The 288,358-nt window shown below is 42.7% G+C and overlaps 1 protein-coding gene across 1 annotated transcript; it reads right to left on the bottom strand.

The window, feature by feature from the left end:
* Positions 1–83,958: 83,958 nt before the first annotated feature.
* HCN1 (hyperpolarization activated cyclic nucleotide gated potassium channel 1) lies at positions 83,959–262,211 on the bottom strand. Its single transcript, XM_081929652.1, has 8 exons — positions 261,707–262,211; positions 234,893–235,316; positions 159,025–159,186; positions 139,771–139,989; positions 122,676–122,822; positions 111,904–112,144; positions 93,853–94,017; positions 83,959–88,382 (listed from the first exon to the last, which is right to left on the bottom strand). Exons 1-8 carry the CDS (start codon positions 262,102–262,104, stop codon positions 87,544–87,546), a joined length of 2,595 nt encoding a protein of 864 aa, XP_081785778.1. The 5' UTR covers positions 262,105–262,211; the 3' UTR covers positions 83,959–87,543.
* Positions 262,212–288,358: the final 26,147 nt, after the last annotated feature.

Raw genomic sequence — 288,358 nt, 5'->3', positions numbered from 1 at the left:
TCCTCCGCCAGGGCTGCTGTTTCTGTCTTCGCCGGCCAGCACCTGGCTGACTGGAGAAGCCCAACTGCGGCTAGTGGGATGACAACTGGGACAGGTACAGCAAAAGCATCTTCAGGCCTCTTTGAGGGCAGGCGAAAATCATTCATTCCCCCCGCAAAAAAATAGTCCAGCCCCTCTCAAGGTCTGGGGGACAGTGGACTGGCCCCCTACTGAAAAAGTTTGCTGACCTCTGATCTAAACTCTGGCCATTTGCCATCTCAAACAGAGTTCCCTTTTCCTTTGTGCGTAATGGCCCGCCCTTAGGTTATCACCTAAACACAGGAAGCTTGGCCTAGCTTAATTAGCTTTTAACACTTGGCTTAATTAAAGGATTAGAAGTGTCTAGCACACAGCCTAATACACATGGCTTAATAGACACAGGTCTGGCACCCAGAGTTTTAACACCCAGAGCTTTGGTTAAATACTAACACTTACTAGTTCCAGGAACTTATAAGTGTCCGGCATCCACAAACTCATAACCAGATAGACTGAAGGGCAGCCTTCCAGAGAAGTGAGTTATGTGTGCAGAAGTGATGTTTTCACATATTTTTCACCTCGCTTTGAAAAAGCACCATTCATTTTGGGTGACGGATGGCAGTATCTTTCAGAGGGCAGGGAGGTTCTGCAGGGAGAAAGCTTCCTTTGGAGCTGCTCATGCAACTGATGTTCAGGCACCCCATGCCCCTCTCTATGCCGAGCACTCAGGCTGCAGCATCTCCCTCACTCTGAACTAGCTTTGCTTGTCCCCAGTGACATTATCAAATGTGAATGGCTGTGTGTTGACATTCCTTTTAATAGGAAGAAGGGCGATTTTAAAGCAAAGGAGAAGCATCTAGTTGAGGTTGCAACCACTAAGCAGGAACAGGGCGGGGGTGGGAGGAAGCTTTGTAATGTCTTTCAGAAATATTTCAGCCCTCCCTGAAGGCTTCTCTTTGCCAAGAAAATGCTCAATGGAGAACAATTGGCTCAGAATAATCTTTCTAATTATAATAACACTCATCGTTTATATAGTGCTTGGGTGTTTTAATACATATACATTAGCATTCACCACCACATCAGCTGCCATGACACAGAAAGCAAGGTTTGTTGTTGTTTAGTCGTGTCCGACTCTTTGTGACCCCATGGACCAGAGCACACCAGGCACTCCAGTCTTCCACTGCCTCCCGCAGTTTGGTCAGACTCATGTTTGTAGCTTCAAGAACACTGTCCAACCTTCTCGTCCTATATCGCCCCCTTCTCCTTGTGCCCTCAATCTTTCCCAACATCAGGGTCTTTCCCAGGGAGTCTTCTCTTCTCACGAGGTGGCCAAAGTATTGGAGCCTCAGCTTCAGGATCTGTCCTTCCAGTGAGCACTCAAGGCTGATTTCCTTAAGAATGGATGCGTTTTATCTTCTTGCAGTCCATGGGACTCTCAAGAGTCTCCTCCAGCACCATAATTCAAAAGCATCAATTCTTCGGCGATCAGCCTTCTTTATGGTAAGCAAGGTTAGGAAAGAGTTACTGCCACTCAGAGAAAGCAGCAGTGAACCAAATGGGCTGTGGGCTCATTCAGAATGATTATGATGATGATAATTATTATTCTTTATTTGTACCCCGCCTGTCTGGGTGGCTTCCAACAAAGATTTAAAATACATTAAAATGTCACATATTAAAAACTTCCCTGAACAGGGCTGCCTCAGAAGTCTTCTATAAGTCTGGTAGTTGGTCTTCTTTTTGACATCTGATGGGAGGGCGTTCCACAGGGCGTGTGCCACTACCGAGAAGGCCCTCTGCCTGGTTCCCTGTAGCTTTGCTTATCACAGTGAGGGAACCATCAGAAGGCTCTCGGAGCTGGACCTCAGCATCCGGGGAAAATGATGGGGGTGTGGTTGCTACTGGGCCAAGGCCATTTAGGACTTTAGAGGTCAACACCAACACGTTGAATTGTGCTTGGAAACATACTGGAAGCCAATGTAGCTTCATAATGATTTAATATTTGGATTACAAATAAGGGAATTGCTGAAATTATTCAAGCATCGACTGTGAAAACGGCTTGACAAGAGGATGTGGTCCATGAATCATATTGTTAGGTCAGGTTTCAATGACAGAGGAACAAAATCACTAAGGTCCTCATTTGGAACATTTCCTGCCTCGTTCCCTTATATAACTAATAAGAGGATTATATACTTCAAAGCTGGATTTTATCATCTCACCACACTGACCAGGGCCCATCAGATCGTTGCTAGAATTGATAAACAGGATTTGGATGTCAGAAACTAACCCCCCCCCCATAATATAACTTAATTCAGAAGGAAGGAAATGTATCATTTAGGAATGAAAGCCTCTGAGTGTCATTGACCTTCAGATTCCAAGAAAGGACAGGGAGAATAGGGGACAGGGAAAAGGATAGGGAGATATTTGGGCATCTATATGGTTACCAGTTTTTTTTCAATGAATCCAGGGACACTTTTTTTTTTTTTGAAGCTGAGTAGCAACAGGGAGTCAGTAGTGGGGATGGTGAGGCAAAAGCTTACATGCATATTGTATAAAGGTGCAAAGCCCTTCTTTTGCACCCTGTGAAACATAAATGCAGAGTTTTAAAAAAACTGGGCAACAGCCGCCCACCCGTGACTCCCAAGCCTCCCCCGATCAGTCAAAACAAAGGGGGAAGGGGGCAGGAGATTGCACAAAACACATCATATGCGCACAAGACACATCATATGGAAAAATGGCAGGTGCCACGGCAGTGAGCAGCTCCTGAAGCCAGCCAGAGCCAACTGTGCTACCAGGCTGCCTCCGGGCTGCTGAGGCTGCTGCAGCCTTGTTTCCTGGGGACAGATTTGCAAATCTGGGGACATTCCAGGGATGGAATTTGTCCGGGGACATATCTGCAAATCCGGGGACTGTCCCCAAGAACTGGGGACATCTGGTAACCCTATCATAATAAGCAACCCAAAAGTCAAACTTAAGTATTATAACTGATAATGCTCCTTTTCACACAGTAAGAGGAAACTTTAAGATAATTATTTGTGCCTGTTACACCACAGATTTGCCAGCTATTTTGTTAAGATGAAAAGGGATGGCTCTGGATAACATGAATGTGCATGGGCACCAAAATTCATCTTGTATTTGTACATTAAAAAATAATAATCTGGTGTTTTCCTGACTTGCTCTGTGATCTCTCAGCTTCAGAATGTGTTTTATGTTTCAAGCCATTCTGTATATATAAAAAACATCTGCAATCCCCATTCACTACAATGGCCTTTTTAATATATAGTTAAACAACTTTACCTTCCCCCCCTTTTGGCCAAACTGGATAAAATTTACAGGCACAGGAGTCCCTCCAGAGTGAACATAGCCTGCCAAATTGCAGACGGGGTGGTCAAGGAGATGTCAGAAAGGTCATTCATGTCTCTAGCAAGTCCTCACCCCCTTCCTCCTTTCCAGTTTCTCCTTAGCAGTGGTATTTTGGCTTGGGAAGAGGGTACTGTATGTGTGTGGAAGGAACTGGCAGGGGACGAAGACATGCTTCAACCATTTGGGGTTTTCAAGCTTTCATTAAGAATACTATTGGGAAAGGAGGAACCATTTGTCCCCCATACTCCCAATGACAGCTTGGGCAAAAGCACTAAAAGAAAAAAAGAAAAAAGACAAGCTGAGACTGCTCACCACTAATTGAAACTCTTTTGTTATCCCTTGAAATTCCTACTCTCAGCATTATATGTTTATTCATGTCAAACTAGATGTGGGAAATGCTTTCTCTGATCCTCCCTTTCTTCTTCCTTGGAGTCTTCAGTGTCCAATGAGGATTTCAGTCAGCATACACAGATGTTCCTCGGAATCTGTAACATTTAGCCTTTTCCTCCCACTGGCACACACAGATGACAAAATGCTTGATAAGCAAGCCGTAATGCAAGCTGGCATTGTGATGGCCCAAAGCCATTAAGGTTGCTCTTCACTTCTAGCTGTGTCCTCCTCTCTCTGCCCATTTTCATGCGGTGAATAGTTCTGGTCTAATGATGCCACCTGCTTTGACACTGCTCTGCTCCAGCAGTCTTCAGACATAACCTTCTGCATTCTCATTTACTTGCCCAGCGATCCAAAAGATTAGCCTACATTATTGTGCATCTGTGCAACTTACTTCTAGTTACATGACGACTGAACTCGTGTGGCCTGTAGGAGGGAATAAATATATCTACAATTAACAGTAATTAATTTTAAGTAAAATAAAATAATTATAGACTACCCCTCATATAAAATAGCAGGGCAGTATCCAACAGAAATATAAAATCAATGCAATAAGATCATAAAAATGACAGGCTTGTTCTTAAAAGGTTTAAACAATGGAATAGACCTGCCAAAATTAAAAAGTATTCAAGAGACACCTGAAGGTTGGCAGTGCGGATGCCAGATGAATTTCTGTTGGAAGAGTATTCCACAGCACGTGTTCCATAGCATGGGACCACTAAAACTAAATGCCCAACCTAACTGAAGCTACTTGGGCTTCTGAAATGCAAGAGACAACTAGCAGTGCTGCTCTGGATGATCTCAGCAATTGGTCCAGGATACAAGGGCTTTATCGGGCTATCCTTAAGTTCTGGTTCCAAGTTATCCAGGACTTTGTATATTAATACAAGAACCTTGAAGCCGACACTGTATCATATAGACATCCAGTGCAAAGATATCACATGCTGTTAGTCCCATTGGTCGTCTAGCTGCTGCATTATGTTCTATCTGAAGCTTCTGGATCAGGTCCAAGGGTGGCTCCACATACAGCACATTGCAGTAGCCCAGTCTCGAAGTCACCAATGCATGGATTATTGTGACTTGGTCAACATACCAGATGAAGCTGGTAAAAGGGACTCCTATCCACAAAGGTGCATCCATCCCCAAGCAACATACCTGCTCCTTCAGGGGGAGTGCAACCCCACCCAGAACAGGCAACTGGCAATTAGACAATGAAGAAATGCTTTCCAATTTGCCTTGATACTTGCACCATTCATCATCCTCACATACATCTCATATCAAGTCATTTATTTCATGCTGAACATGGGTGGTGACAAACGCCTTGCGTGAGATCTTTTAATTAATGAAAAGGATGAGGTACCAAAAAATAAATAAATCCTAAATTCCTTTAAGCCACATCCGCTTCCAAGTTCCCCCTGTTTAATTACATGAATTAATCTTGAGTCTTGGCCTTTCAGCTCTTGGGTATGTGTGTGCGTGTGTTGCAATTCTCTTTTGGCAAACAAAAATGCATATATGTTGCAATGTTAACCACACCTGTAACCTGAAGTCTTTCAATTGGGCAAGAACGTACGGTAGTTTTCAATGACATCAGATTATCAAAATGCAAAGCATTACAATGCCCTACCCTGCAAAGCTCTGAGAGTCATTTGGTTGATTTCAGGGCCGATCCACCTATGAGGCAAGGTGAGGCAACTGCCTTGGGCAGCAGGATCCACATGGGCAGCAGATCTGGCCTCCAAGGAATGCATCACATCTGTGGGACACTCCTTGAATGCTGGATCTGCCTCCTCCTTGGCAGCTCCTTGTCGGGTTTGGGGTTCACCTCAGGTGCCAAAAGGTCTTGGGCCTGCTTCCCCAGCCCTTTATAGCAGTGTCGGATCCACATTTGATGCCCACCTCTGAGTATCTCCGTTCTTGTCACTATCACAGCTCTCTGTTGACTTGCTTCCTCCCACTGGGCTAGATCTTTGCTGCTATCTAGATGAAGACAAGGCAAGTGGAGCCTGCTGTGCTCTCTCTTATCATTGCTTGCTTGAAGAGAGGAGCAATAGTGTGTGGGGGGGGGTCAGGGGCCTCCTGTTGGGGTGTGGACCCTGGCAGGTGTCCAGTGATGTACACCAGTAAGATGGAATATTGGCTAAAATAGGAAAAGTGGCATATTTTATGGGTAGACTTCTGATACTGGAACTTATATCTCATAAGGAGAAAGGTTTCAGACAGGATATTCTTAAGTTGCCACACCCTGGCATTGAAAATGTGTTCCTTGCGTGGTTGGGTTTTCCTCCACTTGGATAGACTTCTGTCAGTACATGAAAACTTTTATCTTTCAACAGCCATTGGCTCTTGGCAATTTTTAAAAATTCTCCCTGGTTTATTCATTTCCAAAAACATAACCAGCTCTCTTTTCTGTATTATCTTTGTATTGTTACATTAAAAAGGGATTTGTCTTAAAGTTTTAATGTCACTCATTGAAACACTGCCATCTTTGGTGTTTCTTTTTAACAGAAAAACAGGATACAAACAAATTAATAATGAAAAAGCATTTCTCTTTCTTTCCCCCATCTCCATTTTCAAGCACATGCTGTTTATCATATGGAAGAGACATTTATCTCCCTAAACTTTTCATTGCCATTTCCTAACACTGCCAGGTCATTTAGTGGGTACAGAGGACTCTCTTTCCACTGCTAACAAACTCCACCACACAAACGTAAAGATTTGGAAAGCTTTGCATTTCATAACATATGTATATCATGATAAGGCAGGGTAAAAGCAGCATTTATTTATTTGGATTTTGTTCAGACTGCACAGAGAAACCATCTGCATTTTAAAAAAACCAGACCCAGTAATTAAAACATGACTTTGTTTAAAATAGTGAGCAGAGATCTTGATTTGCTACTACCATCATCATCTGTGTATAGCAAAAGTGTGGGGAATATGTGCCCTTCCAGATGTTTATGGACTCCAGCTACCATCAGTCCACAGCAGCATGGCCAATGGCAAGGGATCAGGAGAGTTTTAGTTCAGAAACATCTGGAGGACCACAGGTTCCCCAACAGATAGTATACACTAGCTGTGTAATTGGTACTTTGCAAAGGAGAGGTTCAACAGGTTCCTACCTCAAGGGGTTTGCAATCTGAAAATAGATGCTAGGAAAACAACAGAAGAGGCGGAAGGACATCTTCAGATTGTAATCTTCCACCGGCCAATATTGTATGTCTAAACTAAAAATAATAATAATTATGTTAGACAATAAGGTCAACCAAGGTTAAGCTAAGATTATTTTTCAACCTTATTTGAGATTTTTAACTTCCTATTAGTTTCCAATTGTGCCCTTTCATTGTGTTTATTCTCCCTATTGAATTCGGTCCTGACTGAATCAGAAAATCTAGTCAACCCTTTTGTTTTTTAACAATGTTCAGCAACAGGGATCCTTTGGGGAACGCAAAAGCAGAGCAAGAAAGCAACAAATGGTCCTTGTTTCTTGTCCCCGGAATCTGATCATCAGAGGTACTGTGTGCTGTCATTTTAGTCAGATGGTTTGGTCACTACATTTACAGTACAGCAGTCAGTAAGACTTCCTTTAAGGGTAAGGGACTACCATTGAATAACTTGCTTAGCACACATGCTACAAAACACCTTGGTCGGCCTGAGTGCTGACACATGTGAATAATCTCATTTTACATTCTTGGCCACAGAGGAATCTCTTGGAGAAATGTCATTGCATTCACAATGCATTTGAACAATGTGGGCTGAATTTGCATTTCAAACCAAGCATTGGCAAACTTTGGTGATAACCAGCGGCATTTCTGAATATATATAATTTTAAAGCAGGGCACACAGGTCCATTGCCTAAATCGACACATGTGTAATCTCACTGTATACAAATTGTACAAGTGACAATAAGGTATTTCAATTATTTCAATTCAATTATGCTAATTTATATGTGCAGGTGTGAATTTAGGCTGACTTCCAGAGGGGAAACACTGTCTTCCATTCCTACTCTGAGCTTTGGGGTGCCAACAGAGTTTTCTGTGCCTAATACACTATATGTAGGTGAATAGGGGCCTCTACAATCCCATCTAAAATCACTTGACAAGGGCTGCTGCTTATGTGCATATTAATTCTGCAATGAGTGCCTCTGTGTTGTGTTCCAGGGGTTGCCCTAAGGAAAAAGACTCTCCAAGAAGACAAAAGCTGTTAACTAAAACACTTAACCCAAGAGAGTGGGGTTCAAAGTGTAGCATGGTCTCAACAAGCCAGGGTCAAGCACAGCTAATCATTCTAGGTCCAAAGTGTGACTCAGAAGCAAGGTCGGGTCCCAGGTCACTATCATTGGGAGTTCAGCATGTAGTGGAAACCAGAACAAAGAGCCAGAGACCTGTGATGTTTCCAGAAACTGGAAGGCTCAAGATGAAGACCTCATAGAACCCTCAAGCCTGGAATTAGCCCTGCATGCAGCCCCGGTGGCTGAATTGAACTAGAAAAAAAACGCATATGCAATCGCCCAGACAGCTGCAGATATAGATGAGGGTGTCTTCTTCAAGTACAGTGGTACCTCAGGTTACATACGCTTCAGGTTACATATGCTTCAAGTTACAGACTCCGCTAACCCAGAAATAGTGCTTCAGGTTAAGAACTTTGCTTCAGGATGAGAACAGAAATCGTGCTCCTGCGGTGCGGCAGCAGCAGGAGGCCCCATTAGCTAAATTGCTGCTTCAGGTTAAGAACAGTTTCAGGTTAAGTACGGACTTCTGGAACGAATTAAGTACTTAACCCGAGGTACCACTGTATATGAATATGAGTTCTTGGAACAACATTCCAAAATGCTTCCCATTTCCCCCTGATTCAAAACACGGATAGGCTACCTTCAGATAAAAGTATTACTGAAATCCTCAAACTATGCTCCCAGTTATGTGATTTCTGGCATAAAACATTCCCCTCCCTCTTCTCCTTTTGAAATGAATGAAAACCTTCCCTAACATGATTATATTTGCAGGGACATTTGTCAGACAGAAGGCAAACAAGTTATGGATTTATTTATTATGATTTGTTGCAGTTCAATTTAAACCATCTATAAATATTACTGAACTGTTTTGTTTCATTTTTTGTAATGCTAGTCTTATTTCCAGCATTCCATTGATTGTTTTCTGTATACCAGAACCGTTTCCAAGTATCTAGCCTGTAATTCTAAGTGTCCTCTTATAACCTTAGCCTTCACTGGATAAAAGACTGTTGCCTAATTCATTTGTCACTAAAATCCACTTTGCACATCTGAAGGTCACAAATGGGAGGTGATATCCTTCTAAACAAAACAAACCCAAACTGACAAGCCAGCTTTGCAAAATTTGGCAAGAGCAATCTTCTGTTTTTGGCGCTGTAGTCTGATTGTTAAAACAGAGGTGCTCATAGCACCTGTGCATCATTTGGCTTAGCACGATGCCCCAAGTTTTTACTATTAAACAAGGGAACGGTTTAGAGTTATATAACCTGTAGAATACAAATGCAAACACTGCTCCTGAATTCCTGCTTTCCATCTCCTGTGTTTTTTTAAGCTGCTAATTTGTTATGGGCCTGGATCCAGAATTGCCATGAGCAGAACTCTGTGCATGAAACATTCCAGCTGGGTTGGGGAAGGCATTTTTCACTGATGCTTCTCCTACCCTGAAGCCCCCAGTGTCCCTTGAAAACCTGCTCTGAAGGCTTCATGGGACCTCTGGAGCAGTGCAGAGCAGGAGCAGACAGCCTGTACCAGCCCAAGGGTTACATTACCTTTGTGGGGGCACATCCCAGTTGTGGGTGGGGGCCAGAGGCAAAGGTAAAAGTAGCAAGAAATGTAAAATTTTACCTTTCCACATCAGGCTTGTTTCCACAATGTCAGGCTTCAAGGAATCGGCTCCCCCCACCCCGCCGGCAGTAAATAAGCAGAATATAGGGGAAGGAGTCTTCTTACCAGTTAGAACTTCAATGATCATGGTGAGAGAATAAAGAATCCATTTCCTAGGAATGGCGGTGCTCCCAATTAAGGGCTGCACCCACTTCCTTCCTAGTCGCCCATGTCACTAACGCGTCTTGTAACCTGATCTCGTAACCACTGTGCTTTCTGTGCTGCAACCTTATCTGCTCTTCTTGACCTTGGGCTGAGTGGATGAATGCTTTCCAGAGAAAGTGAGTCTGTTAACTCTCTCTCTTCCAGTTCTTCTCCTCCTAGCTGTTCCCCATCCAGTTCTTCCCAGCTTCTGCCTTCTGAACTATGTCCCTCTGCAAACCACTGTTCCAAATCTATACTGTCCTCCTGCTGCTGGGACCCTGATTCAGGATCCTGGTCAGGAGCAGGGAGAGGGGGAGGCTCCCTCCATTCCTCCTCAGTGCAGCCCTCCTCAGCACGGTCCCTGACACAGAAACACTTGTATACCCCTTTTTATCCTTCACTCAGGGAAGCAAGGGACACGATCAGGGTTCAAGGACACTTTCCAGCTAGGCAAAAAAACTGGAGGAGGATGTGAAACAGGGGCAGTAAGGGCCATGGCTGGGGAAAGTCCCAGAAAGGTTTGGAGGGACAGTTTGTTAAAATGGAAAGGTGGGACAATTTTATTTCTACAAACAAAGATGTATAGCAGTATTTTGCTACACTGTGAGATTTTTGCCTCATGCAGCCAGAAAAACAGCATTTCAGCAAAGCCATTGGGCTAGATTTATTATGCCCAAGGGATTTTATTTTGGGCTGCTGTGGCTGTTTTCATTTGTTTGTTTAAATCTTAGCACCCCCCTCCTTCCTCTTCTCTGTGACTGGTCCCAATTTATCCTTAGAGGGAAGCAAGCAAGAAAGCTACAAAGTAAGAGAGAAATAGATTCTCAAAGGTACCCGTTAGAAACAAATGAGGTTTAGAAATACAACTTTCATTCCACAGGGGCAATCCAGATCAGGAAACTTCATAGCTATAGGACATTCCTTAATTAAACCTAGATTGCCCCAGAGGAAAATTGTATTTCCAAAATTGTGTTGGGCTCTAATAAACCCGTCTTGTCCAAGTCTTGTCCTTGCCTTTAATAACTCTTTTTTGTGAGCTTGGAGTTTTTGGGTAAAACTCCTCGCAACACACAAATGCATGTAATGGTAGCCAGATAGCAAGGAAAACTACTTGGGGAGGTAAGTGAGGAGATAGAATAAGTTTCTTAATCTTTTCACTGCCTGCTCTTATTCCCCTTCAAAAGCATTCCTTAAGGAGCATCCCCCCGTTCTGCCCCAAAAAGGTGTTCAAATGCATTTACAAGGACCATTTGGAGGAGGAAACATTGAGGGGAGAAGTTCAGCAACTTCTCCCATCCAAATTTTTCAGATCCCAGTAATTTGGGGGGGGGGGAAGGGTCATAGATCAAAGGGAGAGCATCTGCTTTGCATGCAGAAAGTCCATGCCTTAACCCTGGAGGCCACTGTCAGACCACATCTGCACCATGCATTTAAAGCAGTTTCATACCACTTTAAGGTAGAAGAAGTTGACATACTTGGTAATGGGAAGGGTGGGGCAGTTGGATCTATTTATTGGGGATGTGCATGGGTTAAGGACCAGCTAGTGGAAAGAAAATAAGAGCAAAGAAGGTCTTTATCTCTTTGGGATAGCTTCCAGTGTGCATCACTGTTCAGAAAGCTGGATCACATGCATGGTTCATATCTCATTCTAGCTGATGGAGCAGGTGGGATTTGATGACCACTGAGGTCTTCTAAAACCCTTTGATTTTTGATCATGGTGTTTTGCCCATTGTGCAATGCAGCAAGGTCTCCTTAGTAACTGTTAATTAGTCACATCATTAAAAGTTTATGCTATACTCTACCTAAAGAGTAATAGCACATCCTTTCTGTCTGACTTGTAGTGCTATAAACAAAGTGAAAGAAAAGGCTGTCATTCGACAGGAGGAATAGTTCTGAAGCCTGATATAATTAGGTTCTTCCTCTTAGCTTTCATTGAAAAAATATGTAAACGAAATGCGCAGTAGTCAGTAGAAATAGCACAAAAGTGTAAATTTCCATATCAAAGCTCTACCAGTTGCAGTGTTTTTCTCCTCCCATTTATTCTAACTGGCATCTAGCATAGGATGAATGGCAGGTTCCAAAACAGAATGTGCTAGATTTTTGTAGCCTTCATTTGTGCCCCGAGGCCCCCAAGCCCTTCCCCAGTAAATAAATTCAAACGGACACATAATTTTAGTTTAAGCTTTTGGGCAAAATTTTGGCCACAACTTTATTGATTACAAAACATTTAGAATGGTATTGGCCTAGGCATTGGTCAGAGACTATAACTGACTCCTGCCTCTGACTGGTAGTCTGAAAGAGTAAACACCAAACGAGGGAGCAGCATGGGTGAAGATCGATTGAAGCTCACCCTGGGTTCCTGTGGTCCTGGCATGGCCCTAGCTCCTCAAGCGGACTCTGGATGAGATCCAGGACCCCCAGATTCCTTTACTGGAATACCCTATTTCTGGAGGGGCAGGTGATGACCACACCTCCCCTCCCACACATTTCTATAAACCAATGCCTAACCGCCAAACCTTACAAAGTTGTGACGATTGCTAAGGAGGTAGGCGAAAACCAAGTGGCCAAAGCCAATCTGCCAAATGGAAAAATTCCTACCCGGCCCCTGCTCTAAAGCAGGTGACCCAATCCAAAGCAAGGCCAAAGCAGCAGCACCAAATGGGGAGGGGGGTTCGGCAGCGTGAAGCGAGTGCCCCACCCACATTGTGCTGCCGCATTTATAGGACCCTGGGATCAGGCCACCTGTCCCAATTGGCCCAAACAACCAAGCACGATCCCAGGGCCCAACTGACAAGGCTTGGGCCACACCTAGTAACAACCCACCCCATGGGGGTGGCTTAAGGGGCCCGAGCAAAACCAGGACCCTCAATTTAGGAGGGTCCCATTTACACCATACATCTTACAGAGCTCAAGGGAGCCCAAGTGCAGAACCATCTTCTTACCACACTCCACAAGTTCTTGGAAATATTAGGTATGATGATGCATTGATCATTGGCTAGACTGCCGAGTGGTCCAACATGTGGCCTCAGCAACATTTGATGCCCCATACCCACCCTTTGTGCTGCCTTTCCAAAGCCAAGTAAACTCAAATCCCTGCTGCAAAAGTTAACCCTGACCAATGGTCATTCATCTACAAGGACTAAAATAAATGATGATAAATTCTACTTGCATATGGCAGGGATGGGGAACCTGTGGCTCTCTATTGTTGTTGTACTCCAACTCTCTCTTGCTGGTGTGCAACAACTTCTGGAGGGCCACAGAGCCAAAAATGAGTGTACACAATATGCCTTGAAAGCACATTTGGAGAGCATTCATTCCATCAAAGAATTCTGGGCACTGTAGTTTACCCCTCATAGAGTTAGAATGCCCAGCCACCCTTAATGAACTACAGTGCCCATAATTCTTTTTTTTGGGGGGGGGGATGAATGAATGTGTTCTAAATGTGCTTTAAAGGCATAATGTTTTCACAGCCCAAGACCCAAACTAGACACGACAACGTAGCTGCTCTTGAGCTTCCATCGCTCATGATGAAAAAAAATGCTGGTGGAGTCTATCCTTCACCGTACTTCAGGTCTGGAACTTTCACTGGAAATAAGCCAGGGCTAGCTAAAAAATTTTTTAGGGCGATGGCACTAAAGGAAAACCAGGATTCAGTGTGGTGTCAGGGGGTGGGTTAGGAATGAATGCATAGCATACCTCATGTCCATCTTGTTTGGGCCTTGATCTAATTAAAAGACACATCCTCTTTTCAGGGAAGCCTAGGAGCTGTAGTTCTGTTTCAGTGGCTTGGGACCTCTAGCAGAAAATTCTCCGTGCACTTATCTGTCAGCCAGCAGTGGATCTAACCCCCATGGCAGGTCTCCAGGAATGGATAAGACAAGGAAAAGTCCTTACCAATTGCTTTTTATTCAATATTCACAGAGAGAGGCTTGGAAATGCCACCTCTTGGAATAATGGCGTTGCCTCGAGTGAGACTCCATCCCCCCCCCCCTTCATGCGTCATCACTATGGGTGCTGAGATGTGCCCTCTGCCTCTGAGCTCTCTGTTCTCCTACTTTCATTGCTTGCCAGGTTCTGGGAGATGGGGGTCTGGAATGCTTTCTAAAGACACTGTGTCTGTCAGCTGTCCCCCCCCCCGGTGTTTCTTCTTCCTCCTCTCCCATTATTTCCCAGCTTTTCCCCTCATCTGCCTCTGAGCTTTGATCTCCCTCAAACCCCTGTTGTGACTCTGAACTGTTTTCTTCTTCTCTGGAAGGGTCAGGCTGTGGAGGCAGTCTTCACCATTCCTCCTCTGCCCAGTCCCTGACATCATTCTACCTTTTCCAGGTTTCTTTACGGGAAGCCACAGCAATTCAAGTGGCCTAAAACTTAACCATCTTTATAGTTGTGATGGCCTGGGATTCGGACTCGGATGCTGAACCTGAGGGATCCCAGCCTGCACAGGATTCCCCACCTCCAGAACCGGCTGAGCTGGGCTGCAGCATGAGCCCGAAGGGTCCTCACCTGTACTGGATCCTCAGGTGCAGACACCAGCTGAGTCTGCTCTGGCTCCTGAGGTGATGGAGGACCCATTGCCTGCAGGTGTTCCACTCTCAGCCCCGACAGAGGAAGCTGAGGTTGCCTCTGGGTCCGGTAACCCTCCAGCCTTTCCTGAGCTGCAGAAGCTCAGGGCAGAGAGGCGGAGGGAATTATGTTCCCGCAGGAGGAGTGCTTGCCTCCAGGCCAGAAGAGGCGAGTCACCAGAGGATCAGGGCCACCCTATGCCTCAGGGCAGATAAAAGCCCGCCAGCCCCCAGTCCCAAGTTGTGGGAGCAACATTGTTGGTTGCTAGTTCCTGCCTGAACCCTGTCCTGTTTTTCTGCCAGAGCTCCTGACCCGCCTTGGCTCCCTGCTTACATGCCTGTTCCTGACTACGCCCAACTCCCTGCCCTGCACCCAGCTTCAGCTACTACGGACTGCCTCCATGTTGCCTCTTGACCACGGACCAGACTTGGACCTTTCCTCTCGGGTAACCTATGGGACCGGCACAATAGTGAAGAGAGATACCCTAGATCAAGGATAGTTCCCTACTGACATTTTGGACTACAGCACTCATCAGCCCCAGGCAGCATGACTAATACCCGGGGATGAGAGGGGTTTGCAATCCCAAAAATATCTGGAGGACCCCAGGTTGGCTACCCTTGCCATAGATGAAAAGAGATTGGCATTTCATTCTTCAAGTGTTTACTCCCAGGGGCTAAATAACAATATTCAACATTGACATAGCACACAAAGAAATACAATAGGAGGGAAAATGTTTTTTTTTTTTTTAAAAAAAAATCTCCATAAGATTCTATTTAAAGAACCAAAAGGAAGATTTATTACTGCAAAGCCATTTTGCGCCAATGAAATTATATGCAGTGACCATGCTGTTTATCTCAGTTAATGAAATAAAGTTCCATTAGTACTGATTAAGCTGACATTATTGACAAGCATCATTGTGATTGCAGCACATTTTTCATTTTTCATTTGTGAGCTATTAGAGTCGCAAGGTGGAGGGTAGCCTGGGGTTAAGCAGAAGATGGGAACCGTTCCTGGACATCTCTACTGAAAGAAGCAAGTGAGCTATAGATGGCTGGATAGAAGCCAAATGGTTTCCCTCAGCTAAGCATCTGTCTTCATTACCGGCTACTGCTCTCTCTCCCTCTAAAGTTTTACTGGAGTTGCTTAAGTATATTAACTTGAAACACTCCAGTAAAACCAAAGAGACACTCGGCATGAGATCATGAACTTCTTAATCATTCAAAAGCCTGGAAGATGCCAATGAGGGAAAAGGAGGTCAAGGACAGGCTTCTAAAACTCTTACTATGTCTTCTGGCTTGTTCCCCCCACTTTACAAATACTGCTCATCTTCCCTTAGCACTGAGCTTAAACTGGAGACAAGTTTCGGACACATTTTTGAACCCCCCAGAAATGTGCTACTAAGGGGTGGACAGCAGATAGCAGTCTAAGATTCAGGACTGCATTACCTCAAGGACCACCTCTTTCCATATGAACCTAACTGGACCCTGAGATCATCTTCTGAGGCCCTCCTTCGTGTGCCTCCTCTTCGAGAGGTTCAGAGGGTGGCAACACGAGGACAGGCCTTTTCTGCAGTGCATCCCCGTCTGTGGAATGCTCTCCCCAGGGAAGTTTGCCTGTCGCCTTCCTTAAACACCTTTAGGCGCCAGGCAAAAATGCTCCTTTTTAACCAAGCCTTTGGTTGATCTGTTTGACATCCTGTATCCTAATGTGGCTCTTTTTTGGGGGGGGAGGGGGTGTTAGTGGGTTGTTGTTTTTATTCTGATTATATAAGTTGTGATCTTTTCTGTTAACCACCCTGAGACCTCTGGGTATAGGGCAGAGAAAGAAAGAAAGAAAGAAAGAAAGAAAGAAAGAAAGAAAGAAAGAAAGAAAGAAAGAAAGAAAGAAAGAAAGAAAGAAAGAAAGAAAGAAAGAAAGAAAGAGAGAGTTTCAGGAGCCATGGGACCAGCCACAAGTCAGGACCAAAGTAATGTAGGACTTGATGACCAAGCAAGTGTGGGGGTTAGGGAGCAAGATAACCGAGTCTATGGGAATACAGCATAGCTCAGGAAAACCAAGTTGCTTAAGGGTGTCTCAACTGGAACCCTTTGAGACCATTTGCTTTTATGCCATTTCCTGTCCAGAAGGACCCAATGGCCAGTTTGGGTGGGTGGAGACAGTCCCTCCCTACAATGAGAAGTTCAAAGTTTCACCACATGCAGTTTCACCACAGTTTCTGATGTACACCTCTTTCCCCAGCGATCTTTCCAGCTCCCCTGTAAGAAAGGGTGCAAAATTATTGCCAAAAGGGTGGGTACTGGGCCAATGCTGAGGCTATGGGGGTCCTTTGTCTGCTCCAGTCTTATGGCTCTGAGTGTGCTGGGCCTGGGGGTAACCTGTGAAACACGGTCCAGGACCGGCCCAGAATCCAAAGGTTCCGCTAGGAGTCAGTCCAACAAGGCCAAGGCAGGACACGAGGCAGGAGACCAGGCAAGGACAGGTACAGGATCTCAGGTAGGTTCTAGCATACAGCGACGTTGCTCCCGCAACCTGGGGCGGGGCCTGACAGCCTTTTATCTCTGTCAGGGTAGCGGCTGGCCCTGATCCCCCGGCCACTCACCTCCCTGTTTCGCCTGAAGGCAAGCACTCCTCCTGCGAGTACTCAGGTCTCTCCTTCTCCCAGACCTTATTCTCTGCAGCTCGGGAGATGGTGGGTTACCAGACCCAGGGGCCGCCTCAGCCTCCCCTGACCAAACTGGTAGGGGAGTAGCTGTAAGTGATGGCCCAGCTGGAGGCAACGAGGTAATCCCCGCATCTGAAGCCAGGGCAGGCCCCAGCCCCTGACTCGGCCCAGCAGGTGTTTGTTGAGGGGAACCTGTGCAGACTGGGACTCTTCAGGATCAGGCCCCAGACTTGGTTCAGATAATGCCTGAGGCAAAGGTTCCAGTGCAGACTGAGTCCCCTCTGGTTCCAAGTCCAAGCCCGAGTCCCAGGCCATCACACTGAGTACCTGGGACAGAATGGAAGGGGGAGTGCTGCGTTCTAAAGCTCATCCGACCACAAGTTGTTGTTGTTTAGTCGTTTAGTCGTGTCCGACTCTTCGTGACCCCATGGACCAGAGCACGCAAGGCACTTCTGTCTTCCACTGCCTCCCACAGTTTGGTCAGACTCATGTTTGTAGCTTCGAAGACACTATCCAACCATCTCATCCTCTGCCGTCCCCTTCTCCTTGTGCCCTCCATCTTTCCCAACATCAGGGTCTTTTCCAGGGAGTCTTCTCTTCTCATGAGGTGGCCAAAGTATTGGAGCCTCAGCTTCACGATCTGTCCTTCCAGTGAGCACTCAGGGTTCACCACAAGTATCATAGCACATAAATAGAGATGCCATTTTGTTTGTTTGTTTTTAAAATCTAAACCCTAATCCCCCTCACAGAGCTACAGTTCCCAGAGTTCCCTGGCAAAGGGGATTGATTATTAAAGCAATCTGGAAATTGTAGGTCTGTGAGGGGAATGGGGGTTTCTAAACAAGCCTCTTTAACAAACCCTGATTTCCAGTTCCCAGGATTCTTTGGGGAATGGCTGTTCAAAATGGTATGATACTGCTTTAAATGTGTAGCGTAGGTGGGGCAGTTGGGGCATACAAAAAGCACAAATACCTTTGCTGCCTTGCATTGATAACATTGCATACTCTCCAACATTCCAACATGATTAAAATAGGGACGTTCCATCCCATAATGATCATTTTACTATTTATACCCCACACATCTTATTGGGTTGCCCCAGCCACTCTGGGCAGCTTCCAACATATAGTAAAGCATAATAAAACATTAAACATTTTAAAAAAACACCTTCCCTATAAAGGATTGCCTTCAGACGGCTCAGGGGTTGGATAACTCTATACCCTCTAACATTTCTCCAATGAAAATAGGGACATCCTAAGGAAAAATGGGGCATTCCAGGATCAAATCAGAAACTGGGATAGCTTCTCTAAATCAGGGACGTCCCTGGAAAATAAGGACATTTGGAGGGTCTGACATTGCTCTATGAGGAATGAATGGGAAAATAATCACAAGAAATGTTCTTACCACACACACACACATACACACACACACACACACACACACCCTTTGAATGAGTCAAAGAGTGGACTGCTGGACCTTGTTTAATGATCTTAAGATGTGTTTTAGTCCTCAGAAAATAGCTCATCAGAAACCCTCAGCAGGGATGTAGCTGTGAAGAAATGGGTTGGAGGTTTACATAGCCCCCAATCCCCTAGACGCCCCTGTCTTTCTTCCCAGAAACTTTTTTCCTATCCAGGTTTTCTTGATACTGTAGAGGTGACTGTCACCAGCAGGATTCTGAACCTTAACTGGGTTTGTTCATGACAGGATTGATAACTGGTTTGATTGAATACTTGTGAATTGTTGTTACCTGGCCTTGCATTGTCTCCTCAGAACATTATTAATCTTGATCCTGACCAGAACTACAGGTGCACATATACCATAGAATTCATTGCTTGTCACTTTGTGCTGAGGAGAATCAACGTGGGAGACATTTCGCCCCCTCTGGAATCACGGTCATGCTGACAAGAACTATTAGAAGTATTGATTTATCCCCTCAGCTATCGCTCCAGTGCAGCATAGCACAGTTACTGTGGACTGTATTCAATCTGAAGTTGTTTGCTTCACTCAGAGATGCCCCCTCACCAAGTGCTTAGCTGAGCTAAATGTGTCATAAAATCAACACCACTGTTCTGTCCTAGGTAGTAGTCTCAGACAGCTGAGGTTCTAGCCAAAGCTTAAAGGTGAGAGAACTACAACTCCCAGAGTGCACTGGAAGAGGGATTGATTGTTAAACTTCCCTGGAAATTGTTACTTTCTGAGGGGAAGAGGGATCGAGCCAATGGTCCTTCTAGTCCAGATGCCTGTGGGATGCTCCAACCAGGACCCAAGCACAAAGTACCATTCTCTCCAGCAACTAGTGACATAATAATACCCTCCCTAGATAATCATAATATCTGCATTCACATGGATTTATTCCCCTAACTGTTAGGTTCTGCATTGTATTTGAGCTTTCACACAACATAAAAGCCACTTCTGCAACTATAGTTTAGTTTAGTGCTAATTTCTGTGTTACTTGCTTCCAGGAAAAAAGAAAAAAAAATCACAAATAATATGGAAATGAGTGCTATATTCCATGACAGTTCCACTATATTCTGCTAGTTTTGGAAGTGGCTTCTACATTTTGTGAAACCTCATGTGGAAGCATCAAGAAAATGGAATTAACTGCCATATGAATGCAGCCCTTGAAAGACTCCCTCAGAATCATCCTAATAATCACTTTTGCTTACTCCTACTGTTGCATCATTAATATTTTTTTTAGCTTTGTTATCGTAGATTCTCTTGTGTCAAACAGGGACACATGTATGAATTGCCTCTCCCTACTATGCCCTAAACTCCTCTTGTCAGCAGAAGTTCAGACATATGGAAGTGGAAACGAACCAAATGGTCATATCTTCAGGCCAGATGAGCATGTCACCCATGGGATGGATCTTCAGCCTGTGTAAGCTGTAGAAGGCGGGTGTACTTTGAAGATTTTTCAATAACAAAAGAGCAATGCATTTAATCACTTAAATGTCGCTGATCTTTGTTTTTACGAAGCAAAGCAGTTGGCATAGTGAAAGATGCACATGGAGAAATTCAGAAGGATGGGTCATTCATCTTTTGATAATTCATACGTTTGTGATCACCAACCCAAAGTGTTTTGAAATAACGCTCACAACACTGGGCGTTTATTATTTGGATCACATACTATAAGAACACAAGCCTGGGGTAATGGGCCATTAGGACAACAGAGAATCAAAGGAACTCAGGGTGAGATGGCAAATGGGTGGGGTCTCTTCCTACAGATAAAGCCAAGAACTCAGAGCCAAAATCTAAAGCAAAGCTACAGACAGACAGAGAGCCATGGCTAATGTCTGTTTGAATCCAGGGCTGTGCATATGGGAGAAGCAAGAACCTCTTGGTGTGCTGATGCTCTGAACCTCTTTTCAGGTTGTATATATGGATAAATAAACCAGATACCATAAATACCCCCACGGTCTCCACTGTGCCTCATTTCCAAAAGGAAACATGAACTCTGGGTAAGCACCTAGAACCCCTGGACTCTTGCATCGCTCAGAGATTGGGAGTGGCGTGCAACAATATATAATTCAGCAAAATTAATCATAATTCTGTCTTAAAATGCATTTGTCCCACTGTTCACTTTCTATTTTGTCATCCTCACAGTGATATTCTAGACGCAAAAAAGAAACTCAGAAAAGTATTAACTTAATGCCATTTCAGTGGCAAAGCACACAATCTCAATCAACATCTGTTTTCCAATTTCCTGTTCCTGGCAGACCAGAGTGACCTCAATAGAAATCTCACTGTGGGGCGGTAAACAAGCAGGAGATCAAGCAATCACGCAAGCAAAAAGGAAAGAACGAAAATCACCACTGCTTCTGTGTGTGATTGTATTCCGGCTGCTGATATTAGCGGGTTGGTTTGCATGTTAAAAAAATCACGCCCATGTTGTGTGTTCTCTCGCTATGATTCATATGAATGGCATTTTGATTTATTTTTATTTGCATGTAAATGTGTGACTTCACTTATCAACAGATACAGCCACAGATGTTTAAGGATAGGGTGAAAAGTTGCTGTCATGGAAGGCTTAGAGGACACACCCATCAGGAACCAAGACAAGAACCAGGATAGAACACAGAAAACACTCCACCCGAATTCAACTAAGTCCACTGCCACTTAGTGATGAAAGTATATAATGACACTATCCACACAGTCACCACAGCTGTGGAAACTGCTGCTTGATCACTGCTACACTAGCCACGGGTGTGTTGCAATTGGTATATGACTTCCACATCAACCTTCCAGCGTTCCACCAAGTTGGGGCCAGTACTGAAAAGGCCCTGTCCCTAGTTGACCAATCTAACCACCTTGCGACTTGGGACCTCCAAAATGTTGTCATTTGTGGACCTTAAGGTCCTTTGTGGGGCATACCAGGAGAGGCAGTCCCGTAGGTACGTGGGTCCTCGTATAAGGCAGGTTCCCTCCAGTTTTAGCCTATTAATATCTCATTCCTAGTTCAAATCTCCTGGTCTTTGTAACCTTTTAAAAGGAGTATCGAAGAGGGCTACAAAAGAAAGGATGAAAGGCAAGCGGGACATATTAAGGTTTGTGTGTGGGGGGTGTCATTTAAGACAAATGCTATTCACATCACCAATGGGGTGCTTCCAGTCTGCACACTGGTATTTAATTTTATCACATATGGTAGTAAAACTCTGGTATTCCCCCATGATTCCAATGTAGGTATTTTGGTGAAGTGGGATGCTAATCCACAAAACTAATTGCCAGTAATATGTCTAGGGGTTTGATACACTGATGATGATGATTGCAGATCATTAAGTTTTCAAGGTAGATTTCAAATGTGAAAATAAGAAGAAAATATTACATACACAAAGGCTCTCTCACCAGGACAAACGGATCTTTATCGCAAGTAGCTACTTGTTAGGGTTTTAGTCTTGTTTCAAATATATTTGCTGCTTTTGCTTTTTAATTGTTTGTAATCATCTTACATGTTAACTACCTTGAGACAGTTGTTTAGAATGTGATTGATAAATCAGTCAGGAGGACGACGACAATAATACAAGAATAACACTTATTTCCAAGTAGAATAATAGAATCGTAGAGTTGGAAGGGAGCTCAAGAGTCATCTAGTCTGACCCCTGGCAGAGCAGGAATCACAACTAAATTACGGACAGATGACCATCCAACTTCTGTTTATAAACCTCCAATGAAGGAGAGTCCACTATCTCTGGAGGTAATCCGTTCCAGATTAATTAGTGAAATAGGTAGATAAATGTTGATTGAAGTAGTGTAATGTATATGAATACAAGAACACAAAGCATATTCCTCTATTATTTATATCACCACAATAAAGTACTTAATCTGCAATAAAAGGTAATGTTTTCTATAATTTATTTATGTCTTCAAATAAGGAGTACAGAGTTGTTTGTTCTTGCACCTGTTGTTCCAAACAATGCTTTCTTGGGAAGTCCCTTCTTATGTTTGATATTCACAGGTACTGAATGGCTGAATAGGTTTTAATGCTCCCTTTGATGGCAACTGGTGTGTTTTAGCAAGAAAAGCCTTATATTGTGCATTACAGAGGCTTTGGAGCTGAGAAGCACTCTCTGACTTTCCCAGTTTTGAGCTGTTCTGCCTATCTCTGTAAAGGAAAGGCTTAATGAAATTGAAGCTCAGAATATTATGAGATACTACGGGAAGGGCACTGGTATCTTAAAGATCAAAATGTAATAACTTTTGGAATTGGTTTTTAATCGGTAAATTGCCACACTTGCCTAGCCTTGAAAGCAGAGCAAGTTACAATATAAGTCTATCTGTGCTCTTATTGGCATTGTCACCTAACAAATTCACAGGAGAAATAAAAGCAGGATTATTATTATTATTACCATCATCCTAGCTGAATGCCAGGCTCTCCACTCGGACGGGAATAATAATAATTCTGCTTTTATTTCTCCTGTGAGTTAGTTGGGCGAAAATACTAATAAAAACACAGCTAGAGACAAGGCACTTCCGACCTGATTATAAAGGCAAAATGATCCAATAGGTGTGTCCAATCTTGTTACAAGGCCAGCCAACCGGCTTGCTGCAACAGTATAGAGGTGAGAAGCATCTCATCAACATTTGTCACTAAAAACGTGTGGCATGGAGACACTCATCTAGGCTGAGATGGGATTCGTTGACATCACACCAAACATTATGATGTTTGGCTGTTTTCAGTTCATTTCTGGTTGATAATTCACTGTTTGTCCCTTGAACTTTCTTTGTTTCCTCTCTCCCAGGTTTTAAATGTATGGAGGCATGAGTTTAGGAATGTTCATATGTAACATGGAAAACAGGAACCGTATCTCTTTCTCTCTGTACACACACACGTTAGTGTTCAAACGTGTCCACTTGTTGAATTGGGTAGCTCAGCTACTGTGTACACAGTTGCACAGACTCTAGACTCGCTGAATATTAAACAACATTGCATTTGACAAGTGTACAATCTGTGCACCTGTGTACACATATTTGACCAGTACATTTGTATGTTTGTTCACATGTAACATTCAACAAGTGTACAGATGGTGTACCTGTATACACAATAGTTAAGCTGCACAAAGAAACAAGTGCACGCTTTTCCATACAAACACTTATTCCTATGTGGAGTGTCATGTGCGAACAGATGTACAAGTGTGCAGCTCAACTATTTGTGTATATTACTGCACACAAACCCTGTTAAGAGCATGCTCATTCAGTGTATGAGCTAAATACCTTCACTTGAAAATCAAATAACGGGACCCTGTTTCAGATGGGCCACTACAGTAACTTTGTAATCCTATGTATGTTAATTCAGATGCAAGTCTGAGTTCATGTTAGAGGATTACAACCTTTTATGTGCAGTACACCCATCACTATTTCTAGTGAGGGTGGGTCACTTACACATTGCCAAAACAGAGAAAATACATCAGACGTGTATGCGTGCTTGCATAAAATTAGCACCTGCTAATTAAAATCTATAGACCTGCTGGCCTGTGCTCAGCCTGCAGTCTGGGTACCAATGGTTGATGGCAACTTCAAGTCTGGGTCTGCTGCTCTCCCCTCTTGCGATGCTTTAGGTTTGAACTGGACTTGGACTGGACAGCCCTTCAAACAAACAACTTCTTCACCATCCTAGTTTCTGAAGCTGAATTCTGAGGAGAATTTCTACTCCTAAGGGGTTCTGCTTTTAAATAAACCCTACTTTCTGCCAGGATTGCCACACAACTCTGCTCAGTTTCTTTAGAGATTATTTGTTAATCTGGGCAAAGTCACGTAAGAGCATTACCGAAGTGCCAGAAGTCTTGACCAGGACAATAAGTAGGGCTAAGTTTTACAAGATTACAAACGCAAGGGCATTCTAGTAGGTATCACAGAGCTAACAGTGAAAGTAGGAACATATTATTTCAAATTAAATGGCAAGGAGCCCCCATGAACATTCGCAGCACTTGGTTATCAATGAACAGATAACAGATAATGGGTCACTGGCCCATTTGATTATTCCAAGACCACCTAACAGAGCACTTTAGGACAAAATCATTTAGTTGTAGCTTTTGTAGCCCAGCTGGCGAAGGTGCTTAAGTGACAAGCTAAAGCCTTTATCTTACACTTGTCCAGTTAGCAATGATCACTCCCCACATTAAATGGGGGCACCCTTTGCATGGTCGTGCACAGCCCCCTGGACCCTATGTGGCACCTTTAGCACAGGCTTGACTTTGCCTTCCCCAGGTCTCCACCTACCTCAGCCAGTTGCCCAATCCCGCCTGGGGAGGTGTTGCCAAGGTGATCAGGCCAGGTAGGGGGAGGGAACACCTGCTCACACAATAGGGGGAGGATCTTACCTGGGAATCCTCAGTTGGCTCCAGAGCTTCTCCCACCCTACCCACCCTCAGTTAAAACTTCTTTTGCAGGTTAACCTTTTCTCCACAGGTATGTGGGCGCTGTTGAAGGGCCAGAAAGGAATTCTCCTGCGTTGGCAGGTTTGCCTTTCCTGTAGCAAAACATCACAAGTTTGGCGATATCAGGCCTTGGGCGGAATCCTTTAGTCTATCTTTGTGGCGGCGATACCAGGGTTCCCCGTTTAACAGGTTGTTTTGAAGGGAGGCTTTGGCCATATGCTTAGAGGTTGTCATTGCTCTCCCCTGCGACGGCGGCGTAACATATGTTCTCCAGATCCAGCCCATTCCCGCCCCCACTGGATAACCCTGATGTTACCCAGATCCCCGGTGGGGGACTGGGAGGGATAAACGCCCAATGCCTGAGCCAAGGTCTACCCACATCTGAAATATAATAAAGTTGTGGCCAATTTTAATCCCATAGCACGTTTTCTTGAGTTGTTATTCCACACGGGGGCCACCCAGGGTTTGGGGGACTCCGCCTGTCCAAGCAATGGAATCTTCCATCAGTTTTTAACCCTTGCTGAGTACAAGACCCCAAGAATGGGAAAGGGACTCATGGGAAAGGGACTCGGGCATGAATCAGATGGGCCCTCCAAACCTGCAACAATATTGTTTCCTTTCAAATGATTTGTTTTTAAATTGGAAACCCTACTCAACAAACATCTCAGTTTGTGCTTTTGAGAGGGGGGGAGGAAGCGAGGAGAGGGAGAACAAGGCATACTGCCTTTGCTTCTGAATTAATGCAAAGGGTTTTTTTCCTGTCACTTGCCAAAAATGACAGGAAGGAAGGAGAGAAAAACGCATCAAAGGACCCCAACATGCCAAAAAGAGAGAGGAAAAACTGTGATCCTTTAGCAGGCGCTGTTTTAACTCTGTTTGTGGTAAAAAGCTTTCTGACTCAATCTGCTAGGTCGATGCTTGGTGCCTGAAAGTAGAAGAGAAGCAGAACAAAGAAGAGAATAGTTTTTAGATGGGGCTGCCTTTGCAGCCTTTTCCAGCTTTGTGGGGGGAAACGTGGCAGATTGCATCCAGGCTGTGCATATGTGTGCATACGCTTCAGACACTACGTTCTGCTTAGAATCATAGTATTCCACAGATGGAAGGGCCTGGAAAGATCATCCAAGCCAATGACCCCAACTAATGCAAATATCCTCTACTACTGCATCTCTGATAGACTGCTATAGTGTCTTCCAAAGCAGACTGTTTCACCATCAAACAGTTTGTGTCATCAATGTTGCTGTTGTTTAGTCATTTAGTCGTGTCCGACTCTTCGTGACCCCATGGACTAGAGCACGCCAGGCACTCCTGTCTTCCACTGCCTCCCGCAGCTTGGTCAAACTCATGCTGGTAGCTTCGAGAACACTGTCCAACCATCTCGTCCTTTGTCGTCCCCTTCTCCTTGTGCCCTCCATCTTTCCCAACATCAGGGTCTCTTCCAGGGAGTCTTCTCTTCTCATGAGGTGGCCAAAGTATTAGAGCCTCAGCTTCACGATCTGTCCTTCCAGTGAGCACTCAGGGCTGATTTCCTTAAGAATGGATAGGTTTGATCTTCTTGCAGTCCATGGGACTCTCAAGAGTCTCCTCCAGCACCATAATTCAAAAGCATCAATTCTTTGGCGATCAGCTTTCTTTATGGTCCAGCTCTCACTTCCATACATCACTACTGGGAAAACCATAGCTTTACTATATGGACCTTTGTTGGCAAGATGATGTCTCTGCTTTTTGAGATGCTGTCTAGGTTTGTTATCGCTTTTCTCCCAAGAAGCAGGCGTCTTTTAATTTCGTGGCTGCTGTCACCATCTGCAGTGATCAAGGAGCCCAAGAAAGTAAAATCTCTCACTGCTCCCATTTCTTCCCCTTCTATTTGCCAGGAGATGATGGGCCCAGTGGCCATGATCTTGGTTTTTTTGATGTTGAGCTTCAGACCATATTTTGCACTCTTCTCTTTCACCCTCATTAAAAGGTTCTTCATTAAATGACACCTCATTAAAAGGTGTCATCAATAGGCCCATTCAAAATCCATTTTCTTGAAATTTGAACCTAGTAGTTCTGGGCCTACACAACGGAGCAGCCTTCCCCAACCTGGTGCCCTCTGGATGTTTCGGAGAACAACTCTATAGTAATTGGGAATAGTAGTTAAATGTTGTCTCCGACTATGGGTTGGAGCTAAGACTGCAAAATCTTCCCTAGAGTCAATCGTAGAGAGGGACACGTGGGCAGTGATTTTTACCAGACAACAGTGGAAAGCCAAGATGGCTGTGGTAGACAGAGACTACCGGAGAGAGTGAAAAGTTTTGTGGAACTTGAAGTTACTTGCAAACAGTGTTCATGGCCTACATTCTGCGAAAATGAAGGCTACCATCGGGACGTTCTACTTGTGCTGGTGCTTATGAAGAGCATCAGTGGCGATGCTGTTCCACTTAGAACCTTGAACTGGTTTCCCACCTGTGACTCGCTTAATGCACCAGCTCATTTTTCATTCTCCAGAGGTGAAGGGCCAGAGGCAGGGCTCCACTTCACATAATTGGGAGGCCTTGTCGAAGGAGCACGAGGCACCACAAGAGTCGGTTTTCCAAGTGAGACTTATATTGCCAGTATAAAACTTCGAGCTTATTTGGGCAAAAATATCTCAGCAGTACTGACAGTGGTGGCTTTTGCTTCACTCTTTTCCAAGAAGATGGAGAGAGAGAGAAAGAAATAGAAAGAAGGAGAGAGAGAGAGGTGACTATCATTAAATGTCCTGCAATACAAAGAAACCCTGGCTGGTTGGGGTGTAACTTAAAAGTGAGGTACTGAAAAATACCCACTTTGCAAAAATGGTAAACACCCTACATGCTAGGGATTCAAGGCCTGAGGTGAGGGAGATATTTACGGCCTTCCATGAAAAGAATATAAAAGATGTGTCATTAAGGGAATTTATCCCACCTCTGTTCCCAGTCTGAGGGCCCCCCCAGCTTCCTGCTATTGAATGCATATTTATCTGCTTCTTAAAGTTTCTCTCTTGCAAGGTGCAGTCATTTTTACTTATAGAGATTTCCATTCCCTGAATGCTGACCCTTATGCAAGCCAAAAGAGAACCACATGGAGAGAGAAGAGGGTGGCCTTTGAGGCTCAGGGGTTCTTTGCAGTTTGCAGAAGTAGAAAAGAACTCTGGTCTCCCACTGTTTTCTAACACCTGCTCCTTGAGCATGCAAAGAGGGAGGTCTGTGGTGGTAGAGTATTTGTCTTACTTGCATATATTTCCCAGGTTCAATCCCCAGCATCTCCAGACAGGGCTGGAAGAGAACCCTCTTTGAAACCATGAAGAGCTGCTGCCAGTCAATGCAGGCAGCACTGATGGTCTGACATGGTAAACTTCCTATGTTCCAAAGCAGCTTCCCTATCACTTCCCTTTAAGCAGACAGAGCAGGCACACAAATCACCTGGTCTCTTCCCATACCCTCCAACATTTCTCCAATGAAAATAGGGGTGCCCTATTGCATCATCATCATCATCATCATCACCCCCACCCATATGACTAGGTTGCTCCAGCCACTCTGGGCAGCTTCCAACACATATAAAACCATAACAAAACATTAAAAAAACCTAAAAACCTTCCCTATACAGTGGTACCTCAGGTTAAGTACTTAATTCGTTCCGGAGGTCCGTTCTTAACCTGAAACTGTTCTTAACCTGAAGCACCACTTTAGCTAATGGGGCCTACCGCCACCACCGCACGATTTCTGTTCTCATCCTGAAGCAAAGTTCTTAAGCCGAGGTACTATTCATGGGTTAGTGGAGTCTGTAACCTGAAGTGTATGTAACCTGAAGTGTATGTAACCCGAGGTACCATTGTACAGGGCTGCCTTCAGGTGTCTTCTAAAGGTTGTATAGTTACTTATCTGCTTGGCTTGGGGGTTGCATGACTCCATACCCTCCAAGATTTCTCCAATGAAAACCGGGACATCCTAAGGAAAAGCTTCTGTGAATCTGGGATTGTCCCTAGAAAATAGGGATAATAAGGAGGTCTGTCTTCCTCACTACGGTGAGATGTAGAATTAAATTTCTATTTAAATTATAGTCATTATTTCCAGATTGGTGTCTGTAGATTTACATCGCCATATGCACATTTTATGCAAATGTTGTGTGTGTATACAATGCAAATCTTCTCTTGGCAATACATAAATAGCCATCCGAGTTGCTTTGAGGACAGAACAGGAGGACTCCCTTCACACAGCCGCAAGCTCCTTGGAAAAATACAAATGTCAAATCCAATAAATAGATTTGTGTAAAGGGCATACCTCTCATAGGTGGAACTGAAAGTACATTTCAGTCTAATAATTCTGAAAAGCAGCCTACAACATTACTACATTTGAGCCCAAAGGGAATTTTTGTAGTTCAAGTGTAATCTTCTGAAAAATAGGATGGATAATGAAACTGCATAGTATTGCAAATGACACTGCTTCCTATGTTTGTTATGTTCCCCCAAGGCTGCCTCTGTTTGAACAAATGGGATCTTAGGAGTTTATATGGGGATGGGGAGAGTTTGTATTGAGAAGCAAAAAAAGTTCAGATAATAGACCTTCAAATCTCAATTGAGCTTGTTCTAGGTATTTTTTTTTTAAACAATAGAATTATAAAATGTTGAGGGGGGGGTTCTGTAGGAGAAAGGGCAGTTCATTAAAACATTCTCATTCACCTGAAGAAGCTTTTTCACCCATCCCAAAACTAAAATGGAATATCCCACTCCAGGAATGATTTAATCAAGTGAGGTTCATTTCACGCAAACCTATTAAGTTAGAAAAGTTTCTTGCATGTGAAGCAATGGGGTGGAATTACAGTTGCTAATTCTCACTGACAGGCTCATTCAGCAATGGGAAAAGGCAAGCTACAATAGAGCAATGATGAGTGTGAAAGAGAAATATGTGGCAACTAATTACTTTTAAAACCGTGGTGAGTTGATAGGACTACTTCAGAGAGAGGTCTCTTTTGTTCCTTTTGTTTCAATAGCAGTGGAATGCAAAATCACAACTGGAGGTATCTGTGAGTAGACTTTTTGAATGAAATATTATTCAGATATCCACCTAGTCATCTTCATGTCCTTTGTAGAGAAATGTATATTTAAAGTTACGCAGCAAGATGAATCAAGGGGCTTAGTTTTCATCCTCCAAACAGTTTAGCCAAATAACCACATGGCGGCCACAGCAACAACAATCATTTTTCATTGCAGAAGAAATAAATCCCATTGACACCAATGGGGCTCAGTTCTGAGATGCAACATCCATCTGATAGGAAAGTGTGACAGCCCTGCCCAGTTGTCTTAGCAAGGATGTTCCCTTCGCTTGACATGCTAATTTAGGCTGACAAAGCTTGCCAATTTGTTCATTGCCCATCAGAGTTTGCCAGCAAGATCATTTCCATTATTCAAGTGGCAAGGCATTATAAAGGCTGGCTTTCACCCAAGCCTAAACCATCAGTTACAACGAAGTATTGGAAACATGAGCTTGCATATATATATATATATATATATATATATATATATATATATATATATGCAGGTTTTGGTGTCCTCGGGTGTCTTCCCGTGTAAAAGTTGGGGTGTCTAGGCGACGTTTCGACGAGGTCTCACTCGTCATCTTCAGGCTGGTGCTTTCGGCTTCTTGTTACTGGAACAGAGCAGGATCTCAGTGTTTGAGTTCCTATAAATACTGTTGAGGGGGTGTGGTGTATAGCCTCCAATGTTCTGGGCAGAGAGGAAGTTCCCAGGCTAGTGTGCCTTTTCTTCTTTTGTTCCTTAATTACTTGAGGGATATCTTGAGTGATTTCTTGAGTGATATCCTGAGTACCACTTAGGTGGGTCATTAGGTGTGGATTAGTTGCTAAAGTCTTTGTGTCTTGACCTCTTGAACTTTGTGAAGAGTTTTTCTGAGAAGATGGCTGTACTGCACTTAGTTGTGCTCTGGCTTGGCTTCGTGTATAGGGGCGAGCTGTGGTTTTGTGGCCTGTGTCAGCCAGATCTGTGTAGGAATTGCAGGGGGGTGCAGCATCCGGAGGTGCCACCATGGTTTGGCTACTGGATGGTGTCTGTAATTTATCTGTGGAGAGGGTCTGGGTTTGGGTCTGGTGTGGTTGATTGGTGATGGCGTTCTGTGTGCCTCTGGATCTGGTGTCAGTTTTTGTGGGGAGGGCTAATTTCCAGATGTCTGGCAAGCGGGATGTGTCGTCACGCTTGTTCATGTTGTGAGGGTGTTTCTCTATCTCGATGGCTTCCATGATTATTCTCTTGTGGTGATGTTCCATGTTAAAGAGCAATTTGGAATCTGCAAAATTAATTTCGTGTCCTGTTTCTTTCATGTGTTGGAAAAGAGAGGAAGTTTTTTCTTCTTTTTTGACGGCATTCTTGTGTTCTGCGATACGTGCATTTATTCGTCTGTTTGTTTGTCCAATGTACGTGGCTGGGCAGACTTTGCAGGGTATTTCATAGACCCCTTGGTTTTCCAACTGGATTTTATCCTTGGGGTTTCTGAGGATATTGGCTATTTTTTGGTTGGTGCAAAAGGCTGTTTTGATATTGTGTTTATGGAGGATTTTGCTAATTTTATCTGTAGTGCCCTTGATATAAGGAAGGAGGGCCATGCCATTGTTTTCTTCTGTGTCTTGGTTTTTGGGGGGTGTTTCTTTTTGGATTAGCTTCGTAACCCTGTTTTGCTGGTATCCATTGGCAATTAACACATTTGAGAGATTCTGTAACTCAGTTGTCAAGTTGTCTTTGTCAGCCAGGCGTTTGGTTCTGGAGATGAGAGTCTTGGCTACGGAGTTTATTTGTGCAGGGTGGTGGTGTGATTGTGCATGTAAGTAGCGGTTGGTGTGTGTTTTTTTCCGGTAGATAGTGTGTCCTAGGGAGCAGTACAGCCATCTTCTCAGAAAAACTCTTCACAAAGTTCAAGAGGTCAAGATACAAAGACTTTAGCAACTAATCCACACCTAATGACCCACCTAAGTGGTACTCAGGATATCACTCAAGAAATCACTCAAGATATCCCTCAAGTAATTAAGGAACAAAAGAAGAAAAGGCACACTAGCCTGGGAACTTCCTCTCTGCCCAGAACATTGGAGGCTATACACCACACCCCCTCAACAGTATTTATAGGAACTCAAACACTGAGATCCTGCTCTGTTCCAGTAACAAGAAGCCGAAAGCACCAGCCTGAAGATGACGAGTGAGACCTCGTCGAAACGTCGCCTAGACACCCCAACTTTTACACGGGAAGACACCCGAGGACACCAAAACCTGCATTCCTGTACCCGTGAAAATCTACGAAAGCAAATATATATATATATATATATATATGCAGGTTTTGGTGTCCTCGGGTGTCTTCCCGTGTAAAAGTTGGGGTGTCTAGGCGACGTTTCGACGAGGTCTCACTCGTCATCTTCAGGCTGGTGCTTTCGGCTTCTTGTTACTGGAACAGAGCAGGATCTCAGTGTTTGAGTTCCTATAAATACTGTTGAGGGGGTGTGGTGTATAGCCTCCAATGTTCTGGGCAGAGAGGAAGTTCCCAGGCTAGTGTGCCTTTTCTTCTTTTGTTCCTTCCCTCAAGTAATTAAGGAACAAAAGAAGAAAAGGCACACTAGCCTGGGAACTTCCTCTCTGCCCAGAACATTGGAGGCTATACACCACACCCCCTCAACAGTATTTATAGGAACTCAAACACTGAGATCCTGCTCTGTTCCAGTAACAAGAAGCCGAAAGCACCAGCCTGAAGATGACGAGTGAGACCTCGTCGAAACGTCGCCTAGACACCCCAACTTTTACACGGGAAGACACCCGAGGACACCAAAACCTGCATTCCTGTACCCGTGAAAATCTACGAAAGCATATATATATATATATATATATATATATATATATATATATATATAGTTGTGTGTGTGTGTGTGTATTTAAGACACATTATATGATTTGTTTGCAAATGAGGTGGTGTAATTAACAAAGAAAAAGCCTTTGGTAATGTTGCCCATTATCTGTGATTCAATCTTAAATCATACAAATTCTAGAATTTTCATTGTAATCTATAAGAGCCCATTGATTTTTTTGTTATATTATATTGTTACTGTGATTTATTTTGTGAGTGCATGTGTATTGCAGCAAAAGCCAGGGGACATGAAGTGGGTGGGGCTGAACTGGTCCAGGATCCATTGGATCCCAACCCAGTCTCATTGCAGTTGAATGACAACATTGGTTCCAATTCAGGGCCTATTACTGTGCCAACTATTAGACGGAGCGGGGGGGGCTGATATGGCGTGGGGATGACCTAGGCTCACCCATTGAGCCTCATGGCTAAGCAGACCATCAGATTTGTCTGCTCCTTTTCTAAGTCCAACACACCACGTAGCAGCATGACTATGTAACTTGCACATCTTTATTGTGCTACAGCATTATGCCTGCCATCCTTTCTTCTTTCTTCGGTTGTTGCATTACAATTAAACTGAGGAAAAGTATATTCCAGGCCTAGCGCCAGCTGCACAACATCCTGCCGGGTCCTAACAGGGCCCATCCTGCCTCGGGTCTCACTAAACAATTCTTCCTCCCAGATTTCTTTCATATGTTCTGGACATCTGGGTCTGAACGCTACCATTTTAATTTCTGGAAAATGCATTGAAGATAGTTAGGTGCATGGTGAGAAATGTAAATGACAAGGTCCCCTGGAGGGTACCATTTTAGTTCCCCACAATGCCCACGGCACAAAATTGCTCCAGTGCATTGTGGGAAAGTTAAATAACGGCTCCCAGGCATCCTAGTACCAATTGGAACATAACTTCTCACTGGCATTGCATTGCCAGTTAAGCTGGCCATGGGTTCTCTGAAATCTGAAGACTCTCTTCTGATTGGTTATGTTCTAGTCTTTAAAAAAGGTAAATGTAAAGGGACCCCTGACCATTAGGTCCAGTAGTGACTGACTCTGGGGTTGCGGCGCTCATCTCGCTTTATTGGCCGAGGGAGCCTGCATACAGCTTCCAGGTCATGTGGCCAGCATGACTAAGCCACTTCTGGCGAACCAGAGCAGCGCACAGAAACACCGTTTACCTTCCTGCCGGAGTGGTATCTATTTATCTACTGGCACTTTGATGTGCTTTCAAACTGCTAGGTTGGCAGGAGCAGGGTCCGAGCAACGGGAGCTCACCCCGCCACGGGGATTCGAACCGCCAACCTTATGATCAGCAAGTCCTAGGCTCTGTGGTTTAACCCACAGCGCCACCCGCGTCCCATTCTAGTCTTTACTAAGTACTTAATTCAGCCATCATATCCTCTCTCATACAAAAATATGGGGAAGTTAGGAAAGAGAATCTCCCATTTGAAGAAAGGCATAATTGCAAGATTCTATGACCTTTGGCTAAACTTGGATTGGAACCAGGATACATATATGAGAAAATGAGTGTGAGATTTGGATCATATAATAACCAGGAAACAATGGCACTAGATTTGGGACTACTTCCATTCCAATATAATTTCAACAGACCTAAATGAGCACTATGTTAAAATCCTCTATCAATGGCATTTAACTCCTTATAAATTGAATTTAATATATAAATCAGGATTGGATAAATGTTGGAGATGGGGATTAAATAAAGCAGATTATATACATATCTTTTGGAGTTGTTTTCAAATAGAAATATTCAGGAAATCCATTCAGACTCATATCTCCGATATCTTAGGGTATCATATGTGCTTGGAACCTAAAATATTTCTGCTTGGTTATCTAAAAGATGTTATTCTGGAACATGAGCAATAAATAGTGTTCAACTTTATAACTGCTGCAAAGATTATAACAGCTAAAAATTAGGGTGGGTGGAGCATATCTCCTATTATATCTGAATGGATTGAGAAAATTTGCTTCACAAAAAATGACTAACCTATTATAAAAGAATACATATAAACCGGCCTAACAGGTTTATGGAAAAATTGACATTTTTGTAATCTTTTGGAACAAAGAGTTCAGGGAGGCTCCCCAACCTTATGCTGCTTTCAGCCTGCTGTAACAGTATTTCTTTATGCTCTTTATCTTTAGTAACAAAAATTTCTTTAAAAAAACAAAACAAAGTAATTCCACCTAAGTGAGCTAGACTTCAGATCACACAATGAGCAATATTAGATAGGTTACTGTGGGGGAAAAAATGTACTAATTTTTTTATTATAGTGAAATGCACCGCAGATTCTTTTGCTCAAGGAATGTTTTGAAGTGGGTGGAAAGGCATAATTACTGAAAGGAAAACTAAATAACAAGCCATGGATTAAATGATGACCAACTTCTAGATGCAATATGAAGGCATACAATTAAAATGCTATTTATGGTAGCATTTGAACAATGACTAGACAAGCCAGGCATCAGGGAGGGCTAATCCTATTAACTCTAATCACCACTGTTTTCTTGTATACAATGTGTTGGCAGAGCAATATGATTCAAATAACATTATATCATTACATGTGTATCCTGGTACAATATGCAAGGGTCAAAAATTACGCCTTAAGAAATGCATTCGTAAGCAAATCCTTTGTCCTGGGAATGATGCCCTTGTAGAATGGGAGGATGAAATAGGGCAATAGCTCAGTGGTAGAGATCCTATGTGGTGTCCAAAAAGGTCCCAGGTTCAATCCATGGCATCTTCAGGTAGGGGTAGAAGAGACCCCCGTTTGAAACCCTGGAGAGCCTCAGCCAATCATAGTAGACAATAACTGTGCTAGATGGCCCAATGGACTGACTCAAGGCAGCTGTTTCGGTTCCTAGATATTGCCAAACCCGTGATCAATTGCTGCAAAAATGGATTCATAAATTCACTGACATTTCTGTTTATTGCACATAAGGGATTAATGGTACCACTGTGGTCTAAACCACTGAGCCAAGGGTTTGCTGATCGGAAGGTTGGCGGTTTGAATCCCCACAATGGGGTGAGCTCCTGTTGTTCAGTCCCTACTCCTGCCAACCTAGCAATTCGAAAGCACATCAAAGTGATAGTAGATAAATAAGTACCACTCCGGCGGGAAGGTAAACACCGTTTCCATGCGCTGCTCTGGTTCACCAGAAGTGGCTTAGTCATGCTGGCCACATGACCCGGAAGCTGCCTGCGGACAAACGCCAGCTCCCTCAGCCTATAGAGCAAGATGAGCACACAACCCCAGAGTCGTCCACGACTGGACCTAATGGTCAGGGGTACCTTTACCTTTACAACAACAACAACTTATTTATACCCCACTCATCTGGCTGGGTTTCCCCAGCCACTCTGGGCGGTTTCCTACAAAAGATTAAAAATACATTAAAACATCAGTTGTTAAAAACTTCCCTAAACAGGGCTGCCTTCAGATGTCTTCTAAACGTCAGATCGTTGTTGATTTCTTTGACATCTGATTGAAGGGCGTTCCACAGGTCGGGTGCCACCACCAAGAAGGCCCTCTGCCTGGTTCCCTGTAACTTCACTTCTTGCAGTGAGGGAAAGGCAGTAGCTGATCTCTCTCCTTTCTCGCCTGATAGAGCCAGACAAGAACCTGGATCTCCTGAAGTTTCTCACCCTTTTTGAAACCTGGAAAAAATGTGGTACACATGGTACATTTCCCTCTGAAAGTTGGCCTAAATTGGCATATATAAACATGTAGAATTTATGCAAATCTGAGTCTTTCAAGGACCTCACAGTACCATCTACCACCTACCAGATCCTTTTAACTGAACTTGCCATTGGACCTGGGACCTTCTGCATATAAAAGCATGTGCTCTACCACTATGCAATGGTTTTCTTTCTTGTGGAGCTGTGAAAACCTAGTAGTGCAAGTCAGCTGATGTTCAGATGTTGAGAGTGCACCTGTTCCTAAGGTGAGATTTCATTTGGCGAGGTCTGCCTTTCCCTCCTCCCTCCCCCCTCCCTTATAAGGGCAGCGTCGATCATAAGCTCTCTTCACTTGTTACTCCCATGAAGAATGTAAGCATTGTGACAGATGCTGTGGGGCCATGTGTTTAGCCCCACCCCAAAGTTCCTCAGCTCCTCCCTTTCCTACTGCAACTGGGAGGAGCTTCACAGCTTTATGGCAGACCAAAGTGAGCAACATCTTGAGAGGGCCTTAAGCAGTTAGGCAGAAGCAGCTCACCAGCTTCTGGTTTCCATCCCGGGAAGCAACTGTGACCCACCAGCTGGGAAATAAACCTCGCAGATCCACCTCACCAGCAACTGACTCCTGTGATTAGGATTAAAGAAAGAGGCATTGCTGGAGTTGTACCAAATGTTCGTCATGCTCAAAGTAGACCCATTGATATTGATAGGGCATGCCGCATGACCAAGCTAGGCCCATTAATTTTGGTGGATCTTATCTGAGTAAAAAGCTTCAATGGATCTCTGTTCTCACTTCAAGAGATGGCGGATGTTGCAAAACAGAGGTGGAGAAGGCGTGTATTTCACAGAATGAATATTTTATCGAGAGATCTATTTTGAACAAAATTTGCCTAGACAGCTGAATCATACACATCATTTCCCCGCTTCCTTACTGCTGACATTCTCGCAGCATCCACAGTTTAGATGAGCTTCTTTTAGGAGGGCGGGTGATTAAAAACAGCTATGCATTTCTGTAAAGAAATACTAAAAAAAAAAAAGCATTTAAACAAACAACGGGAACATAGGAAGCCGCCTTACACTGAGTCAGGCGATTCATCCATCTAGCTCAGTGCTGTATCATTTATACCGACTGACATTGTCTCCCTGCATATGAGGCAGGAATCTTTCACTTCCCTACCTGAAGATGCTGGGGCTTGCACAGGGAACCTTTTCCATGCAAAGCAGATGCTCTCTGTTAAAAGTAGAGACATCACCTTGCCAACAAAGGTCCGTATAGTAAAAGCTATGGTTTTCCCAGTAGTGATGTATGGAAGTGAGAGCTGGACCATAAAGAAGGCTGATCGCCGAAGAATTGATGCTTTTGAATTATGGTGCTGGAGGAGACTCTTGAGAGTCCCATGGACTGCAAGAAGATCCATTCTTAAGGAAATCAGCCCTGAGTGCTCACTGGAAGGACAGATCCTGAAGCTGAGGCTCCAATACTTTGGCCACCTCATGAGAAGAGAAGACTCCCTGGAAAAGACCCTGATGTTGGGAAAGATGGAGGACACACAAGGAGAAGGGGACGACAGAGGACGAGATGGTTGGATAGTGTCTTTGAAGCTACAAACATGAGTCTGACCAAACTGCGGGAGGCAGTGGAAGACAGAAGTGCCTGGCATGCTCTGGTCCATGGAGTCACGAAGAGTCAGACACGACTAAACGACTAAACAACAAAAATTCTAAGGAGTGGGATCTCCTTTTTTGTGCAGGACTGAAGCTGTTCCCAGGGTCCTGCATACTGTTGACCTCCCTGTGGGGGCACTTCAGAAATTCACACAGTATGAAACTCTACCTCTTTTGTGTCTGGTAGTAACTATTTGCAGCCATTGTTCCTCACTGATGCTGCAGCAGTAAGTCTCTCTTCCCCTCTGTTTCTATATTCCAAATGATCCCAGCCAATCAGACATCACATACTGGATGTGATGCTGTGACATAGCTGTACAGCCCCTAGCCAACTAAGATCACCCAGGTCAAATTAACCTAGTGTTAGAGAGAGACCTGTGCTGATTACTTCAGTGATCTTAGGAGAGGGGCGGTGGGACAAAGCCTCTAAGAATCAAATCCCCTTCACAACAACCCTCTGATTTTATCAGCCTTTTCGCAATGATGCCTGGAAAATTGGCGAAAGTGTGGCTGTATTTCAGTTCTGGAAAATACTTCCATGGATCACCACTCCTTCCCCACCATCACTTAAAAGAAAATCAGCACAGGGCTGCTTTTGACCCAAATATGAGTCTCATTCTGGACTAGAGATTCAGAAAGCATGAGGATGCTACTTTCTCTTCCCAACAGAAGGCTGAGCCAATATGATCGATCAGTGCGCACTCAAGTGATCTCACCACAGTGAGTCATCCGTTAGACCGATTGATTTCTAATGATATAAAAGCTGAAGAAGCTAAGAGGGCAAAGGTCAGGGATAGTTATTCGGCAAAGCTGCTGCCCACGAGACACTGCAAGGCAAAGCAATGTCAGTGCCCTCAGCTACAACGGCAGTAACTAATAAGGGTCAGTGGAGATCAGAGCTTAAGATCAGAATGTTCCCATCCCAGATGGTATAGGAAGGCAGATCCAAAAATAAGCATTAAAGGCATGATTCAGTTCGGCTTTCCTGTTAAATGACACAAATCCAAGAGAGACTTCCTAACTTGTATGTGTAAGTCTGATTATATATTCAACTTTCCCAGCAGCACGACTGATCATTTTCATAACAACTACAGTGGTACCTCAGGTTAAGTACTTAATTCGTTCCGGAGGTCCGTTCTTAACCTGAAACTGTTCTTAACCTGAAGCACCACTTTAACTAATGGGGCCTCCTGCTGCCGCCGCACCGCCAAAGCACAATTTCTGTTCTCATCCTGAAGCAAAGTTCTTACCCCGAGGTACTATTTCTGGATTAGCGGAGTGTGTAACCTGAAGCGTATGTAACCCGAGGTACCACAGTAATTGTAATTTACAATGAAGATGCAAAGGGCTGTGCTGTACTATGGTGATTTCATTTTTTGGTTTCTATTTTAAAAAATACAATGTTTGTATGAATCCACTACAGTCTCATCGTATGCATGTTTAATTAGAAGCAAGTTGCATTGACTCCAGGGAACATGAGATTGTAGACATATTTGCAGAATCATAAAGAAACCTTGACTGAAATTTAGCTAACCTGGGCTCTGTTCCATAGGACAGAGTTGGTTTGTACTGCTTGGTTTGCATACAGAGAGAAACGAAAGCCTCAAACAGCATCAAAGTGTGTTTGACTACAGCTCCCATAATCTCTGACAGTTTGTCTCTGAATAACAGCTACTGGAAATTTCAAGTGGAGATCCTCATGTCCTCCTTGCAGGCTTCCCATTTGCCACTGAGAGAACAGGATGCTGGATGAGACAGGCCACTGGCTTGATCCAGCAGGCTCTTCTTATGTTCTGCCAGGGACTGGCTGGATGATGAGGAGTGATGGGAGGCACCAGCTTGGGAACCCCAAGGGACACCTCAGAGGTGGAAAGCCAGGAGCCAGGAGACTGGTGGTGGGACACTGAGGAGAGATCAGAGGGAGTTGCTGGATGCTAAAGAGGCAACGGGCTTTAGTGAGCAAGGAGAGCCTGTAACAGAGAATAGTTCAGACTCAGAGGCTGAAGCAGAGTAGGAGGAGGGGGCAAGAGGCTGCAGAAGAATCCCAGGAGTCTGTTTCTCCTGCTGCAACATGCTCCCCTCCCCCATTGTCTCCAAGGGCATGCAGGATGATGCATAGATTGGAACAGAGATTACAGGTGCCCAGATGCAGTTTGAAACTGTTTGGGAAACATTCATCAGAGGAGGAGACTTAGAGGGGATTGAAGGCGGGGACAGTAAGTCCTGGCAACTGCTCTGTAGGGGCAAGACTTGCTGGGTGTTTCTGAGATGTATGCAGATTTTTTGAATAAAGAGTTAGCTTCTCTGACAAACTCTGCTTCTTGCTTGCTAACCTGCATCTGACTGCAGCCCCGACACGTTCTTACAACATTAGCAACATAGGAAACTGCCTTGTAATGAGTTGGAATATTGGTCCATCTCGTTCAGTATTGTTTGCATTGACCAGCAATGGTTCTTCAGGGTTTCAGACAGAGGTTCTTCCCAGGTCTACCTGCTGAGGCCAGGGATTAAACCTGAGAGCTGCTGGATGCAATGCAGATGCGCTGCCACCAAGCCATAGGCTTTTTCATGACACTTGCCATGCTGGCTGGACTTGAAAGCTGTTGAAGCCTCAAAATATCAGAAGGGCCTCCCTGCCACAAGAGAATTATATCAAAGCTCCATCACAACCATGTTGGGGATAAGCAGTGTCCAGTGCACAGCGGAATGATGAGAAGTATATGCTAACATGCTCTATACTACTTTATTTACACTTCAAAGCTGGTAAGTTACAGAAAAACATCTTCCCTCTGCCGGAGCAGAGAAAGCGTCATTTCTCCTCTAAAGCACGGAGAGAATCACAAACTGAAACTGCAAAGAACAGTGATAAACAGGAAACCAGTGTACGTCATATCCAGTCTCCCGTTCCCGTGAGAAAACCTCCAACAGTACAGACTCTGTGGAATGTAAACACCTGTCTCGTGACAAGCACTTCGCTGCACAGAGAAGAAAGCAGAAACCAACATCCTCCCCCTTTCTGTGAACATCTCTGGGCAGCGTGTTCATACAATATCAGTACAAACCCAACTTCTGCACATAGGTACAGTGTTGATCCCTTGATACAATCTTGGACAATACATCAGCAGGAATTTCATTACCTGGCATATAGGACACAGTCCCTTCTGAATACGTTCCCTAGCATGTTGCAACTTCAATTGCAAGTGCTTCGTGCTTTGCTTACAACCTTCAGAATTCAGCAAAGCCAAACATGCTTTGTTGTCCTGGTAAACCTGGATTGGACATTTGACAGGAATTTTCATGTCTTTGCACAATTGTAACAACCATTCACAATCTTTAAGTGAATAAGACAGTGCTTTCAGTTCAGCTTCACAAGTACTTAAGCTAACTGTTGTTTGCTTCTTGCAAGACCAATCAAATAGACCCTGATTGTACTTATAGCAAACTCCAGACGTACTTTTCCTGTCTGTAGTGTCACTTCCAAAACTTGCATCTGCAAATATCTCAAGACCACCAGACTTCTGATTGTTAAATCTCAGTCTGTAATGCATAGTGCCTTTCAAATACCGCGCTATGCGTTTCAGAGCTTTCCAATCCTTAACAGTAGGATTGTTGACTTGTCTGCTTAGCAAATTACAGCTAACAGCAATGTCTGGTCTTGAACATCTGGCAATGAAGTTTAGCTTGCCTAGCACACTTCTGTACAGTGTAGTGTCAGAAAATGCTTCTTCAGTGTCATCTACCTGATAACCTGTTACCATCGGTGTGTCCACAGGGTTAGCATCCATCAGGTTTAGTTTGTTTAACACATCAGCAATTTTCCGTGACTGGTGTACTAGAATGTTACCATCTTGATCTCTCTCTATTTCCAGAGATAGGTAGTTGTTTACCTCACCAAGATCTTTCATGTCAAAGTGCTCTTTGAGTTGAGCTAGGGCGTTATTGTACATTGTGACATCTTTCCAAAAGAATAAAAGATCACCAACATAAAACAAACAATACAGTTTCTTTTGCCCCTCCTCTTTGACAAACACACATGGATCAGATTTTCCTTGCTGAAAACCTAGAGAAAACAATACTTCAGTGAGTTTTGTGTGCCAACACCGTGCACTTTGTTTGAGACCATAAATTGACTTTTTCAGAGCACAAACAAATCCCTGTTTTACCTGTACGCCATCAGGTGGAAGCATATAAAGTGATTCACCTAGAGATCCGTACAGAAAAGCTGTATTCACATCATGGTGACTAATGTGTAGATTTTCCTCTGCAGCTAGCTTGAGCATAAGCCTAATGCTCTCATACCTCACTGTAGGTGAGTAGGTCTCATGATAGTCTTCACCTGGTACCTGAGCAAAACCTCTGGCTACCAACCTGGCTTTGTGTCTGACTATCTTGCCATTTTGATCAGTCTTCGCTTTGAAGACCCATTTGCTTCCAAGCAGTTTCATTCCTGGAACTACTGGAACTAGGTCCCATGTTTTGTTCCTTTCCAAGGAATCAAGCTCAGCCTTCATGGCATTTAACCATGGCTCAGCTTCCTTTGAATCCAAATCCTGGATTTCTTGGAAACTTGAAGGTTCAAAAACCTTCTTGGAGCTTTTAACAGCTGTTACTGCAATCTTAGCAAACTCATCAGCAAATCTCTTTGGAGGTCTGCCTTTTGTGGCTCTCTGTGACCTGCGAATTAGCCTTAAGACTTCAACACTCTCCTCTTCCTTCTTAGGAGAAAAGTGACCTATTGTGAACAATGGTTCCTCCAATTCTTGATCAGAGCTTTCAGAGGGTCGCATAGAGGCTTTCGCACTCTTGAAATCCTCTGAATCACCTGATTCAGTGTCAGACTCAGAATCAGAACCTTCATCAGTGGGTGTGGGCTGTTGCGGTTGCTTTTGACTATCCTCAGTCTCATCACTGTCATCAGGATAACATTGGAAAATTCCCACATTCTCCCCCCACTTGGCATTGTACTCAACACTTCTTGTGAGCTTAATTTCCTTAGACTCAGTCATCATTATTCTGTAAGACCCTTTCTGATAACCTAGAAAGATACCATGCAAACCACGCTTGTCTAACTTGGAGTGTTGTGGTGAGTGAACCCACATGTCAGAACCAAAAATTTTCATGTGTTTGATGTATGGCTTCTTGCCAAACATCTTCTCATAGGGGGTACAACCAATCGCTGAAGATAACCTGCGATTATAACTGTAAGTGAAACATGAGAGAGCTTCGGCCCAATAACTCTCTGGAAGATTTGCATCATGCAGCAAGGTTTTTAACCCTTGAAGCAATGTCTGATTTGCTCGTTCCGCAAGTCCATTCTGCCATGGCGAGCGAGGACTAGACAAATCGTGTTGAATTCCTTTCTCAGCCAGAAAAGCTTCAAACTGCTGAGAAGTGAATTCTCCCCCCCGGTCAGTGAAAAGAATCTTTATCTTCTTACCATGCACATTTCCCAACCAAGCACAGAATTCCTTGAACCTAGGAAAAGCCTCTGATTTCTGCTTGAGATTGTACACAAAAATATACCTGGAAAATGCATCAAGGAGAACCATGAAGTACCTATTCCCACCCAAAGAGGGCGCTAGTGGTCCAACCAAATCAGCATGAATAATTTGGTATGGTTCTGTAGCTTGCCTACTAGACACCTTACCTTTCGCAGCCATTTTCACTTTGTTTGCTGCGCATGCCTTGCACTTCATGTGGTACCTGCAGGGTTTAATAGTCATACCTTCAACCAAGGCAGGCATTTTAGATATTGCCTCAAAATGCAAATGACCATATCTCCTGTGAAAATCATGAATACATTCTGCATGCAAACTTTTGTTAGAACCTGCAATGCAACAAGTGTCATCCTGCACAACATCATCATAATACAAAAGAAACAAACAATCAACAAATTCAGCATACAATTGATAATCATTTTTCTTGGTGATGATGCATCTATTGTTTTTAAAGGAAACGTCAATTTTCTTCTCAATCAGCTGTCCAACGCTGAGCAGATTATGTTTCGCATCCGGCACATAAAGAACATCCTGTATCGATAAGTCCAAACTGTGAAGAACAACAGTTCCGTAGCCTTTACTGGGAATGGTGTGGTCATCCGCCTGGTGAATCGCACCTTCCTGCGGTGTAAAAGACACGAACAGTCGCTTATCGTTGCACATGTGATGCGTTGCAGCTGAATCAACAACGAAGAAAGATCTAGACGTCTTCTGGACCTCTGCAACCTCTGCAACCTTTGTAACCTTTGGAGCGTAGCGTGAGACCATTGCCTTGTGCTGCGTTGTCCTGGACACCGGACCTTTGCCTTTGCCTCGGCCTTTTCCACGCGATGAGCTTTCGCTGTGCTGCTCTGTCTTGGCCCTGGGATATTTGAATTCCCTCTGCATATGGCCTAGACGTCCACACGAGTAGCATTTCACTGCCTTCAAAGCTTTGGCGCCATCTGGTGGTTCCACTGCACTATGGGATGACGTCTGTGAAGTCTCCCCCTTGTTGATGCAGCTAGCACCCCGCCGATCTGCTTCATTCTGAATCATGGCAGTATCACAAGCTACTGTGAGTTGAGCATTTGGCTGATCAGTGGTATCAAATTCCCCACTTGCCTCATCCAGCCTTCTGCAGCTAGCCATCATGACTCTGGCATCTCTGTTGCTTTAAATCAGACTGCTTTATACATGCTCCGTTTGTGTACAGCTGCTTCAATCCAAAAGCAAAATCAAAACAGCCTCTGCCTAGTGAGCCTGTGCCGCTCTTCTGTTTATTTGCTTTGCTTATCTGCAGCTGCTTCAAACTGCATTCCAAAGGCAAGTTCTAAAGCGAAAGTCCCCAGGTGCTTTCTCAATGTTGCCCTTTAATTCTTGCTGCGTCACATCTGCAGCTGCTTTGAAACAACAGCATTTGTAAAAGTTACTTTCGATTTCCCCCAGCATAGGAAATCCTTTTCTTTTAGCCTTTTGCCTGTGCCACGGCAAAAACCGGCTATTAAAAGTTCAAAGTCCAGCCATAAAGCCATTAATTAGAAGCTGGCAGGCTGCCCGGAGCAGTAGCACATACCTTCATCAATCATTTTGACGCGCAGAGCAGATACCTTGCGTTCCGTCTCTCTGCCGCTGTTCCGATGCTTTGCCGGCACTTCGTTTCTTGCTCCTTTGTTCCTTTGCCAGGAGCCCGACTTCTGGAGTCCATTCTCAAAACACTGCGTTTTTCTGGGCCCGGAACCAAATGTTGGGGATAAGCAGTGTCCAGTGCACAGCGGAATGATGAGAAGTATATGCCAACATGCTCTATACTACTTTATTTACACTTCAAAGCTGGTAAGTTACAGAAAAACATCTTCCCTCTGCCGGAGCAGAGAAAGCGTCATTTCTCCTCTAAAGCACGGAGAGAATCACAAACTGAAACTGCAAAGAACAGTGATAAACAGGAAACCAGTGTACGTCATATCCAGTCTCCCGTTCCCGTGAGAAAACCTCCAACAGTACAGACTCTGTGGAATGTAAACACCTGTCTCGTGACAAGCACTTCGCTGCACAGAGAAGAAAGCAGAAACCAACAGGTTGTGAAGATTTCCCTGCAAATGTATCCACCGATAGGGGGAGCCCTATGATATACATCAATTAAGAGCACCCCCAGGGTCATCAATGGGGTTGTGGCGTGGCCCTAGCCCACACCCAGGCTTCGGACAGGAACCACACCCCAGATCCCATATATATATATGTATGTATATATATATATGTGTGTGTGTGTGTGTGTGTGTGTGTGTGTGTGTGTATATATATATATGCATGCCTGTGTCTTTGCATTACATGCAAAATCCCACTTCTCTCTTCTCTGATTGCATGACATGACATGGATGAATAAAGGTCTTGGAAGACAATTCTGTTGCGTCTATCCCAGCAAGCAAACATGGTAACACTTCTGGGAATTAAATCAATGCATTTCACAAATGTTTTATTCATCAGCCCTACCATGATAAGGAAATGTGACACTGTGTCATATTCTGATCTGAAAGGCCAGAAACCAAAACTGAAATGCAAAACTTATACAGAAATAAACCAAATGGATCCCCACCCCCACCCCAAGCTCCGTATTAGGATGCAGAAATGCCTCATTTGCCTGTGCTAGACCAGAAACAAAACTGAGGTTAAATTCCAAACAAACAAACAAGCAAATATGATCACAGAGCAGATCCCAACCAATTACCGTAGTCTATGGTCCAGCCCTCTGCGACTTAGAGAGATCCTCCTATTCATTTCAGAGCTGCAGAGCACTTATCATACAAACTGGCTCATTGCTTCCTATAACCCCCAGATATGCTTTCCCTGGGTGGATTGCCTAAGCTATCATATCAGAAAAATCTTTCTTTTGCTGCTGCTGCTGCTGCTGCTTCAGCCCATGTGCAATATTCATAACGTGCATCCTCTTATCATGAGAGGGTATGTCAGGCTATCAGGGAAACTGACTGTTTACAAAAAGTGGGGGCGGGGAGCCCAAGCCACAAAAATGAATGGAAAGAAAGAAAACCCAATTTAAGTTTTACTGGAGATACTTGAAAATTGGTCATCTTCCTCAGGGCAGATCCAGACGTTCAGTGGAGCACATGGCAAGGATGTTGCAGAATTGTTCCCACATTTAACCGGAATGGAGATATATTAATTATCACCATGTTTTATTTCCACCATGCACAATTGTTCTCTTTTCAGCCATGGATTCTGTGAGCTGTGGATGGGGAGCTGGTGGCCTTCCAAACATTGCTGGGCTCTTAACTCCCATCAGCACCAGCCAGCATAGCCATTGGTCAGGGGTGATGGGAGTTGTAGTTCAGCAATCCTTGTGTGATTTGGTACATATATGCAATGGAATGATGCTGTGTGGCATCAGATGGCAATTATGGACTTAGCTTTAAGTAAGAGGTGTGCTGAGAGGCTGCATGCTTATACGCACTGTTAGGAGCCAGGCAGCCATGAATCACACAGAGTGAGTGAAGTTAACTCTGTATTAGAAGAAACAGGATCTGCTCAGGAGTCCTGGGCCTATTGAGCACAGCAGCTCTTCTTCGATAGTCTCTGCGACTGCCTGATAGGGGCAAGACCGAAGGGCCCCTGCTTTCTCACAGCTGCATAAGTCTCCAGGGTTTTCCCCAAGCAATCTGAGACTGCACTGGCATGCCTGCCTTTGTTCCTCCCACTTCATGCCTCTTCTGGTCCTGGGAGATTCAGGAGCATGGGAACTTGTCACAGCAGGAGGGGGAGACCCCATGCTTCTTCACCAGCCTGATTCATCTCTGCCCATTGGCAGCTTCAGCTTCAGCTTCTTATTCTGATACTAGATTCCCTTCTGACGAAACCCTGCTACCTCTTCAGCTTCCAACACATCTTCCTCCCAGTCTGCTCCCTCTTCTCTCTTTGACCACTCCTTGTCATCCCACTACCAATCCCTAGCCTTCTTCCCATGGTGGTTTTCCAGCTGGTGCCTCCCATAATTCCTCTACGTCCAACCAGACCTTGACACACACTTACCTGCAAGTCCCGTTGTATTGCTGTATATGGTAAGTATTGCTGTATAAAGACAACACATAAGATGGTGACTCCAAGACTCATCAGATCCACCTTCACCAGTGTAAAATGTCTATAAATCACTTAGACATCTCTGTTGGCATACTAATTAATTCATTAACACCTCTTGCATTGAAAACAGGGGTCATTAAAATCTGACCATATTTTTGGTGTTAAAACTTTACCAATCATGACTATCCTTTTTTTAAATAATGCACTATACCAGTTTTAGATAGTTTCCGTCAAATAGCTACAAAAACATGTTGGTAGCACATGTTGCCTCAAAAATATTTTGTTTTGCTGTGTAATGGGCTATGGTTTTGGTTTTCCACTGAAACAGAGCCTACAGCTGTTGTGTGGGATGTGATTAACTGATGACTGAATACACAGGCGTCTAGAGGAACATGCTTCGGTGTGTATCAGAACTTCCTTGCAAGGGTGTATGAATGCACAAACATTAGAGGCAACAGGGAACAACCTACCAATCTGCTGCTGGTGAACCTTGCCTTGCAAAAATGTGCTTGGCAAAAATATGACCCTTTGTTTACAAAGATTAGGAAAAACCCACACTAAACTACTGATTAATTTTAATGAGAACTTTAAAAATAAGTTGCAAATTGATATGGAAACACAGAGAACTAAAAATGGAAAAATTAGCAACAGAGAGAAGCCAAAACTGGCAGATTTGCCTATTCCTGTTCTGTGGCCAGTGGAAGTCTAGCTAGGATCAAGCTAATTTTAAATTTAAAATATTTCTCTTTTTTCTGCCCTTCCCCCTACTCTTTTGGGGGGAAATGTATTAAAGAGCTGAAGTACCAATTATTCTACAACCAACCTTTCTTGATACAAGCAGAAGAGTTAAGTAATCCAGGAATGGAATATACATTTATTTGTCTATTTTTAAGCAAGCAGTTTCTTCACTGACTACATATATCACATCCAGATACCCTGAAATGTCACAAAGTGTTAGGCGGGCAAACCAGGAAAGGGTCTTGATAGGAATTCACTCAGCTAGTGAAGTGACACAAAACTATATTTAAGGGGGGGAATTTAACCATGTCCCACATTAAAGAGACACAGCATCATTTTAAACAATGCCAACCATCTACGCAAGTTAATGAAGAAAGCATCATCCAACTAAAAATAGCCTACTGTAGTTTATACAATACCAGGAGGTTGCCTGGCAGCTATATCTAGGCTTATGGGAGACAGATGATACAACTCAAGAGTAGATGGGTATGACACTAAAAGCAGCTGAATGGAAGTTTCTGTTTTGAGCACAGACAAAGAAACCAACATGGTAAGAACATCTAATGTGTCCATCCAGTTCTTCATCACTCATCATCATAAAGGCGTAAGTAATACTTGGAACTGAGAAGGTTTGCTTTTTAATTTATTTTATTAAAAAAAATAAATCTCAACATTATTCCAAATGGAACATATGGCAGGTATTTTGCGATCCTTAAAAAACATTTTTTGAATGTAAGAGAAAGTGGAATAAAAATGTAGCAGGTGTTCCATGTTTCACAAGAGTTTCCCTCTATGGTTAAGGCAGTGCTATGTTAGAAACAGGGACGCGGGTGGCGCTGTGGTTTAAACCACTGAGCCTCTTGGGCTCGCTAAGGTCGGCAGTTCAAATCCCCGCAATAGGGTGAGCTCCCATTGCTCTGTCCCAACTTCTGCCAACCTAGCAGTTCGAAAGCATGCCAGTGCAAGTAGATAAATAGGTACTGCAGCAGTGGGAAGGTAAATGGCGTTTCCATGCACTCTGGTTTCCATCACAGTGTCCTGTTGCTTCAGAAGTGGTTTAGTTATGCTGGCCACATAACCTGGAAAGCTGTCTGTGGACAAACGCCGGCTCCCTTGGCTGAAAACGAGATGAGCGCCACAACCCCATAGTTGTTTTTGACTGGACTTAACCGTCCAGGGGTCCTTTACCTTTATATTAGAAACAACAACATTTCTGTAATGTCTAAGTGAACAAAATAGTTCCCACTGCTTTCAGGAACATAGAAAGGTGCCTTATACTGCGTCAGGCCATTGTTACATCTAGCTCAGTATTGTCTCTACTGATTGACACTAGCTCTCCTGGGTTTCAAGCAAGATATGTTGACATCTCTCTCCCATCCTGGGACCCAGTTGGCTGAGCTGGTGTAAGTTCTGAAAAGGGGACATTCTAGGGGCATAGGGGGTGGGCAGACATGGCATAAGGTAAGCCAGGAAAAAGGGTGATGTAACTCAACACCATCTTAAAGGTGTGTTTTCCCTCTGACAGTTCAGCCAGGTGCAGATCCACTGCTGAGCAGAGTTTGAATCTGGTGTAACTTTACACAGGCTGAGCTCACACTGGCTTCCTTTAAGACAGCTTCCTGTGTAAAGGATTACTCCCGAAGAATATCTGAAAGAAATTTTAAGCAGCCAGATCCCCACACAGCAGAGAATGTGAAGGTTGCGAGGAGCAGTATCATTCAGCTATCAAAAGCCTGGGTGTACAAAGATGTTTTCAAATTCCTCACAATGTCAGTAATGATGGGAAGGGACACACCTCACCAGGGAGGGTGTTCTATGAATGGGAAGCCACCACCAAGAAGGCCCTTTCATGGGTTAGTGTCAACCAGGCAACACCCAGTAGCGGCATTACCAACAACTGTAGGTCTTCAGGTGGTTGATACTTTATTTTTACTCAAAGTATACATTGGTAGATGTGTTTTGCCTCAAAATATGCATTTTAAGACACTTTCTGATATTTTTTCAGCCAAGAGCTGCATCTCAAAATTCAGAACAGTGCAAAAGTCAAATGATAACTATGTTCTGTCCACCCATTATTCTGAGAAGCACAACTCTGTTTGGTTCAAAAAGATCCAATTCCTCAGTCATCCCAGATGCTTGGAGCGCAGACAAAACAAATTGTATTTTCTCAGAAAACTGCATCCACTGGCAAGTCATTTCTGAGCTACTTGAAATGTGCATTATACATGAATGTAAATTATATATAAGTGTTTCCTTCAAGACGTCCTGAATTTGCATGAGTAATTGCCTCTTTACTGTTGTCCCTGGGCATGTGCCACTGGGGGGAAAGGTTCTCGTGATCATTTAAAGTCACAGGGAAATAGAATTGCTGTTGGGATAGCATTTATTTGTACCTCTGAGTGATCTAAATGGTCATCGGAAGGAATGGGGGGAAGTTGCATGAATATTTTCACATTAGATGTTGGCCATGCCTTAAGATACTACAGAGAGGAAGAATATTCACTCTTCAGGTTCCAAAGATGGCAGATTTTATTATCCCAAAGAACTTGTGGATAAGACAATATCCCACCCCACCCTCCGCAATTCTTAACTGCTTTACATATCAGAAACCAAGAGCATAAATAAAATGGTGGCACCCTTACACCATGTTGATTTCCATTTAAACATGTATTTTAATCTCTCCCATTGAAATTAATGAAACTTTCCAGTGTTTAATTTTGGCTGAATTGTGTCTAACAACCACAACAGTCAGGCTCTAGAGATAACTCAAATTGCTAGGACTGTATTAACTGCCCAAGCACCAAGAAACTGTTTTACATCCTGATTCCTGGATGTATTTACATTTATTTCAATGTGAATTGTTTTAAAGTCTCAGGTGCACAGACTTAGGCTGCAATCCTAAACACACTTAGTAGTTAATAAGTCCCACTGAGCACACTTACATAGTAAGAATGTTTATTATTTCAACACTCAGTATTCAATACTCGGTACTGCCAATACACATCAGTTGAATGTTGTACTAATCAATGGTTGGGTTCTGCCAAGGGTTTGTTATTGACATAGCTGTACATTCAAAATGTTTGTTGTCATGTTCCAGATGGACAGCTGATCAGCAGAAAAACACAGCCTATAGCTATGTAACAGAACATCCAATTAAAGAGAAGTTAGATAAGAAGGTTGGCTGTTTCCTGATCTTGTAGCTTAATTACTGTATTTAGAAATAGGTCAGGTCACATAGTTTCTTTTGGCACACCCCAAGCTTGCAAAACTTGGTAAGAAGATTAGAGAAAGATTTGGTCTCTTAAATTTGACTTTATGTCCCACAATGAGGATGCTTCACAGTGCTGGTGTTACTTCATTACAACCCACATTTCAAGGTTCCTGCATCATTTCCAATGCCTGTATCACTACCTAAATAAAGACTGCTTCTCTTTTTCCATCTTGTTCCATCTTGTTCTAGAAAAACACTGCTGTCAAAATGTTGAAAAACCCTTCAATCAATTATGATGGGGCTTTCTAGAGCATGTTAGGTGCCATTACCAGGAGGGAGGTGCTACAAGATTCTTTTACTGTACAACATGTCTGAACATAGACTCATGATCTGCTGATGGTCCATTCGGCAGTTTCTGATGGTTCAATCTCTGCCTGTTGATTCCTGGGCATCTTGCAAAGACTTCTGGCATAGGTAGACCTTGATCTGACCAAGAAAAGAACTTGTGTTCTTTAAACAAGTGGGCATAGCCTAAATCACTTATTAGCTATATCTTAACCTTTAAGTGATTCTGACTATGAAAAACTGCTTTGTAAATGTAAAACACATTGATGGACATTGACGGTTCTGCTAACAGGGGTGAGAGTCAACTAACTGGTCCCACTGGTGAAAGCCTGTGGAAGGACATTTCCTAGCACAATAGGGTCACCCCTCTATTCCCCACAACCTTGGGGATTCAGTCAGGGAGTTGGTAGAACCACCAAAACAGCACACAGGGCAAGGGTGTTTCAAATGACCTAAGACCACACATGTTTATAAAGAGTTAAGATGGAATAAACATAGATTTTTAAAGAAAAAGATATGCATCTATTTTGGCTCCCAAATACCGCAAGTGAGTGTTCCGGTTTGTGAATGTTTTTTGGAAGCCAAACGTCTGACGTGGCTACTGCAGCTTCCGACTAAGTCAATCAGAAGCCGTGCCTTGGTTATCAAATGTTTTCGGAAGTTGAACAGACTTCTTGAACAGATTTTGTTTGACAACCAAGGTACCACTGTAGGTTCATATGCCATCCATTTAAGCAGTCCCTCATTTCACCAAACTCTCAAAAGAATCTTACTCTTGAGTAGTAACCCCTTGCTCTTTGTTTTTCTCTCCCAGGTTTTCAAAGCTTTTTCTTTATCACCTTGATCTAAAAGACCTCCAAGCTGGCGAAATACAGATATAAGCTACCTTTGTCAATTATGGGCTCTGCCCAATAGGCTAGAGGAAGTCATGGAGTCCTTCAGAAACTTCTCATCTGCAATGAAATTCCCTCTTCCCAAATGAGCTTTTGGGGTAATGCCAGGCTTCACAAGTTAGCCCTATAATCCCAAAACAGACAAGACAGATATGCATTCTCAAATAACATGCAATAGTCCCTACAGGAAAAGTCCATGCAAACAGTCCAGGTCAGCAAATTCCAGGTCCTTCACACATACAAAGATTGGCATGATCTAACAGCAACAAGGATGTAGACTAATACAGAGAGGAGGAGTTCTTTAGGGATGCATGTCCCATGTTGTCAAGATCAAACAAATATGCACTGAGATAACATGAAAAGTTTTACATAGATATAGATGGTTTTCTTTTTTTAAAAAATGTAGTGGGTAAATACCAAATTAAATGAAGGAATAAATATGATGATCAAAAAAATATTGTCAATGAATGTAATCATAGTTCCTGTGGCCCACTGAGATCCTTGCTATTCCTTTTCAACTTATGTAAAAGAAAATGAGACAGGAATTTGGCCCACGTGGAGACAGTGAGTGTCAGTCAATGGAGAGGTAATGTATTATCTTGCTCCATTATTTCCTGAGTATGAAAGCGAAAGTGATTAGTATGCTGACTGGGTAGATGGCCAGGTTGCTAAGGGCACTTTGTGGGTCAGAATATGGGTTGGCCTTCCTTATTCTCTGGGCTCTGTGGCAAAAAGGTTCATCTTGTAGTAGGAAAGTAAGGCCAGGGGGCTGCACAGCTCTTGATAAATGTTCCCTGGTCATTTATAGTCCCACGGGATCCTTTGGCTTAGATCTTCTTAACAATGTGAAGACGAGCCATTTGTTCTCCTAAGTGATAACAGTTATTTCCAGCCTGAAAGTGGACTTTATAAGGTTAACTAAATGTTGGCACTGGGCAGGAAGGTGCCGCCAACCTTTGAAGTACACCCAGAGCACTCTGGAAATTATATTTGTGCAGTTGGCCTAGAAATGGTTTCAAAAATAAATGGAGTGCGCCCCCCTCCCCACAGATGAAAGATAAGTGAACAAAATTTCTGCTTTTGCAGTCCTTATTTGAAGCATTTATGTTTCTGCCCTTATTTGGGGGCATGCTGTAATCACCTGGAATCCCCACCTGAAATCATGATGCTCGTAGCTCCAGATGGAAAAGGCACTCAGGCTGTCATTTACTACCTGGGAAATGGCCCATCCTGCTTCCCTTGAGTTTTGATGGAACCCACAGCTATCTGCTATTCCCTTCCGCAAGGTGAGACACCCCCCCCCTGTTTGTTTCTTTTACTTAGGCTGCGGAAAGGGTTAACATACAGTGTACGACAGGGTTGGTTGTAAGCAAAATGGCGGCCAATTTTAAGTTGGACTCCCAGGGTTACCTGGTTGACTGTTGTGGGAAACGTGATGCTGGGCTAGTGTCACAGCTTCCGGGAATTGAGTCCCTCCCATGGTGGCAGCCAAGAAGTAGAAAAACAAGAAGAGTTCTTACCAGTCTTTCATTCAATATTCACAGAGAGAAAGAGAGAGAGGGAGAGAGAGAGAGAAATACTGTCTCTCTTGGATAATGGCGTTGCTCCAAGTAAAGTCCCACCCCCTTTGTCTCTTCTATTCTTTGTCATCCCTGTGCCGGCTAATCTGTGCTTTCTGCCTCTGAGCTTTCTGTTCTACTATTCTTAATGCACGCCGTGTCCTGGGAGAGGGGGGCTCGTGAATGCTGTCTAAAGACACTGAGTCTGTTAGCTGTCTCTTCCCTGGTGCTTCTTCTTCATGCTGCTCTTCCAATATTTCCCAGCTTCTCCCCTCTGCAGCCTCTGAACTATGACCTTCTGCAAACCACTGTTCTAAATCTATACTGTCTCCCTCTCCTCTGGGAAGTGCAGGAGGGGAACCAGTCCCTAACAGCTAGGTAGGACTTTGGTCTGCTTCAGTACAACTCTTCATATGCTCTTACAATTCCTGATTTAAAAGTATTAATCACAGTATTTCTTACACTGTCTGTCTACAATGTGGCCATCTCCTCACCCTAAAGGAGAACCAATGTCTTATTCAGCAGCAAGTCATTCTGGATCTGACTGTGCTTCACTATTTGCTACTAAATTCTGACCTAGGCTATTGTCTAGTGAACACATCTGAGGCATAAATTAAGAATTCATATTTCAGACTTCCGGAGGCGGCGCAAAACGGCAATGGCGGTCCTCTTTACTCAGTGAAGAGGGGCTCCGCGAAAAAGGGTCGTCCGCTACGGCGAAGCGGAGACCCATTCAGATAAACCGCAGGCAGAGCGAGCCTGTGGCCGTGGGACTCGGCGGGTGCCAGAAGCCCCCCCAGAAGCGAGGAAGGGACCTCGTAAGAGGCGCCGGATCGTGAACGGGGGAGCGGCGCTGTGAGTTCATCGCTCTTTTCGCGGAAGTGAAGCCGCGCTGCTGTTGCTGATGAGCGCCGACCTTTCTTCTTGAAAAACATCGAAATTGGCTGCAATCTACCCGTGAGTAAGGGGTACCAAAGAACTGATTAAGGATTAATTTAAATTTGTCTATTTCGGCTGAAAACGGGAGGCGAGTAACAGGAAGTCCGCCTTCCGGTCCTGCTAATCAGAGCAAAGCAAAAGAACCCGATGCGGGCTGAAGCGCTAAAAAGAGACTTTGAAAGAAGTAAGAAGGGGCATTAATAGACTGTGTGTTTCTAGAAATTGAAAAGAGTGAAGAAGTAAATTTTTTGGTTCATTGTGTTAGAGAATCCTCCTCCTACTGTGAAGAGATGTGGAATTGAAGGGGATAACCGAGTTATTGGACTGCCAGTGTTGTAAAGGAGTACTGTCAGGCTGCTGAAACTTTTTTCTTAACATAAACTGTTGCATTGATGGATACACTATCGCTTTAATACTGTCATTGAAACCTCTCCGTTACCTTGTGGCACTAATTTGAAACAGAACTTTCTGAAAGCCTCCTTTTTGAACTTGGGGACTTCAGTTGAAATAGGAGCTTTGATGGTGGAAAAGAAACTTTCTTTCCTATGAAAACCCCCCCTAGTGGATTTGCGGAGGCATTGAGGTCTGGGAACTGTATCCTATTGGGATTTTTTGTGGTTTAATTGTTTATACTCTGGGCTTGCCTTTCTCATGGATTGAAAGACTATTCGACCTTGAACAGCAGCTGGGGAATGAGTGGCCCAGCGAAAACAAGAGCAGCTAAAGCTAAGGAAGCTTTAGCTGAGGAAGCTAAAGAAAAGAAAAAAGATAAGAGAGCTGGGCAGCTTGTCCAAACAACCTTGATTCATCATCGTAGATCCTCGGTGCCAACTGTGCTGACGGCGCAGGAGGAAGAAGTTGAAACGCCTGCTACAGAAGAAATGGCAGCTGGAGGAACTGATCCAGTCTTGAAACAAATTTTGGAACAACTGGCACTTCTGAATAAGAAGGTGGACGATCAGTCATCTAAAATTGATAGAGCTACATCTACTATCAGCAAGTTAACAGATCAGGTTTCGCAGCACACTCAGGCTATTGAGAAACTGCAAGGAGCTACGGCGGAGAACTACAAACTAGCTGCGGAAGCCAATCAAAAAGCTGAGCAAGCGTGCAAGAAGGTGGAAGAGATCAAAGGGGAAGTAAGACCTTTGAAAAGACAGGTAGGAGAACAGCAAGCCTACCTGTCAATGGTGGAACTGAAAAGTAAGGAATGTAATCTTAGGCTGAGGGCTGTCCCAGAGTTGGAACAGGGCAACCTAGAGAAATTCTTGACGGAGTTGTTTTCTAAATTTTGGGGGGTTGAAGAAGATAAAGATTTCAGGATTGTGACGGCCTTCAGACTGGGAAGATCGGTTAAGAAAGATAAGTCCAGAGACTGTTTGGTTTGTTTGAGAACAAGAGAGGAAAGAGACAAGATATTAGGCCAACATTTTAAAAAATCCCTGGAAGTTGAAGGTAAAAGGGCAGAAATTTATAGAGACATTCCTAAATATTTGTTGGACCTTAGAGCCACATACACAGACTTGGCCAAATTGTTAAGATACAACGCAATCCCTTATAGGTGGGAATTTCCTCAAGGTCTGTCATTCACCTATAGAGGAAAGAAGGTAAGAATTAAAACACCAGAAGACCACCAGAAGTTCCTACACGACAACGAGGAGGACCTCCAAAAGAGAGCTGCAGATTCCTGGCCTCCACCACCGGGATTACCACCAGGATCCATACCATCTGGAGGCGGCCCGGCACCACAGCTTCCGGAAAAGGACGATAAATTAGATACCCAACTGTGATACCCAAGAAGTAGGCCGGGATGTCTCTACAGCTTCTTAGTTGGAATATAAATGGCGGGAATTCTCCAGAAAAACGCAGAAAAGTATTTCATATTTTGAAAAAAGAACAATTGGACATTATTTGCCTGCAAGAAACGCACGTGACAAGACTCCACAGAAAAGTGTTAATCAATAAAAGGTTAGGCCAAGAATTTATTTCATCGGATAAAGTTAAGAAAAGAGGAGTGGTGATTTATGCAAAGGAGAACTTGTCCCCAAAATTTGTATTTAAAGATGAACAGGGCAGAATTTTGGCAATTGAAATCCAGACACAAGGAGAAAAGTTTTTAATTCTAGGAATCTACGCCCCAAATGATGGAAAATCGGAATTTTTTAAGAAGCTGCACGAGATTATGCTGGACTATTTGGACTATAACAACATTATCATGTTGGGAGATATGAACGGTGTCGCCTCAGTGAATATGGATAAGTCACAAAGTGCTAATATAACGAAAGATGGCAGACTACCAAAAACCTTTTTTGAAATGACTGACAATTTGGATTTGATTGACATATGGAGGATCAAGAACCCTCTAGGGAAAGAAGGAACTTTTTTTTCTGAGGCCCATATGACATGGACGCGAATCGACCAAATATGGATAACTAGAGGGCTGGCACCTAAGACCAGAAAAGTGGAAATCTGCCCAAAAACCTGCTCCGACCATAACGCCTTGAGAATGGAATTGAGACTAAATACAACCGGATCGTTCAGATGGAGAATGAATGACGCTTTGTTAAGAGATCAGGAGATTGTTAAGAAGGCCCAAAAAGTTTTAAAGGACTATTTTGAAATAAACTTAAAGACAAATGTGGAAAAAAGAATAATCTGGGACGCAAGCAAAGCAGTTATAAGAGGGTTTCTAATACAACAGAACACGATTAAAAAAAGACTCTGGAATGAAAAGAAGGAGAAGATCTTGGAGAAAATAAGAGAAGGAGAGAGAAAACTGAGATCCAGGCCTAAATCAAAGGAAGTATTGAGAGAAGTGAAGTTTTTCCAGGCACAATATTCGAAACTGATAAATCAAGAGGTGGAATGGAAAATTAAACAAATGAAACAAAGATCCTTTGAATCTGCTAACAAATGTGGAAAATTGTTGGCTTGGCAGTTGAAAAAGAGACAAAAACTTAACACAGTTACAAATCTAGAGATTGAAGGGAGAATGGTTCAGAAACCCGACGAAATTAGAAAGTCCTTCCAGAGATATTTCAAAGAACTTTATTCTCAAAGGCCACAAAAAAGCTCAGAGGTGGACCAATTTGTTATAACTAATGGATTACAAAAAATACCCCAGGAAATGAGAGCAATCCTGAACTGTAATATTACAACTCAAGAAATTGAATGCGCCATTCAGAACCTTCAACTGGGCAAATCTCCGGGACCTGATGGGCTTACTTCCAAATATTATAAGGTACTGAAGGATTCATTGATACAACCATTGTTGGAAGTTTGCAACCAGATTATGGAGGGGAGGAAGGCACCGGAAACGTGGAAAGAAGCTTTCATCACGTTGATCCCAAAACTAGAATCTGAAAAAACTCAACTTAAAAACTACCGTCCTATCTCACTCCTAAATGTGGATTACAAAATTTTTGCAGACATTTTGGCAAGTAGGTTTAAGAAAGTCTTAAATGAAGTGATTCATAAGGACCAAGCAGGCTTTCTCCCTGGTAGGCATTTATTTGACAACACAAGAAACATCATTGACATTTTGGAGTTTTTACAGATTAATTCAAACACAAGAGCGGTGTTGATTTTTATTGATGCGGAGAAGGCCTTTGACAACATTTCTTGGCTGTTTATGAAGAAAAATTTGGAAAGGATGGGAGTAGGGCGGGGGTTTGAAAATGGAATAGAAGCAATTTATTCAGAACAAAAAGCTAAATTGATAGTAAACAACGTGGTGACAGAGGAGTTCAAAATTGAAAAAGGGACACGACAGGGGTGCCCTCTATCTCCTCTGTTGTTTATTTCAGTCCTGGAGGTGCTATTGAACATGATTAGATATGACCGGTTGACACAGGGAATTGTGGTCGGAGAGAAACAATATAAACTGAAAGCTTTTGCAGATGACTTGGTATTAACATTACAGGAGCCAGCCTCTAGTACTAAAAGAGCGTTAGAATTAATTTCTGACTTTGGTCGGGTGGCGGGATTCAAGCTGAATAAACAAAAAACTAAAGTTTTAGCAAAAAACTTGACAACTACTGAAATAGAGGAGTTCAGAAAAGAAACAGAACTAAATGTGGTCAAAAAAGTAAAGTACCTAGGGGTCCATTTGACCTCCAAAAATTTGAATTTATTTAAGGACAACTATGAGAAATGTTGGTCAGAGATCAAAAGAGATCTGGAAATATGGTCAAGATTAAAACTTTCCTTGCTGGGCAGAATAGCTGCTATAAAGATGAATGTATTGCCGAAAATGCTATTTTTGTTTCAGGCCCTCCAGATCGTGGATAAGGTGGAATGTTTTGGAAAATGGCAGAGGGATTTATCTAAATTTGTCTGGCAGGGCAAAAAGCCCCGAATAAAGTTTAAAATACTAACAGATGCGAAAGAAAGAGGGGGGTTTGCCCTGCCGGACTTGAGGTTATATTATGAAGCTGCAGCCCTCTGCTGGTTGAAGGATTGGATTTTATTGGAGAACACCGATGTCCTTGACCTGGAGGGATTTGATAATGCTTTTGGGTGGCATGCATATTTGTGGTATGACAAGGTTAAAGTTCATAAATTGTTCAAAAACCATATTGTCAGAAGGGCAATTTTCATGGTCTGGTCAAAATATAAAGACTTATTGGAGAGTAAAACTCCGAGGTGGCTCTCACCGATGGAGGCCAAAGCACGTAAAAGACTCAATATGGAGGCCCACTGGCCTAAATATTGGGAAATAATTGAAAAAATTGGAGATAAATGGAGGTTACAGAGTATGGAAAAGTTAAAAAACAAGGTGCGAGATTGGTTGCATTATGCTCAAATCCAGGAAGTTTTTAAAGCAGACAAAAAAGTGGGTTTTCAGGAGGAAAAATCGAAACTAGAAACAGAGTTGCTTGAGCCAAAATCTAAGCCAATTTCGAGAATGTATAACTTGCTGCTTAAATGGAACACACAGGATGAGATTGTCAAATCCTCTATGATAAAGTGGGCACAGGACTTGGGGCATAACATTATGTTTGAAGACTGGGAAAGGTTATGGAACACCGGAATGAAATTCACGGCATGTACTGCCTTGAAGGAAAACATTATGAAAATGATATACCGGTGGTACATGACCCCAGTCAAGCTTGCAAAGATATATCACCTGTCCGATAATAAATGTTGGAAATGTAAGGAAGAGGAAGGGACATTTTTACACCTCTGGTGGACCTGCCCGAAAGTGAAGGCCTTCTGGGAAATGATACATAATGAACTAAAAAAGGTGCTGAGATTCACCTTACCTAAGAAACCGGAGGCCTTCCTTCTGGGCATGGTAGACCAGAGGATGGTCAAGAAAGATAGAACTTTCTTTATGTACGCTACTACAGCAGCGAGGATTTTGTTGGCAAAGCACTGGAAGACACAAAATCTACCCACATTGGAAGAATGGCAGACGCAGCTGATGGACTATATGGAGTTGGCTGAAATGACTGGCAGAATTCGAGACTCGGGAGAAGAAGAAACGGAGGAAGTTTGGGAAAATTTTAAGGACTATTTGAAAAAGCATTATAAGTTGTATGAATGTTAAAAAATGCTCCTTTCTAGGAAGGTATAGCTTCAGTATCGGCAAATTTCTGAATTGATAAATAAGACACTATAAGACAGAAGTGAGATAATGAAATATTTTTATTGTGTGGAAATTAAAAATTAATGCAATTGTACTGAAATGTTTACATCAGATAACACGATAAAATGGAAGATATATTGTTATGTATAAAATAAGTTAACAAATTGCTGAGCTTTTGGTTACACAGGGAATGCAGTGCTCGGGAGATGGGGGGAGTCCATTGGATCTATGGAAGTATGTATTTGAAAGTGGAAATTTGTTTATTAAAAACCTAATAAAATATTTATTAAAAAAAATAATAATTAAGAATTCATATTTCAAAAACCTGTTCAATGCATTTGTCTTTAGTACATTCATATCTCCTTGAGGGAGCACAACTAGGAGTCAACACAGACCAGTTATCTAGTATGCTGGACACATTAGCGCTCGGTTTTGTCATACATTTAAAACTTTTATAACAAGAAGACAGAAATGTCCTGCTACTTTCAATTTCATCACTCTGTTCCTCCAATGTCTTTGTTTAGAATAATGATGGCCCTAAAGGCATCCATATAATTAATTCTCATACATGAAATTTCCCTAATGTGATTATCTCTTCCTGCAGTAATGAGGTTTCTACTCTGGCAGATTTGCATGTCGTCCTGCTCTCCTTCTTGCTTTTGCTGTGCTTCAAAGCGAAGAAGAACACCGATTTAGTCAGAAGGACCAAATGCTCCTTTGCCCCTACACCATTCTGGGTTAAAAGCTATCGCTCAAATAGATAATTTACCTTAAATGCTGAGGAGGGGAGGGAAATCACATCTGAGGCAAATTGAGTAACAGAGCTCTTGATGCAGAGCTAAAATACTTTTTCAGTGCTAATTGCTGGACAGAGGAGGAGAGTGAAACTCTGAATGTGTGTGTGCTGCATGTGTGTTTATACATGTGTGTATGCACACATGTGTGCACGCGCATGTGTGTATTTGTGTGGCATGTACATGTATGTATGCATGGGTATCAGTATTTGTGGTGGGTGGGTGTTATATGTGAGTAGCATTCAGACAAAAAAAGGTCCCCCAATCTGTGCAGCATTAATATTTTTGCCTGGTTTTTAGAGCACCCCTTGTTGAATGAAAATGTGCAGGATGTAGTTTCCAGAAATACGTAAATAAAGATTTAAAAGGAATAATCGTCTGGTTCAGTGCCTGCTGTTTTTTGTTGGCATCGGTCTCCTAGTTTAATTAAACCATAAAACCTAGAGATACAGTGAATTCACAGATGTGCACTCATCACTTGAGGGCTGAACTGGTACCTGCATTTCAGTTCTCTTCTTCAGATAGTTTGAAGAGCAGCATTTAATATTCTTCCCACAAGAATCTTGAGAGGCATGTAACACTCACCTTGCCCTTCGCAACTCTACATCTTGCCTGCCATATTAAAGACTTAATATTTATTTTAAAAATTGATTGGGATTGTAAGCAACTAAGTCCTGCTCAGAGTCTATCCGATGAAATGAATGAACCTACATTAGCCATGTCTATTCATTTCAATGGGTTTACTCTGAGTAAGAATAACATCGGCCACAACCCTTGGCATGTCTATATAAAGGCACAATCTTAACTCTTCCTGAAAATGTCTTTAAAGATAAAGGATATTTTTCCAGGTTTGCATCCAGACAAAAGGCCTCCTATGGCCTTTTTACCTCTGTTGGTCATAATGAGGAGAAAATATGGGTTGTTAATGCAATGGTGTTAAGTGGCTCAGGGGATTTTGGGGTCTTTGAGGGGCTAGCTGGTTTTGATGGGCAAGTTCTCTTTGCTTCATCACCTACCTGGTGCCCACTAAACACCAATTTCTTCCCTATGCCAAGCCCCCTCCCCCTCTACCACTGTTCTCTCCCCCCCAATTTTCTTAGTATAAGATGGGGGGACCTGGCCCTTGGGGCCCCATCCTCCCATCCCCAGCAAAGGGGAAAATATATTGAATGGCAGTAGCTATTTTGATGGTGGTGGGGATGGATGTGGGAAAAACAGGAAAAGTGAGAATGCTGAAAGGAACAATTGATGGTATATATTGCACAGAGGCAGGTACCTTGGGAATCACTGCTGTCAATCATCAGTGCTGATTAAACCACTGATGAGACATCAAGGGTGAATCAGTTCTAAGTACCATTCAAAACAAAGCTGGCTGCTTTTTCTCAACCCCATTTTCTTTACATTCACAGCCATATTATATGGTGTTCAGTGAAACCAGGCCAACAAAGTGAGCGTGATCCCAGTAGCATCTTGAAACATTTTGGTTAATTAACATGATTCCAAAGTAGCAACTGGAATAATAAATGTCAGTTTTCAGACCATTATCATAATTAAAATCAGCTTGGTATTATGATGTCCTCACTAACAATAACAGTTTTTTTAAAAAACATTACACTGGTTGATTCTCATTAGCATCTTTATTAGAAGCACTCTGTTTAGAATTAGTGAAATAATTGATTCCAACTAACAATAAGAATGTGTAATATATACATTAGCACCATGCCGAAAATTTCTACTGCATTTTCCTGTCCGACTGCTTCCCACCAATTAATGAGAAAAGACATTGCATTTTCAGCAATTATCAGTGGGGATGGAGCATTACAGTGATATTGTCATGGGTGGAAGGCGGGAGTTCTGCTAAGTTTACCTTACTTTTGTGTCGGCCGATGTATCGGAACATAGGGAGTTGCTTTAGACCAAGTCAGACCACAGGTACACAGTATTGTCTACACTGACGGTCAGCAGCTGTCTGGGGTTTCAAGCAGGAGTCTCTCCTGACGCACAACATAAATTTATAATGCAGAGTCTTCTTCAGGAAAAGAATAAAAGCTTTGCTGTTGTTGCCCATACTTCAAAGCTTCCGGGTTCTTCTGCAGTGGAATCCTTTGAGTCAGAGCGACATCAACAGGCCACAGGGTCGGGGAACTGACTCCATAGGTTCACCTGAGAACACTTCTGGGGCTGACCCGCCATGCTCTTCAGAGCCCCACATCCCCTGCCGATGAAGAGTCCAACTCCAGGGTCATGACACCAGCTCACTTTTGCCCCATGAACAGTAGCTTTTTCTGGTGGTGGTAATCTGGCCCTAATCCAGTTGCATGGGTGCACTGTAGATGATGGTCTTCCTTTTTAACCCCATGGAAAGCAATCCCTAGTAATTGCACTCACTATATCAAACCAGCTCTCTAGCACATAGGAAACCTAAAAGGTGGAGAATGGGGCTGGGGAATCTTTGCCCTCCAGAAGCTGCTGAACTACAACTCCCATCGGGTCTAGCCAGCATGGTCAGTGGGCAGGGGTGATAGAGCTGCATTTCAGTAACATCTGAAGGGCCACAGGTTCCCCACCCCTACTGAAGATAATACAGGCTGTTATCCCTCCCCCATTTAATGGTACCAGCCTGATGGAACTCCTTAACAATATGATCTCTGTTTAAGAAAAGTCTCCTGCTCCCAATTAATTGATTATGGCTTCTTGCCAACATTTTAATGTGTAAATTCATCTTTATCTTCCCGCTCTTGAGACCTGGCTAGGTAACTGTGGAACAATAATTATAATAAATGTGTTGAACAAAAGTAGGTGATGATCTCTTAAAATTGCCTCTTAAATGTTTTATTGCCGTTGTGCGGTAAGATAGTTCCATAGAGAATGTTAGCCCCCCCCCCAAAAAGTGCTGTTTTTTAAATACTTGTCAAAGAGAAAGAAAATAAGTCAAAATGTGCATTTAATGCTATAAACTTAACAGGAGTGATTATTGAGTCATTATATCTATTAACACAGTAGCATATACATCTGGACTTTTATGGATTATAAGTGTGAAGCTGGTGGATGAAGAATGAATTTAATTTTGTAAGGCATTTGGGGACATTTAAGAGAAAGGACATCTTAGAGATGGAGAGATCGATAACTAAGAGGGAACCAGACCAAAGTGTGGTGGTGGTGAGTTTTGATGTGTCAATGACATCATACCTTTCTGCTAAGGGTGGCAGGAGCATGAAATGAGACAAAATGGAATGACAATAATAAAGCTACGAGAATGGCTAGTAGCAGGCAGCTCCCCAAAACAGAGGATTCAGATAAAGCTCATCTGCAACCATGGCTGTTATGGAGAATGAGAGTCTTGGGAAGGGAGATCATCACTCTGAGGAAGAAATAACCCATTCCTTGAGGGACAAGCAGTTATTCTCCAAGCTGAGGTCTGGGGGTTGGGGAGATCTTAGTAGTTGGTGATTCAATTATTAGCTGGGTGTGGGGCAGCTGTGCCAACCATTTGGTATGAGGTTAGTAGATGCCACCTACTGTCTAGATAGCATGGAGGCAGTGGCGTGGCTAGCCGCTCAGGTGCCCAGTGTGGCACGCACATCCTGCAGCTGGAGGTGGGGTGAGCTGCCCATGGGGGCAGGGCAAGCTGTGTGGAGCCTCTCCGCCACCTCCCCCTCAGCTGTAGGGTGGCTGAGGGAGAGGCAGTAGACAGGCACAAGCCCCACGCTGCCGTTTCAGGCAGCACGGAGCCTGCACATCACTCCCAGGAGAGATGCATGGCTTGGGCATGTTGCAGGCCCCTGCTTTGGGTAAGTGCTGGTCCCTGCAGTGTGGTGCCCAGTGCCAGCCGCATTTTGTTACATTTCTTGATGGAGCTAAAACCTTTCGTGAGCCCCCCCTTTTTTTAAAATACACCTCATATTTTTGTCACCCCCTCAGTAATGACATCATCATGTTTCTCAGATACAAGTTCATGAATGCATTGAAAGAGTTGTACACATTGTCCTTTATCTGTCCTTGATATAAGCAGATCTTAAATCTGCCTTTTTCCCTGTGGGCATAAATGCTAATGTTAACAGTGTATTAAATTTTCCTTCATAATGATTCTAGCTAATTGCAAGAGTTTTCTAAGATCAATAAGAAGAACGCTGAGCTCAATGCTCAGCCGTTGACCCATGAATAAGAAAAACGATTGCAGCAATCCAAACGGGCAAGATATGTCATCTTGGCTATGGCCCAGAATCCAAGACTATTTCCAGTCATTATACTAGTCCAGTCCATCCTTCTCCAACCTGGGGCCCTCCTGATGTTTCAGACTATAATTCTCATCAACCCCAGCCAGGTCCAGCTGGAGTTGTAGTCCAAAACATCTGTTGTTGTTTAGTCATTTAGTCATGTCTGACTCTTCGTGACCCCATGGACAAGAGCATGCCAGGCACTCCTGTCTTCCACTGCCTCCCGGAGTTTGGTCAAACTCATGCTGTTAGCTTCGAGAACACTGTCCAACCATCTCGTCCTCTGTCGTCCCCTTCTCCTTGTGCCCTCCATCTTTCCCAACATCAGGGTCTTTTCCAGGGAGTCTTCTCTTCTCATGAGGTGGCCAAAGTATTGGAGTCTCAGCTCCAGGATCTGTCCTTCCGGTGAGCACTCAGGGCTGGAAACATCTAGAGTGCACCATAGAAATTATTGGGTAAATACAGGCAAACAGTCTAAGCATTATGGAAGTGGTTTGAATAAATGGCATCTGTCCTGGGGAAAATGCACTGGAATAAGTGAAACTGAGTTGATTCAGGTAGGTAGCTGTGTTGGTCTGATGCAGAGGAAATTAATAAATAAAAATCAAAAAATTGTCCTGTAGCACCTTGGAGACCAACTAGGTTTGTTCTGGGCATAAGCTTTTGTGTGCATGCACACTTCTTCAGATGGGTGGAATTTTTAAAAATCACTTTCTTCTGACAACAGTTCCCATAATTCTTTGGGGAAAACAATGTGGTTTAAATCTATGGTGTGTGTGGAGTCTTAATATGTGAGGTGGACAACTGATGGGACTTTTTATTGAGAAGCCTTTTTTATTCTAATCCCTCCATATATCTCCATTTTTTATTAATCTGTGAATGAATCTTATTTTTAAAATAGTATTCAGTGGTAGAACACTAGCTAGATTGAGCAACATTTATCCAACAGTCAGTGATCAATGGTGGACCTGTAAATAATCTAATTTGTGTTTTGTGGGAATGCCCTGTAATAAACACTGCTAAGGAATCTGTTCTGGCAGAAATAAGGAACAACCCAGGCTGTGAAGTTGCAAGGGAGCCAGTTGTGATTTTATACGTGTCTCTTGGGAATATCACACCTCAGCATGTTTGAAAAGGCAGCTTCCCTTTTAGCAGCAACTAAAAGGATGATTTGTCAAGTCTGGAAAAATCCTATAGCATGTTCTACTAATTCTTGGTAATGTAAAGTTTAGGAAATAGCTAATCTGGTCAAAGTTTGATTAGACAATGGGAAAGCAGACAAAAATATAATACATTTCTAGAAAAATGGAGCATGCTCTATTGGAATGAATAGAGCAAAATATGACGGGGATTATTGAAAAAATCAACTTATCATGACTGCAATTTTCCTAACCTTTCTTTATGATTTTGCTTGTTTAGAAAAAGAGAGAGAGAAATAGGTGTATATGATGGACACATATTTATATATGTTTTGATAACGTAGTTGACTAGATTTGTATATTTATATGCTTGTGTGTGGGATGGCAAGCTTACCAGCATTATCCAGCAAGAAACACTCCATTCACAGTTAGGAAAGAGGGACAATTGCAATTCATTTTGCAAACTTACCTCATTTATATTTTCCAAAACAATCTGTGAGCTGAAACGCAGCCATCCTTTGAAATTCACACTTTTTCCAAATTGTGCACTGCCCAATTTTCCATCTAAGTGATATATACAAAGAGGCAAAGACTAGGGTAAAGTTTGCACAAAAATGTGAATATTAGTGAAAAGAATGTACAAAACTGATTGAATTAGGGGAGATTTCTTTGCAGAATGTGTATTAGGTGAAATGGCATACAAAAATTTGTATATTGGAAGAAATTCACTGATAAATTTACAGAAAGGTTTTTTTTAATTGTGTGTTTTTAAGAAAAAAACAAACTGATGCAGAAATGAGAAGTGAATTTATGACTGGAAAAATGAGAAACTGAAACAGACAGATCTGCCCATTCCTATTCACATCCTTGGTTGCTGGCCTTGAGTAGGATTCAGGGTGCAAGTAGTATTTTTTGGGCAGGGGGTGCTGTATTCCAAGGATGATTCCAGTGAGGAAACCAGTTTCTGTACATGGAATGGATTGAGGCAACTGAGTTCACATCTATTTCAAATTACAACATCTCATAAAACATCAATGAGCTCCCAAAAAGAAAACATAGCAGGAGCATAATCTCTGTGATCCAGCAGGCATGATTCACATCTGAAGTCAGCTTTTGATAAATGGATTGCCTTGCTTCATGCCCTCCATATCCACAACAGTGTGCTGTGTCAGGGAAACCGCCCATCCAGCCCCTCCATTACACATTCATCTATAGAGTTCCTTGTTGGATCAAGGTTGAGGAGGACCTGGCATATAAATGTTGCCAGGGCTGTCTTAAGCATATGCGGTGCCAGGGTGCAAAGATTCGCCCGGCACGCCCCCACCCCCCGATTGCCCAGTCCTAGGTGTGCAGGAGGGTGGAGCTAGCTGGCCGCCTCAGCGTCTCGCTGGCTTGTTCGCCCCCGAGCTTGTTCGCCCCCGAACTTGCAGTGCAGAGCCGCCCGCAGCAGAAAAGCCCGTTGTGGTGCTCCAACTGACAGGCAAGCTCTTCCTTCAACTCTCGGGCCCCAGACTCTCAGCCTGGCACTCCTGAGAGTCCGGCGCCCGGGTGCCCGCACCCCTAGCGCTTGGATGTTGCAAATAAATTGTTAAAATAAATAATCTATTTGAGGTGGAGGAAAAATGAATTTTTAAAAGCCATATTACACCAACACTGAATGACTTGTTATATTCTCCTATTCTATATTGTGGGTGTGCATGTTATAATTTCAGTTTTCATTTTCCCCATTTAAAAAATAATAATATTTCCAACAGCGAGAAATTAAAGACATTTCCATAAAATTTAGCCACAGTGGGGCCAGTTAAGTGCACTTAGAGCTGCCCAAGTCCCATGCTTACCTGTTTGCGAAAGAACGGTGCTTTTCTTTATGAAAAGATATAATCTCTTAATGCCATAATGTATTATTCAAAACTTATTAACCCTATTAACCTTGTAAGCAAATATTAGCCAATATAGGCAACGATTGATTTACGTACGTCCAATTGACGGGTGATCATGCAGGTGCACACAGCGCCGAACCTGGAAGTGACCCCAAAACATCACTAAAACATCACTAAAAGCAAGGAATGATGGCAGGGTGGGGTGGAGTGCTTTATGCAGGCCCCACTGATGTTCACGAGGGTCTGAAATGTAACCCCTGCACAAAACAAAGATTGTAGCTTCATTTTATCTTTAATATTATATCAGCTGCCTTGCCACAGAAAAAAAAATCAGTGTCTTATGCTTACCTAGGATATCCTGTATGCTGTTTCTTTTCTTCTAATTATTGCTTTAAAATATTTAAAGTAAAGGTAAAGGGACCCCTGACCATTAGGTCCAGTCATGGCCAACTCTGGGGTTGCGGCGCTCATCTTGCTTTATTGGCCAAGGGAGCTGGCATACAGCTTCTGGATCATGTGGCCAGCATGACTAAGCCGCTTCTGGAGAACCAGAGCAGTGCACGGAAACACCATTTACCTTCCCGCCGGAGCAGTACCTATTTATCTACTTGCACTTTGATGTGCTTTCGAACTGCTAGGTTGGCAGGAGTTGGGACCAAACAATGGGAGCTCACCCTGTTGCAGGGATTCGAACCGCCGACCTTCTCATTGGCAAGTCCTAGGCTCTGTGGTTTAACCCAGAGTGCCACCCACATCCCTTAAATATTTAGGTGCTGCCTATCATTGAAAGCCCTCCGCTTTAGGATGTGAGTGTACAAAATTGTGTATAATATTCCACTATTTCAACATGTTCTACTCCTAGATAAAATGTGTGCCCCCCCAATTGATTTAGACATCTATTGACTGCCAATTTCTAATATTGGAATGTTTTAAGCGTTTGCCAAACAGCAGGAAGTTTAGAAATCAATTTAAGTCAACAAAAGGCAGTTAGTAATGGGATGGAGGAAACAGGAAATTAGATGAATTAGTCAGGGCAGGGAAACATCTTCCCCTTGTGACTAGACTCTTGGAAGATGAAAAGGTGGGTCAGTATTAGATACGTCTCCGTTTTCAACTTTCCTTTCCACATTTCCAAAAGTGTTAAAACTGAACAGGTACGGCTGATGAGAAATCTCAGTAGCACATGTTCCAGGAGATTGAAAATGATCAGGAGATGGGAAATGCAATGTTAAAGTTTGCAATTTCATTTTAATGGATCTATAGCCTTGCATTACAACAACCTGGTATTGAGCAATCAGAAGAGGAAACTTTCCAAAACCACTGTGAAAGTAAAACTATATAGCCATGCCATTATCAAACTGGGTTTTGCCCAAAAGCCTTTCTTTCAAGAATTGGGGGTTTGCGTGTGAAACCACCTACATCCAGAAGGACTAGGCTCTCAAACACATGGTAGAATGAAGTTCCCTAGTTTTGCAAGGTGATGCACCTGTTCCTGTTGCGGGATAGCATAGAGTCTCAGGGGTCAGCAAACTTTTTCAGCAGGGGGCCGGTCCACTGTCCCTCAAACCTTGTGGGGGTCCAGACTATATTTTGAAAGAAAAAAAATGAACGAATTCCTATGCCCCACAAACAACCCAGAGACGCATTTTAAATAAAAGCACACATTCTACTCATGTAAACACATGCTGATTCCTGGATCATCTGCGGGCCAGATTTAGAAGGCGATTGGGCCAGATCCGGCCCCCTTAGTTTGCCTTCCCATGGCATAGACAGAAGAGGAATAGGTCATCGTTGCAGGAAAGGCTACAGTGATACATGCTTTGGTTACATCCCATTTGGATTACTGTAACACATTCTGCATGGGGCTGCCTTTGCAAAGTCTTCAGAAACGTAAGCTGGTCCAAGATTCTGTGGCTGGATTGCTGACCAGAGCCAGTCACAGGAATATCAGAATCTCCTTGTTCCTAAAACTCCACTGGCTACCAGACTATTTCCATGTACAGTTTAAGTTGCTGCTTATTGCATACAAAGCCTCATAAGTCTTGGGCTCAGGCCAACAAAATTATTGTAACTCCCTTTAGCAGCCTGCTTAGGCTTTGAGATCTTCAGGGAAGGGTCTGCCTTGGTTCCAGAAACTTCACATTTGGTGAGGGCACAAGAGAAGGCCTTCTTCATAGCTGCTCCCAGAATGGCCCCATCTCTGCTTCCCTTTTTCTGGTGGGCAGAAATTTTGTTCTGACAAGTCTTTCTCCATTAGCCAGCAGTTGTGGCAGATTCTACTGAGGTGGGGAGGGAGGTTTGTGCATATGCTTTTAAATGGGTTTAAGTGTTTTCCCATTGGTTTTTAAAATAGTGTTACTTATTGAATTGGTTTTTAAAATATTTAGATTTATCCCACCTTTTAGTTTTATCTGTTCTAATTTATGCTATGAGCCACCTTGAGTCCTGTGGAGGTAGAAATGCCAGATATAAAATAAAGCAATTGCAAGACAGATCTTCCTCAGCATCAGCTGAGGAAGTACATAAATATCCCAGAAAGACGTGGGTTGTTTTTTGTTTTATTTTTTGGAAACTGTTATTATTTAATCCATTTGTTTATTGGTTCCTATGAAGCATTTCAAAGCAACTTCACACTGCAATAATGACATATACAGTGGTACCTTTTGGAGGTCCATTCTTAACCTGAAACTGTTCTTAACCTGAAGCACCACTTTAGCTAATGGGGCCTCTCGCTGCTGCTGCACCTCTGGAGCACGATTTCTGTTCTCATCCTGAAGCAAAGTTCTTAACCTGAGGTAATATTTCTGGGTTAGCAGAGTCTGTAACCTGAAGTGTATGTAACCTGAAGTGTATGTAACCCGAGGTACCACTGTATAAACAATTGCATATTAAAAAAACAGTTAAACAATTACACACACACACACACAATATAAAAGCCATCTGGGATAAAAAAAATAAAATCTCCCAGCTCTTTCATTTGTGGTCTTTGTATTGAATATTCATTTATGCTTTGTCTTTGTCTAGAAATGTTGGCATCCGTGGACGGCAGCTCCAGGTGGTGAACTGTTGAATTGCAGGTGGCAGTTTCTCAGTGAAGTACCTTCAGGCCCTGGGCTGCCTCCACCCATCCAAACTGGTCACTATATTTCTGGATGGGAAGGGGTATAAGAGGGCTTCCTTTTCTAGTTGAGCTACGAAGCCCTCCTGAACTCTGGTGTGTTCTTGTGTCCTTTGATCCTACTTTATGGCTTACTTCTCCATCCTGCTTCCTTGTTTGACCTGAGTCAAACAAGGAAGCGGCCCTGGCCATTGGCTGGCTTCTTCACATTGTCTCCTGGCATTGGTCATGACTTGCCCTTTAGTCTTAATGACTGGCTTGTCCCAGAACCCCAGACTCATTCTCTTGACTCTGCTCAGACTACTGCCCACAGGCCAAGCTTTTCTCTGTGTCTTTTCTCTATGTAGCAAACTTGCCCCTTTCTCTCTCAGTGCCTGAAAAAGCATATCAGAGTCAAAAGATGCCCTCCCCAGGTGGGGACTTATTTCATCCCAACACTTCTCATAATTATACCTGCTTATTGGTCTGTGTCCTTTCCCAGTGTACTACTTTTTAAACCAATGTGAGTTTTAGCTTACATTTGTCCATTTGATTTAGATTAATTAGACATGGTGCTAATCCCTTCCAGATTATGAACTGAAAAAAGTGCATGGGGGGGGGGGATCAGGTTGCCTAACAGCTGCATTTTGTAGGTCCCTGACACATCACATCTGAGTGCTGTCAGGTCATTCCATACCCACCCACATCCTGAACAAAACCCTCAGTTGGACTTGAATAGAATGGACTAATTTTCTGAATTGCAAAAGGAAGTACATTTTTAAAATAAATGGCAGTCTGCTGTGTTACGCCCCCGGTTTAGGGACAAAAGACCAATTGATTTTCAGGCAACAGCTTAATGAGTTCACCTAACTAGCATGATAAGCTCATGAATAAGTGCCCAGTGAGATAGATATTATATATGTAATATAATAAAATCAATAAAACATTTCCATACTTACCTGACTATTTTGGGAGTATTTTGATCCCCAGAGATCACGGGCTATTTCTGTTTCTAGCTTTGCAAGTGTGGCTGTTTGAGAGGCTCACAGCATGTACAATACATAGATCATCCAGGTTGTAGAGTCCCAAATGTGTCTTATTTTATGTACTAAAATATATTTGCAGGCTTGCAGTTTATACTGCTGAGTGGCTTTATAATATCAAAGACATGTACATGCAAAAGTTCGATGGGAGTTAATAACTATTGTACAATACACTTTGGGCATTAAGAGATTATATCTTTTCATAAAGAAAAGCACCGTTCTTTCACAGACAGGTAAGCATGGGACATGGGCAGCTCTAAGAGCATTTAACTGGCCCCACTGTGGCTCAGTGTATGGAAATGCCTTTCATTTCTCACTGTTGGAAACATAAAAAAATATTGGTGTAGCTTCACTAGAAAAATAGAAATAGCAGAGAAGTTCAGTGCTGTATTATTATTATTTTTGCTTTATAAGCAATTATAATCAAACGCTTCTGCTCCCGAAGAAGATCACAGTATAACCAGTATATAACACTCCAGCCAATAAGATCTAACAAATAATATATAAAAAGCTGGTGACATATCCAAGAATCCTAACCCACCTCTCACCTGGTGTCAAATCAAGTGCTTGGTTGCATTTGGAAACCTGTGATGACTTTCACACAGGTGAGTTCCACTCTTAAGTTTCCAGAAATTTAAAATCTAAATAGGAAATAATACGCAAGTCACAGAACAGCCTCCATCCATGCCTCCAAAATCAGCCACCCTTTCCTCCGGTCCATTGTTTTGTTTACAATCTAGTTTGATGAAGAGTTGAACACTACTTTGTAATATTTAGATTTTCCTGAGGAAGGTAGATAGATCCCTAATGTGGGTTCAAGATTTTCTCATAAAGTTTAACATGATTGTTAATGGAGCAGGGGAGAATGTGTCTCAGCTTTTGAAGTTTTCGGAACCACTGCCACAGACAATTAAAATGACTATGGGTTATAATTATTCTTTTAATCAGTGAGGCTGCATCATTGCATCAACAGCTTCTTCTTTGGATTTATTACTGAAACAACATGTGGTCCTTCTTTCTGTTCTTGCCAAGTAATGAGTTCATTGGCAACTTTAGTACATTAGGGTATTCATGAGCTTTGACTGAGCCAAGTTAGATAATTCACTGAGTTCTGCCTCTTGAAATTCTGTGTGTACATTTGGTTGTTAGTTAGCATATAGGAAGGGGTGGCTTTCCCCATTTCATAGCCCTATTGAAGCATTCTACATGTGCAGTGTAGGCTGTTCCATTAGGGCAGGTGAGGCACTGCCCCACCAACCTCATTCTGCCCTCAGCCAGCCTGCTATCTTACAACCAGTCCCAGGAGTGGCATTGCAGGCCAAAAACACAGGAAGCTACTTCATAGCATTGGCTCCATCAAGTTCAGTGCCATCTACATTGACTGGCAGTGGCTCTCTAGGATTCCAGATGGAGGGCATCCCTAGTGCTACCTACAGATGCTGGGAACTGAATCTGGGACGATCTTCATGCAAAGCAGAGGCTCTACCACTGAGTTATGCCTCTTCAGTCTCAGCTTTGTCACTTGCAGAACTCAGTAGGGAAGAGCACTTCCTGTCATTGGTTCTAGCGCCACCTACTGTCAGCCTCCCTGCCTTCCACCCTATTAGACCCAATTAGCATCAGCCACCACGGCCCATATGTAAGGCCTATGCATGGAAAGGGGGACAGGGAGACTATGCTGCTGCCACTGCACGATGCCCCTGGCCCCACCCCAGTGGTGTAGCATGGGTTGTCAGCACCCGGGGCACGGCAAGTAATTTGCGCCCCCTAACCAGTGGATTTGCACCCCCTAACCCGTGGATTTGCGTCCTCTAACCCTAACCCCCAGATGTTGTGCCCGGTGCGGGCGGCCCCCCCTGCACCCCCCACGCTACGCCACTGCCCCACCCTCTGGAATTTTGATAAGGAAAGATCTATGCTTGAGCATTTCTGGGCAACTAGAGCCCCAGGACACATGGAAGCTTATGCATGGTCAACGTTCCCTTTGCACTTACCCACATAGCACCTAGTAAGCAGCTGAGCAATATAGAACTGCTACTAAGGATTAATAATGGAAAAAGGTATAGGAACCTAGGAATTCACCTGTTAAGTTTAACTTTATTACTCATTATAGAAATAGGCGACAGTTTAAAAGATTGACTATTATCTAGATTTTTATATATATTTTACAAGAAATCACATTTCTGCTCAAGGCTTTTAGCGTACTTAATGATCCTTCCATTTCTTACCAAGTTAAGTGTGATCTCAGGACGTCCACTTCCCATGAACTATGCAGTAGCACCAAATTTATTTTTTTAAAGTCTGTACTTACTACTTGATTAAAATAAATAAATCCCCATGGCTATAAATTCCTAGTCAATCACTATGGTACTCTATATTTTCTGTGTCTTAAAGATTGCCTGCATGAACTTGAATTTCTCTATTGGAGTATATACTACCACAGAGTGGCAACAATAAAGGCCTGTTTGCCTGGAAATCAGTTGATCATGGAATCAGGGGATCCTATCAATGATCATGGGAAAATATGAAGCTGCATTCTGTTGGGTCAAAGGGTTGGTCCTTCTAGTTCAGTATTGTTTACACTGACTGACTGACAGCAACTTCTCCAGAGGTTCACATAGGAGTCTTTCCTAGAACTGAACCTGGGACCTTCTGCATGCAAGACGGAGACTCTACCACTGGACATTAGCCCTTCATTGGGATGAAATGAATATTAGGAAAATACTGTCTTACAAAACAAATGCACCTTTTCTCCAATATGGTAGCAATCGATAGCTCTTATCCTATTTCCACCGAAAACTCCCAAGCGTTCCATATTACTGTGCTCACAATTTTAAAGGAGAATGGTGAAATTAAACATTATGCAGCATTTTACTGCTTGAGGCAAAGCAGCAAGTACCACCTTGCTGCTTAATAATAATAATAATAATAATAATAATAATAATAATAATAATTTATTTATACCCCGCTCATCTGGCTGGGTTTCCCCAGCCACTCTGGGTGGCTTCCAACAGAACACTAAAATACAATAACCTATTAAACATTAAAAGCTTCCCTAAACAGGGCTGCCTTCATATGTCTTCTAAATAATACTTGCTTGCCCCACCCGCCCCACTGCCTCTGCCACTGGAAAAGTGGCACCAGCTTTGGCGGCAATTTTGGGCAAGGTCTTGCCCCAAATCAGCAATGATGCCAGCGCCACTTCTCCGTAAGTGGTGGAGGCAGTAGAGCAGGCAGGGCACCCATGGGGGCGGCATCTTCAGGGCTTCCGCCACCTGAGGTGATGGCCTCACCCCATCTAATGGCTGCACCGACCCTGCTGTACAGAAAGTGTTAATAGATTAGCGATGGAGTGATTGGAGAGGGCTTTTTTAATAGGCAAGGTTAAAATGGTTCAGTTTTTCAGTAACTGAACCCACTATTTGCCATGAGGCAGACAAGACAAGATGCAATACTGTCCAGATTAGCACCACATTGACAATTTCTGATGTTTCTTTCCCTACCATTCTTCATCAATTAATGAGAAAATGAATTTCATTCAAACATTATGAAAAGGGAAGGTGAAAGTCCAATGGGTAGGATGCAGGGCTTCTACTGTACTTATCTTACTTTTGAGGTGGCTGAAGGATGCTTCTGAGCATCCTTTTTTCATTCTACAAATCATCTCTCTAGTGGTCTGCACTCTGCAGCCTCCCCAGGTGCCTGTGCTTCAGTGAAAGCCCAAGGGAAGATACCATGAGGTATCATGTATGACTGCATCATTCACACAGGCAGATAGCAGCAATAGGACTAACGCTGGATGGGAGGTGGATACCAACTTTAGCCTCCCAAACCTCCTATTTACTGCACCTGCATATGGAGAACAGGAGCTTGTTGAGGAGCTCCACCTGTGGAGACCATGATAACATTGGGCAGCATTCAATTAAGTTTTAATCAGAGCAGATCTGGTCCTAGTTAGGCCCCATCTGCACAGAACATTCAGGGCTGCATCATACCACTTTAAACAGTTTAATTTCCCCCAAAGAATCATGGGAACTGTAGTTTGTTAAGCTCTTGAGAGTTCTTCGGAGATCCCTATTCCCTTCAGGGTTCTCAGAGATGTTCCTATGGAAGTCTGGGAACTGTACTTTTAACTAATGTGTTTTCATGTTCATGCTGCTGTTTTATTAAAATTTTATTCCTGTCATTCTGGAAAGACATTTTATACTGGCTAAATTTTATTTTAACACGTTGTTGGGGTTGTTTGTTTTACATTTTAACGTTTTATCCCAATACTTCATGATTACTATTGTTTTCTGTTTATATTGTCTACCACCATGGAAAATGGACTGGGTACACACTGCAACTTTACTATACATTCTTCCCCTCAAAGAGTTAGTTAATGCTTTTTGGGAATTGTAACTCTGTGAGGGCGAAACTACCGTCTCCAGAATTCTTTAAGGTTTAGTATGTCCACAGCCAAAGTCTTACCACACCAACATGTACCTGTACCAACATTCTCCCAGTCTTCCAGCTGCCTAAAAAGCCATTGAAATGGCAGAAATTACAGCAATCCTTTTCCTCCATATATGCATGTACTTTCAGTTTTACATGGGGCACATGTGTAAGTCTGCAGATAAGGGAATGTGGCATTGCTGCATGTTTTAGTCATTCCAGAATACATGGATATTATGAGAACTTGCCCCACCTCTGCTGGGCAGTTGCAGTCCAGTTTAATGGGACATGCCCAATTGGAACTCAAGAAAACACTATCGAAGGAGGCTATGCTAGAAGAGTGATTGGCAGTCAAGAGCCTGAGGGTGTAGGAGGCTAACTGTGACGTCAAATTCTTGTGCCTGGCTGGAATTCACAATTTATTCTGCCCTTGAAAGTCAAATTAGATGGTCCATTAAATATGCGATCGTATGTGAATATAGAATTGTTTGAATAGAAAATATGGATTCAACACCTGCAGCCCTCTCTTCCTTGGAAATCACAGGAGGATGGACGGAGTAGTTAAACCTTTCATCGACCTCATTTTCTTGTAGTTTGCCACAGAAGGCAAACCTCAGAAAATTAAAAATATGCAAATGCAATCAGGTATTTTAACATAGCACCTGAGCATGCAGGAGCTCCATTTGTGCATCAGTGAAAAGAAGAGAGAGCTAAAATCTTGCATTGTCATAGCTTTGGTTCATTTGTTTTTAATGATGGTGTAGTAGATTTACTAATCTAGATGTACTTTCAGGAGTAGATCTTCAAAAAAGAAGCAGGAATCCACTCTCTCTCTCACACACAGCCTTTTGGGGGGTATACACAGACATTAACCTATTCTTTTGTGGTAGTTACTCCCACTGCTTTAGCTTCAGAGAAATAACCCCCATGTAACAATATATTGCCTTAAAATGTTTTTTTTTTAAATTAAAAAAGGGGAGTGGTGCATGAAATAACTATTCCAGCTGCAGAAAATTCTCTATTCCTTTGCATTTCAACTGCCAATCACTGAATCATTCACCAGAAAAGTCTTCCTAAATATGGTTCCTTGGCATTTGCAGGAGTTTTGTTTTCATTTTTTTTGTATTTTAAGGTATAAATTAAGTTATGGAAATACATTAATAAATGATATGGGCAACCCATAAAAATTATAACATTTCATTTCCATTAACTCTCAAGTATACACACATTCCATTGATGCTACAGGCTGATCATTTTAATGAAATATTGAAGGCCATTTGCCTCAGGTCAGTATGGGAATCTCACCAATGCATCTTTTGAATGGACAACAAAAAGGCTGCATATCCTTTAAACAACTTTTCAGATATTTGGATATAATATAACTGGTGTATTGAAAAATGACAGTGTGAGCTATTCATATCAAGAAAGGGCGGAAACATTCAGGGCTTAATAAGATGTGAAACACAAAGCGTGGGCAAAAGACTTAAAACATACAAAGCCATGAGCAGGTTGAAGAAAGCGATTAAGAATAAATGGTTCATTATTATTTTTTTGGAACACATTAATACAAACAGAAGAATAATAAATTGGAAGTCGACTGCTTAAAATTAATGAACCTAATTTTCCCAGTCACAATGGTGTGACACTGTAATGGATTTTTGAAATAGGTTTGAGCCAACATGTCCTGTCCCCAGTTTTGGCACCTGATTTCATGAGCCCTGCAGTGCTGTTGTGATCAAGCTTGAGTTGGCAGGAAGAAATGGTGTATGTGAATTGTGGGGACCTGGGTTGAAGGAGGGTGGGCCTCCCCTTTTCACCCAGACTGAGGCCTTTAATGAGCTCAGGGTCAGCGGGGCGGGGGGAGAGACTTAGCAGGAAGTGGTGATGACTGAACCAGAGGCAGAACAGGAAGGAGCAGTTATAGAATCATAGAGCTGGACGGTATCCTGAGGATCCCCTAGTCCAACCCCTTGCAATGCAGAATATGCAGCTGTCCCATATGGGGGTCGAACCTGCAACCATGGCGTTATCAGCACCACACTCTAACCAACTGAGCTAACCATGCTGTCACCTAGAACCAGGCACCACCTTCACAGATGGGAGCAGATTTGCCCCCTACCTGATGTCTTGGCTTTCCCACAAGGCAAGAGTCTTACAAGTGACTGTGCCATGCCTCATCATTTAATAATAATAACAATAACAATAATAATAATAATAATAATAATAATAATAATAATAATAATAATAATAATTTATACCCCGCTCATCTGGCTGGGTTTCCCCAGCCACTCTGGGCAGCTTCCAACAGAATATTAAAATACAATAACCTATTCAACAATAAACATTAAACCTTCCCTAAACAGGGCTGCCTTCAGATGTCTTCTAAAAGTCTGGTAGTTGTTCTTCCCTTCAACATCTGGTGGGAGGGCATCCCACAGGGTGAGTGCCACTACCGAGACGGCCCTCTGCCTGGTTCCCTTCTCGCAGTGAGGGAACCTCCAGAAGGCCCTCGGAGCTGGACCTCAGTGTCCGGGCAGAACGATGGAGTGGAGACGCTCCTTCAGGTATGCCTCAGGTATATAAAAGCTTGGTGGGAGGCATGAGGAAACTTGTTGGGACATTGTTGGTGATTTCATCCAGTTCTGAAATCCTTACGCTGCTCCTGAACTCCTGAATTGTCACTCCTCAACACTGTGCCTGCTGCAAGAGCTGTGGGAGGCGATATTCACACTGGATCACTAATCTCCACATGGATCTGTCATGGATGCTTTAGCTGAGATTCCTGCATTGAAAGGGCTTGGGTCCCTTCCAACTCTACAATTCTATGACTGTACAGTAGTCCAAGGAGCTTGGACATAATGTACCACATCGCCTGCTACTGATCACAGTTGCTTTAGACACCGTTGGTTGGATCCAAAGGCTGCATGGGACGTGAATTTCCCCTTCCCCCCACTTCCTCAGAGCAGCATACCCCAAAGTTCAGAGTACTGTTCTAAACTGCATGGATTGTATCAGAGGTAGAGATGGAGAGGTTTGGTTCAGTTCACACTGAATGGAGAATCTACATAATTCACACTTTGTGAAACAATATGTGAACCAGAACACAGTCATCCTTTCAAATTTTCACTTCTCTGAATTTTGCAATGCAGTTCTCCAGCCAACTGATGTTTTACAAGAATGCATATACTAGGGTAATCTGTGCATTGAAATGCACATTAGTAAAATGATATCAAAATGCATTATTGCATTTGGTGTGTAAAATCGCTTTGCAGAAATGCGTATATTGCATAGAAACACATGTCTATCAGGACAAATTCACTGATGAATCTTCATGAGGTCTTTTAAAAAATCACAGTCTGCTATGGAGTTGTGAAGAACTGATGTCTGGGGAAATGAAAATTGAAACTGACAGATTCCCCCCAACCTTAGTCACAGGAGTTGTAATAGTGGGAGATGAAAATGGCCTCAAATAGAGCAGAAGCTCCCAGTTCCCCTCTCACACTGCAGTCCTCGTGTGCTCCATCCCAGGCTATTCAGGGGTGCACTGATCATCCAGCTAGGCTTTTCCGGGGAGATAAGGGACTGCAGGAGAGAAGATATGGGAAGGCTGTTTGCACTTCTACTGAATCCATTGGCTCAACACACATTCCACACACAGATACCCTGCATCAGAAAACAGGGAAAATCAAGCTCCTAGAATGCAGTGGTACTTGGGGGTTGGGGTGGGCAGAAGCCACTTTGCATGATGACAGCAAAACAATCCAGTATTATGGGAAATGGCTATTAGAAAAGACAAATGCTTCCATTTACAACATGCATCACGGTAATGGACTTTATGAATCATTATGTCTCAATGAGCTAGCTTGGTTCTCAACCTTTCTACCATCCTTCATATTGAAACATCAGGTTTTCCCAAAGATCCCCCAAAACCAAACCTATGGGTTGTTGTTGTTGTTGTTTTTACTTTGGTAGGCTGGGTGCACCACAAAAATACATGAAAATGGCCTATCTAAATAACCTATCTCAAATTCCAGATATGCTATGCTAAGTTATTATTTTTCTCTCCCATTTTCTATTACAGTGTTGGGGAAATTGTAGCCTTCTGATTGTTGTTGAATTTTAACTCCCATAAGCTCTAGCCAGTGTACAAATGGTCAGGGTGATGGGTGTTGGAAGTCAACAGTTTTCCCACCACGGTTATGTGAAATATTGGTTACAATGAGATGTAAGCAGTGAAATTGTACACAAAGTTACATCCAAACGCTTGAATTCAGGAAGTATGAGCTAGAGGTAAGCAACAGAGAATGCTTAGATGGGTCTACTAAACTGGCTGTTGGCATCTTTTGCTGTGGAGGAGGACACATCTTCTTGTTCATGACCTACTTGTACCTGAGCCCTAGGTCAGTAGAGAACATGGTTTGTAATCAGATGGTCTCAGATCCCAGGCAATTATAGATCAACGATCTCAGCTTGTGTCAGGGACTGTGCTGAGGAGGGCTGCACTGAGGAAGAATGGTGGGAGCCACCCCCTCCCCCTGATCCTGAATCTTCCCAGGAGCAGGAGGACAGTATAGATTTGGAACAGTGGTTTGCAGAGGGACATAGTTCAGAAGGCAGAAGCTGGGAAATACTGGATGGGGAACAGCTAGGAGAAGAAACACTGGAAGAGAGAGAGTTAACAGATTCACAGTCTCTGGACAACATTCACCCCCTGTCTCCAAAGTCATGGAGAGCTCAGAAAGTGTCAGAACAGAAAGCGGAGAGGCTACAAACTCAGATTACAAGACATAGGAGTGACCCTTAATTAGGAGTATTGCCATTTCTAGGAGATGTGTTCTTTGTTCTCTTGCTGTGATTATTAAAGATTCTAACCGGTAAGACATTCCTTTCATTTGCTCTTCTTATCTACTGCCACGGGGGGGAGGGGGGAGGAAGCAAATTCCCCGAAGCCTGACAGGTAGCAAGACTGGGGGTGATCTATGCCTCAGAGATTGGAGAGCTGCTTCCAGTCTGAGTACACAGAGCTGATCTAGAGGGACCCATGCTCTGACTCAGTATATGGAAGTTTCACATGTATAGGTAGGTTGGGCTCAAAGTCTCCAGATATGTGAGAATGGCATTTGTTTCCAACTAAGGTCTACAGAGTCCAACTAAGGTCTATTGATACTACTATTTAGTCATGCCCATTAATTCCAGTGGGTCTCCTCAGAGCTCTTTGGAGTCTTCTCAGACGGTTAGCCCATCATTTGACAAATACATGAGTGAGTCTCATCAGGGAGCCAGAACGTAGAGCTTCTGCCAGAGCTTCATTTCCCTGGAGCTCAAACTGCAGTATTTTGTTAATGGGAAATAGTAGTTACCCTGTCAGCTACTACCTAGCCAAGTTTTAGCTTGGTAGACCTGCAGGTCCGATTCTCATATGTGAAACATATTAGGGGACATCTGGCAAGTAACTCAGCCTAATTCACGTTTTAGCACAAAATGTTTCACTAGGAGTTCTTTGAAAGCAAGGTTGTGTGCACTCTGAAAAATATATAGGATATGTGAAAGATAGGAACATGTAAGGTTACCTACTTGTTTCAATGAAATTATACCCATGTGTTCAAAAGGATTTGTGTGCAGACCAGTCCCATCCATTGAAGTGAATGGATATTTTCATTGGTGTGATTTTCAAAGCACCTGCTGCAAGTCAGTAAACTGGGTAATTACTTTTCTGATTCTGGAAGTGTTTGTAGGCAGATTTAGATGAGCCAAGTGATGCTTTCTTAATTCACAATCAGATGTAACTGTTTTAGAACAGGAAGTATTTAACTCAGCTTTAAGAGTAAAAGCCATATTAGTCTGTTGCAGCAACGGTAATCTACACAGGCTTATGCTGTAATATATTTCCTTGACTTCCCATGCTACAAGACTCTTGGTTGTTTTAGCTTTCTAAGTTTATGATTCGTAACCAATATAGTGGTGCATTGGGTTACAAACGCTTTGGGTTACAAATGCTTCAGGTTACAAACTCCACGAACCCAGAAGTAGTGAAAGGGCGCCTCAGGTGAAGAACAGTTTCAGGTTAAGAACGGACCTCCAGAACGAATTAAATTCGTAACCCAAGGTACCACTGTACATATCTTGTTAAGTATGCAGACAACTAGAGTATACAAATTATCCAGGTCTTTATCATTGTAACATGACTCTCCATAATTGAACCAGTTATATTTCCCCACCTTAGGCCACCAAATAACATGTTTTTCCAGGGATGGGGAAAATCAATCTCAGGAATTCTATAATACATAATGTGTTTTACAAAATTTGCCACACATTCATTTGACAAACATTTAGGAACACATCGAAATAACATGACAGACCTTCGTGGAAACACCACAGATCAAATAAAATATTCATGTTTTTTATTGTTTTATATTTTTGTTCAATTTATTAATAATCTTTATATTTATATATATATTTATGGCTTTGAGCAAAGACAAAAGAAAAAAGTCTAACTCATCCCTGATCACACAGTCATTGTAAGAATCAGTTTGATGTATATTGTCTTTTCAGCAGCAACATGATCCAACCTCATCATAAATACATTTCATCCTATACAGATGCAAGGTTCCATATTTAAGGGCTTAGTTATATACAGAGAAAAATAGGTTGATTCTCAAAATAGCAATGGATATTCTTTATACAGTATTACAGAAATGAGAGTCATTTGATTCGTAACCTAAATATATATATATACACATTCATACATACATATATGTATATCATTTTATACCCTGTACCATTTTTAGTTAACTTACAAATCTTAGATTTTGCCCACTCTATTACAAAGTCATTAAAAAGGTTTTTTTAATGGTTTCACTGAAAGACCATGTATGTTAATGTTTCTTTATAGTACTTAAAATAAAATAAACATATGTATAAAAATAGTTCACTACCAACTCCATTATACTCCTATCAAATGTAAACCTTGAATAGTTTTAAGGACCAGAATATGATCGTCTTAAATTGGATAAAATTTATTATCAGTATTAAAATAAAGTCAGGGTTCTATTGTACCAAAAAATAAATGGTCTTGCAGTTTACCCATAGCGTTACATTCCTTGTATGCGATTCATGACCACTCCCATTCAACCACCATCATCATATTCACGGAATAAATTACGTCAATAACTTTATTTCAGTTGGGAACGGGGATTCGCTAAAAACTTTAAGTGTGGTTTATCCATGTAGGCATTTGAAATAGCATCAGAGAAAAGGCATAACAGGCAGAATGACTTTGGGTGGCACTCTCGAAGCTACCCTTCCTTCTACAGTGGCCTTATTGGGGACAAAGAGGCTCCTGTAGAGAAAAGACTCTGTACACTTCAAAGACCACCAACTTTGAAACCATCCGTTGTGGTGTCTTCAGAATAAATCCCATTGGAATGGATGCATCTTGCACAGGGAAAACATTCCTGGTGGGTTGTGTTTTTCACTGGAATTAGGACACGCTTAACCTTCAAGTGTATACGAAAGCACCACAACATACACAGATGCGAGGTGCCATTTTGTTCTTCCACTGCTCAGTGATGTCAGTACTTATGGGCATGTTCTCTTACCAGGCATTACCCATTTTGGGCTGAAGGGATGGGCAGTGTTGTTTGCACCGCCGTTCAGTTACGGCATGGTCAGCTTAACTGTGGCCCTCCCCAGGCACTATCAATTTGCTAAGGGGCTTCCTTTGTGAGGAGGGTGACACAGGTCTTGTACAATTTCCTCCATGTCTGCTTCTGAGATGGAGGATCACATCAGAAGGAAAGAATGTCCCGGGGAAAAGGAACAAGGGATTTGCTTGCAACAGGTGCTCTATCAGATTCTTATATACGCTGAACTTTGTAGCTCCCAGTCTACTACCTGGATCAGAAAGGATCGACAGAGTTTTCTAGCATAGCTTATATGAGGATGCAGCAACACATCAAGCCCTGGTTTACATATTACTTACAGCAACATGATGTTCACCATGCTGGGACAGCTGCTCCCAGCAGGAACATAGGTTCTGTCTTATTGCGAATCAGACTTTTGGTCTATTTAGCTGAGTATGGCTGGCAGCAGCTCTCTAAATCTTCATTTCAGATGTGGGACAATCCCACTCCTGTCTGGAGATGCCAGGAATCGAGAACTTTCTGCTTAGACAGAAGATGCTGAACCACTGAGCTACAGTTGCAGGAATGTCTGCAGCTTCTTTTCCACACAATAAGAGAAAAGTGTACTGTTATGTTTCATGCTAGCAAACCCATCTCCAATGCGACAACCACTAGGAGCACGGTAGGCAACATTTGACCGGGGCCTGAATCAGTTGGAAAATCCTCCCTCTGGAAGCACTTGTAAGTCGTATGTTAACTTGAGAACGGAAGCAAAGGAAAGAAAAGGTTTACAAAACCGTATGCTTTAACCCTGCCTTCTGTTAATGACTCCCTCCCTTTTGTGCAGACATTAGAAGAAGAAAAAAATTAACCTCATTTCTACGGTTGACAATACATGCCATAGTAGAATATGATGTCCAAATTATTATAGTACACACTGAGCAAGTCGTGCATTCCCAAACAAACAGGATGCTATAGTATACTTATTTCTTGTTTGTAAAATATCGTCACAGTCAACTACAGAACTACAGTGAGGACAGAGAACACACCTGAAAGCCTAACCGAAGCAGTGATTGACAAAATAATTCATTCAAAAAATCAAAACAAATTCACTTTTAGTTATTAACTACAGATTTGAAGTCAGCATTATAGGAAATGAAATGCAGAAACCATCCATTCACATTGATCATTTTCCAAGTTTTAAAAAGACACATTTGGGCTTTTCCCTAAAATGGCTGACTGAAGCGATGAGTTGTACCGGGGTGCAAGGTACTTTTGTTGTTCTTTTTTTTTGTTTTCTGCTAAAAAAAAAATAAGAATCCAAGCATGCATGGAATATTTTCAGACACCACCTAGGGCAATGAAGAAATAGGTGATGGTATTGGTGAAATACACAGAGCAGGATCAAGCATATAATTTTGCATAAAAACACTGCATGTAAAAGGAGCATTGTAGGTCTCAAGCCTTTGCATTACAGTTGTGTTGCATTTTATATTTCGTAAAATTTAATTTTTTTTATATTTTGGCGTGAAGAGTTGCAAACTAAATTTCTAAACAAATACTTTGCAATGGTACACCACACAGGAGCTATTTTTGTTGTTGTTGTTGTTATTTGGGTCTAAAAAGTTATTTACAGTAAGATTAATGAGTCTCCACTAATTTTACCCCCCAATATGAAGATAGAAGTCCACCCAGCTTTCAGAAAGAGGAGAATGATTCTGAGGTTAGATTTCATCCAAAACAAGCAGTACTGCTAGACCTTTTTCTGTAGACAGGAAGAATTTCATTGATCCTTCAATCGAAAACCTGAATGTAAAAGCACCAAAAAGTAATCTGGACCTCTAAAATGGGAAATGTGTCTCAATTATTTTTGTTTAAGAAAAGTTAAAAACTACTGTTTGCGAATTCCAAGCTAATGGGTGCATTATGTATGGATTTTTATTAGTATTATTGTTATTATTATTTCTGTGTGGCTTAGTTCCTGGAATTATTAATACTGCCTTTTAATGTAGAATAAAAACAGGAAATCTCTTCATATTTCTAACCAGGTTAAAAATAAATAACATTACAACCACTGTTTTAGACTCATTTTAACAATTTCTAAGAAAGGAAGACATGAGAGGCCATTTTGGATTTCTCTTCTCTCTCTCTCTCTCTCTCTCTCTCTCTCTCTCTCTCTCTCTCTCTCTGATGTCCATCTGTCTCTCTGTCTCTCTCCATACATTCAAGGGTTCAGTTTGTCCAAAGTGCTCCTTTTCATTGTAGACAGCTGGGATCTATTGGAAATCCTGGGAGTGATCTCAGTTTTATGTCAGTCTCCGCTTATTCGAAGTCTGCATGAATCATAAGTTTGAAGCAAACCGCGGTTTATCGCCCTCTAGTTCCGTGCTTAAGACTGCGGAAGAATCCCTTTGCAGCGTGGCAGCTGGTGGCGTGGGCCCTCGTGTAGGTGGAATTGCTCCTGAAGACATCTGGCGGAAGAGGGCCACTCTTTGGGGGACAGTGCCTTTGCTCCCAGCCTGGATGCCTGTGCTTTGGAAACCGGAGACGGGCTGTGGAATGGAGGCTAAAGATTCTCCCACTGTCGGGTGAGGTCTAGAAATCATAGTGGAAACCTCGTGGGGTAATGAAGGCTGTGAGGCAGAGAGGGGTCTCACCTCTCTTGTCAGACTAGCATTGTGAAGAGCTTGCGTACTCTTGTGGACTTCACTCTTCTGCGACCCACTAGGCATTTGCTGCTGCTGTTGCTGTTGCTGCTGCAGTTGCTGCTGTTGCTGCTGTTGCTGCTGCAGCAGCGACAACTGTGAAGCTGTGGGCGTTGCATACTGAAAAGTTCGGCCGGCTAGAGGGCTTTGTACCGGTGGGCTGCAGACTGCGGAAGGGTAGGAGCAGGGGGAGAAAACGGCAGCTTGCTGAGGCGTCTGTGTGCTCGGCGTCGGAGAATTCAGGCTCATCACAGAATACACAGGCGGGGATTGAGTCCTCATCTGCATTGAGGGGGCAGTGGTCAAAGGACTCGAATTCAGTGCTGGCATTTGCTGCAGATTTGCCGGCCCGACTGCCTGCACCATCTCCCGGTCGTGTTTCACTATCTGTTTCAAAATTTCGCTCTCCTGGTTGTTGAAGACACCAGTATTGAGATCTTTTTGGAATTTTTGCAGCAGAAGCGAATTCTTCTTTCCTTTGTGGGCGAAACGGACACAACATAGCATGCAAGTTAGCATCTCTCTGGGGACCTGTCAGATCATACCATATCTATCTAGCTGTCTGTCTCTTGCATCAAGGCAATAAGGGAAATGGTTAAAATAGCCAAAAGACTTAAAATCAGTCACATTCTTTTTTTATATTCCTCAGATTACTTCACACTATAAGAAAAATAACATAGGGGATGATCAGGCAGATTGATGAGGCTATCCAAAATGGGAATAAACACAATTCTCAGATGCTAGAGTAACTGGGATCATCACTACAGGGCAGGTTAGGCCCCTTCCCACTCGTCTCTTCCATTACATCCTTTCACTTTCCCCCATAGGAAATTGCAACTGTTCACTTCTATAGTTTAGGTTCCTGGGAAACCCACAAACACAGCAGGAAGGCAATAGACTCCTCTTGCCTTTCCTTCCCAGAAACTATGATTCAGTGGCGTGCTGCCTCCTAACACAGATGTTCATGTCCAATAGTCATTAATCCCCACTTTTAAGGAACATGGGTCACTGCTGTGATGACAGTGCCGTGCCCCATAGTGCCCCATAGTGCCCCATAGTGCATATAAAGACACTATGTTAACTGCTTTTAATTATCTTATGTGTCAATTTCCTTAAGATGGCTGTTTACAAGGAAATTAATAAGTCGATGATGCTGTTCATAATACTACTAATCACAGGCATGATGCACATGAAATGAAAGCAAAAACCTGTCTTGCCCTCGCTGACAAGGGTTTGTGTTTGTGTGTGCACAGGTGAGCATGAACGCACAGCCAATTTTGCACATGGCGAGCAGACACTTACTTATAGATCACCTATAACCATAAATCTCTAAGAAACTTACAACAAAATAAAATACAAAACAACATACGTCATAAAATAAAGCAGAGTATTAAAAGTGGCCAGATAAAAAAGAATGTTCCGGAAATGCTTGCTGAAATAAAAATGGTGCACCAGAATCCAAACGATGCCAGCGTCTGATTTGCTCTGCATCCTATGAAATGTTTGCATGAATATTTACATGGATTTGAAGCATCCTATGAGCCGTGGTTAGCAATCCCTTCCCCCAAAAAACACTTAACACACTGACCACCATCGTGATGAGCATTTTACTATTTGTTAACGATAAAGGCTAATGCCTGCTAATACTTCTGCATTTTACTCCTATTATTGTGGGGACCGGTTTGACTCTTAACGTGCAAATATACTTTGCAATCCAATCATGACAGGTTGCCAGCAGTGGAAAGGAAAGGAATTGAAGTAACTAGGTTGCGTTAAAAGAGTCTCTCTCTCATTCTCTCCCTCTCCTTGTTGAGCTGCCCTAATTTTTGAATTGCCCAATGTGTTATGTAAGTTATAAATACATGTGTCCATTTAACACATTTCCTGGAACTAATTATTAAACATTGCTTAAGTAGTGACCACCAGATTGAGAGTAGTAATCTTTCCAAATAGCTGTGAACTAATATGAACTCGGGGGATATTATGTAGTACCTGGTTGTGTAACACAAGTCACTGCATGCAAGCTGACTATACTTGGTTTGGGTGCTGCGGAACGTGAGATCTATATCATCCACTGCCCCCAAAGTAAGTCTACAGGCCTCAAAAAACAACTTGCATGACCCTTGAAACAACGGCCTACAGCTTCAGTCTAAGCAGCAGAGCAAAATCTCATACATTTGAATGCATTTGCAGCAATCGCCTGAATTAATCTGCAGTTTGAATAAACAGCACTGCTTTGGAAACTGAAGATACATTCAGCACCTGAGGGCCTTTTCTCCATGCCCCCTCCAAGGGTGGTTCAGAGGCCGGCAACATGAGAATGAGCCCTTCTTATGAAATGCTCTCCCCAGGGAGGCATTCCTGGCGCCACCACTATCAGCTGGAAAAAAATCTTTCTTTTTACCTAGGCTTCTATCCCTTAAACTGGATGGTTTTAGATTTTTGTGGCCTCCTTTCAGCGGCTGGGATGCATTTGACCTGCTTTTTTAGTAATAACAATTAATAATAATTTTATTAATTGTACCCTGCCCATCTGGCTGGGTTGCCCCAGCCACTCTGGGCGGCTTCCAGCACATATAAAACATCAAACATTAAAAACTTCCCTATACAGGGATGCCTTCAGATGTCTTCTAAAAGTTGTGTAGTTCTTTATCTCCTTAACATCTGAAGGGAGGGCATTCCACAGGGAGAGCACCACTGCCAAGAATGCCGTGTTTTGGGGTTTTCAGTTTGTTTTGGTTTTTATATGCATTTCAACCTTTGTGCTATTTTTGTGAGTTGTTTTGGGTTACTTTTTGTTATATAAAAAATAAGTAACCCACCAATTGCAATGAATGATAATACTAATAAAAATTCCTACAGGTGTGGTGGGGTGGGGATTGGTACATGTCTACGAACCTTGGTGATCATCTGGGTAATTTGAGGATAGCGAAATGGTGAATTTCCAGCTCAAAATTTGGCCTCGCTGATTGTCTCCATGCTGCTGGTCTGTGACAAATCTCTGTAGGTGACGTACTGCACAGGTCTGCCACGTTTGCCAACTTAAAAACAGCCTTGATATTCACTAGGCTCAGCGATAATTCACTAAATCCAAGCCATACACAAATATGGTCCTATCATTTTGGCTCACAGACTCAGAGACCCTCCCCCCCTCTTTCACTATCTGTGCAATAATGACCTTTCCTAAGAATGCTGCTGACAGCCTCTATACATGATTAATAAACAATAATAAGCATGACTTCCAAACTTAGATTCTCTGGGGATATGTGAGAGCCTCGGATTACTTAAATTTCACTTACACTTTCTCTTTTATAGCAACACATCTCTTATTCATAAATCAACATGGCCATTTAATGGAATGGAATGGGATAGTGGGCTGCATTTATTTTTTTTAGGTTTTAAAAGTATTAATATTTGATTTTGGCCACTTCTCTGCAGTATCCGTGGCTCTTTATTTAAAACATTTATAAGCCACCTTACTATTAAAAGGAATCAAAGAGGTGTATAAAAGGAACGGAAAAACAATAAGAATGGCAAAAGACAGCAGAATAATCATGACACTCTCATAAAACTTAGCATGCGCTGCACTGCATTGCAGTGATTCTGCTCCTACCTATGGGGCTGTGTCCAGCGGTGACAATTGGGAGCCACTGTTCGGCGCCATGGGAATTGACCTGTGGTGTCCTACAGGGCTCCATCTTGTCACCCATGTTGTCTGACATCTATATGAAGCTCCTGGGAGATTTCATCAGGGGATTTGAAGTGAGATGTCATCAGTATGCTGATGGCACCCAGCTCTATCTCTCTGTTCCATCTGAATCAGAAGCTGTTGAGTTCTGGACCAGAGCCTAGAGGTGGTTATGGTGTGGATGGGCGCCAATAAATGGAAATTGAATCCAGCCAAGATGGAGGCATTGTGTGTCGAGTTCTTGAGTCCGGGAAGTGGAGAGGTGTCCTGTCCTAGGGTTGCTCTCCCCTGGGAAAGGGCAGGTTCATAGTTTGGGGGTGCTCCTGGATCCAGCATTGTCATTCGAGGTGGCCTCGGAGCACCAACTTCCAGCTACAGCTAGTTCGCCAGCTACGACCTTTCCTGGAGAGAAATGACTCGGCAACAGTGACCCAAGCTCTGGTAACCTCCAGACTGGACTATTGCAATGCACGGGGGTGGGGAGGAGAGAGACTCGGAAACTGCAGCTTGTACAGAATGCAGCAACCAGACTGGAATGGCCAACAGAACTCGTATTGAGAGAACGTCGCTAGGTAGCTATTTGCTTCTGGGCCCAATTCAAGGTCTTAATTTTGACATATAAAGCCTTAAATTAATTGGGTCTAAAAATACCTGAAAGGCTGCTCTCAGAGCTCTGTGGGACAGTGGTGTGGCCCCCAGACTTCGGTACTTGCTACATTTTGCTGTGGGCCTGGCACCAACTCTGCATATATCTGGAGTCATGCAAAAGATTGTACCTTCCTTATTCTCACCCTTACCTCTCCTAGTGTCTCCAATGCTTCTTGCATGCTACTCTTGCCCTTGCAAAATGTTTTAGAGACTCTGCAAAAACTCAAATGGTTAAGATTCAGCAAGACTCTTTTATACGTCACAAGAAGATCTGAAAGCAAGTGAGCTGTACTTCCTTGTTTTCATCTTTCCACTGCAACATGCAAACATGTGGGGAGAGTCATGTACCAAAGGACTAGGGGGTGCAGGTGCTTCAGACGCAGAGAGCTGCAGGGTTCTCCTATTTCACCCATTACCACGGATGATTCATTTGTGCAAACTGTAGTATGCAAACTAAGCAATGTTGAACAAAGTAGTAATTCATGTCGCCCTGGAGTAGGGATGATGGACCCATTAAAGTCTGGTCCACATCAGTTCTCCATGGGGACAGAACTAAGTCCATCCCATTTCCATGTGGATTTTTAAAGGGAAAATTATTAAAAATCCACAAGGAAACACAAAGGTATTTTTTTAAAAAAGTACATCCAAGGGTGCTCCATTGATCTAAAATATATTTCTTTCTTTTAAACTTTAAAAACAGGTAATCCACCACCTTTCGTGTTTACATGGTGGCAGCCATGAAAACTTCCTTATAATTCCTTCTGAAAGCAACAGAATGTCATTAGGTCCCATTGCTCCCTAGGGGACTTGCTGTATTGTATTCACGGTATACAGCAACAAGCAGCAGCAAATGCTAGCCACTCCAGACTGTGTGGAAAGAAATAAATTTTGGAGGAATGGAGACCACACTGCAACCTCTAGGACTGCTCCATAGAGGGGCCCTCAGGACTGTGGATTCTGAAGTGAACCCATGATCTGATTTGAGTCATGATCTGCCCAGCTTGAATCAGTTGTGCCTGCTTGGAAATCTGAGTTTGGTGGATTCCTCTTCTGACACTACCTTGGAGCTTCAGAGGCTCTGTTCCAGGGTAGGGCAGCCAAAATAGTCCTGGGGAAGGGGAGCTTTTAACATGCAGAAAAGTGTGGCTTTGCCTCCTTCCCTCCTCCTCACACATATATACACATGCTATCATGCCCAGTCTTCTTCAAAGGGTTATCATTATTGGGCTGGCCCTATTATTTGGCAGAGAGAGACATCTGCCTCAGAAGGCACAGGCTGGGAAGTTGGGGAGCGGTAACAAAGTGCGAAGAGGACAGAGGTGTGTTTGTGCATGTGCCACACAGTCTGCCTTTACCCCACTAAGCAAACTAACTTCTGCTCCCCTCAGGTGCAGTGTATGGGGAAGCCATCTTGTCCTCAGGCAGCAAAATATCTTGGGTTGGCCCTTATTTTTGCATTTATTTACTGTAGTTATTTATCCCTCCATACCTTGAAAGATACCACTATGTTAGTAGAGCACAATGTTTTAGTTTTCTTGACCTAAAAGACAAATACTTCTGTGGCTGGTGCTATATGAACAGAAAAGGGGGGGAAAACACCAAAAACATACCTATCCTATCCAGCCTGTCAATGGCTACTGTTTCAAAGGCTCTTCTCATCATGGGGTATTCCTCCAGAACCTCGTTGAAGTTGTCCACAGAGAGAGAATACAGGCGGCAGTATGTGTCGGCTCTCACACTCGCGGTGCGGCGGCCCTTGGTCAAAAGGCAGATTTCTGGGATAAAGGAAAGAACAAAACACAGGAAGGAAAAGAGATGAAATGGTTTCAAAAGGTAACTGATGAGTGAGCGGCAAAGGTAGGGAGGACAGCAGCAATTCAAACCCAGCTCCAATATTTCCTGCAGTTTTGTAAGCACCTCGTGCCTCTTCACTCTGGCTCATTTCGTTAGGTTTATTTCCTGCCATTTCAATCTAGGCAACGACCAATTTACACATGTCCAGTTGATGCACAACCACACACACATGCATTGTGACTACCCAGAAGTGGCTGGAAAAGCAGGTGGAATGGGCCATCATGCATGATGACCCAGAAAGCAACCGGGTTGCCTGTATAAAGACATTATATATTTTTACCCCAGAACAGGCCTAGGAATGTGTGGCCCTTCAGACGTTGTTGGACTCCAGTTCCCACCAGCCCCAACCAGCCAGGCCCAATGCTCAGGGATGATGGGAGTTAAAGTCGAGCAACATCTTCCCCATCCATACCCTTGTATAGAAACAGCAAAGTGCAACATTTTGATAAAATAAAATGCCTGCATGGAAATCAAGATATTTAGTACCTGCACTAAATCAGAAGGCTCCAAGCTTTTTTACCAACCTCTCTCAGTAGATGCAGATCCCATACTGCGCTCAGCCTATTTTGCTGCTCTAGGTGGATGTTCCTCTTCTCACTGCCCTCCTTGCGTTGTCATAAAGGAAGCTAACATGCTCCCTCCCTCAAGGGTCTGCCCCACCAATCAAACACCTCTTCATGTGCTCCATACACATGAACAACACGTTGGGAGATGGGACACAGGTGCTTTTTGCCCCAGGCTTCATTGCTCTGGGGTGGGGGAAATGGAGAAATGTGCCTCTCCCTCATGTGTTGCCCTTGTGATTCTATTGTCTTGGGACTTAACTCACTGAAGGGAGGCTTAGTTCCTCGAACTCCCTCTTCCTGCTGCAGTCCTAGCACCATATCCCACACTATTCTCAAGGTTTCCCCCACCCTTAGCAGCAGATTTCAAGGTTGCAGCACGACTGCAAGGCAGGAGGGGAAGCCCTCTTCCATGAACTTGAACTCCATTCCATTTGTAGGAGGGAAATTAGGAGTCACTGTGTTCCAAAGATGGACACCCACCACATCTCCCTCCAAAGGACACACATTTCCAGTATTTGCAAAGCTGGACCCAGTTGTGATTAGCATACTTGCTGTATATTAAAAATAAGGATTCAGTTAGCAATACAGAGACATTCCCAAATGCTAGCAATCGCATTATTAGCTAGAGATGGCATCCAAATGAATTTTTCAAAATTGGAACCGCGCTGCCACATTGGTAGAGGCTCTGGTAGAGGCAAACCCTGCTTAGAACAGTTTATTAACATGTCCCTGTGCATGCAGCTTCATCAACAGAGTGAAAGAGGATATATATAGCATTTTGTGAATCGTTAATATGAGGATCACACTAAATTAACTTGAGGTTATCATTTACTATCACTTTGGGAATCCCTGCAACTGAAACAGTGCTGTGAAGAACCATTGGCTCATGAGCCCTGTGCCATTTCTTGCAGGAAACTTGATCCCACGGGACCAATATAATTCTGTGTGATATTAATGGCCACCCTCTAGTTCTGGAGGGGGGGGGGAAACATTGCAAGAGAGGAAGGGAACTTCTGGAATTCATATAGAAATCTTTCCACTTTCCTATGAAACCTCTTAAAAGTTTGATCCCCCAAAAAAGTTAAATCGCAAGCAATTGATATCCTGGAAGTGGTTAACTAAAATAGTTACTGTATATGGCTAACAGAGCAATCCTATATCCTTGAGCTGTGTTCCTGATAGGGGGATACAATTGCTTCTAAACCCCTTTGTCCAGGTGGAACACACAATGCTTGAAAACACACACACACACAAGCTCAGTTGAAATAATATTGGAGGGACTCTTGTCAAGCAAGATGATAAACTGGCCAAAATTCTGCGATCGCTCAGGAGTTCATCTTGCCCCTGACAACAGAGTCACGTTATACCTGCAAAATAGATGGTGTTATAATACTAAGTCAATAGAGTCATCAGAGAACACTGGACATCTGCCCTCATGGAATTTTCAGAGCTGTAACATTGTAACGTACATTCGTTCTTAGTCACACCACTTTCCTCTGCAAAAATTCTGGCTCCCTTCACAGAGATATCAATACAAGAGTCCATGGTTTATTTTATTTTATCCCCCCCCCCCCGAGTGGACGTGTTGTTCCTAAGTGGATTCAAATTCAGAATCCTCAGAGTTCTCTTTGTAGACTTCCTACCCATAGTTCCATGAAGGCACCTGGTCGTGTGTTCTGTGTGTTTGTGGGAGACATTTGCACAGGGTTGCATGGAGTCCATTTCACTATCTACACTTGCTGGTTGTTATCTTCTGGGACTGGCACAATATGTGGCTGGAATTGTGATTAGTGGGTGGTTGAAAAAAATCCAGAGATTCCTTGGGTGTGTCTGTTGGCATCAGCGCCAGCTCCAGGTTTATGTGGGACCTTGGTGGCTTTCAGAGGCCTCACCAATTTGCTTGCCCTCTTCCTATGGGCCCAATCCATATAACCACAATCGACCTTTAAACCACCCAGAGACAGAATCTGATTGGCTTCATTTATAAATCCTAGCGGAAAATTCAGGCGTATCGTAGGAGAAATTTAAATGAGGAGGAACTCTCATCAATCTTATCTGACAGCTTAGTAAAACGCATTGCATGGTTCTTTAAAAAACCAAAAACCAATTGGGGTGATTCTCTCTCTCTCTCTCTCTCTCTCTCACGCACACGCACACGCACAAGAATTTGTGGATAACAAGCATTCTGAAAGCAGGACATCTGTGTGTATTTTTGATTAGCCAATCACCTTAATGATTGTCCATATCGTTTTCAACGGTGTTTAATGTTTAAATGTTGTACACCAACTAGATATTTTATGATTTTGTTGTATATTAATACTTAGAAATAAATAAAAATAAGCAATGAGTGTGAATGCTAGACAAGACAGAAGATTCAAATGAGAAATATAAAATTATCTTAAATATTTAGATGATCCATTATGTTACATTTTAGGTCCAATGAAAGTATGGGGAGCCGATGGTCCTCTAGATATTCTTCCAGCATTCCTGACCAATGGCTGTGCTGGCAGGGGCTGATGGAGGTCCAATAACATCTGGTGAGTCAAAGGTGCTTTTGGGGTGGAGTGTAGGGTTCCCTTCAGCAGAATGAGCAGGAGGGCCCACAGATGTAGCAGGATCGGCTCACAACATGGTGAAGGGTGCAAAGCATTTCACATTGCGTGCTGATGTCCCCCAAAACACTCCTACCCCAATAACTCACACATCACTCATAAATTTTGTTTAAGGTTTTTGGCATAATTTTGGCCACAACTTTATTAAACATACAAATTGTGAGTGGTTGCTTAGGCATTGGTTATGACTATCTGCACCCCCCCGCCTTGGGGGACAGCACTGACTCCTGGATTCCAGTGAAAGCCAGTGTGGAGGAACAAGATCAGGGATAACTGGGACTGCGGCACAGACCCTCAGCTTCTCCCCGCATGCTCCCAGGGGATTATGCGGCCCAAACCCGATTCCAGGGGTCTGGACAAAAGGATGGTAAGCCCCTGAATTCCTTTAACGGAATTCCCGTGCAGCAGCAGCATTGGAGGGGCCGGCACAGCCAATCCATACCCCTCCACCAACCAATTTAAACCAATGCCTAACCGCCAACCTTACAAGTTGTGATGATTTGCTACACTGTAGGAAAAAACCAAATGGCACACACTAATCAGCGAAATGGAAAAATTCCTACCAGGCCCCCGCACCAAGGCGGACGACCCCATGACAGGTCAAAGCACAAGCCCAAAAGGGAGGGAGGGCGGGTGATCCAGTGCCCACAGCGAAAGAGAAAGCAGCTTGCTGTGAACCTTGTTTAAATAACAACTGTTCCCACCCCCAAATTGGCAACATCAAATTTACCCCAGCAACACCAACCACCAATCCAAGCCAGGCCCCTTCAATCTATCCTGCCTGGCAACTACGGGGTGCTTTGCCTGGCCCCATCCGCAACACATGCTCTCCTTTAGTGAGACACGCTTTATCATTTAAAGAGGCCATTCTTTCAATTTCGTTGCACCACTTTTTAAATGTCTTTTTTCCCCCTTACAAGACTGGAGAGCAGAGTCTTTTGTTTAAAATTTAGTTAGAACACCTGATTTTTAAAATATGCTGTGTAACTAATAAATATTGTCGCTATTTAATCACACACCTTCTCTGAGCTGCCTTCATTTCATTTCAGTTTTGCCTACTAATCATAATCCCAGTTAGGACAATTTTACAGTGCTATTTTAGCATGCTAGCAGAAAGTTCTCAGAAGGTATGTAAAATATTTTCCCCTCAGTCTCTTATTTTGCCCTTATCTCTGCATTCTGAGTTCATTCTTTCGTTTGGAAGGGGGAATCTTTTAAAGAAAGATGTATTGGAATTCCCCGTGTTAAACTGAAGCATATCTGACTTTTATCCAACTGGTGCTTATTGTGCTGCACAGAGAACTGTAATTTACTACAGTGATTCATGCCTGACGGATTGGTTTTTGAGTCTTGTGTTGCATTCCATGCCTCACCTGCTCTTTTATAGCTACTTCAGAATTAAAGGTCTTCAGATCACAGCTCACTAGTAGAGCATCTGCTTGCATGTAGAAGCTTCCAGGTTCAATCACCGGGAATCTCCAGGCAGGACAGAAAGAATCCTGCCACTGCCAGTCCGTGCAGACCATACTAAGCTACATAGACTTAGTATAAGGCAGATTCCTGTGTTTACACAAGGTTTGGGACATCCTGAGTGAAGAGGACTAGCCAGGAAAATGACTAGATTACCTAGACCTCTAGGTCTGTATTATTTGATTATACAGTGGATGCTCGGATTGCGAACGTGATCTGTGCGGGATGCACATTCGCAACCTGCAGCGTTCACAACCTGCATCTGCGCACGTGCGACATAGCTGTCAAGCGTCCCTTATTTGGCGGGACAGTCCCTTATCCCAGTGCCATGTCCCGCTGCTGTCCCTTATTGATGAGGCTTCGTTGGGCTGCTGGCTGGGCTTTCTGCCTTTGGCTCAGAGGGGCTCAGAAGTTGAACATACCTGTGCCCGGAAAATCCCTTATTTTGGAGGCTGCTGGTCCCTTATTTTCAAATCTGTAAGTTGACAGCTATGACATGCGGGTTGCAATTTTGCGCTTCTGCGCATGTGCGACCGCTGAAACCCGGAAGTAACCTGTTCCTGTACTTTCAGGTTTTGGCAGTCCGCAACCCGAAAAGTCGCAACCTGAAGCGGCTGTAACCCAAGGTATGACTGTATTTCCAGCTTTCTTTTTTTATCCTGGCCCAATTAAAAGATCAACTATGCAACTCTCATTAAAATTTGAGCCGTGCTTTTGCTTTTTGTGTGATTGTGGGAACACACTTCTGTTTGTGTGTGCATTTGTGCTCTCAGTTGACCACCTGGCATTATGTCTATTTCTCATCCAAGTCCTGTACGCCAGAAGGAAGCAGGAGGAAAGAACCAAGGGTAGTTTCTTTTTTAAAAGGTTCCAGAAAACTGTGTGGTTGTGAGCCAGCCCAGAAGGTGCAGCTCAGGGAAGCTCTTGAGGCCTGGAAAGGAGGGTGTCACACAGTATTTAACAGAGCTTCCCAACTGAGCTAGAACTGAGACACAGCCCTGTGAGACACTCTATGAACGCCAGCTCAGTCCATGCAAATGGCAAATAGGATGGACACTGATAACATCACCAAAAGAGAGGACAAATGAGGACAGAGATTTTTTTTAAAAAAAACCCCAACATGTACGTATGCTGGATTACATGTATAAATGCAAATTTAGAAATGATGGTTGTAAGTTACATAGAAATATATCTCACTGCAGCGGGGAAGGCTGTGATCTGGTGATACTTGTGGCTGCTCAGCCTGCTAGTTGTTGATAGGCAACTTCAAGGGCCCAGGTAGCTCAGCTGGTGGAGCATGAGGCTCTTAATCACAGGGTCGTGGGTTTGAGCCCCACGGTGGGCAAAAGATTCCTGCATTGCAGGAGGCTGGACTAGATGACCCTTGTGGTCCCTTCCAACTCTACAATTCTATGATTCTATATTTACCCTTCTTATGAGTCTTTATCGAGAAGATTCCTTCAAACAGAGCTCTCCAAGCAGAGGGCTGTAAAGTAGGGCACATGACTATCTGACTGGTACACCACCTACCTGGCTTATAGATAACATGGACTAGGATGGGGGAAGAAAGATTCAGAGTATAGGGATGGAATACATTTTGGCTTGCATTTCATCTCAGTTGGGTGGGATAGAACTTGATGACATTGGTCTTACAAATTGCAGGGACTGCACAGTGGCCGGCCTCAAAAGGTTCAGTGGCTCCTGTTAGATGTTCTGTGAACTATCTTAGGAATGCAGTCTCTTGATGCCCTTTCTCTCTCTCCCTCTCTGCATTTTCACCGCTCTGTTTTTTGTGTTCACATGATTTACTTAGCTGTTTCATACAAGATTCTCCTTTGCTGAACACCTGACACTAAAAGCAACACCTGACATTAAAACTGAAAGACACAAAAATTTAGCTAAGCCCCAATTAAAAATTATGCACTAGCTTCATTCAATGGCAGATTTATTTATTTTTTAAGTTACTTGGTCTTTATGAACAACTCCTCCCATGAAAACTGCTTTTAAAAACCAAGAAGGTTGATCACTTTCCTAATGGGAAGAGAACCATCTGAAGGCAGCAAGGCAATGCTAAAAAGCATCAGTTTATTTCCTCAGGCCAAACTGCATAATGACAATTAGAGGTTTAATTAAAAGGGGGGGAGTCATGATTCGTGCTGCCCCTAAAACAGATGGCGTCACATATCTCCAAAGCAAATTGAGTCGTAATGCCTTTGGAATGTAGAATTAGTGTTCAGCTAAGCTTGTCTCAAGGCTTTCAGTAAGAGGGTAGGACTTCTAGAGAGGCATCTACAAATCATGAAGAGAAATCTGAGGTGCAGAAACTAATTCAAGTTATCTCCCCATCTTCCTCTATATTGAGTATGGCAAGGGCAATACTGAAACTTCCAAGTAAGAAGGCAGGCCAATGGGGGCTAGCAGAGAACCGACTGGGGTTGGTAGGGCCTTTATGGACCAGCCTCCACTGCTAAGCCAACAGACATCACCCTTACAAAACCTGTAATTCCATTTATTTCTTTATTATAACATTTATATGCTGCCCTTTGTTAAAAGACCACAGCTATGGCACAAGCACAAATGAAGAACGAAAAGGGTGCATGGAGCTATTAATTTTAAAGCTTTGTATAAGGAGAAACATTGATTGTCCATCAGCCCTGGTCCTAGTGGTCATATCAGCCAAAGACACTCTATGAACGCCAGCTCAGTCCATGCAACTGGCAATTACTCCATAATGATATTTAAGGAACACCTGAGCTCTCAAATCTGTTTGTCACAGATCATTGCAAAGCTTACCAATAAATAATGGCACAGACAATTCTTTTTTGTTTTCCCCTCCTTCTTGGGTGTTACAGAGCTGCTGTGGTGTGGTGGCTGGCCTAGGACTGGAAAGATCCAGGTTCCAATCCCCCTCAGATATTAAACCTATCTAACAGGGTTGCTGTAAGATCAAAGTAGGGTAAAGACTACGTAGACTGCTCTGATCTCATTAGAATAAAGGCAGGATATAAATGAAACATAGGGTGCAGTTGTATTTTATTCCATATTCCTGCATTGCAGGGGGTTGAATTAGATGACCCTTGGGTTCCCTTCCAACTCTATGCTCCTATATGGATTGGCCAGACTGCTATACATTTTTCTGCGGGAAGGTATGTATTTATTGTCCTGCCTCCTCCAAGTGAACCCAGGCCTTTTCTGTCATCTGGTGCAGAATTCAAATTATAGGCTGTAATGAATTATATCCTTCCAGCTGAGGAAAGCTGACTTCAGCTTTAATTTCTCAGCAGGGAGTGGGTGTTTCATCATGTACCAGGCATATTATGTTGCTGTCTAAACGGGCAAGCTGTTTATCTAGGCCATATGGTAGTTTTCAGCAGGCAAAGGAAGAATAGGACTCAGCCAGGTCTATCTATCAAACACTCTTGCATCCCATTGGCTGTGGGGTTCATTGGTCAAGCTATAAGTTCTTTGTGGTTGGAGGAGGGAATCTAAGAAATTATTAAATTCTACTGATGTTGAAATCATTTATTGATAATTCTTACGACCCTCCATTTCATTATGGATTAAAGACTCCTCAAGAACTCCAAGCAAACGGATTTCCGCTCACACTAAGTAAATGGCTGGAGGATTCAGTCAATCACTTTTCTAATATGCACATCCTTCTCCCTTACAGAGAAATGCAGCTTCGGACTCCAGCATCTGTCACCAGTTCTCAGCTCTGTTTGCTCATAAATCTTAAGATTTGTACCCATCAACGTTAGAAAGGGAGAGCAAGAGCCCATATGGAGCAGACCAGTGCTCCATCTAGTCCAGAATTCTGTTTCCCACAATAATATACCATATTTTCTGGCGTATAAGACAACTGGGCGTATAGGAAAACCCCCAACTTTTCCAGTTAAAATACAGAGTTTGGGGTATACTCGCCGTATAAGACTACCCCTCTTCCAACGCACGCACACACACACACAAAAAAAACCAGTCTCCAGTTCGGCTTGGAAAACTGCTCCACTTCCCAGTGGCTGGGGGTGCGCTTAATGCTGTTGTTGGTTCCCTGCCATTGGTGTGAGCCTTTCCTTTTCTTTTACTGCGGGGGCTGCTTGGGCTGAGGCAGCGGCCACGTGTCTAGTTGCTGGGGCAACACGAGGCTGCCATTTTGGACCACATGGTCTACTACCGGGAGCAGTTAGGGTCATTCTGTTGCTGGTGATTGGGGGGGGGGCTTCTGGGGCCAATTTTCAAGCGTATTTCTGCTTCATCTAGAGAGCTTGGTGCCTTCTGATTTAATTTGCTGTTGTTTTGTCCTTTGGTGGGGAGTTGCTGCAGGAGCTGCTGCTGTAGCTGGCGTATAAGACAACCCCCGACTTTTGAGAAGATTTTCCTGGGTTAAAAAGTAGTCTTATATGCCAGAAAATACAGTATATATATAAAAAGAACAGTCCTGCTGAATCAGGCCAAAAGCCCATCTAGCCCAGCTTCCTGTTCTCACAGTAGCCAAGCAGATGCCCATGAGAACCCAGCAAGCAGGACTTAAGCGCAACAGCTTTATATTGTTTGTATTGCCCATGGTAGCACATAAGGTGTCCTTGTTTTATCCTCATGGAGGTGAGCCACCAGGGCCAACCCTACCATTAGGCAGAGTGAGCTGGCCACCTCAGGCAGCAGATTTGTGGAGTCATGAAAGGGCAGCAAAGACATCCAATGTGTTTCATATGACCGAGCAGTGGTTTAAAATGACCAACATTTCAAACAAAATGAAACACACAGCCAAAATATAATGTGCTTAAAGTTAACATGGTGGGTCACAGCTTTCGTCATATCCATTTTTGCAGTATGGCAAAGTGTAAAAATACATAACTGTGCAAAGGAAGCACAGAATGGCAGATTGCATTACAAAGAACAAGGCAATGCTGAATTTGTTTTCACTAATCTTATGCGTTATGATGTGGTGACATCAGAGTACACAGAGCCTAATTAAAAGGGATTTTCTCGTACATAATGCAATGTAACACTGCTTCCCAGTTCATAATTGTACAGTACTGATCTAGAAAACACAGATAGCTGCTCCTCTAAACCAGGGAAGAACTCCATAAGCAGATAGGTCAAAGTCTTCAGCAACCTAAACAGACTGAAAGGCAATATCCTGTTCTGATATGGCTACATTACTGTCAGAAATCATGCATACACAATAAAAACATTAAAGATAATACAAAAAGAGGAGTGCTGGTGCCCTGATATACTGCAAGCAACAGCAAAATGCTTAAACTTGGCTCTTTTGCCTAGTCAGCAACCCACACCCAGGCAATACAGTTATGGAAGCAAAACTGTAATAATTCACAAACCCTTCCTTTGAAGGGAGAGGGAATTATTTTGCCTGTAGGTTGGCTTAAACAGTTTGGAGCTTGCAGTGTCCAGTCTTATTTTAGAAATACATTAAAAATCCAAAATTCAACTATTATCCATTTGCTATTCAAGTTTTGTCCCCGTCCTCCTCCCTGCTGAATCCCACAAGGGCACTGAATCCCACTGAGATGGAGGAGAAGGAGAAGCAAGAAGATGGCAGTCAGTGCCATCCCATTGACTGGTTTTAAGGAGGAAGGTAGACAGGTGGTGGCAGGTTGAGGCTGGTGGGACAGTGTCCATTCATGCAGATGCACCAACTTCCATTGCCTTTATGTATGGAAAATGTTCCAAAATTACAGTATACAATTCCAGCAATCTACACAATAGTTGGATTTTACACTAGTTTAGCTTTGTCAATGTCAATTCATCCCCTCTTCTCCCCAAATCCCTAAATCTTGCAAAATAGGCTTGCTACTTTTCCCCCCCAGACCTGCATAGGACTGATCACTGCTTGTATAGGATTGCACTGTTGGTAAAGCTGAAATCTGATGTGATGGGTGCACACAGCTTGTGTGAGCATTCTTGCCCCAATGTGCATGTACAAAAATGTACTTGAAACTACAGCATTTTGGCTCTTTTTTAAAACACCACCACCACCAAACCAACTCACTGCTCTGGTGTTAATTTAAGTACACCCCCTCAGATGTAACTGTCATTAGAAATTGAACAAGCAGCAGGAGCTAAACTTTATTAAGTACAGATGTAGGTTCAATGACCCAAAGTATCCATTTGCCCACCCATAGGAAGTAGAAGGTTAGGAAGTGACCAGGAACAGGTTCTTCTTGCGTTATCCAGAGCAGTGTGTGTGCACTGGGGTGAGGGGATGCAGCAGAAACTGAAAGCTCATACTGAATGAACTCTAAAACAGCACACCATTTAAATTAGCTGGAAAGAAAGGGAAGCAATTTACATGCATCGTTGTTTAAAATTAATCACAAAGCCTTCTCAGTGAGCCATCCATGCATCAAGATGGGAAATATTTAATGGAAAGTCATTATGATGTCTATTAAGATGGAAGGTATCACTGGTGCAAAGGATCCTTCAAACGTTGCGTTTCTGATCTTTTACTTCTTAACTCCATTGTTTATCCAAACGTAATTCTTATCTACTTAATGTGTCTACCTCAACTGCACTGTAAAAACAAAACAAACAAAACAAAACAAAAACAAAAACAAAACGTTCCTCAAACTTTTGTGTAAGGATCCTTTAAAATATCACAGAGGATAAAATCCTAAAGACAATTAACAATAGTTGGGTCACAAATCAGGTAATCACATAATGAATAGTGGTCTGTGTTCAGGGAGACTTCTGAGATTACAGGTGTTGCACAGTTTCGTTTTTCTTGTTGTGTAAATAAGAATGTTTTTGGCTTGGAATACTTGGCTTAAATATGAGGTGAGAATTGAGGCTCTAAAAGATCTGCTCTGGCTCAGATTTTAATAGAAATTGAGAACTCCTGCTCCTCTGCTATCAGAGATGGATTTAGGGGAGGGTGCAGAGCGTGGGAGATGCTGCGAGTGTTATTTAGAATGGAGTACAAGAGGTGAGGGCACACTGAATTTTGGCATTGCACAGGGCACTGATGAAATTTTAGACCCCAAAGTCAGCCACCGCTGCTATCAACACACACACCTCCAAACTCCATCTCCCACCCATCTGTCTTTCTTCCTACTTAGATGGTGATTCTGTCTCCTACTCTCTGCCTCTAACACTGGGACGGGGAACTTTTTCAGCCTGAGATGGTTGCATTTCTTCGCAGGCAACTTTCTGGGGGCTGCATGCAAGTGGAAAGTGAGGCCAGAGGCCAAGGAAGGCAGAGCAATGAGTATGACTCTTAGCTTTGTATAGCAGGCTGCATTCCAGCCATGCAAAGGCCAGAGGTTTCTACATACCTTCATCTCTCAAACCAAGAAAGGTATTATCACAGTTCATGGGGGAGGGGGATCCTTGAAGGTACAGGTCAGGCCTGGAGTGCCATGTGGGAATGTACCAAGGGCTGGTGAGAGGAATGGAAGACCACATTCGACCTCTGAGCAGAGGTTAGACACCCCTGCTCTAGTGTACTGCATGCAGTGAAGACTGTGAGAAGTTCCAGGTACAATGGAAAATATCATTTTGACAGCACTGTTCACATCTGTTTGGAGAGAGGAAGGCATTTTACAGGGGAAGAAAGATTCCCAGTGACCTCAATGGCATCAAGGGCTTAATGTGTTATGATTCGGTTTTCTATTTTCCTGCACCCACCAGGCTTGTTTCTTAAAAAAATAATAATTAAAAATTAAAAATCCAAAGTGAAGGATTTGACGCAGTTCTGAATCATGGGATTCAAGAAAGACATTAATGCCATGCCTAACTGCCAGCCAAGTCTGAAATTTCACCCAGTAGTTTTGCCAACAGATTGCTTCCTGCAACAGGATGTAACTTAGTAAACATTGTGATAGATTAGCACCCATTTTAAGCTAACCAGAAATTAGCTGTTGTTGTCGGGAAACTCAATACATACCACCCTGTCTAGTGTAACCAGCTGCAATTAGGTAGTCTTTGTACAGACATACATTGAACTTTGAAAAGATTGGATGATCATCAATTAGCAAGTCTGGATAGGAGAAGGGTTACCGTCAACTAGCAAGTCACATATAGGAAAGGCTTAACCAACTGCATGATCCCTTAAGAATAATGATGAAAGTGTGCAGCACAAGAGGTTTGTTCCTTTTATAGCATGGTCCAAGATTAGAGAAGAGGAGATGTCTATTGGGACTTGAGTCATTGTGGCTGGGGGCAGGCTACATTCATGGATTAAAAGACATAGCTCACTCTTCCTTTATCATTTAGCTATGTATTTCTGTATGGATAAGCAAACACTGTGGACTTTTACAATACACTGGGCCTTGATCCTGCAATGGAATCTTGTACACAGAAACCAGACAACTTAGCTAAATTGGAAAGGTGCATGCAGATAGCATGCAGATGTATTCAGATTAAAAAACCTGCAATCCTAAACATCCAACAAGTGTTTTATGTAAGATGGAAATACTGGTGGTAAAAAGGAAGGCCCAACTCGGTGGGGATGCTCAAAATATTGTACTTCTCCTGAAGGAACAGGTGTGTTCTCTGGTAAGGCTCTTTGGCCCAGTTTTGCCCTCAAGTAGATAAGGATGATCTTGTCATTTTGAGATTAGTTTATCCAACACACATTACATGGTGCTGCTCTTGAACGTGCCTAGAGGTTTTACTTGGTACTGAATGCAACAGCCCCATATTCTGACTTCATGGCACCAGTACTTTAACAATTGCACTGGCTTTCCACCTGCTTACAAGCCCAGTCCCAGGTGCTAGTTATCATGCCGATAATGGAGAAGGGCTGTAGCGCAGTGGCAGAAAACCTGCTCTGTATGTGGAAGCTCCCTGGTGCAATCCCCAGCATCTCCAACTACAACTGGAAATGTCCTCTGCCAGAAACTCTGGAGAGCTGCTGCCAGTCCGTGTGGGCAATATTAAGCTAGATCAAAAAATGACCCTTTTGCTCATTTTGGTTTTTTTTTTTTTTTTAGTTTTCCCACCCTTTCTTTCCCTTTTCTCTCCCCTTCTCTCTTTCTTTCTTTTTTTGGTGTGTGTGTATGAGAGAGAATGGGTTTCTCTTTTTCTTGCCTTTTCCTCTTTCTGACTTTGTTCTTTTTCCAAATAAGTATCTGGTTATCTTAGTCTATTATATTAAAAAAAAGATATTTTGTAATGGGTTTGTATTTTTGTATAGCTACAAATAAGTATCAATGAAGAAGTTATAAAACAAAAACAAAAACAAACAAGCCTGCTCCTTGGGAGAAAGGCGATGGCAAACCTAGACAGCATCTTAAAAAGCAGAGACATCACCTTGCCAACAAAGGTCCGTATAGTAAAAGCTATGGTTTTCCCAGTAGTGATGTATGGAAGTGAGAGCTGGACCATAAAGAAGGCTGATGGCCAAAGAATTGATGCTTTTGAATTATGGTGCTGGAGGAGACTCTTGAGAGTCAATCCCATGGACTGCAAGGAGAAGGGGACAACAGAGGACGAGATGGTTGGACAGTGTTCTTGAAGCTACAAACACGAGTCTGACCAAACTGCAGGAGGCAGTGGAAGACAGGAGTGCCTGGCGTGCTCTGGTCCATGGGGTCACGAAGAGTCGGACACGACTAAACGACTAAACAACAACAACAACAAGCAAATAATCTGGCTTGGAATGAGGAAGTTTCCTATGTCCCTTCCTATGTTCAAAGCCCCAAACAGTTTGGGTCCAGGATATGGGAAAGACTGACCTACACTGCATGCAGACTGTAGTCACATATGCAGACTATATAACATATAAAACCTGCTTTCTTGGGTTTTCTGTTAGATGCATCTTTCTTCATCTGCTTCCCCCTATATGGGGAGAAGCTAGAGAGGGAGGGAGGAAGTGGGGTGACTTTTAACAGAAAAATAGATATGGGGAAAGGATTAGCAACAACCCTCCCCAAGGCTGCTTTGGGTTTTTTTTTAAATAAAAAAATAGTCAGGTGAAGGAAAAACGAGACTGCATGTCACATCTAGTGTGGGCTGAAGAAGCAGTGAGGGGATTCAGCAGCAAATGACACACAGCGGGGAACAAAATGAAACAATTGCAGTATTTATCCGAAAGCACTCTATACTTGTGGGTGGGGGGAAAACCAGGGCCTACTGCTGACCTGCTGGCAAGATTGCTGTTCTGCTGAATTCCAAATCAACATTGCTATAGTTACGTGTCTTTCAGTTATTAAATGCAGAGGGATAGGCTCGTATTCATGTGTTGGGCATTTCAACTAGCAGGAAGTAAATGGAAAATGGCTCTTTATCGCAAAAACAAAACACAACCCATTAAAAAAAGACAAAGCAAACAAATATATTGCAGTCCATGCACTAGAATGTACTTCCATCAGATACAAAGCTGTCAAAGGAAGACACACACACCCCGCCTGCCCCCCTGGCCCAAATATACATATATATTTCACTACTTTAGGTATAACTAACTGAAGTATATGTAACTGAAATAATGACATATCCTCCCTTTGTTTATTCCGGCCTCTATGGCCCTCTCCTTTCCCTCAGGTTTCCTTTGTGTCTATTTTTAGATTGTAATCCCCTCAGGGTAGCGACCTGTCAAAGCTATTCTTTGCAAAGTGCCATCTTCATAGATGGCGCTGTACGAATAAACACATACACAAATTGAGAGAGAGAGAGAGAAGGAGGCACAGTGAAATTTGTAAATGGGCTAAAAAAACAAGGCAGAGTCCAAATGCATACAAGGTAACAACAGACTGATCCATTCCTAAACAGTCACTATGGTGACTAAGATAAGCTGGGCTTATTGTACTATCTGCAACTATGCTAATTTGACATCTCTAGTGGTGAAGACACTCAGAATCCCAAGCGGGAGAAGCTGGTCTATTAGAGCAAATGGGGCGCTGTCCCACTAAACTCAGCTGGCCTCACCTATCTGCGTTCTTCCTTACAACCAGCTCAGAGGGTGGCTGTCAGGGACTGGCTGCATGAGGAATGGTAGTGGGCATTGCCAGCCCAAGAGCCCCCCAGGGATGACACAGAAGAAGACAACCTAGACCCAGGACAGTGATGGTAGGACACAGGGGACCAGTTCACAGAAGGGACAAGCTGGGAGATGCTAGATGCAGGAGGGCTAAGTGATTAGGGAGGGAGGGGGCGTCAGAAGAAGGAGGCCCTTTCAGGGCAGGGTTCGAGGCAGAGAGTCTCAGTGTGAGTGCCGACTCAGACAGGGAGGGGTCAGAGGTTGCCCCTGCTGCTCAGGAGCTGGACAGTCCCAGTCCTGCTGGCTCTCCTCCGCCTCTGACACCCTCCGCTCAAGGAGAGTCCAGGACATTGCTGAGCAACGGGCCAAGCAGGACAGGCACAGAGAAGAACTCCACCCCCTCGCCGCAGTCTACGGCTGCTTGGGAGGGATCAGGAGTGAGAGGCTAGAGGGGGAAGGCAGAGTCAGTGGTCAGTTCCAGCAACGTCTTCAAGCTAGGTGAGATGAGCCGCAGGGACTCTGCTGTGTTGTTTACTTTCTGTGAATAAAAGCTAATTGCATTCCATGTCTCAAGTTCTTTCCTGCTCTATGAATGATTTGTATTCGCCTGACAGCTCCTTGACTGCCTATCAGTTTCTTCCTCCCACAGCCTCAGTGTTGCACTTGTAGAATTCAGCAGGGAAGACGAAGGGGTCAAAACTAGAATGGGCACCATGTAGGAGATTATGCTCTAAGGAAGGCTAATATTGTGTGAGTTAAAAATGAAAAATACAGTGGTACCTCTAGTTATGAACTTAATTTGTTCTGTTCTTAACTAGAGGCGTGCTTTTGCTAATGGGGCCTCTTGCTGCTGCTGCGTCGCCGGCACACGATTTCCGTTCTCATCCTGGGGCAAAGTTCTCAACCAGAGGTACTACTTCGGATTAGCGGAGTTTGTAACCTCAAGAATCTGTAACCTGAGGCATTTGTAACTCGAGGTATCACTGTACACTTATCAGATTCATTATCAAAATTGGGCGGTTTGGTGCATGCGTGAGCTAGATAAGTTATATTGCTCCATTCTCTTAGTTAGAAGCTATTGAAACTCATAAACACAAATGGATAGGAGACTTGACAGGAAATGGCAAGCCTATCTCTGAGGTTTAATAAAAATGAAAGCATTCAAAGATTAAAGCTATTTCCATGCAAAATAATATTATGCTAATTGAATCTTTGCACACCTAGTCTCTCATAAGGCACGGAAAACATTTATTTGCCATTAATCCTAAGTATAATCAAACTGAAAGAGAAGTTGCTGCAAGATTGCTCTCTCTCCCCGCCTCAAGAAGTTATTACCATGTTGACGTAGGAGACCGCCAAAAGTACTATCTAAAGAACAGCAATACCTGTAAGACATCTTTCCCTACTGCTCTGGGGAGTACTGCTTCCAGATCCACTGTCCTTGCTGCCACGCACCAGCATATGCAACATTAAGTATGGTCACTGCATACAAACAATCATGAAGAAGCCAATTGGTTGTACTGAACATCACATGGGCAGTATTATACTTGTGGAATGGAGCTTCCCTTTCTTCTCTTCCCTCTTAAGCCCCTTCAGCTCCCAAATCTGCTCCAGAGAGTCCCCCCAACATTATAGAGCAGATCAGAGGACATGGAGAGCTTCCTGGGGAATGAGAAGAAGTGCCATTGTGCATGTTCCAGTGGTACATAAAATACAGTTGGAAATAACCCAATGCAGGTCCTGCCATGTTTCTTTTTGTGCCAAATAGACATCCATGTGCTGGGCGACTGCATATAAACAGCATCATAGTGAGTTCACGCATGCATTTGTCAATGATGGCAGCATCAAGCAATGACTTTTGAAGACCATAACCAGTCATTTCGTATCAACCACTGTCCCCCCAAAACACAATGTTTTTATACAGCATTAACTTAAACATTTTTCTGTGAACCATTAACCAATGAGCAATCAAAATGCTGTGGAAGTGTGAGTGAACTAGCAAATCAGGACACAGGCCATCCTTCTTGGCAATTTAGCAATGAGTGCAGTAGAAAGCTTTCAGATGAGTTACTGTATCCTGTTGCCACAATCTTCAAGGAAGGAAGAGAAAATATACCCAACAGATGTGCTATGTTGTCTTCATAACCTTCCTGAATCCAAAGGGTTTAATCTGCATTCACTCCCTCTATATATAAACCTCAAGGCATACATTTCCTTTGTACTCACCTCCAAAGTAAGAGCCATCTGTCAACTTCATCTCTTTACTGGATTTAGTGATAACACCGGCAACCCCATGTTGAATGAAATACATCTTTTTCCCCACAGCCCCTTCTCGGATAATGTAATCTCCAGGCTGGAACACCTCAAACCGCAGCTTGCTCAGCATAGCCGTCACAAAATTTGGGTCAGCATTTGCAAAGAGAGGCATTGTGGCGACAAGCTTCCGGCAGTTAAAGTTGACAATCTCCTAAAAATGGGAGGAAAAATAATTGGGGTCATCACAAAGGCATGTTCAGATGGAAGGAAATTAAATGGAAAAGTGAGAAAGACACAGAATAATGTGGCAAGATCAAGAGGCAATCTAGTTCAGACATCTAGCACCACAAAACTATATACACACAGCTACTTGACTGGCAAGGAAGAAGTTGAAGTTAAAAACACAATGATTCATTAGGAGTGTCTTCTGTGTACACCCAACAGAAACGAGTGGCAGCTGTGTTAGGAACAAATATGTGCTTTTGTGCATGCTTTGTTGATTCAGATTTGCCCAGAAGTACTTCCTGGACTGTGTATGTGCAGGAGCACTTATTTCAATGCAGCAACTTTACCAATGAAAATCTTTTCAAAAAAATAATTGCCGATCCAAACAAGCAAGTTGTCCAGAAAAAAGGCAGGGGGACCAACAGGATTTTGTCACCTCTGCAAACTCTCTCTCTCTTTTAAAAAACTGCATCAAACAAGCAGCAAATATTACCTTAGCAATTACCACTGTGTGGATAGAAGATAGAAGTAGTCTGGGGAGTGATTAAATTATGATGATGGCTGCATCCCACAAGCTGGTTAAGTGGGAGCAGTGGGACTTCAGTCAATTTAGTCCTTTTGCCTACAGAACAGAGCTAAAAAGGCATAGTGGTATGAAAGGGAAAAGCAGAACAGGAATCAAGTCATTCTAAGCCCAAAATGCATGGAGTTGAGGACATGGAGTTGCCAACACGGGACGAGGCACGCCACTCATCCTGAGGACATCTAATATGGAAAATGAAGACAAAACAAATTGTTCCAAATAATGCTTCTTTCACAACCCTGCCGCTTGGATAAGGAAGGTCAAGGATAATGTGTTCGTCATGATTCTGCAAACCACAGGATGTGGCACTGGATGCCAGTCTCCCGAGACTCCCAGATTTCATTTTTAAAATAAAAGGACATGCTATAAAGGGTACACAGAATTTCTGGTGACAGCACAGAAACCAGAGGAACTGCTGAATGTGTGGATTTCTAATAGTTTCAGGTTGGGAATCTTCATTCCTTCATTCCATTTTGGGGCACTTCCAGACTGCCAGTTTTTTTGTGGGAGTGATTCAAGCACATACCCAGAAATCAAAGTTTGGGGAATTGAAGTGGATTAATGCAGTCTGCTGCTCCAGGACAACAAATCCACATTAAAATAAAAAAGGAAAAAGGAAACAGACTTTTTTTTGCAGGTAGGAAAGTGATAGAGAAATACACCCAAAAATATGGAGTCCATGAATTATTAAAAATCCCCATGCAAACTATTGCATACTGCTAACAAAACAGATTGAATTGATGGCTACTAGCCACGATGACTATGTCCTGCCTCCACAGTGAGAGGCAACAATGCTACTGAATGCCATTTGCTGGAAACCACAGGAGGGGAGAGTGTTCTTGTGCTCAAATCCTACTTGCAGGTTTCCCATAGCATCTAGCTGGCCACTGTGAGAACAGAACGCTGGGCTAGAGGGGCCTTTGACCTGATCCAACAGTTTCTTATGTTCTTCTGTCCTCAGAACTCTCCCAAGACCACGGCCCTCACCAGCCCTGCTCCTGTACTTCAGGAGATTTTGCCTGTGTCCTTCAGCCTTATGAATGTCTCTTGTTTGCTTTGGTGGTGGGTGGAGAGGTGTGTATATGTGGATGGTAGAAGCCTCTGCCTTCTGTATGAATGGAATGTAGCCTACCGTGCAAAGGTAAGAGTCATAGAATCATAGAATTGTAGAGTTGGAAGGGACCCTGGCGAGCATCTAATCCAAGCCCCTGCAATGCGGGACTATGCAACTGTCCCATAGAGAGGTCAAACCTGCAACATTGGCATTTTCAGCACCACACTCTAACCCAGGTTCTCTCAAACTCGGCCCTCCAGATGTTTTGAGACTACAATTCCCATCATCCCTGACCACTGGTCTTGCTAGCTAGGGATCATGGGAGTTGTAGGCCAAAAACATCTGGAGGGCTGAGTTTGAGGAAGCCTGCAGTCTAACCAATTCAGATCCATGGATCTGCCCACGTTGGCCTTTGTTTCCCCACCACCACCACTGGTGTGTGGCCCTGGAAGTTTGCCTAAAAGGCAATGTGGCCTGGCTCCATCTCCTTAAGTAACTCATGTGGCCAGGGAATCTTAAAAAGAACATTCAAATGACTCAAAGCCAAGGCTGGCTAATTTACGGGCCTATTACAGCCTGACATGTCTTTTGCGGTGAAGAGCATTTCAATTACGTTTATCTCACCTAACTTATAAATTAATTATGAACCAAAGATCATTTCTGTAAGAAATAAGACTCCTCTGCCTTCGCCAAGAAGTGGTTTGAATTATTCTGAAACACGCCTGCATGTTAATCACCACTTCTGCGATTCCACCAAAGTTGATTTTTATAGTGCCTGAGCAGTCTTCGAGAGCTGGACATGAGGTCTAATCTTTTCAAGCCAGTGACTCAGATGCTGCATATTGGCCAGAATGACAAAGTGCCACCACCTGGCTGTGGAAGGGGGACATCAGGTCTCCTGGTGTCAGCCAAGGTGGAATGATGGCAAACCTTGCGAACTTACTGCTCAAGGGGGCAATGCAAAAAATGTTGTAAGTGTCAAGGCACAGTGCACTTAACACTTTGGAGCTAGACAGATAAACACTGCATTCGAATAGAGTTTAACAAAATGATCGAAGCTGCCACCCTGAGCTCTTCTGTACACAGTGGAAGTCCATTCTGGTATTATCTCCTCCACTAATCAAATTGTTAAAATGTGTGCACTAGAGCAATATCAACACACAGGGGGTCTTGACCCGGAAATCTGGAAATTCTGAAAATCTCGCAGGACTGTCCAGTTCTGGCCAAAGGAAGGAATGGGAAGGAGGCCAGCAAGAAAGCAGGCCAGAATATGTCAGGTGACACACTCTGACTCCTCTAAAAGCTTTTGGGTGAGCCTTCCTCATGTGCATAGTATCACCCTGACTTTGGAAACCCTTCCCTTACAGTAGATGTGGGGAACATCAGGCCCACGTGGCAAAGGTGGCCCTCCAAGCTTCTCTCTCTGGTCCTCAGTGTTCTCCTGATGCCCCACTTTCTCTCTAGCCTCTCCCTTCTCCCTAGACACATCTGTCACTAGCCCTGATTCACACCCCCTCTTTTTATCTGGCTGGGATGTGTCTGTGAACACTTCCAACTCTGTGATGCTGATAGTGCCTCTTTCTTGCCTTGAAGGAGGATGGGGGGGGGGAGAGTCCAGGTAGAAACTAACCAGCTGTGTAAAGTTGAACTGTGTAAAGCCCTCCTTCGTGGGCCTCGTCCTCAAGAGGTCCGTAGGGTGGCAACACGAGAACAGGCCTTCTCTGCAGTGGCTCCCCGTCTGTGCAATGCTCTCCCCAGGGAAGTTCACCTGGCGCCTTCATTATACACCTTTTGGCACCAGGCAAAAAACGTTCCTTTTTAACCAAGCCTCTGGTTGATTTGATTTACATCCTGTGCCCTTTAAAAATGTGGGGTTTGGGGGGGGAGGGGGGGTCATTGAGTTGTTTTTATTATGTATTTAGCGGTTTTATGTTTTGATTTTGTTCTGTGAAGTTATAGGGCGGTATATAAATTCAATCAAACAATTTCACATTCACTGCTCCACCCACTTTTACTTTTGGCCTTGCCTGCTACTGGGATGCAGCCCTGGAACATTGTCAAGAAAAAAGTTCAGGCCTTGATCTGAGAAAGGTGGGGTAGCCCTGCCCTTGAGGCACAGCTAGTGCCAATACTTTGGTCATTTCAACACTAGGTGACAAATCCCTCATTTGCCCAGGCGTTTCTCTTTTTTTTTTTTTTTTAAAAAAAAAGTTATTAGGAATTATGTTGCTGCCGCAGATGTGAAGCCCAGGTTGTGCTTCCTGGGTATTTTTAATGATGCTGCTTGTTTGTTTGTATAAAGCTGTGCTGAATCTGGTTTCATAGTGTTCTCTTTGTTTGTTGCTATTGCTCTTTTATTGCCGCACAGTCTACCCTGGGATCGTGTAATGAAGGCCAACCTAGAAATCCTCTTGTCCATCAATGAATAAAATATTTTCATGGGAGAGTTGCTCTTGCTGGGTACAGCTGGCATCCCATATATAAATAAATGAAATCACTATTAAGAAAGAACTTCTGAGCATAATGGGAGTACCACAGGGCACTGGAGAAGACAATGGTGGGGGCTTGTGCATTTTTCATTTGTCTGCTTTTGAAATGGATAATATATTCTGCTGCTACAGAGTATACTGCTTGAGAGCTAAACGTACACCCTGCCAAAACAGTACCAAGACAATGGAAACTTGGGGACAGCTTGACCTTAGCCACACCCAAAATGGGCTAGCAAAACCGAATCTTAACTAAATCCACCCCTGCCCCACCTTTTGCTGTGCTCTGTGTTCTTAGGAATACTCACATAAGATGAGAGGTTTTTATAACAAATCTCTTTTTACAGTCCACGAAAGGTTGAAAGCAGGGAGGTTATATCCCAAATACCAATTATGTTCTCTGAAAATGAAGTGTCCCAATGTTCTATATTCTACAAGGAGACGTGATCTGTATCTATTTTCAGCCAACGTCTTCTCACACTACGATCTAAAAATAGGCTGGCTCTGAACTTTAAATAATGGCTCAGAAAGGGTATTAACCTCTTTCTCACAAGTTGGGTTTGCTGTGCTGTTATAGCTCTGTCACAACTTGCATTGTAGAACTGTAGCTGTCTCCTACCTTGGAGAAGCAACCGGGCTATAATTTTCTGGGGCTGATCTGATCTGATCTGCAGAGCTACAATGGAGCATGCAATGGCATGCAATGGGAGATGCTGAAGTACGGTATCCAGTGTAAGGTGTTCAGAATAGGTCTGCCCTACAATGCTATGTATTAAGGCTTTGTCATGGTGATGCAGAAATAATACCATCCAACTTCTAGTGTGTCACTTCTTAAGGATGGGGAGAAATTTGATTCAGTTCACATTTGATTTGCACTTTCCAAAACAAAGCGGGAATGAAATACAGCCATCTTTTGAAATCCATTCTTATCTGAATTCTGCAGTGTAATTCTCCAGCCAAGTAATTACATAAATGCGTACATTGGGGTAAAGCGTTCATAAACACGCATATACTATTGAAAATTAAATACATAAATGCATTATTTTGGGGGGAACTGCTCTGCAAAAAAAAAGTGCAGTTTTGGCAAAATGGCATGCATACATTTACAAGATAAAGCTACACTACACTAAAATTCTGATGACTTCTCATGAGGACTTTAAAAAAAATCACAGCTAACTTGGAAATGTGGAGAACTGAAGGTTAGAAAATTGACCAATTTAAACTTCCGTAGCATAGCTGTCAAGTGTCCCTTATTTGAAGGGACAGTCCCTTATTCCAGTGCCATGTCCTGCTGCTGTCCCTGATTGATGGATGTCCCTTAAATGTCCCTTAAATGATGTGCCTTAAATTTCAAAGGAAGCAGCTCCTCTCCCTCCCTCCCTGCCGGCCAGGGAGGAGGGAGGCTTCAACTGTGTTGCTTGGCTGTGTTGCTCACCCAATAAGAAGTCTAAGAACGACTGGGGGGTGGAGCTTGCATGCCTTGTGTGTGGCTAGTTAATGCAAGCTGAGGGGTTTTTGAATGCTGGACACCATTTTGTTGCATGTGCTGCTGCAAACTTTGCAGTGCAAAGCCAGGCCAGGGAGCCATCTTAAGTTGAGGCTGCATAGGCCTTGTGGTGCATGTGATTCAGATTCTATTCAGTTGAACCTCTGGTTACAAAGTTGGTTGGATAGTGTTCTCAAAGCTACCAGCATGAGTTTGACCAGACTGCAGGAGGACAGGAAGACTGGAGTGCCTGGAACAGGTGAGGCTGCAGGTCACTTATTTTGGCTGCTGGTCCCTTATTTTCAAGGCTGCTGGTCCCTTATTTTCAAATCGGTAAGTTGACAGCTATGTTCCGTAGTCACATCTAACTGTTGATAAGGCAGACTGGATTTTGATCAAAGTGTTGCTTTCTTTTACTTGAACATGCAGAGAACTCAAGTACTGCTTAGAAAACAAAACTCTGCTGGATCTCAGACATAAGGTGCATCCAGCCCTCAACCCATTTCCCTTGAAGATGCTTTGGAGGCTGCAGCTGGTGCAGAATGACTCTACTCAGTTATTGAGTGAGTTATTTCCCATGATCTGGGTGCCTATTTGCTATGGAGTCTACTTTAAGATACTTATTTTGTCTTTGTTGTTGTTGTTTAGTCGTTTAGTCATGTCCGACTCTTCGTGACCCCATGGACCAGAGCATGCCAGGCACTCCTGTCTTCCACTGCCTCCCGCAGTTTGGTCAAACTCATGTTAGTAGCTTCAAGAACACTGTCCAACTATCTTGTCCTCTGTCGTCCCCTTCTCCTTGTGCCCTCCATCTTTCCCAACATCAGGGTCTTTTCCAGGGAGTCTTCTCTTCTCATGAGGTGGCCAAAGTACTGGAGCCTCAGCTTCAGGATCTGTCCTTCCAGTGAGCACTCAGGGCTGATTTTCTTAAGAATGGATAGGTTTGATCTTCTTGTGGTCCATGGGACTCTCATGGGTCTGCATGTTTTATACAGCCCTAAATGGTTTGGGATCCAAGGACCCAACTGAGTGCCTCTCCTAATATGTGTCAGCCTGGCAGAAAGGATCTGTGGAGGAGGCCCTCCTTATAATTGCACACCTGAGAAGTGTTCAGGGGGTGGGGACCCATTGTAGCACCTTCTCAGATGTAGTGGAACTCCCTGATTCTGAAGGTCCATTAGGCTTCTTCCTGATGTCGGGTCTATAGGCTGCTTAAGATACACCTTTTCACTCAAGCCTTTGAGTGCTCATGGGAACAGCTTGATTTGGTCAACAGTCTGTAAGGAGTATTTTCTTCCTGCTGTTGGTTTCCGTTTTCTGTATTTCAAATATTATTTTATATATTTTTGTAAGCCACTCTGAGATTTTGTGATGGAGAGCCATATAGAAATGAGGAAATAAATAATTTTTCCGTTGCTATAAATTGGCTTAAATTCTCTTACTTATGATGATGATTTATTAAATTTCTATATTGCCCTTCATCTGAGGATCACAGGGCAGTTTACAATATAAGAACACAAAAATACACAACATTTTAACATACTAAAACAATATCCACCCCAATTTAAAAGGCCATAGATTGTTTGATAAGCCTAGGAGAAGAGGAATGTTTGTGCCTGGCAATGTGTTATGGACCAGGTTAAGTTTCATTTGGAAAGGTAGATTCAGGATCTGAAGAGCTTTTGTAAGCAATCTGTGTAGCTGAAATGGTTTGGTGCTATTCAATGGCCAGATGTGACGGGGGGGATGGGGATGAGGAAGAGATTTGTTGCCTTCAAGACGGTTGAAGTCTCACTCAGAGAGACCTTTATATTTACTTTAAATTTGTAAAATAGTTACAAGGAAGACTCAAACAATTTGGGCAAACAATTATTCAAAACCCCCCAAACAGATTACATCTTTCCCCACGTTTCTGATTAGAGGGACAATTCCACCAACAACTTAATGGATTATACTGTAGCGTTGTGTACTATGCAATAACTATCTTATTATTCGTAGAAACAGTGGCACACACAGTTCCCTGCACAGCTTTGAAGTTTCTTCTTCATCCCCATGAAACAAACTAATGGAACCAATTATAGCCTGGGTAATAGTCAGGCACAAAAATCTTTCATCATATTCAAAGTGTCAAGACTTTCTTTTCATTTTTATTTTTTTTACAGGAACTCAGAGCTGCTTTAAGGAACTGCAAAGAACACTTCTCCGACCGATGCCATCCCACTGCATTACTTGTTATTATCTGCAAGAAGCAAGTAATGATGCCCACAAAACCCCTGTGAGCAAGGTCAGCTAGTGGAATGCTACTCTCCAGACAGTTGAACAATAAGGCACATCGCCGGAGAGAGTTCCTGGCATTTTTTATCCTAGCATTCATGAGTCTGGAAATCTTATCACTCGGCAATGGGGCACTAGTCTCTTATTGTCCCAGTGTTATTTTTTCATGTCCCTCAAAACACAGTTGCTTGCTGCTCTTCAGCTTTCCCCCTTAATTAAAAACAACAACACACTCAAACCTATGGGATTAGCTGTGCATGATGCTAAATGTGCCACTGCTAATCACATCTGGGTTTGGGTTTCTTTTTTGGAAGGGAGTGCTGAATCTCAGGACCAGCCATGGCCCTCAAGTAATCTCCCAAGACTTCACATCCTGCCTGGACTTAACTTCGCACCCATCTTGAATGTTTTTGCCTAGCTGGAATGAATCCTTTGAATGTCTCTTGGTGGCACAAAAGATGGAGATTGGTCTCTCTGTGTGTGTCACCTAATGTACAAAGGGAACATTCACATCTGCTCCCAACATCGCCAGCCCAGAAGGGAATGTATGAAATAAAAATCTGCTCTTGCAGATTCATGCCTAGATTTTATTTTATTTATTTTTGTCCACCAATCCTTTCATTAGCATTAGCATTTATTTAGCCGCAATTCTTGGTATGGCATTTTCAGTCAATGCTTGGCTCCGCACATCTGCTGGTACTGAGCCACCCGCAGTTCATTCAACTGCTTCCAACTTGTCAGCATGACCAAGCCAGTTGCTTCTGGGCTCAAATAATAACCTGGGTGTCTCAAACATCCTTTTTTTTTTTCTTCCTCCAACATATTGTGCAGGTTTCCTCATTTTGGGATAGAAAACAGATTGTTTTTCATCCCCATCCTGTTAAACATCATTGATGGCACATGGAAATTTTAAATTTAGGGAGACATTTGTGCCAGCATTTGTAGGTTGAATTGTTGTTCTTCTTGTTGTTATTGTTACCCCACCCACCATCCTGTTCTTAAGTAACTTGATCGATGTCATGCCTGTTCATAACATGCTCCTACAGTCAGCTTTGTCAAGTTTCCACAAACATAATTAAAATCTCCCATCAGTGAAAATTATGCACTGTCATCAAATGACTGCTGAGCACAGTCCTGTATTTTAAAGTTTTTATGCAGTTTAATTTTTTAGAACAACTGAAATCACAATGCAATTACAACAGGAACAGCAATGACCTTCTGTAGTTAATGCTACATAAGCATTTCAGTTCTCTTGCTCATATTTCCAGAAGCTCACCTCTTGAGTAAAGCATTTGCATGTGTTTTTGTTAGCTCACTCATATATTTTTTCCTAGGGTCAACTTGAGGGGAAAAATATGAATTGTTGCTCCTTGTGTGCAAGAGAAATACAATTTGTTATCCAGTACATGGAAAGTGTAGTTTGGAAAGGTTAAAAAATGTTGGCATTAAGCACTATCAGGCATGGAAATTTTAGCATTTGTCATTCCATATCAGAGCTTAACAATTAATGAGCATGACATTTTGATAATGCTAATAGCAAATTCATGCTTATAAACAAAGAAGGAATTTATGCTGCAGTCACCATTAGTTGGATAAAATGCAAAAATATTGAGCTTGTCGAAGCTGCAAAGTGCATTATTTTCTGGGTAAGTTGAGATGACCCAGTTCCACTTGGTTCTCAGTACTTTGTGACTTCAGAGTCTATTGACCAACCCTGCTAGTAAGGTGAGACTTTCTTTTAGAGAAGCTATGCTGATTCTTCTTCAACAAGGGCTGAGATTCTCCAACCTCTTTCATACATCACTTTTAACCACCACAGCTGTGCTTAACTGTAGCTTAAAGGCAAATGTACAGGGAGGAAAGAATGGCCCATTTTACTTTTCTCCAGCTCCTGTTGCTGCGTCACTACTGGGAGCTAAGCCATGATTTGGCTTAACATTCTGTCCAAACTCAGGTTCATGGTTTGTCTCCACCAAACAAACCACAAGTAGCAGGCCAAGGAAAAACAGCTTGTGGTTTGTTTGCAGAGAGATAAACCATAATGTGGATGTAATGCTGAGCCAAACCATGGCTTAGTTCCCAGTAGCGCAGTACAGAGGAAAAAGCAAAGAGCAAAGCAGCGAATATATATTTTTTCTCCCTCTGAACTAGCACACTGTATGCTCACTTTTAAACCACTGTTAAGCTTGTAAAGTGATATGTGAACCTGGCCTATTTTTTAAAAAGAAATCTGGTCTTAATATTGTTTTCCTGGGTACTAGGGCAGAGTGGAGGAACTGGGTTGATGTTTGCTGAATTTTCCCAGGTTGGTGGTTTTTCAATCCTCTTCTTAAGAAGGGTGGTTTTAGCAATACATTACATAATAACTGAAATGCCATAACTGAGTTGCTGAGAAGCAAAACAGAACAGTAAACCATATTTTAAATAAACATATCATCGCAATAACTTTTTAGTTTGCCTGTTGTGTCTAATTGGAGACAAACTAGCAAAGTTCTCCCGACCCAAGCCAAATTCAGAAAAACTTCAGGGGCTCTTTAAAGCCCACCTCAAATGGAGGGTGTACTTTTCATGCACCTGAATTGTTCTCAAGCTCAGAATGAGGGAGAAACCCTCTCGCAATGTTGACATCCTTACCTCCCTAAGTGGGTCGTTGAGTTCGTTGAGAATGCTATCTTCATCGAAGATCTTTCCCTGGTAACGGTGTTCATAATAATCATGGATCTTCTGGCGCATATCGGCAGGTAGTTTATGAAACGACATGTACTGTTCCACTTGCTTGTACTAGAAAAAGAGGAAATGTAAAAAAAAAAGTATATTAATGCAATAGGCTTTTAAAATATAATGGGGGAAATCCATAATGAGTGAATTACTAACATCATAAAAGAAAAAGGCAAATGTGTGGCTATTAGCAGAGGGAGTGAAAGGATAATAATAAGTGGTTTCTCCCTTGCTTTGACATTGCACAAAGTTTTGAGGTGATAATTCAGAAAAGACTTTTTGTTAGCGCACTGTGTGGTCAAAAACTTCTTTCTATATAGCTTGGCTTTTGAACTTTTCCCCATGTGGGGAACAATGGCCTCTTGCATTGGACCCATGGCCATTTGAATATTTGCCATTGAATGCCAGAACTCTTCACATGAGTCATGTTCATGTTTTAGAGCAGCCACACAGTTCACATGGGATCCCAGTCACGACTGCCGGGCCTCACTAGAAGTCTAGAAATGACCTGGAGAACATGTTGTCTTTTCCACCAGCTGAAACCACTACAGGAGAACATTGGCAGTGATGGCTAATGTCTTCTTCAAGCAAACGTATCGTCTGTGAGACCTGTGACCCAATGGGTCCATGTGCCTGGCTGTTAACCAGAAGGCTGGTGGTTCAAGGCCACCCGGGGACAGCTGCAGGCACGATTCCTGCACTGAACAGGGTTGTGTTGGATGTGCCTTGGGTTCCTTCCAACTCTGCAGCTCTATGTCAGTGATCATGGCTGAAGTGATACTTGAATTTGGGGTGCCCTGACTCATAAGAATATAGGAAGGAAGTCAGATCAAGCACAGTATTGTCTCCATTGGCTGACAGCACTTTTTCTAGGATTTCAGATAGGGATCTTTCCCAACTGCAGATTGAATTTGGGACTCTTCCATGCCACATATCGACTCTACTACTGAGCTGTGCCTTTCAGCACATACCACATTAGCCACTAAGCTATACCGGATCTGTATAAAAAGGATAATTGCATTCTCATAAATGCATCAATTATAATAATGTATCATAATTATGTAATATAAAAGTATATATCTGGGATAAAATATGTTTAGAAATGTGTATATTGAGACAAAAAATGTTGAAAATACATATTTAATCCTTTAAAAATACATATTTAAATTTAATGTAGAAATAGGATTACATGGATTTGTGAATGAATTTATTTCTATGGAATGGAAAGAGACTGATCCATCCATTTTTACTTTCGCCCAGCGGTAGCTGGAATTAAATGCTGGTTGCAGGTGTAATTTTCGCCATTAAGTCTGTGGGGACTGAGGAGGATTATCTGGCTGTTGCATTCAGTTCCCAACCCCTGGCCTAACCGTCCCCCAACATCTGAGATTCCTAATGCCAATGCTGAAAACAACCATAGGAGGGATGGCATTTCAAGGAGCAACCTGCTTTAGTCGAAACATTATAGATTTTAGAGAATCAGGGGGAGATCACAAGCAAATCATGTACAGTACTCACTAAAATGATTGCTAAAAAATTACTAACCTCACAGAGGGATGCTGTAGAAATGAAAAGGCTAAAACATATACCGGTATATTAAAATCTACATTTTCTGCTGCCTGAAAAATGCAAGCTGTAAACAGCAAACACAGTAGAGCTGTTTGCTGACTCATCCATAATAAGATTTATTTTCAAAAGGGATTAAACCGAAAGGTCATTATGAGGAAGGTCACTGTTTAGTCCTCAGCACCAGATGTTATAAAATCAGTATATTTGCTGTCAGGACATTGTGGCTGATATTGCACTAATTACTGGGGATGGATAGGCTGGCTGCTTTTGATTTGTACATATGAGCCATGTTTTGTGGTAAAGGGTTTTTTTGGGTGTATGCAGCTGATTCAGGAAGATGAACCTGGTCCTTTTGCAAAACACATGAGACCTACTACCAAGGTTATATGAGAGAAGGTGAAATAACCAATGGTGTAAGATTTTCATCTACGAGCCCTTCTGTCAAATACCTTTAACTGAATGCTTTTACACTAAAGAAGTACAAACATTTCCTGTATGAATCAGTGGAGTATGTCCATATGAAAAGCTCTTCATCTATGCAAACAGAGAATGTCTGGAAATATTCTCCTTGAAAAGTTCCCAGCAGTGGCAGGTAGGGAAGGAATGGGTCCTACAACAGCCTAACCCCTAGATCTTTCTGAGATGATCTTCAGCTGGAAATACCTGCCCCAGAGACTTCTCTTTTTATAAACTGCTTTGAGGTTTTTGGGTTTTTGTTTGTTTTTTTACACTCCAAGCATTGTACAGTGGTACCTCAGGTTACATACGCTTCAGGTTACAGACTCCACTAACCCAGAAATAGTACCTTGGGTTAAGAACTTTGCTTCAGGATGAGAACAGGAATCATGTTCTGGCGGCGCAGCAGCAGCAGGAGGCCCCATTAGCTAAAGTGGTGCTTCAGGTTAAGAACAGTTTCAGGTTAAGAATGGACCTCTGGAATGAATTAAGTACTTAACCCGATGTACCACTGTATATTTTTTCATGAAATAAATAAAATAAATTCTGAAATCCACCCAAAACTGAGTCCAAGGCAGAGAACTTGGTGCAATCTGTCAGAGTAAGAATGGATTGTCAGTAGTGAACACCAGACTGATTTAATATCCCTGATACATCAGCTCACCTCACTCCTATGTTTCCAACTGAGGAGTCAGAATCAGACCCCAGAACAGGAGGGGCACAAGTTTCCCCAATCCCTGCCTTATAATCTTAGGGAGTTGGGGCTCCAGGTTTAAAGGCTCCTTTGGACACTGCAAGAGCAATGCTGGATCAGACCAAAGGCTGAACCTGTTCCCACAGTGTCCAACTAGATTCCTATGGGAAGCTCACAATTGCCATTCAGAGGCATGCCACCTCTGATGCTGGAGCTAGTACGTTGGCATCATAACTAGTAGCTGTCAATAGTCTTGTCCTTTATGAACAGGCCTAAAATACTTTTGAAGCTACCCAAGTTGGTGGCCATCACTATAACCTCTGACAACAAATTCCAGCTTAACTGTGCAGAGTTTAATGCTGGCCTTCACACCAAGAATGCCACTCTTATTCACAGAGCCCCTGCAAGGAGCTATCCCAGGTACTTCAGACCTTGTCACTGGTTGTTGCACACATTACCCTATCCATTTAACAACCCAGCTAATTTTAGTCAAAATCGTCTTGCTGCTGTAACCCAGCTACTCATGTCCGGCTCCTTCTAGCTATTCCTTCTTGCTTCTGTTTAAGTGTCCATATTGGCGTGCACGTGTCTTTTATATCTCAGTATCAATACCCAGGTAGAAAAGGTCGAGCAAAATGCCACCCCAAAGTTTATAGTTCGGTTATACCTGCTTAAAGTAACAATTAATTGATAATTCAACCCACACGAACACTTCAAACACATGGTATGCTGAAGAAAATTATTCAATTAGTCTACTGAGCAAGTGAACCACAGCATGAGAACATATAGGACAGGACCAGGAAAAGCCTGTATCTGTTGGTGGAGGTAATGTCTGATCTAATCACCATGACATTCAAGCTTTGACCACAGAATTAGTGTTTATAACTTTTCTTTTCCTGCTTGGTTCCCCAGAATTTGACCTTTACAAGGCAATGTACGCCTTTTTCAGCTGCACTGGTAGCATTCTAGTACATGACAGTCCAATTAATTGCTTCTGCTTAAGCCATGCCTTTTGTACTCTTATCCACATTTCTGCCTCTTGGCAGATTACTGACCTAAGAGATTTGAATTAATACACTTTAACAAGTTCCAATCCTAGCTTTGACCCATTTCCTTTCCTTATCCTTTGCATGAGTCGGATAGCCAGTCCCCTGTGCATTGATCTGTGATCTTCTGTCACCTGTTCAAATCCTCCTCTGTTGCTTGTTTCTTTGACTGCGCTCTGCTTTGCAACTGAATAGCCTCCGACCCACATTCTTAGGTGAAAGATAAATAATAAAGGGAACAAAGCTTGGAACTAAGCGATTCGACTTGCTGGAGCCAGGTCTCAAAAGACATTTGTGGGTATTATACCTCATTTACTATTTTGTTGGCCAACCTAAAAATCTTTTGATCAGCCTCAGACACTAAGAGTGATTAACCTGAGATTTAATGACACCAGTTTCAGCTATCTGTTCAAAGTCTTTTGGGTAAATTGCTAGGAAAACTAAGGACACTATCTAGCTAACTTGTTCCATCAGTGCAACAATTTCCACTTGATCAATGGAACCCCCCCCCCCTACCTTGCAGTCCTCCCTAAATCTGTTCTGGGGGGAGAGGAGGGGGGTGGAAGTTCCATTGTGAGTGCGTACACACACACACACACTTTTTACCATTCTCTTAACCAAACTATGTTGTTGAGAAGTGCTACATATGACCGTAATCTCCCAATAAGCTTCTATTGTTTTTGATGATTTAAAAAAAAATTGGTTATGCCCCCTCCCCAATCTGCTGAAGGCTAGGCATGAAGGGAATTGGACTCCAACAACATATGGAAAGCCACAGGTTTGCCACTTCTACTTTAAATGGATCACTATGTTCACAAAGACAAATCAACAACAGAGAGGCTGCACAATCACATCAATAAGTCCAGGTCACATCCTGCCAATATGACCAGAATGTATTGATGGCTAATGACTGTAGTTGCTTCCCTGGTTCATGATGATGGTGCTTTCATTACTTAATACCAAGGTATGTTAACAGCAGGATTTAGGAGGAGTTTTCCAGCCTTCAGTCAATGAGTTTTTGCAGAACACTTTTTAAAGATCAGAACTCTACTTTTTTCCTGCTCTTGGAAGATACAGGATAAAAATGTGAATGCATTCTTGGGTGTATATGCCCTTCATATGCAGCTGTATCTCACTGGATAATTTGTGCTTTAACAAGTCTAGTGTTCACAGAATTTACAACCCATATTCTGTTCACTGGGGAGAGTACTTAGGACTTTAACCAGCTCCCAGTGAGAGCTCAGTATATAGCCTTCAATTGGCTAACAAGTCAGATATTTTAATGCCCAATTAATATCCCTATTGTTCTGTTTAAGAGGTGAACACTGACCACAGGTATCAGTTAGGTGGGGAATGAAAATAATATCCTGCACTGAAAGTAGGACATGTCACACAGGATTAGCATCAGATGTGAGGCCAGGTGCTGCTGTTGCTGAGCATATGCCCTAGTATATGTCTCACAAAGTCAGATTATAGGGGATACTAGGCTGTCTCAGGAGATAAGGTGCCCAGGTGGCAATGGGTTCGGCCCTAACATTAGGGAAGTAGCCTCTCTTGTTTTCCTTTTGTGGGAGTTGCCTATTTGGGAGAAATGGACACAAATAGGCAATTTAATCCACATTAGACCCCGGTGAAGAGGAAATTGGGAAAGTAGCGAGTTGTGAGAAAAAGAGAGAAAGAGACTTTGAGTAAGTCCCCTACCAAGCTAAGTCTCTTTTTCTCTTTTTCTCACAACTCACTTCTTTCCCAATTTCCTCTTCTTCACCAGGCTGCTTAAGCTATCACCAGCCTTGTTGTGGCCAGAAGCTAGCCAGCAATGCAATGTAATGTTCACTGCTAATGTAATGAACAGCATTTGAAACCCAGTATGTTGACTCTGATTACTGAATGACACAAACCCTCATTTGCTTACCTGGTAAGGATCAAATTCATATGCTGTTTGGTAAAACAACAACAACAACCCCAAAAGCCTTAATTGCTAGGTTTATTTGATGTTACATATGTTCAGTTTTTCTCCCAATTCAGGAATAAGGAGATCTGTACAGAGCTGGGCCTAAGTGGGATGCTTTGATTTTATGTGTTGGCTACACGTGCTGTGGGTTAAACCACAGAGCCTAGGACTTGCCGATCAGAAGGTTGGCGGTTCAAATCCCTGTGACGGTGTGAGCTCCCCCTGCTCGGTCCCTGCTCCTGCCAACCTAGCAGTTCGAAAGCACATCAAAGTGCAAGTAGATAAATAGGTACCGCTGCGGTGGGAATGTAAACGGCATTTCCGTGTGCTGCTCTGGTTCGCCAGAAGCGACTTAGTCATGCTGGCCACATGACCCGGAAGCTGTATGCTGGCTCCCTCAGCCAATAAAGTGAGATGAGCACCGCAACCCCAGAGTCGGTCACGACTGGACCTAATGGTCGGGGTCCCTTTACCTTACACATAATTTGCAGGTGTTCCTTCTTGAAGAGAATTGAATGTTCAACTGTGGCTCCAAAGTTGTTTCATGGCGGGTGTATCGGAATAGAACCTACAACACCTATTTGCCTGGTTATGGGTTAGAAGACTGTACGGGATCCTGTTGGGTCTGTCTAGTCCAAAATCCTGTTCCCACAGTGGTCCACCAGATACCTATAAAATCCTGCAAGCAAGACATGAGCACAACGGCACTCTTCCATTTGTGATTCCCAGCAACTGGTGCTCAAAGGCCTATACCTAGCTATAATGAATAACAGCAATTGATAGTCTTATTTTTCAAAAAATTGCCCGATCCTCTTTCAAGGCTATCCAAAAAGAGGCCAAACCCTGAATTTCAGCTTTGTTGACTGGCCCCAGGAAGGCCATTATGGAAGGTGGGAAAGCTGATAAGGATGAAATCTGAAGACACTGCCCCGCTTCCATGGAATTTCAGCATGAGGTGGGGTTTTTTTTATTACTTCAAAGTAAATTAAGTTATGAGCATTGTGTTCTATATTAAAAAATAAATAAATAAAGCAAACCACTGACTCCACGGGAACAGACCGAGAACATGAATCTTCTTCAAAAAATTCACTCAAACTTAATTAATTTCTCAATCATTGTAACTGAAATGAACAATAGTAAGACATTGTATAAACTGGTTATTGAGATGAAATGTTTAATTACTGAGCAGAAGTTAAATGGTATTATAAAAATTCTTGGAAGGTAATTAGTAAGGGGTCCTGGATGAGGGAATGAGCAGACAGACATGGCAAGCAGAAGACTGCTCACAGTGCTAAAAATAACAACTGCATTTCTCTGTTGAGAAAAAAATGGCATTGAGGCCATCAAACCACCTTTGACAAACAGTTACAATTATTATTAGCTTGGTAGCTCTAAGTATGTGCATAGCCTTCCTGGCAGAAAATAAACCAAGTAAGATGAACCCTTTTGCTGAGGGAAGGGATGGGAAGTGAAGGTTATTTTTTTTGGGGGGGGGTACATGGAGCGCATGGTAAAGGTTCACATATAATGCTAAACCATGCCTAACTATAATGTCGACCATAGTTAATAAACCACAGCTAAAACAGAGACACTTGGCAGACAGTCACTTAAACCTTAGCTTTCATCACAGAATAATTAATAGTACCAATGAGAGCAGCCAAGCCCTGAAAGCAGTTTAATTCTTTTGCCACTCTTAACTCGCAGCTCTGTAGCTTTTGGGCAGTGACAGTCCTTCACCATGGTTAAGGAGTAGGTCAGGATTTGCACATAATGCTAAACTATAGTTCACATTAACTAAGCTTTATAAACCTTGGTCGACAAGTGGTTTTTGGCCATAGTTATTATATAAGCCATAGTAAACTGCTGTGATGGGTTCGCGCATACTGCTAAGCCATAGTTTAGTGTTATGTGAGAACCATGCCTTTCTGTGATAGCCTAACTGTTAGCCTGATATGTCAGTGCATCAGATGACATGAAGTCATCTAGTGGGGTGGGGAAAAACATACCTCATTTCACATTCAGTCAGTCATGAACAAGCTCTTAATCAAACCAAGTAGAAGGTATTTTGGCTATACTTGACAAATATCCCACAATTTAAAGAAAATGACCCCTCCTGTGCTAAACATAGGGCCGGCATATGTCCAGAATTTCCTGGACATATCTGTGATTCATCCGCTGAAAATACTGCCCAGGTGGAATTTTCAGAAATTGGTTAAAATGAACAGGAAAATCTAGGTGTATGGTAGCTCTTATTGGAAGTTTTGATTTTTTTGTGAAATTTCTAAAAACATTCTTTTAAAATAGCTCAAAAACTAATTTTTTTGGGGGGGAGGAGCTTTTGCTATTATTACTACTAATAAACACCAAGGTAAATAAATATAAGCAACCTTCTTATTTTCCTTTACTGTTCAACAGATGGTACAATTAAGAATCCCAAGGCACAAGCTAAATAACTGTATCTAAATAGCACTGAAAGAGAACACCCATTAAACCCAGATGACTAAAAAAAACTTTTAAAATCATACTGAGGTTTTTTGACATTGATCATGCATCAGCCACACCATGAAATGGTTTTGATTACTCACATTATTTCACCCAGAGTGACATGTACTATAATTTCAGCTATTTCTTAGGCTGAATCAGTAAAATCGTTTTATATGAAGAACTGATTGGAGGACTGTTATCGGCCAAATGGTATAGTTATGCCATTTAACTGTGACTCTCTATGTTCTTTAAATACGGAGTTATACAAAGCAATGGCCTGGGATCTAAACCCACTAACTGTACAATCCTAACAATGTTTGAGGTCCAGTACCCAAAATCTCCAGGTAGGGCTGGGAATTTTTCCTGTCTGAAAACCAGAAGACCACTGCCGTTTTGTGTAGAGAACACTGGGCTACATGGACCACTGGAAAGATTCAGTATGAAGTAGCTTCCTGTGTTTCTAAGCTTTGTCCTCTAGCATTGCTGGGTGATGTATCAATACAACATCTAAATTGGTTTGAAGTCCACATCGTGGTAATGGTTTCACAATATCCAACATGATAATATATCATGAATCATGATGTGTGTGTGTGCAGGGCTGGATTTAGGTTTGATGAGGCCCTAAGCTACTACAGGTAATGGGGCCCTTTATATGTCCAGCTGTCCTTTGTCAACAACAAATTGTCGCTGTTTTTTGCATTGAATATATGCTATATGGTAATTTATGGATCTAATAGGTATCTAAAGCCATTTGCACATGTTGCCATGCAGAATGTAGGAAGAAGAAGAAGAGTTTGGATTTGATATCCTGCTTTATCACTACCCAAAGGAGTCTCAAAGTGGCTCACATTCTGCTTTCCCTTCCTCCCCCACAACAAACACTCTGTGAGGTGAGTGGGGCTGAGAGACTTCAGAGAAGTATGACTGGCCCAAGGTCACCCAGCAGCTGCATGTGGAGGAGCGGAGATGCGAACCCGGTTCCCCAGATTACGAATCTACCGCTCTTAACCACTACATAACACTGGCACCCTATATATAGAAATGAGCAAACCAGTGGTATTTTAGGGAGCAGGCTAGCAGGCGGGGCCCATTACTTACATCATAGGAGCCTACACAAAACAAAACACTGTTGCTGTATGTACGTTTTATTTTATTTGTTTTTTATCTTATATTTTGGAAATGTACATCTAGTTTTTTTCCCTTTAATTTTTTTGGGGGGCCCCAAGAGAGTGGGGTCCTAAGCTATAGCTTGTTTAGCTTATACGTAAATCCAGCACTGTGTGTGTGTGCCAAGTAAAAATGGGGGGGGGATGTGAAGCGGGTCATAGTGATTCCTGCAGCCCTTGTAGCTTTGTACTATAAAATAACAGTTGTAACGATGAGTTAAAAGTAACTAAAAATGTGTCAGTTTTAGACTGCTAAGTAGTAGCTGTTGCCCAGGACATTTAGCTGGTTTATCATGATGTTGAAAACCAGACATCTCTCAGCCCAGACCAACATAGGGAATGGCAGACTCGTAAAGTGAGTGACTTCAGATATTCTGCTTCAAGCTTACTCTTACAAATGATTGTCTTCTTGCGGGAATACTGTAAACACTACGGTGACTAACTCACAATAGATCTCAGCTCTTCTCCTGTGAACTGGAAAATTGAGACTTGTGATTTTCTGGTTCATGGAAAAGAAAGGGCAATCTAGTGTGAATTAAGTTGCTCCAACATCACACTGCTAATGGAAACAGACCACTAGCATGAGAAGGCATTTTGTGTGATTGGTGCTAGCTAGATTATTGCAACTGATTTGTTGACAGCACATTCTTGCTGCAGCCTTCGCCCATTTTACCTGTTTTTCTTTCTGTACAACTATAACTCACTCCAATCACCTCCTATATGGATCCTGCTATGTTAGAAGAAATTAGTCACTGTGATTTGATTCTAAGCCTATCTAAGGCTCCTGCTTTAATGGAAGATACTACTGGCAATGAGTGAGTCTTTGTATACACAGATGTATTTTCAGTTATGAATATTCTTCCTACATACTTTAAAGAGTTGGTTTAAGATAGTATATGTCTTTAAAGAAACATTTTCTCTTCCAGGGATACTTGGTAGCATTCTTTATAATCACACGTGTGTACCATATTAAGTGTGGATTGCTCCACTATAACTCATCTTGTCACTTTCTCCTACTTATTAATGAGACACTCTCCTTACAGTAGGGCTTTTACATAAGGGAAACTGCCTGAGGTAATTTATCATAACTAAGCTGACACAACAAACTCATTTGCCTTTCACTTTCTCACCTTCCTTGTATTCTCTCCTTGCATTTCATGTTAATTATAAAGTATTATGCAGCAGTACTTAAGTAAGAGATTGCTTCCCACTGACATTGTCATGTGGCTCAATGGTCCTGGGACCAAACTTCCCACTGCTGGAAAGATTTCAGGGCTACCTTTGTTTCTGGGTGTTTTACGGTCACCCAGATTTTGTCCACTACACATCAAAGGGCAAATCCCACCAATAACTGTCATTATTTTACAATCTTCCATGCAAGTGTCTCAGAATTTGCATAAGGTTTGGTCCAGACAATATCTAGCATCTGATTCACTCTTCCTAATGACGTCAATGGGACATGACCTCCAGAAATTGGTCATGTTACTTTGCTCACTGTGTTACACACACATACACTGCACAAAATAAAAATAGATGCATCAAAACACTCCCCTGGTAAAAATCTTTAGACTATCATAGAGATATTTTTTTTACACGCTGTACTTTTTCAACAAACCTTTCAGCAGATTTCTTTTGCTGTGTTTCCCCCCGCTAAAGTGCCACAAATATCGATCATGCAATATTATATTTTGTTTCATCTTGCATCTTCAATAGCATCAGAAAGCTTCGATTCCGCTTTGTAGGAGATAAGGCACAGACTAAAGGTGTCATCCACAGAACACTTCTACCGGAAATATTAACTACATGCTTTCAGCTGTCAACAAGAGCCAGCAAAGCACACCAAGGATCAAACTAATGCTTTGAAATACAGAAGTGAAAAGCAAAAACAAATCAACACTTCAGTGAACCCAGCGATATGGATCACAGTATTGCTTTACACGTGCATGCGCACTGAGCGGAAAGGGGTAGAGGAAACACAAGATTTTCCACCAATCTCTCAGCCTGTCAGATGAGAGCAGGGAACCCACAGAGGGCTGGTTAACACACATGTTTCTCGCTTGATGATTGCAAGGTGATGACCTGCATATATGGATCAAGCCTTCATCAATGTTATCACAAATGTTTTTCTTTCCAGTAACTTGACTCTCATTGTTCGAACATATGCAGTTATGAATCATGAAGTATACAGTTCTCTAGCATGGAGCAATGAAACGATAGGCATGCCATGTATGGGGTAGAGCTGAAGGCCTCTAAGTGCTCCTTTATTTCTCGTTATTGTACTATCAATGTTCAGGTTGCCTCAGATACCAGTTAATTCCAGACTTTTTCGACCTGGGATCCTCCAGAGGTATAGGACTACAACTCCCATCACCCCTGATCATTGGGAAGAATAGGGTTTATAGTGCAGCAAAATCTGAAGGGCACCATAGTAGCTACTCTTGGTCTCTAAACCCCTGGTTCCAGTCTTAGCAAATGTTTGATATCTGAGCACTCAATTTCTGGCTGGAGAGTTTCAGGATGGACTTTGCTAAAGCATGGCGATTAGTATGTAAATATTCAGCAGTACATCAGAGAATTATGTATAGAGTTGTTCACACACTGGGCTACCGAGTTTTCAGCATGTAGTCTCACTGATTTAGGGGGAACTTTGAGACAACATTGTGTAGTGGTTAGAGGACTGGACCAAGACCTGAGAGACCATGGTTCAAATCCACACTCAACCATGTAGCTAACTTGGTGACCTTGGGCTTGTCACTGCCTCTCAGTGTAACCTACCTTACAGGATTGTTGTGAGAATAAATTTGGGAACAGGGAGAATCATGTATGCCACCTTGAGCTCCTTGGAGGAAAGGTGGAATATAAGAAGAATAAGAAGAATAAACTTTCCATTAAAGATAAATGACCAAAGATATGCCCCCAATTGCTTTGTTTCCCTCTACAAGAGCTGGAAATTGGTTCTAAACTCTTAATCACTTTGTATTGCTCTCCCCTGAATTCTTTTGGGACCAACATCATAGAATCATAGAGTTGAAGGTACCAGAAGGGTCATCTAGTCCAACGCCTTGCAATGCAGGAATCTTTTTTTCCCAATGTGGGGCTCAAACCCACGACCGTAAGATTACAAGTCTCATGCTATACCAACTGAGCTATCAGGTGGACATGATAGGCCATCCTTGTCACAAACACCTCCAATCTCAGCAGCCAGAAACATGGTTTTTTAAAAGCTTGTAATGTGTACTAGAGCAGGCTGTGCACACGTAGATCTGCAGGATTGCAACCTTGGGCTTCTTTCATGAGGAATCTCTCAGTAAAAGGCAGCAGGTTCAAGCACAGACACAGAAAGATGCCTGCAAAGTTAGATTCCCCGTCTAACTTCTTTCCCACAGAACTGATTTAATTTTGCTATGAAAAAGCTGGTGTCTTCGCAATGAGCTTACTGTGCATTTTCCTGTGGAATACTGTGAGAAAACAACTGCATAACTCAAGCTGAAAGGACATTTTACAGGTAAATTCCCATGGCAAAGAACAGGTATTCCCATCTCTAGAACAGGTAGAATCCAGGAGAAAAACAACTATATTTATACATGCCACGTGTATTTTATTTGTATCAAATGTCTATACCATATTTTGGAAGTGTTATTTGGAGAATTGCAACAAATATACAGAGAATACTGGGGATGAAAAAAGAACCAGTGATCTTCTACAAGAATACCACAAGAATAGCAGAAGTCACTTGCTCACTCCAACGAACTAAGGCTATCATGAGTCTGCCAAGAATTCTGGCTGTTTGGAGCTGTCTATGAAAAGAATCTGAAAAACCAGGGGGAGGGAGATGGTATGGAGGAATGTTGGTGGAAAAGGGGTGAGCACTCTGCATGGTGGGTGGGTGTGTCTGCTCGCGCGCGCAGGCATGTTTCTGTGGCCTACTGCTCCTTTGTTCAGCATGCTCTAGTCCAGTGGCCATTTGAGTTGTCAGCCATTGTCCTTTAATCTGCTTTTATCTCCTGCAAATTCTGAACAGATTCCAGCCTTTTGTCCATTCTGCAAACTATTTGAAACCATCTAATTTCGAAAAGTTCAAGCGGACTGTTCAATGGTTTCAAATTACTGAAATATCAGAGGTTGGGAACAGAAGACCTCTGATACCCAAGGGTCCTGAAAACAGCCATCAAAATCTCGGGCAGGTGGATTTTGTTGGTTTAAGCCGTTCAGCAATTCTAACATTTGCATCATGCAAGCTAGCCTACATAAATTGAATACTAAATGCAGCTGATGGATTATTTCCCTAAAGCAGGTGGCACCAAAGTGATTATTACTATCAGTTTGCTCAAGTATCTGTCAAAGTCGAAATCTATTATGTGGCATGAAATGCAAACGCTAAAATATAATGACAGAAATAAGACCAGAAAAACAACAGCGGCACTGTTCCTTAGTACATTTTGAAATTATCTGGATTTCAAGACAAGAAAAATGCATCCAGATATAAAAGAATCCCAGCACCCTTTTATCATAGAAATACTGATAATTCTCCTGATGGATTTTATATCCTCCTTTAGTCAAATAAATGTTTACAGGAAAATAAGCCTATTTTTAACACGCAGAAATGTGGTGGCAGAACAGGCAGCAAAGAAACCTAGTCTTTGAAACAGCCATTTATCCTCTTTGCAAGCGAAAGAGAATAATCCTTATCAGAGGCTTGCATGATACTCACTCAGTATCATTCAATGCATTCAGTTTTCAGGCCCGCAAGGGACACAGGGTGAAACAAAAAGAGCAGTACTAGAGCCAAAAAAACAGGTGATGGCTTCTGTCTATCATTTCAACTTTAATATTTAGTTTTTCTATCTGAACGGTAGATCCCAAGAGACTCAAAATAGATAACGTCTTAAGATAACCCAGCCAAAATATGCACAAATAAAAGGGCATCCTCTGCAGACAGACTATGCATTTTGTAATTCTGGATTTGCAATCAATGGACATGGTAGAGGTAGTCTGCCCTATCAGATCTTAATAGCAAGAGTCTTCCATTTCTCAGTGCCAGATATCACAGAGGGAATGTATGGAGAAACCTAATACGAACTCCTGGCTCTCAAAGACCTTCAAAAAGCATAAGGGTGATTTCAAACATAAATCTTAATTGCCTAATGATTTACATTTATTTTAATTTATATATAATTACTTTCCACCAACAAGTGGCCACCAAGGGTTGACTTGTGGAAATCAAAATATTACAGGATTTTCAAAATTCTGGGGTGGGGGGAATACTTATTCACGACAAAGAAAAATAAATAACCATTTAATTCAGTGTTTCCTTTGTTTATGTGAGTGAAACGGGTAAATGAAAATCTAATTTAATGGTTTATTTGCTCTTGTACAAAAACTGCAATTGTTAAATGCTACCTGAGTTTGAACATAAGGGTATTAATTCAGCTTCCATACAAAGTCGGGAAAGCCAGTATTTAGTACCGTTTACTCTAAATAAATATTTCTACAAATTTACATTTTCTCTTGCACTACACTATGAACTCACATATATATTGTCAAGTCGTAATCTTTTAAGTAACAGCTGATGAGTATTAAAATTTAAAGAATCACCCAATACTAGCATTCTAAAATCCATGATTTTCTCAAGCCAAAAATCATTTGTACTATAGTATTTATAGAAACATCACATTTCTGAAAACTATCAAATCAAAAACAAAAAAATAATATAAACATTACAAGCAACAGAAAACGTTTCAAACAGCAACACTGTTAAAACGTTTAAAAGGCCACATAAAAATGTGTCTTGTTAACTTTTCTAAAACAGAGAGGGCAGGGACCAAAGGTAGCTCTGAAAGGAGAATTTTCCACAATCTGGGAGGCACACAGGAGAAAGTCCTTTCATGTACACCATAAAGAGGATGTCTTACAGGTAGCAGTATCCTAAACTAACATCTCAAACCGAGTCTGGGAAACACTGGCAACTAGCACAGATCTTTCAATATTGGAGTAATATAATCCTGATGCTGCCTAACAGTCTGGCAACTGCATTTTGTACCAAATGAAGCATCTAAACCAGTGGTTCCCAACCTTTTTTTGGCCATGCCCCACCTAAGCATCGCTAAAGTCCTGATGCCCCCCCATGATATATGATTCTTATTATTCAAAAAGTGAACTCCTGTTCACTTGGAGGAAGCCTAACAGGTCATTAACTTGGTCTAACTCATTATCAAATTGCCCCTCTTAAAAATGAAATTGACCCCCTGTGGGGTGTGTGCCCCACATTGGGAACCATGGAACTAAACACTCTTCATGGGGCTGGCAGGCTCTGTGGAGAACAATGCAGCAGTCTAAATGTGATATAACAAAGCATGAATCTGGTCTCCAAACTTGATTCAGCTCTAGCATCTTCTCCTTTGTTCAGATATTTACTTTGAATGCCAACATCCAACTCAACCACCTGCCATTGACAATTCTACATCACAACCCTCTGTCTTCACAAACCTTCATTACTGCATCCCTCTCCCGATGAAGATACTATGATCAGGTTTCATCTACTGCTGATCAAAATGCCTACTGCTTTAGGTTCTTCTGTTCCCTCCCCATTTAGATCAACTGAGCCTTTTGTTAACAGAAAGTTTTATATTACCTTCCTATTTTCAGTTCATTCCCTCATTGAATTTCCTGCAGCCTTGTTGATCGAACAGTATCTGTTGCCTCAATCCCCACCCCGCAGAATCTCCTTGCAATGTATTATAAACACTTTATTCTTTAAAGCTGGTCTTTTGCCCACATTTATTCCCTCTGTTTATAAGTATTTTCTACTGTATAACTGACACTAAAGCAAAATAAATTGCAGGTATAATCATTGGTGGCTGTTTTGCTACTTCTAATCTACAGAGGGTGACATTCTTAAGGAAGGAAATTACATTTTCCTGATACTTATACACATATACACTGTTATTCACACAGTAGTATATGACAGGACAACAGGATCAAATCACACAGATCATTTCAGTAGGAAGCTGCACATGAATTTCAAGAACAACTTCTTATGTGTCACAGGATGGGTTTAATGAGCATTTGGAATGTACAATACTTGATTATGAATACTAAGAAATTCTCACAGATGGTATTATCCTCCCTGCCCCAGCATATTCTCTGTGGTTTTATCCTCTTGGTTTGCACATAACTTTTAGCCATAGTTTATTCAGCTACAGCTGTTTGATCATCCAAACCCTACCTGCTGGTTTAACTATATTTTGTTTCCTGTCAACAAGCCACGATCTGAAGCCATGATTTGTCATTGGCTTATGAACCTTAGTTTGTTTTAACTATGGCTTGGTGCAAATTTCCTTAACCATAGTTTGTTTGGCCATTTTACCTCAGCAGTTCCTTAAGCTACAAACATGGGAGGTGACAGCAGCTATAAAATAAGGCAAGCTTTGGAGAAATAAACTAGGGTCTACTTGTGGTTAGCTCATGGTTTGGTCAACAAACCATGGATTAGTGTTACATGTGAACCAGGCAAATATCTATCATTTCTTTCTCTTTTTCTTATCTGAACAGATTCTGTGAAAACTCCACCCCCCCCCCCCAAGATTTAACACAACTTGATAACTAGAGGCTTTGAAAACAAAAGTCGTATTTCAGAGCAAATTACCTTCTCTTGGTATTGACGCCGTGATGAATCCAAAGACTGAATCAGGGCTGTTGCATGACCCACAAACATGGCGTAGCAGGTGGCCCCCACAATCATACTCAGCATAGTTATCCAGAGATCCGACATACTGACAGGGGCTCTGGCTCCATAACCAATGCAAAGCATGTGGCTCATGGCTTTGAAGAGAGCATATGAGTATTGTTTCCCCCACGAATCATTCTGCAACAGAGAAAGGTAACAGAGAAAGGGCTTGAGTCAGCTAGGGCAACAAAGGAATCTGAGCCTACGTCAGAAGAAGATAACTTATCTTGAAGGAGCGTCCTTGTAATACATAACTCAAAAATGTTAAAAGGGATATTTATTATCACTACATCGTCACAATAAAGCCTTCGAGGATGTCAGATATCGATACAATCGCACAGAAAACTGTTTCACACATTGGATTTCCTTACCAATATTGTATTCTTAAGCTCACTGGTTGAAAGGGAAAGAAAAGAAGACATTCAAGGCCTTGGGATCATTGTATTTAAAAATAAATAAATAAATAAAAATATACTATTTTGATAACTAGTAATATAGCTTTAAGGGACGCGGGTGGGGCTGTGGGTTAAACCATAGAGCCTAGGACTTGCCAATCAGAAGGTCGGCGGTTCAAATCCCTGTGATGGGGTGAGCTCCCGTTGCTCGGTCCCTGCTCCTGCCAACCTAGCAGTTCGAAAGCACGTCAAACTGCAAGTAGATAAATAGGTACCACTCCGGCGGGAAGGTAAACGGCATTTCCGTGCGCTGCTCTGGTTTGCCAGAAGCGGCTTAGTCATGCTGGCCACATGACCTGGAAGCTGTCTGCGGACAAATGCCGGCTCCCTCGGCCAATAAAGCGAGATGAGTGCAGCAACCCCAGAGTCGGTCACGACTGGACCTAATGGTCAGGGGTCCCTTTACCTTTACCTTTAATATAGCTTTACCCTTCGTAGAATGATAGAACTGTAGAGCTGGAAGGGAACACAAGAGTCATGAATCTGCAATGCATGAATCTTTTTCCCAACGTGAGGCTTGAACCCACAACCTCCGGAGCTCTACCAACTGAGCTCCCCATTAGCCAGCCTTCCCAAACCTGATGCTCTTTGGATGTTGACAGCTACAATTTCCATCTGCCCTCACCATTGCCCATGCCGGCTGGGGATGATGGAAGCTGTGCTCAAAAACATCTGGAGGGCACCAGGATGGGGAAGGCTGGCAATAAGTAATATGTTGCAAACCTCTGGCTGTGCTGATTACATGGCAAAAGAGGGAGGGGTGAATTGACTCCCCAGCCCTTCCTTCTTCACCTCTGAACAGGGAATTGGCTGCAAGAGCAGATAGCAGAGAATATCTGTTTAGCGCTGTGTGCAGAGTCTAAATGCAGCAACCCAGAGTCACCCATGCCTCAGACTGCTGAAGGACAGGATAGGAGATGACCTTCTTGTAATTTACTCGGTCAGAGATCATGCATGGATTTCCACCACGGTGTGCAAAGGATGTATGGACTGAGGTTTAGGTAAGTGTGGGTTCTCTATGATTCAGGTGAATACACACACACACACACACACACACACACACACACACAGCCCCCGTACACTTTGGTCCAAAGCAGATGGTTTTTAGAAACACGTAACCCAAACTGTAAATCTTTTATTTCCACATCGACTTTTAAAACAGGGCTATTCTGTTATTTTGTTAGCCCCCTTCCTGCCAAAAGCTGCTACAAAAATGCAGCTTTGTTTCGTTTTTGTTTTAAATCTTTTCTGCTCCTCAGAGGAGCTGGAGGAAGCATGCCATCTACCTTGGAAAGGGGGCATTCAATTTCTTATTTGACATCGAGTTTATCGCTGGTTTCAGCTTAGTAGTAATCCATTTTAACTGATATAAATAGAATAACATTAATTTGAGGGGGGAAATAACCTATTAAAGACAGTAATTGTGGCAAATACGAAAGCTGTTTATCCAAGGATTGATTATGTAATAGAGCTTGAGGATGTCAGGAAATCTTCACGTTTGTAAAAAGCACTGGTCGCTGATTATTTGCAATTAGTCTACCAAGTCTAAGCCTTAATTTATAGGTCTTCCTTAGTAATCAGTGTTTAAATACAGTGCATCTTCTGTGTTTAAGGGTCTTTTCTATGCTGCTTAGTCAAGGAATACTGCCTCCCACACAGAGGTCCCACACAGCAAAAGATAACCAGGATGAAGCTAAGCTGCAATCCAATATCCACTAACTCAGTGGAGCTTACTTCTGAAAAGGCATGCAGAAGATTTCAATGACTAACACAGCAAGCCGTGCGACTCAATTAGTTGTAACTGACTTGTTCTGTTGAAAATACGTTCTTTTTACAATAAGCAGTATATTATCAGCTAAAGCGACACTGTCATTTTCCTATACTGTGCCACTTTAAGGCTGCAGGCAGGCGATTGCATGTGTGAACACTTTCCTGGAACAAAATAATCCTGTTTGAAAAAAGTCACTGGGTATGTCACTGAGAAGAATAAACTGAATGTTTCTTCCTGGCAAGCTAGGTTTCTAAGTTCAGGGAAGTGGGCTTCCTCCAACCCTCCTTGCATGGAAACAAGGCAGCTCAGTGGCATACTACTACTACTACTAATAATAATAATAATAGTGGTGTTGGTGCTGACCTTTAAAGCCCTAAACAGCCTCGGTCCTGTATACCTGAAGGAGCGTCTCCACCCCCATCGTTCAGCCCGGACACTGAGGTCCAGCTCTGAGGGCCTTCTGGCGGTTCCCTCCCTGCAAGAAGTGAGGTTACAGGGAACCAGACAGAGGGCCTTCTCGGTAGTGGCACCCGCCCTGTGGAACACCCTCCCTTCAGATGTGAAGGAAAGAAGCAGCGATCCTATCTTTAAAAGACATCTGAAGGCAGCCCTGTTCAGGGAAGTTTTTAATATTTAATGCTGTACTGTTTTTAACACTTGATTGGAAGCCGCCCAAAGTGGCTGGGGAAACTCAGCCAGATGGGTGGGGTATAAATAAATAAATAAATAAATAAATAAATAAATAAATAAATAAATAATAAATAAATAAATAAATAAATAAATAAATAAATAAATTATTATTATTATTATTATTATTATTATTATTATTATTATTATTATACAGGTGCAAACTCAACACTGAGGGAGACCTACATTTCTGAACAAAAGACTCTCTAGGTTGCTGACCACAGCCTGAGAGAAAGTAGAATTCATCTCTCCTCCTTCAGTATTCATCATAAACATTGGTGTATGATATGTATGGCACCTAAGTGCCCTTTCCCATCCCACCATGCAAAGGGACATGGTTAAACTGGGGAGACAGAAGAGGAAGTGGTGGCCAGGAGGACCGGAATGGCTGAAAAGTACCTCTTTGGCCATGTCTTTCATCTCCAAAGGCAATGCACATCTTTCACATGGATTAAGGGTCACTAATGTGGTGCCTGCAGATGCCAATGTGACCACCACTACCTCATATGCTGCCCGTGAAAGATCTGTGTAAATGCTCCCTCCTTAAAAATCCACAATACAGAAGAGACGGTTTGCTCTTCCTGCTCAGTTCCTGTTTCCAGTGGCTTCACCTTTTCGGCATTCCCTGAACATGCTCTTATTTCATTGGACACCAGGCTTGGCCACTCAGCTGTTCTGAACAGATGGGCGAACACAGCAGCGGCTGACATAGGGGCCTCTTCCCTCATTGATGGGATGGCTGACTGGGGAGTGGATAGGATATTCCTGTATCATAAGTCCTATTTCATGTGGCAACCATTGTGACATCCCCACAGCAACCATTTTCTGATATTACAGAGAGAGAGCCAGGCAGGCAGACATTTGGGACTGGTGCCCACAACACCTTCTTAAAATTCCAGTTGTTGTTGTTGTTTAGTCGTTTAGTTGTGTCCGACTCTTCGTGACCCCATGGACCAGAGCACGCCAGTCTTCCACTGCCTCCCACAGTTTGGTCAGACTCATGTTTGTAGCTTCAAGAACACTGTCCAACCATCTCGTCCTCTGTCGTCACCTTCTTCTTGTGCCCTCCATCTTTCCCAACATCAGGGTCTTTTCCAGGGAGTCTTCTCTTCTCATGAGGTGGCCAAAGTATTGGAGCCTCAGCTTCAGGATCTGTCCTTCCAGTGAGCACTCAGGGCTGATTTCCTTAAGAATGGATAGGTTTGATCTTATTGCAGTCCATGGGGCTCTCAAAAGTCTCCTCCAGCACCATAATTCAAAAGCATCAATTCTTCAGCGATCAGCCTTCTTTATAAAATTCCAGATGTGTCCACAAATGCCGGCTCCCTCAGCCAATAAAGCGAGATGAGCGCCGCAACCCCAGAGTCAGCCACGACTGGACCTAACGGTCAGGGGTCCCTTTACCTTTACCTTTAATATAACTTTACCCTTCACAGAATGATAGAACTGTAGAGCTGGAAGGGACGAGAGTCATTTAATCCAACCCCCTGCAATGCAGGAATCTTTTGCCCAACGTGGGGTTTGAACCCACAACCCGGAGCTCCACCAGCTGAGCTCCACATTAGCCAGCCTTCCCAAACCTGAGGCTGTTTGGATGTTGACAACTACAATTTCCATCTGTCTTCACCATTGCCCATGCCATCTGGGGATTCCAAATGTGTCCACTGGCCTAAAATGTTTGGGGACCTCTGATGTTGTTCTTAAATTGTTCTTTAATCTACAGCCTCACCCTCTGATACCTTTTATTTTTTACCAGGACAGATGGCAAGGCACGAGCTCTTTCTAGTTTGAGGATGGATGATTGATTCATCATCACAGGTAGAAATGTGCCTTCGCCATCCTCAAAACTACAAGGCAGCCACCATCTCAGGTAACCATCTGTTGTTTAATGGTGTTTTCAAGTTTTGATGAAGTTATTCCTGGGAGATTCTCTCGTCAAGCAAATCAGCTCTGTTGCCACACAGCAGCTTCGTCCCTTAGGCAAGGCTTATCATCACTCATCCATACACCCACATTCGGATATAAATTGATTCAGAAATTTTGAAGCTTGAAGGTTATTGCCTAAATGGGGCTTTCCTTCTCTTGTTACGGCAGGCTAGTTCCAGCTGTCACAGCCTGGTGGTGCGGGTTTGCAGAATTATTGCCCCAAAGCAGATGCTTCTGCTTTGCAGCAAAAGGGAAAATAAATTATTGGCTGTTTCCAGTGATATTTTGAGCACAAATGCTTTGAATTTTGTTTTTGCTCTGAACGGAGCAGCCTCATTCTTTTCTCACAGAAGGATTTGCAATATTCATCAGCAAAGCAACATTTAAAGGAATACTGAGTTTTCCTTTGAACTGAAGCTGGTTCGGCAGTAGTATTTCTCAAGAAAGTACAGAATAGATATAGATGGTGGCTAACATGTGTTCACAGCTTTAAAAGAAACAGTAGTGGGAGTGCTCTGGATATAGCGCAAATGGTAGCATGCACAGCCTCAGTCTAGAATTCTTCTCTTTAGTAAATTAAGAAAATGAAGTCCTTTATATATGCAGAATTTTTTCTCCTCTTGGAATTAAAATCCTTCTCTCGAAATGTCTCTGTGACTTGTTAGAAAGTTAGCTTGCTTCTCCTTCCTTGTCCTCTTTTGTTAATTAAAATATTGAAAATAGGGCGTCGTTAGTAACCGAGACATTATACAACAGACTACTGCTGAAAGATTATGGCCAAGCCAAGTTTTGACTTGGTAACAGTGGTGATCTGATAAGAAAATGAAAACAGATGATTCCTAAGTTTTATATAGTAACAAGTCTTGGAGACAGACAGTTGAAGGAGTGAAGTGATATAAACCTGACTAGCTATTCCACAGCATGTTCTCTCTCTAAGAAGTGCAAATGGACCCTCCAAGGCAATGGAAGCTGTTTACAAAAAAACTGTGGGGGTGGGGGACATCCCTCAGCTGATGCATACTTTCCACAGCAAACAATACGTTTTGCAGAAATACCCGGTATACAATGTGGAAACCACCCAGTTTAAAGTACCTCCTGTGCAGAAACAGTCTTTATGGAAATTTACATTTCCATGCCCCAGGAATTCACAGCAGTAAGATGCTGAATGTAAACATCTATGCTCAAGCCAGTGGCTCAGAGGAACACAGGGGCAATCTTATATTCCCAAATTGTTTTTTGTGAAATTAGCCAAGATGGAAGCATGTTAAACACGAGCCTTGATGTTTTTATGCATGCTGTGATCCTATCTGCTTTACGTTTTAAATGTAGCCATTCACCTTGTTGTATGTGCTGACTGTTAGCATTGGCTGATGGGCAAAAAGAGTTGTTCCCTGCCTTAGTGGGTCCTGAACCACTTTCTCAGGGAGGTCTGTGTACCTGTCCTCTATCTGGTCCTGCTTGGGTGCTGTGCAGTGGGTACTCCCTTCCCTTTCCTTAGTATGTTTTACTCTAGTTATAAGCAGCTCAAGAGGAGATGGACCCTTGGGACAAAGGAACTTGCCTTACACCAAGTCAGACTCTTTGTCCGTCAAAGGTAAAGGGACCCCTGACCATTAGGTCCAGTCATGGCTGACTCTGGGGTTGCAGCGCTCATCTCGCTTTATTGGCCGAGGGAGCCGGCGTACATCTTCCAGGTCATGTAGCCAGCATGACTAAGCTGCTTCTGGCGAATCAGAGCAGTGCATGGAAACACCGTTTAGTGTCCGTCTAGTTCAGTATTAACTACTCTGGCTGGCAGCAGCTCACCACGGTTTCAGGCAGGTGCAGTGGTGTAGCGTGGGGGTGCAGGGGGGGCCGGCCGCACCGGGTGCAACATATGGGGGTTAGGGGGCGCAAATTCATGGGTTAGGGGGCACAAATTACTTGCCTTGCCCTGGGTGCTGACAACCCACGCTACGCCACTGGGCAGGGGACATTCCCAGCCATACTTGTGAGATGCTAGGAATTGAAATTAAGACCTGCATGCAATGCAGGTGCTCTATCACTGAACAATGGCCCTCTCCTCCCTGCAGAGATGCCTGGAGATTAACAGAAGTGGGTTCATGGCTGCCTGTGCTACTGGGACTCATGGAAAGGCTATTTGCTGAAATAATTGTGTGCCCTGTGTGCGCATGTTGATTCAGTTGTTTGTCTCCTTGTTGACCTGAGTTCATTGGTTACTGCTGTCTGTGGGCCGCATGGTGGACTTTGCTGGTGTTTCTGTGGATGTGGGTCCAGAATTGGCCTCCACAGTCACTTACGGACTCATTGTTAAAACCGTGTTTATGGAAGACAATCTTACTTGGATACGAGTGATCGCCAAAGAAGAAGAATACATCTCCTCCCCACTTCAAATTATAGGCTACAGGATTGCTTGGCCCAATATCCACTTTGCATCATTAATATATCTCAGAGCTAGTCCTTAAGAAATTCTACAGTAATTACACATAGCACACATGCTCTTTAGAGAACCTCAGGTCTGGTGGCCAAATGCAGCCCTCTAGTCCCCTCTTGAAAGTCTCTCCAGGCTACACCCTTCACTGCTTTACACCCTGAATGTTTTTCACCTGCTTGGATTGTGTCCTTGAATTCTGATAATGCCTCTTTCTTGCCCAGTTGGAGGACAGAGGGATGCATAGAAACTAGTGTATTATACACAGGCAAATTTACATTTGTTGCTCCACTCATATTTGACTCTGGCCCTGCTCACTACTAACATGTGGCCCTTACAAGGTTGCCTGGAAAGGAATGTTCCCCCTTGGTAGAAAAAGGGTCCCCTGTCACAGTGTAAAAATAGCATAATGGTAATGCCACTAGAAAGTGCAGAAATGCTTAGCAATCATTTCAAACACCTTTCTGAACGGAAACATATCTATTCACATCTGAGCACCAAGCCATGGTGTTCTGATTACAGGATGATCTACAAAATTACTCTGCAGCGCAAATATAGAATCCACCTGCTAGTCTTCTTTAAAGGAAAACTACATCGGGAGTTCTAAAAATGTAAAGATGTAAATGTTGTTGCTTAATTCTGCCATTTCACAGGAAGCAAAAATTGGGGGCAAGAAAACAAGGTAGGGAATGTTTATTCTAAGTATTTAATACCGCTCTTCAAGCATATTCCTATGGCAGTTTTTTTTTTTAAAAAAGAATAAAACAGATAGCATGTACACAAATAAGTAAAACAAAAAATGTAAAAGCCACAAAAACTATACAGGCAGTGATAAATAAACAAATAAAAATCAGCATGGTTAAAATTGCCCCTCAAAATTTCAGGGAAATAAAAAAGGACAATAAAATGGATTCCAGGCAATGATCTCTAGGGACTAAAAATGGAATGCCCTATCATAGGTTGGAAAATCTCCAGGAAAAATTCACACAGCCTGGATAGCTCAGCTGGTTAGAGAATGGGGCTGATAACACCAAGGTTGCAGGTTTGATCCCCATAATGGACAGCTGCTTATTCCTGCATTGCAGGGGGCTGGACTAGATTATCCTCAGGGTGCCTTCCAATTCTACAATTCTATGACTCAATCTCATTCCTAAAGCAAGCACCCGTTGTACCTATGCTTCTGTGTTCATGTGTCATTTCAGTTGCAGTTAGTGGCCTGGTTCACACGCTATGCTAAGCCAAACTATGGTTTAGTAAGATTAAGCAAGCATGTGGGTACCAACAAGGAAAATCACAGCTCGTTTTCCTCCTCCAGTATTGCTGTCATCACTCTACCAAAAACTAAGCCACGGTTTGGCTTAGTGTCATGGGTGAACCTGGACTTGTGGTTTGTATCACTCCCAACAAGCCAGATTTGTTCCAGTTTTACTGCTCATGGTTTGTCTGGGGGAAAACAAACCACAAGTTTAGGTTTGCATGGAATACTAAGTCAAACCATGGCTTAGCTCCAGATAGTGGCAACAGGAAGACTGGAGGAGGAGTAAAGCAGCTGTAAATTTCTTTTTGAGTACCGAAATACGTGCTTGCTCTTGCTAAGCCACTGTATTTGGCTTAGTGCTACGTGCAAACAAGACCAGTAAGTTACTCTCTTTGGTTTCAGGAACTGTGTGTTCTTTGTATTTAAAATGGCATTCTGCTGTTGCAAGGCCTTGGGAGAATTGCTAAACCTGCATTCTGCCTACAACTCCCGGGCCTACAATCTAAGGAACAATTCATCATGATGTTGTTTCTGCAAAGCCTCCATTCATTTCAAGGAGACTTGCACAGCAACAGAGTTTTGCAAAAAAAGTCCTTACATCCCAGTCCCATGTATTAGATAACTAGCAAAGCTGTTGCAAAAGTAGGATCCTGAGATACATATGTTGATGCATTTCTCCACAGGGAGCTATTTAGCCATCACTAAAGAAAGAAGAAAAACAGAGCATATATGGAAACTAAGAAGGTACATAAAATGCCAGTTTATTCTCTTTATAGCCATCATTCTGCCTCTTTTACCCAGAGAAAGAGAAAAATGCATTCGAGGGACTCGACTTCCTCTCATTGACAGCAGTGCTATAGCCATTACCTGGGAGTAAGCCCATTAAATTCAATGGCCCTCATGTTTGTGGGGCCAGGCTGCCAACAGCAACAGAAAAAGAGATTGTGTGTGGTGAAGCTAAGCTACTGCGAGCGAGTGCCCCAACCCTGAGAAACTGTTGGACAGTATCTGCTCTCTCTGGGGAATTTCAGCAAAGTTGTGCCAGTTTCTCTGCCATTTGCACACAACTCTATTTCACAAAGCAAAACAATCTTGCTAACATTCACTCCGGTGCAAGAATCACTGGGATAAGCATGGTCTCCAAAACCACCTACAGTACTTCCATATAAAAAGGTTCTGGTGATGGAAGCCTTGTCCTCTGAACTGATTGGTGCTATTCCCATTACATACACTTCAAATTCATAGCTGACCTCCAGAATCACAGGTACGTGATCTGGAACCAGGTATACTTCAAAAAGATTAGATATTTCTTTAACATAAATTTCTAAAATGTGCGAGATAAATAGGGCTGCTTCTAAAATTCTCCTGCTTCAAATCTCCACCTGCATTTTGTAGAGCCACATTAGCTGTTTTTGTTTTTGAAATGAAATCTCCATGGTATTCAGCGGTATTCACTGAATGTTCACAGAGTATTGGGCATGCTGAGTTTGCCACACATTTTTGTTCTCACAGTTCTCTGATAATTGATAATTTGCATGCGTGTGTTAATAAAATACGGCAAACATCAATTGTGATGTGGTTGGCATCCGTCTGTCTCTAAAGTGAAGTCAAACTGTTGGAGAGTTACAGCGCCTGCTGTGGCTGTAGAAACTGATATGACAGAGACATGTTTCATTGCAGCTGGAGCAGAAGAAGTTGTCTGGTTCTGCTGCTGCAGGGGTACCATGGCACCCTCCCCATCATTCTCACACAGCAAGCAAAAAGATAGTCTCCTTTAAATAATAAAAAACCCTTCCTTTTCCATATGGAGGAAAGCTATTTAAGGGGAACCAACAACATAAACACCACCAGAAAATGAAAATGGAAACTCTTCCCCACACTTTTTTTTCACTGGTGGGGGTGAGGAAGGAAAGAGAGAAGAGCTTTCCAGTTCATTGTTATGCTCTTTGTTTACTTTGCAGCTGGATCTATGGTTGTCCAGCCAGCCATTGGTGGGGGGGGTCCCTCCTGGATTGTTAGTGGGCTCTGCACAATTAGCTGAGCTCTAAGTGGAAATATACCAGTGAAGCTGAAAAAGTTTGCTGGTTTGTGCAAGGGCTTATCTTCATTTCTTATCAGTTAGGAGGGAGAAAGGAGACAGCAAACAAAGCTGGAGACACCAGTGCCTGCAAATTATCTGCAAAGTATCTGTAAAGTATTGGTTCAGCTGAGATACCCCCTGGGAAGCTGTTAAGTCCCCACCTTTTGTTCACCAGTATAATGCCTTGTTGAAGCACATATCACAATGTTATTTCAATACAATTCAACGATATGGCATTTATTGCACAGCCTTAATATATAGTTGTAAAGTACAATGTTTTTCCAAGTATAACACCCCCCCCCCATGTATAAGACGACCCCTATTTTGAGGGACACCAAATTAAGGAAATGGGGGGATTGCCCAGAGTTGTTGAACTTTTTTTGGGGGGGGGAATTGCCCAGGGTTGTTGAGCTTTTTTGTGGGGGGGGGGGGAATCACCTGCCTGACCCACAATGCCAACTGCATGCTTCACCGAAGCCACCTATCATCTGCCTGCTTGCCGCCAGCTGCCACCAATGGCCCTCCCAATTGTCGCGCCAGCAGCCAATCGTCAGCAGACCTTGCCCCAGCCACCAATCACCTGCCCAATTGCAGCTGACAATCTCCTGCTTGCGGCTGTCACCAATCACCCGTCCCCTCTCTGCATTACTCGTGTATAAGATGACCACATTAAAAAATAGTCTTATACACAGAAAAATACAGTATTCTGTTTTTAGTGTTCTGTTGGAAGCCACCCAGAGTGGCTGGGGAAACCCAGCCAGATGGGCGGGGTACAAATAATAATAATAATGTTGTTGCTGTTGTTGTTGTTGTTGTTGTTGTTGTATCAAGATACCGTTTGCATGTTGTTTTACCAATGTGCAGGATTAATGATGATTGTGTAGGGCATGGAGAACATTTGAAATAACTGCCCTCACATTTTGTAGATATGCAGCCAATTGTTCTGTATCAGGTGTGCGGAAGCTGCGGCTCTCCAGTTGTTGCTGAACGCCCAGCAGCTCTGGCCATTGGAGCAGGAGAACTGAAGATTGGAGTCAAAGTCACAAGTGCAGAGATTTGCTTGAATGCTGGAGATTTTTCTGCCTTGTAGACATTGCCGGCATCTGCATGTAGCATGAAGTCAAACCGTGGTTGCAGCTCCTAGTTTATCTGGGGAGAGCTAAATCACAAGCCTGGGTTCAGATGACATGCTAAGCCAAACCATGGTTTAGCTAAGTGTAACACAGCACCAGAGTGATCAGAAAAGTAGCAGCACTCTCCCTTCCAGGAATCCACATGCTTTCTGACTTGTGCTAGTCCATGGTTTGGTTTGGCTTAGCATTACATGCAAACAGGGCCATTCAATGGAAATAAGTCCCAGTTGTTTCCTTGGCCTTCCACACAAGTCTGCCTGGAGTTGCAAACTGAAGGTTAGACTCCTAGTTCTTACGCAGTTTCAAAGGCTGTGCCTACTTCTGCTGTCTTTTCTGTGGCTCTTTATTGAACACAATACAAAATCTGCTCCTTTCATTCAGACTAGCTGGTTTGGCAGTGCTTTTGTTCCTTTGGTTCAGGCACTTGGTTTCTTCAGCAGTTCAGCAGGAAATATGCACTTTTTAGTTTCCAATCTGTGCGGAGCGGAAGCCACAAAAGCAGCTGCACAAAGATTGCCAAGACGTGCCAGTCAGCAACTCGGTGACCTACTTTTTATTAGAGTAATTACATTTTTGAAGATATGTCACTATTTTGTCAGGAAAGCTGCACTTGTGAAGCGTCAGCAAACATGCCATTTATCATTAAAGATGTTTCTGGATGTCTACAGTCACTTGGCTGTTGTGAGACTGGCATTGTCACAGTGAGACATCAGGAACAATATTCCAAAAGAGGAAAAAAAAAACCCAACAACTAGCAGATGAAAACATGCAGGTGCACAAATCTATCTATTTTCACTCATAACACTTCTTCTTTTTTTTAATAATAATGGATGGGAAGAGTTGGCTTGGGGCAATTTGGATAGACTTAATAATATAACTAGTTTTTAGCTGTTATTGATTGATTTCTAGACATTTATGGCCGGCCCTTCACCCTGAGGGTTACATGCAGGTCAATACAATTTAACAATGTAATGTATTCCACTCACAAAGGTCTGTGAACAAAGGTGCCTTATATGTTGTTGTTGTAGTAGTTGTTGTTGCTATAATGATCACCATCATCAGGAGGGCTGATTATGCAATTAAATATCCAATCTATAATTTAGTTGGGCTCAGCTCTAGAGTCTCTTGGAAATGTAATGCGAAGAAAAAAAGTCTCATGAGACATTTTCCCAGAGTAAACATCTGAAGGTTTTGTTTATTTCACACACACACACACAAAAAACACACACACTGCCACAAAAAGTAGCTCCCCTTACGGAATTTTATCCACATATTCAGCATCATTTTTGTGCATGGTAACAACAATTCTGCTGCTGACACATAATGCCCTGGAACTAGGCTAGGTCCTGGGCATTGTGGAGGACACAAAATGGTGGTTAGGCTGCCACATGTACTTACAACTTTGAAACAAATAAAGAAGCTATGTTACTACCACTGCTAACGATGAGCTCCTCCCTCCAGAAACTTTAAGATAATCTCTTCTCCTCCTTGGCAAATAAAGGTAAAATGGTCCTGTCTTTCCCCCCACAAATAGGATAAAGAATTTCAAGCAGACATTTTTGCACAGCTCTGTTTTCAAATGTTATGATATACCAACGGAACTGATCAACAAGTGTGCATGCCTCTTGGTAACCTCAAGGCTGTATGGAGGATGTAGCTAGCGTCAAAAGTGGCAACTAAGCTAAGCTGGTGGGGGCAATCTGCCAGCATGTAACATCTTGTCAATGGTACCTGCCAATCTGCTACTGGGCCAAGTTCAAGGTTTTAGCACTAATATCCAAGGCTATTCACAGCTTGGGATCAAGTTACTTGAGAGACTACCTTACTCTTTACATGACCGGTTGGCCACTATGTTCTGCAGGATAGTTGCTTCATTTATTTATTTATTTATTCCTCCCTCACCCATCTGGCTGGGTTTCTCCAGCCACTGTGGGCAACTTACAACATATCTATTCAGGTATCTTCTAAAAGTTGTGTAGTTCTTTATCTCCTTGACATCTGAAGGGAGGGTGTTCCACGGGGTGGGTGCCACTACCGAAAAGGCCTTCTGCCTGGTTCCATGTAAATTTGCTTCTCACGGTGAGGGAACCACCAGAAGGAGGAGGAGGACCTCAGTGTATGGGGGTGGAGATGCTCATTCAGGTATACTGGGCCGAAGCCATTCTCTAAAATGTCAGAAGTCCACTCCTTAGTAGCTCACAGCAGGACTTCCAGTGTGACTGCCTCTGTTCTGTGGAACAGCATCTCTGCTGAGATACTATAAAGACCCAGTGTTTGTGATTTGCGTGTTGAGTTCCACAGTGCCACCCCCCCCAAATAATTCACACTTCACACTTCAATTTTTGTTTAGGTTTTTGGCATAATTTTGGCCACAACTTTATTCAAATACAAAATATGTGAGTGGTTGCTTAGGCATTGGTTATGACTATCTGTCCATGCCCTCAGGGACAGAGCTGGCAATCCGTACGCCAACGGAATCCAGTGTGGGAAACAAGTATTGGGTGAGAAAGTGGAGCTGGGCACCAGTCCCGCACTTCTCACCCTCATGTTCCTGCGGGGCTTGCACGGCCCAGGTCCAACGCCATGGACAAGGACGAAAAGAATGGCAAGCCCCTGGATTCCTTTAACGGAATTCCCTTCGCATCATTTGGAGGGGTAGGCACTTACCCCTCCAAGCACCATTTAACCAATGCCTAACCGCCAACCTTACAAGTTGTGACGATTTGCTACGCAGTAGGCAAAAACCAAATGGCACAAGCCAATCAGCCAAATGGCAAAATTCCTACCAGGCCCCCGCACCAAGGCGAACGACCCCATGACAGGCATAGCAAGGTCAACTGAGGAAACCACCCTAATTAAAGGGAGGGAGGGCGGGTGATCCGATCCCAAACGGCCAAGAGGACGTCCCATCGTCTGGCCCCTGTATTTAAAGCCTCTGACCCCTCCTCCAAATTAGCAACATCAAAATTTCCCCAGTAACCCACTTAACCCTTTAAGGCTGGGTTCCACCAAATTTGCCTAATCATGCCAGGGTGGCCTGCTCCCCAACCGCAACACGTGCTCTCTGTTAGGGAGAACACGCTTTCTGGAAACAATTGAATGCCTTTTTGTTTTCAAAAGCTTTTCTAGATGAGGGGGAAAGTCTGTTATTTTAAAAAACAATATAGCATAAACACCTCTCTTCAGTTGTCATTTTTGTGCTGCTTGCTTATAAAGCAGCTTTTACTTGTTTTTATGTAAAACACCTTGATACTCATGTGGAAGGAGAGTCATAAATTAATATATTTTTTAAAAAAAACATGCTGAAATGGTTTCTGCCTTAGGTGTTTACTCTGTATTGTTTTGAGACTTAGCTTTCATTTTCTGATCTTAAAAGCTATTTTTATCTGTTTTTATGTACATCACCTTAAGACTCACATGGAAGGTGATTCATAAAATAAAATGAGCCAACAACAAGTGCTGTCACATGGAAGAGGGACCCAGATTGTTTCCCCCCGCTCTGGGGGGTAGGACTTGAACTGATGGCTTCAAGTTACAAGAAAGGAGATTCTGACTAAACATCAGGAAAAACTTTCTGAAAGTGAGAGCTGTTGGGACAGTGGAACGGTCTGCTTTGGGAGGTTGTGGACTCTCCTTCCTTGGAGGTTTTTAAGCAGAGGTTGGATGGCCATCTGTCATGGATGCTTTAGCTGTTTGTGATGGCCTGGGATTCAGACTCAGAGGCTGAACCTGAGGAATCCCAGCCTGCACAGGAGTCCCCGCCTCCAGAACCAGCTGAGCCGGGGTTGGGGCATGAGCTTGAAGGGTCCTCACCTGTGCTGGATCCTCAGGTGCAGGTACCAGCTGAGTCTGCTCTGGCCCCTGAAGGGATGGAGGACCCATTGCCTGCAGATGCTCCACTCTCAGCCCCGTCAGGGGAAGAGGAGGTTGCCTCTGGGTCTGGTAATCCTCCAGCCTCTCTTGAGCTGCAGAGGCTCAGGGCAGAGAGGCGGAGGGAACTAAGTTCCTGCAGGAGGAGTGCTTGCCTCCAGGCCAGGAGAGGCACCTGTGGACCGGTGCCGCCCTATGCCTCAGAGGAGATAAAAGCCAGTGAGCCCCAGTCCCAGGTTGTTGCTAGCCTGTTCCTGCCTGCACCCTGTCCTGCTCTTCTGCCAGAGTTCCTGACCCCACCCAACTCCCTGCCTTGGACTCAGCTACAGCTTTGACGGACAGCCTCCATACCGGACCATTGACCTCGGACTGGACTCGGACCTCACCTCTCGGACCAGCACACTGAGATTCCTGCATTGCAGGGGGTTGAAAGAAGATTCCACCTAAACATTAGGAAGAACTTCCTGACAGTAAGAGCTGTTCGACAGTGGTATTTGCTGCCAAGGAGTGTGGTGGAGTCTCCTTCTTTGGAGGTCTTTAAGCAGAGGCTTGACAACCATATGTCAGAAGTGCTCTGATGGTGTTTCCTGCTTGGCAGGGGGTTGGACTTGATGGCCCTTGTGGTCTCTTCCAACTCTATGATTCCATGGTTGGATTGATGACCTTTAGGGTCCCTTCCAACTCTACAATTCTATGATTCTAACACAGCAGCAGCAGCAATGGGGCAGCAATGGGCCAGAATCTGGTCCCACAAACAATCCCACTGTTTTCTTACACCATTACAAAGAAACAAGTACAGACATTTCCCCCCCCCCAACAAGCTTATAGGTCCTCTTCCCAACTTTCTTTCATCTACTTGAAAATGAACCTGAAGACGTGCCTCCCATTCACCTATGCAAGACTTTCATAGCAATACAAACATCAATTGGCGAAATCAGGATGATCATTCACATTATCTTCAGTTGTCAAAAAAATAATAACTCTGGGGAATGCCCAATGAAAGAGAAATTAATAATTTAGCACATTTTGGAAGCAAATGATTTTTTTTTTTGCAGAAGTTTAAAATAATAATTACTTTGTGTAAGAAGGGCATGAACAGTAACATCAATCAGATGCAACTTATAGGGTCGTAGGTGTTGATGGTTCATAGCACATATGCTAGGCTAAGAAGGCATGTTGTCCACTGGTAGCGTACTGCAGAGGCAGGTGAGTTATGGAGATTTCACTTTTCCTGAACTGATCATCCATCACTGATCATCGCTTACAGACAAAAGATAACAGGTTCAAGGCAGTCATTGCTCTGCCCGTGGAAAACAACATTTCCAGATTACTTCTTATTTGAAAACGCTGAACTTTCTTTTAACCCATTTAAAAAATAGGGCTCATTGTGCCAAAACATGAATCACTCTGCAATTAATCTGGGCACATAAGCATAACTGATTATTAGACATTCTACTTGGAGAACAGCCAGTCTTAGAATTCTTTAAGGATCTCCCCCTACATGCCTGCCTTTCATTATTTAGTGTCATCTCCCAGAAATGTCAACGTGTCAGAAGTACATAAGGGGAAAAAATTGAGATGTATTTTTTAAAAAAAGCTGCATACCACTCAGAGTTTCCTTTTCCATTTTTTTTTTATTTTGGCAGCCAAGTTTTTCAAAAGCTGTGTCAAAACTTTTGTTAGTGTCTTGCATAGAAAACTCGAAACAAATAACACAGGTATATGGGCATCTGACAAGGGTGCTAACAGGACATTTTCTGAACTACGATGGGTGGGTAAACACTCCAAATAAGTACGTAAACATCCATAATTAACATCTGAGAACACGTCTTCCGTTTCTGGAAGTTCTGATGACTGGATGGGCCTGATCTCTGAGAAGCTTCCAGGTCCACCTCTCTATTGGTTCTCAATGGATAGACCTGAGGCCATCTGCAGATGAACCTGACATCCAGACAATATATTTGCACTCTCAGCTGGAAACTTCCATTCTTTCCCTGGCTCCCTTCACCTCTGCCCGCCCTTGATTAATTGCCCTGCTGCTACAACAACCAACCTCACTGGCCAGCCTGGGTGGGGGGAACAAAACCAGATCCAGAAGTCTCATTCCTGAGAGCTTGCAGCTGCATGACTCACCATGTGGCACAGTGGTCAGCAGTTCCTAGGGACAAGCCATCAATTACCTTGGGTGAGAACACATTTAGCCAAATACCTGAGCCATCTGCTTCTGCAGTGCTTCTCTTTCTCTTCTTCTTTTGCTATAAGTCAGTTTTACAATTGTATCTCTCCACTAGCCATTGTTTCCTCGAGCCTATGGGCATCTCTGTCACTCTCAGTTGGCCTCTTGCAACCCAGCACCCACACATCTCTCTTCATCAATTTCCTGGGAACTATATGCCAATTTCATCAGATCCTCAGGTGCCTCAGATTCTTAGAGACATGCCAGAGTATTTCACCTTTATGTTTTTGGTGGTGACAATGGGGAGCTTTCAGACAAAAGATCTCCATTTTAATGGGAGGCAGGTGAAGGTTCAAAACAGAGTTGCATTCTCTCGTGGGCAGCCCTCCAGGGGCCAGGAGCAGACATGAGCAGAGCAAAAGATGTGACTCTTACAGTTTACAGTGCACAGCAAGCTCGTTTCAGCCACAACAACTGAAGTCTCTACACCCATCCTTCCTCCACCTACGTATTAGGTGCATAGAGGCATTATCAGATTCCAAGGAGTCATCCCAGCCGGGCAAAAGCACTCAAGGAGGGCATAGTTAGGTCAGTGAGAGTTATGGCCCAGAGAAAGTCCGCAGGGATGGACAGAATGGACTGGAGAACTGCATTTGGCCGCTGAGCCTGAGATTCCTCATCCCTGGTTTAAAACACTTTGGACTTGCTATGAGAAGCCAGGGCAGCTGCATCTATTCTAAAGAGGTTATATCTCTCTCCCTCTCTCTTTCTTTTTACACAGTACTTTTTCTGCCTAGGAACAGCAGCCACTGAAGTGCCCTGGAATAGCAGCAGTCGGCAGACAGCTGGACAGCAATGTTCTTCCACAATGCATTGTCAGAATCTCTCTGCATTGCGCCATAACATTGTTCCAGTTGCATTGTGGGTGGGAAAGGCAGAAATTGGAACAAGCAGCAGAGAAAAGAGAAGGAGGGAGAAGAAAAGGGATGGAATGGCAGGCTCAGCGGGAAGAGGGAGTCAGAACCAGCATGGCAGGTGAGGAAAAGGAAGCAAGACAAAGAGAAATGATGGGTTGACTGACAGGTCTGGCAGATTCCCCTGCTTTCCTCTTGGCTCAGAGGAAACACATGGAAATTCCCAGCACGGGTGCCCAGGGACACATCGAAATATTTCACTGCACTTGCCACTTGATTATCTATTGCTGATGTCTGGTCCCATTATCATCATCATCATCATCATCATCATCATCAACATCAGCTAAAAAACAACCTTCAAAACCTTACTAGCAAACTGTACATACTGTACAGGCTCTGAATATATGCCTTCTTCATTACAGCTCTTAAAAGGACGTTTGAAAAAACACAATGAAAAATGAACAATACTTACAACCATACCATTTAGGGACACCCAGCAATCGTGCGGGAAATCCTGGAGCAATGGTACCAAAAACTGAAGGCAACCATCCCAGTGGCAAAGGAGGAGCATCATTCCAATCAGGTTGAAGATTCTCACTACAGCGCTTGCAAGATCATATGTCATGTGGAAAATCTGTAGAGAAAATTAGAAATTGTATGACAATGAGACCAAAACCGTGCAACTTGATGAGTCCTCTCTTGTCAAGGCAAGTGATCACTCTGAATCTGTTTCTATTTTCCTTTAGCTTTGTATGCTGCCATGATATCTTGGCAGTTGAAGCGGGGTCTAGCAGCATATTTAATCAACAGAGAATAAAGAAAATCCTCTAGAGCCAGGCAGCTCAAGAGGCCTTGATGGTGTCCACCATTCAGAATTTTTTTACAGTCCTTGAAGTTTCTTTGTAGACAAATTGGCCTGGAAAGTATTTTCTGTATGCACTAAAGGAGGGGTGGGAAAGCTGCGACCCTCCAGATGTTGTTAGACTACAAGCCCCAACATCCCTGACCATTGGCCATACGGGCTGGGGGTGAAACAACATCTGGAAGACCACAAGTTCCCTGCTGTACCAAAAGTATGGTTGAATGGAAATGTCCATCTCTCCCAGTATTAACTAGATGAACAGGTGCAAATGTCAGCATGCTCCATCCACACAGTTCTCCATTTCCGATTTGGGAATGACACAAACTTCATATGGGTGCCGTGCGGTGAAAATTTGCTGAGTCGCTAAATGGTTGGAACAATACCAGAGGCATGTTAGTGTGCATTGATTCTAAACACAGAAGAATAAGCAATAGAAGCACTAAATTCTATAACACATTTGGTTTTACAAAACATTCTGCTGTTATCAAATGTATCACTGATGATTTCAAAGTATTTTTACAAATATTATTTTTTGTCCTGTGAATTTGATACTATTGTTGTTGGGGTTTCCTGTCTAACTTCTGTAATGCTACCGCAGTGTAGGTCTCCCTAAGGCAATAGCTAGGTAGGGGCTTGACAACATGCAAATATTATTTATTAGTTGTACAATTGCGGTTGCCTCAAATTTCTATCCAAAGCACAGTGTATGTATCCACACCCTGCCTTCTGAAGGAAAATATAGAGATGCACTCACACTGCCTTTATCTTGTTCAGCCCAGCAACAGCTTCACTTCACTAGTAAGAAATATAGCCATTTTGCGGATGAGAAAACTTACTAACAGAGCAATCCTACTGGGTGGAAGAGGAAAGTGTACTGGTGGTCGAGCCACCAAACCTAAATCCCTGCCTGGTAAGCCTGATATTCCTACCCTGCCTCAACATTATCCTAGAATGCAAACTGGCGGCGGGGCTGGGATAGCATCAGCCTGTTTACCTAATGCCTGAATCCTTGGCCCTATGCTATGCTGAACACCATGAGCGGTGTCCATTAAAGTTTTGGTCATTTTAAACCCACTTCAGCCCATGTGTAGTTCTTGGTCCTATGGCTAACCCCATTCCACAAAGCCACTTCTCCCTATTAATAACTAAAATATTAATAACTAAAACCTCAAATAACTAAAACCAACCTGTAGGACAGCAGTCAGAAAGAGGTGAACAGGTAGAACCAAAACAGGTAGAACTCATGTAAATAAATAACTTCTGAGCCAAGGGTATGTGATAACATTTTTCTAATATTTGAAGTGAGGATGGAGGCCAAATCTTTTCTCCTTAAAGGGACCCGTCAAAAAGACATCCATGGCCCAAACTATAAAACCTAGAAGCCTAAATGTCTGGTCTGGTCTGGTCCATTTTTAGGCACTTAACTATAACTGGCTGGCATTTCAGAAACACTTTCCAAATCCAGTTTAACTCTAAGTCAGACCCTGCAGGTGGTGAGCACCTTTAAAAAATCAAAACAAAACCAGGCCACTTATATATAGGTTGTTCAAATCACGCTGGAACAAATCTTGGTTGTTAGCTGTGATGAAAATGCTTTAAATAAATAAATGATTCCCCGGAATGTGGTTTTAAGAGATCATTTTTCATTAATGAAACTCCCAAGTTTCTAGTTTTCCAAAACGGTCAACTAACTGCTCTATATACAGTTCTATATAATATAGCCACCACTGCCCTAACTTATCAAAACTAAAAATACTCTCAATGCAATGGTGATCAGTATCAAGCAATTGTTTCATCAATGACAGTTTAGAATGGGTTTTGGTTTTTTAAATTCTTGAACAGGAGCTGATTGCCATAAAAACATGCCGGTGATAGATAACTCTGTTGCTATAAAATAATCCTACGCTGTTCAGTTCAGCATTACACTGAACATTTGCAGGAAAAAAAGAAAAGGAGGAAAGAAACCACAGGTTACTTAAGACAGTGTTAAGATAAATCCTACTAAATACACATACATTGCAAGCTACACTGAGGTGCTCTAATATATTTAATTAATTTGGCTAATTACTTTTTCAAATTGCAAGATATAACTCACATTTGTAAAAAGCAATATAGTTTTTTTTTAAAATCATCAACAACAGCTTATAATTCATTACCATTCATTACAGTTTTCAAATATGTCAATCTCATGATAGGCAAAATCTTGGGGAGGGGGTACTCTAAAGCTGAACCCCTTACATTGTGTTCCTCATACAAACTAGACCTTTCTTATAAACTTAGTTACTGTATATTGTAACCCCTTTATACCACCTTGCTGAAAACAACTTCAGCAAAAACTGAGAACGGATCAGCAGCGACGCTGATGGTTATGAGAAGGGATTGGCCTCTGAAGTCAAAGAGGTTCATTGCACTATTATCAGTTTCATTCACACTTGATTAATAATCCCTTTTTTATTCAGAGGTATTTACTAGGAAGCCACTTTGTGCCTAAAATTCTTTAAACATTACAAAGCTCATCCTGATCTTTTGGCTTCATTTGAAAGACGTATATCCTTGCATTAGTCATGTTCCTTAATGACACTGTATGGTTAATCATACTCAGAGCAGACCCACTAAAATCAATGCACTTAACTTAAACTAGTCCCCTAATTTCAATAGATCTGTTCTGAATATGAGTAATGATGAGCAAAGTCATTTTTTGTGGCTCCCAATAATTCCATACAAAATTTGTTCAGGTCTTTTTGAAGGCAGCTAAGTGCACTCTTGCACTCTGATGTGGAAACTAACTAGATACATGGAATAAAACATCTGTGCATTTTAATTAGTCTTTAACACCTGCACTTTAACCCCCTCACCCCCCCCCCAAATAAATACTAGCACAATTTTGCTGCTGAACATATGAACAATGTGCAGAGAGGGGCCAGGTTTATACATGCTATTGTCCCCATCTGAAGTTTGCAGTAGAGCCTACATGTTTTGGAGCAACATCTGAAAAGCCAGATCACTGATTAACGAGACCATTGCATTCTACTACTGCAGCTTGCAAAACCTCTTCAAGACCTCAGAATCAGTCTTCTACTCCAAGCATTCCTTAAATGCTTAGAGTAGAAGACTGACTCTGAATCAAATCAGCATTACCCTTGTGTTCCACAGTGAGCCATTACATTGCTCATAATGATTGCATGAGATTAGAATTGAGATTACCAGGCTACTAATGGACATATCAATAACACAGAACGTAGCCACTCCACAATTACTGATCTATGAGCTGGTCAGACAAGTTTTAATTTGACAGTTCTGTCTGAGATGCTGTGATCTTGTACGGACCCACCGTCTCCATGGGGCCCAGGCAAGTCTGCTACAGGTTCTTTTTAATGTTGTCCAGGCCAGTAAGTAAATCAACACTTCCTATCTCTTTTATACAGATGATTTTGCTTCTATTGAGCAAGGAGCAGACAACCAAAGAGCACAGGACAGACCGTCCAGGCATGCCTCTTCTTCAAGGTGTGCTGCAATCGGTCACGGCATGTGCCATTTATGGTATCACGCACGCTGCAGGTTGCCACCCATGCACTAGAAGCTATAAAAGTTAACAAAGAAACCTCTTAAGCCATTTCAGCAGATTCATCTTGTGCTCTAGATAGGCAGCATGTCAACTAAGCAACTATTGTTGACACTTGTGTTCTCAGCAAAAGATCAATAGCAAACTGTTGGCCTGATTCGACGTCTGTTGAAGACAAATGGACTTCTCTCATTGACGTCAGCAGAGTCAAGTCTAGCCCTATTGCCCTATATAGTTTGTAACTCTTTGCTAGGCGTGAAATAGAAGCTGAGTCTGAGAACAAAGAGCATGTAAAACAGCTGCTGAGTGCAATATTTTATTTTACCTGGAAGGCAGCAGTGTTTGTTCAACTGAATCCTTATATATATACAGTTAATTTTCAGTATATTTCTTTGGGAAACTAATCTTTCTGCAAAAGAAAAAGTGGGTAGGCATATACAAGAATTTTAAATCTGGTTACATGGTTTATGCAAAGCTGCTAATGAGTGTAGAAAGCTTGGATTCGGCTAAACTAATGATGAAGGGGAAAACACCAGAGAGATTTAATGAAGTGCACACTAATTTTAATCAAACGTGTATCTAGAAAACTTGAGCTGAAGGCAATCAGTGTTTTGTGTCCTTTTGAATGTGTTATTTTTTTTCTAAACTCAAATTCAGTGAGTATGGCATTCAGTTTCATTGTGCTGACCTCATTTATTCCACAGCAAGACTTCCTAACCCCAAATGGACTGTGAACGAACAAACAAATGGAGCCACACACACACACACACACACACACAAACATTCTCACCAAGTCCACTATTATTGCAGAGGTAAGGTGAATATTAAGCATAGTTAGTACAGATGTAGAGAGAAGTACAAGATTCATTTAGAAACTAGGTGATCCTTTTGGCCACAGGGGTACCACATTCAAAGAAGCAGTTAATAGTGATCTGTAGAGTTGAGTTCCACATGTTGACCTCATCTGGAAATAATAGTAAGCCATTTAGAAGAAGAAGAAGAAGAAGAAGAAGAAGAAGAAGAAGAAGAAGAAGAAGAAGAAGAAGAGTAGTAGTAGTAGTAGTAGTAGTAGTAGTAGTAGTAGTAGTTTGGATTTGATATCTCACCTTTCACTCCCTTTAAGGAGTCTCAAAGCGACTAATGAGAAGGGGGAGGACTGCCCCCTTTTTCAATACCATGCATTTCATTACCATTGCCTCCTTTACTCACCCTTCTCTACACAGAAAACCCCAAATATTGTGACCCTCCATCATAGGGAGATCCTTGAACATTTTGGTTGCCCTATTCTGCATATTTTACAGCTCTACAACATCCTTTTTTGAGCAGAATTGTATGTAATATTCTTAGCATGGCTGCAAAGGTATTATGAGTTTGGCTGTTTTACTTTTGCGTGTCGAGGTCCCCAGGTCCACCCCAATGACTCACACTTCACACAGAATTTTTGTTTAAGGTTTTGGCATAATTTTGGCCACAACTTTATTAAAATACAAATTTGTGAGTGGTTGCTTAGGCATTGGTTGCGACTATCTGCCCCCACCATGGGGGACAGACTGACATTCTGCACGATGCGAAAGTCAGAATGGGGGAATACACTTGGGGGTTACGCGGAGCAGGGAACCTGCCCTCACCCCAAATGCAACCAGGAGCTCATTGCTATGGCCCGAGCCCCCTTGACAGAGTGGACAAGCAGTAGTTAGCCCCCAATTCCTCTAACATAATCCCTTGCAGCAGCAGCAGCATTAGAGGGGCAGGCACAGCCAATCCATGCCCCTCAACCAACCAAACCATAAACCAATGCCTAACCGCAACCTTACAAGTTGTGACGATTTGCTACGCAGTAGGCAAAAACCAAATGGCCCCAGCCAATCAGCCAGATGGACAAAATTCCTACCAGGGCCCCGCTCCAAAGCAGATGACCCCATGACAGGCATAGCAAGGTCAAAGCAAACAACCCTATTCTAGGGAGGGAGGGACGGGCAATCCGCTGCACGTGCGAAAAGAGGAAGCCCTAACCTCGTGCAAGGAGTTTTAGCATTTCTGGCTGTCAATCAATAAATGGCAACATTAATTTCTTCCCAACAACCAGGGAAGCCCCAATCGCATCAGTGGCCAACGATCAGTTAGCCCACCCCCAACTTTGGAGTGTCCTGGCGGCCCCCACCGCAACACGTGCCCTCCATGAAGGAGAACACGCTTTGACACCCTCCTTAATGATCCCTAATGTGAAATTCAACTTTTTCACAGAGGCTGCACCCAGGGTTGTATCTTCCATTAAGCTATCCACCATGACCCCAAGGTTTTCTTCCTGGACAGTCACCACCAGTTCGGAACTCATTAGGGTATACTTGAAGTTCAAATTCGTAGCCCCAATGTATATCACTTTATACTTGCTTATATTGAATAGCATTTGCCATTCTAATGCTTATTCACCCAATTTTGAAATATTGGCGTTCTTTGAAATCCCCCTTTTTTTCAACCACCCACAACAATTTGGTGTCATCAGCAAACATGACTACTTCATTAATCATCTCTAACACCAGGTCATTTATGCACAAGTTAAAAAGCACGGGTACTAATACCCCCCCCCCCTTGGGGGGGGGACTCCCCTTTATACTCATATACTTGCGTATAGACAAAATTTAGAAAAGTTCAGTACAATAAAATAGCTTAACAGAATCTGCATCTAACATTAAAATACTGTTGTGGTTTGTTGCAGAAACCTGGCTACTATCTCCATCTTATCCCCATCCTGAATAAACATTGGGAAGGCTTCCTTACAGTACATTGGTCTGATTTCCACTCCCTACTAGCATCCAACTGACTAATAAACTTATATCAAATTGTCTGATACAAGGGGCAGTGCAAAAAAAAAAAAATAATCTATATGACTCTGTCCACTTTCTGTCACGGCTAAAAATTGGCCGCTGTTTCTTTAATGCTTAAAAAGCTGGGTCAGCATGAGTCAGCAGCCTGCACTGGGTTGTATATATAGAGTGAGAAATGTTAGTTTGGTGTTGGGTTGGTTGGTTGGTTAGTGAAAGCTGGTAGTGTTGATGTGTACAGTTGGTCAGTCACTTTTGCAGAAAGACTTTTAAGAACAAAAGCAGAAAGTATTCTGCAAGGATACTTTTCTTGTGGACTCTTTTATGCCGAAAAGGGTCCGAGGACAAGGCTGAGGCGACAAAGGGTGGTCAGAACTTCTTCTTCTTCTTTTTTTTTTTTACAAACACTGACAATTTCTACATTTCTTCACTGTGGATTTATTCCTAGTTTCTTCTTCCTGGTTTCTTAAATTGATCTCAATGAAGGTCCCCACCAGGAGATGCTAGGAATTGAATCTGGGATAGTTTGGAAGGCACCAGGTTGGCGAAGGCTGGGGTAGCTCAGTAGAATAAAACATGTTTTGCATGCGAAATGTCCAAGGTCCAATCCATGGCATGTCCAGATAGGACTGAGAAAGTCTCCGTTCTGAAACCTTGGATTGCCACTGACCGTCAGAGGAAGACCAGTCTTCCTCAACATGGTACCTTCAAGATGTTTTGGACTACAACTCCAGTCATCCTTCATCATTGACCATGATGGACCAACAGTCAAAAATAAAAAATAAAATATGGATGGCACCAGATTAAAAAAAGGATGGACTGGACAACACTGAATTAGATACACCAAAGGATTGTTTCAGAATAAGGCATCTTATTATATTCCACAAACCAGGCAACACTATATTCTAGATAAAGGAATAATGGATGTAAATATAATATGGGCAACTGCCAGGTCAAGTTCAGTGGTGCTATTTTCCCTCTCTGTTCTAACTGCAAGGAAAGATGCAGCCCAGATTAACTTTTTACCAGTAGCAAGAGTTCAGGGATGTGGGATGATATTCTTTCCTTTCCCACAGCCTGCGTTTGCTCTCAGGCATGAACAATGCCAATGACTTTAGTGACCAGCACTGCAAGAATTAATTACCCAGATGTCTTGAAAATGGATACATTCCAGGGATGGTTTAAACATGAGTTGCAAAACAAGAAGTCACTCCAAAAAATCTTATCGGGTGAAGCCAGAATCTAAACAAGTCTACAGGGACAAGTCTCCCAATCTCTTACAAGGGCTGCAGGAATATTAAGGAGCATGGTTCATGATAAATTACCCTGAACATTACTCACTGTGACAATGAAGGATATGCTGGGTGCCAAATGAGCAACAGAGGAATGCCCCTTGTTATGGAGAGTTCCACATGAGTCAACATTTGGAGCGATACAGAAAATAGCCTGTAAACCTTTTAGCTGCCTTCAAAGCTTGGGCTGGCAAGAATTTCATGAATCTAATGTATTTGGCCAAGAATGAATCTAATGATTTTTTTTGTACCATTTCATGCTTATCCATCTTTCCTCAGTACAAAAAGAGAGCACTTTCTTTGTCAATGCCAGGGATGAGGAACATGTAGCTCTCAGGATGTTGCTGGAATTCAACTCCCATCAGCCTCAATAAGCACAGCCAACGGCCAGGAAAGATGGGAGTTGTAGTCCAATAACGTCTGAACAGCCTCAAATTTCCCAATCTTGCTGAATGCGCTTATCTAAAGAAAATGCTAGCGGCCATAACTTTTTAGATCTGGCTATTCTCTCATTTCCATTAACAAGCAAAAACTAAGATTACTTAAGGATGGGAACAAACAATAATAACATTGTTTACTTTCTCTGAAGCCATTCATTGTTTTGATAAATTCTGATCATGTCAACTCCTATTCCCCCTCTCTGACAAGCTGTAATCCTTTAAATATTTCCTCATACAGAAGTCCTTACATATTTTTAATCATTTCTGTGGCCTATATAGTTCTGATTTTCTGTAAGAAATGAGGTGAGCTGCACTTTCCAGATGTCACCATAAGTTAAACAAATCATTATTCAAGGTTAGAATACATTCCATTTGTTGGAGTAAGATCAGAAAAGTTACTCTTTTCATTTTATTGTAACTAGAGGGCAACATAAATCTCGCCATATTTTAATAGGTCTCAAAGTGCATCATAAATCATACATCTAAAGCAACAGTTTTGGCTTTAAAATGCCATTGAAAGAAATGCTCAGCTTGTGTAAAGGGCTTGTGCTGGTTCCATGGAATTTTTGAGTATTCCACTCTCCTCTGAATTGCAGATACCAATTTCTTTTTAACTTCCTCTCAGGTTCAACAGCAGTTTGTAATGTAGCATGACAGAGGGGAATTCCACTAGCCTCAGAAGTGTGGGGAATGGTGGTCCAGAATGAGCTTTCTCTCCAACACCCTCTAAACCATGGGTAGGCAAACTAAGGCCTGGGGGCCGGATCGGGCTCAATCGCCTTCTAAATCTGGCCTGTGGACAGTCCAGGAATCAGCGTGTTTTTACATGAGTAGAATGTGTCCTTTTATTTAAAATGCATCTCTGGGTTATTTGTAGGGCATAGGAATTCGTTCACCCCCCCAATATAGTTCCCCCCCCCACCCCAAGGTTTGAGGGACTGGCCCCCTGATGAAAAAGTTTGCTGACCCCTGTAGTTCTCCCCACGGAGGTGCATCTAGCATCTTCAGTATATCATTTTTGCTGAAGATGTACATATCTGCCCCAGCCTTTGGACAGCGAAAATGTTTTGTTTTGTGGGATGAACCTCTTTTGTTGAATTTTCTGTTCTGTTGTAGCGGGAACAGGTTTTTTTCCTATCTACTTTTAGAATGTCATATTATATGGCTGTAACCCATTCTGGGACCCTATGGTGAAGGGTTTGGTTAGAAATAAATAAGGAAGGTAAAAAATTGGTAGTACATTTCACTGGTACTAAAGTTATTATGCAAGATTAAATTGCCTTTAGAAGTACATGGCAGTAATTAAATAGATTGTAAATTTACTATAATATGAATCTTAAAGGATGTTTTTGTCTATTTTAAGTGCTTGGAGAATCTTCTGACTGGCAGTACTCAACCCGGAATCATGGTAGAGAATTCAATAAAATAAAAAATTATCAAGAAAGGGGTTCAAAATACAACTGTGTTTAATGCCCTTAATCTATTCTTCAGTCATATTTTAAACACAGAATACTATTCTAGGAGCCCCATCTGAGAAAAGTAGATAAAATAACAACCTAATGATAAAGGGTTTATTATTGTTGTTTTTATTTTCATTTACATCCTGCCTTTTCTCCTGAAGGAGTCCCAGGTATTTTCTCCTTTTTAAAAAAGAAATGAGCTTGAAGCCTGATATTAATTAATTAATTAATATTGATTCATTATTTTATTTGCTTATTTACTGTGAAGAAAATTGCATCTAGTGGCGCAACTGACACGTATAAAAGCTTTTTGCGAAAGCTGGGCTTATTTTATTTTCTAATCAGAAAAAAATTGTATTACGTGGAAAGCAGAAATATTGGATTTCATACTTCCATCATTTTATCCCCTTCAGAACATGAACGGCTAAATCTAGAATAACAGCAAGTTCTTATAAATAACCCGTTTTAATCAATAGCTTTTATACAAAGGCACAAAGATCAAATCGTCAGTAAGTTGTTTTCATAAAACAAATGGCCATCGGAACTGGAAAACAAAAATTCTAAAAAGTATTAGACGTGCTTCACATTAATTCATTGCGGGGAGAGGGGTAAATCTTTACTAAATGAGCTGAGCAGAGAGGAACATAGGAAAGTGACCTCCCTGTGCTGCTGTTGGTGCGGCAGACTGAGACGTCAAAGCAGCGGTGTGGTCAGTGTGGCATGTTTCTGTGGTACAAACCACACTACTGTCTGACTTCTCCTCATCCCAGGACACCACAGCAATGGCAGTGACAACTACTACTTTTTAGCTCTTACCGGACCACTGGTCTGTGTGGTCCCTAGGGTGGGTGTGTATGCCTTCTATGTTACAGAGGACAGTCATGTATTTGAAGGGCTGTTAGAGGTCAGTCCTCTATTTGAAGGGGTGGCTGATTCAAGCGCAATGTAAAGGTTGAATCTTGGACAGTAGACAGAGTGAGTACGCCTGGGCACAGTTCTTCTCTAGAATGGGGAGATGGGTTGCATTTCTGCTTAAATTATTGTTTCTAAATTTGCATATGGGACGTGGGTGGTGCTGTGGTCTAAACCAGAGAACCTAGGGCTTGCTGATCAGAAGGTCGGCGGTTCGAATCCCCATGACGGGGTGAGCTCCCATTACTCGGTGGTCCCTGCTCCTGCCCACCTAGCAGTTTGAAAGCACGTCAAAGTGCAAGTAGATAAATAGGTAGCGCTCCGACGGGAAGGTAAATTGCGTTTCCGTGCACTGCTCTGGTTCGCCAGAAGCGGCTTTGTCATGCTGGCCACATGACCCGGAAGCTGCCTGCGGAGAAACACCAGCTCCCTCGGCCTATAGAGCGAGGTGAGCGTGCAACCCCAGAGTCGTCTGCGACTAGACCTAACGGTCAGGGGTACCTTTACCTTTAACTTTATGTGTATATATATAGACACACAGAGAGACATATTAGCATATGCAAATGTACAGTGTGCATCTATTTACTTCCTTTTTTTTTAATAGATATTTATTGGAATTTTTAGAAAAGAAATACAATAATAATAAACAGTGTTGCTTTGTTTTTACAAAATTTCATAACATCCTTAGACTTCCTCACGTCTCCCGCTCCCACTTGCATCATTAATAAATTTTTGTCAAGCAAATTATCATCTTATTTCCAAATTTATAACCACTTATTAAAATACAATAAAAAAAATTCTCCTACAAATTTTGTTTCTCTTAATCTCTCTTGTTACCAAATTCTGATCTATTTTAGTGATGGCCAATTATTTATAACCAAGCATCCTTCTTAACATTCCACTAAGTCACAATATTTTTGTAGATAAATCTTGAATTTCTTCCAATCTTCTTCAATCCTTTCTTCTCCCAGGTCTCGGATTCTGCCAGTCATCTCCGCCAATTGCATATAGTCCATCAGTTGCATCTGCCATTCTTCCAGTGTGGGTAGATCTTGAGTTTTCCAGTTCTTAGCGAGTAATATCCTTGCTGCTGTTGCATCTATTTACTTCCTAATTTGGTGCTGCATTTCATCTTTTTTTTGCCGGGGGGGGGGGGGAGTGATGCGTCCAGGCTCAGCTGCTCAACTTTACCCTCTCCAAACATGCAAAGGCCAGAGTGAGAAGACACAGCATCCACCTTCTCTTGCCTTGCCTTCTCCTTCTGGACAGATGTGTGGACTAAGTTGAGCAGAAGAAAAGGTAAGTGAGGGGTGGCCAGGGGCCAAATGGGGCCCTTCAGGTTACCCTCTCCCCAGGCCATACCTCTCACTGGCCCTACTTTTACCTTGTGGTAATTCCTTTCGCATGCCTGGACGGAGAATGCCTGAGTGTTTGTAAAACTAGCCTTCTGTACAAAGATCAGATTTACATCCTTAGCTTCACACACATGAAGGCTTTCCAGAAAGGACTGTGGCCGTCAGCCTGAGGGGGAAAAACTTCCTTATCCCTGAGTTAAGTGAATGAGTAGCAAAGAATCGTAGAGTTGGAAGGGATCCGAAGGGTCATCTAATCCAATCCCCTGCAATGCAGGAATCTCAGCTAAAGCATCCATGACAGATGACCATCCAACCTATGCTTAAAAACCTCCAAAGAAGGAGAGTCCACAACCTCCCGAGGGAGACCGTTCCACTGTGGCAGTCACAAAGAGGAGATGGGCCCACTGAGAGCTCTTTTGCCCAAAGTCCCTCCAAAACCTGGAGCTGGCCCTGCCTTAACATATATACCTCAGGTTTACTCTGAGCCTGCCTTTATTTCTGAGAGCCAGTGTGGTGTAGTGGTTAAGAGCGGTAGACTCGTAATCTGGGGAACCGGGTTCTATTCCCTGCTCCTCCACATGCAGCTACTGGGTGACCTTGAGCCAGTCACACTGCTCTGAAGTCTCTCAGCCCCACTGGTATTGAAATGCATGGTATTGAAAAAGTGGGCAGTCCTCCCCCTTCTCATTATTCTAGAACCCAGGGTCATCCAGTGAAGCGGAGTGTGGGAAGAGTTGCTTCACCATAGTCAGTGTGCTGTAGTGGTTAAGAGCGGTAGTCTCGTAATCTGGGGAACCAGGTTCGCGTCTCTGCTCCTCCACATGCAGCTGCTGGGTTACCTTGGGCCAGTCACACTTCTCTGAAGTCTCTCAGCCCCACACACCTCACAGAGTGTTTGTTGTGGGGGAGGAAGGGAAAGGAGAATGTTAGCCACTTTGAGACTCCTTCGGGTAGTGATAAAGCAGGATATCAAATCCAAACTCCTCCTCCTCCTCCTCCTCCTCCTCCTCCTCCTCCTCCTCCTCCTCCTCCTCTTCTTCTTCTTCTTCTTCTTCTTCTTCTTCTTCTTCTTCTTCTTCTTCTTCTCCTCCTCCTCCTCCTCCTCCTCCTCCTCCTTCTTTCTCTCCTCCACAGGTGCTGCAATTTGGGTAGCATAAGCTCAAGGCTGGGAAGATCTGAACTGGTATCTGTATATACAGTAGATGCAGACGAAAGTGGAGCTAGACATTCTCTGTTCATCTTTGAATCACATATTAGTGAATAACTGGCCTGCTTCTCCCCAAATGAGAAATTTAACCAGCGGGATGCACTGCATGTCCCTAGAAATGGTTCACAGCTAATTTGGGCCTTTCTTTCTTGAGTCTTGACTGGACGATTCTAATGCTCCCTCAGCAGATCTGCCAGAAAAGCTGATTAACAGATTCCAAGTAATTCAAAACCTGCCTGCTAGTCATATAAATAATACTAAAAACCATATGCACATAATTCAATCCCCAACATGTGGTGTAGTGGTTAAGAGCGGTAGTCTCGTAATCTGGAGAACCGGGTTCGAGTCTCCGCTCCTCCACATGCAGCTGCTGGGTGACCTTGGGCCAGTCACACTTCTCTGAAGTCTCTCAGCCCCACTCACCTCACAGAGTGTTTGTTGTGGGGGAGGAAGGGAAAGGAGATTGTTAGCCGCTTTGAGACTCCTTAAAGGGAGTGAAAGGCGGGATATCAAATCCAAACTCTTCTTCTTCTCTTCAACATGCTGCCTTTTCTGTGAATTACCTTTTGCATTTTATTACTTTGCAATAGTACAAAGGACAGGGATTTTAAAACATTACATTCATTTTCCCCTCAGATATTTAATCTTTCTTTTTTTTTTAACGGCACTTTTGGGATCAAATATTTCATTTGGCTATATGTTATGATGATCAACTGTAATCACAGTGTAGAATAACATCTGTATGTAGCTACAAATAGGAAACTTTTCTGGGAAGCAGAAAGTAGATGTTACATTTTTGATTAAAGCCAGATCTCAACATATATCATTGCTTAGTACCCCTTATGATATTAAATTTTGCAATATAGGTGTTTAGAGAACTTCAGCCAGATGTTTAATAATGATTCAGCTCAGTTCCATATATTTATCATTTGTAGAATTCTATTATCTGCTTTTAGTAGGATGCTTGAAAGAGGAAACAGACCATTTTCACATGCGCTGGCATTTAAACTGATGTTTTGTATTCAGGTATCTGTACCAGAGTAAATAAAATAGTGTAGAAACATAACGCGCTGACTTGAGCAGTTGAACTATTCCTCCATCCAGTCCAGAACTGCATTCTCTGACTTCCAGTGATCTCGAGTGCAATCCCATTAACTGGAAAAACTGGAAATGTTAGAGATTGAAGCTGGGACCCTGTGTTTGCAAAGCATTTACTCTACCACAAGCTTAAAGATCCTCCCTATGCCTTCACTGCTGATGCATATGGTTTTCTTCATTTTTAGGAGGGAGGGCATTCATTGAATGACTGTAGATTCCCATCTCTGAAGGGTTCAAGACTTTAAAGGGCTGGACAAAACACTTAGGCAGTCCCAATGTTTTTCGCTTGACTGCCCTCACAAAAGAAAAACCTTTATTGTGCCAGGCAGTGATGAAAGGGGAATTGCCACAACAGGAAAATTCATTTTTCCCTTATAAGACTATAGTTTATATTCTTTTTTGGGCTCCACCCCCCCATATATAAACATGTAAGGAAGTAGGCAGGTCGGGGCTGCCTGAGGATAGACTGAGGCTGCATGTAGACACATCAGGAAAGCATTTCAGACAAACACGTTGTAAACCTCAAAGTGAGAAATCACATTGGCGAAAGACGGAGCTCCACAGCGCCATCCGGTGCCACAGTGTTATAACGCATATAAAATGATTTTTCTTTGCTAATGTAGCTGAATCCTGAGGTTCCCCCATTCGCCCTAATGGACCAGACTGCATTGGATATTACCCCACCCCTTTTTTGTATGCCTGGTAATGTCACCCCACCTAGAATCATTCCTGCCCTTTTAACAGCATGGAGGAGCTATGCTTTAAAAACTGCACAATGCCTTCACCGACACATTTATACAGGTGAATGCACTAAATTGTAAAACACCCGCAAGCGCTCTGCCAGGAACACTGCTGCATAGTCAAGGAGATGCTTCTGATGATATAGGAGATCTATTCCCGCCTCGAAAATCTATGAAACAGCCTGTAGTTAATGGCTCTAAACAAATTCAAAAGCAATCTGATTTGAACAGAGAATCAGGTTAAGAGTCTCTGCCAGCATGTGCTCCAATGAGCTTGTCATTCTAGCATTCCAGTTAAGGGAGCACTGAATCTAATGCTTGCATAAAAAAATATAATAAAGCACAGAATCTTAAAACAGGCCACCTCACCCAGCACCCCAGAATTGGTCAATATCAGGTGGTTTTTAGTGGAAACTCTTTCCCAGTTAGACCTTCCAAACATTTTGGGACACAGGAAATGCTTACAGCTGTGTCACCCAGCCAGGGCCAGCCCACACACGAGGCAAGGAGGGTAGCTGCCTCGGGTGGCAGAAGTCCAATAGGTGGCACCCTTACAGCTGCCCTGCCTGTCCTGACACCAGCAAAGAAGCAGCACCCATTTCTGGCAAGATCTCACTGAGATCTTGCAGAGTGCACAAGATCTCAGTGAGATCTTGCTGGAAGACAGCAATTCACGGGTGCTGCTATGCAACCCAGGAAAGAGATGCTCGCCTCAACCAGCAAAACAGCATGTGCAGGAAAGGATTTGCTGGAATATTTAATTGAACTAGAATACAAAAAAAGGGAGGTGTGAGGAGGTCAGGGAAATAAGTAAATGAAAGATAAGACATGGAAAGAGGGAAATGTTTTTAACTGCTTTTATTTTTCTGTATTTTATATTCTTTTTTTTCTTTTTTTCTCATTTTTTCTTTCTCATTTTTGTAACTTTTTTGAAACTTTAATAAATATTATTATAAAAAAGCATGTGCTATCCCTGCACTCTTTTCCCATATGACATCTGCTAACAGAATCCTTTTTAAATAAAAATAAAACTAAAACACAAATAAGGAATTCTCTCTGAAATTTCAAAAAAAAAGCCATCATTTAGGATGGAGAATAAACTGCAATGTTTTGTTGCTAGTTCCACATATACTAGGAAAGTTATGGTGCTACTTATTCCCTGCCTTTTATTTTGCTTTTTGAGTTTTGCTGCAGTTGAGATGACATTTTTTTTCTTACTGAAATTACGCACAGAGACTATTCTCTCTCCCCCCCGCCCAAATATCAAAAGCACTTCAATAACAAGTTATTCTTGCATATTTATTATGGAAATTATCCCCTTTAATGTGTTGCTTATCAAGGCAAATGGCTTTTTATTGAAAGGAGGTGGGTGGCAGGGCTCAAACAAAATCTCCTGCTATAAATGGTACAGCAGGTATTTTGATACAATAGTGGAAAAAATAAGCATGCAATCATTCATGAATATTTTACATCCTGTAACGTCAAATAGTGTCCTGCAGAATTCTTGAGCTTTACACTGGTCACATTCATCCTCCCCGGCGCAGGCAGGAACCTATTTTTAGACACAAAAGAGTTCAAATTGAAATTATCCTCCTGTGTCTGGGATATTTCAGGATATATAATTGGTGCCCCTGCCATTTCATTTTTAACCAATTTGTATTTAAAGAGCCATAACTGCTTATATGCCAATCCCTTTCTCTCCACCGTAAAGGAACCTTTGCAGTGCTATCTCTTTGGAAAGATACAGGTCATAGCCGAACAAAGAAGTTACTCTATACATCTCACATCTATGAAATAGTCTTAATATTACAGTCTTAATTTCACAGGCTATTACTCGGCCCAAATATCGTTGAGCAGTGCACCATTCTGTGTAGACGGCAACCTCTCTTTGCAACTGTGCTCATGAAGTGGGAAAAGCCACAGCATCCCAAAATACGTGAGCTTGCAACTACAGACACATTTAATGTTTAGAGAAGTTAGCAAACATCTTCAGGTATATCCTGTGTTAAATTAGGGCCAAGATAGAGGACCACCTGAAAAAGGTGCTCCCATTAATAGTTTGCTTCTTGGGTGTCACAAACACTTGTCTACCTCTAATCCTTCTCTCATTTACACACCTGACCTCAACACGATACAGCCAGATTTATTTATTTAATCTTTAGCAATCATTTTCTGCAGTGAGCTCAAGAAGAAGAAGAGTTTGGATTTGACATCCCGCTTTATCACTACCCGAAGGAGTCTCAAAGTGGCTAACAATCTCCTTTCCCTTCCACCCCCACAACAAACACTCTGTGAGGTGAGTGGGGCTGAGAGACTTCAGAGAAGTGTGACTAGCCCAAGGTCACCCAGCAGCTGCATGTGGAGGAGCGGAGATGTGAACCCGGTTCCCCAGATTACGAATCTACTGCTCTTAACCACTGCACCACACTGGCTCACACTGGCATGCACACTGGTAGCATACTTCGTTCATTCTCTCCCCCCCCCCCCGTAGAAATACAGCATGGGAGTTGAATGCATGTGAGCTGTGCCGAAGCAAGCAAGCAAGCATGCTCCAAGCAAGCTGCCGGCTAGCTCTGCAAAGGCTCCTTTTATTAGCAGAAGTCAACAATTGGAAACAGTAGCGAAACCACCCTGAACTTAACGTATTTCCATCAAAGCACATTTCCAGCATTAGCAAATACACGTGTCAGCAGGTGCTTCCCTCAAATGTTCCTCTGATACTTGATAACGCCAGTTTCACCCGTCCTGATCCAGCCAAGTGACATGTCTAAGCAAACAGTTTGCGAAAAGACAAAAGGTCAAGGGGAAAACCCTGTCTTCTAGCCAAGAAGGCAAAAGGTCAGAGAAAGCAAGAGTAATGCTCCTCAACCAACATACTGTGGCACATCTTTGTGCGATGTTTGCCTTCGCAATATGGAGCGTTACCCCTACACCCCTCTTTTTTAAACTCTTACAGCATCCGTTTGATGTGGGATGGTGGCTGGCTCAAGGTCACTCTAGTGAGCTTCATGGCTTGATACTGCAGGGTTCTTTCAACTGCTCAAGGAATCTCCCAGGAGTGGAGAGGGCTCATGGATCTTGGTCCTCAAACTCATGGAGGGCTCTAAACTGTGTAGAGGTGACCCTTCTCCTTGAGTGTCGGCTTGCATGCAGGGAGACTGAACTCCCCAACAGGGCTAATGCTGAATGCACTTCAGAGGATACAGGTTGAATTCATACCAGCAAAGAAAGATTTCAAGTTTCCACATTACTGACTTCTCTACTGCACAAGCACTGGGATCCATCAGTTTCAGTTGCCACATACTGCCCCCAGGAGTCTTGTGTACCCAAATCTTACTGCAACTGCACATTCAACAATAAATAGAATTTTTTTTCTTCTCTTTTTGCACTTGCAAATGTGAGGTGATTCGTGAGGAACTCTAATTTCAGCTGTCTGTTAAACTGGGAGGACTTTTGCTCATTTACAGAAGTGGATTTAAGATTGTTAAGATAAGGCTCAAGCAGCAGAAACTCTCGAAGGAGAATGACATTAATTTTGCACCGTGATGTTACATAATGTGAAAAGCCTAATTTAGTTAAATCTCTTTCTGAAACAAAAAGGCAGCATTTTTTCTTTCTTTCACAGAAACTGGCAGCATTGGCTTAAATGCCATAATTTGCCTAGTAAGAAGGGCCTGTCTAAATTAGACCAAAGGCCCATCAAGTCCAGTATCCTGTTCTCATAGTGGCCAAGCAGATGTAGACAGGAGGTGGATTGGGTCCTCTGACCCAACAACAAAAGAGCACACAGATTTGCATCCAATTTGCTTATGCTTTATATCATAGGCAAATTCGTACCCTCTCTTGAAGGAGAGGAAGGCAAAAAATAAATTTCCTGAAAGACATAATATGACCAGGTTTTCCCATAATTGTATTTCATCTCTCCCTGGACACACAACTGATTCAGGAGCATGTGGCAATGAGGTGTCGTGAGGAGAGTTCTCCTTTTGAGGATTCCTGGTGCCCTTTCATAACTACCTCTCGAAAACTATACTTATCACATGCTTTCCAGTTATCCTCATTGTAATCCTGCAGACAGACAAGGTATACAATTCTGTGTCTTTTCCAATGGCAAAGCAGTTCTGGATGTGCTGATTAAGAGCAGGAACCATTTAGGGCAAATTGTGACCTTCTGAATCTTGGTGAGAACTTTACCATGGGGGAGATGCATGAGTCCTCTTGGCAGTCATTAGTGGATAAACAAAAGCGTGACTCACTGCTGCTTTTGTGTAGCATGTAAACTGCTGATTAGTTAACAGAGACATGTTTTTTTTAAAAACACACACACACAAACAAACGAGTTGACTTCATCAGATGAAGCAAGTGAATCATAATTGATTTTTAAGGTGCTACAGGGTCCTCTGTCTATACAGTGGTACCTCTGGTTACGAATTTAATTTGTTCCGGAGGTCCGCTATTAACCTGAAACCGTTCTAACCTGAGGAACCACTTTAGCTAATGGGGCCACCCGCTGCCGCCACACCGCCGCCACACGATTTCTGTTCTCATCCTGAGGTAAAGTTCTTAACCCGAGGTACTACTTCCAGGTTAGCAGAGTCTGTAACCCAAAGTGTTTATAATCCAAGGTGTTTGTTACCCGAGGTACCACTGTATATACCCACACACCTATAATGGCAATGCTAACTTTTAAAATGCATGCTCCATGACACTGGGTGACATTGTCTCAAAAACAACAGAATGTGAGCTCAAGGAAAAGGTTACATCTCATGTGGCAAGATACCCACTTGCCATAAAGCAGTAATAGCTCCTACCTGCCTGCATAGAAGGATGTGTTTCAGGGGCTGTATTAGAACACTCTGACTTTTGAACGGCTGGAATATAGGCTATTCTACAAAGGTTAAGAGTCTCATCCATTGCTTCACCCACTTTTACCTCTGGCCTAATCCAGCCAATGGCATTCAGCTCCTGGATTTGCAAGTTGAAAAGTGTCGTTTCGTGAACTTAGCACTTCACAACAGTCTCAGAATCTACAGTCCTGCAATACAGCAAGAACTGGATACCGATGCACCATGGCTATTCTCTTCTCTGCAATCCTCCCAGCAGTCATTCCTCCTCTGGTCACTGCTAACTGACTGTGTGTCTCCAGGCACAGTGGTCATCTACAAGGGATTCCCATGTGGCACGTCTTAAAAGTAAGTGTCTAAGATTTGTAAATGTGGAGATACGAGGCAGCCACTATTGTTTTGCTGTGATGAACCAGCCTGATTCCACTTCCAGTATTTTACTGCCTGCCCATACACCTGGCGGTGGGGAGAGTCATTTGGATGCCAGTAGCTGTGACTCCAATCTCTCAGCAAAGCTGCTGCTTGAATGATTTGGATGTTAAAGTTCAAATTATGAAACCAAGCAATGATTTTGGTAAGGAATCAGTTTGGTTGGCAGCAGTTACAATTTAATATTCATGTGAGTAATATGCATAGGAGCTAATGTATTGGGACAAATTTCACAGCTCCAGTATCTACTCACTAATGTCCAAAAAGTGGAGAAACAAGTATTTTTTTGGACTTCCATGGATTTCATTTGGAACTGACAGCATTCATAGCTGATTATCAGCATCCACCAAGTTTTGGACATTCCCATCTGCACTGAACCTTTTTAGTTTGAAAGCCTGGGGGCAGAGCCTTTGTTTGATACAAGACAATAGTGTATGAAAAACAGGATAAAATCAAATAACTATCAAAGAAGAAGAAGAAGAGTTTGGATTTGATATCCCGCCTTTCACTCCCCTTCAGGAGTCTCAAAGCGGCTAACATTCTCCTTTCCCTTCCTCCCCCACAACAAACACTCTGTGAGGTGAGTGGGGCTGAGAGACTTCAAAGAAGTGTGACTGGCCCAAGGTCACCCAGCAGCTGCAGGTGGAGGAGCGGAGACTCGAACCCGGTTCCCCAGATTACAAGACTACCGCTCTTAACCACTACACCACACTGGCTCTCAGAAGAATCTTGTTCATTAAACATTTAGTTGTTTATTGGGACTGAGCAATATTGAGCTGGAATAGCAAACATATTACTGTGATGACACTTTTCAGTCAAAACCACTCCTTTCCTTCCTTGTCACAAATTGTCGAAGCTCTGCATTCTCACTCTGCCCCTTGATATCATTTATGAATGATTTGAAAAACTGAAGCTTGCAGTAGAGTATTCAGTATTCTGCACTCAATTCAGAAGACTCTGCACTGGCTTGTATAATGTGCATCCTATTCCCTCTATTTCTGAAATAATAAGAACGGTGGGGTTTTTTATTTAAAAAACCAGACACACAGAGATGTAAAGTAAGGACACAATGTTGTGGAAACATCTGAAGGATTGCTGGAGATTTCTGCCACAAGTACCTGAGTTTCTGCAAATATTTCAGCCAAAAATCACTTTGTTAGACATGGACTTGATTCCCTTAAGCACTCTAAATATTTAAGTTCCCGTAAGAGTTTCTAATATTGGGACTAGGGGTGTTACTTATTTTTCTTTCTGGCACATAAAGGCAATTTCAAGAGGCCAAAGCATCATGCAGAACAATGTACAGACATCTAATGTACAGAAACATGCACATTTATATTGGCATGGACCTACTTTCAACACAATGGGAAACACCCATTGTCTTTTATGAAGATGTTGAACAGCAATGGGCCTAGGACAGAACCCTGTGCAGTGGCGTAGCGTGAGTTGTCAGCACCCGGGGCAAGGCAAGTAATTTGTGCCCCCTAACACGTGGATTTGCGCCCCTAACCCTAACCCCCAGATGTTGTGCCCAGTGCGGCTGGCCCCCCCTGCACCCCCCACGCTACGCCACTGACCCTGTGGCAGTGTGGCACCCCACTTGACACTTATTTCCAGGTTGATGAGAAATCATTAGTGCACACTCTTGGGGCTCAGTCAGCCAACCAGCTACAAATCCACCTAACAGTTACCTCATCCAGCCTGCATTTTACCAGCTTCTCCACAAGAATATCATGGGGGGCTCTGTCATAATCCTTACTGAAATCAAGATATACTCCATCCACAGCATTCCTGATCCACCAAGCTTGTAGTTCTGCCCCAAAAAAAGAAATTAGTTTTGTCTGGCATGACTTGTTTTTGACAAACTCATGCTGGGTCTTAGTAATCACAGCATCCTTTTCTAAGTCCTCACAGATGGACTGGTTAATTATTTTTTTCTAGGACCTTTCCTGGTATCGACATCAAGCTGATCGGTCAGTAGTTACCTGGGTCTTCCTCCTCCTCCCTTTTTGAAGGGGGGACAACTACATTTCCTCACCTCCAGTCTGCTGCGGGGACCTCACTTATTCCCCAATAATTCTCAAAGGTTATAGACAGAGTCTCTGAGATTACATTCACAAGCTCATTCAGTAACTTTGGGTGCAGCTCATCAGCCCCTGGAGATCTGAATTCATTTAAAGCAGTGATGTCCAAACTTGGCCCTCCAGCTGTTTTGGGACTACAATTCCCATCATCCCTGCCCACTGGTCTTGTTAGCTAGGGATGATGGGAGTTGTAGTCCAAAAACAGCTGGAGGGCCAAGTTTGGCCATCACTGATTAAAGCAACTAGGTGTTCGCTTACCATCTCTTTTCCTATCTTGGGCTTCAGCTGCCTTCTTGCAACATTTATTCTGTTATCACCAGGTTGGGCATTGCTTTCCTTTTGGTTGAAGGCAGAGGCAAAGCAGACATTAAGCAGTTCCACCTTCTCACTGTCACCCAATAGCATTTTGTCATCCTCTCCATGCAAAGGACTTACTACTATGGATGAGCTGCTGTTTTGCTTTTACAGGTGCTTTGATTACTGTGCATAGTTATTGCTCATATTGTGCATTAAAATTATTGTGCATACTTTTCATCAAGTTGTGCACCACCCTGAGAAGGAGGAAGGCAAAGCAAGGGAAGAAAGAATATGCAAATAAACTCATCGGGACAGTTGCAAACTGCTCAGAGGCAAACCTAGACTATCTTTTAAAAACCGTACATGAAAGCCTTCTGAGTGCATCAGATGCTACTGGGAGGTGCTGCCAAGATTGGGTTCATACAGGTTAAGCATTTGCTGGATCTTCTCCAAGGCTCAGGGGCAGTAGCAAGATTGATGCACTAGGACAAGTACAGTGGCATAGCAAACTTCAAGCGGGGCCGTTAACCTGAACATTTATTTGACTAGATCAAGATGCTCATGGAAGGAGCAGAGGCTAGTTAAGGTCAGGCACTAAGAGCTCAATCAGCCAGCAAAGTAAGTGGGCAGCATGCGGGAGTAAATTGCAACAATAACCTTCTGCACTGGCCATACCTGATAGCTGCCCTTAGAGCAGTATTGTTAGTCAATGAACTGCAAGTATGGCGAGGGAAAGGCCAGGGCTATGGAGTGCCTTTGCTGCTGAAGCAGATATATCTCCCTAGGAAGATCTGGGTGCCGGATGGTGCAAGAGATACCAATGGTATTGACTCTTGGTTCACTGTCCACCATCTTATTTTGGTGGCCATGGTTTCTTCAAAACAACAGCACACTGAATGTTGGTTTCCGCTATGCTCATTTTTCAAAGTCTCTGTCTCGGTGCTTTATGCCTAATTATTCGTTGCCCAATATAATATTGAGCATTAGCTCCAGCAGGTTTCTATTGAAAAGAGCAGAGAGGGCTTATGGAAAGCCACAATTTGGAACTGCATGATAATTAATCCAAAACGGCCAGGGGAATAATGCAATGGAATCCTATATTCAGAAGTGCCTCGCTTTCAAAGACTTAGGTCCACTTCATGTATTTCAACTCCACATGGAGGCCACAAAAACACCTTCACATTGGTGCTCCATGCAGGGTTTGTAACAAGTAAGTCTCACTCTGTGCATCATCCCAACCACGGAGAGTCTTTGTGTCTCCACCACATGCATCTAATGGCTGCTTCTGCCAGCATTAAGATTTTATATGTGATTTTGCCAGGGAAACATTTTAAGAATCTTACAAGAGCACAATGTAAAAGTGCTTTTAATAACAGCCATAGACCATAATGTATGATGCAGTCCTTACTATAGAAACCTAGATGGAGGATTGAACAGATAAACTAGCAGACTCATACGTAGTTAAATGAAACACATTCTCTCTTCAATGCACCTTCTGGGGGGGGGGGAATCCCTTTTAATTTCACATCAATTTTTTAAATAATTATTCCACTTTATTACAAAGTTTATAACCCACTTCTCATCACAAGTGATCCTGGATCAATCGCAATAATGTAATATACAACAGTTACAGATAGGTAGCCGTGTTGGTCTGCCATAGTCAAAACAAATTTTTTTTTCCCTTCCAGTAGCACCTTAAAGACCAACTAAGTTAGTTCTTGGTATGAGCTTTCGTGTGCATGCACACTGTGTATCTGAAGAAGTGTGCATGCACACGAAAGCTCATACCAAGAACTAACTTAGTTGGTCTTTAAGGTGCTACTGGAAGGAATTTTTTTTTTGTAATATACAACATAACAGTTAAAATTAACCAGTGCAGCCCTTTAACATCACTCTGCTGGGAAGAGCTGCAGCTCAGTATTAGAACAACTATTTTTATATGCCGAAGGCCCCAGGGTGCAATCCCTGGTGTCTTAAGAAAGACCCCTGCCTGAAAGCCTCGAAAAGCCAGCCCCAGCCAGTGCACGCAATACTAGAGATGGGCTGACTCAATATAAGGGAGCTTCCTATCACCATCACCATCATCATCATCATCCTCATCAAAATTTATTATTTCTACCCGCCCACCTGGCTGGGTTTCCCCAGCCACTCTGGGTGGCTTTCAACAGAACATTAAAAACAGAATAAAACTTCAAGCATTAAAAACTCCTCTAAACAGGGCTGCCTTCAGATGTCTTCTAAAATATATCATAGAATCATATAATTGTAGAGCTGGAAGGAACTCTGAGGATCATCTAGTCCAACCCCCTGAAAAGCAAAAATATGCAGCTGCCTCAAGTGGGGATCGAACCTGCAGCCTTGGTGTTATTGGCACCATGCTCTAACCAGTATCTGCCCAACAAATTTCCATCTCCAGAAGGCCTGTTCAAAGGCCAGACGTAAAGGAACTGTCTTCAGGCGGTGCTGAAAGATAAACAGAAAAAAGAGTAGGCACCTGCCAAATTTCTGATGGATGGCTGTTCCACAACTGGGATAACATGGGGAGAAAGCCCTCTGGTGGGTGATGGATTTCCTGATCTCAGTTAATGGAGTCACTGCCAGAAGGGGAACTGATTTTTGGGTGTGAATAGGAAGTCAATACAAAAACACGTGTGTTTCTGAAATATGTTAGCAACATCAGAATACTCAGCATGCCGAAGCTACAGTATATAACTACCACAATATGAAGAAGCAAGTTGTAATGCTGTCACAGTGGAACTCGCTGCAGTAATTCGCTTTGCTGTCAATTATTCCCCCCATTTGTGCAGTTCAGTCACTGCACAGGGAATCGGTGAATTAACAACTATAGCCTTGAAGTGAAACAAAGCCTACCTTCAGGCATGTTTCAAAAGGACTTGTCAACTAATTGGTGTTTGTCTGATAGGCTCAGGATGAAAGTTTAGCCTCGCAGCATCCATTGACCTAATCTCCTAAAAAGAAAAGAAACGCAGCAGGATCCAAAAAGGTGATCTCCAGAAGTTATTTTCTATGTGTGCCAAAATGGTAGAGCTTAGAAGAGGAGGACCCTTTTCAGCCTGAGGAGGTCCTTACTGAGAGAAGCCTTCCAGGAGCCTTCTTCCAGGGCCTTCTCGGTAGTGGCACCCTCCCTGTGGAACGCCCTCCCACCAGATGTCAAAGAGAACAACAACTACCAGACTTTTAGAAGGCATCTGAAGGCAGCCCTGTTTAGGGAAGCTTTTAATGTTTGATGTATTACAGTATTTTAATATTTTGTTGGAAGCCTCCCAGAGCGACTGGGGAAGCCCAGCCAGATGGGCGAGGTATAAATAATAAATTATTATTATTATTATTATTATTATTATTATTATTATTATTATTATTGCCAGTGATGGATTAAGCCGGGGCAAAAGTGGGTGAAGCAATGGATGAGACCAGGCACAGGCAAATTCGGCCCTCCAGATATTTTAGGACTACAAATCCCATCATCCCTAGCTAACAGGACCAGTGGTCAGGGATGATGGAAATTGTAGTCCCAAAACATCTGGAGGCCCGAGTTTGCCTATGCCTGGATGAGTCTATTTTCTTTGTGTGGCACGCTATGGTCCATCCATTCAAAAACCAGAGGGTTCTAGTACACCCCTTCAAACACATTCCTCCATCCAAGCAGGTAAGAGCGTCACAGTTCAAGGACACAGACAAAAGCATTAAATGAAGGCTGGGGAGAGGGGCTGTGGTCTAGGGCCAGTGAAAGAAATCTAGAGGCATCTATCCACTGCATTTTTCCAGTGCTGCCTTTGAGGGAGGTAAATAATATTTAAAGTATGCATCTTCTGTGTTATATTATTTGTTCTTGGGCATTTTAATAATGTCCTGTTGAGGCCCCAAATTGCTGATGAACTTTTCATGCAAAAAAAGAGAGGAAAACTCGCTCACCAGGCAAATTTGTCCCAAATTCCCTCAGCTCTGCATCAGTGGGGCTGGCTTCTATAAATATCTTTCTTTGTGAAATGTATCACGTTTCAGACTGCAAAGTCAAATTATTAAACCTGACATTCCATTAAGTCCGCTGGTGCCACAGTTCCTGTTTAATATTGGAGTTCTCTTCTCCAAGTTGCAATCTGTGGAAACACTGCAGCTTTCATCTCTGAACTCAAATGCATCAGGGGTGCTCCTATATGCTAAAATTGTCAAAGCAAAAATCACTGGAACTATTAAGTGATCTGCGGCAAATGGCATTCATTTTCTGCAGCGTGACTTATTGTCAACATAATAACATGATTGTGCAAATTGAATATTCAGACAACTCCCAAGCTCTCTAATATTCAATACTACCTCCAAAAGCTTACAAGGCTAATAGATATATAGATACAGATTCAGATACGGATACGGATACGGACACGGATACGGATACGGATACGGATACGGATACGGATACGGATACAGATACAGATACAGATACAGATATAGACATAGACATAGACATAGACATAGACAGACATAGACATAGACATAGACATAGACATAGATATAGATATAGATAGATAGATAGATGATAGATAGATAGATATAGATAGATAGATAGCTATAGATATAGATATAGATATATAGAAAAGAGAATTTCTTCAAAATATGTGGCCATTATTATTCAAGCACTATGGCAGCCTTTGGTGAATGGGTGCCTTCTAGATATTCTAAACTATAAATCCCATGAGTCCCAGCCACCATAGCTGGGGGTCATAAGGGAAAGGTCATAGCATTTCATATGCCAATGCACTGAGAATAGGTGGTCATTTGTGGAACAGAGTTTTGCAGTCTTTTTCTTTCTGCTGCCTTCCCTATTAAGTCAAAATTGTTGGTAAAGGTCTCAGGAATGCTGTGACATGTGGTGCAGGTGAGGATAACACAGCTACAGATTTTCTATCTTGTCCCTATTAATAGTGGTGGGGTGGAAGGCAGGAAGACCAACAGTAGGTGGAGCCAGAGCCAATAAGAGGCAGAGCCAACCCAGTCTGGTTTTGTCATCTTATTCCCCCTGCTGAGTTCCAGAAAGGGCAACTAGATCCCTCTTCCCTGGACCATATGGCTGGGAGGTTGCCTGCTCTTGCTGGGGTTATACTCCCTCTCAAGGAGCAGGTATGTAGCTTGGGGGTACATGCTCATCGGAACAAAATGATTTTAGCATATTATACAGATCCTGGCCCAATTGCATTGGCTGCCAATTGGTTTCCAGGGCCAATTAATTGCTGGTTTTGACCTATAACGCCTTAAAACAGCTCAGGATTGCAATACCTTAAGGACCGCCTCTCCCCATTTGAATTGACCCAAACCCTGAAATCATCATCTGAGGCCCTTCTTAATGTGCCTCCTCCACAAGACATCAGGAGGGTGGCAACACAAGAAGGAGCCTTTTCTGCGGTGGCTCCCCATTTGTGGAATGCTCCCTTCATTGCATATCTTTATTTGCCAGGTGAAAACATTTCTTTTGGCTTATTAAACCATCCATGACCTTTTAAGTGTGTTTGTGGAAGGCGGGGTACTGGTTTCCTTTACTTAGCTTTCTGTTATGTATTTTGTGTTCTTATTTCAGATTTATGTGTTGTAAACTGCGCTTTGATCTTCTGATGAACGGTAAGGTAAAGGTAAAGGGACCCCTGAACATTAGGTCCAGTCGTGGCCGACTCTGGGGTTGTGGCGCTCAGCTCGCTTTACTGGCCAAGGGAGCCACATACAGCTTCCAGGTCATGTGGCCACCATGACTAAGCCACTTCTGGCGAACCAGAGCAGCGCATGGAAATGCTGTTTACCTTCCCGCCAGAGTGGTACCTATTTATCTACTTGCACTTTGACGTGCTTTTGAACTGCTAGGTTGGCAGGAGATGGGACAGAGCAACGGGAGCTCACCCCCTTGCGGGGATTCGAACCGCCGACCTTCTGATCGGCAATCCCTAGGCTCTGTGGTTTAGCCCACAGCACCAACCACGTCCCGATGAAGGGTAGTATTGAACAAATTTAATAATTATTATTATAACTTTGAGGCTGAGGAAGAAAGCTTACAGGCAGTTCTGTGAGGAATGCTGCTTGTGAATCCAGTATTGCAGAACTGAGCAGGTGGATAGACTACATGACCTCCAAGATCTCTCTCAGCTCTAAAATCTTACAATTCTTCAATTCTGTCAATTCCCCTTCTTATCACGCAGTTCTCCATCAGTACTCCATGCCAATACCCAACAGGGCTTGTTATGCATTTCTAAAGGTACACGGTGTGATCAAATTTTGGAAGGGAGGTAAATTATGTTTTTTTCCTCACTTGCTTGACATTTTAACATTGGCTCACAGCATTAAACCTCAGTAGGGTTTTAATGTATGTAGCATTAAAAAAAAAATAGCCCACCTTAAATTCTAAGCTTTTCCTTAGAGAACAGATGTCAGTGACCTAAATTGAAGTTCTGAAGTTCTAACTTTCATTTAATCTTCCACAATTTCATCCTGTTTGCAGCTTGTCTGAATACTTATCTTTACTTCACTGCATATAGTTCCAGAATTATAGAGCAGCTTTATAGAGCAATAAACACACACACTTTGGTAAATAAAGTTTGATAGATAGATGACAGAATATAAAAGCAGGAGATCAGATTGACAGCAAAGGCCAATTGTTTTGCAGCACTGCAAAATCTCACACTTTATTCTACATTGTTTGGCAGCCAATGGAAACAATACAGGACAGAACCTTTTCTTCTTTCTAAATTGCATTGTCCCCCCATGAACTAAATGGAAACGTGCCACACATGTCAAGAGAAAGCATTTGAGCCATTTGTCATGTTGCTTAAAAAAAATCAATGCACAGTCCAAGTTTTCATTTTCCAAGTACTTTTCAGCAAATTACTGGGTTTTTGTGCAGTTTGTTTTTTAAAAAATACAAAACACTGACCTTCAGTCTCAATTGTCCAATGGGTCCCTATGTTTTGACTGCACTATAGAAAGTGCCATGCTAACAATTGCAATGAAGGCTGCATGTGGGGGACTGCCTTTGAGCTCCCGTTATTTGATTTTCAGACATTTAACACATTTTAATCCTACATTTGGGTCCTTAAATCCCAGTGATAGGTGACCTGTAGTTAGAAAATCATATTACTGTGCACACAAAAATAAAAGGATGTACAGTGGTACCTCAGGTTAAGTACTTAATTCGTTCCGGAGGTCCGTTCTTAATCTGAAACTGTTCTTAACCTGAAGCAGCACTTTAGCTAATGGGGCCTCCTGCTGCTGCCGTTCCACCGGAGCACGATTTCTGTTCTCATCCTGAGGCAAAGTTCTTAACCCGAGGTAATATTTCTGGGTTAGCGGAGTTTGTAACCTGAAGCGTATGTAACCCAAGATACCACTGTAGTTCCTTTAGCACAAGGATTTTTCTGCTTACACAATGCAACATCACCTCCCACTCCCCACATCATTAACAAATCTGCTCTGGAAGACTAGAGATGGGACTTCCAGAACAGATTAAAGGGTTCATAGGGAAAGTAGATGGGGGCAAGGGCCCATTCATTGTGCAGCCAAAATCCTTATGCTAGCCGACCTTTTTTGTTGGATAGCATCCTAAAAATAAAAAATAAAAAAAATCAGTGGTTAAAATTTGTACTGTTTTGGATTGTTCAGTCCACCATCTTGGTTCAAAATGGTATCCAACTGTATTCAAACATAAAGCAAAACTTTGATCATATCATGCAAGATTTGTTTAGAGTATTTCAAGAGGTCTCCAAACACACAGCAAACAACCTTCCAAAACATACCTTAAGTATATGATACACCCACATACAAAAGCGTTAGGGTAGCCATGTGTCCTACTTCACAGTCACCAATATGAAGGAGTTATCTATTTTTACAGGCAAATGGAATTCTTCAGAAATGCTGCCATTACAATGTCCATTGCAACTATTTATTTGTTTGATTTAACATGATTTATAAGCTTTTTAATCAACAGCAACTAAAACCCTCTAAACAGTTTGCGCAAAATTATATAAAATATTTGTAAGGAAATGCCATAAATCAACAGACTTTAAAAACAAATAGATATAGTGAGACAGATTCAATTATCACTACCTATAAACTTCCCGCACCTCCTGCTCCTCTGAGTAAGTTTCAGGCTGTTCCTGCAATTTATGTCCCATGTACTATTGATTGTTTCAATTGCTTTTATGTTGTTTGGTTATGATGGACTCAAATATGATTGCAGGCCATTCTAGAGGAGGATGGAACGTAAGAGTGGCATACAATAACTTTATGGAGAGAGGGGGCGGGGGAGAGTGTTCTGTTACAATTATCTCGGTTCCATTTTAGCTGTAAATATTAGTAAAGGTAAAGGGGCCCCTGACCGTTAAGTCCAGTCACGGATGACTCTGGGGTTGCTCGCTCATCTCGCTCTATAGGCCAAGGGAGCTGGCGTTTGTCTGCAGACAGCTTCCAGGTCATGTGGCCAGCATGACAAAGCCGCTTCTGGCGAACCAGAGCAGTGCACGGAAACACCGTTTACCTTCCCACCGGAGTGGTACCTCTGGCCCTCCAGATGTTTGGGACTACAATTCCCATCATCCCTGACCACAGGTCCTGTTAGCTAGGGATGATGGGAATTGTAGTCCCAAACATCTGGAGGGCCAGAGTTTGCCTATGCCTGCTACAGAGCCTTTAAAGTTGCTTTTAACTCTGAACCATTTACAGTTTGCACAGGAAATAAATGTATTGGCTTTCCCCCCAAAGATACAGCATGTGTATGGCTGGGTAGGGAAGGGAGAAAGGATCTGGGTGCAAATGGTGCACCCAGATTATGGGGACACCTCTATTCATTGAGTGTGGCTGCTTCCCTTCCTCACCCCCCCCCCATTACTGAAGATCTTTTTTTATTCTATCAGGCTTTCATTTTATGATGCAGATAATGATTTTTTTAATGCTGCTGACCCTGTCTCTTTGTTCTAATGATTTTATATTGTTTCTCTACAGTGTGGTGTTCTATGCTACAAGTTCCTCTGCACGGTGTTTTTACACTGGTAGGGGGGGATAGAAATTGTTCTAAACAAATGAATAAGCACTTGGTGTCTGCCAACCTAAGGCCTGGGTGCAAACCACAACAGAAATGCTAGGATGAAAGTGAAATACTACGGAGCATTACACTTACGCTACATACTCATGGGCTGCTGTTGATTGACCTACCGTATTTTCTGGCATATAAGACGACTGGGCGTATAAGACGACCCCCCAACTTTTCCAGTTAAAATATAGAGTTTGGGATATACTCGCTGTATAAGACTACCCCTCTTCCAACGCACACCAAATTAAAATTTAAAAAACAGTCTCCACTCTGGCTTGGAAATCCGTTCCACTTCCCAGTGGCCGGAGGCTTCTGGGACCAATTTTCAATTGTATTTCTGCTTCATCTAGAGAGCATGGTATCCTCTGATTTAATTTGCTGTCGTTTTATCCTTTGGTGGGGAGTTGCTGCAGGAGCAGCTGCTGTAGCCGGCATATAAGATGACCCCCGACTTTTGAGAAGATTTTCCTGGGTTAAAATGTAGTCTCATATGCCAGAAAATACAGTATATATACCAAGTGGACTTGATGCTCCTATGAGGATGCTTAGCATTGCTCAAGACCTGATACCTTCCTGCAAAGATGCATCTTCAGGGGGCTGTAGAACGTTCCACCAGCAATCCTCTTACCTTCAGAAAGGGTATGGGGCGAGGGCTTTCAGATCATCTCACAAACCAAAGTTTCAAATTCTGCTTATGTCTCAGCAGGGAATCTTTGGAATGGTTTTAGAGTGAGGAGTATTGACTCCACAAACCCAATCTCCCAGTTTCTGAGTTTGGCCAATCCTAATTTCTTCCATTTGTTTGTTCCATTTGTTTGTTCCATTTGTTTGGCTAATCCTAATGCCTCCTTGTTCTGCTTAGCACGCACACTGCAGAAAAGAAGAAGCTGTGGTTGGTATTTGGTGGCACACACAGTAGAGCTAAGTTGTTACTGGACTATTGGATCTATGGCAGTGCATAGATGGGTGCCTTCTCAAAGCCTGTGAGGGTCGTAGAATCTGCCTTCCTTCTTCCAAAAGTTGGGCTTTAGAAATGAGGTAGAAGAGCCCTAGGACCTTGCCAGAGTTTTGTGTCTCCTTCCCAAAGCCCAGCTTAAGCCAGCACTGTGAGGGCTAGGAAGGAGGGCGTCAAAACTTGACCTTGCACAATTGGCGTATTAGCAAGATCCACCCCTGCTTGCATCAAAACTGCTTCAAGAATCTGCTCACAGATGAGAGTGGGATCCAGTGGAATGGAAGGAAGGAGGAAAATGTTGATTCCCTCTCCTCCTGCTAGGGTGGCCATGTGCTCTACTTTACAGAGGACAATCCAAAATTTTGAAGGGCTACCAGGAGACAGTCCTCTATTGGAAGGTGTCCTGTATTTGACAGCTGGCTGGTCCGGTTCTGGTTTATATATAAGGAACCATAACAAGGGCAGAGCAGAAGACTTGACATTGTTTACCAACAGCAACAACTTATATTTCTGTTTCAGTAACAGTAATTCTTTCCAACGGTGGCTGGTGTTCATTGGAACTGGTCGGGCTAGCAATAGGTGCAGCCAGAGCCAGTGACAGGAAGAGCCAACAAATTTTATTTTTCTCCCCATCCTCGTTCTTGCTGAGTTCTACAAGGAGGTTGGGGACAAATCTCAAATTAATTGGCTCTGCCTGTCATTGGCTCTGACTCCACGTATTGCAGTTGAGACTAAGGAGGAAGAAGCTGACAGTCAGAATTACCCTCTGGACTGTTCTAAGGCAGGCAGGTGAGAGATACTTGAGTGCCCTACTTGCCCTAATGAAGGAGCCTCCACCGATAATTTTTAAATTTGTATCTGTACAGTGATACCTCAGTTTAGGGACAAAGGTGGCGTTGTGGGTTAAACCACAGAGCCTAGGACTTGCCGATCAGAAGGTTGCGGTTCGAATACCTAATCTAGCAGTTCAAAAGCATGTCAAAGTGCAAGCAGATAAATAGGTACCACTCCAGCAGGAAGGTAAACAGCATTTCCATGTGCTGCTCTGGTTCGCCAGTAGCGGCTTAGTCATGCTGGCCACATGACCCGGAAGCTGTTGGCCGGCTCCCTCGGCCAATAAAGCGAGATGAGCACAGCAACCCCAGAGTCGTCCATGACTGGACTTAATGGTCAGGGGCCCCTTTACCTTTACCTCATTTTAAGAACAGCCCTGTTTACGAACTATTTGGTTTAAGAACTCCGCAAAACCAGAAGTAGTTTCCCGGTTTGTGAACTTTACCTCAGTCTACGAACGGAATCCAAACGGAAGGGCACAGGCGGCAAGAGGCCTCATTAGCACCTCAGTTAAGAACAGTTTTGGTTTAAGAACGGACTTCCGGAACGGATTAAGTTCATAAACTGCGGTACCACTGTACATATAAATTGCCTCATGCAAATGGGTGTACTCTTTTGCCCTCTTTTTTCATGATGCAAATCCCTCCCGCCCACCCCACCCCCTCCATGGAGAACTGGCCACTCTACAGCCTCCAGCTATGAATACTTTCCTCATCCCTCTGAAACCTATTTTCATGGATTACAATGGGCACCAGGGAGAACTGGTGAAAATCATCTCTCCTCTTTCTGCAGGTGGGAGCATCCTGTTTTTCACACACAAAACTGCAGCCATGTGAGATTACCACACATGGCTGTATGTGAAGGGCACCTATTTTTGAGTGGAATAAAATTGGAACTCAAAAAGAAACTGATTTGTCAAATTATACTTGCCTAAAGAAGCAGTCAGGCAAAAGGGAGTAGAAGTGCGTACACATTGTGCAAATGTCACATGCGTGCAGACTCATGCTGTGGTGAATTAATTGAAAAACTGCAGCATGCATTAATGCTGGCTCTCCCCCCCCCCCTTCTAGCTACTGTTCAGCATACTTATCACAAGCTCCCATATAGTTTTCTAAAGTAATTTGCAAATGTTTATTATTCCTTCCGAACTGGGCATATATGAATAATTTTCGTTAAATGTCTTGCACTCCCTTCTCCCAACCTTTGTTTGCTTCTTCTTAACAATTTGAACAATGCAGCTGGGGCACAGGAAACTTACAAGCAGGAAGAAAGGAAAGCGGAAAAAATCCAAACTTATGGGCAGCAGCAGAGGAGAGGCAAGCAGAACCCTCTCAGTCAGAATCTTGCCTGCCCTCACTTGCCACCTCCCAAATTACTGGACTTATGCCTTTAACATATAATGTTATTTTTCTTTTAGTGATCTTAATATATGAGACATAGCTCAATCAGAAGTATACTTTGGCCTTTCTGTGCAAACTCCAACCCTATTATTTTCCTGGTGTGTACTGCTTCCTAAACTAAACCATGAATATCCCATAACCAGAAATTCCTGGATTCAGATCCAAATGTTAATGTAAACTTACTTGAAGGAAATTTGCACAACAAATCCTTGCCCCACCTCCAAAATCAGAGTTTGGCCAATTTCCTGCTGCCTGAAGCAGAGCTGAGAATCATTATTATATAATTTGCTGTTGATGTTATTTACTAACAGTATTTTAACCGCTCTTCTGGCCTCAGGATGATATACAACATAAAAATAAACAATGACCAGGTTTCCATGTCACAGTAAACAATGGCTTAACAGGACCTTGTGAATGAGCTAGCTTATGAATAGGTCTCACATCCATTTTGCTCCTTCCTGGTCCTTTTAGACTGGTATGGTGGAGCAACTAACCAAGGTCTGGCTTAGCATGTCTTCCAAACCTGGGGCCATGGTTAATTTCTCTGCTTCCTAACCATGATCCATTAGGTGTGCCACCCGGATAACCAATCATTTGAATTAGGCTTGTTTCAAATAAGCCAGTCTGTCTGATTCAGATGAGATATCAAGCTGTGGTTGATCAAATTCAGAAGTAAACCTTTCCAAAATCCTCTTTGTGGCTGCACCAAAGGAGGAAGGGGAGGAAGAAGAAACAAGCACAAGGTTCACTGCACATTAAACTATGATTTAATGTGGTGTCTGAATATAGCTAGCAAGTAAGACAGGCAGGTAACATAAGCCGTTCCCAAGAATTCAAAAGCTGAAGAAGTTTTCAAGATAATAGGAGGCAGCACAGGACAAGGAGCAAATTAAAAATTGGTTCGCATGAAATGCAAATTAGCAATAATGTGTGCATCAAGACAACTTGGGCTAATATTTCAAGCAGCCCTTATCTGTTGGCATTCAGTTTTCAGAGGCAGGGTACTGTTTACACAGTTTTTCTTGATGAGCTGAAGTACATACTGAAAAACTTACAGACCTAGGTAATTACAAGGCAAACTTGAAGTATTTTGTGGCATGAGGAACAGAGACATTGGTGAAAGGTATTATGCTGTCCCAGACATCTTTGTTTTACACAGATACTTGATCTCCTAATTACAAAAGGGTAGGTCTTGTGCAAATATCAGAGCAACCATAATCCATCTTCTTTCTTAGTAATTTCATCTACTGCTAAATCCGACCTGTTTGTTTTTTATTATTAATAATGCTATTATTCGTTCCAGTTCTCTTGCTGGCTGGAAGCTAAGTGCATCAGATATCCAGATTCTTCTTTCAATAATTCATTGCCCTATTTACTAAACATCCACTTGGTGCAGGAGAGGCCAAATCTACCTGCCTTATCAAGGCTGTATGGCAGTACTGTGCGATAGATAGACTTGTGAAATTCCTGCAAGCCTGCCAGCTATTACTATTTGATCATTAGACTGGTGGTTATTGGGAGCAATAAAAGCATGAAATTTCTTTATCTTGCAAAGCAGAGAGGGGCAATTCCTTAAACTGTGGCAGTAGCAGATGGCAGGGCAGGGCAGTGGGGCTCCCATATCAAGGACTGATTGGATGAGGAACAGCGGTGGGAGCTAATTTGTATGTGGATTGCTGTTTCTGCATGCACCTTCATCTACACATCAGTGCTTTCAGTTTTATGCCTCTGAAATCCATCGTGGGTGTTTCCCATCTATGCTGGTAAGCAGCAGTGGAGGAAGACACTGCAGTGCCTGGGGCGTTGCGCCCAGGGGCAGGGCTAGCTGCCTATAGGGATAGGTCACACCCCAGGGCCTCCGGAGTCTGCCTGCCTCCTCCCACTCAGCCGCCCTACAGGTGGGGGGTGGGCTGCGGGTGGACCATTTGGGAATCGCAGAGCCTGTGCGCACCCAAGCCACCACGTCTCTCCCAGGAGAGATGCGTGGCTCGGGTGTGCTGCAGGCCCTGTGATGAGTGCCGTCCAGCATTTTGTCAAAACGCTCCCTCAGTACTGACACCCAGGGCGGCCCGCCCCCACCGCCCCCCTTCCTCTGCCCCTGCTAGTAAGCAGTGCTTGATGGGATGTATTTGTCCAATGTTTGAGGGGGGGAAATTGTGTAAGAAATAACAATGGGAATACAGTTCTTTTTTTGGCATACCATACCAGATTACAGTGGTACCTCGGGTTACATATGCTTCAGGTTACATACGCTTCAGACTCCGCTAACCCAGAAATAGTACCTCGGGTTAAGAATTATGCTTCAGAATGAGAATAGAAATCGTGTAGCGGTGGTGCAGCGGCAGCGGGAGGCCCCATTAGCTAAAGTGGTACCTCAGGTTAAGAACAGTTTCAGCTTAAGAACAGACCTCCAGAACGAATTAAGTTCTTAACCCGAGATACCACTGTATCACAAAAAAGCAGTAAAATTATAAGGCCGTGTATCACTCCAAACCAGAAGAGGATTTCAACTCACTCACAGGATCGGCTGCGAGTGTCTTTCTTCCCACCTCCTCTATCTACAAGGGCAGTTTTTATTCTGATTTTTAAGAGCTGTTTTGCGCAAGAGCAAAATAGCTGATTAAAAGATTAAAAAGTATGCTTCCAGCAACAACCGGTGGAAGAAGTCGGGCTGCATCTTTTCCTCTGGGCTAATGGAAACAAAATGGAAGTGAGGGTATTGCACCCAGGTCACCACACAGGTAAAAACTTTGCTCACACAATGCACTTTAATGCATCCACAATCAGGTAGCATGCAATTCTATATTGGATTTTGCTCCCTTATTGGATTATCAGGGAAATCCAAATTTAGTGGGGGGTGGGGTGGGGAGTGCAGGCTGCCACTTGCATCATGCGGATGAAGAAAAATCAATACAGACACAAAAAACTCCAGATCCACATTAAACTCTAGCGTGGATGAGCCCAGGGATTTCTCTATCACTGCATTCAGATTATGGAACACCTTTCCCCATGAACCATGGCTGGACGTCTCCCTCACTATTTTGCATCAATTACCGAACACCATTTTATTCCGGCAAGCTTTTTTAAAACAACAACAACACGTCAGATAATGGTTTTACACAAGATTTTAGCTACTATTCCTGTCTCCTTGGTGGTTTTATATTATATGTGTGTGCAAGTCTTTTAAAAAATAAATAGATAAATAAATTGTTTTAATCAGTATTGGCCGTTCCATCAGGCTAATTCGAACCACTTCCATTCCAGCTGGTCGTGGTAAGAACTGTAACTTTTAAGAACTGGTGCTTGGATTTGCTTTTCCCCTCCCCACCCACTCTGTTTAAAATTTATTGTTGTGTCTTTTAGACCCTAAGCCTGAGGGCAGGAACCACCTTGGTTTCTTTACTGATCTGTAAGCTGGGAGCTGGTTTGGCTGAAGAATCACAGAATTGTAGAATTGGGACCGGATTATATTAGCTGTATGTTTTAGGAAACAGAGTGGATCGGGGGAAAAACTGGTTTCATTTAAGCTATGACTCTATGAACCCATTTTGGTCTGTTAATTAAATTTTGGGCTGAGCAAGCTAATAATAAATAAATAAATAATATAAAAAAATATCCGCCCCTTAGAATTTTTATTCCAGACAAAAGCTACACTGCAAGTAAGCATGAGTAGAAGAAGCTACCCCAGAACGTTTGATAACAAGCTGTATGCTATATGAGTTCTAAGACAGTTTTAGTGTAAAGTATTTAAATATGCAATGGATAGGAGAGTAGGGGCAAGAGCATCTATGAAACTTGCATAAGGCAAGAATCAGGCTTTTTAACAGAATGGGAAATATTTAATGTGCTCTTCCTTCAATATTTTAAAAAGCAAACGTTGGGTGGCCTCAGGCTAGCCAATGAATTCACATGGCTGAGCTGAACCATAATATAGTGTATATATTATAGAAATGGAAGAAAGAAGAGAGTTCAAAGGCCAACTTCCTTTAACAGCTCAGGACTGCAATATCTCAAGGAAGGCCTCCCGCCACATGAACCAACCTGGACCCTGAGATCATCATCTTAGGCCCTTCCTCGTGTGCCACAAGAGGCCTGGAGGGTGGCAACACAAGAACAGACCTTTTCCACGGTGGCTCCTTGCTTGGGGAATGCTCTCTTCAGAGAGGCTCATCTGCCACCTTCACTTCATACATTTAGACACAAGGCAAAAGCTTTTCTCTATAACCAGACATTTGGCCTTTAACTATCTATGGCCTCTTAGAAGAGGACAGGATGCTTTAAATATACCCCCCCCCCCCACACACAAACCCAACCTGCCTTGGTTTTAATGTATCTATATGGGCTTTTGTTTGCCTGGTTGGTTGGTTGGTTGGTTGGTTGGTTGGTTGGTTGTAAGCCAGTATGGTGTAGTGGTTAACAGCAGTGGACTCGTAATCTGGGGAACCGGGTTCGTGTCTCCGCTCCTCCACATGCAGCTGCTGGGTGACCTTGGACCAGTCACGCTTCTCTGAAGTCTCTCAGCCCCACTCACCTCACAGAGTGTTTGTTGTGGGGGAGGAAGGGAAAGGAGAATGTTAGCCACTTAGAGACTCCTTCGGGTAGCGATAAAGCGGGATATCAAATGCAAACTCTTCTTTTTCAGGTTGCTAGATGACCCTCAGGGTTTCCTGCAACTCTACAATTCTATCATTCAAAGATAAAGTGACTAACAAACTTAATTAATTAACTAATTAATTAACTGACAATTCCTGAACCCAACTAAAGTACAAATGCCTTATGCCATTACATTTCCTGAGCTGAATCAAATCCTGGGCATTCAGGCAGATGAAACACATTTGCCATCTGTTTTTATAAAAGCCCCACTGCTTTTTCTGGGGGGACGAGGGGGGACGCATACCCCTAAACATTTTTTGAAACAAAGTTTGGCCTCATTGAGGAGAAGTATTTCAATAGTAGGAAAATGAGAGTACCCCAATCATTTTTAAGGGGGGGAGCACTGATTGTCTGTATGAGAGCAGACCCTCCAAGTGTCCCTATTTTCCAGGGATGCCCCATGTTTACAGAAGCCATCCTGGTTTCTGTTTTGATCCCAGAATGTCCTGCTGTTCCTTAGGACATCCCTATTTTCATCAGATAAATGATGGAGGGAATGGAAAGACGTCCCTATTTTCACTGGAGAATCGTTGGAGGGTTTTCCAACCCCTGAGCCAACTGAAGGTGGCCCTACATAGGGAAGCTTCTTTATGTTTTTATATATGTTGGAAGTTGCCCAGAGTGGCAAACCAGTCAAATGGATGGGGTATAAATAGTAAAATTAATAATAATAATAATAATAATAATAATAATAATAATAATAATAATAATAATAATAATAATAAATGAAATAGGACGTCCCTATTTTCATCAGAGAAATGCTGCAGGGTATGTGAGATCTTCTGCTAATGGTTAGGAAATGTGGTTTTGTTTGTCTGCTTGCTTGCTTACATGACTCCACTTGTCCCAGCCTGCCTAGAGTTCAGTGTCTGCTTCCAGTTAGCACCTCTCAGGCAGGAAAAAAATGCTTAGCATAGTCTTCTCTCTGAAGTGCATGTGGCTTTTTATGTGAAGGAGCATTCAAAAATCTGCTCCATGCACACCTCTCCTGTAGATTGAAATGATACAAATTTAGATTATCCCCCCCCCCCAATTCTTGATGCTACTGCATATGGCTCTCACATTTGCTAAGATTGCAGTAAATAAAGAGGGGAATGAAAACCACCAGGTGAGTTTTATTAAGGCAAATATAGACAAAAATGCTGAAAGCAACAGAAAACTGGCAATCCCCGCTGTTTAGAAATCCATACAGCAAGTAGTTGCTGCTGTACAGCTAGACGCTATGGTACCACCTCTCAGACCAGCTGGGCAACAAAAAAAGTACCGTATTTTTCGCTGTGTAAGACGTACCAGACCACAAGACACACCTAGTTTTTGGAGGAGGAAAACAAGGGGGGGAAATCTGAATCTCAGAAGCCAGAACAGCAAGAGGGATCGCTGCGCAGTGAAAGCAGCAATCCCTCTTGTTGCTCTGGCTTCTGGGATAACTGCACAGCCTGCATTCGCTCCATAAGACACACACACATTTCCCTTTACTTTTTAGGAGGGAAAAAGTGAGTATTATAGAGCAAAAAATACGGTATTTTGACAGAGACTCCATGGGCTACACTTTGAATTAAATTTCTATATCATTAATTAAAGTGTTTGCAATACAGTTAATATTAGTTAATATACATAGTATATATATTATTAAATACACAGTTTAATATATTTATTTATTAAACAAAATTAATGCATAAACGTAAGGCGTGACCATGACAGATAGATGCACAGCACGGAAATGTGGGAGAATTCGACCCTGAAATCCCACCCGGGGAAGTTGGAATGGAAGCCAAACTGATCCCATGCTCCATGCACATGAAAGCTCATACCAATAACAAACTTAATTGGTCTTTAAGGTGCTACTGGAAGGAAGTTTTCCACCTGCGCTTAACACAAAATTGTTCTGAATATAAATTTGTTAGAAGTCTGCGCCACTCTATGCAGCGCGAACTCCTACACTGTATGCACCATCTGTGAAGGAGTTTGCAAGTTGCAGAATCCCAGAAGTATAATTGAAGACCTAAGTAATTGAAGAGGCTCATGGCATTAGGGGATCTTTGCCTGATGTGTTACACGTTTACTGGGAGGATGATCTTAGCGTGGGAGGAGATTGAAAGATGGCCAATAAGCACCATGCGCCAGTTTACAAATCCCGAGACTTACATAAGTTGATGAAGACAGGCTCAGGGAGAGGAGGAGGAGGGAAGAAAAACAGCAACCAAAGAAGAAGAGGAAATGCTACCCACAGAGCAAATTACTTGTGGAAGGGGAAATTGGTGCTTTCCCTTGAAATTCACAGAAGGGAGAGCGTGATCCTTTTTCTGGTAACTGGTTCTCTCTCTCTCTCTCTCTGTGTGTGTGTGTGTGTGTGTGTGTGTGTTCACACAACTGATGAGGTATGTTTGCACTGTGCTGTCAAGCAGCTATACTTCCAAGAAACAAACCTAAGCTGTTGGGGGGTGGAATAAGGTTCAGAAATGAAGCCTTTAGACTGGGATGGGGAATCTGTAGCCCCCAAAGCACTGTTGAACTCTAATTAGCCCCAGCTAACATAGCTAATAGCTAGGAATAATGGGTTCAACAACATCTGGGGTTCCCCCATTCCCACTCTACACTATGCACAAAGCAAGTGCTAGCCCAGCTGTAGGAATAAGTGGATGGAAGCAGAGAGGTGTGAAGGAGACTTCATTGGGAAACAAGTCCTTCTGTGTGTGTGTGTGTGTTGAGCACATGTACTGATGCATATCAATATTTTGCCTACAATACCAAAACTTCCAAACTTGCACTACAACATCCTTCCTCGACCCAATGCCTACCAGATGTTTTGGACTCTGTGGACAGGGTTCAACTCACTAGCCCCACCAGCATAAACCTGCAGAATAACTTACACCAGGCTTCCTCAACCTCAACCCTCAAGATGTTTTGAGACTACAATTTCCATGATCCCTGGCCACTGGTCCTGCTAGCTAGGGATCATGGGAGTTGTAGGCCAAAAACATCTGGAGGGCCGAGGTTGAGGAAGCCTGACTTATGCTAGTGCACTGGGACTTTCCCCCCTCTTCCACACATATGCCCCCATGCCCCCAAAAAACACAATTGGCTCACAGGTGGAGTAGAAGGCATTGTTCACTCAGGCAAGCAGAAATGATTGCTTTTGATGGGACAATCTGCTTAGCACTCCTTTGAATTCCTCCCCATTTCTCATCAACTCCAGCCAGAATAGCCAATCATTATGGAAGATGGGTGTTACAGAATCCAAAGCATCTGGGTGGCACCAGGTTCAGAAAGTCTGCACTACAGATATGATTTTTTTTAAAAACCCAGCACATACGCAGATGTCTACATTCACTTAGGTTGAAAGGAGAACACAGAAATAGGAGTTTGACAGATGTATGTCTGAGAGGCGTTTGTTAATCAACAGTTCCACCAGCTGGAAAATAAAAGTATCTCAGACAGTACCGTATGGAAGGAATATCACAACTGTTCAGTTTTAGCAGCATATTATTTTAATTATACTTTAAATAAAAGTATAATCTAATGGACAATTTTGCAAGCCATAACACAATGTCATGGTAGGGACAGAGTTATACATAGAGAAGGACATTCTGGATGACTGCTCTGAGAGAACACTAACGTTAAATTATTGCTGAAAGGCTTTTGTTTTTCAAGATATAGTCTCAATTATACCTATCAAATTGCTAATGCACTCTTTTGTTGGTGGATAAAATGAAACATGGAAGCTGTCCAACATTAGCAAGCATGAAAAGGTGACCACCATGGATAGTGGTAACACACTTTGCTAAAATTGTTCTGTTGGGTAAGTAAACTCTTCTTTTAGTTACATGGAGGGGGAACCCTCCCCCCACTATTAATGTGAGAAGGATTGCTGTTATTGAGAGGTGAGAGGGTTATTTTAATTGTTTTGTACTCATCAGCTATTTAATTGCACATCCTGTATCTACATCTACTAAGGGGAAGGCGAGCACAGAGTGAGCTAATAGACATGAACCCCTTTGTAGCAGCTGCAACCAAAGAAACAATGTTAATTAAGCCATATCCTGATACGATGGCATCATGCAAACTGGTCGCCTCATTTGCAGACAGAGAAGGGCCACAGCTCAGTAGCTGAGACTTATGTCCATTGATGCTTTGCATAGTTTCCCAGCTGACCAACATGCTTTGCATATACAAGGTCCCAGGTCAAAACTTCCAGGTACAGCTGGGAGATGCACAATTTTAAGTTGGATGGACCAATGATCTGACTCAATATACAGCAGGTTCCTATGTTCCTAGTCTCGTCTATCCTGTGAAAGAATATGAAATCTAGTGTTACAGTGCTGGCAAATACAGTGGTACCTCGGGTTAAGTACTTAATTCGTTCCGGAGGTCCGTTCTTAACCTGAAACTGTTCTTAACCTGAAGCACCACTTTAGCTAATGGGGCCTCCTGCTGCTGCCGCGTCACCAGAGCACAATTTCTGTTCTCATCCTGATGTACTATTTCTGGGTTAGCGGAGTCTGTAACCTGAAACGTATGTAACCTGAAGCGTATGTAACCCGAGGTATCACTGTACTGGGTCTTAGATCAACCCTATTACCCATCTGAGCCAGCAGAACTTGCATCTACTCTATGCAGTTATCCTCCCCACAAACTCCTCCATTTGATGTGACATACCCTCTCCTTTTCCTGTGGAATCATGGGGAATATATAGTCAGTCCCTTCTTCCTTCACTCTCTGTAGGCACGTCTAGAAAAACACCAGGGCACATCACTTAAAACTCTGCCAATCTCCCTTCCTCTAACTTCTTGTGCAAGGCCCAACCGCGGGCCTCTAGATGCTTTCATTCTGCTACATGAAAGGAATCTTCCTCCACATGTGGTGATGGCACTATGTTTCATGTGTGGCATGACAACTCTGCTTTAGCATAATAAAAATATTTGGACTTTCTTCAGAGAGCAAAGTTTAGACTAGACTTCATACTAAAAAAATAATGTAAAAAAGCCCTCTAGACGTTTTGAACAGTACAAAGTTACAACACAGCATGTGGGCATTGCAACAACAACAAAAATGGAAGATTTGAGTTTTCCTTTATTGCCCACAGTCCATCCTTGGGTTTCTTCTTCATGTGGGAAGTATGGAACAATATGGTTTCAAGAGAACTCACAGAAGGGTAGTATATGGTTATCTGGGTACTTCCCCTTGCACTGACCCAAATGAAGACATGACTATGTCCATGCTTCTTGCTATTGTGAAGCCACACCTCCATTATCTCTCCCTAACTTTAAGCAGTACAAGTTGAATATGTAAGTGTTGTTGGCAATGCTGCTTTTGCACAGCAAAGAAGAGGAACTGTAATGAGTATAATCATAACGTCATCTCATCTCATCAAGTTGAAAGGGACCCTAAGGATCATCTAGGCCAAACCTCTGCAAAGCAGGAGTATGGAGCTCTTCCTTACCGGGATCAATCCTGCAACCTTGGTGTTGTCAGCACCATGTTGTAACCAATGAAGTTATCTTTAAAGCTAACCTAATTGAGGAGATTCTTTGGTAGCCCAGGGCAGCTCTCAGGTTCCACAGAACAAACTCCAACCATATTCTATAATCACAACATTTCACAGGTTTATATTTCTTCAGATTTTCCCATTTTAAGAAAAGAGTAATAATAATATGGGTGGCACTCAACTAAGTTTTACTTGGATCAGGCCCACCAAAATTAATGAACTTAGCTATAGCCTTTCTCGCCAAGAGTTTAAGATTATTCTTGTTTGTTTTCATTTTGAAGTAGCAAGTTATCATCAGCTCCCATCAGACATGCACTTAACCTTCATGGAGATATTTGAGTGTGAAATGCCAAAGCTGAAAAACTTCCACACAAGTCTGCATTTATTTAACCTGTGTGTGGCTTTTACAAAATCAAGAGAGACAGAATAGCAAGGCATCATCGTGATGTTATGATCTGATCACAGCTGCTTCACTCCTCCCTGCTAGCACTGGGGAGAAACAAACCACAATCTCCAGCTTAGAACTAGATCCAAACCAGAGATCACTGTTTGTTTGGTCCAAGTTCTTCATCCTTACAGCCCACAATTTGATATGGTCAGAATTTGATTCTGTGCATGCAATTTATTTTTACTCTGGCTTGTATTCTATACTGTGCTCTCAAAATGGTCCTTCATGCAAACCAAGTGTGTGTGTTGGGGTGGGAAGAAATCACAGAAATCACCTGTCACTCATTTTGATGCCTGCATGTCATGTGAAAGAAATATGGTAGTCATCCTATTGTAGCTGCACTTCTTTTGCTGCCTGCCAGCATGTGGAGCACACAGCTACTTAAGAGGGGCCTTAGTTGAATATGAGGGTGGAAGGAGGATATGGTAATGCTTTCTTGTTTCTGCTGCATGCCATACAGCAGGAATTGTCCCAAAGTTGTTGGGGTAGGTTCTGAACCATCATCAGCATCATTATAAAAAAAAAATAAAAAAATCCGATTGTTCCCAAGGATTTACAGGGTGGGAGAATCCATTTTCAGAGGCATCATTATTACCATCACCTTTTTCTCCAGACTGGTCCACAGCACTCTTTTTTTGTGTGTGTGTGTCCAAATTGTGTCAGTTGCTGGAGTCAAGCATAGGCCAGCAATAAAAATACAGTGAAGTTAACTTTTTATTCAAAGCAACCAAAACAACTCAGACCTAGTGATCACAGCAACTCTTCCTAGTACGTCTTGCCCCAGTGAGGCAGTTAAAAGGACTGAAGGAAGTTAAAAGGACCTTCCCACAGCTACCTAAGTCCCCTCCTCTCTAAGCAGCAGTAGACTGTATCTGTGCACAGCCAACCTCTCCTCTGCCCTTTTCAATTCTCTGTGTTCTATGAGACCAGGGTGGAAGGAAGCTGGTCACGGCAGGAAGGGGAGACTCCCTGGATTCTTCAGCAGCCAATCTCATCACTGCCTCTTGGCCCCCTGTTCTCCAGCCTTCTCTTCTGCCCCTGACTGCTCTTTGCCCCCAGCCTCTTCCTACTCCCTAAACCCTCCGGCCCCTTCACTTCTGACACCTCCTCCTCCCAGACTTCTCCCTCTTCACTATCTCACTGTTCATCATCATTCCACCACCAATTCCCAGGCTCTGAGCCTTCTTGCCTTGGGTATCCCCAGCTGATACTTCCCACTACTCCTCTTCATCCAGCCTGTCCTTGACTGTTGTTTGGGGAGGGACAGCACAGTACAAAAGCAGAAACATTAATAACACCATACCCTCATACACCTCTAATTTTAACATAGTCACATTTGTTAAGTTGATTGAATAGCCTCCTCTCCAAAAAGGCCTGTACACAGGAGCCTGCAGATCATAAATTCACCACTGCTTGCAAGAAATGATAATGAGATAATTTGCTTTGATCCAGCAGCTGCTGATAATTCAACACTGACTACCTTTTAATACAGTGTGTTTAAGTTTCAAAAGCTCCCCCTTCCCAGGCAGGTTAATTACTCTAATGTGTTTATCTAGTTCTCTTAACCATAATACCCTGGTGTCACGTGGCTGGTATCGCTTTAAAATAGAACAGATTAAACAAATCCCTTTACTCGCCCTATAAAAATAGTGGTTGTGTGCTTTCATAAATGTGTGTTTAATGGGTTACCTATTGAAATCCAAAGGCCTGCGTTTGCATGCTTCTTGATGAAGTGCAAGATAATTTAAAATGAAAAATTAAAACAGTGCCTTAACCAACTTGCAATGGTAAATGCACATTTTTAAACAACATCAAAACACACACACACACACATTACATGATCAGGTGATACCTTTATTAAAGAGCAACCAAAATGCCACAAAATAATGAGCAAGCTCTCAATTTCTCCAGAATTCTGCACCAGTCCGGACGTTAAACAAAGCAGGAGTGGGGTTGGGGAGGGAAAGGGTGGCTGGAGGCTGAAATCGCAGAGTCTGCATTTAGTCTCTTAAAATAGAGTGTGGGCAAAGAGTGCAGACTTAACTAGATTAGGCTTTTGCATGGTGTGTTATGCAGGTTTCAAGTTGCACCTAGAGCTGCCCCTAGGATTGTTGATGATCCCTCATTTTGAAAATATAAAATCCATCTGTTACCCAGTAACTTAGCAGCACTGAATCAGACCAATGGCCCTCTAGTTCAGCATCCTGTCCTTACAGTGGCCAACCAAGGAAACTCGCAAGCAGGACCTAAATGCTTTTTGTTTCCTAGAAACTGGTATTCAAAAGCATACTGCCTTATCCATGTTTGATTGTTACCGGTAGCTATAATAGGCTATGCTCACACTACTGGCTTGCAATGCTGCGAGGTCATTTCCTCCATCACCACCAGTCTGCTATGTTTCCAAGTTGCTTTATCCCGCCACCAGGTTCATATCACAGCACAGGTAAGGATGCCTTCACCCAACAATGTTTTCCCGTGTGCCAAGTGAAGCTGTCACCTGTGCGTGCAGAAAAGCAGCCTGAGCTGTTCGCACAGCAACAGAACCGTGGCTTCTGTTTTCCAATCAGATGGAAACTAAGTTTGAGCAAAAGCACATCAAACAGGAGTACTCTAAAAGCGAAGGGATACAGATGGATTGTGGTTAACGTCATGCGTGCTTGGCTTGTGTGGTGACAGCACACTGGAGCCATCATAAATGGTAATGTAGCCATGCTACATGTAAGCTATGTTGGTCAACTTGGCTGTAGCCAAAGGAAGCACCTTTCCCCAAATATACCAATTGAATTGAAATGGGTAAGTTTCCAAGGGAAAAGGTCACATTTTCTGTGTTAAAAGAAAACCTGGAACTCCCAGGGTTTGTGTGACCATTTTCTGAGAGGTTGGGCATGCCCAGTGAGACTCCTTCCTTTGGATGCCAAAATAAATAATTGCCTGTGTACGTTATCTCAGTTTAAAAAATGGTTTGCTATGGGGCACAGCGGGATTGCTGTCTTAAGGAATGCAAGCCCCTAACTACACAAAGACATGCAGAATCAATTGTACCCATTTTATTATTTTTAGATTGATATCACACCATGTCAGCCAACTGGAATCTCTCAGCTGGTTACATTTCCATTCCATCATTTAAGTTGGTCATTGCAAACAACTGAGAGACTTTCCAGAACGCCAAGACTGGCTGCAATCTTGTGAGTTGGTAACAATACAAACAAAAAATAAAATAACCAGCAATCCAAGTGAAATGCAGTTTCAGCCCCCTGTTAGCATTATTGAAAAGAATGGTGACTAATACAGGTGAAAGCCCCTTGGGAAAATTAGTGGCAAGGGGAATAGTTTGATGCTATGCAGGAGACAGAGAGATGAGTGAATAAGACAGTTTCATGTTTTTGCAGACTTGAGTTCATTTCTCCCCATTACCACATCAGCTTTCTTTTTAAAGCTCTTATGGAAATCCATCGGCATTTTGGTGTGGAATTTTTCTTACACATTTCTCTCTTTTTTGTATGCAATTTCCCTCATATACACATTTTCACAAAGCAATTTTTTTCTAATACAATGCATTTCACATGTTCATTTTATACAATTTTTATCCTAGCATATGCATATTTGTGTGCATTACTTAGCTGGAGAATTGCATTGCAAAAAAATCGGAGAAGGGTGAATTTCAAACAATGGCTGGGGTTTGGTTCGTGTACTGTTTCAGAAAATACGGATTTGGCAGCTTCGCTTTTAAATGTGAATGGAATCACATCTTCCCCACCCCTAAGGAAAGACTAGAGAAGAAAATAACAGCAGCCTGGTCCTCCCATTCACTGGAAGTATCATACATCACGATTCATGAAACTGAATAAGCATCAGGGCAAACCACTTCTCCTATCCCCACTTCCATTACAAAGAACTTGATTTGTATTTCAGTGCAAATATCCTGGCCAAAGTTACACATAACAGCCTAACAGTGGAGCTTTGACATGTTGGTTAACAAGCCAGAAAAAGAAAACAGGATTCATTTGGACACAATGAGAAATTCTGGCTTAACACAAGCCAGGATCTTCACACTGAAGCCAGCACACAAAGTGAGAAAGCAAAGCGAGAGGTTCTTAGCCTCAATACTCATTTCCAGTTTCATAAACCATGGTTTATGAAGCCTCGATGATAATTGAAACCAGGCTTATCTCTGGCCCCCATGTTTAATAAGCTATGAAAGCCACATCTACTATTTGCCAGCATACACAATGTCGACGCAGCCGGACTCTGACTGCCAATATTTCAAATGAAGATCTGAAAGGGAAGAGCATGTAAAATATTCAAGAGGCTGTGTGAGCTAAATTGCATAACTATATCTAGATCCCAAACTTTGACACCAGAATTTCTGACTATAGCACAGGTTTAATATCCTTATACTAAGCAGAGTTGTGGTGTCTAAGTAGCAACATGTCCATCCTAAACAGTGATTTGCTGAAACAAAATGGATGGATGGATGAATATGCCTATTGCTCGACTTAATTCCAGAAACAATGCCAGGTGAGGTGGCGCAGCAGGAAGAGTGTGTCCTGCATTCATTTTTGAAGAAGGATTTTCTGTGTCCAGACAAATGACCCAAGTGAAGGGAGGGGCACTGGAAGCTGGCAGGTCTTTTGTGTGCCTGCATTTTACAAGCATGTGAACTCAAATCAAGATATAACAGGATTTTTTGAGTGTGCACACACATGCACCAATCTTTGCTCAAGAGGTAAAACAGGGACAGAAGACAGAGGGGTCCCCACCCCCAACCAGTTAAAAAAAGCAACAGGTTCCAGAAAGGACTGTCCCTGGGGGGAAAGGGGCAGTTGGAAGTAAGATACCAGCACAGACAAATTTTTAACAAGAATACTTTAAAATGAAGAAAAGAAATTTATCCAGGGAAACAGACCGAGAAGGCTACTCAACTAAATCTAATCACTCAACAAGGCACTTCAGGTAAAAAGATCCAGACAAAACACAAAAAAGAGCCCTAAACGATATCTAACAATGTTCCTGTGCAATCTAATTCCACAAATTCTTTCTTGAAAACAGTTATTTCTAGTCATCATCTGAACCTCTTGAGTAATCAGTCTTCACAGTTACAAATGCACAACATTATTTCATGAAGTGTTGAAGCTTCTTTTGAAGACAGGATTTTAATGTATTACGGTGCAAAAGCCCCAGATCAGATCCAACAAAAATGACCCATTAGTCAGTTTGTTCTTATTTTGAATCCCAAAGGTTTTTTGTGTTGTTGTTTTTTTCATTTTAAATACTCCCACTTTTGTCTTTGGATCTTTTGTTGGTACCTACGACCTAGCCTTAGTATACATGCTGGAAGGCAGGGCAGACTGGACTGAGAGAACAGCAAAAGGAAGAAATAATCTCATCCCCATCTGCGATGTAATGCTCATCCTAATACTGCTGACCTGGCTGGATGTGTGTTTTGACATTGTTCACCCACATCCTAGACAACCTATTCTTAGATGTGATTAGTTGCCCAAATCTACATCTGAACCAATAGTTACTCAAGCCAAGAGCAAGCAGTCTTCAATCTTCTTGGGTCTACCTTGTGTGTTGTTGTTTTAACAGAACCCCAACATCTACCAACCAGAGTCAGATGCAAAAGATATATTAAAATTAAAGAAAACGTTGCTTGTGAGAACATTCTGACAGTGGTGGCTGGTGATCATTGGGACTGGCAGGGCAGAAGGCTAGAAAGCCAACAGCAGGTAGATCCAGAACCAATGATGGAACATATTCACAGCACTTTATACCAATTTAACAACAGCACATGGAAGTCATATGGAAGATGGAGCAAGTTTGTTTTCTCCTGCTCTGGAGGGTAGGACCCGTACCAGTGGCTTCCAGGTACAAGAAAGGAGAGCCCAAGTAAACATCAGGAAGAGGTTTAAGACAGTAAGAGCTGTTTGACAATGGAACAGTCTCCCTTGGAAGGTTGTGGATGGACTCTCCTTCACTGGAGGGTTTTAAACAAAGGTTGGATGGCCATATTTCATGGATTCTTTAGTTAAGATTCCTGCATTGCAGGGAGTTGGGCGAGATGATTCCCAGGGACCCTTCTAACTCTACAATTCTATGATAACACCTAGCCCTAGTGAGTTCATGGTGAGGTAAGATTCAAACCTGGGCATTTCTGGTGCAGGGATCAGTCCCTTAACCACTGCACTACATCTACACTTATAGTTATTTGATGCAAGGGGGGATGGGCAAGTAACAGGTAGAAAAGTTCTATAATGCAAGGGAATGAAACATCCCACCCTATACTTTTAGTTGTTTTTAAAAATATGCTTTACACTTTTTTATTGATGGGGCCAGTCCATCAGATTCTCAAAAGCAGTTTACAAAGCATTTAATATGCATAGCTTAAAATCAAAATGTAGTAAAAAAATGTGAAATATGTCACACACCACATCAAAAATCAATACAAAGTCAGAACAGCCAAGATTGAAGTCAACTACATTGAAATCCTAAATGGCTGCACACAGGCCAGACAATAGATGTCAAGATATGGAACAGTAATTACAATCTAAGATATTCTTTTCATCCCACTCTAAAGCAACTTCCTGCTATTCAGATTCTGTCTTGCATTCATCTAGGTTTCTGCCTCTCTAATTTAGCTGGACATTGACAATTTTCATGCTGATAGTACAATGAGGAGGAAAATGTCAAGTAATCTGTACAGCATATATACTCAAAGGGCAAATAGCACAGAGAAACAATTGATCTTTCTCTATCTAATACTGGCTTCACCTTCTGCCCAAATGCCAGAGGCTACTTGGTGCCTTTGTTTAATCCTTGTCCTTCTGCAACATTTCACACAAAAATTCCACAGCAACAAGATACAATGGAACTTTGCCTGTGTGCATTACAAAGAGATTTGTTCGCAAAGAGCAACAGAACAGAACATCTTGTCCTTTGTCTTGCTTCAACCAACCCTCTTGTATCTACGTGGCTGTTTTCCTGTGGCAAGAACGTAAATGTCACTGCTACGTGGAGAGGGACATGCAAGGCTGATGAGGTGCTCAGCTGCTTTCTTAGTTCTGTTATGTCTTCTCGTTGATGCATAGCTGCTCTTCTCTTTGCAGGACTATTGCAGGTACTTATCCCATTTTTCTTAATCGGGTTTCGTAAAAAGCCACTCACCTGGCTGCTTATGGTGAACAAGGGGTACCTCAAGGTGACCCAGCAGGGATGCATTTGTAAGCTGCCAGAGGCTTAGCTTGCTCCTTCCCCCACCCCCTCCAGTGCCATTAACATGCCACGAAATAACTGAAAGCAGGAAGAATGCATAGGGCAGGGGAGACTTAACTGCAAGGCCACTTTAATTTTTTGTGATTGATGAAGTTTACAATCTTGTCATAACTTCTTGAACACATCAATAACTCCAGGCAATGCAGTCATTAAAAATACCAATTTAAACAAGCAAAAGCAAATAGATAATCACAAAACCTTATTTAAAGCATCTCTCGCTCTCTCCTTTTCTAATATTTCTTTAAAGAAATGCAAAACATAACGACAGAAGACAAATTAAGAAAACAAGGTCCTTTGGGTATTTATTCATAGGCAGGCTTTGCAAAACATCCCTTTCTGCCTTTGGCTTGAATGTTCAACTAGGACTTAACTTTTCCTCCCACTGGATTCTTCTCCCTCAGATCTGCAGTCCTTGTTAATAACATTTCCCCATCTGCCACTCACACTTCTATTTCCACCACCACCACCCAGACACTTTCAAAATCATACTATTTTCTCTTGTTTTATACAAGAGCGTTGCTCAAACAGTGGACCTTGGGCCACTTTCGGGTGGCCTCAGCCAGGTAGACCTCAGTCTGCCCAGTGCCTCCTGCTCCCAAGCCCTGCTCCCAAGCCATGACATAGCCTGTTGACTGGACCAATGCCAAAATCAGTAATTACTTGTATTCTGAGGAAAGGTGGCTGGAAGACAAATGAGTTGGAAGAGGGTGGAAGGCCAAAGGCCAAGAGAGGTGTTGAAGGAAACCAGAAAGTGATATAAAAGCTTAATATGTTCCTGAATTATTATTTTTTAAAGTGTTTTATCCCCCTTCATGGATCACTGCCTTGCCGTGGCAAAGGGGCTTGAAGAACTCAGAGAAGCTATGAACTATGCCGAGCAGGGCACCCAAGATGAACAGGTCATAGTGGAGAGTTTTGACCAAACGTGAGCCACCTGGAGGAGGAACCGGCAAGCCACTCCAGTATCCCTGCCAAGAAAACTTCATGGACAAAGACAACAGGCATATAAAAGTTATGATACTGGAAGATAAGCCCCTCAGGTCGGAAGGCGTCCAACATGCTACTGGGGAAGAGCGGAGGACAAGTACAAGTAGATCCAGAGCTGATGAAGCGGCTGGGCCAAAGCCGAAAGGACGCTCAGTTGCGGATATGCCTGGAAGCGAAAGGAAAGTCCAATGCTGTAAAGAAAAATATTGCATAGGAACCTGGAATGTAAGAACCATGAACCTTGGTAAGTTGGATGTGGTCAAAAATGAGATGGCAAGAATAAATATTGACATCCTGGGCATCATTGAACTAAAATGGACGGGAATGGGTGAATTCAGTTTGGATGACCATCATATCTACTACTGTGGGCAAGAAACCCGCAAAAGAAATGGAGTGGCCCTCATAGTCAACAAAAGAGTGGAGAAAGCAGTACTGGGATACAATCTCAAAAATGATAGAATGATCTTGATACAAATCCAAGGCAGACCATTTAACATAACAGTAATCCAAGTTTATGCACAAGTGACACCAAAGAAGGCTGTTCTTCTCATTATAAGGGATTGGAATGCTAAAGTAGGGAACCAAGAGATAAAAGGAACAACTGGCAAGTTTGGCCTTGGAGAGCAAAATGAAGCAGGGCAAAGGCTAATAGAGTTCTGTCAAGAGAACAAGCTGGTCATCACAAACACTCTTTTCCAACAACACAAGAGACGACTCTACACATGGACATCACCATATGGGCAGCATCGAAATCAGAGTGATTATATTTTCTGCAGCCAAAGATGGAGAAGCTCTATACAGTCAGCAAAAACAAGACCTGGAGCTGACTGTGGCTCAGATCATCAGCTTCTTATAGCAAAATTCAAGCTTAAACTGAAGAAAGTAGGAAAAACCACTGGGCCGGTAAGATACAATCTGAATCAAATCCCTTATGAATACACAGTGGAAGTGAGGAACGGGTTTAAGGATTTAGATTTGCTGGACAGAGTGCCTGAAGAACTATGGATGGAGGCTCACAACATTATACAGGAGGCAGCAACAAAAACCATCCCAATGAAAAGGAAATGCAAGAAAGCAAAGTGCCTGTCCAATGAGGCCTTACAAATAGCGGGGGAGAGAAGGCAAGCAAAATGCGAGGGAGATAGAGAAAGATACAGGAAATTGAATGCAGATTTCCAAAAAATAGCAAGGAGAGATAAGAAGGCCTTCTTAAACGAGCAATGCAAAGAAATAGAGGAAAACAACAGAATGGGAAGAACCAGAGATCTGTTCAAGAAAATTGGAGATATGAAAGGAACATTCCGTTCAAAGATTACCATAATAAAGGACAAAAGTGGTAGGGACCTAACAGAAGTAGAAGACATCAAGAAGAGGTGGCAAGAATACACAGAGGAATTATACCAGAAAGATATGGATGTCTCGCACACCCCAGGTAGTGGGGTTGCTGACCTTGAGCCAGACATCCTGGAGAGTGAAGTCAAATGGGCCTTAGAAAGCACTGCAAATAACAAGGCCAGTGGAAGTGATGGTTTTCCAGCTGAACTATTTAAAATTTTAAAAGATGATGCTGTTAAGGTGCTACACTCAATATGCTCCATGATCTCTTCGTGACCCCATGGGCCAGAGCACGCCAGGCACTTCTGTCTTCCACTGTCTCCCGCAGTTTGGTCAGACTCATATTTGTAGCTTCGAGAACACTGTCCAACCATCTCATCCTCTGTCGTCCCCTTCTCCTTGTGCCCTCCATCTTTCCCAACATCAGGGTCTTTTCCAGGGAGTCTTCTCTTCTCATGAGGTGGCCAAAGTATTGGAGCCTCAGCTTCACGATCTGTCCTTCCAATGAGCACTCAGGGCTAATTTCCTTAAGAATGGATGTGTTTGATCTTCTTGCAGTCCATGGGACTCTCAAGAGTCTCCTCCAGCACCATAATTCAAAAGCATCAATTCTTTGGCGATCAGCCTTCTTTATGGTCCAGCTCTCACTTCCATACATCACTACTGGGAAAACCATGGCTTCAACTATACGGACCTTTGTTGGCAAGGTGATGTCTCTGCTTTTTAAGATGCTGTCTAGGTTTGCCATCACCTTTCTCCCAAGGAGCAGGCATCTTTTAATTTTGTGATTGCTGTCACCATCTGCAGTGATCATGGAGCCCAAGAAAGTAAAATCTCTCACTGCCTCCATTTCTTCCCCTTCTATTTGCCAGGAGGTGATGGGACCAGTGGCCATGATCTTCGTTTTTTTTTTTATGTTGAGCTTCAGACCATATTTTACGCTCTCCTCTTTCACCCTCATTAAAAGGTTCTTTAATTCCTCCTCACTTTCTGCCATCAAGGTTGTGTCATCTGCATATCTGAGGTTGTTGATATTTCTTCTGGCGATCTTAATTCCGGCTTGGGATTCATCCAGCCCAGCCTTTCGCATGATGAATTCTGCATATAAGTTAAATAAGCAGGGAGACAATATACAGCCTTGCCGTACTCCTTTCCCAATTTTGAACCAATCAGTTGTTCCATATCCAGTTCTAACTGTAGCTTCTTGTCTCACATAGAGATTTCTCAGGAGACAGATGAAGTGATCCCATTTCTTTAAGAACTTGCCATAGTTTGCTGTGGTTGACACAGTCAAAGGCTTTTGCATAGTCAATGAAGCAAAAGTTGATGACTTTCTGGAACTCTCTAGCTTTCTCCATAATCCAGCGCATGTTTGCAATTTGGTCTCTGGTTCCTCTGACTCTTCTAAATCCAGCTTGCACTTCTGGGAGTTCTCGGTCCACATACTGCTTGAGCCTTCCTTGTAGAATTTTAAGCATAACCTTGCTAGTGTGTGAAATGAGTGCAATTGTGCGGTAGTTGGAGCATTCTTTGGCACTGCCCTTCTTTGGGATTGGGATGTAGACTGATAATACATACATTAATAATACATACATACATTTAACAACAACAAACAGGAAATAGAAAGGGAAGAGAGTAAAAGGACCAGGAAGGAAGGATGAAAGAAACTGATGGAGTGGAAATAAAGTACAAACTGAGTGTGAAAGGAGAATAGGAGGAGAAATTACTTTTTATAAGGTATCTTCCAAGGAAAAGGAATCATGGACAGAGGATTCCAGGATATATCATGGCTTATTTTTGTACTGGGGTGTTTATATTGCTGTATAAAACAAAAAACTACCCAAAAGTTAAGCACACAAACTGATCTTGGTTTCACTGACAGTAGGAGTCCACATGCATATTTAAACAAATCTAAGCTATGTATCTGTAATTAAATTTTATTTTTAAAATGAGTCAATAATTCCTCACTAAAGTTCTTTTTTGTTTATTTAGTATTCAGCAATGCTCAGTTCTCTGTTAAGTTGGTACGCTAATCCTAAACTGCAGTAAACTAAAGATTGATATTTTTAATTAGCAAATGCCAGCTGTTCATAGTGATAGCAACATTAAAGCTATGGAGAAAGAAATGCAGTGTATTGAGATTATACAGTAAACAAATTGGGAATATTAGACAAAACCAAACAAAATTACAAGGATAAGTCTAATTGGTACTCAAACTATACTCTCTATATTATTGCTATTATTTTCTGATCAACAGAATAAAATATATGACATTCAGAACATGAATGTCAACTGTACACAAAAGGGTTCAAAAGGCTCAGGGATAGTTTTTAATAGGATGTCCGATTAACAAAAAATGGCCACTCATAAGCATTGCCTAAGTGGAAGGGAGGGTTTTGAACCAAAGGTGAAATGCTCCGAAAGGTCTGCAAATGCCATCTTGGTAGTCCAGATAACCCCAAACTAACTGGCAGTTGTTGCAAGAATGATTCACTTGCTTTAATACATGCTAATTGGCTTGGTTTGATGCTATGCTTATCTGTGGCTTGGGGTGCTGGGCTCTGAGCCCAGAAAGGGGAACTATCTATAAGATTTGGGCGTTTGCCACCTATGCCCTCATCTGGTCAGGTGAAGCAATGGAAAGTCCTGGCCTAAGTGACATATGGTGCTTTATGTATAAAGAAGGTATGAACGTTTGCATGGCCGTGGACCTCTCACTATTGCAGTGTCCATTTGTAAAGGTTGTGTGTCTCTACAGGCCGTGCAGTAAATCTACATTTCCTTCTTCTAATAAAGCACTAGAACTGATCACACTCTCATTTTTTCACATCCTTCTTACATATACCTGCCCCAAACCAATCCCACGAGCCCTGCTTTAGGCTGCTGGATCAGGACAACTGATCCTCCAAGTGTCCCTATTTTCCAGGGACAGTCCCAGATTTACAGAAGCATCCTGGTTTTTAATTTGATCCCATAATGTCCGCTTTTCCTTAAAACATTGCCATTTTCATCGGAGAAATGTTGGTCAGTATGGAGTTATGTGATCCTCAAGCCAAGGAGATACAAGGAGGAGATACAACCTTCAGAAGACATCTGAAGGCAGTCCTGTATAGGGAAGTTTTTTTAAAAAAAGTTTAATGTTTTATTATGTTTTTATTTATGTTAGAAGCTGCCCAGAGTGGCTGGGGCAACCCAGTCAGATGGGTGTGGTACAGGTAATAAAAACTGTTATTGCTGTTTTGTTGCTGTTGTAGTTGTAATCATTATATGGTGCTGGAGGAGACTCTTGAGAGTCCCATGGACTGCAAGAAAATCAAACCTATTCATTCTAAAGGAAATCAGCCCTGAGTGCTCACTGGAAGGACAGATCCTGAAGCTGAGGCTCCAATACTTTGGCCCCCTCATGAGAAGAGAAGACTCCCTGGAAAAGACCCTGATGTTGGGAAAGATGGAGGGCACAAGGAGAAGGGGATGACGGAGGACAAGATGGTTGGGCAGTGTTCTTGAAGCTACTAACATGAGTTTAACCAAACTGTGGGAGGCAGTGGAAGACAGGAGTGCCTGGCGTGCTCTGGTCCATGGGGTCACAAAGAGTCGGACACGACTAAACGACTAAACAACAACAATCATTATTAAACAGGACATCCCTATTTTTATCAGAGAAATGTTGGAGAGTATGCAATAAGGCTTTGAGAAGTTATGTGGCATAAACCAGCTGCACTACTTACTTGTCCGGCAATGTAATTAATCCAAATCCTGACTAGTGATCAGAAATGGGGCTCGTCTACAATTCCTGAATACGGTAACTGATCATTTATTTGTTTATGATCACTTGGATCCATATCCGTATCTCTACATCAAAACGAAAGCCAACAGCATATGATGTGAAGCAACAGAGGAAATCAGAACACTGGTCCATCTAACACAGTTTTATCTGAGTGTAGCAGTGGCTTTCCAGGGTTTCAGCCAGAGGTGTTTCCCAACCCTTCCAGAAGATGCCAAGGATTGAAGCTGGGCCTTCTGCATACAAAGCAGGTGTTCTACACTCTAAATAGAGTGCTGGGCTTGGACTAGGTTAACTTGAGTTCAGCCATGGGCAAGTCATAGTTCTCAGCAGCATCAGCCCTGAAGGATTGTTTTGAGAACAAGAAAGGGGATATCTCCACTTACAAGTTACATTTGTGATAAAGGATATTCATTTATATTCCACTTACCGGTACTCAGGCAGCAGAAAGCTCAGTGGTCAATAAAACATAATCACCACAGTATTTTGCTACCAAAAGTTATGGCCATGGCACACTATTATTTAACTAGATCCTGTTGAAGTCATTAGGATAAGTCCAAGTCTTGCCCAAAATGTTCTACTACAAATTGAACAGATTAAAGTGCAAGTGTTAGGCAGCTTTGACAAAATATCCAACTGCATTAGCGCACTTTGCATTTCTCTTCAAAATGTTCAAATTATCTTAGCTTTATCCCAGCTCTTTCTTGTAAGCTATAGCCAAGCCACATCATTTGAATGCCTAATAATCATCTCCAGCTCCTCCTGAACATATTCTAAGGATAACAGAAAAAGACTTGAGGAGATTAGCATAAGAGATACATGGATAAATTTCCAAAGGAACAACGAAGTCCTGTTGCTTCAAAGATTATCCATCTCTGTTATGCTGATCACCTCGAGGCCTTTTTCCATTTGCGAGTTCTCCTTAAAATACCTTCTTGAGGAGATGGTTGTTAGACATTCAAATGATGTGGCTGAAGCAGCACAGAGTTTTTGTAGCAATGACTTTTACAATTGGCAACATTGATTTGGCAAAGATACTGGCAGTGGTAATTTTTTCTTAATATATACTTTTTGCTATTTTCCTCACAGAAGATTCCCTCCATTTTCTGAAATGATACACACCATATTCTCTTTGCATGGGTGTGTGTGTGTGTGTGTGAGAGAGAGAGAGAGAGAGAGAGAGAGAGAGAGAGAGAGAGAGAAGGAAGGAGAGAGAGAAAAGAAAAGAGAGAGAACAGAAAGAAAGAAAGAAAGAAAGAAAGAAAGAAAGAAAGAAAGAAAGAAAGAAAGAAAGAAAGAAAGAAAGAAAGAAAGAGACTCTTCTTGCATACTCAGTAGCAGTAAGGACAAGAAAGTGAAGGCACGAAATGAAGACTTGCCTATCCTAAGAAACTCACAATAACCCCCTCTGCCTCTTACAGAACCATATGTACATGCTTATTCCTGTGTCATGCCTGAATCACCAATGCCAAGAGGCTCTGAATCAGCAAACCGGGGTGGGGAAATTGGCAGCAGTGGGGTGGGGAAATTGGCAGCAGGTTCTCTTTTAATGTAATATTTTGAAGAGTTTCCCTGTGTGCTATATTCCGAGCAAAGACCAGTGGTAATATCTGGCTATCCAAATGAGAACACCATTAAGCAGCAGAAGTAGTGATTGAAATGTGGAAAGCTCTAACAGCATCATAATTGTTCCAGGCACTGTGATGCTTTTAGCTGTTCCTGAAATGGCCTATTATAGAGAATCCATGCTCACCAAATTTAGCGTGGACAGAAAAGCTGCTGTCACTTGGAGCATTTCGGGCCTTTTCTCCATTCCAAACACAGACAGAAATCTGAGATGAGGCAATGAGTTGCTTTAACTGTCGCAGGCACTTCCAGAAAATCAGTTATTAAAGTTGTTCTATGTCCACTTAAATCAATTTATGAAGGGCAGTTCAAAAACCTATACAGATATACATTTAATGGAAGATACATTGTTCAAAGACTGCAAATATATATATGTACAGTATATGATTTTCCATTCTCAGGCACATAGAATGATAGAATTTGTGGGGGGCATGTTGACCATTGTCCAGCTCCCTGCTCAAAACAGGAAATCCAAAGGTAGAGCAACGGCCAGCCACTGATGCATCGCCAAAATGACAGAGTGCATCATCATCACACATAAAACACACACACAAAAACCACCAATTACACATAAAATTTGCATATGATAATGTTAGTGTGCCTATGAGTAGGGAAGAGAGAAGCAAAATTAGAAATGATTACTATAATTTAAACAGAAATGCATCTCACCACAGCAGGGAAGACTGTGACCAGCTGACAATCTATTCCTCCTCAGTCTGCAGTCTGGGTGCTGACTGTTGATGGGCAACTTCAAGAGCCCTCTAGATCTCCCTTCTTCTTCATTTTTACCTTTAAACCAAACTTAGACCAGACAGTCCTTCAAATAGAGGACTGTCCTCTGCAAAGCAAAACCTATGACCACCCAACAAATGGCTGTCTATCTTCTTTGATGAGCAATAGTGAGGGAGAGCCCACCTCCCCACTAAGTAATTGGTTCCATCGGCCAACTGCTCTTACTTGCCATCAAGTTATTTTTCACAAAGTTCAGCTGAGCAATACTTTCCTATAACTGCAGCCCATTAACTCTAGACTGGCTGGGTGAGCCCAGCTGGCTGATGCAGCTCTTGGTGGGTAGAGAGGAGCACTGGGCTAGGCCACACTGGGAGAACCTGCATGAGGGTGGTTGGTTTGCGCCCCTCAAAAATTGTGCACCCGGGACCATGGCTCCCTTGGCACTCCCCACGCTACACCCCTGGTTGGACTACTACTGTTATCAGCCCTGACCGTTGCCCATGTTGGTTGAGGCTGATGAGAGCTGGGAGTCAAACAACATCTGGAAGGACCATGTTGCCAAAAATCTGTGCTACATCATGCTGCTCTCACAGTTGTGACTTCTATGTTGCTTGAGAGACTGCTGAAGTGGCCTGAATAGCTGCTTTCCATGTTTTCACTGTAATATTTGTGGAAACTCTCAGGGAGTTAGAAACTAGCAAGGTCAAACTGCCTTTGACTTGATTCAATTCACTTTTTGAAACCCTCATAAGTTGAACTTCACCCTCGTCGTGAAGAGGGAATGAGTCAATGAAATGAGAGCAAGCTTTCCATCATCAGATCCCTCTTGTCTTGTTTCCCCGTGTGGTCCTGCAGCCAGTTCAAGAAAGGGTCACAGTGATTGAGGAAGGGAGGTTTCAGTTCATACAATCCTTGCATACGATTAAATAGTCTTTTGCCTGTAAAGCACGTCCAGCTGCTCTCTTTTCATGCTGACAGAAGCAACAGATTCCATCCATGCTTCAATTCTGCATCTCCAAATGGCCGCCACACATCTCCCACATATGCAGAACAGTCTCAACGAGACTCTCAAAGCAAATACAACAAAGGCCAAAAGACAAGAGTACAATAAGAAGCAAATCAATCAATCAAAACAATGTTAGCGCTGAAACAGTTGCTGGTATCCATCTGTCTCAAGAGACAATGGTGTGCGCCTTTTAGGGGTGAAGTCAAACCACTGTGTTAGCAGCACCAAAGTGTTTTCTCCGGGGCACAAGCCTGGGCAGTATGTATGGAGGTCCGGGGCTGTCCAGAAGACCAGAACCCCTTCTTGGCCTCGATGATGTGGTCCAAAGGAAGGCAGAGAAATACGTTTGGCACCAGCTTGGCTACAAGAGTTGCTGGAAAGAGGCACACAAGGTGCCATCCAGCCGTCTTAGGGACTCCACTTCAAATTTGTGTAGGCTTTCCTCCTTGGTCTTTTCTTCTCCTGAAGATATCCAGCAAGGCAGTGGAGGTTTAGGATCAGAGTTTTCCTCCTCCTAGATAGGCTACCCCCCCCCCCAGGTTGATATGCTTCACCCGCCCTTCACTTCTTTCTGCAGCACATGCAGAAACTGCCTTCCTGTGATGGCCTGGGATTCGGACTCAGAGGCTGAACCTGAGGAATCCCAGCCTGCACAGGATTCCCCGCCTCCAGAACCAGCTGAGCCAGGGTTGGGGCATGAGCCTGAAGGGTCCTCACCTGTGCTGGGTCCTCAGATGCACGCTTCAGCTGAGTGTGCTCTGGCTTCTGAGGGGATGGAGGACCCATTGCCTGTAGGTGCTCCACTCTCAGCCCCGTCAGGGGAAGAGGAGGTTGCCTCTGGGTCCGATAACCCTCCAGCATCTCCTGAGTTGCATAGGCTCAGGGCGGAGAGGCGGAGGGAACTAAGTTCCCGTAGGAGGAGTGCTCGCCTCCAGGTCAGGAGAGGCGAGTCACCAGAAGATCAGGGCTGCCATATACCTTGGGGCAGATAAAAGCCAGCCAGCCCCAGTCCCAAGTTGCGGGAGCAACATTGTTTGTTGCTAGTTACTGCCTGAACCCTGTCCTGCTTTGCTGCCAGAGCTCCTGACCTGCCCTGGCTCCCTGCTTGCATGCCTGTTCCTGACTTCACCTGATTCCCTGCCCTGCACCCAGCTTCAGCTACTGAGGACTGCCTCCACGTTGCACCTTTGACCACGGACCGGACTTGGACCTCGCCTCTCGGGTAACCCATGGGACCAGCACACTTCCTCACCATTGGACCCACTATTTGTCTCATCCACTCAATCCACTGGAGCCTTTCTTTGCATGCAGGGGGAATCAAAATGATTTAACCCCCCCCTCAATAACCAACTAACAAGGAAAAGAACTTTTCAATAGTTTTCTTATTGTTTAAATCAGAGGTTCCCAAATTTATTTGGCCTACTGTCCTCTTTCCAGAAAAATAAAATTTACTCAGAGCCTCCCTGGAAATCAACCTTATTAAGATCTATCAGCAGACTTGACCGCTGGTTATAACTTGCATTTTGTGTGTTTATTTGGAAAATAAAGTAATCACTACAATTTTAACTCTGTGTTACATCAGTAAGCATCATTAAACAACAATTTCAATATTTTCTCAATCTTCTCTTCTTCTTTTCTGCTTCCACTGACCCCTTATTTTTATTCAATGCCCCCCAATTGCACCCGAGGCTACTACAACCTCCCTAGATCATTCCAGCACACACACCCAAGGGCATCATAGAGTCCACTTTGGGAAACACTGGTCTAAATAATAAAAGTTCATCTATTGGATTTTGTTGTTGTTGTTAAGATTGCTATTGGAGGGGGGGGTGGAGTTCCATCCAGAATTATTTTCAATACCGGTAACTATTTTTTCTTGTAACATCTTGAAATTGAATTAATGCCCTGAATGGAGGTGAAGCAGTACCAAGTCCTATTCAAGAGCCTAAATGGTATGGATGATTCCATGTAAGTTTGTCTTTCTCATCCTCATTAACTGTGGCAGACAGATTAAAATGCATATTTTCCTCAAAACAGCTCTAGTCCATTGTTCCTAGGATTCAAATCTGACTCAAAATAGAAGTTGCAATAAATGAAAGATTTTTGACTCCTACGCATGACATTGCACCTTGTTCCTTTGTGACATTGGGAAAAGGCTGCAGCTCAGCATCAGAGCTCATGCGAAAAAAATCACAGTTTAATCTTTGGTCTATCCAGACAGCTCTGCAAAATTCTCTTATATGAAACTCAGCTGGAACAAGAAACTGATTACCTGTTGGCAATAGGGCAACAAGGATTAATGCTAATTGCCGTATAACCACCCCACAATTAAATCCGAATAAATACTCAGCAAAGATTGGGCATAGTGTAACCTCTGTGAAAGCAAATCAGGATGAATGCTCAATAAACAGGTCTGGCAAATTTATTCATCTGGCGAAGCCCCTAGTAAGCATCACCCTGCTCATGGTGAACAGGTTGTACTCTCGCAAGTACAACTGAGCAAGTTATGTGTGTGTCAGTTTGTGTGTGTATATGACAGGCACTCATTTCGTCATTTTCATCAGATATACAGTGCCCAACAATCCAGTATCTTTCAACAAATATTAAACACACAGACAGAAACAGTTTCTAAATGACTATGGGTCACCTTTCCTCAAAGTCAAAACGAGAAGATGTCTTGTAAGCATATATTTTATTACGCTAGTCAAGAAAGACATTGTCACTAAAAACCAATCTTGCTTTGTATTTTCAGCCCTGGAAAAAGGATCAGAAGACCCTGAGCAACAAATTCAGCAGCATGTTCAACATTAGCACTGACATTTCACAACTCTTGCCTTTAAGCATCGAGAAGAGACTTTCTGTTTTCCAAGATATATCTGACAAATCGAGGAAAGGAAGGAAGATTGGGTGGCAGAAGGATGCTGCAAAATTAATGTCTGCTGGCATATTTTGCTTCATGCAAACAGCTGACTGGAGAGTACCTAAGCATCTCTGCAGTTAGAATGAACCATAGCTTGAACCTACATAGCAAATGTCTAAATGTAACAAAATGTAGTAGTCAATAGATTTAACTGAATTAACCACACATATTTCAGCTTTAGTGTGGAAGCACAGCTCAAGGTTTCACCACAATTGTGCACTTTTCCCTTAAAGCACCAAATTTACACCATTTATCCATAGTGATGGTTGTCAGATATTGGGGAATTTGGCGTTGTCAATGTGAGTTTGTGCACAGCATGCCAGTCATCTCCCTAATTTAAGAGATGTCAACCACAACCTATAATATTACGGTATTGTTTCTAATGGAATTGGTATGCAGAGTTCTTTCTAAGGTATGAACTTTCCAAACAACTCTTGCAGCTTTTGCAGAACCCAAAACAGCTAAGCAACGAGGTAAAAGGGGAAAATGGAGTGGAACTAATGAACAATTCCAGTTCAAAGTATAGTCATACAATTAAACAATAACAATATCCTAGTGGTTTTTACAGGGAATGCCAATAGAACATTCAGAGGACCTACGGAGAGCAGAATTCAATATATTGTTTTTGTACAGTTGTGTAACTACTTTTGAATAATAATGTGACTATTATCAAGATAATTAATATTTGCAACTCTATTTTGTTTGGAGATCAACACAAAGGTTTCCTTAATGTAAAAGGTTTGACCTGGTGTGCTCTGTTGTTTCAGAAAAGAAGTTCCATTTGTGAACAGTAAAATACTCAGTTTATTCATTCAAAGTATTTCAACTTGCCCTTTTCAAAATCAGAGCAGTTTCCAACATTTGAATTAGTGCAGGTTATAGAACACCCAGATTAAAATCAAGTTTCAACTAAGGAAAATGTGTTTAGCTGTTTTCTAAAACCAAATGAAGAAGAACCTTGGCAAGATTCCCTGCAGAGGAAGTTAAAAAAAAAAAGGGTGGAAACATTGCAAATACCTCTGACTATAATCCTCTGAATGCTAGGTTACATCCAACTAACTTATACTCAAAGCAGACTCACTGAAATTAATGGACCCAAGTTAGTCATGCCCATTAATTTAAATAGGTCCCATTTTGCACAGTGGGGCTTATTTCTAAATGAACTATCACCCTTTCTCCACGCTATTGTTGCCAAAGACCATCCCCAAAGACAAGGCCTTTGTGGGCTCAAGGGCTCATTTGTTGATGCTGGGTGTCCATGTCTCTCTTGGGCCATTCAGAATTCACATAAGCTGCATCACCAGTCCAAGTCAGTTGCGGTAAAATGAAAATCCTGTTTTGCTTTCTTGTTCCCTCTGCACTTCACTGCTCTTTCTGCACATCTGAGTACACAGAGCAGGTGAAATAATTAACAAAACTACATGTCACGTAATTTTGCTAAAGTTTAACCTTAAATGGTATTAGCTAAATAAATCAAGAAACACATTTATTTTGCCTTTCCCTTCTTGTGTCCTCTGCTTAATGTGAATTAACTCTGTCGAGAAAAGCTTCACTGAAATATGGAATAAGTCAATTATGCAAGCACATCTAATCAGTGTGCTAAGTGAGCCACTGGTGAGGTTGATGGATTTATTCATGTGCAAGAAAAGTTAAGGTTTGAGCCCATAAGGAACTAATCTTTGTGAGCTAAATTTAACCACCTGATCAATATCTGAATGGCTTGATAGAGCAATGTATTCACAGAGGACTTACAGCTCTTGTTTTTAAATAAATATACCAGTGCATTAAGTCAAATATTGTCCTTCCCCTACCAGAATCACTCATATAAACTCTATATTATAGCCTTGGATGGATTCTCTCCATCTATTTATTGTACTTACATTATATTTGCATTTCTTCTGTTATTTTATAGTTCCATATCTGAATAAGCAGATGGCTATCCATTCCTAGTATGATCCCTCCCTCCACAGATTCTGTATGATACTGTATATAAATATGTATCACAGCCACTCCCTATCCTCCAATATAAAGGACAGAGAGTGCTATTATGCTAGTGTCCTGCTGGTGGACTTCCCATAGGCATCTCGTTGACCATGGTGAGAACAAAATGCTGCAACACAAACTCCAGTAAGGATTTTCTTATCTTCCTGGGTTCAGAACTGCCATAATTCAGTGGGCCGTATCTGCCTAGGCTTCTTGATGGGCATATCTGAGGGAGCAGAGGATCTCTTCCCTCTGACATCTGAACAGTCTGCTGCTCTCACCTGTTCTGTGCAGCACTGGTGATTGATGAAGGGCATCAGTGCAAATGATGCAATGATGCAAAACACCCACTCCCATGTCCTTGGAATATGATATTGTTTCTATTGTTATCTTTTTGGATAAGGATGAGAAGCAGCATACTTATTTGTCAATGCTTCTTCTGTACTCAAAACTGCTGTGAAAATAATACACATCATTTTGGGCCAGGAAACCAACATGCTTACAGTGAATACTTTGCATTACATACAGTTAGGGCTGGGGGAGAAATATGGATCTATGGGCCAAAAGAAATCAGAATCTAACTAATTTGAGCTGGAGCCCAACATGTGAAGTGCCCCACATTGGATATCCCTGGACTACATCAATATTGCACTGGTCCAGAAATGCAGTGCTTGTGTTTTTATCTATTTCAAGCCCTATCACTTAATGCTCCATTGTTATTTGCCCTTCATGCTATTTGATGATACTGCCTTTGATATGCAGCCTACTGTTTTGATTGCTAAGTACATATTTCAGGAGAAAGCAACACTCCTATTTCTGTTTCCATCAGGCCACAGCTTGTCATAGGGGTTAGTGGCTGAGGTGCAATTTTGTGTTTTGAAGTGTTACTTATATTGGGTAAGCCATATTTATTCTGAGAACAGAACAGCAATAAGATACTGTCAAGATTGCTTGTGAAAAGATTTGTGGTTTTAAGATTACAGGAAACTGCTGAGGATCAGGATGGAAGTCTAGACAGAAATCTGGGGGAGTGACACTCCGTGTCAGATCTTACACCAAATTGTTTGACCTCTCCATATCCTCAAGCTTAACAAGCTTATATAAACACAGATGCAGCACTCACAAATCAGAGCATTCGGTGAAGCCCAACTGCTCAATTTAAGTGAATGTGTTAAAAGGGGGAGAGATTGCAACTGATGCCCATATACAGTGTTTTTTATTTTTATTTTTAAATAAATGTTTTAATTTACACATAGAAAACCTATAAAATATCGACAATACTGAAGCAAATGTACAAATATACTTGTGGTCTCTTCAATTTATACATATTGATTTATCACAATCACCTTGATACTTTTGTAATATATTAAATAAATGTTATACATCTGTGAAGACATGTGCTCTAACCTGTGAACCACCATTCTCAACTGGTAGGCTGAAACCTACAAAGGATTGTAATATGTTTTGGCTCGCATGGCAACTAAAATAAAATACAATTTGTGGCAAACTGCAACTCGTGGGACTGCTTCAGCTAACCCGACAGAAACCTACATCCGAACTGAACAAACTTTGTGGGTTCAGTATAATCAGGCAGCAGCCATGGGAATCTCCATGTGCCGCACAATGTTTCAGGCAAGTTGTCATTATTCCTCAAAGAACTCCCTTATCTGGTTAAGGATAAAGCAGAAGACTTTTCCCCCTGCTGCTCCTAACTGCAGGACTAGATCTCCTGAGTTACAGGGGGATAAATTTTGGTTCACTTCTTGATGGTAAGAGCAGTTCAACAATAGAATCAATTATCAGGAGGAGTGGTGGTCTCTCCTTCCTGGGAGGTCATCAGGCAGAGGCTGGGCAGCCATCTGTTGGAGATGCTCAGGCTCTGCTTTCCCTTCATCAAGCAGGTGGCAAGTGGTGAGGCGCACCTGTCTCTCTCATCATGGACTTCCAGGTGGGATTAAAAAACATTCCAATTCACCCAGCCATCTGATGGTTGAAAGATTTTGTTCCTAGCAACCTTGAAATAATTAGTTGTGAGGGCATGTGGCTTTTTAAAATGTTTGTTAATGTCCTTCATTGTTTTGATACGCTTTACAATAGGTTTTATTTTGAACTTTAGTGTTTGTTCTGCTTCGTTGCTAGCTGCCCTCGGCAGGAAGACAGGCGGGATAGAAACTCAATAAATAACAACAACAAATGCATGGTCCACTGAAAATGGACAATTCAATGAAACCACAAGAAATGCTCTAAAACTGAGATCCAAACAGTGCATTTCTATATCACAGAGTCAACTTTTCAACTGTGACGTGCATCTTGAAATCCCTTTACCGAATTCCAAAATGGCACACACACACGGCTTTCTTGAAGTGAATAAACCTCTGGATGCGTTTCAGGTAAAAAAAAAAACCAGAAACATCCCATGGGCATCAGCATTTGCACAACACAGGCCTTCCTCGGCACATCTGCATTTCATTCTGATCAGCAGCCTGGTGATATAAAATAGTGTTCATTTGTTTAAATGTGTTTCTGCACTTTTCTTCACCTAAAAACCTATGAGATTTGATAACTTTTATGTTAGCAGAGATAAAAGCCAAGAGCCACAAAGAGCCTTAAAAAAGTACTCCACATTTAAAAAAACAACACAAGAAGTAGACAAATCAAAGAGTCTTCACTCAACATCAGAAATATATGAATCTCAGTGTCAGGTGAGCCTTCTGCATTGTAGAATGAGACAGCACAATGGAAAGGACAGCAATCACCTGACCTGAAGCAACAGGGGTGCTAACTCCTGGGGACCCAACCCTTTGAGCCCCCCAAATGTTGGGGGGAAATCAGGGCCAGCGTGACTTTAGTGGCCAGCTCCTTCTCCTCCTCTTCCTGCCATGGAAGGGAAGGAGGGGGAAAGCAGCCGTCAGCCGATGGTGGCAGCAACAGCAGGAGGAGCCACTGGCCACTGAATCTGTTCTACAACTGCATTTGGCTCCACCCCTGGCTCCTCTGACATCCTGAAACGATGTCAGGATGTTGCACATGCAACATTGCCCCTCCCCATCTTCCTCACAAGTTGGCACCTCTGCTGAGGAGCACCTCAGTAGCTAGGCAGGTTTGTGTGGGAGAAGGCAGTCTTGTAGGCAACCCAGCCCCATCCTATGAGAGGGCTTTATAGGCCAAAATTGGCACCTTGAATTGAGGCTGAAAATGGAACGAGAGTTGGACGTGATGACCCATCAGCTGGATAGCCCGGGTGGTTAGAGTGTGGTGCTGAAAACAGCAAGGTAGAAGGTTTGGTCACCATCAGGGACAGCTCCATATTTCTGCACTACAGAGGGTTGGGCTAGATCAGTGGTTCTTAACCTTGGGTCCCCAGATTTTTGGCCTACAACTCCCATGATTCCTAGCTCACAGGAGATCCTCAAGATCCCTTCCAACTCTATGACTCTATGATTCAAGATGCCCTGAAGACATGCTTTATTTGAGAGCTGTCCAGTCCAAGATCAGGAAAACTGAGCAGGCACAAAACACCTTGTGCCTTCCCCACTACCAGTGAGATATTTAAATTTCAATTATAGTAATTGCTTAAAAATTTGAATTTAAATAAAAATTACCATATGCACACTTTATGCAAATTTAGGCCCTCTTTTGTGGTGATGCATAACTGGCCCCCTTACGGTCATAGCTGGCCCACCAATCTTAGATAGCAGGTTCTTGAAAATAAAGGATCCAATAGCACCTCCAGGATTTCATTTTATTTCACAAGATTTGTATACTGCTTGATTGCAATAAAACCCAACACAATTTGAAATTATCAGCAAAAAACAACAACTATCCCAAACATCCAAAAGCAGTTAATAATAAACTAAAACCAGATTAAAACACGTGGCAACATTCTAAATGTTTGGACTATGAACCTGAACCTTCTGGGTGAGTGCAACTGCATCCAAAAACAGGCCAAACTCAAGGCACATGAACCATGTATGAAGATCATCTTCATCCTATCTGAATGGTGGATGCTCAATCTACTGGCTCTCAACCAGCCCCAAACACTGACTTTCTCAACAGGCCCAAAGAAAAATATTTGGTTCCACAAACTAAAAAACACTTAGATATTTCAGTAATTGTTGTTGTGGTTGTTGTTGTTGCTGTGGTGTTGGTGGTGGTTGTTAAATTAACTGAGGTATTCCAAATGATTATTAGCAGAAAACCTGGAGGTAATCAGAAAACCTGGAGGTAATTTGTCCTGATTCAGTAAATTAGGAGAAGTTCAAGATAAAATTGCCATCATTCAATGACAGACCATCTGCTTTGCGTGAAAAAGGCCCCAGATTCAATCCCTGGTATCTCTAAGTAGTAATGGCAAATATTGTTGCCAAAAATATTCAAGACTGCTAACAATATCTCAGTGAAAATTCAATAAAACAAAAATACCAACCTTCACGATACAAGCCAAAATCAAGTCCTGTCTGGCAGAGCGCCATGGCTCAGTCCCCAGTATCTCTAAGCAGCACTGGGGGAGACTCTTGTCTGAAACTGTGGAAAGGCACTGCCAGCCAGAGTAGACATAACTGAGACGAATGGACCAGAATTCTGACTTGGTATATGGCAGCGTCTTACGTTTCCTGTGTGAAGGTCAGCCAGTGCCATTTAGCATTTCAAATGACATTTAAAATATGTCCTTTCCCCTTTTAAGTTGTTAGGCTTTACAAGAACATGAGGATTTCTCATGCACCCCCAGAGTTCTTACCCATATGGGATTTTAACTGAGGGACTAATTATGTGTATTTTTTCTGAGCAGATTCATCAGCTGCACATTGCCAAATAATGATGTGTGTTCCATAATGGTAAAACAGACATATAGAGCAAAAAAAAAAAAGTATTTCAGATACATTATATACACCGTGTTCAGGCAGAGCTATGCTGCTGATTAACAATGGCTGGAGCCAACACAGAACACCAAAAACAACACAATCCACAGGGAGGAAAACTTCAGCAGAACTTTGCAACTGCACCTTTATCTGTACATTAATTCTCAAGAACTTTTTGTTGGGTGCATGTGCAGCATCTATTCCGCTGCTAACATCAAAAAAAAATCCAGAACTCTTGGCAGAATCAGAAAGCAGGAGAACCAAAGGGACACTGGGATGTCAGAACAATACAATGGTACCTCAGGTTACATATGCTTCAGGTTACATACGCTTCAAGTTACAGACTCCGCTAACCTAGAAACAGTACCTTGGGTTAAGAACTTTGCCTCAGGATGAGAACAGAAATCGTGCTCTGGCGGCAGCAGGAGGCCCCATTAGCTAAAGTGGTGCTTCAGGTTAAGAACAGTTTCAGGTTAAGTACGGACCTCTGGAACGAATTAAGTACTTAACCCAAGGTACCACTGTAAAAGGTATGTGGATAAGTAACAGAAATCTAACAAGAAGAATAAACAGACAAACAAATCATTGTGATTTGTTTGTTTGTTTGTTTTTTGGATGGGGAACAAAATGTAAATCTCTTTGTTTTCATTTTTATTGCTAAAATACAGTGCATGTGTGACAATTGGTTATTACTAGGGCTTCTTGTTTCAGCCAGAACTCACCGAAACTCAGTTCTGGCATCTTTCAGGTGAGCACCATTGCCATTCTAAGAGAACAAGGGAAGCGTTCATGGTGAGTTCAGCCATAAACAGACAGTAGAGTAAACAGACGCCTTGTGTTAATATTTTCTCAAACTGAAAGTGTACATCAATTAAATAATAAAAAAGATCTCATCAGAGGAGGGGAAATATACAAAAGGAGCATTGGCCTCAAGAAAATGATGGGGAATATTACCTATTACTGTTTTCCCCTCATATCAAGAATCATAGAACTGTATAGTTGGAAGGAACCACAAGGGTCATCTAGTCCAACCCACCCTGCATATCAGGCATATTTTGCCCGAAGTGTGACTTGAACCCATGACCCTGAGATTAAGAGTCTTGTTTATGAGAATGAAAGTTATATCTATCAACAGACAGATCAAGCGGTACACATTTATGTATTCCTTAATTCATCATTGTTTGTTATGCTATAGTAGTACATTTAGTCCTTCATAATGTTAATATATAAGAGCATCCTTGTGCAAATTTGTAAAATCAGTACTTCTAAGTCCTGCCAAATTATCCACAGCATCTTAGTTTACACGCCTTTTGCTCTCATTCCGTTTGACAACCACTTGCTTGATTGAGCGGCTAACATAGGCTGGCATTACCTATGCCAGTTCAGATTTATATTCAATATCCTGAAGGCTACAGCTGCATCCTTTTGCTAATGAATAATCTGAGGGAAAAGGCTTCAAGGAAAAGGCTCTTTTTAATACCTTGGAATTCCTGAATACCCCTGTCAACAGCTTGATATTAAATGAAAAGGGGGTGGAGGCAGAGAAGGAAAATAAACCACATATGTAAGTGTTGTATGGAAAAGTTAACTTCTCTATTGAGTCATATCACCAAAGCAAACAGAGTAGATCCACTGAAATCAATGACATTAAATTATTATTATTTTATTACAGCAACTTCAGGTATGACTTAGGCCCCATCTGCACTATGCATTTAGAGCAGTACCATACCACTTAATAAACAGTCATGGCTTCCCCCTTAAAAGTACCGGGAACTGTAGTTTATTAAGGATGCTGTGAGTTAGGAAACCCTTATTCTCTTCCAAGACCTACAATTCCCAGAGTAGTTTAACAATCAATCCCTTTTCTCAGGGAACCCTGACAATTGCAGCTCTCCGAGGAGAAAAGGAATCTCCTAATTCTCAGCACACTTAACAAACTAGAGTTCCCAAGATTCTTTGTGGGAAGCCACAACTCTCGAAAATAGTATGATATTACTTTAAATACATAGTGCAGATGGGGCCTTAGTTGGATATCACCTCTTGCGTCTGTATTGGTCAAAAGCATGAATTAACCTCAAATCATTTATTTATAGCACCTATAAATTCCCTTCCTCTCCCATAAGATCAACGTTATGTATTAAAAAAGAAGACATTAAAACCATGCAAGGTATAGGGGAAAAGGCAGCATGGAATAGCAAAAGAGAAATAAACAATAAACAACATACTGAACCTCTCATCCCACTTTCATTCAGAAACATACTTTTCATATGTAGTTATTAAGCTATCTAGGCTGCATTTATGAGACTCAAGAAGAAAACAAAACTGATCCAAGTTGCTGGATGGGGTTCAGCTTGGTGAATTGGTTAATGCCATTTACCTCAAATTAGTGAATGGACATGAATATTTTTCACTTCTTCAAGATCTTCACCAAATCTTATTTACTGCCATTAGAGTTGCTTGTCAAAATTCAGTTACATTTCATGGGACCACATACATTACACAGTTCTTCTTTTCTTTTACACAGTGGCTACATATTGATGAAATTATTTTCTGGTCCTGCTCAGTATCCTCAAGGATCCACCACAGGGACAGCGAAGCAACTGCACACGACTCTGCTCTAATGCACATTCACAATTCTACAGTATCTGCTTAAGTTAAAATAATGTAGTTCACCTCAATTCACTACACTCATCACTTTTCTTATTGAAGAGATCAAGGAAGCTCCACTGAGGAAATGAGAAAGGGCTGTGCTCCCCACTGGCTTAGGGCTACTACTGCAACAAACACAAGACTAGTTCGAAGGGATCATGGGAAGATTGCCACTAGCTTATGACTAAAGTGATATTTGAAATGACTATTATTATAAATATGAACATAGGAAGAGCCTGCTGGATCAGAACAGTAGCCCATCTAGTCCAGCCATAGGAGTAAACTCCTAAAGGCCAAAGTCCCTTCTCCCCCTCCAATAAAACACTTAAGCCCCCCTCTGCCAGTTGATGGGTATTGCCATTCAAATGGTGCGTGTGGAGGGCTTACCTCTTCCCCTCAATATTTTATTCAACTTGACACACCTGAGTTCAGCATCCTATTCTCACATTGGCCAACCAGATGAACGGAGTGCAACAGCACTCTTCCCCCCACCCCACCCCACATTTTCCAGCAACTGGTGTTCAAAAGCATACACCTGCCAACAATGGAAAAGCCACTACGGAAGGTAGAATTATTACATGAAATAAATACCAGTCAGACTAATCAAGCTCTTGCGTTGAAGAGTACTGACTGCTCATTTTAGCCTTTCTGGAAAAGTCCCCCCACCCCACTCCTGTAGCCTTAATACATGTATCCTGAATCTTTATTTAGTTTTTAATAATACTGCTCAGACATCATCAAAAGTAGCACAAAGTAAACAATAGTGGACAAGATAAAATGCTACACTGCACCCAGCAAGTAACCTTACCATTTCCTAAGTGTAATCAGAACTATGAAGTCTCAGTTGGCTGCAACATCTCAACGTAAGATCTTTTCTTTCTTTTTAAAAAAAGCATCCATTTGATGAATATATAAAAGGAAAATCTTACCTCTTCCCACTGGTGAATGTATCTTATTAATCTTGAAAGCCGTAATAAACGCAGCAGACTGAGGATTTTTGTGAACCTTACAATACGAAGTGCTCTAGCAGTCTTGTAGACTTCCGAGTCCATCCCTTTTTCTACAATGAGAAAGATATAATCCACTGGTATTGATGAGATGAAGTCAACCACGAACCAGCTCTTTAAATAATTCATCTTGATGACTTTGGGGTCCAGGATTATCTCAGAGCTGTCCTCATTAACAGTGCCAGTTCTAAAGTTCATGATCAAGTCCAACAGAAACACAGTATCTGATGCTACATTGAAAATAATCCACGGTGTGGTTGTCTGCTCCGTGAAGAATGTGATCCCAACAGGAATAATGACAAGATTTCCAACCATCATGATAAGCATTATTAAGTCCCAGTAAAACCTAAGAGAAGATAGAAAACACAATAATTGAACAAAGCAAAAAATATTATTTTCTTGCAGTATAATTAAATTATATATTATAAGGCTTTTAAAAATTAGAAGAGTTGTGATTATAACACAGATAACCATCAATATGCTGTCCTAGACAGCAGAGCATATTGGTAAATATCTACTACATTCATGTTTGTTGCATGAAGTGCCCTTACCTTCAAAAAGGCAGGAGACTTTTCTTGGTCAAATGCACGGACAGTACAGTGATACCTCAGGTTAAGAACTTAATTCATTCCAGAGGTCTCTTCTTAACCTGAAACTGTACTTAACCTGAAGAACCACTTTAACTAATGGGGCCTTGTGCTGCTGCTGCACTGCAAGAGCACGATTTCTGTTCTCATCCTAAAGCAAAGTTCTTAACCTGAGGTAATATTTCTGGGTTAGTGGAGTCTGTAACCTGAAGCGTATGTAACTCGAAGTACCATCGTATAGCCCAATGCGGTCTCTTCCAGATGTTATGGAACTACGACTCCTATAAGATCTTATTACTGGCTCTCATTGGAACCAATGGGAGTTTTAGTCCAAAACATCTGGAGGGCACCAAGTTGGGAAAGGTTAGCATTTAACATTGCCATTTATATCAGATTGTCTGTGTTGGATTGAGGAAAAAACACAAGCTATAGTCCCATTGACTAAATTTTAAGTGTAGGTAGCTAGCTTCAGTATAAATGTGCATAGGAGCACAAGTCCAGGCCCCACTCAATAGAAGGAGCAGGAGAACTGCCATGTGCAGCAGGGCACATGAAGAAAAAACATGTGGTCATCTCAAGAGTCCAGGAGTCCTGTAGAAATATTACGTCCAGAATCTAAAATTACCCAACTCAGCCACTAGGCTAAACAGAGCAACGCTCTCTTAGTACTGCTGCTCTTCTGGAAAACTCTGCTCTGGTTTTTAGCAAGTGTGGGGTTTTTTAAATATTTATATTTATATATATAATCTCAGAAGACATTTGAATGACAAGTTGCTGGATTGAATTCTACTGCTATTTCCTGTTCAATGAAATAAAGCTTTAAAGGAACACCGTTGTTTAAAAACATTAAGGATCTCTGACATTCATGTGTGATCTGAACTAATCAGAGGGCATCAGAATACTGAATTCTGCAACTACTGTAAAACTCTCTCTTTGAATAGCACAATTGCAAAACACACACTTTCTTGGTCATATGATTGGGAGAGATCTTTTTGATGGGGATTACTTGTTAAGACAAAGGGAGAGAATTCCTGCTATTATATCCAGAGAGTATAAGCAAGTTCTGCCATTCCTCCCTACCAGTTGATTGGCATATGGAATAAATGCAGCATTGTGCTGAAGAATTAGCTTATCATTCTATGGCATATTTGAAAGGATGAGTTGCATTTGGTAGATTTTTTCCCCAGCCTTCCTGTCAAAACCTATCAATGTGTTTACATAAAAATGAACTGGTGCCTGCTGTTAATCATGAACACTTTGGCAATGAAATTCACTCTTGGTCTCCTTCCAAATGTAAAGCCAAAATGTACCAGAATAAGCTTAATGACAAATGGACAATATATAGCCTGCTCCAGTTTCTATGTATCTTCTTCTTCTTGCTTTCCAGCCCATAACACATGAGTAATATATAGCCTGTCCACTGAGAAAATGGAGCACTTGTGCTCAGTGGAAGGCTCTTACAGAGAACATAGAAACTGCCTTATACAAATCAGACCAGTATTCTGTCTAGATTAGTTTTGCATATTCTCTCCAGCATTTCAAGCAAGAATATTTTTCAGCTCTACCTTCAGATGCTGGGACTGAGACGTTGCTGCATGCAATTCATGCACTCTACCACTGAGCTACGGCCTGTCCTCCGAAGGTGTTGTGGCCATCATCCGTGCTGTGAAACACAGCATGTATGACACACTTTTTAGAGTATTATAATGTTGCTATGCTATGTTTGCCAATGTGCATGATATCTAAAAGAGCCACTAACCCCACGGCCACAACAGACAAGGTTCACTCAGTTCTGGGAAGCAGCCTGCTAGGAAAAGTTGCCCATCCTTGCACCAAAACCTAAGGGCCACATTGTTTAATTTCAGTTTCAATAATTTCCATCCTATACCCAGATGTACCTCGAAGTGGTTCACGATAAACAACTGCAAACCATGAAATTTGAGGTTGCAAATATAAACAAGCAGTTAAGATAACGCTCACTGGAATAAACGTTACCTATGCATGCAAGCAACAAATAAAGGATAATATGGAGGGAGGAACCAGGTATGCCATATGGAGGAAAATGTGGCGTAATAATGAATTGGGTTCAGAATGACTGCATGGAAACAAAGTATATTATAATGTTGGGATACATAAGCCATTTTTTTTAAAAAAAAGCATTGCTGGACAAAAACAATTCCTGAACTGCAGAAAACGTTTGGGCAGTTTATGGAAGGCATTTTTAATAGAAACAGGGGTTTAAAAAAGGTTTTGATAACAAACTGCCCCATCCGCAAACAAGATCTGCTGCATCATGATACTGGAGAACAATAATTTCAACAATAAAAGTTGGCATTGGCCGAAACACCTTTCAAGTAATCGATACACTTCATATACATTATTTTAATTAACATGTGAAAACATTTAGGGGCTGAAGTGAAAGCTTGCCCCTTTTCAACCTCTGCAATGTCAGTAGACAAGGCTTCTGCTTCTCGTGAATTCTTTGTTGTCACTTTAAGGATGTTCTCTCACAAAAGGGGAATGCACCGACACATGCACAAAATCAGGAATTTCAACTCATCAGTATTCAAGTGTATCTTTAGCAATGAACACCACTCATAGCTAATGTGAAATCGGGGCCTATCTAAATAACAGTCAAGGGCTTAACAAACACCAAGTAATTAATGCTGTTACGTTCACTATACTGTGAAGTGTTACATAACCCCAAGTGACATTATATTAATACAGAACACATTAGTGAAGGGCACACACACACACACACACAAAAGCAGGAAGGTTTTCAGATCAATTTCCTATAGTTTACTTCCTTCCTAAAGCCAAATCTTTACACTTGAAGTTCCAATTAGAACAGGCACCCCCAAACTCGGCCCTCCAGATGTTTTAGGACTACAATTCCCATCATCCCTGACCATTGGTCCTGTTAGCTAGGGATGACGGAAGTTGTAGTCCCAAAATATCTGGAGGGCCAAGTTTGGGGGTGCCTGAATTAGAACAATTGAGCCACTTTCCTATCCCTACCAAATTGTTTTATGCTGGAGAGAACTGTCTTTCACACCTTACTTTAATAATAAAAAGTACATTTACATAGCGCTTTAAGGCATTCACAGCATTTCACATACATTCTTCCACAAGCAGTAACATTTGTCCCTTATTTTACAATACAATGCTATTATGCATGTCGACCTAGAAGCAATCTCCATTGAGTTCAATGGGCCTTACTCCTGCATGAATGTGTATACAATGTGGGGCTGCAGAGTGTGAGGAATTGCTGGCAATTGCTTCCCACCCTATTCCCCTGACAGAAACCTTGCCATTAGCTGAGCAACATCTATGGATGCAACCCAGTGCTGACATTTTTAAGTTAATGGGATTATTATTATTATTATTTTAACTTGGCTGCATTCAGCAATTTCTGTTCTCAATAAATGCTGCGGAAAGATTGCCAACTCGCACATCTTATGGTGTGGGCCATGTATCTGCATGCAAAGAAGCTTTGTCAAGCTCCGAGCCAAAGCTTGCCACTTCATGACTATTGCAGGGTGGGAAAGGAGATGTCTCATCGTTAAGCAATTTTCTGCTTTTAAAAACGTGCATTTTAAAGGAATGTAGGCTTATTATTTGCAAGGCCATGCATAGAGAAAAGGAACTGGTAAAATGTCAACTTTGTTCATCGGCACTGACATTCAAATTATTTCTGGGGGTTTGTAGATACTACCCTGTCCTTCAGTATTGATCAAATTATTTCACATTTCAATGCAATATGGTATTTCATGGCATGCTGTAGGGGAGTACTTTTAACTCTCGAATCTCTTGTGTTGCATTTTCTCTAGGTTTGGACTTCAGCAGTTCATCTGCGGTCCCTGCAGCAAAATTCAATACGTGCCCAGACATGTGCAGATACAACCCTGTTACCTGCCATAACAGGGGGAGGGAAGAACCAGATTTTTGGCACATTTTGCCTTTTGGTTGCCCAAATATTCTCTGTCTCTCTCACACATATGCACAACCAAATCATCTTAAAGGAAATGTCACCAAATGTCTATCTCCCTTCTATTTGGTCTAGAGTGAAATTACTCCTTAGCCAACAGGCTGCAGGCAGAAGCACATTAAATGCCTGAATGACTCTGGTATAGAATTCAGCCACCCCTTTTTCATTCCCTGGTCCATTCCCATGGCTCTTGCAGAAGCTGTGATACATAGAAAATAAAACCAGGCATGGCACATAACACGTGTGTCTTGGACTCTGCAGTAGGGCTGGGCGATGTATTGATACATCGTCCAAAATCAGTTTGAAGTCCACATCGTGATAATGGTTTCATAATATTTGGCATGGCGATATATCGCGAAGCACAATGTGTATGTGCTTTGTAAAAAAAAATCACAATATGGGGAAAACTCTGAAGACAGTCATGACTTCTCTCATGATTCCTGCTGCTCCTGTTGCTCTGGACTATAAATTAACAGTTGTGACAATATGTAACAGTAAAATGTATGTACAATATGTAACAAGAGTTGTAACAGTAATATGTAACAGTAAAAATGAATCCATTTTAGACCCCTAAGTAGTAGCAGTTGCCAGGATATTATGCTGTTCACCTCTACACAGTTACATCCCATGATACAGACATTGTGATATACCACTCTATTGACATGTTTATCTGGTGATATATCACAATGTTGAAAACCAGATGTGGCCCAGCCCTACTCTGGAATCTGAGCCACTACTTGAGTACAAACTGTAGCTGAGAAGCTGCTTTCAGATATCAAACAAGTTTTCAATGTACACATTTGCACAGATCATCACCACCCAAGTATGCTCTCACTCTTCAAATCTTCATTTCTTCCCTCCTCCTCAACTTCAGTGACACTCTTTGTTTCTTAAAGCCTTGTATCCCATAGGCTAAATCAGTGGGAAACTGATTTAAAGGCACCATTCAAACAAGGATATGGAACCAGAGTATGATTCTGGTCTGTTGCTCTAGTTTGGATGGAGCCCTTAAATCACAGTTTCTCAGTATGAACTTCTGTGGTTTAAGACACTGCATGAGCTGCCCTGGATCATGGAACAAAGAGTGATGGGCAAGGAGGGTGACGATTCATTGACCATACATTCCCAGGTCAATGAGCCATGCTTTATCAGACTAGGACTGCGACATTGAAACCAGGCACCTGTATGTAATTTCCTCTATGGGCATTTCTATTTAAGGATAATCTAAGAATAACAACAAATCAAAATCACCTGGACGTCTGTCCATTCTTTCCTTCAGTGTAGTCCATGAAGTACAGATTAAGGCACTCAGCAGTTATCCATTTAACCTTGCAAGCTTTAGCATTACAAATACCATTATTGCCAATGCATTTAGCTTCCATTTGAGAATATTTATCCCTAAAGCTAAGTACTAAAGTCTCAGATATGCAAATGCTTCCATTAATTCTTGTCTTTTAAAAGTGAGCAAGTGGAATCAGAACTGGGGAAACAGCTCATCACTTATCATTTATAACATAATTTTGAGTGCAGAATCAACCTTCACTGCCCATGTGCCACACTTAAAAAATAAATAAATCAAAATGTAATTTCTTAGTAGCTACATGCACATTAATATTTTCCCCCTTCTTCATGAATTTGCTCTTCATTAGCACCATTAAGCATTATTTAATGCCTAAAACTTGCTTGGGCAAAAGGCTACAACTCCGTGTTTGCTTCAGTTCTGTGAGAAGAGAGTGAAGAAGAGGAAGCAAAGTTAAATCAGATCAAGCACAAAATGCATGTGCAAATAATGGATGTTTGCATAAGGAAAGTGACACCGGAATTTGATTTGCCAATTTATAAAACACCATTAAGAAGCAGAAAGCACTACGCGCTCCATTAGTACATCTTATTAGAGTCGCAGTTTGCGACGTGGTAATTTTTACAGCTCAGAGCTAAATATTTAAGAGCCATGTTATCAGACATTTGAGGGGGAGAACTGACAGACAGATCCAATGCTCATGAACTATCCCAGAAGAGCCTGCGGTCTCGAGCCACTTCCCCATCGAGTCCAGCATCCTGTTCTCACAGTGGCCAATTGCCTGCAGGAAAGCAGAAGGCAGGATCTGAGCACAAGAGTATATTCCCCTCTGTGGTTTCCAGAGAAGGGACCGTCAGGGTCATCTTGTCCAACCCCACGCAATGCACAAATCTTTTGCCTAACGTGGGGTTCGAACCCACGAACCTGAGATTAAGAGTCTCATGCTCTGGGGACTGAGCTATGCCTCAAGCAACTAACTATACAATCACATTTACAGCCATCTCCCCTACCCCCCCCCAAAAAAATTAATCCCCTCTTCAAGCAAAAAGAGGCTTCCGAATCAATAATTCATATATGTATATATACACCAGGAACAAAGCGGAATTATTTCACACAATCCTGTTCCACCAGCACAACATATATTTTGGAAATGCATTCCACTCTGCCGTCTGCACTCTCTGAAACCCTTTGAACAAAAAATCTCTCTGATCCCTGGGAGTTCAAAGTATACCTAGTTCCTTAATGACTTTGCACAGCACTGCCACAGCTGTTCCTTTGCTTCAGACGCACAAAGAACAGGTTAAAGGTGGCCTTGGAAAGTGTTTCCCTTAAAGTAAGTTGCCCATAGCTGCCGCTAACTGATAAGCTGCTCTTAAAATAAGCACTTGACGAACCTTAGGTCACCGGCACTAGTGACCCAATACGTCTCTTCCTTTTTATTTTGTTGATAAACAACTTTATCCTCAGTAGTTAAAACTTCCCTTTTCTACATCTTGGGATATGAAGTTGCTGCACTTTAAATCAAATTTGTATTTCAAGTCTCTTGTCTCTGCAGACAGTTTTATTATCGTTATCATCATCATCGTTAAAAATGCTTCTATCAAAACAGTACGTCAAGTGCACAGAGAGAAAACAGGGAAAGCTAATAAGGACCTTTTTGCAGGAAACAGTGAAAATAATGCTGAAATTAAAACGAAGGGGAAATGGTAGGTTGCATTACATATTTGGCAAATGGTTATCCAATGAGTCAAGGGCAAATTGGGGCCTTCCAGATGTGGTTGGACTCTGCCTCCCATCAGTCCCAGAATGATGTGAGGGTTGCAGACCAACAACATCTGGAAGGCCACAGATTCCCCATCCTGCACCAGGCATTCAGAAAAAATGCAGCTATTCTGCCAGCTGTCCACCTTCATCGCTTAGGAAAGGAGCTGAGTCAGGTTTGTTTTGGCAGAGCCAGTCTGGTTTAGTGGTTAGAGCATTGGGCCCTTAGGATTCCTGTTCAGCCATGAAGCTCACTGGGTGATCTTGGTCCAATCGCTGCCCCTCAGCCTTGCCTACTTCATAGAGCTGTTGCGGGGTGGGAATGAGGAGTGAGGGAACTACAGATGCCATCTTGACCTCCTTGGAGGAAAGATAGGGTATACATACCGGTAATACAATTAAGTAAAACAAATTCAATATAGGTGGCAGCCAACATGGTAACCTCCAAGTGGATTTTGGACTCCATCTCCCATCCTCTGTGACCATTAGCCAAACTGGTCAAGGCTGCTGAGAGCTGAAGTCCAACAATATATGCAGAGCACCATGTGGACTACCCCAGTTTCCCTTAATATTTAGGAAGTTGTCACATACAGAACCTGCAATTCTTGTCCATTTAACTTCTCTCCCCGCCGCTGCCATCTCCCAACACACTTCTGATAACTATTATCAGAGGCTGGGGACAATTACAGTGGCAGCCTCAAACGACACTTGCAAGATATATTGCTTCCCAATCAGGATGTTGCTTCTAATTTGTACTTAGGATTTTTCAAAGGCATTTCAGCTACCTTGCAACATCCACAGATTTTCAGTTAAGTGCTCATATTTAGCGGCTTTCCCCCCAAGTAATAATACCTTTATTGTCAATGTACAACCTCTGTACAATGAAATTAACCGAGTACAATATTCTTTTAGCCACTTTGCATATTTCTGGTTTTCTGAGCAGAGCAAGTTATCTACATTTATTTATTTGAGGTCACCCCCCCCCTTTCTACAGCCTGAGCAGCACACTTGGCACTGAAAACAAACTCTAAAAACAGGTCCGTGGCCAAAAATGGCTCCTATTTTATGTAAGACAGGGGCAGACAAAAGGAGATGAACGCTGAGAGGGAGAATTAAAGGCATTTTTATAACACACATCAGAAAGTATCGCCAAAACGAAAGGAATATAAATGCTTCACATTTATTTCAGCAGCAGTGCCATGTTCGAATCTCAGAACGGTCCAACAGACATAGATCATTTGCTTCACTGCTATGCTCCTTTTCTTCTGTATCAAAATGAGGACAACACTTTAAGTGTGTGCTTAAAAGATGAGCAACAGGTGCATCTCCGCTACTGAATATGGCTTTAGCAGACTTTAAACCCGAAATATCAAACACACTTAAATGTCAGATTTGCAGGACCACTGAACAAAACGGAAGGATAGATTGTATCTTGGAGACATGGAAGGATTTTTCTTTCTTTCTTATAAAGCATTAAGCCTGAAACAAAGCCCAACAGTCAAGACTGCATTCACCGCTACGTTAAATAAAATTAATAGGGTTTAAAATTAAGTAGAGTTTTAGCAGAGGGTCTCTCTAGGGACTTTTCATCTGACCACATCCCATTTTTCCTCTTTGTGCAGGACTCTCGACTTGAGCAACTCCAACTCATTAGAGCCACAGGCAGAAAAGCCAGTGGTAATGACCTGGGAGACCTGAGTTCAAATTCCTGTTCTTCCATGAAACTCATTGGCAACCTAGTCAGATGGGTGGGGTAATAATAATAATGATGATGAGCATGATGATTATGTTACTGGGTGACCCTGGGCCGGTCAGTATCTCAGTCTTACCTCCATCACAGGGCAGTTGTGAGCATAAAATGAAGAGAACCATGTATGTCACCTTCAAAGCTTTGGAGGAAAGGTGCTGTATAAATGCACTACATTGGAGGCATGCAATGTTAGGATTTCTCCCTCAATTCACCTAGTCCCATCATCTCCTCCTTGCACCCTTAAAGGTAAAGGTAAAGGGATCCCTGGCCATTAGGTCCAGTTGCGGACAACTTTGGGGTTGCGGTGCTCATCTTGTTTTATTGGCCGAGGGAGCCGGCATACAGCTTCTGGGTCATGTTGCCAGCATGACTAAGCCACTTCTGGCAAACCAGAGCAGCACACAGAAACACCGTTTACCTTCCCGCTGGAGCGGTACCTATTTGTCTACTTGCACTTTGACGTGCTTTCGAACTACTAGGTTGGCAGGAGCAGGGACTGAGCAACGGGAGCTCACTCCGTTGCGGGGATTCGAACCGCCAACCTTCTGATCAGCAAGTCCTAGGCTATGTGGTTTAACCCACAGCGCCACCCGCGACCCTCCCCTTGCAGCCTTATATCCTACAAATAAAAGACCAACTGCGCTAGCCTTCACCAAATCTTTTGTATTTGCTCTACTCTGGCCCCATTTACACTATGTTTTAAATTACAGCCAAACAAAACAAAAGATGGGAGTTAAATAAGTAGGCTGAAATAATCACATCACAGCAATCAAAGTCCTAAACATGATGCAGTATTATGCAGAGATATGCATAACTTGAATTTTCCAAGTTTGCTTATTAAGACAGAAAAGTCTCTAGAATTCTAACTAACTAATTTAAATGCCCTGATTGGCAGCTAACAAGTCTGTCAGTGGACTGACAAGCAGGGTGCGTTTCATCACCACAAGAAGGGAAAGCACAGAACATGGGTAGGCAAACTAAGGCCCGGGGGCCGGATTCAGCCCAGTCACCTTCTAAATCTGGCTTGCGGAAAGTCCGGGAATCAGAGTGTTTTTACATGAGTAGAATGTGTCCTTTTATTTAAAATGCATGTCTGGGTTATTTGTGAGGCATAGGAAATTTTTTTCTTCTCTTTTCAAAATATAGTCCGGCTCCCCATAAAGTCTGAGGGACAGTGGACCAGCCCCCGGCTGAAAAAGTTTGCTGACCCCTGGCATAGAACATCAGAATACTGCAGATGATAACAACCTGGGACCAGTATACCTGAGAGATCGCCTTGTGTGCCATGTGACCTGCAGAACTGGCACAGCTACAGGTGCCAAATAATACCTGCATTTATAAGAAATCGGCACTTTGGAACTCCCTGGTCATTGACATCAGGCAGACACCGTTGCTGTACTCTTTTCAGCACCTGCTAAAAACATTCCTGTTAGGAGAACCCTACCCAGACATGCAGAATGTTGATGTGCATTTCAATCTGCTTTTAGTTTATTGCTGATTTTATTTTTTATTTTTAAAATTGTTTTAAAAACAGTGGTACCTTGAGTTTCAGGTTAAAGATGCTTCGGGTCACAGACTCTGCCAACCCAGAAATTGTACCTCGGGTTAAGAACTTTGCTTCAGGATGAGAACAGAAATCGTGCAGCGGCAGCGGGAGGCCCCATTAGCTAAAGTGGTGCTTCAGGTTAAGAACAGTTTCAGGTTAAGAACGGACCTCCAGAACGAATTAAGTTCTTAACCAGAGGTGCCACTGTAGTTGTTTTAAACTGTTTTACTGATAAATTTATTGTTTCGTTCTCTTTGCGAACCATTTTGAGGTTTTGTTGTTTTACCATCGGTGTATTAATTTTATGAAGTAAACAAGTAAAATAAACAATGTGTAGTTTCAGGCCTTACCCTTCAGCAGGAGCACTTAAATTGGCAGCGTGTGCATTTGGTTTTCAAATACTGGTCCATGGCAACATTTAAATTAACAGCTAACCTGCCCAAATGAAGACAATATTATCTGTGAAGCTATTGTGCCTGCAGAAAGGTGGAAACTGAATGCAATCCTGCACGATAATCAGATACTAAAACATTGCACAGGAGAGGAATGCAGCCAGTAAATCGTGACAGGGGTCTGGTTGGAATCACTAAATCTGTGAAGCATCATAAAACTTATTTTTCTTTTTTCATTTTTGTCGATGGGGCGGGGCAGTCAATCAAGGCAAAAATTACCCCGAAGAAGCTCTGGTGCAGGACGTGATTGCAGTCTCAAGTCAAAGCATGCCAAAATGCATTTATCCCACTTGCCAAGCAGGCAACCCCTGCGATTCCTACATCAGAGCAATCTATTCCAAGTACCACTTCAACAAAACACATCTACAGAGTCATGACATTCGAGTTCACAGTTCCAGAGAGGTGGCTGTGTTGGCTGTTGCAGCAAAATCAACCAAGAGACTTGTGGCAACTTAATGACTTGACAGATATTCTTATGGCACTGGCTTTTGTTGAACATACTTAATCAGATGCCATGATCTTGAGTTTTGGGTACGCATATAAGCGGTCGGAGGTGGGAGACTGTAAACTGTGAGGTCAGAAGGAAAGCCAGAAGTACAGGTGACGTATTTTTAAATTTTATAATTAACAGTGGACATTCACTGGTGACCATGGACTTCCAGTGTTAATGAGAAGCATGGAAAAAAGCCACCATGAAGCAGCTCCCATGGCACTAAACATAAACAGTCATGGCTATGGAGGGAGAATTGAATCCTTTCCTCCCCTGCTGTGGTTTTAAGGAAAATCCCTCACCTGAAGAGGGGGGAAATCTCCTATTGGTGAGTGCCTCCTGCATAGGTGGGTGGGAAATGGAAAGAGGCAGGATGTCCACACTGGCAACATCTGTTTAGAGCTTCTCCACATATGACAGAGTCACCTACTGATCTGCCAACACACTAGCAATATGAATATGGTCCCTTCTGCATCCCTAACAAGTGCACTGTTTCTTAATGACACCAACATCACTGTGCAATACAGATGCTTGTTGTTGCTATTGTTGTATGAAGGCATTAGGATAGTCAGGTCCGGTTACCAGAACCTTCTCCTTCTAGTTCCCAAAGCGCTTTGTGTTTCTCCTCTGGAAGCTGCCCTCTGCCATGGTGAAAATCTACATCACCTCTATCCCATCCCAACTTCTCCACCTTCCACATATAAACCTCAGAAAATGTGGTCCTCCCTGAGGCTATTTAAGACCTGTGTGTCTTGAGGGAAGGTGGAAGGCAAGATGTCCAGCTCACTAAGCTTGTACCTTCAGCTCCTGAAAAGACCACCAGTCAGCTTGAGAAGACTCTGTTCTCTACATTTTATATTATTTATATGTTTTAGAAATGGCAGAAAGACAGAACGAACAAATGAATTAAATGAGGAATTTTCTGCTGTTGCCTTTGGAAGTGCAATTTTTATCAAAACCACCACAGGGGAAGAAATGGTTGAACTATAATTATAGCTGGTATTTTTTAGCATAAGCACTGTATATTAATATAATGTTCTGGGCACACCTATGCAATTTTGTCTGAACCTACTCTACTCAACTAACAGAATTGTATAGATTGTATCAGGGTTTCATTCAGGATTTCCTGAACTTTTGGGGGCCAGAGGCACATTTAGAAATCTAAGGTTGTTGGCATCACAAAATACCCATTTGGGGGGGGGGCTGACAAAGTTCAGAACCATCACACCCCCCCAAAAAAAACCACACCTCCAAATAAAATATTGCAGGAGGTACAGACAACAACCTCCCCCCAACAAAAACTTAAAAAATAAAATTGGGGTGGACAGAGAAGCTGGCAGGTGCCACAGGGGTGTCTAAATTAGAATTCATCTTCTGTTAGCATATACTTCTTGAAATCTATTGGTAACCTTGGGAATGGCACAAATGACACTCAATATTTTTTGTCTTTAATTTGCTTTGCTACGTCTAGCACGAGACCTCTAGGAATTAGCACTGAACACACGATGAATTTCAAAATTGAGTTCCAGCCTCCAGGGAAAACAGGTCCAGGGAAAAGATGGCTGAAAGGCTTTAGACAATTAACAAGTCGTCTGCTGTACATTTAATTCACACACCCACCCAAACACATGCACAAATGAAACTGGGTTAAGCATTTCTCTCAAAAGGTTTGGTGGTGCCAATATGTATCCTTAAACCTCTAAATGGATTGGAAAGCAAATACCCGAAGGAGTCCCTGTATTTGGGTTTTTCTCCAGGTTCCATTGCCTAGCACAGCCTTTCTCTACGGTGGGTTTTTAGATGTTCTTTCACTACAACTCCCATAATCCCTAGCCATCCCTAGAGAGATTATGGAAGTCGTAGTTCAAGAACATTGGGGGGGGGCAAGGTTGAGAAAGGCTGGGTCCAGGCCTCTTTGAATGGTGCTTCAAACTCCCTGCTGACCACCCCCCTCACTGGTCCCGCTTTGTATGCTGGAATGTATCCTTAATTAATCAAATTTGTCGTAATTGTTTAACCAGTTCTACTGTTGATTGGTTTTAGCTGCCTTACTCTGCTAAAACTGTATGTTTCTCATGGTGTGTTTGATGATGATGATGATGAACCACCCTTTATAAAAAGATCCTAAGGTGCTGTACAACATTAAGAACACATTTTATGTAACACAATAATAAAAACATAATAAAAAAGCATAATAACAGACAGTATAATAATAAAATAATCATAGTAACAGTCCCCCACCCCTCTCCCACAGCTTTAACAGGACATAGAATTATTTAATGACCGAAGGTCTGGGTACAGAAGAATGTTTTTGCCTGGTGCCTAAAGACATTTAATGATGTCGCCAGGCACATCTCTCTGGGGAGAGAATTCCACAGTTGAGGAGCCACGACAGAAAAGGCCCATTCTTGTGTTGCCACACACACACCCAAACATCTCAGGGAGTGGGGACATAGAGAAGAGCCTCAGATGACAAGCACAGGGTCTGGGTCGGTCTGTATGGGGGAAGGTGGTCCTTAAGTTATTGAATAGCTGAGCTCTGTGGGGCTTTATTTGTTCCATCTCGTCCTGCTATCCGTACAAATACAAGACCGATTACAAATACAGTCGTACATTGGATTCAAAACGCCTTGCAAGTCGAACATTTTGGCTCCCAAACGCCGCAAACCCGGAAGTGAGTGTTCTGGTTTGTGAATGTTCTTTGGAACCTGAACTTCCAATGCTGGTTCCGCAGGTTCTGATTGGCTGCAGGAGCTTCCTGCAGCCAATCGGAAGCCGCGCCTTGGTTTCCAAATGTTTTGGAAGTTGAACGGACTTCTGGGATGGATTCTGTTCAACTTCCGAGGCACGACTGTATTTTTACTAAGAACGGGAGAAGGAGGAGGTGGTGGTGGAAGAGTAAACCCAGGGGCAGTGTAACCCCATCCAGCATAGAATGGATCCCTATAACCCAATCTGCCTTTTGACTGACCATGAGCAGCTCTCTCTTGTCTCAGTTGAGCTTCACCCTTATCCAGTCCATTACTGACACCGGTTTAGCACCAAAACACCCTCTGATTTAGACAGCCTTCAACTGGAGATACTATGGGTCAAACCTGCATATGAAGCATATTTCTCTAAACAGCATGTGGGACTGCAGAGGCTGGAAGGAACTGGTTGTTTTCGTCAAATAACCCTTAGCCAGTGATTTTAAAAATAAATAAATCAAGGAGGAGCATATATATGTTGGTGGTCTGCTAACCGTTACCTCTGAAGGGACTCGTCACATAGAGCTACAAAACTGCTTTCCAAGCCCAAACAAGTTTTAATAGTGGAGCTCCAGCAGCAAAAGGGACTAGAAAAAGCCCTGTGTGCACAAATTAGCAACAGTAGTATTTTTCACCCACTACTGAAAAGTCGGCAGAGGGGCAGGCTCAGTGGTAACGTATGCAATTGCTGCGTTGCACTTTCTGTGTCAACGCTTCAATATGTGTCAGCAAACTAACAGAGAACTGGTGTTTGCAGCGTCAAAACACGATGCATAAGCAACACAGGACCTGTAGAAGAAGTCTTTTTTGTAGTTTCAAATGAAACAGGGGTTGCTCAAAATTTGGCTTTAGTTCTCTCTCATACCTTCCTCATCTCTTTCTGAAACAAACTTGGCCTGCCCACAGATACTACAGCCATCTCTGTTTTCCTCCTCTGTCCTACCCCACAAACATACAATGCTGTCATTTCTCACCAACACCCTCCTGAGCAGATTTGGGACACTATCTATCTAGCTTTGATAAGTACCAGTCTGAGCTGCTCCCGTTCTCAGGAATCCCTTCTTCCCCCTTAAGGAGACATGCACCATCCTCATGAACAGTTATTCTCCCTCTCTTCCTGTGTTTGCCTTAGGTTAGGATAGTGGACTTTCACTGAAATACAAAGTAAGCTCAAAGCACAAAAAGATCCATGTCTGATGGTAGATTCCTGCCATAGGCAATTTTTGGGTATGAGGAAGAGGCTGCTGTAGATAAGGCATTTCTTTTTTTATTCAGGTTGTTCTTTTTTCACCCAACTTCCAGGATATGACATTTGCTGCAAACTCTGAAAGACCCACCACAAATCTCAAAAGCAACTTCAACTGCTCATCCGTATGTTTCTGGCAAGGTTATTTACAGTATATAGATTTATCCAAGCTAGAAAGCTCAATATTCTGGAAGAATAAGGAGTTAGAGGTTTGGGGAACATGCACATGAATGTTCCCAAACGCACACATAATTTAGTTCCAAATGTGCATATAAATGGTAAAGGTAAAGGGACCCCTGACCATTAGGTCCAGTCGTGACTGACTCTTGGGTTGCGTCTCTCATCTCGCTTTATTGCCCGAGGGAGCTGGTGTTTGTCCACAGACAGCTTCCGGGTCATGTGGCCAGCATGACTAAGCCACTTCTGGCAAACCAGAGCAGCGCATAGAAACGCCGTTTACCTTCCCGCCGGAGCGGTACCTATTTATCTACTTGCACTTTGACATGCTTTCGAACTGCTAGGTTGGCAGGAGCTGGGACTGAGCAACGGGAGCTCACCCCATCACGGGGATTCGAACGGCCGACCTTCTGATCAGCAAGTCCTAGGCTCTGTGGTTTAACCTACAGCGCCACCCGCGTCCCTCAGATGTGCATATAGAGAGCCACAAATATTCCCCATCCTCCCTTAGACCTACATACAGATCAATGCCCCATTCCAGCAAATACAATCTGCATACAGAAAGAGGGTTCTGCAACTAAATCCACTGTACTCGCTTTTCCAAGGAAACCTACTGTGTCCTTGGAGGACTAAGTACAGAAACATGTTTCACAATCCACATTTCTGTGCATAAAAATATAAGAGCCATTCATACAGAATGTGTAATATAGGAAAGGTGCAATTCTCACATTTTACAATGTCGGGGAAAGATGGCGATCCAGCAGCACTGATACCTACCCTTTTTATGATCCGCATAGTTATTTTTATGACTAACTATTAGGTTAACCACTTAGGCTGCAGCCCTTTAGATAATTTTCCCTGCTATATTCCACTGAAATTAATGGGACTTCTGCAGGTGTAAATTGTCTGAAGGTCTCAGACTAATTTATAGCGTCATGGCCATTTTTAGTAGCGCAATATCAATCAATATAAGCTGGAAATGTTAATTGAAGGCAGACCTCACTCCTTGTTCTCTCCTTGGGGAAAAAGCGAGAAGGGCATGAGCAAGAGGGATTTTCTAAGTTAAAATTCGCTGTGCAGCGCATGCTGTTGTTGTGAGGCACAAGATAATCCTGTCATTTCTGGAACTGAACAATAGTGCTTTTTTGCTTTCTAATTATCACTCTACGTGCATACTAATTGAGGTAGTAGGAGACCAGGAATGTATTATTATTTCAGTAAGTAACAGTAATACAGATGTATCAACATTGCTTTTCCGAAACATTTTGACTAACTGTGAAGTCTCTGCGTATGTTGACAGCAGAACAAACCTCCTTGGAAGGTTTGGAAGGTTGGGAGGTCTTCTTTAAGGTTTTCAACCTGAGTCTGGGAAACCACCAATGAGGGAAGCTGTGGCAGCCAGCATTTCCAACACTATGATTCTATTAGAAACCAACTACCATGAATGAAAAAGTATTTAAGAAGTCAAGGCCCAAATCCAGTTTACGCTCACACAAGTGCACACACTTGCCCAAAGTAATTATTTAAACTTGAGTCTTCTTTGACCAGCTAACTCCAATGTCATATCACAATGCAGTTTGGAAACCTAAATCTAAAGAACTCTTGGACAGACAACACTTCTTTGAGCCTTGGTTAATAAGAGTTGTTGCACCAGGCAGTGTCACATAAGGAATGCAACATTTTGAAATTATTAATGAGGACTGTGCGAGGACGAAGGAAAACCATTCTCACAAAGCATTTCTAAATTTTATTTATTTACTTATTTAGAAGATGCACAGACTGCTTGATCAAAGAGCTAAGCGGTGCAGAAAAATAACAGATACAATCCACACAGCAATTAAAAAAAGAAAATATGCATAATTAAAAACACAGATAAAATTGGTAAGACTCTTCAAACAAATACCGGTAACTAAGGATAAGCTATTAATCAATGTGCATGCGTTTAAGCCAGAAAAGTATTCCTTTTAAGCCATAAATAAACTGATTCTTATAAGGCAGATGGTTATAAAGGAGGAACCACAGCTTAGTGGAAAAGCACATGCCTGAGTAGAATGCGTCCTTAAATTCTGTTAATGCTTCTTGCCTGCCTGGATGGAAGATGGAGGATGTGTGCAGAAAACAGCCTGCAGTACGAAAGTAAAATGCGCCCCTCAGAAGGTGCCCAAAGAGAATGTGCAGCTCAAGCTGCAAAAAGGGTCGACATTCCTGGTTTAAGACATGCAAACTTGTGTGTTGAGTATTTTGCTTTTCAGTCAAGTTGAGAATGGCTGGGGAAACCCAGCCAGATGGGCAGGGTATAAATACTAAAAACTACTACTACTACTGTTATTATTATTATTACAGTGGTACCTCTGGTTACGTACTTTATTTGTTCCGGAGGTCCGTTCTTAACCTGAAACTGCTCTTAACCTGAAGCACCACTTTAGCTAATGGGGCCTCCTGCTGCCGCTGCGCCGCCGGAGCACAATTTCTGTTCTCATCCTGAAGCAAAGTTCTTAACCCGAGGTACTATTTCTGGGTTAACGGAGTATGTAACCTGAAGCGTATGTAACCTGAAGCATATGCAACCCAAGGTACCGCTGTATTATTGTTGTTGTTGTTGTTGTTGTTGTTGTTGTTGTTGTGGTTATTATTGTTGTTGTTGTTGTTGTATTAATGTCTAGTTGCCTAAATGAATATCCTTTAAACATATGAATGGAACCCACCAATGGTCAGCTTCTGGATGCATCTGCAACTTTCTGGCGGCAACAGAAGCAAAACCAGTTTAACCACTCGTCTGAAACCAAAATACTTGCACAGGTAGAAGTAGAAATAATAATAACGAGATGTCGGTATTCATAACTTGGTAGAATCATTGTGGTTACCATCACAATGTACCAGTGAGTAGTGTCACACACAAAAATCACAGGGTTTCTACCAAGGGAGCCTTTGTGCAAGAGAAAACGGAGACACACAGCTCCAGCGGCACAACTGGATTGTGAAAAAATACGTGGAACCATTCAGAGAAAAGATCTGTCAGGCCACTTACATAATCATTTCTTAATTGGACATTAATTCCCTGTAGAATGGCACGTTCTCTTTGGACTTACTTGGCAAACAAATAAATAGAATCAATTTATTCACTCTGCCATAGGGTGTGTGCACATACAGGGTGAGTCTTTTAAAACAGGCCCCGTGGAACATGTGTACTCTGTACCCAGGGGGACCTCTTTTAAAGGACTCACCCTGTATATGTATGCATACATATACATGCACGTGGGTGTCTATTTCAGGCATCGGAAACCCACCTAAGCTCATGCTACAAACATTGTTAGGCTTTAAGGCGCCCCAGGAGACTCTTGATATTTCCTTTGAGCAGACTACCAGGGGACAAAGAAAGTGGCCTTTGATGGTGCAGCTTATATAACACCTGCAAAATCTTGTTCCATCAGAACACAAAGCAGTGACGAGCACAGGAGCCCTGCAGCAAAATAGGCAAAGCAAAGTTGCTACAAATCAAAGCACAAGAAGAACTACAACACCAACAAGGGAAAAAACATTATGTATACCACCTAAAAGAGCTTATGGATTAAGTGGTTTATAAATCTTTTTAAAAGTCACCAGGATGCCAAAAGAAAAACAGTAATCCAGCAGCGGCCACTACATTATTCATTTATCTTTGTACAATAAACTGCTTTGAGGGTTTTTTTTTTATTTTACAATCAAGAAGTGTATACATTTTATGAAACAACCAAACAAATATTACTACTACTACACACAGGAAATATAGGACCACAGCCTACATATAACCAAAATGCATATAATTGCAGGTGACTATTTTCTAGGTATTTTGGACTAGACATTTCTTTTTATTTCAGTACCACCAATTCCTATAAAATATGTGTGTTATACATACATTTACTGTACTCCTGTAGCCAAGAAAGCCTGAAACATTTCCTTAGAGTACACTGTTAAATACAGTGGTACCTCGGGTTAAGTACTTAATCTGTTCTGGAGGTCCGTTCTTAACCTGAAACTGTTCTTAACCTGAAGCACCACTTTAGCTAATGGGGCCTCCTGCTGCTGCCGCGCTGCCGGAGCACAATTTCTGTTCTCATCCTGAAGCAAAGCTCTTAACCCGAGGTACTATTTCTGGGTTAGCAGAGTCTGTAACCTGAAGCGTATGTAACCTGAAGCATATGCAACCTGAAGTACCACTGTATATGGTCACTTTGTGCTATGTAAATTATTTTGGTTTTCTCTTACTATTTTGTGGTTCCCCTCTCCCCCCAATTGCTAATAATCTAGCAAGTGGAAACTTGGTGGAAATGGGGTGGGGTGGGGTAGGGGCTACAGAAGGAACATTTGTTCCTCTACTCAACTCCATTCTCACAACACTGCCTCCCTCTCCTGCAAACAGCCCCCTGTGAATTGTCACACATGAAGCCAAACACCCCGCACTGCACAGGCACACCTCCTACTGTCTCCCACAAAAAGGAACCCTCGCATATAGGTCCTATTTTCTATCTTTCTTCCACATCCTCATCCCACTCATGGCTCCTTCTTCTTCTTCCTCATCCCATTTGCCAGCACAGAGAGAGATAGCCAGGAGCAGACAAATTAAATACCAGTTTGCTTGCTCTGTGGTCAGGATGCTCAGCCCTAAGATGATGAGTTGATGCTTGGATTGAGCTGGTAAATGAAGTAGCATGAGCTTTCCACCAGCCCCTCGCTTAACCATCTGCTTCAGGAGCAAGATCACTTCTAACACATGCAGCAGGAGATGTTATGCTGATGGAAACAAATGAAGAAGGCTTGCATGCCTGGTCACCAGCTCAACGCAAGCCTCTGCTGCTCAGGGCTCAGATGGAGTACTCAGCTGTTTCAGGCTCTGGGGAGAGCAGTGGAACATAGGAAGCTGCCTTCTACATCTAGCTAGGTATATTCGACTCTCACTGCAACAGCTCTCCGGGATTTTATTTTATTTTAAGGGGGGGGGACATTCCCAGTCCTATCTGGAATCTTCTGCATGCAAAACAGTTGCTTCCCCAACCTGATAAGAAGTCAGCTCTGGAAAGCATTGGCCATGGATTAGCACTGATGAAGGTGTTTAACATTAACCGTGGTTCAGGCTGACCAATGAAGTGTTGCAAGATTTGCATCTGAGAGGGAATAAATGCATGGCACACTCCAGGTCTTTCTTAAATTGTCTTGGTTTCAATGGGACTCAGTGCTTCTTATACAGTTATGTTTCACTGAGATATGTGGCACATAGATTTGCTCCTGTAGGTGCAATTTGTTGCGTTGCGCCCACCAATTAAGAGGATCAGAACAAGATGGAATGGGTGGTTTCACTCAAGAGTTATTAACGGAGCGTCCAGGAGAAATACCCCATTATAGAGCAAATCTGTATTAACAGCAAAATGAGTTGCAAGGTTTTATGAATCAGTATTCATCAAATTTCAGGGGGGGAACAGTGAAGATGGCCAAACATCATTATGGCATCTGTAGTCTCCACCATCTGGAGGTGCATGCCTGAGTATCAGTGGATCTTGACTGTTTTCACACACTAACAACACATTGTGTAGAATTCTACCTATGACATTTTATCTGTACAATCAGAATGAAATTCAGTAACCAAATAACCAAGTACTGAAAAATATGAATTTTGAGCTGTCTTACCCCATAATGGCAACTAGACATTCTCTTTTGGCAACTGTAATCCTGGTTTAGGGAGCCATTTGATGCCTAGTTCATATATCTGAGTTTCTAACACTGTATAATGAAACCAAATGATACGATGGAAGTCTGTGGCTATGGAAGGCAACAAAAAGTCTGTGCTATATCGTCTCCTCCCAGGTAACATCTGAGGACACAAGTCATGCATCTCTCCCATGAGGATCTGTGCAAGTCCACGTACACATTTCGCTTAGGGAATATATGTGTGTTACCACTTCACACCCTTGCCTGGAAACATGGAAAGAGGAAGCATGAATTAGCCACACATCCTCCTTTCTGCAAGCCAAGTAAATGTCCAAAGATATGCGAAGATCACATTCTATTCTTTGCAATATATCCTTTCTCACGTGCATGAATAATACCAGTGCCTATTAGGTGTAGGAACGTCTTTCTTAGGAAGCCACATTCCCAATTTTAAATGCACAAGTAGGCCACTTCAAGAAACCCATGGAAATTTCCACCCTTCACAGACAGACATATTGTTGCCCTCATCCAGATACAACCTTGCTCTCTCACCATTCATCTCTCAGACTCAACACTATGCATTTCCTAAGAAGCCCTATTAAACCCATACACAGGTCCCTTCAACCTTCTAGCGCGGGCAATGACATCCCAGCAAGATGGAGCTTCAGGTGGATCAAAACCAGGTTGGCAGGAAAGCTGGAAGAGGACAGACAGGGGAAGTAGATTGATCTGGAACTGATTTTATTCAGCACAGTATGTATCATCAGCACAACTCATTTCATTTCTATCAAAATTCATTTAGTTCATAAACATAGCATCCAGGTTGATTTACATTCTATAGTAAGTGTAAAAATTTAATCTGGCGATTATGCATGAAGGTAACTTTGCTAGTATGAAGAATAAGACTATCCTTCCAAACACAGTTGCTTCGTGCCTATATGAGACACAAGAACTGCCAACGGAACTACATACCAAAAGGTTCATTCACAAATACAAAAATGGTTCTCAAAAATGTGTTGGGTCTGCAAGATGGACCCAGGTTCCTGACAGTGGTCAGTTCTGAAGTGTTAAGCCGGTTAAGAACAATGCCAAACTTCTTGTTTCACTGTGTGTTGCCATTCATTCATTTTCTTGAATAGTTCATTGTCGCCAGCCCAGAGCAGATCCCAAATAATTGCAAGGGCAGAACTATTTCATACTCTAGTTCCTTTTTGTGCACATGCAAAATACATGGTGCCACCATCAAGATATACGTGTGGTGACATAAAGTCTATACCCTGACCTTTGACACCTGACCCACCCTATTCAATTGACTGTAAATTGTTCAAATTTAATTTAATCTTGTATTTTTATGCTGTTGGAGCTCACTTTGGAACCTCATAAGGATGCGAAGGGGAGAAATTCAGCAGCAACAACCACCACACAGATGTGCTGGCTTGATCAGGAAAATGACAGGGTACTGATTCCATTTTTTCATGACAGTAAACACGGATCATTTTAGCATACACATACATAGCATTCACAACCGACAACACTACACACACACACTTTAAAAATAGTGTACCAGAATTAAAACCATAGTTCAGCCCTAAGAATCTCTTCACATAATTGCTCACTTCCATTTCTTCAGTGAGACTGCCAGAGGTAAGGCAGCTCATTGGAATAGTACTTGGTGGCCATTTGTCTCTGTCCACAATCACCAGGACGTACTGATTTCCTTAATTTCTTAAACATGCCAATACACTATGTATCCATTGTTTCTGCAAAGCACAGGCCATAAATAAGCTTTCCCCTCAAATTTGCTTGTTTTTCTTTTTCTTTTATTATGTGCTTTGTATTCTCATTGTGTATTTTTCTGTTGTGAAGCACCCTGGGATGATGATGATGATGATAACAATAATATGTAAGGACAGCTGAACTGACTAGTATATATTAAAATGCCAGCACTATCATAGATTAGTAGAGACAGGCACTGAATTACCACCAACTGGTAAAGCTCAAGGACTGTTTACTAGACACCACTTTATCACATCACCTCCACAAATTCATATATATATATATTTACCACGAGATGCTTGGTCCTATAGAGGAGCATTTTTTCACAGCATCCGTAAGCAACTCAATATTTATTACAAATACATTTTACATGAAAGGATTGCAAAGCAATCAATCCCTTAGTATGTTAAGATGCCATGGTGCTCTGAGTATACACAATGTTTGCATGGAAATTCATGACCTAAACTTATGACACCTTGCAATTAGTAAACAATATGCAAAGGTTAATTGTATTAGCATCTTGTGTAAAACTATACACATTTGAATAAAGCGATACAACAATCTTCGGAGATGCATTTTTCTATTATATTGTGTGTAGCTATCCTTTTTCAGATTTAAATGGCCTTCATGCCCATCTCATTCTACGCTTCCTGCAATCTATCTCACGCAAGACACAACTGATTCTTTTTCATCTACCTGACAGATCTCATGAATATGAAGACTGTTCCAAGCCAACTATGAATGGTATGTCTCAGAAGGTCAATGAAACTTAACACTGCTTTCTCCCTTATGACATCCTCTTTTACACACATGAGAAGGGAAAACTACATCTGCTACAGGATATATGGGAGCAGACATGATGTATACTCTGGAAATGACAAGGACACAGATTCCAAGGTTAAAGCTGGGATTTCCAGATGCATTATTATTCAATACCCTGGATAGCTCCCAGTTAAGGATGGTGCATAAATTCTACTAGTTAATGTTATTTCTCCCCACATGCGTCCCTCCAGCACATAATAGTATAGCTCAAGGAGATACCGCGTTCTGGATGACTTTCAAGCACCAGGTAAATTAATAAGGACAAACCCCACTCTGGCCAAAAATCATTAAGCAAAATCCCAGTTGCCCTCAATCCATGTAATCCTTTTTTTTTTCAGGTTCCTGCTTTTTTATCAAGCTAATAGCACAGCCTTTCCAAAAGTATCTGGGAAGAGAGCTAAAAATGTGCAGTTGTCAGACAAAAAAGCTTTCACACGCATATCAGACTGAGCGACAATAATAAGCAGTGCAAATTTTAACTAAGAGCCTGAATCTTACATGTTCGTGTTTTTAAACTTCCCATGGATATACCATGACTCAAGACATAAAAGCTTTCATTTTAAGGGCAACACACACACACACACACACACACAGAGAGAGAGAGAGAGAGAGAGAGAGAGAGAGAGAGAGTCCTATTTCTCTCTGTCTTCTGTCTTTCTGATTTGCTCATATTCTTGTCTTTTTCTGACATACAGCACTGACAGACTGAGGCATGAAGGAAGCAAAGTTTTAATAAAAGAACCTAAAGCCTTGTGAATGTATTATTCCCTGAATATAGAAGGGGTAGATGGAGATTGTGCCAGATGACCCTGCCCCCTTGACACAACTTTAGTCCACACAATGGACAGAATAGTCACATAGAGACTTAAACATGTAGGCCCCATTCGCAAAAATCATGCATACACCATTCAGAGACAATAAATGCAACACGTTGGGTGTGCCAAGGAGGCAGAGCCAGTTGGCAAGATTACAATCTTCTCCCCTGCCCCAATGATGTATAGAGAAGAACATCTGCACAGGACATTAGTCAAGGTCAGTTGCACTGTTCCCGTAGCCAGCACCATACAAGGATTTTTTAAATGAAGCAAAGGGTGTTTATTCTCCTGGGACAGCTTGATAGGGAATAAGTCACCATGACTTTGGATATTTAAAATAGGAAGGTACATATTTTAGATGTTTGCAGTTTCTGGGTTTGAGTGAAAACGGTATTCCTCAATTTTAGTTTATCATGCCCCAGTTTCCATGCAGTTCTTCCAAGATAGCCAAAACGATTAGCTTTTCCTTTGCAGATGAAAAAATTATACTCCCTAAATTAGGGACCGGGGGAGAGAATCAAGCCACATTTCACATGCTTGGCTTGCCAAAGTTATATATTTTTTTTCCCTGTGCAAAGCTCCATTTTACTGGAATGCCAAAAAGTGACCCATGAAACTTGCAGCATCCTGGGAGGGGAGGACTCCCTTATATCGTCCACCTGGAAAAGGGATGTGAGAGTTGTCTTTAAGTGCAAATGGAAAATAATCTAACCTCCATCTCTGAAGGTCAGTGACATGTCACCTGGGCAAGACTGGAAGTTGGGCAGTAAGTAGCATTTGTGTTTCTTCTATCTAGACGAGAGTTTGGTGGAAACAAGTTGGGGGTGAGTTATTTCATTGTGTTCAGTACAGCCGATGGAAAGAAAGTCTAGAAGTGAGGAACCTCCAGTCCTCTAGCCATTGTTGGACTCCAGCGCCAATCAACCGCACCCAGGATGGCCGATAGTCGCCCAACAACTTCTGGAAGGCCACTGGCTCACTGTCCTTCAAAAAATGGAGGGTTGTGGGACCCTGAGGTTTCAAGAACTTTGGGAAAGTCTAAGGTTACAATCTTGCGCACAGCACACCTGAGCGGAGTGGAACTTACTTCTGAGCAATGCTACCAATGAAACAAGAAGCCAACCTGGGCTTCTATGCATATGTGTGAGCACTTTCAAAGCTCTGTGGGCAGAGCCTCTTCGATGCTCCCCATTCCAGCACTTGGCATGTTCTTTCTCTGAACGCCAACGAAGACTTTGCAAAGGGGGTGGGCAGAGGAAATAGGTTGGAGGGGATCAAGTTCAGGAAAATTGCCATTCTTCAGAACTCTGAGCTTCTGTTGAGGTGGGTTGAGTGGAGACAGAGAGAGGAGGAGATAGGAATATTTATTTCTTCCAGAGAGTTCAGCTTCAGCTACCCACGTCAGGGACTAGGATCAAAATTGGGCACCAGAGCATCACAGACACTCAAAATGCCCAAACTGCACAAGCAGATCTTTGGGGAGGCAGAGCTGACACATGCCTCGGTTTTTGCGCGCGCGCGCACCGTGACCAACAGAAAAATCGATTCCCCGACCCACCCCAGAAAATAACCCCAGACGACCCCTCTCGCCCCTCACCTGAAATCGCTGTAGGGGTGGATGATCCAGAAGCCTGCAGTTTTAACCCTTTCCTGCTCCTTCTCCACCGCCTTCTGGCTGCCGAACATGCGGAGGGAGAATTTGTTGACCCCGGGCTGCAGCATGGAGGTGAACTGGCGCTGCATGAAGCCGTATTGGCGCCCGGCGGCGTCGGCATCGTCGAAGCCCACCGCCGGCTCCTCTCCACCGCCGCCGCCGCCGCTTCCGCCGTCCACTTTGAAGCACACCGAGTTGCCATGGTCCTTGAGGCTGCCGCCGCCGGCTCCCGGGCTGCCCAGCGCCTTGTCCGCCGCCGCCTTGCCCTGGAAGCAGGCGTTGGCGCTGGGGCTGCCGTCGTCGCGGCTGCCGGGCGACGAGCCGGGCTTGCTGCCCTCCATGCCTCTGCCCAGCGAGCGGCCGGGAGGCGGAGGAAGGGAGGTGGCGCGGGAGAGCGAGCGAGGGAGGCAGCGCCGGCCAGGCGAGCCGGCTCCGTCTTGCAGCGGCGGCGGCTGCGACTGCTGCCCGCCCTTCAGCGGCTCCTCTGCCCCTTCTGGCGCGCCTCGCGTGGCAAGGGGACCGACGGGAGAGGGGAGGAGGGCCGAGCCAGAGGCAGCGGGCGGGCGGGCGGCAGGCTCCCTTCGAGCGCCCTCTGCCGACCGCAGCGGCGCGCCTGAGCCCGCTTCCCTTCGCTTGACATTGAGCGACCCGGACGAGCCCGGGAGGAGGGAAGGAGGGAGGGAGGATGGAGCGCGCCGTCAGGCAGCTGGCCTGAGCCAGCGTTTCCTCCTCACATCGCCGCTACCCAAAGAAAGGCACCGGGGCTCCCAAGCTGGCTTCACTTGCACAGATTTGCCTTCCACGATCGCTCCTCGGTCCCGGTGCCTTTAGCACGAAGGACGGCTTCCGAGGTTGTGCAGGCGTGGAGATGCAACCCAGCTGGGGGTTTCGCCTTGCAGACGGGGCGTCCGCCCGGTGCCGTTTGTAGGAACCGGGCGCCCTCCCCCCGGAACGAGCTGTTCATTGAGCATTTCACTCCCCCGGTTTGTCCGCAGCGAGGGACGTTAGACGACGTTGGCGCGCTGATGAGCACTCGCCTGCTTGGGATGAGGTTAGATGAGGTCGCATCAAGCGTCGCGCACACACAGCCAGTTCCCAGCAAGCGTTCCTGTCCCCTATCGCAAAAAGCCGGATCTTTATACTGAGTTAGACCTCCGGTCTATTTTAGCACATCCCTGCACTCCCAATCTGTTCTGCTGTTTCATGTACAGTACATACATAGAGAAGCTGCAGTTGCCCATATCTTCCCAGTACATGAGGCACATTCAACCAGCCATCACTGCAGCATCTCACAGTGGCCTCTTGTTGTGTGAATGAGCCATCACAGATAGAATCATAGAATCATAGAGTTGGAAGAGACCACAAGGGCCATCGAGTCCAACCCCCTGCCAAGCAGGAAACACCATCAGAGCACTCCTGACATATGGTTGTCAAGCCTCTGCTTAAAGACCTCCAAAGAAGGAGACTCCACCACACTCCTTGGCAGCAAATTCCACTGTCAAACAGCTCTTACTGTCAGGAAGTTCTTCCTAATGTTTAGATGGAATCTTCTTTCTTGTAGTTTGGATCCATTGCTCTGTGTCCGCTTCTCTGGAGCAGCAGAAAACAACCTTTCTCCCTCCTCTATGTGACATCCTTTTATATATTTGAACATGGCTATCATATCACCCCTTAACTTCCTCTTCTCCAGGCTAAACATGCCCAGCTCCCTTAGCCGTTCCTCATAAGGCATCGTTTCCAGGCCTTTGACCATTTTGGTTGCCCTCCTCTGGACACGTTCCAGTTTGTCAGTGTCCTTCTTGAACTGTGGTGCCCAGAACTGGACACAGTACTCCAGGTGAGGTCTGACCAGAGCAGAATACAGTGGCACTATTACTTCCCTTGATCTAGATGCTATACTCCTATTGATGCAGCCCAGAATTGCATTGGCTTTTTTAGCTGCCACGTCACACTGTTGGCTCATGTCAAGTTTGTGGTCAACCAAGACTCCTAGATCCTTTTCACATGAACTGCTCTCAAGCCAGATGTCACCCATCTTGTATTTGTGCCTCTCATTTTTTTTGCCCAAGTGCAATACTTTACATTTCTCCCTGTTAAAATTCATCTTGTTTGTTTTGGCCCAGTTCTCTAATCTGTCAAGGTTGTTTTGAAGTGTGATCCTGTCCTCTGGGGTGTTAGCCACCCCTCCCAGTTTGGTGTCATCTGCAAATTTGATATCTGGAGAGGTGTCACCCAAAAGATGAAGAAGACTTCTACTCTGTTTCTCTGAAGGCAGAATGGTAGAAATTGCAAGCAAGTGGAATCCAGCTGAGCATTAGGAGAAGGATCCTAATAGTAGGGTCTGTTTGACAGTAGAACAGTTTGCAAACTTGTGACCCACCAAGGTAAACACAGCCCATCAGCTATGTTTTGTCAGCTGCCAGATGTTTGGCAAAATGCTGCCTCTGTTTCTATAATCCAAGTCAAGCAGAAAAGGCAGGCAGCTAGGGTGAGCCTCTTACCCAGACATTAATACCTGCTGGATGAAGAGATCCTGTGGTTTGTGCCATGTTTTGCTTGCTTGAAATGAATGGGCCAGTTTTGCTAACCTAATTCTTTGTGCCTCTGGCATAAGGAGGAAAGAAAAATGAGGGATACTTCATCAGACCAATTACTCATCCAAGCCTGTCCACACCTAGATGCTTCAGGAGTTTTTAGCTCTACAGTATTAATAAAAACCCACCTACTCTTGGCTTGCTTTGGGGCTCTAGTTTTGGCAAACAATCATGGAAGTCTGTTTTTTAGATGTCTGCGGATATATTTTTTAAAAAATCCTGTCTCACTACAGGATTTGGAGTGGTTGACCTTCTGTTCCTTTTGTGTGTCTAGGAAGAACAATGCACAGCCAGTGTGACTGTTGATGCCTCTTCATGATGTCTTTGATTCACAGCGTTTGATTTTCACATCATCTGGCAGCCTTTCAGGTGCACATAAAGCTTCCTATCAAGATCCCTGCTTGGACACACCAGTCTGAACTTGAGCCACTGAATGGTACTTATCACTTCCTTTGCACCATGAGGAAGAACAGCTGGAGAAAGGCAGCTGATCATTATGCCAGTGCAGAAACATAGGTAGAGAACATGCATTTTGATTCAGTGGAATGGTAGAGCAAGGGAGATCAGCGCAACCTGTCATTAATCCGGAAGCTGCTGTTAGTGCAGAATGCTGCAGCACAACTGCCGACAAGAGCAAGGCCTTGTTGTCAGCATATAACACCTGCACTAAGAGATCTGTACTGGCTGCTGATTTGCTACTGGACTGAGTTCAATGTCTTATTATCAGTATATAAAGCCCTTGGTGGGACATGGGTGGCAATGTGGTTGAAACCACTGAGCCTCTTGGGCTTGCTGATCAGAAGGCCGGCAGTTCAAACCCCTGTGACGAAGTGAGCTCCCGTTGCTCTGCCCAGCTCCTGCCAACCTAGCAGTTCGAAAGCACACCAGTGCAAGTAGATAAATAGGTACTGCTCTGGCGGGAAGGTAAACGGCGTTTCCATGTGCTCTGGCTTCCGTCACAGTGTTCCGTTGTGCCAGAAGCGGTTTAGTCATGCTGGCCACATGACCCAGAAAGCTGTCTGTGGACAAACGCTGGCTCCCTCAGCCTGAAAGTCTTTGACTGGACTTAACCGTTCAGAGGTCCTTTACCTTTATAAAGCCCTTAACAACTTCAAATCAGTTTACTTCCAAGATCATCTTACCCCACATGTACCCACTTGACTGCTTCAATTGGTGGAATTGTCACAACTACAGGTGCCACATAATACCTGTTCCACATTTGTAAGGACTTGGTCACTTAATGTGGCTGCACCTACGCTTCGGAACTCCTTGCCAATCAAGATGAAGGAGGGACCTTCACTCTAACCATTTTTGGAGCCTGCTAAAACATTCCTTTTTGGACAAGCCTATCCCTATCCTGATGCTTAGAATGTTAATCTGTTTTAGCATTTTAACTTCTTTGTGTTTTATAGTACGGCTGTAAATCCTTCTTTATTTTTACAATCAAGCACTGTGTAACTTTTATGAAATAAATAAATAAAATAAGAAAATGGTCAACGAGAATCAGCGCTAACACTAGTAGCTATCCATATTCAGCCCAGTAAGAACAATAAAACCACATAGGTTATTAAAATACAGACAGCAACATGTCATATTAAGGATCCAACACAGGTATTGAATTATAAGTCTCCAAATTCTTTCCAAGCCAGCCTGGATTTCTCCTACATTCCCTATATATCCTGGAAAGCCAGGTAAACTTTATTATCAGCCATCCTGTTCATGTTAACTGGAGTAGTCCCAGCAGGAGATTCACTTTGACTGCACCTTCCAATTTCCAGTGAAATGCTTGCAGAAGAGTTGAAGTATGGATGAGTGAAATTTATAATAATTCTAAGAGTAGAGTAAGTTAAGGCAGCTAAGCTGCCTGGCTCAGTCACAGGAGAAATCACCAAGGTTTGTGTTTTATTGATGTGATAATAGTTTATGGCAGTGGGAAGTAGCAGCAGACTTTAGGTACTGGACTACAGGAATCATTGGTGCGGCAGATGATCATAGAGTAAATTTGCACTTTGGAGATAGCAGCCCCACTGTCTGGGAGCTGACTCAGTACTTAGAATGTTGTATTATTTTATTGTTGTTAGCCGCCCTGAGCCCAGCTTCGGCTGGGGAGGGCGGGATATAAATAAAAATTTATTATTATTATTATTATTATTATTATTATTATTATTATTATTAGAAGGTCCACCATCCAGAACATCTCTGAGGGCATAACTATGTGGAGGAAATAGCATCTGGCCTGTCATATCCAGATGCAAAGAAAGAAAGAAAGAAAGAAAGAAAGAAAGAAAGAAAGAAAGAAAGTATGTCTATCCCTTTTCTGCAAGCAGACACTACAAAGCCATAGAACTGTAGACTTGGCGCACCAAGGATCATCTAGTCCAACCTGCTGCAATGTAGGACCCTTGCTCACAGCCATCCCTGGTGGGGCTTGAACCACCAATCTTCTGGTTAACAGCCAGATGCAGTGACCCAGTGTACTTTGTCCATACCACTGTGCCCAGTGGTGCTGCTCTGTGTGGAGGATTTTCCTTCATCTGAACCACCTCATTGTCATTACTTAGTGCAAAGAATGGCTTAAGGTACAGGGATGAGCTGCATTTCTAAGCCAAAGTGGTCCACTGGCTAAGGCTGGAGGTCCATATCATAATCTTAGCCTACTTACTACAAGTCTGGCCATGTTAACTGGCTGTAACTGAGGATCTGCCCATCCCTCCTTATCTCTAAGATGGAAAGAAAGAGGTTGCAGGATACTAAGAGCAGTGCACTTCACAAAGGCTCGTTACTGGTCTATTTATTTATAGGCTGCTTTACTTCACAATATACACCTGCCCTTCAGTAGAAAGATTTCCAGATCTAGTGTGTTGATTAATGAGATAGGTTTAATAAATAATAAAGCAAGACAGTTTGGGTCCCTTAGAATGAACTGACGCCCCCAACAACAGCAGCAAGAATACTCATCGCAAAGCATTGGAAGACACAAGATTTGCCCACCTTGGAAGAATGGCAGATGCAAGTGATAGACTATATGGAGTTGGCAGAAATGACTGGCAGAATCCGAGACCTGGGAGAAGAATCAGTGGAAGAGGATTGGAAGAAGTTTAAAGATTATTTGCAGAAACACTGCAAAGTTTATGAATGTTAAAATAATGTTGGATTTGGAAATAATATGGCATTAGTGATATAGCTTTAAAAAATATGCAAAATGTAACAGAAAAGGAGGGAAGATTAAAGTTATATTATGTCGAAAGTAAATAATATTTTAAAGGTGTTTAAGTACAAGGAGGAAAGATTGGTGACATAATAGAAGGAACTTAATAATTAGAAATGAGATTTGAAAGAGGGTAAGGATTTGCTGTATCTGATTGGGTAAAGAGGAACACAAAAAAGGGAGGCGTGAGGAAGTCAAGAAAGGAAGTTAACTAAGTATGATTCTAAAAGTTGGAGTTTTTATGTTTTGTATTGGGTTGAGTGGGATTTTTCTTTACTGTATTCTCTACTCTAGTGTTTTGATATGTTTTATGTGTATCTTTGATTATGTTTTATTTCCTTTTACTTTCTTTTTATTTTTGTGGTGGTTTGTGTTTCTTCCTTTTTGTAAAACCTGATAAATATATTTTTTAAAAAAGAATGAACTGACACCCAAACACTTAATGTAGGTCATATTTATATTTTGTGAACTTAAACCAGAAAGCTTGCTTTATGTTGAAAACTTGCACACCGCTTTTCATTTATACATTGATAAATCTCAAAGTGATCACAATATACATAAAACCCTTAAAATCAATCAATAACAACGATGAAACACTTCCAGATAGTCACATTGTTTCAGCAACGGCAGCTGACGGTGGTGGGCCATGTGGGTAGCTCAATGTCAATAGACAGAAAATGCCAAGGTACACAGAAAGGTCATCAACTGTCTGCAAAAAACCCCCACAAAACCTATCTGGTGTCTTATTCCTAAAGATATGAACATGCAGCATAGGCCAGACAAATGTGACAGTGCTGTTTTGCTATATTCCCAGTGAGTGCATTGCAATTGCCATAGTTGTTGGTCAATTGGCTGGCTATTCAGATGATTTATGTCATCCACACAGTCCCTGTAGATATATATTTTAAAAGCTCAATCTTCCAGTTTGAAAGCCAGAAATAAAGTTCTAACAAGCTGCAGAGCGTGACCAAGGCAACAGTCCAAAGCTACGTGGAATTATGAACAACAACTTTTGACTTTCTTGTTAAGTATTGTCTTGGGAAGATGCTCTCCTTACTATAGAACATGGGAACCTGAGAAGCATCTTGCTGAATCAAGCCAAAGGCATCTTCTTGTCACATTGGCCAACCAGATGCCTATGGGAAGCAGGATGCAAGGATACTTTAGATAGAAATGCATGCACAAAAGAGGAAGGAATTTTATGGATTGCTCATTTCCCAGCAGAGCATTTCCAAGGTCATCCAGATCTTCTTTCCCGACTTCTAATTTTCAGAATAAAGCTGGTGATGTACAATAACACTAGACAGAGAAATCGGATGAAAAGAGTTTACTTTTTCTGCCCATCGTCCTTGTCTCTTCTTCACACCAACACTCACAGATTCCCTGCCTTGTCAAGAGCTGAAGCCAGTGTCAGATGCAAGGGAGGTGAACAAGTTGTCACAACTTTTTATTTGCTTAAGAATATAACATCAGCTGCTGACAGATCATACAGGCTTATAATAAGGCACAAAACACATGGAACGAGATAATGACCTTGAAATATTGGAATAGTCTATAGACAGTCTGGCTTGGGGGTTCTTCCACATGGCAATTTATCGTGAACTCACTGCTGCTCAGGCATGCAATTTTTTGCAGAGTCCACACACGACTTCATCTGGATTTACTATGGCAGTGTGGGGCCCTTTTCAGAATGAGGACCATGCTATCTTATGGGCAACCTTCTGGGGTCAAAGGGCAAGGTGGGTGGGGCCAGAGGCAAAAGTGGGTGGTGCAATGGAAATGGCTTTGTATGGTACATTCAAGCCACACAAAAAGGGGAAAGATCTGGTCTGCTAAAGCATCCTTGTCCCCTTGTCCCCACATTTTATGCTGCAAAGGGATGGTAATTTTAAACTCTGCTAACTAGACATTCAACTCACACAAGTGAGTAAGAGGAAGGATAAATAATAAATGATACCCTATCCCACCCTCCAAATCCACACAAGAAAACTGAGTCCTGGGCCTGAGATTACCCTTGATTTGCTATTTCCACATGGCTTTTGCTTGAAGTTGATGTGTGATGTGGAGTTGGGCAGCATGGAAGCACTAGGCTGCAGAATCACATAATGTGCCACGACAGGCATCCAAACAGATCCAATCAGTCTTTTGACCACTGGACTATGGAAAATCTCTTCCTAGTACAAATGTGTTGGGTCTCTCTCTCAGATCAGAACGGTTCACTGAGCTGTGAAGTGACCCTGCTGGTGGAAAAGGAGCATGATAAGAATGCAACTGCATGGGTCACCTGCCATGGAATGACGTCTCCATAAAATATAAGTCACCATAGAAAATCACAGCACCCTCCCAGAAGGTTTTCCACCTTGCTGTCAAAATTCCAAATCTGTCAAAGGCTGGATGACTGGAGTGTTTGCTTCAAAACAGGAATTGAATTACTGCTTAATCATGTCTGGCTCACAACTGAAAATTACCTAGCTCAAAATATGCAAATATATTTTGAGATGAGCTCTCTTGAAAACGGTCATCTTTCTTGCACTGTAAATCAACAATATGTATCACTCAAAGGCACCAAAAGCAGGAAAGACATCATAGAATCATGTTGTTGTTGTTTAGTTGTTTAGTCGTGTCCGACTCTTCATGACCCCATGGACTAGAGCACGCCAGGCGCCCCTGTCTTCCACTGCCTCCCGCAGTTTGGTCATACTCATGTTCATAGCTTCAAGAACACTGTCCAACCATCTCGTCCTCTGTTGTCCCCTTCTCCTTGTGCCCTCAATCTTTCCCAACATCAGGGTCTTTTCCAGGGAGTCTTCTCTTCTCATGAGGTGGCCAAAGTATTGGAGCCTCAGCTTCAGGATCTGTCCTTCCAGTGAGCACACAGGGCTGATTTCCTTCAGAATGGATAGGTTTGATCTTCTTGCAGTCCATGGGACTCTCAAGAGTCTCCTCCAGCACCATAATTCAAAAGCATCAATTCTTCGGCGATCAGCTTTCTTTATGGTCCAGCTCTCACTTCCATACTTCACTACTGGGAAAACCATGGCTTTGTAAAACTGGAAGGGGCCCTGTGGGTCAGCTAGTCCATGCAAGAATCTCAACTAAAGCATCATGATAGATGGCAGGGGTAGATTCAGGGCAAAGCAACTGGTCACTGAGCAAATTTAAAAATAGTTTTAAAAAAGATAGAAGGAGGTCTGTCCTCAGAAATTCATGCCCTGGGATGCCTTCCTGTAGTCACTACCGATGTTGGCACCCAGGAGGCAAAAAAGAGGCAAAAAGTCTATATTTCATAGGTCTTTCCCATTTTATCTGACTGTAATTTATTTCCCTTTTCGTTCCTGGCTACTATTGCCTGTCTGAACATTCCCTCCTGCAACCTCCCAGCCGCAGACGGTTTTTCATTTTCCTTTGGTGTGCTGCGCACTGAAATACATTCTTCAAGGTGATTCATAACGCCAAAGCGAGACGGGAACAAGCCAAGAATGCACTTTCCAGGATGGCAAAACATTAATTTGGTTGTAGGTCTAATGACTTGGTATGATCGAGCCACATTTCTTGTAAGTTGGAATGGAAATGCCATCCCTATCATTTTAAAAAAAAATATTTATTAATTAATTAAATTTGTATACAGCCAATGACGGGGCGCGTCAGAACATAAATATACAAAATGAGAACACAAAATATACGCAATAAAACAAAATCAAAAAATCATCATGCCTCCTTGTCTATGGACAATTATGGCATAATCTGCTGCTTGGCAGAACTGTGTGGTGCTATGGGGACATCATCAGCTTCCTTGGCTCTTAGCCATGTTTTATGTGTCTTAAAATGCTGTATCACCACATTCTAGGACTACAGAGACCCTCAGGTGATACAGCCCAGAATCACTGGCATACACAAGCTTGGGACCCACTGTGATGCTGCAGATGAAAGGAGCTCATATCAGTGCCTGGTAAGACCATTGCAACCAACAGTTGGAACCCTATGAGCCTTGCCATGGCCTGATGCTTATCATCTTGTGGTCACATGGAGGTGGGCTTTCTCATGAAGAGCACTGGTGTTTTGGAATGCACTCCCTGATGAAATATGTGAGGCCCCAACTGTATTGGTATTCCGCGGGCTTTAATTGCTGTGTGGTATCAATGGGGTAGTTTATGGTGCATGTTACTTATGGATATTTTAAAGTCTGTGTAATGGGATATACATAAATACATGAATAAATAAGCAATCTGTGGAACTATGAAGGCTTCTTGATGTTTGTCCAGTCCCCTCCAGCTTCCTCCAGCCTCAGCCCAGTATACCCGAAGGAGCGACTCCACCCCCATTGTTCTGCCCGGACACTGAGGTCCAGCTCCGAGGGCCTTCTGGCAGTTCCCTCCTTGCGGGAAGTGAGGTTACAGGGAACCAGGCAGAGGGCCTTCTTGGTAGTGGCACCTGCCCTGTGGAATGCCCTCCCATCAGATGTCAAGGAAATAAACAACTATCTGGCTTTTAGAAGACATCTGAAGGCAGCCCTGTTTAGGGAAGTTTTTAATGTTTGGTGTTTTATTGTGTTTTTAATATTCTGTTGGGAGCCACCCAGAGTGGCTGGGGAAACCCAACCAGATGGGCGGGGTAGAAATAATAAGTTGTTGTTGTTGTTGTTGTTGTTGTTGTTGTTGTTGTTGTTGTTCCTTTCCCTGCTCTGCAAAAGGAGGGAGCGAACTCTTTTCATTCCATCCAGGTCTCTTCCATTTCAGTCCTGCAGATCAGCGAGAGAGCATTTAGCGTCATTATTGCCATCCATTGCCATCTCATTTGCCTCCAGTTCTTTCTCCACAGAGCAAGTCCCTGCCATGGGTAGTTGGTCATTGGTAGACATCAGGTTCTGAAGCAGAGACTGAATGGCCACTTGCCAAGGATGCTGTAACAGTAAATTTCCTGCATAGGGAAACACTTAAGACTAGATTACCTTTGGGATCCTTTCCAGGGGAAGCAGAAGAAGGACAGGTGTTCAAAGGGCAAGAGATAAAACAAAAATATTCCATTGATCTTGCTCCATTTCTCTAGCATAGGATGCTATTTCAGTTATAGTTGCAGGGAACTCTGCTTGTGACAGAACTGTTAAAGCTGGCAACGTAGGATCGGGCTGTAATGAAAGGACGGATATTTCATTTTTAATATGCCGCTCTATTGCTGTTTATTGCTTCTATTGTGTGTCTGTAAGCGGTTTTTCAGAGGCGCTCAATAAAATAGATTTGCTTCCTGCACAATCTCAGTAAAAATTATGCTTCTTCCAAACAGTTGGACTGGGACTCCTGAACAGCTGGTGAGTTTTACAAAAACTGAAAGAGACAGGGCCATGGCTTCTGGAAGATTTATTGGCCTTGCTTCCCTCCTGTTGTAGAATGGATGGGTGGTAGAGATCATGCTGGGGGGGTTTATTGCCCAGGTAGCATTTTTTGTAGATGTCACTGGGGAGAAGGTTGGTTCTCAGTGTTAGAAATATAAAATCCCATAAGCCAAAATATAAAATATCTGAATAGCAAACATTATGAAAACCACAACTTAAGTATAATAGCGTGCCTATTTAATGTATCACTTATAGTGTAACAATAACACCTTAGGAAAGACTCTTATGTTCCCTGGCAAAGCGTCCAAGACTGGATGGGACTTAAGGGAGTTGCGGTTCCCAAAATCTGGAAGGTGCAATGATGGAGAAGACTGTGTGGGACTCTTCAGGTTGTTTCATTAAGGAGGCATATTCTGCAAGCTTGTAGCACCAAGATGCTTTTCCTCCTGTTTACTCTAAATCCCCTTCTTGTCACTTTAACCCATTGGTTCAGATCCTATCCTGAGGAGTGGTTTAGCAATCAATCCCTCTCCCCTGTGAACTCTGAGAATTGTAGTTCTGTCACAGAAATACAATTCTCAACACTCACAACAAACTACAGTTCCCAGAATTCTTTGGGTGGCAGTTATGCTTGTTGAAATTGGTATGATTTTTTTTAAGGCATAGTACACCTGAGGCCTTAATCTTTTTCCCCCCACAATTTTTAAAATTGATTTTCAACATTTATCACAAAAATAACATTACAAAACACAGAACAAAGAAAAACACACCACACTACAACAAACTAAATACACACAATAAAGGATATATCTTCACATTGATAACTGACTTCCTCAAGTCCCCTCTAACTGAATTTCATTATATCTCCTGTATAACAGTTCTCCAAGTTCATATTTCTAATAAAATTAACTCCTTTCATTTACTAGCCTCTTCTCCTTTATTGGTATTCTAATCCTTAATATTTATTACCACATATTCTTATTCTACCCCTAGGCCTATTTGTTACTTCCAAGAATTTTCTATTTATCTCTGAGGCCTTAATCTTATATCTTTGCTGTTCTTATTACGAAGCTGATTTGCATACATCTGCTTCCCAATATTCTATCCCTGCTCTGAGACATACTATAGTGAAGAGTAGACTATGACAATACCTAATAAATAGATGGGGAGGAAAACCTTTAGGGATAAGAACACTCTTCACCCCCATTTCAAAAAAGGGGGTCACTGAGGGCATAGCATACTCAGTGGCTGCAGAATGCTGACAGAAAACTGTTGGGGGGGTACATCAAACTGGTAGGGAAGGGAAGGGAAGGAAACAGAGTGACGAGAATCTTGCTGCAACATTTTATTGCAGGCACTTGTATCACTTGATATCTCCTCCTCCTCCTTATACTTACTTATATTCTGTCTTCTTTCCAGAACCAGGACTCAATATAGCTTACAAAATTAAAACAAATGGATAAATTGCAGAAAGCTAAAACAACAAAAACAAAACAAAACGTAATAGTTAAAAGTAAACCATAATAGAATTCTTAAAAAAACACATCTAATAAAACACAAATAGTAAAAAATGGTAAAGCACTATTAAAAGCCCTTTGCTTCAAAATATTCAGCTCCCCAAAGTCCATCAGAATAAAACAGCCACAAAGAAGGCCTTCTCTTAGTTGATTAGCCATTACTTGGCGACTTGCAATTGAATAGATGGTTGAATAGTTTAAAAACATTGTGTTGGTGATGATGTGTGAGGATATGAGCCTTTTTCTTGCTGCGGCATTTGAACTGTGATGACTCATTTCCACATGCAAGTAGTGACTTGGTCCTGCAATCATCAAGTGATGTGGATTTATATGTGAAGCAGCCCTAACTTCTTCACGTGGGATGTGACAAGTGCTATCTCAGCAGGTGATACCTAAAAGAGGTGTGCATTCAGTTAAGAATGAATGACTAAATTGAATCAAATGGGTTCAATGAATATATCTTCATTCTGAACTGTTTCCATGGAATTATGAATGAGCATGCTTTTCATGATTCCATTCATACCCATGTACCATGGAGGAGTGGGAGGGGCCTCAAGAGCAGCAGGAGCTGACATTGGCAGCCTCTCCTGGCAATCAGCATTTTCCCCAATGTGAATTAAAGAGGCATTGTGGAAGAGTGTGTGTGTGTGTGTATGGAAGAGGGAAAGAAGCTACCAGGAGTGCCTGCCAAGTCAGCTTTCCAGCTGCCGCTACAGCAGTCTTCAGAAAAAAGAAAAAAGAAAAACGGAACAAGAATCAAAGGGGGGAGGGAATCTAAGGAAAACCAAATGAATTGGAGAAATGAAGCATCTAATGAATGAATGATGAAACAAATGCAATTTCTACTAGGGAATAATGAACATGATGGCTTAAAACCTACATAAATGGCATTACAAAATGGGGGAGGAATGAAATTACACACCCTAAGCCTAAGCTGGATACACAGACATATTGAATGCCCAACTGGCCTCCAGATCCCAGGAAAGGTGCAGGGACGTAATGCTCTCCCCCCTTCCCTCAGTCACTGACCTCTCTGCATGAAATATTCTCCCAGTTTTCTGGACAGCAGCAGGATGGTATAGAGGGGAGCTTGGTAGGAGATAGAAGGAAGCTGGCCTCCTGATATACCCCTGCATGAGACCCTTGTTGTTTAGTCGTGTCCGACTCTTCGTGACCCCATGGACCAGAGCCGGCCAGGCACTCCTGTCTTCCACTGCCTCCCGCAGTTTGGTCAAACTCATGCTGGTAGCTTTGAGAACACTGTCCAACCATCTCGTCCTCTGTCGTCCCCTTCTCCTTGTGCCCTCCATCTTTTCCAACATCAGGGTCTTTTCCAGGGAGTCTTCTCTTCTCATGAGGTGGCCAAAGTATTGGAGCCTCAGCTTCAGGATCTGTCCTTCCAGTGAGCACTCAGGGCTGATTTTCTTAAGAATTGAGAGGTTTGATCTTCTTGCAGTCCATGGGACTCCCCCAGCACCATAATTAAAAAGCATCAATCCAGCCTTCTTTATGGTCAGCAATTGAAGGAGATCGACAAATGCATTCAGAGAGGAACATACGCTCCAATATACCCTCCAACATCCTGGTGATAAAAATCGGAACACGAGCCCATCCTCCATCATCAAATTTTCCCCTTGAAGGGGCAGATTTGTGTGTGTGTGTCCCCACAACACACACACACACACACACACATGTCTTGCCTGATTTGGACCACCCCCAACCCATCTTCTCCCTTCCCCTCTGCACCCACATTTGCTGCTCACCCCCTTCACCCAGCTGCCCACTCCCTTTTCCCAGCTGCCAAGGACCCTGCTGAACTCCGGCCCCATCTGCCTCCTGCATCCCTCCACTCCACTCCGCTCCTCACCTCCCCCAGCCCTTTTCTAGTGAATGCTCCTGGTCACACTGCCTCCATTGCTTACTGAGCTTGAGCCTCTCGCTTCCCTCCAACTATCCCAGCCCTACCAGCGGTCCTTACCCCTGGGAAGACAGTCATCCTTCCGGGCAACAGCATTGCGTGCATCTGCAGCCTCCGCTCCAGCAGGGAAATGCCTCTGTGAATGTCCAGAGAGAATAGGGGCACTTGAAAATAGGGGGATAGTGGAGGCCCAAACGAAGGTGATGTGGTAGAAACAAATGAATGATCGGAGGAGATGGGGATGTTTAACCTGAAGAAAAGACAAGGACTCTATCTGCACCACACATTTAAAGCAGTGTCATACCACTTTAACCAGTCATGGCTTCCCCAGAAGAATCCTTGGCTCTGTTGCCTGTTAAGGGTGCCGAGAATTGTTAAGAGGCCCCTGTCACCTCACAGGGGTCTTAAAAAACTGCAATTCCCAGAATTTGGTGTGTGTGTGTGTGTGGAAATAGCACTTTAAATGTTTGGCCTGAAACTTCAAAACAGCAGAGCAGGTGACTCACTCTGAGTCAGGAAAACTCTTGCCCTTCTAAATTTGCTCCCTTTTGTGCTTAGATGCTGCCGTTTTGGCTACTTAATAAGCAATGTCACTCAAAGCCCGAACATCAGAAATGGAGGAGATGATGAATATATGCTCATCCAGCTCTTGAGCTTAGGGGTCAGCCATCTAAACCAAACATCCCAGCTGACATGTTTTGACACTGCTGTTGTTGTTCTCTAGGGTTCTCTAGGGCACCCATTGCTCCCTTCCTCACCCTGTGCATGTTTGCTGGATCAAGCCCTTGGTAAAAAGAAAACACGGCTGTTGTCTCCAACATAATTAGCTAATAGGCTTCCAGTTCTCTTGCTGCTGAATCACTGCTGTCTGCATTTTCCTAATGCTCTCTGGTCCCTCTGCAGCCCTTAATGACTTTCTCCATCTTGTCTTTAGGCTCCCTCGGCCATCTGTGCAACTCCATTTAGCATTCAAGGAGCAGCCTAAGAGCTGCTCATGTGACAAACTCTTTGATTAGCCATATATATTTTTTCTTGCTCCAATTTACTAAGACATGAGATGATTGATAATCATTCTTGCCAGAATTGTTCCACTGGAAATATATGAAAGGGGTGACAGCGACGGTGGAATTCAATGCGTGTGTAGGACAGGCAATTGTTTGTTATTTCTAAGAGCTGGTTTACACCATTACCACCCAGAATCCAAGAGCCACGGTTAGCACTGGTCCTGTGCATCTCTTTCTGTGACAAGCGTAGAGAAACTCCCATCATCCCTGATCATTGGACATGCCGGCTGAGGCTGATGGGAGTTGGAGTCCAACATCTAGGATGCTACAGGTTTCACATCCTAGTTGTTGTTGTTTATTAAATTTTTATAATGCCCTTCATTTGTAGATCTACCAAGAAGGCCCTCTGCCTGGTTCCCTTTAACCTTACTTGTCACAATGAAGGAACTGCCAGAAGGCCCCCGGTGCTGGATCTCAATGTCTGGGCTGAATAATGGGGGTGGAGATGCTCCTTCAGGTATACAGGGCCAAAGCTGTACAGAGGTACCTCAGGTTAAGAACTTAATTCATTCTGGAGGTCCATTCTTAACCTGAAACTGTTCTTAATCTGAGGTACCACTTTAGCTAATGTGGCCTCCTGCTGCTGCCGCACCGCCGCCACGCGATTTCTGTTCTCATCCTGAAGCAAAGTTCTTTACTCGAGGTACTATTTCTGGGTTAGCGGAGTTTGTAACCTGAAGCATCTGTAACCCGAGGTACCACTGTATAGACGAGAGCTGCTACTCATTTTTGATTGATGCTTACCCTACTTGCTATTTAAAGGATTTTTCTTCTTAAAAAGTCGTCTTTCAAATCCAATAATAAGTAGTTTCCAAAAAAAGAAAGAAACCAGGGATACAGTTAGTTCTAATGAAATACAGCTCCCGTTATCTGAAAAACGATGCTGAGAGGAATTTATCAAGCTAGCTAAGGAAATGAATAATTCATTTCTCCCATGTAGATAGTCACTTTAAATAAAGATTTCACTCACTGATGAACGAGTGTTTATAGATGCTAGCATGTTTCTATTACACAAATCGGGGGGGGAGGCATACATTCCCACCCCCACCCCACCCCGTTTACTGGTCTTCATTCTGAACATTCAGATATCTTCTCCATAACTTCCTGAAGATTATGGGCACAATCTGACGGAAATTTCTGCTACACAAAATGAAGGGAATATGAACAAGGCTCTCTTTAGGTTTTCATATACATAAGCAGGGACTGTCATGTACTTGTGCTGATCCTATTATCACACTGGCAGTGCACATCTATGTAACAATTTACCATTGTAACTACTTAAAATTTACTATGTACAGTAACTACTTACAATTAAGCCTCACTTCAAACAGACCTGTTTTCTCTGATCACTCAGTAGTAGATCGCGGGGTGGCATGGGGTCACATAGGGCGGGGGGGGGGGGAAATCCCCTTGTGCTGGAGCTAATACTTACATTGTCACAAGAATTTAGTTGACTACCACCCAAAGAGTTGGGAGAGCTGACTACTGAACTCCAATGCCGTACCAAACAGATATGGCTGGTAAATTTACAGCCGCAGTCCCAACATAAATCTACTCCATGGCTAGATGTGGCTAAGAAAAAGAATCTCCTATCAGCACCAATGGAGACTTCTTTTCAGATGCTAATTGCAAGGGGCAGGGATTTCTGCCAGGATCGTGGCTAGAACAGGAAGGGAAAAAATCTCCTTCCCATATGTTCAGTCCCAATGAAAATTATCCCTGTATCTGTAATTAAACAATGGGGGGGGGGGACAGGTGTCATTCCCTGCTACATATTAGCATTATATGTCATTTGGAGCGATTTATCAGGAAAAACAAATATGCCCCCGGTAAACAGCCTTGGAGCATATGCTTTTGCAAGTTGTGTTCATTTCAATAGTGCTTCTGTTGTAGGAGTTTGTGACAGATTGTTCCCTTAAAATCTTTCACACATTAGCGATCTGCCAATGAAAAGGATGGGGAAGATTATTCATTTGTCTCAGACAGGACCATTCACATCCGTTTTCAGTGATGCCTCCCAGATTCAGATGTCTGGCAATTAGGTGGCAATTGGCATTCATGTGCTCCCCTGATCTAACGAGTGTGTTAAATACTTTGCTTCTATTTCTGTTCATTCACCACATTGCCATTCCAAGAGGCTCAGCTGCATACTGATTACTGCACCTCTATTTTTGAATGAAATAATAGCATCCATCTACATAGTAGTACAGGGACGCGGGTGGCGCTGTGGGTTAAACCACAGAGCCTAGGACTTGCCGATCAGAAGGTCAGTGGTTCGAATCCCCACGACAGGGTGAGCTCCCGTTGCTCGGTCCCTGTTCCTGCCAACCTAGCAGTGCACATCAAAGTGCAAGTAGATAAATAGGTACTGCTCCAGCGGGAAGGTAAACGGCATTTCCGTGTGCTGCTCTGGTTCACCAGAAGCGGTTTAGTCATGCTGGCCACATGACCCGGAAGCTGTACACCGGCTTCCTCGGCCAGTAAAGCGAGATGAGCGCTGCAACCCCAGAATCGGTCACAACTGGACCTAATGGTCAGGGGTCCCTTTACCTTTACCTATGTAGTAGTACACTTTGATCCTGGAGCTCATCTGCCTGGGTTTGTATTCTTATTCTTGAGAGAAGGGTTTGTTTGTTTTTTCTTTGAATGAAATAACATTATACAGTATTTTTGTCCAATGGGGTGGGGGGCAGAATCTCTGCCAGGCATGGTTGGTCTGAATCTTCAATGGAGCTCATTCTAGAAGGGCAAATGCATCACTGCCCACCAAACTCTGCCTCTCCTCAGCCAACCCCCACCTACCAACCTCTTTACTTACAACTAGTCTCCAGGGTGACACTAGGTATCACCTTCCTACAACTCATAGAGAGGCTCCTATGCATTTTAGAATCCTGATATTCCATGAATAAAGGAGATTCCCTGTTGATACATTTGCTCTCAAATTTTCAAAAGGAGAATCCCTGTTCTAGATCTGTGGGTGTTAAATGCTTGGGCTTAATGAACATTAGGATTTCATTAGAACTGGTGACAATAAACAAGGTAGCAGTGGCAAAAGCAGTGTCGGTGCATATTAGAGGGCAACAAGGAAAGGGTTAAACTGTCCAGCGACCCTTTATGAATGGATTTCCCAAAAGAGAGCATTGTCACCCATTGTTTCAGAGGTAGGCCACATTAAAAACGTAATTAACTCCACCAAGAGTGAAGAGTGGCTCTCTAGAGGACCAGCATGGTCAATGACCAGGAATGCTTGAAGCTGTAGTCCAGCAAGATTCGGAGGGGCTACAGCTTTACACACACACACAAACACACACACACAGCCTATATCAGCTGATTGTCACATTTGAAATGCACATTTCATCACTACAGAATAATTTTTATTATTTATTTTTTCCCCAGCTGTGAAGGGGGGTCTCACTGAAATTGCTATTCTAGAATGCTTCTGTGCGATACTGTGTGGGTGTGCGAGAGAGATATGTCAAGTTCTTGCCAACTCTCCGGCGCTCTGCTTAATGCAGCTGCTAGCTGGAGCCAACATCACAGAAAGAAGCTGCAGGCACTTACATGTTTAGCCAGGAGCAACAGAAAAACCAGCCATTTAGCAAAAGTGCAGATTTGATTCCTCTGCACTGTGCCTTTTGCCAGCTTCCTTAGCAAGGATGCCTGCCACTGGCCTCCAGTTCGCATCCCAAAGCAATATATTTGCATAGGATAATTGTGCTTAGGGGCGAGTGCGTGTTCCAGTCCTTCTGTATTCCCATTAACGAGAACCCTCCTCAGGGACTCTCCATGAGGATTAAGTAAATGAGCAAGGGGTGCTTGCATTGTCCCCACCCAATCAAATTTCAAATAACCCTACACCTACACACACACACACACACACACACACACCACTTTTAAATGGACAGTTGTCAGGGAACTGACATCGGAGCCAGAAGTGGAGGCAGGGCTCCCAAGCGATGCCGGAGAAGGGCCAAGCAGGGAGAGAGGGGACTCAGCAGCTGGGGAAGGAAATCAGTGTAACACCAGGGATAAAGGCGGGCGGATGGGGGAATCGGAGAGAGGGCTCCAGAACTCTTCGCTGGAGACCAGCGGGGAGAGCACAGGTCCTCCGCTACCCACACCCACCCTGCGCAGAAGACTTCCGTGCAGGGAAAGTAGGCGTAGACTTGGCGTCAAAGAACTTCTTTGCTGGAAGAAATTCAAGAAACGCCCACTGACGGATTCGGCTAGTGACTGAACAGCCACGAAGTGAAGGGCTGTCCAGCCAGGAAAGGTTTAACCAGGCTACCTAGCCAGGAGTGGCGGCAACTTACGCACGAGCAACCCCATATAACCATTACAACAGTGTTTGAACAAATGCTTTTAATGCGCAGAAAGATTATTATACAGTTATACAGAACCTACAAAGTGTGATCTTGAGTTGTCAGTAGCAACTCAACAGTTTGGTTTTTCAAAGATAGTAATTTCAATCCTTCTTTCAAGCAAAGACATGCTAGATGCTAAAATCATTAAATTGTCCTAAGAGAATATTATAGAGCCAAATTGCTGGCCAAAGTTTTTCTTTTTTTTTTGTCCTAGGCATGAGCACTAAATTCTCTTAAGCCGTTTAGTAAAAAGACTTCAGTTTCCAAATACTTTGGTTAGGCGGTGCACTTCTGATCACACTTTATGACATGCCATACTCTGTTGTCCCTGCTGCTAAATCAATTTCCCATGCAACATTCTAAAGTATTTTTAAAAGGGTCACTCATTACTCCCTTTCGACATCTGATCTCTTCCAAAGTGATCCAACAGCCAAGATTCAGTGCATTTCCTTTGGTTCTGTTCTTTCTTTTAAAATATAGCTTTTTGATGCTGTTCCGTCTTGGCTTTCCAGTATCTTTGTAATAACAATAAAAATGTGAAGGTACTACACAGGACATCTGAACAATATATTTAATAAACTCCCTGGTGAAATCTTGAGCAGGAAAAAAAGGAGAGTGCATTTGCTAGCTCTTTTCATGTCTAAACTGAAACCTCTGCTTCCTTGCTGTTAGTTTAGGTGTTAAACAGAATTATTCTGACCTCCACAACACCCCTGGAAATTCAAAATCTCTCTTTTGGGTACAATGAAAAAATTCAAGGGGAGGCAGAAGATAAAAGAATCATGGCGGAATATTCATCATCATTCTGCTCGACCATTCTGCTTGAAGTATTATGCATAACAGTGGTACCTTGGGTTAAGAACTTAATTCGTTCCAGAGGTCTGCTCTTAACCAGAATCACCACTTTAGCTAATGGGGCCTCCTGCTGCTGCTCCGCTGCCGGAGCACGATTTCTGTTCTCATCCTGAAGCAAAGTTCTTACCCTGAAGCACTATTTCTGGGTTAGCGGAGTCTGTAACCTGAAGCGTATGTAGCCCGAGGTACCACTGTACCAATAAGTGCACTTGACTGCCACTCCTTCTCATACTTTGAAATTGACTTGTGAGACCATTACAGCCCAAGCAACTGCATGAAGGAAATGGGCTACCTCCACGGATGGCTCTGAGCACAATTCAACAAATGTTTTAAATCGTTTTAATGAGAAAAAACTGAGTACATGCAGGAATACAAAAGAGATCAGTGAAGGCAATACAAAGGAGGAGAACGTTCTAATTTCCCTAGGACTTGTTGCAAACATGATGGACTGTAAATAATCAGCAAATGTGCAGCAGAAGCTGAGCATGTCACTTTCAATAACGTCAAACTCACAGCAACGGCTCCGTTCAGGGGCAGAAGAGTTCACCACCTGTTTTGCTCATAAGTATTTGCATACAGCCAATTTGACTTCCTTTGGTTTCCCGCCTGGGGGCGGGGGATGTTTGTTTTAGATTACAGCCATTTGTAGGTGAAAATCAAATACTCCTTCTTCAGAAGAGTCTTTGACCAAAGACAACTCCTAAGAGCAAATTCATATTTGGTGTATTTTTACAAACTAGAAAGAAAAACTGCTGCAAAATTTCAGTTGCGCAAACACTTCCCAAGCTCTATTCTCTTCATTATGTGCAGTGCCTATTTTCTTCTTCTTTTTTTCTTTTTAAAATAATTTTTTATTGAGGTTTTATAATTGCAAATTCCATATATCCCACACCAATTTCCAATCCTACCTTACTGTTACATTTACCATCTTCTCCCTCCCCAACTGACTTCCCTCAACTTCCCCTTCTGGGCTGTTACATTGCTTGTTATATTCTGCATGTATATATACTATTAGCTGTTGTTGCAATATTGTCCTCCATGTTTAAACTCAATAAAATTGTGAAAGTTTATTCAAATCCTATTTGTATCTATTTTCTACTTGATGTGCATTTGTTACTATATTTATCATGGCGGCAGCGTGCAAAGCGCTTTGCAGTGTACAGTGTCCTGGTATGCCCCACAGAGGAACTTATGGTCTTCAAACAAAAACATCTTGGATGTCCCAGGCCACAGAGAGGTTAGGCTGGCATCAACTAGAGCCAGGGCTTTTTTGGCTGTGGCTCCGATCTGGTGGAATGCTCTGTCACAAGAGACTAGGGCCCTGTGGGACTTGACATCTTTCCACAGGGCCTGCAAGACAGAGCTGTTCCACCAGGCCTTTGGCCAGGGCACAGCCTGACTCCCTCCTTTGGCATTTTCACAGAACTTTGGCCCAATGGTTGCCATTCATCTGTTTTGAATTAATTTTATAATGAAATGATTTTAGAATGTTTTATCATTTTACTGTTGTTAGCCGCTCTGAGCCCGGCTTTGGCTTGGGAGGGTGGGATATAAATAATTTTTTTTTGTTATTATTATTACAAGAGGGCCAGCACAGCCCTTGGTGGGTGGAGAGGAGGAGCACTGGGCGCCTTCATGGGGATGCCTGGTTCACACCCCTTGGCGCACCCCCCTCAATGCTATTCCTCTGACTCCATCGGCAGAACTCCTACTCCACCCACAGATTTCTCTGTTTGTCTGCAGAGGGGAAGGTCACACTTTTGGCCCCTGGAAAACCAACAATAGGTGGAGCCTGAGCCAATGATAGGCAAAGCGAGCTAATTCTGTGTCAGGGAACTGCCATCGGAGCCAGGGGTGGAGGGGCCCAGCAGGGAGAGAGGCAGCCCATCTGCTGGGGAAGGAAATCAGCGTAACACCAGGGGTGAAGGGGGGCAGATGGGGGAATCGGAAAGAAGGCTCCAGGACTCTTCCCCGGAGACCAGTGGGGAGAGCACGGGTACTCCGCTGCCCACACCTTCCCTGCGCAGAAGACTTCCGCGCAGGGAGAGTAGGAGGAGACTTGGCGTCAAAGAACTTCTTTGCTGGAAGAAGTTCAAGAAACGCCCACTGACGGATTCTGCCAGCGACTGAAACAGCCACGAAGTGAAGGGCTGTCCAGACAGAAAGGGTTCAACCAGGTAACCTAGCCAGGAGTGGCGGAACTTACGCACGAGCAGCCCCTATAACCATTACATTCTGTCCCCCCCCCCATCTTCATCCCTACATGTGGCACAAACCCTCCAAGTGTACCTACTTCCCAGGGACATCCCTGATTTAGAGAAGCCATCCCTGTTTCTAATTTGATCCCGGAATGCCCCACTTTTTCCTTAGGGTGTCCCTATTTTCATTGGAGAAATGCTGGAGGTTATGGAGTTATCTGACCCCTGGGCTGTCTGAAGGCAATCCTGTATAGGGAAGATATTTTTTAATGTTTAATGTTTTATTATATTTTTATATACGGTATGTTGGAAGCTGCCCAGAGTGGCTGGGGCAACCCAGTAAGATGTGGGGGGTTTAAATAGTAATGACCTTTATGGAATGGGATGTCCCTATTTTCATTGGAGAAATGTTGTAGGGTATGGGCTGGTTGTGAGTTCAAAGGTAAGCAGGTGGGGCTGGCCAAGGGCAAACCAAGGTTGGTGGGGGGCAGAGCCCCATTTACCCTAATGGATGGGCCTCTGCTGCTCTTCAGGAAAATAAGTGACCAATGTAGCTCCGCAGTTTCCATCCCTAAATATCAGGATATACCCTCATTCTAGAGTGCCTGAAATAACTGGATGATCATTTTTACTCTGCTCCTTACTGTATACAAGAAACTGGTAGACTAAGCTGAGAAATCTGTATTGAATGCAAGACATAATATTTTGAACAGCAGCTGTTACTCAAGTGGAACAGAAGTTAGTAGACTTTTTTTTTTTTTTTTTTGCAAGTGAAGTGTTTAGTTCAAGCCCAGATGCTGCTGGTTAACACACAAGTTTTTTCCTGTACATATGCATTCCAAGTGGTGCACCATTAAAATCAGCCAACACCATCAGTTAAAGTAGAAGTCGATAAAACAAGCCCCAAACCGACAGCAAAGGAACAATAAGGCAAGGCAAATTCTGGAGCTCTGTAATTGTCCAAATAAATTTGTTTTAACAGCCTGCTTAGGGACAGATAAAAGAAGCAACCCATGAAAGGAATGTCACAATAATAAAACAAAACACTTAAACCTTTCTGATAACTAATAAACTAATTAAATCTTTCTGATAACCGCATATTCAGTCTATGTGTCAATTTATACTTTCTGTTTGGGTGGCCCTGTATCCTACTTTACAGAAGACAGTCTTCTGTTTGATGGCGTCCTTTATTTATAAGCTGTCCAGTCCAAGTTCACTTAAAGATAAAGCACCATAAAAAGAAGAACAGGAGCCTTAACAATAATAATTTTATTATATATATCTCACCCATCTGGCTGGGTTTCCCCAGCCCTTCAACAGTTAGCTGTCACCTAGTGGCTTTCTCACTACGGTGAGGTGTCTGGTGCTTCTATTTAATTCATGTGAATTATTTCCAAATTGTGTCTGTACATATAAATTACTATATGCATATTTTATGCAAAGTGGTGTCCTGTTTTTTGCTGGTGCAAATTTCCTTTTTTGGGGACACAGCAAGGGGATGGTATCCACAGTATACAAAATACTGCTCCAAAAACCCACAAAGCCTCTTGACGTAATCTAAAAACAATGGGAGGACAGCATAGGCTATGAAATTAACCTTACGTAATGCACTAGAATGTGGTCTAAACCTCCCTTTATATCCATCTCAGCTATAAAAAAAAAGAACTCACCCTGAAATTCACTTATAGATGGAATCTAGCACCACAGAAATAGCGCTGATACGCCCAGGAGCCACACCAAAATGCTCCACAGGTACATACCTCCACACGTGGTGGGAGTGTCCCAAAATCCAACTCTTCTGGACATCAGTCATACAAGAAATGTGCAAAATAACTAAGCAAGTATTAGAAGTCACCCCAGAACTGGCACTACTGAACATTTTCCAAGATTACAATGCCCACTCACATTATAAAGAGCTCATAACCCACCTACTCTCAGCAGCTAGAAGCATCATAGGCAGACAACGGAGGGACCTGTCAGGAGTAAACATGGACCAATGGTATCAAATAGTATGGGAAACAGTCTTACCAGAAAAACTAACCAATAAACTGAAACTGACACGGGGACAAATAGAAGAAGATGCCTTCACTCCGGTATGTTCTTTCTTTCTTTCTTTCTTTCTTTCTTTCTTTCTTTCTTTCTTTCTTTCTTTCTTTCTTTCTTCTTTGGCGATCACTAGTAGGTGAGTAATATTGTCTTCCATAAACACGGTTTTAACAATGAGACCGTAAGTGACTGTGGAGGCCAATTCTGGATCCACATGTCCTTCCACAGTGGGGACATTAGTTTCCGGGCCCAACTCAACAAGACAACAACAAGAATCCACTGACTACATATGAATCAATCTGGCTAACCTGACCCAACTCCCCCACAACATCCACAAGCACATCTCACTACAGACAACTAAAGTCAACCAACCACACCCTAGGCCACCCCCAACCTCTCTCACCACCAAGGAAATATAGCAAGCGCATAGAAAGAAAACCCACACAAGTGACGCTGACACAAAACCCTACACATCCACTAAGTCAAAGAATAGAAGCATTGCCACCCCACCCCACTCCCCACACCCTCCCTCCCCCTCTTCCCCCTCTTTTCTTCCCAACCTAATACTGCATGCAACACTGATGTCTCACAACAACTATCACTGATCTGTAGAAAACACAACTTGAAATAAGAGACATTGCACTTATTTTTGTAAACTAAGAAATCTTTGATAAAAAATATTGTTTCCACACACACCCCTTTTCGGGGGGCATCACCCACCTGCTATTGATACTCTGAGGGCAGAAAAGGTCAAAATGACATTTTCCAGGGATGTGTTGAAGAGAGACTGGGGAAGGCTTTAGATCTGAGAGCCAGTGTGGTGTAGTGGTTAAGAGCGGTAGTCTTGCAATCTGGGGAACCAGGTTCGCGTCTCCGCTCCTCCACATGCAACTGCTGGGTGACCTTGGGCTAGTCACACTTCTCTGAAGTCTCTCAGCCCCACTCACCTCACAGAGTGTTTGTTGTGGGGGAGGAAGGGAAAGGAGAATGTTAGCCGCTTTGAGACTCCTTTGGGTAGTGATAAAGCAGGATATCAAATCCAAACTCTTCATCTGTTGGGTATAAAGCCCTTCCATTTCCCATGTCCACTTCTGGGATGGAGGGAAATGTACACAAATCCTTCATCTTTTTAAAATCTCCAGCTGGCCCCCACTTTCTGCCCTTGCCAGCTCTGGATAAGGCAGTTTTAATGCCAAAGATTTTCTCTCCCTTGTCGTCATTGGATCACGCTGCCAGAAGGGCTGCTCATATCTAACCCAAGTCCAGCAGACTGTACGGCTTATTTGGAACATTGCATAATACAGTGGTACCTCAGGTTACATACGCTTCAGGTTACTTACACTTCAGGTTACAGAACCCAAAAATATTACCTCGAGTTAAGTACTTTGCTTCAGGATGAGAACAGAAATCGTGCTCCGGCAGCGCGGCAGCAGCAGGAGGCCCCATTAGCTAAAGTGGTGCTTCAGGTTAAGAACAGTTTCAGGTTAAGTACAGACCTCAGG

This window comes from Podarcis melisellensis (assembly GCF_964234715.1).
Source record: "Podarcis melisellensis genome assembly, chromosome: 11".
NCBI classification, from domain to species: Eukaryota; Metazoa; Chordata; class Lepidosauria; order Squamata; family Lacertidae; genus Podarcis; species Podarcis melisellensis.
Note: the sequence above shows the minus strand (reverse complement) of the source record. Positions and strands in the feature narration are given on the sequence as shown.

Bases quoted from the DNA above. Each gene is read 5' to 3' on its own strand.
- HCN1 (XM_081929652.1), bottom strand. From the start codon at position 262,104: ATGGAGGGCAGCAAGCCCGGCTCGTCGCCCGGCAGCCGCGACGACGGC. The intron at 139,990-159,024 runs GTAAGTATTGTT...TCTCTGTTGCAG, and splicing joins TGTCCCTAAATGGTATGGTT to AATGATTCGTGGGGGAAACA. The intron at 94,018-111,903 runs GTGAGTACAAAG...CCTTTATCCCAG, and splicing joins AGATGGCTCTTACTTTGGAG to AAATCTGCCTTTTGACCAAG.